The sequence below is a fragment of the Ixodes scapularis genome, unplaced genomic scaffold (genome assembly GCF_016920785.2).
Source record: "Ixodes scapularis isolate PalLabHiFi unplaced genomic scaffold, ASM1692078v2 PGA_scaffold5__190_contigs__length_132052651, whole genome shotgun sequence".
Lineage (NCBI taxonomy): Eukaryota > Metazoa > Arthropoda > Arachnida > Ixodida > Ixodidae > Ixodes > Ixodes scapularis.
The window spans coordinates 65069375-65354129 of NW_024609880.1; the positions used below are offsets into that span (position 1 = coordinate 65069375).

The window sequence follows — 284755 nt, forward strand, 5'->3', positions numbered from 1 at the left end:
GCATGACAATGGCTGTAGCCATTATAATTGTTCAGACCATTGCTCCCGTTTTATTACGCTCTCAAAATGCTCCAGCCGATATCAAGGAAGAACCAAAGAAGCCTCTAAAGAATGACCAAGACCCCCATAAAAAAGTCCTGATGAGGAGCGAGTCAGCACCACCCTACCAACGTTTCTTCCACGCCGTGGCTTTCATAAGTATCGTTCTTATTGTGCCACATGTTACGTATACAATTGGCGGAAAAATGAAGCTTAGACTGCCGAGTGCCCCGCTGAAAGGGGGTAGAAAACTGCACGAAGTGCCTCCAGTATGCTAGGCCAGGCAACAAATACCGCCAGACTGCAACAATAGGAATCGTGGCAGTTCGTTCCAACATCGTTAACAGCTTAAGTCGTCCGAGGCTTTCGAGCATGGCACTTTTATCGCCCTGGCTCGAACACCGCTGTACCAGCTCAAATCGCAGCACTTTAAAATGCGCGACATGGTCGGTGTGAGCTCGACTCGGTGCTCTTACACGGACGGGTGATTCAAAATGCACCGCTTAAGTTGGCGCTGCACACGATCACGTCCCACTTGCACGCTTGAGTATACTCCGTTTCACCTTACGATGGACCGCAGCGAACGTTGCTAGCCGTCGGAGCCAATGAAATGCCGGGTAAGTGTCCTGTGACCCTCAGGGGGAAGGGGGTTTTCTAGGGAGTGCTGCGAAAAGCGACTTGTTTTGGGTATTACTCACTTGCGCGTCTCAAAGTGCTTCACGTGCAGAAGTGTGCCTGCTCTGGTGCTGAGCGCGTTAACGAGGATGACACGAAGAAACAGCAAAAATTCTTCGTCGTTGTAGCACAGGTCATAAACCAAGACGCTAAGAGCGTGAGAAGAGTCGGGATCTACCACGCGTACCAAAAACAAGAAAAAAAAAAAGCGTTTCGACGTTACATAAAATCCGACGTCAACACCCAGAGGTGGAGACGCGTACCCTCGTAATGATGGCATGGATCCCGCACTTTCGACTGTTTTACGGTGTTTTTGTTTGTTTGTTTTCGTTTTACATCGCCACAAAGAAGAAAAGACGCTGATCGAGGGCTCCACAAATAGTTGGAGGCCAAATCATTGATTGGGTTGTATTCTTCGGCTTCCCCTTTGTATTAGGTGATCACAAAACCTTGTTTTCTGGACCTAACTAGTGGTCACCTTTGACGATCGTGTATGCCAGTGTTGTCACAGCTGGGCGTCAGATATCCGCTAAAAATTGATAAGAAATCCTCCAGATTCCGCTAAATTGTATGATATATCCGCTAAAAAAATCCGCCAGATTTAACGTAAAATCCGCAAACTTAGCATCACTCTTGTGCACCACCAAAAGACAGGGCGCCACTGTTTGTGAAAGAAAAGCTCCAGCGCAGGAGGCATATGGTCACGTGATGCCTTCGCGGCGCTGGATTGGCTGGGATGACTCGTATCATTCGCTGCGGTCCATGGGAGGGTGAAACCAAGTATAGGGCAGTTTCACGAAACAGCGTTTGCCTTCCTATCAACCGCGTTCCGCCATGTTGATGAACAGCGCCTGCCACGTTTCGCCTGTGGTTTACACGCAGACGCATAATTGTTAACGTCTTTTTTTTTTTTTTTTTTGAGGCTGGTGAAAGGCTGAACCATGGCAAGTAGTTCTGTCGATGACAGAACTCAGTGACTAGGATCGGGGACTTGTTCGGATTTCATCAAATCAAAATTATTCCGACTTTGTCTTCCTTTTCTTTTTTTTTTTTTTTTTTTTAGCGTTGCTTAGGCAGCATCCATTGGTGCCTTTATGGTCGCCGACTGGTCAACGTCTCAATGGCCGGCTCGCTTTTATATCGAATAAAGACCGGGTTATAGTGAGAAAAAGAATCGAGTGCCAAACGATGCTTCTTTGTGTCGCCGACTGCCTCGGCCTCGATTACGTCGATCACGACGCAAAAACACTCGACCGAGCAAGAAAACAGTGCCATCACGCGTAAAAAGACATAGGGCGAAAGTTTATCAACGTGACGTCCGGCGAGATTTCCAGCCGGAAGTACGTCACCTGAAACCTCCCGAAAATTTTAATGATAGGTTTTCAATTAAAAAACAAATTGTAGAAATCACAGAAGTGATTATTTATGAATGCGAAAGCATTTATCGTTGCACAATCTGGGGAAGTGTTAGGTTCGCCGCTAAATGTAGCAGGGAATCTGAATTGCTCCATAGGTCACGCGACGTAAATATTCCGCTAAATTTAGCGGGGAACCTGAATTTCTCCAAGTCCCGTGACGCACGTCAGGTCACGTAAGCTAAATTTCTTCGCCGATTCCTTCGTTATATTAAGCGGGGAACCTGAATTCGTTCATAGTTCGTGACGCAAATGTCCCCGCCAAATATAGTGGGGAAACTGAATCGGTGCATAAGTCATGCGACGTAGATTAGCCGCTAAATTTTGCGGGAAAACTGAATCGGCCGCGTTGGCCACGTGAACCCGAATTTATCTGTAGGTCCAGTGAGGTGAGGTAAGGAAAACGTTTATTTAAACCTAGGACAAACGTCAGTCCCCGAATCAGGGGCCCACGGCGGTCGGATACCAAGCTTAAGACAGTCCGCAGTCGGATTTGAGCTCGAGCCACTGCGAGATCCGTGCCCCGAATGCCGCGGGGTAACGAGTTCGATGAGGAACGTGGCACGCGCCACCCGAACCACGAGCACCGCGGCGGCTCACGTCCGCAGGCCGCCCCCCGCACGACGCACGAACAGCGCGACCCCGGCCCGAAGGCCCGACGCGGCGCGTTCGCTTTCAAGCGTGGCGTGTTCGTCTTTGGTGGCGGAAAATGATGACGCGTATTGTTACAACGAGGACCCAAGTGCGCTCCTCAACGCAAAGCCCAGGAGGGAAGTCAGGACCCTTGTCCGGCGCTCGGAGTCGCCGGTAGGGGGCAGGTACCGTGACGTCACGTCACGTGGCATTTATTTTTTTCCGCTAAAGTTAGCGGCGAACCTGAATAAGTGCGTAGGCCGTGACGTAAATGTTCCGCTAAACTTAGCGAGGAAACTGAATTCGTGCATAGATCACCTGACGTAAATTTTCCGCTTAATCTAGCGGGGAAAATGAGTTGGTCATAGGTAGGGTTCGGAATTTTTGGTTTAAACCGATGAAAACCGATAAAAGTAAGCCGAATCCATTCTCTAAAATTTTGTTCTAACCGAAAATGGTCAGTTTTTTAAGGTCGCCTCGAGATGGGCGAGGGGAGGGTGCGGGAGGGGTGAGGGGGAGAGGGCGTTGCAAGGTTCGCCACTGTCTGACCTCTTCGTGATTGTCCTCTTCCAAGGCTTAACATGCAGGAAAAGAGGTCTTGGGTTGTCCTTCGCGGGACATCTGTGTTCTCTCCGTGATCGGGCTCAGTGTGTCAAATTCTTGGTCCTAGAAAAAAAAGTTCAGGTGCGGGCTAGTATAAGGTTGTTAGCTTCATGCAAGATCTGCAGCCAGAGTTTAGTGAGTACACGAAATATGTTGTGCTTCAAAACGTCGCACCGTGTTTCTTTTGGTAGTCATATTTGGTTGATTGGTCGATTTGGGATCAGGCAGCGCTCCATCTCCTCAGCCTGCCAGTGTCCAGTGTTAACGTTAAAAGGGCATTCTCGAAGCCCAGGGTCACTAACAGGAAAGAATGAGCGTGGATGAACGAGGAGAACCTGGGAAAGTACATATGTGTTTACAATAATAAGATCCCGTGATCCTGATGTACAGAAGGTGAAGTTTCATGTTTCTTGGGCACTGACTTGTTTGTACTTCTGTATGTGTGTTATTTTTCTTTTTTTTTTACAGTTGCAAACGTTTGCAAAATAAAGTGTCGATGTTTTTTTGTTTTATTTTCAATGTATTTGTGGCGTTATTCCTTGAGGAATCACATATATCAGTTACAAGGATCATGCGTCACACGTAAGAAGACGTCGAACAACAATACAGCAAACTAACGTCTGGCATCTGATCCGGTGTCCGATGAAGGTTCTTTCAAATTCACCGAAAAAAAAAACGGTAAACTTTTGAAAGCAGAAATATACCGGAAAAAAAATGAAACTTAAATAAAACACCGAAAAAAGTACGCCGAGATTTGATAATGTAAAACGCGAAAACGCTTAACCTTAGTTATAAGGTCACCTGACGTAAAGTTTCCGCTAAATCTAGCGAGGAAATTGGATTGGTGCATAGGACACCTAACGTAAATTTTCTGCTCAATGTATCGGGTAAGCCGAATTAGTCCATAGGTCGCCTGACGTAAATTGTCTCGGCAAATTTAGCGAGGAAATTGAATTGTTGCATAGGTCACGTGATGTAAAATTTTCCGCGGAATTCAGCGGGGAAACTGAATTAGTGCATAGGTCCCATGACGTAAATTCTCCGCTAAATTTGGCGGTGGAACGTATTTGAGGCCAGAACACACACCTAGATGAACATCTTTAGTAGTAACTTAATAACGCTATCGCATTAAAAAAGAAAGGATGCCATACCCCTGTCAGACGGGCACGTTAAATGACATTTAAGCAAAATGACATTACAGCTCGGCCAATCCGCGTCTTTAATACGCCATGCTGCCCGTGCACGCGCCACGCCTAGAACCAGGATCACGAGCTGATTCACCCAGCGGTGAATGACATTCGATCAAAATTACATTTCTTTCCCGTCTGACAGGGGTATTAGACTATTGGTTGCGCGCTCGTGCTTACCGTGCCGCTCTCTGTACAAGCGTGCGCGAACTCTCCCCGCCAGCGTGGCACTCCGTGGGTCGGAGTCGGTCCTTGCGGCTGCGGCTGCCGGGGAGTCGTCGGACTTCGTTCGCCTTGACGAGTCCTCCGCCGCTGCCGGAGGCCGTGTCCGAGGAGACCTCGGACGAGACCCTGGCCCTGCGGCCCCTGGAGCCCACGGCCGAGGAAGCCCCCGGAGACTGCACGCCCGCCGCCCCCGTGACCCCGAGGACGGCCGTTCTAGCCCTCTGCGACCGCACCAGGGAGCTGCCCTACCGCGCCGGTGAGGGACGCCGTATTTTGAGCGCATGTTGAAACTATCTGCGCGACGACGTCTTCATCACGAAACGTTAACAATTTCGTGAGTAAACATTAAAAAAAAAAAATCCGCATCGTTTTGTTGTTGCGTGCGATAAAGCGGCAGCGATAGTTGTTATTGCACGTACAATCACTGATAAGGTGAAAACGGCAGGGAGGATCTTCGGTTGTCCCGCCTCCAGCCAGCTTCTCGCCTTCGACGATGCTGCGGCGTCTCGTGCACCTCGAGCGCGTGCGGGCGCAGCCAAAGCACGACGGAAGGTATGGAGCGCGTGATGGAGGCCGGGCGTTCTAGGCACACGCCCTGCCGTTCTCACTCTGTCAGTGACTATAGCAACGCCCACTTTTATGCATTTTCACTTTTTATTTACCCAATCACATGCAACACTGCCTCGTGGACACTGGAGAATCTAGGAAAGGCAACATACTGTACACATGGGTCAACTTCCCTGCCTAAGACTAACTCGGGACAGGTATACCGTTTCAAGGGGTGCTTGGCGTTACATCTGATAGCACCTACAAATTGAGTTCCACCATAACCTCCACTGTACTCACAAAGCCTGGCAGTTGGACGACGGAACCATAGAGTGCCCGGTCGCGGATTTGGAGCGCGAGGATCTGGTAGTACAGAGCATCAAAGAGCGTTTTCTCGGAGAACCTTGACGTCAGCGCACAGCTTTTGCAGCGGTGAGGACCCGAAACACACTTGTTCGCTCGGGAGAATTGTGTTTCGGCGTCTCGCCGTATCGGGGTGCCTGTCACGTGGCTCTTCTCACATCCGTCGTGTGTCGCTCACTCTTTTCTATTTCGGCAGCCGCTTCTCGTGGCGATCTGCCAGGCTTTCAGTATACAGGAGGCTATAATTCTACAGTGAGAAATGCTAGCGGCGTCCCCCCCAACCGTAGAAGTATACTGTACTCGGAAAAGAGGCGCGCGAATCAAGTCAGTCGTACCCTACGCAGCGTGAAGTCACTCAATCCTGGGAAAGTAGCGTCAGTACCTCGCCAGCCTGCTAGCCGGACACAAACAGAGACTAGCATGCAGACGACCAAACCGTCGCAAGGCGATTGGCTGATCGGTCTCTGCTGCCATGGCGATCGCCGTCTCGGTTATACAAATGTTCGAAGCTTCGAAAGGGTCGTCCTGAACCAGTAGTGCCAAGTCCGCTATGGAGCCTCATTGTACTGAAAGCGTTCCTCGCCAATAAAAGCGTCTTTAACACTGTGTATCCAAGCAACTTATACCTAGGGCTTATCTCCACAATTTTTTTTACAATTATGTTGTTCTTCTTGCGTATCTTTATACGGGGAAACTGTTTTTCCATGCTGCCAAGCACCGAAGTGGCGCGCCTTTTTCGCCGGTGTGTGGAGAACAAAACCTTGTTCTGCAAGAAGTATCTTATAAACGCACCATGTCACCGCAAATTTGAATCGGCTCACCAAGAATGGAAAGAAGAAGAAGGAACTGCTCGTTCCATGGACCAAAATGACGACCGTACTGGGAGCTCGGCTCTGCTTTCCTAGGATCCAATGACTTAAAGTGTTAGCGCACCCCTCAACCCCCTCCCTCACACCCACACGCACACACACGCACAGACAATCAGTGGGGCGCTACGCCGTTGGCGGCGCGCGCTACGACGTCAAACGAATAGCTGCGCTTCGTTTCTGATACCCTCTTCCACGGCCTTGTTACGGCGCAACCAAAACCACCAGGAGCAATCAGTGTCCGTGGAGGGTTCCGTTGTAAGGCTGTCGCTTTAAACATTTTGAGTGAGCTCGAACACAGTCTCCTGCGCGTACAAAAACACATGTCCATGGTTCACCAGTATGAGTTATCGCGACTGTTGCAGCTGGATGTGCTGCGCGTGAAAGCTCTCCTATTAGAGCAAGACGGGGCGCCCTTCTGTAGAGTTCTACCTCCGCAACTTTTCCATGAGCAGCGTATTATTTTTTCTGCGGGTAACGAGCAAAGTACTCCGTTAACATGTCGATCCCTAACGACTGATGTACTAGTTACCATGTGTGTGGGTAACTTTTTAGTTCGTGGGCTGGTTCTAACACAAAAGGAAAGATAGAAGAAGAAAGCTGCGCACGACAACAAACAGGGAGACATGCGCCAAGAACGAACTCGGAGTTAACGCGCACGCCTCCACAAAAGTTTGCTCTTCAGCTATGTGACTGTTAATATATTTATTTGGCTGCCATGTCAGACAGCGAAGAATTTATTATTTAGTTATATAGGTCACCAAATTAATATAAACTATCTAGTCAAAGTTTAATGATTAACGAGTAACTTATTTGATTACTGTGTCAGCGAATAGCGACATCTTTGTTGATTTGAGACAAGCACGTACCACGCTGGTTCGCGGGTAGCTACTAGAGTGCAGATATATTATCTTCCTACAAATACGTGCCGTCATGCATTTATTGTTTATGTTAAGTATAGGCTACCCTAGATGTGTTTCAATTACCAGAAAGCACCTCGCCACAGGGCAGTGTTTCTCGGAGGGCTTCGAGGATGGTTTAGATGACTGTTCCTAAGCCACCCGGAGCAGAGTTGGGCTTCCCCTTGGATACACAGCGACTGAGGGGAAGCCCCATTCGTGTGAGTAGCGTGGAGGGACCCAAAGCACCTTTACGTTGGTCGCGACCGCGGGCATTGTTATGGCGCTTGCAGATGAGACTTTGAAAATGATTCTTCAAACCTTTAACTGTGCTTTGTAGCCTCCATCGCTAGATATCTGAGCTGCTTTCTCAAATACCTGTTAAGTAAAAGTACTCATGTTGTGTGTCTCTTTAGACGGCAAAAAAGGTAGTCGCCCCTATTTGGCGCTTGACCCGTTCGTTCGTCATTAAACACTTTGCCAGTGCAGTCTGTTAGCCGGGGGCCTTTAGCGTGCATCAGGCAGTGGGAATACATGATCGCACGCCAGTATGATGCTTATTCAGGTCGAAACGGGCAGAAGTGGGGTTGAGCTAAGGATCCTTCGGTTCTTCAGCGCGAGCTTTCGCTCCACGTGCTTCATGCCGCGGCGCGTTTAAACAGTCGGACACCGACATTTTAACGATGCCTCGTTTTATCAAGTATTTTATACAGTATTTCTTTCATCGCAAGTTTATCTCATCGAAGGACCACACGCGAACGTCTTCACGAGGTTGTTTTCCGTCAGTGGCTTGGGCTACCACGATTTGCTGGTAGTGCCCTGACACTGGTGGAAGGCAAGAATCATCTAACAGTTGCGCACGTAAGAACAAGGTCAATAAATCGCATAACTCGTATTCATGAAGCCCAATCAACAACATATTTTCTGCCCAGCCTCGATAAACATTTTCACACTCCCAGGGTATGTCGTTATACGGCAATTTGATCGGCTAATTAAAATTCCTGATAATCACTGTTTTTTTTAACCTTTCATCGCCTAACCTTTGCTGGATGATGAAAAGACACTTCTTGATTCCCTTAAAAAATATGCGTCCTTGTTACTGTCGAAAGATCGCTTACAGCCGCTCAACTAACAAGCATATATACGATGGCCGGCTGCAAGTGTTCATTGACAGCTCGACGAGTTCCACCACCGAAACTTTCATAAAGGATTTCGTCATACATGAAGCCGACAACGAATGACCGCGCCGTCTCTTAGTTTCGCAGGAAAGTCAACGACAGCGAATCTAAGATCGGTCTTAGATGCGCTTCAAGACTTTATTTCTTGTAAGACTATCATATTTATTAATACAAACACGATAATTATCAAATTGCGCTACCTAAGTTTGACCGTCAAACCAGGCTCCTTTCTTGGCTTAATGTGTGGCTTGGATAATTTCTAATGTAATTTAATTACATTTCAGTAGTATTTTGCGCAGTAACTAGTAATCTAATTTAATTACAAAATAAAAGTAACTTGACCAGCTCAGCTTCCGTGTAATGTCATCCCATGGATGGCCCCAACTCGAAAGTAATAATAATAATAATAATAATAATAATAATAATAATAATCGTTTATTTTCGAATGCTATTAAGTAGTATTTACAGGCATATCAAAGTTATCAAAAGCTTGTAAAATGACGCCCATAAAAAATAAACGTGTCTGTTACTTTAAATTGTAAGACAGAAAGTCGAACCATAAAAAGAAAAAGCACGAAAGGCTTTTAGTGAAAGTAAAGTTGAAGGAAAAAAAATTTAAATTAACCTAATTACAGTTCGAATTTGAAACGTGCAGACACAGAAAGAGGCGCTAAATGAAATCACAGTTAGTACACTTGAGTTTCTTTTTTACTTGTTTCAGTGATGTAATGTCAATGAAAGCGTCTGGGAGGGCGTTGAACAAACACGGAACGTCGTAACCCCAAATACATTTGCCCTGTCTGGTCGAACAAAGCGGCACTACAAAACGAGGAACACGAGGGTGTATTCGAAATGGCAGACAGGGTGTTTTAAAATCATTGTTCCAAAAGCTACGGAGCACTACCGTTTGAATAAAAATGGAACGCAGATTAGCTAACTGAAGACTTTGAAGGATATCGGTGTTGCTAAAGAAATTAGCATTATATGCAACGCTTCTCAGGACTCCTCGCAATAAAGAATTAACTTGGATCGCCAGGGACACATACAGTTGCCAAACACCACAACACAGTACTCAAGAATTCTGTAAGCAATCTAGTGGGCGGTTGTTAATCTGGCACCTACAGGCGTAAAAACTTAGCGTTATAAAACAAACGATACACAGTTCGTAATTCGCACCAAATGTGACGTCTGTGTGTTTCATGTAATATCAAAATCACAATGGACATTCGAGTATTTCACGTGATTGACGAACTCGATGGATACACAGCTGCAGTGAGCACGACTGGAAGGGCGAAGAATAAGCTTTACTCGAGCCCGATGTCTTTTAAGAGGTTTATAAAAACGGACCGTTTGTGTCTAGGAGCTTGTCAGCGAACCATTCCATTAAATGAGTGGCGTTTGTTTCGAGTACGGGGAGTGAATCAGGAAGATTAAATTTGGCGTGACACAAAAAGTGTATCCTCGTCATATTGGTAAATTTGACGCCCTGTGATAACCTGAACCTGGGTCCTATGCCATTAACAAAATATAGAAAAGTAGAGAGAACAGAATAGAACCCTGAGGCACCCCTCCCGCCCACGAAGAAAACCGAGAACTTTTAAAGCTTCCGATTTTATACAAACTGAGACCGTCTAGATGGAAAGTTTTCTAGCGAAGAATAAAATGCGCCGCGAAAAAAAAAAGAATTTGCCACGTCGACGCTGGTGCTGGTGCTAAGACGAGTTTCGTGCTCGTCTTCAAATCAAGTTCGATTTCAGCCGTCGCTTACAGGTTCCAGACGAATTTCCACCACATTCAAAAACGAGCACGAGTCTATCGGCCCTTGGTTAACAAGGCTCTGAGCCAAAGCGCGCGGGAGCCTGTGTATGTGACAGAGATAATAAAGGTTGGTTGTCACGAGGCGATAACAAATCGCGTGATATTTTTATCACACGCGTCTGCCATGTTGGCGTGTATACGTCCGAACTAAAACGAGTATCTTTCAAACGATAATCGATTGTTGTTTTGAGTACATGTTTAAACGCTCGTCTCAGTTGGTTACCGCAAACAAAGCTATTTTTAGTATTCCGACGTGCTCCTCGGTGGAACTGAGGAGCCTTAACAAAGAGCCGGTTTCGAGTCGAACGCAGGCCCCCAGGCTCCAATCTTTAGGTTTCTTTGTTTAGCTCCTTTCCCTCCGAGCGAACGGCGTCCTCTTGTTAAGTATTTACGTGGAGCTCACGATACGTTCCTTTGGGAAGTCCTGTAATTAACTTGTAATTCACCCAATTGCCGCGTGAATGCAGGCTTCTCGACTTGAGTACTTCTTGACGTTGTTCGTTTAGATGCTTTTTTTTTTCTACGACTGTTTGGCTTATTTGTGTGAAGCATAAGCCGCAAGAAAAAAAAACAGGAAAACTCCTTGATTTGCACTTGGTCAAACTGCGATTAATTTCCTTAGGGCATAGGCGGATTGATTTCTCATTATTTCTGTTTTGTTAAGTTATTCACATCTTGCGACGAGATGAAGGCGGATAGATGGACTCCAAAACACAGATTTTAAGTAGTACGTGCATACTAATTAAAGTACCAAATTATTTAGATGGTATTAAAAAAAGATATATTGCAATATATGTAGTTAAACTGAAAGCTAGTATATATCCTAGCAGCACAGAGTTGGCCAATCATTGGCCAACGGCTGACAGTGGTCCTTGGCCAAGTGGCCAGACAGTGGCCGGAGACTGGCCGGTGACTGGCCTTTATCTGGCCATTGGCCAATGGCCACTGGCCATTAGCCATCGGCCGAGCATTGGCCAATGAATTGCCACTCTCTGGCCACTGGCCAAAAGACCATCGCCAGACATTGGCCACTGCTTGGCGAAAATCTGTGCTGCTTGGAGTACGGCAGGCTGAATATATATTTTCGTTCTTGAGGGTTTCTACATTGCGAATTTGATCGCGACCAGGTGGGTGATACCACGTCTGAAGCGTTATTTTCTGGCAGATAACTGCGCTTAATAATCTAATGTAACAAATATAAACGGGAGCATTCCTGAACAGGAAGTCAAGCTGGGCAATGTTAAAGATTATTTTGATTTAGTGATGTAGTAACCCTCTGGTGCAATGACTTAGACAAGGAAAAGGGGGCTGCTCGGTTTTGCATGGATTAGAGATGGATGATCGCAGTGCCATGCAAACAGAGGCGATGCAAATTCGCTGAAAAAAATAAAAAGAGAAAATTGAAAGTGGTCTACCTTGTGCCAATACAAACTAGTATCTATCACTTCAGTCAAATAGCTCACCGCTCTAAGATTTTGTACAGAGGTGGCCTAAGATGGTGCATTTTGTGCATCATAATATCAGTGAACTAGTTAATTACTTCAGTAAAGAGCAAAACATTACGAGCGTGAATTCGCTAGCTTTAGCGGCAGACTGAAAATAAAAGAGGTATGGGTGACGGAACAGTCGAGAAATGACAGCAGGTCTTAGCACATGGTAGAAAAATTTCGACAAATAATCTTTCTTTTTGGAGTCTATTCAGTGTATTTTATTAGTAACGTAACAAAAATTATGCACTATGCCGAAAAAGCGCGCGTCGCATTTTACTCAGAACATCATCTGCTATTGAAGTTCAGAGTTTGCACCCTCGTTGTTACCCGCCTCCACGTGTTCGCTGTTTCCCTTTTCAGACACCTTTTGTCATGGCTCCATAGGTTATTACAGCCGGCACCCTCGGAGATTATGTCATTGTTAGCAGACGAACGTTGTAGGTAGCGAAATTAGGTCTTTAACATGTTACTTTTTGCTCATCTAAAAATATTCTTTGAAATTTTGACAAAATAATTAACCATTTTTGGTCACCTTCGTACAAAATCTTAGCGTGATGCTTGAAGGAACCAATTTATGCGGTCCCTTAGAAGCTCCAACAATCCATTTAACTCACACAGTAAGTGATGTAACATAGCCACGGCCTCTTATGAAGTATCTTCCAACAGTGGTCGAATGAAATGTCCGGTGCAAAAAAAAAAAAAAAAACAACCACGTATGCGCTCGTGGGCTTTTTCGTATTGCTATGCCTCTGGACGACTAGGCGTGTGTTCTGTGTGTGCGTATCTGTGTGTGTGTTAGGGCGGAGGGAGGAGGGGGGTGTGGAAGCCCTTCAACTTTAATTAGGTTTTCAACATGTGTGAAACTGAACTGAAAAAGGCAAATACAATTTGTTAAAACGGTAAAACGAATTTGAGGTTTGTCTACCGTGCAGAAGACGCGATCTCCCACGGGGTGGCAAAAACTATCCTCTCTCCAGAAACTTTTCAGGTGTCTTGTTCAGCTTCAATTGAGCTTCTTAAACTTCCAGTTTCACGGCCGTACATGTTTTTGGGAAAACTAAAAGCAAAATATGAAACACAGGCTGTTTCTCTCTTTTTGTTTTCCTCTTTCTATTTTATTTTTGTTCTCCACCAGTTGCGGGGTTTAACATCATGTTCAATATGCACCAGCTCGCCTGCTCTCTAAGCATTTTTTTTTTGTAAGATATAAGTTACCTTAACAAAATTAGAGACTTATTAATAAAAAAAATCTATGTCATGACAAGATCGTGCCTTCCACACCCAGCACCTGTACGCTGGCTTACACGACCTCTCACCATATTTTAATGGATAAGATTTAAGTAGCCCATCGACATCACTGTACACTCTCGCCCATTTGAAGAAATGGCGAGGACACCGGCGAGCGGATGCAAGCCTAACGCAAATTGAATTAGGGAACGTAGCACAGAAATGTATAAGCATAAACGATACACTGACTAAATTTGTCAACTACAGCATAAACCGGTGTCGCTCTATAGGTGCCCTGACACTGCTTTACGGGAAAGCAAATTAGACACTAACGTCGAATTTGCTTTTGGCTAGAATAGTCAACTGCAGTAGACCCTTTTCAAGACTGCGCGCCACCTACTAGCTCCTGCATCAATCATCTGAGTCCGCCATCGTTTGGGCACATGCTCTGAGCATGTATTGGTCACGCTGTGTCAGCGTCCGACGAGAACTCGAATCCCATAACACGCTTCGTGCCAAAAATAATGCGACCGCCAGTGTTGCTGGATGAACTTCTGAAAAAAGTTTTATTGTATTGTAGAACTATACTTCGTTTCGCCTTAAAGACCGACAACCAGTTCGTGCTTTCCACTTTTCTTCCGCTCCCTCCTCTCCCCCCTTCTACTTTGTCCACCGTTGCGTTTCCCCCTCCCCCAGGGTGAGGAGGATCTTCTGCCTTGCAGAATCTCGTGTCTGGTCGTCGGCCTTTAAGTCTGATTGCAGCTGATGCTACGAGCCGATAGGGAGAATCAAGCAGCCCTAAAAGCGCAAGGTCACGACGTTCCTAAGCTTTCTTTGTGCGTGTGCTATCATCAACGAGACCAATCGAGCGTGTTGAATGCGCAGTGACCTTGCGCCTTTTTCTGGTGTGTTTGTGTGCTCCAGCCTTTGCTGCGACCGGACTTGGAATGAAATTACGTATAAGTGACATGAAAACGATTTAGAGCTCTATGACCAATCTGCCTTTCATCCATAGTCGGTGGCAGTTAAAGCGTTCAGTGGAAGCTCCTCGCTTCTCTTTCCTCTTTGGCAGAGGATACGCTGGAGAGTGGGTCGCCTCCTCTCCAGCGTTAGCTCTGCCAAAGTGGAAAGAGGTGGGAGGAGCTTTTTCTGAATCCAAATAAATCAAAATAATTTATGCATCTTTTTAACATAAAAATAAGAGGAAATCTGAGGAAAAGAAACTGATTGAGCAGCTTGATAAAGTGCATTTGAGTAGATGAAAGACAGTGCACATGACACTTTTAACCTGTCACCGATAATAGTAATAAATATTCATTGGGGATCGATGGTCCTTGGCGCAGCCAACAGCGTGGGGCGACCCTTCCCCAACGCTTCTTCGGAGTCCGATTTGGGCAGGTTCCTGATCACGGGTTCCGGAGGCGTTGGGATGTCCACGGCCCGGGGTGCCACGCCCCCCACCAGGGCCAAGTCCCCGTCCCTGAGCCAGGTGACCGCAGATCCTCGCAAGGACAACTCCCACTCATCGACGGCCTCCAAACTGGTCCTCAAGGAGGTCACGTCGCACGGCTTCAAGCAACACGTCGGAGAGAAGGTAGCACAGGTGAGCGAGTCATCCCCTTCCCAGAGCCCTCAGAAATCTCCAGGAGTGCGTCTCTCTGTCAGACATCCTGAAATTCTGGGACGCCGTGGTACGTTTTTAGAGGATGCTTGGCTATGGTGTAGTACAAGGTATATTAGAGACAATCACAATATCCAAGTGTAGACTTTGACCCGTTCCCGGTGCGAACTCTGCCCTGAAAACATTTTTCAGGTAGTATATTTTACCTGTTGACGTGTCTTACACTGAAGTTAAAGCAGGCAGGCAGGGCGAGCTGGTTCAAGATAGACATTTCTGTCCGTCCTTTTTGTTCCCTTGCTCCAGGGTTACCATGTCGTGTCTTATATCATTAAACTGGACTTCAAGGTTCAGCAAATCCATGGCTATGTTTTTAGTTACTTAATTTTTTTTCAGTCTTGTTTCTTTTTGTGTGACAACCATTGTCTTCCTTCTTATATTTGGGTTACTTGAGGATATAGCTACATTGAATTCCTTTAACTTTTAGAATCATCTTCACTGAGATACGGTAGTGTTGACTACAAGGTTTTATATTTAAACGGATTAGCTTTCTTTGAATATTCGGTGTTCTCCTGATCTTAGGTCGAGTAATACCAGAAAGCTTTGATTTTCTGGGTGTCCTCATGCACGTTTCGGGGCTTACGCTATTGGAGACATATGGTGAATATGTGCTTATCTGTAGACTCAGTTCAGTGGAACTAGCACTCGATGAGCGTCCTTATATGCACTTTACGTTACTTTAATGTTTACTAACTTGGTGTGACTCAGTCGACAATCGGTGCACTCTTCCAGCATCGATGTTCATGACGTGTACCTTGTGTCAATGTTTTTGAGAAATTGTGGTATTTCGATAACCTGTTGCATGCCGACGAATTTTTATCCTGCTGGTACTGATGTGCTGGTACTGACGGCTTGGAGACTTCACAGGAACGGCCTTACGGTAGCTGCAAGAGGGTCATCGGTCTCCGGTTACGGACTTCAGCGCTGCTGCAACGGTTTTATGTGTCTGTTCGCTTCCTGTCGTCAATACGCTTAGACATGTTTTATTATCGAATTAAGGACTCAATCTCATTGTGCCAAGGTGCCTCTATGGTGCGTTACTATGTGTACGTCTATAGGCTTAGTTATGTAGTGCTTATATTTGGCAATTGTAGGGCTGGCACTCTTGAATGAAAAAAAAAGGTTGTCAGGTAGAAAAATCTAGCATCTAGGAACGCTTAAAGATATGCGGTATAACGGTAGCGGGGCATGCACCCATACTTAAGTTCCTCCACATTTTCCAGAGCGTCTTTATTACTAGCGTTATAGATGGGTAGGTCCCATATCGCCCTTTCTACAGATTTCGATTTTTAAATTATATTTCTAACTAAAAAATTTTTTATTTATTGGGATCGCTACTTAAATTGTCGGATTTCAGTCGCTGTCATTTCAGCCCTGTTTCGAACATACAATATACTTAGTGGGGACCGTATTTCTAGGTCACGCTTGCTTACATTCCCGAGCCCGTACGCGAAGAACGATTTAGGAAGCGTCCTTTATCTAGAGTTCACGATGTGCGCCACAATTCCCTAGAACATGCGCTTGAGCGCGCGTTCTTCTAAAATACAATCGCGATCACATTTGACTGCTTTTGTTACTGTTCTGGGAACAATCAATTTAATCACAACACTCTTTTTTTTTTTTTCACAAGGGTTGTAAGGAAGGTTTAAAGCAGACCTAATTTATACTGTCTTTCCGCAACACTAGCCCAGAAAGGTGCCCCAAATAGAATAGGTGTCATCTGAAGTGACGTGCTTAGCGGCGATAATAACAGTACTTCAGCTTAAGTGTCAGGCACTCGTGTCATGTACCTTTCGCTCTACCTAACCCTTCAGAGCAGCCTACACGATTGCGCAAATGAAGCGCAGCAGAACAAAACGCGTCCCCTATTAAGAGGACAGATTGGATGCGCTCCAAAGACATACGAATAAGTAAGAACCGTAAATCAAACTCGCGTCTAATACCGCTAATATCATCACAGATATTTATTTTGCATCTGCCTATCGCGGCTTAAAATTGTCTATCAAAATTCTCTTTGAAGCGTCTCCTAATTTAGTCGCCGTTCGGTGTAAAATGACAGAATCCGCACGGTCCTTCCGACCTCGTCCACGCACGTGTATCCTAACTCAAAAACAATACAAGAGCTTTCGAGGCTCAAGCGCTTTGCCCACTCGGGGGTTAAATCCGGCTTAGTGGATTAGCGCCAGAAGGATCTTCCTGGTTAATCCCCCGCGCCGGACACGAAAGGGGTGAGGGATCAATCGAGGCAGCTCACTGTTTCGAGAAATACATGCAGAGAGGCACCGCTGGACGTAGATTCAATTTTTTTATTATTATTATTATTATTATTATTATTATTTATCCTTCGGGACCGTTTTTACTACTCTATGTACGTAAGATTGGATCACAATGAGCACTTTTTTCAAAGAGGGCACATTTGATTTTCTTTTTTCCTCGTCATCTCGAACTTTTGGTAAGTTCCGTTGCCCAGAAGCTTTAGCGTCAGCTGTTTTATTCTGTGCTACTCGCGGATTTCTCCAATAGACCGATCTCACCAAGTGTCCGGCGCATTCGTGACGCGACCATAACTTTTGTTCGAGGGAGGCAGGCGGCAGCACTCGAGAAGCCTGGCGCCGTGTCGTGCTCGGCACGCGCAGTGCTTCAGCGAGGTGGTCCCTCGTGCAGACATATTAAAGTTCTCGCGATCCATTGCGGCAGCGGCGGCGTTACGAAGCTGACTGGTAATATCGGTTCGTTTTGTTGTGTGACGAAACTGTCAGCGAAATAATGTTTCATTCTCGGAAGCACGAGTGCTGAAGGTTCCGGATCATCCTCGCTGAATGTCTGTTTTAGAGTGCAGCTCTTAGGCGTCCGTTTCCGGGTTGAGAGGGGCGTCGGCATAATCGCGCTTTGCATTATGAGACGTTTCGCATAATGACGTCACACGTGACGTCACGTGTGACGTTACAAGGGTAACATTTTCCCGCTAAATTTGGCGAGAAAATTTTTCGCAAAATTTTTGCGACAAACTTTTCCGCGAAATCTAGCGGGAACGTTTTTCCGCTAAATTTAGCGAGGAAATTGACGTCACGTGACCTGAACACCAATTCAGTTTCTTCGCTAAACTTGTCGGGGAAATTTTCGCTTAATTGGGCGGGACATTTAGCCAAAATGTCCCGCGAAATCGGAGGGGAGCGGGAGAGGTGGAGGAGAGGGTACGGAGGGGGCGTCACTTTCAGAATTTAGCGTGTGATAGAAACCGAGTTTGAAACCACGCATCCGGCAACGCAGTGATTGGAATAAAATCGACATCCGGGGGAAGGGGGGGGGGGGGGGGGGGGGGAGACGCTGTCTCAACGCTCGTGTGCAAGCAGAGCCAGACGTGCACGGCTCGGATAACTAGCGTAGCTGCTACTAGATGGCACACGTTTGTAAATAACTTTGTTAATAACCGAGAACTGCGAACAAGTAGGGAGCATTTTATGCTCAGATAATTTATTTTTCGTGCTTTGAGCATGAACCACAAACCGACAGGCGTAAGTCTGCATATTATTTGTAGTACAAAACAGGCAAGTTTTCCCGCGTGGTGTACCTACCAAACATCAAGCAAAGTAACTTTTTTTTTCCTTAAAAATAAAATAAAACATCTACGGCAGAATCCGCTTCTCTCCTACCGCCTCTAGTGTTTTTTTCCCCCATCGGGAAGTCCAGGTTCGCTGATTCTCCACGGTGTGTCGCTCCCAGCCCAGCGTGCGCATAGAGAACCCATATTTTAGAGAGGGCGCAATTGAATCCATGAAGAGCGCTTGCAATTGAATTGCGGTACTCCAATGAGAACATATAAAATAACCTTAAAAAAAGAGGAAAAACTACTGCACACGTGCATTTTCGAGGGGCGAGTAGCATATAGGGCTAAGAGCAAGTGAGAGAGGCCCTCGCCTCCACCGTTTCTCGCCTCATAGTGCAAACGCGATACCCATAAACCACGTGACCCCAGTCAAGCAGTTGAAACCGCTCTCAAATCGGGGCACACCATGTGCTCGCCGCGATGGATTCGCATTCTGTAGAACGCCGTCGATCCAGCGGTATAGCTGTAAAGACTACGGCCAGCCCCACGGGGCCGGGCTCTCTATCCGTGTATGTGTTTATTTCGTTCCACTTGGCTGCGGGCCCTTTTGCGCTGGATCGATGTGATGTGCCCCTCTCCTCGTTCCCCCTCTCGAGTGGCGCCCAAACGCCGAGGTTGAGGGAACGAAGCCGCCGCTACCCGCTTCTGATGCGTAAACAACGGGACGGAAGACGCCGCTGCCGCCGCCTATGTTTTGACCCGGGTTCTTTTGTTCGTCTCTCAGTCTCTCTCCTCTCTCTGGAAGTCTCAGACTTCGTCTGCGGTTACGTTGAAGTCCGACAGATGGAGCTTCCTGGAAGAGGTTGTGGAGAATGTTAAATGATTGCTGGTGCCTAACAGTGTACTTGATTTTTTATTTTTTTTTACTATGGTGCAATAATTTTGAGTTTAGAAGTGTACCTTTAAAAAGGTTTAACCTTACTGTCTTGTGTTAACCGCGGATTAGTAAGTAGTTAACAATAAAATCTTTGGATAGGCGGCGCAAGACGCCGCCCCATTAATAGGGTTCAGCCGTGCCCATCCATTTACAGAGGATTCCAGTAACAGGGGCGGGACGACGGACCGCTCTTGCAGTGTTTTCAGACTACGAAACTGAGACTGGAACACTGTTGGCACAAGGTTCTAGAGAGTGAAAGATAGTATTTCTTAGCTTTTTTTTACTAGTCTTTGCTAGAAAACAAAGTTTCCTTGGGGTCTCCGGCTTCAAAGGGAAAAGTATTATCATCATCAGTATTATCGCCCATCATCATTAATGTTGTAAAGGAAAGGGAGAGACAAATTTAGACGGCAATACTGGAGAAGCCATCAGCTTGAGAAATCTACACAGCAAATAAAATTGAAATTAAAAACGAGGTAGGAGGGTATGTATTATAACTATAGAGGAAGTGCATTATTGTCTGAGGATAGGGCAGAGATTTTTAGAACTGGGACGTACAGGGTTAAATACCGAGAGGGGGATGCAACATGCATTATATGAGGGAAGAGGATTGAAACGCCAGAACATTTCAGGTAATGTGAAGGGCCCGGTTACCCAAGGACAGCACGTGAAATAAATTCAATGAGGACGGTGAAATAAAAGAGTTTTTAAGAGTAGATTTGCCTAAGTAAGAAAAGATTGCAGAAATGGTGGTTAATGTCTAGGGAGGAATAAAGAGTTACTCGGATTAGAATGGCTTAAACAACATGAAACGGAGCAAACGAACTGTTGTCGACTTTTTCCACACGTGTTCAGTGATTTGGAGTAGCTTTACAACTGTAAACTCTGCGCATATGCAAGTGTGTAGCTAGTATTATATAGACAGGCTTGCCATTCTTATTCTAAAATATACAAAGTTGGTTGATACAGCATGCACTCTCACGTTACGAGCGATGTGTGATGCATGAATGAATACATCCTACGAGCTGCCCAGCGCGTAAATATTACTGTGCACACTCTAGCTGCGTATTATTTTAATTTTCTTTAGCATGAAGGCAGCATCGACCTATACGATCTTATTGACAAAATCAGAACTATCCGGACAAGTCTGTCAGCAGTTCTTGTTCTATGAGCTGGTGTTGATTCCAAATTTTCTAAGAAATATGCCAACGTCAAACGAGCCTCCCTCATCTTTATTTTTACTTTTTTTTCTTGCTTCTTTTGTGTGCGGCGACCTTCGAAGTGTCACTTTTTGCTTAGGAGGCATGCATGTCTTATATCTGGAAAATTTACCTCGCGAAGGACACAAAACAAGGTAAGAGGTTAGTAGTGATGCTAGACAAACGGCATTACGACATGCTCAGCCTTGTCAAATATACAATGTGTCAATCTGTATCGGCAGTGTATTGCGTTGTTTGTAAACGAGTGTATGTGCTTTCGATTATTGGCACTTCCGACCACCATAACACCGTGATTTTTGTGGGTGGTTGCGTGCCCCTGTAAGTCTCTGTGGAGCTGAAAGGCTTTTGGTTCGGCTCGCCTCTAATCACGCCGGCTTTCTCTGTTCTTCGGTCATCGGCGAATGTTTGTGGGCCTCACATGGCTGCAGCTTCTTGCTCGGGCCCGCAAGGCTACCGTTGCTGCATGCCTCGCAGGCCGCCCGTCGACATCGGTCAGCTGCGAACAGCGTGTAGCATGCACGCATCACGGCCCTGACTGGACTACGAAAGTCCGCGAGAGCTTCCAATTAGCGTCGATACCCGAACACCCGCTACGCAGTAGCCCGGCGGGAAACGTGGGATCCCGTGTTCCCGAGTGCGAGCGAGCGAGCGGCGCGGCACAGATTTGAAGATCCTGCGTAGAATCTGAAGAGCCACCTGAATTCTCGCTTAAACATTGTAGGGTTGTCATTACCTCGTTAAATCTCTGAGGAACAATAATTAACCCATCACTCAAATCATTTATTTATTTATTGACCTACTGTTAAGGGCTGTAAGACGGACAGGCTTGAGACCGGGTTGGGGCTATAGGGGGACTATGTTTTATTGGAACATAAGATTATGGTTGCGTCCGATGGTAGGTCCCATTCCGTCTCCACCGCGCAAGTCCGCGGGTCCCGCTTTAATAGCCCCGGTGACGTGGCGATGTTGCGTCACCGGCGGAATTCTGGTGGTGGCTGCTGGCTTCGATGAAGAGGAGGTCCAACAGCCACTCTCATTGGCCCGGAGGTTTATGTCGCCGCAGCAGCAGCTTCTCTAGATGTGGGAGGAAGAGGAAGACGAAGACCCGTTGATGTCGTTCACTTCAGCTGATGTTCGAAAGCCTTGGTTCCGGGTCTTCGAGAGGGTCTCTGCCGAGCGATGGTGTTGCGGACGGTCCCTGTAAGTGTGCCCCAGATGGAGCACGGTCTCGCCGGGGTGTGGAACGTAACAATACATACTTAATAGGACAAATGCCGAGGGCCACGCAAGTAGCCAACAGGCGTTGGTTCCACAAGGCCATATCCCCGGTCTTCTTCGCAAAACGGCAGGGTTAATAAAGCCCAGAACACACAATGTGCTCGTATTTTTTAAACAGTGTGCATACAAAACACAAATAACTCGTTAATGGAGGAACAGAAATGATGGACATATTGGTTTGCACACCTAGTTGTCAAATTTTCGACCATTTTTTCTATAGTGTCAACGTCTTGAGAAACAAGCAGTATTGACCGCTCTGGGTATACTCATGTGGGTGGCGACGTCAGCAGCCTTCTCCAATTGTATCCCATCACTCGCAGCGTCGCTGCTCATCCACCAACGGAAGTGACCGGTGCCTTGTAAGTCACCTGGGAAGTGACGGCAGCAGCCGTCCTTCATTGGCAGGTAGCCAATCCAAAGGCAGATTTCTCGGATTGGCCGCCTGCTTCTAGTCCCATCGTGTGAGATGTCTGTCGCTCTCACCGGATTATGTCAATACGTGTTCTGTCTCGTTGCTTCAAAGCATAGCTAGCAGCCATTTAGGAGAAATAGACTCGCAGTTTGGTAGAACTTTTCTGCCCTGTCAGAAATATTTTCAGGACACGACAATGGGGACATACCGGGTCTCCACTTTATGCCGCAGTGTTGAAATCTCCGCCTTACTGCCTCAGATTTCCCTCCGAGTCGTTCAGCTTAGAGGTCTGGTGTGTGGTCGATGGACGTGTCAAGACTGATACATTAGTTTGCTGACGTCCTCCTCTCGCAAGTGCTCTTGAAGCAACGTCACCAAGCTGTACTGCAGAACGCATGTAATTGAGAATTGAGGGGAACCCTCGGCAAATGACAGGTCGTTGTCATGCTGGCTTGCAAGCCAGGTCTCAAAGGTTACGACGTCCCGTTCTCAAACCTGGTTTAAAGCTTGACCCAGGCATTGCTCTCTTTTTCTGGCTTTCGCAGGAGTTACGGGGATCACTATATACAATCTCATGACTGTTTCAACACCTTTGGGTTACACCTGTGACTAGGTTACACAGTGTTTGACGGCGAGCGCTGGTGATTGCACCGCGGCAGTGAATGAAGGTGAAGTGCCTCACTCCCGGCTGCAACCTATCACCCTGCACGCTAAGGCCGCATGATAGATTTTTTTTGCACACATTGTGGTTATTATTTACCCACCGATTATTGCAAGCTGTGGAAAAAGCCGAGTGTAATGGTCACTAGAACTAAGTTTGTGGCTCAAACATGGGTTCTGGTGTATTCAAAATTATCTTTTGTTCCCGATAGGATGTCTAAATTCACTACAAAATAAAGGTACTTCTATCCAGTACGGGGATTAACTACACCAGTCCACGCAGGGGAACGAGATCACGTATAACCACCGTTCCAGCCCAGATGGCATTCCTGAGCTTTCAGGCCACGTCCGCGAGTTCGGTACTCCAGGAGCATTACAGGGAAATATAAGAGCAAGCCTATACTGCCTACCCTTTAACGAGCAGTCTATTTTCGACGGAATGAAAGAGATAATAATAAAAAAATAATAAATTACTTTAACCATGTGAAGAGTGACATCTTAACAATCGGATATCGAATATCGAAGTGCTGCAGGAAAGCAACGAGTTATGCCCTGAAGAACTGGTCTGCTTATTCCTAGGTTGGCAAAGGAGACATTGCAGGAGTTATCATTAGCAAGCAAGACATAACTCGAGAAAACTCATTCCTTATAAAAGTACTCACCTCCAAGCATCTGGGCATCCGTATTGAATGTATGTTTTGGGTGCTCATCATGCTTTTGTGTTTGAGTTCACAAAAACAAAAGGCGTTAAGGTAAATTCCCTTTCACGAGTATGATACATGCTCGTTGATCTGTATCTTTTCACATTTTAGAAGGTCTGTTTTTGCAGGTCGTTGGTCTACGCCAACAAAGTGATAACGATGCGTTTATGAACGCAGCTTCAACCTCTAGTTAAACTTTCTTCTCACATTTTTTTTTTTTTTTGTAATTCTAAACTTACAGGATTGAACAGCTTTCCCCGTCGTATGGAACTATAAACAAAAGTTATCAACAAGCACCGTCGGTTCAACGAAAGTTGAACAGGTTCATGTACGATTTTTTTTGCTGAGTAGTTTATATAATGGTCGTCCAAGCTCTCTGTCCCTACCCCCGATACGAAAAAAAAAGACGGTTGCTTGAGGCAAAGCACCTGTACTGTGCATTGGTCAACCTCTAATGCTCTCGCTCTGTTAATTTTTTTTTTTTTCCGATGCGCGGCAAGTTGCGGCTTTGTGTGTTTGTGTGTACTGCAAAAGCGCGTGAAGCGCAGCGGCTTTCTTTATTTTTTGGCAAAAAAAGTGGCGTCAAGTGGCGGCGGCGATTTCTGGGTGCTCACCGAGCGGCCTGCCTGTCTTGCAGCGCAAGCAATCTCGAGTTCAGCTGGACCGGGGCCCCGCTCCCCAGAGCACCTTGCAAATCCTCAAGGGATTCGTTAGTATACCCTTCCCTGACTACTCCCCCCTCCCCTGGAGCACGGCTCGGATGGAACAACGAAACCCCCCTCTCCTTCCGAAACAACGCTTCCTCTTCGCAGCCAGCATCCCGGCTAGCATTACCGTGAAATCGCGTAGGATTCCTCAGATACCAGAAAGAGCTTCCTATGGCGCATAATGTCTTAAACAAACAAACCGTGTGTGTTTGTTTAATATTTTAGTTTGGACACAAGGTCTCGGGAAAAGGGGGTAAAGACAGATACACTGCCTCACCAGGTGCAGTCGCCTTAATCTCTGATTGTTTTTTTTTTCTTTGCATTCACTTATTTTTAGTTAGCCCATTAAGTATGCGAAGTGTCCCTTTTCTAAACTTCGGTTGTTGCGCTGGAACTTTATTGGCAGAGGAAGCAGGTAGTTAGCCCATATAATATCTGCGAGTAACCACTCTCAGCATAAACCCTTGAAACTAATGGCAAGGGCCAAGCAAATGATCTGGTCGAGGAAGTTATGTATCGTGTGTTGATTGTTACGAAAAATTTTAATGTCGGTTTTCAAGGGAAAAAAATATGTTACGAAAACTGAGCAGAGCACCAAGCAACGTTCATATGAAACCCACAGATGTAAACAGCATCTGGGTAATATGTCTTGCATATTACAAAAATAACATCGGCATGCACCTTGGTTTAGGTTGCAGAATACGGTTCCAGCAGTCTGGTTAAATGTTTTTTATACGGTCTTCGTCGCTGGAGGTAATTACATACTTACCAGGGTCATCTTAAAAATGACCCAATTTGTTGAACCGAACGCGGAAATCTGACTGCTATTACCAAGTCGTCTCGATAGATCTTACTTGTCCAGTGGTAATCCTGAAATCCGCCTCAAGCCAAAAACAATTTGACACCATTTTTTTATGGATTGTACATTTTTTTATGGTCGCGGCAGCGTTTGAGGTAACCTAAACTCTATCACAATGAGACAGGTGGCCAAACGTAAACAACTAACGCTGGCTGCAAAGTCGAAGCATTTACCCCCGCCCGCTGTCCTCCCCAAGTCCCAGCGGTGCATTGTCAAGCCCTGGCTGTAACGTGCCGCCGTGCAGCTGCCGCATGTGTCCTGTTTTCAGCAGGCAAGCGTGCGCCTTTGCATGCGTAGCATGCTCTTCTTTTGCACTCTGTGGCCTGTCTGAAGGAGCTTCAGTGTTCGCACTTATACGCACGCACGCATGGGCGTGTCGGGGGTCACTCATATCAAAGGAAGGCCTAAACAACGAGAGGACTGGTCATTAGTGACCTTTTTATTAATTTCTAGGTGACTTTTCTCATTGGAGAGTCTAGAGAAAAGCCTTCTGAAAGATTGTTATAAATCGGTCGGTGAAGCGAACGTCAAACCAAGCCTTTACCAGCCAGCAACGGTTGTCGTCAACGCTAGAAACCGTCGCTTGACTCCAACAGCAGAGAGCTTTAGGGAACCGTTTTGCACATCCGATAGGTACGATGGGCTCTCAGGTACGGAGCGCATATGCTACTGCAGAAGTCTCGCCCATGCGCAGTTCGTACCGGAGGGCTTATCGTACCGTATCGGATGTGTAAAAACGGTTCCCTCAAATTCTCTAGTAACTGTCGACAACTGCCGACATTGGAAACCGTCAGCGCTACAAACCGTCAATAAACATCAACGTTAGCCATAAGCGGTAACTCTAATCGCCACAAACCGTTGCTTGCATCGGTAGCCGTCTTGGTGACGAAAAACGGCAACCGTTAGCGAAACAAACCGTCGCTAGCCGTCAACGGTAACCGTAAGCAGCGACTGACATTTGCAAGGATCAACTCCAGAAATGATCGCTAGCCGTCAACAGTGGCCATTAACGCTCCGGACCATCCCTAGCCATTGATCCTTCGTCGAGTACTGTCACTGAGGAATAGCCACGTGAAAATGAAGAGTATATAAACTTTCTGCCGGTTCAGGTGACCCTCCACTGACCGGCAGGATTTAGCAGTCCTGGTGTCAGGGCCTTCTCCGGAGGGGTGGCCGTTGGAAAAATTTGGCAGTCATTGCTGACGGCTGGGGATGGTTTGCTGTGATGCTATCTTAAAAGACTGCTAGACGCCAGAAGATGCATATGTGCATTAGGAGCTCTTTTTAAGCAAAGTTGAGATCCTTATTACTTAGTGCGCCGACAACACGAAGCGAACCAACCGCCTGATGTCGGTCAGACCGCATAATTCCATCGACCGTACTAAGTGCCTCCTCTAGGAATCCCCATTAGAGGCCTACATCGCATAGCGTCGTTAGCTGCTGGAATATGTATAGGGGATCAAGGACTGGCCTTTCCTTGCGTTTGTTTAGGTTGACCGGGCACTGCCTAACCTCTGCCTGTGCCATGCTGCCTGTTCTTTTTTATGCGATTGCTTGGGCCACTGCATCGCCGCTTTCTATGTAGGCGGCGGTGGTGGCGGCGGTGGTGTTAGAGGTCATAAGTTGTCAGTATCGATAGTTCCTTTTTAGACGCGAGTTTGTGCTGTTGTAATGTTGGGTATTGTGGATAAATGTTGAGAATGGCGCTACTGTGGATGTGTGCACACGTAGCGTGCTCCCTTCCGCGACATTGTTTTTTTTATCACTCGTCGCGGGGGTCGTGACATTTTGACTATGTGTTTAGAGGTTCTCTATGTCTTTTAGGGAACGTTTCCTTTCTTTAATATTTTGTCCGCCTTTTTTTGTTTAATTTCGGGTGTGTTCTTACGTTGGTGTTTGTGAGTACGTTGGGTCTCGTATTGCTGCTGTGGTGTTACTGTTTTGTGCCCTGGCGCCGAGGGTACACACTTGTTGTAAACTAAATGTATAACATTGATGCCATTTTGCTGCGGTTGGGGCTTTGGTAGATTGAAACCACAAGACCATTTGAATTCGTCCGTTACCTTCGGTGTCTTCGTGCTAGGCTTATTGTTGTCGAACAAGATGGTCGTTTTTTGTTTTTTTCCTAGTTGATTTATAGATATTGAGAACGCAATAAAACAATGAATTCATGAACAGGTCAGTGCGATTATTACAATGTCTTTTAAGATATGCTATATTTTTTTGTAAGTAGTATAGCTCCTTTTTCGTTATATCTCTTTTTAATATACACGTTATTTATGGTCAGTCTTTCAGGCAAAAGGGATTCTAACATACAGGCTTTTTCTTCTTCTTTAATAAATGAGTTTTTCTTATGTGATGGCACTGTCTCGTCGGTGCCGGCTACTTCCTAAAAAGCTGGCAGTTCATTCAAATTTTCAACGGTTTGACGCTTTAGACGTCGCTGTTGATTGTTTTTACGAAATTCACTTGTTTCCCTTCACGACTCTTTTCCATTTTTGTTTGCGTTGGTGTACGTGCGCGTACGTCTGCACACTCAGGCATAAGTTAAGGGGATCCGCCCAAATAACGTTATAAATATATTGCCACCCGGAATACGTAAATGCTTCAGCAGTTCAGCAAAACTAAATTAGTTGAAGAACACTCTCTACTTGGATATTTCGGGTCAACAACCAAGCAGGAACATTTGTCTAAACAGCCTTATACCAAAAGCATCACGCTTATTGTCCCTTGTCCTATTTTTGCTCCTCTTACGGATGGAGGCAGGCGACGCATTTTCGTGGCTCGCCCTCGATGATACATAAAAAATTTAAAACTTGAAACCAAAGATAAAAAGAGTCTTCGCGAATGGACGTGAAACAACAACCAAAAATATGCCCATCGGCATATAAAGGGGCACGTGTATATGATTGGAATGCGGGTGGCAGGCGGCGGTGACAACCCGCGCAACGGTGATAAATGAAGAAGCGCGCACAATAGATTCTTTCGCTCCGTCTAATTTGCAACCGCACACGCGGAACCTGGTGGGCCATGCGCTGCGTCTGGGAGGGTCAGAGAGCTAGAGGGGGTTGGCCGCTTCCGACTCGGAATAATAATATGAATAAATGTAGCAAAGCGAGTGGCTGGAGGAAAATGGCAAAAAGAAACCGACGCTAGCGACGCTGCGGACGTCTTCCCCCCGGAAGGCGCCGACGAGTCCTGCAGTGCGACGCCGGCAACGTTGACAATAAACGCTGGCCGTCGTGGACGCTACGAAGGCTCTCGCGGAACGCCAAGTATGTGGCCAATTAGAGAGAGCGCATCTTGGAGCCGAACCCTTCTTTTTGGGGAGAGGTCGCGCGCCTGAGTACGTGCCGCTTGTTGGCCGCTTCTCTGTCGTGCCCGCCATTGCGACATCAAAAAGAACGTGCCTTTTTTTTTCTTTTTTTTTTTTCTTCTTGGCCTGAGTTTCTTAGGCGGTGAGGGGCTATATGAAACACCCTGAAAGGTTTGCTGACCTATTAAGTGAGAAAAAAACAATAAAAAAACAATGTGACCTACATTCCTATATATTACAGCGGAGCTGTTAACGGCTAGTTTCCCCAGTATCGTGTCCACCATCAAACAAATGATGACACAAAACTCTGAACAACTACCGCCATCTATGAGCGACGGCGGCAACCTTTCCAGCCTTTCCGCCCTGGCTTGCCGACTTGCGGCCGGCCATTACTTCATTCCCACCATAACACAGCTTTGCTAGTCTTCCTTCTTCACCTGAGTGGAAAGGCTGAAAGTTTTGTATATATCCACAAATTCGAGCTCGGAAGTTATCTAGTGGTAATAAAAAAGAAAAAAAATTCGTGGTTTATTTGGGTCCTGATGCATCTATACCTCTCGGCGGAATGTGCACTCTAAAGGCTGGTTCACACACTTGCGACTGCTTACGACCGAGTGCCTTAAAAACATTTTGGGATTCCTTACGGCGAGAGAACACACACTGGCGCCCTCTATCGGGTAGCGTGGAACACGGGGCATTTCCGTACATTTGTTGGTCAATTTGGTTTCGCACATCATTCTTTCTGGGCATAGAAATATATATATATATATATATATATTACAATGTTATACATGGTTACTTTGGGGACTCCGAGCCAAAGCGCCACGGCCTACAGATTCCCAGGTGGCGGGTTCCAACCCCAACCGAGGTGCCCGCAATGTGATGGAAGCTTATTGCGGAGAAGGCGCCGTCTAAACCGAGCTTTCGGTTGCACGTCAAAAGATCCCCAGGTGGTCGAAATGAATCATCAGTCCTCCGCTAGGGCGTGCCAGATGCCCGTCGTTCGTTTGGCACGTAAAAAAACCCAAATTTGAATTCGAATTCGAATTACAAGTTTATAAACGACCATTGCTCGTCCATTTCGCTTCGCGAATACCGCAGAACTTTCGCACTATAGTGAAATGCAGTTCCGAGGTCACCTCGTAGACGGCGCCAGCGTGCCGGTGTGTTCTCTCGACGCAAGAGGTCGCAAAATCTCGGCTGTAAGCAAACGAGAGTATGTGAACGGGTGTTAAGGATTCCACTACCTTAGTTTTGAACGTTTCTTACCAGCTTGATCATCTTTCTTTTTGGTGTACGGGTACAAACCATAGAAGGGCAGGAGCGGAAGAGCCTAGTTCTGGTTGGAACGCCTAGTGGGTAGTCGCTAAGCAAGCTGTTCGAACTCGTCTGAACATCTAGTAGAGGCAAAGGCGGCTACTAGCTTTCCCTCTACTAGCCCACTAGTCATTCCAACCAGAAGCTTGGTGTTCTGAACTCTCCCCGCGCTCTCGTTTCCTCCTCTCTCACTTTCTACCCGTAAAGACCTGCTCGAGAGCGTAGCTCAGCAGAAATGTTGTACTCGCACGAGAACTTGTTCAAGGGAAGAGGGGAGGGGGGGAGGGGCACTTTTCATGGTCACGTTCTTGTGTCGCGGCTTCCCAGAAGGCCGAACCGAGATCGATATACTCTACCTTTGCTGAATGTTCGTTTTTTAGCCTCTCACCTTTTGTTTACATACAGCGTGCTTCGTTCAGGCTGTCGCGTGGTCCAAGCAGTGTGGGACAATAAGAATAGGCGAAGCTTTCTTTCGCGCGACGCAATCAAGAAGGAACGAGTGTGGCTTTAAGAAGACCAGAATCAGAAGTAATCGACCGAACGGTTAGTCGACTGAGCAGTAACTGGTATTTTGCTGAGCACCGTAGCGACAAACTTGCTTTCGGGACGTTCAGCCTGAACCCCGTAGGCACAGTCCAACAGTCCAGATTTTACGAGGAATGTCGCGACACGTTCTATCAGTCCTTTGAAGAGCGTACGTTGTTCCTGCAAGTCTCTGCCTTCACTTGCTATATTTTTAAAGCGGTATTTTTATAGGGCCAACCAAATTTGGGAGCCTCGTAGGCACGAAATGTGTAGGTCGGTCAGTTGGTAATCGCTAAACGCTCTTTAAAAATACATAAAGAAAAACGGAAACCGGTGCCAGGGGTCGAACCCCAGCCACTGGCGCGGAAACCGTGTGCGCTGTTGACTGAGCCACGGACCCAGCGTCCAGGAACGGGAGGAGCAGAAGCAGGTGGCATGAGAAAGCGCGCGGAGCGGAGAATTTTTGAAAGGGCAAGAAAGCAAGGAGCAGAAACAGGTAGTGTTGAAAAAGCGCTCGGAACACGGTGGAGGGGAAGGGACGGGAAAGCGCGCATCTTCTCTCTTTGTGACCCAGAAAAATCAGCGCAAAGGCGTTGTATCTGGGTGGTGCAAAAGAAAAGCGCGCGCAGCGTCACAAAGATACAATGCAGCGATGTGATTGCTGCGCCGTTTGCACGAAACTGCGCCAACGTGCTTACCCTGCTACACCCTGCTACTGCAATTATCGAAATGAGGAAATGGCAACAACATTGATCCAAAATTTAATTTCGCTTTAATAATGCTGAAAATGTAATAGCCGGTAGGGAGACCCGGCCGGGTCTCCCTACCCGGCCGGGTCGCTACGATACGTTTGTGCGAGTTTTCAGAACTTTCGTTAATCGCCTCAAATAACGGACTATTTGATTTGATTTCATATCAAACACTGACAGTACTCATAAATTTCGCGATAATTGTCAGGTTCGTGTTTGTTCCGGCGGGTTATAGTTACTTTTGTTGAGTGCGCTTCTCACTTCGCACTGGTGTTCAGCAGAGAAGCGAAATCCGCGGGGTAGACGTCGCGATTTCGCGCCTCTTGCTTTGCCGCAGCGGACCCGTGTGCTAAGGGGAAAACACCCACCGAGAGCGAGACGTTGCAATTTTTGAATAAAATTTCGGCGCGTATATATGATAGACTTCAATATCCTGGCGGTATATTTTTCCAGTTCGAGATTTAGCAAAAAATACTTCGCTATTGAAAGAAGACTTGTGTGAAGTTTCGTGTTTTTTTTTTCTTACTTTAACTCTTCTGGTTATTTCTTTTTTTTTTACTTTTGTATATATGTGAGTGAACTAGAACTAAATTAGCAGCAGCCGTGGGTTAGTCGTCCACATACCAAATCGTTGTTATGGAGTTCTCGTTATAAAATGTATTTGGCGTTTATAATCAAATGGCAGCGGCTTTTTTTTCTATTTCAATTATAAATTTCTTTTTTATTGCAACCTCTATAACTTGAAAAAAAAAAACATAGATTTAGGTGTTTAAAATTATTGGATTCTGACATTATTCCAGTGGGATTCAATACTTAAAACATTTATTCGCAGCATTTTCTGCTTTCCTTCCTCAGCCATCATCGTTACCGTGTCTGTGCTTCTCCACGCAATTAAACAGGCAGTTTTGTATTTGAGGGAACCGCTTCCGCTGTGGAATCGATGCTAAAAAAGGGTTGCACATAAGTCAGAAGGCAAAGAAGACAGTGTCTATTCGTTGGACAAGCCAGCACGTGAATCTGAACATAATATTTGCAGCAGTAGGAATGAAAATGAATCGGCACTCATCCTCGAAAAGCCATTTGTGCTGTCCCAAATTGACTTTTGGCTGCTCTAAAGATTAACTTCTTCGCTGCCTTAAGAGCTGCATCAAAATGACTCGGACCAGTCACGTCACTGGGCAGTGGTGTGACTTAATCTGTTTGCGTACGAAAACCCTGCCTTAGGCACCACCTGAACTAAAGCATCACCCACGTTATAAAGCTACCGCATTTAAACGCGTTCGGCAGAATGACCAAACATGCAGACATGGGAAGGGGGGAAAGGGGGGGATGAGCAGATGAGATGCTGCTTGGGCTTTTATTTTATTTATTTATTTATTTCACAATACTGCACACCCCCTCTAGGACCCCCACTCTAAGGAATGTAGAGCGTCTAACGTAAGCCCGTTAAACGTTATGCATAGTGTCACAACGCAGACATTTCTTTTCTTTTTTATGTCTAAACGTGTGCAGCTTCATTTACCGAGATGTTAGCAATTGGCTCGCCCGAGTGCCCACCAAAAACGCAAATGCTCAAGATTTTTTTTTTTTCGGGGGGGGGGGGGGGGGGGGCGGATGCAGGGAGGTTTGCACATAATAACAAGTGACAGAACGTATCAAAAAGTGGCATAGCTTCATTACGAAAAAAGAAAAAACACGAGCGAAAGCAAATAGCGAGAGGGTAAACTTAAACCGTCAGTTCTATAGACACGTTCAGCTTTAAAATAATGTCGCCTGGCCATGGGTTGACGATATACTAAGTGGTATATCATGGGATAGATGAACAATGTACTTCCGATGGCATTGTATCTGTCTGCGCCGTGATGGTGAAATCTTAGCGCGTCCGGCGCAGACAACCCTATGTAGTACAACCCTTTACAGACGTTTGGTTGGTTAGTAGTGCAGTATATCTCTGCAAGTCCTTTCTCCAACTAATGTAAACAATAGGGTTATGCGGCTATTAATAATTTTTGACCGGTATATCGGTGATCTTTAGTCGATTATTAGGGGCGAAGCTCCTTAGGGGCTAGCCATGTTCGTATGTCCGTCCGATGTCCGGCGTCGGATGCTCGTGCTCACGAGCACGTGAGCACGTGCTCCCGTGCTAGGGCAAAAAAATAAAATAAGGAAAAAAAAAAACGCATCTCCACGTGTGGTGAATGATGTTGATTGGGGCGAAGCTCTGGTGGTGCTTGTCTGCGTCGACGATGAGCCGCAGCATGCCGAGCCTTTCGTTCGTTTTCATCCACGTCAGAAAGAGAATGTGTAGTATGGAAGGTGGTTATATACGCATTTCAGAATTTGACCACAGCGTGACATGGATGAAAACGAACGAAAGGCTGGGCGTGCTGCGGCTCAGCTTCTACGCAGACAAGCACCACCAGAGCTTCGCCCCAATCAACATCATTCACCACGTGGAGATGCGGTTGTTTCTTTTTTTTTTTTTACTCGGGTTATTGTTTTATTGTGGATTCATATAATTGCTATAGCATAGATAAATCATGAGTGCACCATTATAATTTTGTGGAATACAATTGCTTAGGTTCGTGTAGCCTTAGCAATGCAAAAACTCTACTTTTTAATGCAATTTTGTGTCGTTCGTTTGTTTGTCTAACACGTTGTTCAGAAACGTAGACGCATTTTGAGTGACGTCAAGTTGCCGGCCGCTTAATTCTATTTGAGTGAATAAAAAGGCTTCGCAGGCAAAATTGACAACTTAAAATTAATTATACCTCACTAAATCTGACTGTTCCTCGCGAATATGATGAATATCGGTGCTTACATGCATGGCATTAATTTCTATTGGATATTCGCTCGAGTTTTATTAATTTATCTAGACTTTAGCGATTCAGCGAGCTCTTTGATTTGTCAACAATGAGTCCGAATATGCTAAACACCCTTTCACGTGGCACAAAACAGGCTGTCGAATATGCTAAACATCTTTTCACACGGCACGGATATGGCTGGACCGCAGGGTCCGACAGAGCAGAACTCCTGACATTCAATAAACCATATTTATGTTTGGACAGCCTCCTTCTTACGCAATTAATCGGATACTTAATTAGTCGGTCGTTTACTTTTTAATAGAATAAGCGGTAGGTTAATTGAATAATCTCACGTGTCAAAGAGAAAAAGAAGTCGTAGCCAAAGCACATACAATTAATCTTTCTTTCGAGCGAATATCGTCTCAATATACCTCATAATAAATATGACGATCAGCGATGGTTTTGTATTGTTCGTTTACGTGACGTTACCACCTACTAATTTGTCACCATCTCCGGCTTCATACAAAAAAAAAAGGACAAAATCTGATATTGCGGACGCTTTATAAAAAGAACCGAAAAATGATTCCATGAACCGCGACGACGCGCCGTCGGCTCCATTGGAAAGTCAGCGCACGCTCAGGAAACCCTTCCCTTGACGCTTGAACTGCGACTGTAAAACACGTTTTTTTTTGTTTGTTTTTTTTCTTTTGTGGCAGCTTTCCACGAGGTATTCCCTATTAGGGATCTCGGGAGGTATCGGTCGGCGCCGGGGGCAACTTTTGCTTGAAGTCCGAGGTTAGGCCGTTTCGGACCACTGCTGACCCTCGTTGGTGACACCGCATGAAGATTTTTTTGTTTTGTTTTGTTCTTTGTCGTACAGGGGTGCTGTGGCGGCACCACTTCTCCTAATAGAGCAGCCGACTGGTCTCGAAAAAATATTTAAAAAGAACAAAGCAAAATCAAAAACTCGGTCACGGCCGTCACCATGAAATGAAACAAAGACAATCATATTGAGACACATGGCTGGGTCGTTTGGAAAAACACAAGCGAAACCTATTAAGTATTCAAAAGAAAAAAAATATTGGAGGAAAAAAATAGGGAAACGGACTGATGCGGTGACTATGAGGGTTTGCTCCGCCTACGCGATCATTTGAACCGGCGAACAAATAAATTCATAATTTCTTCTATTGGTGGACTAATCCTTTTGCCGAAATGAACTCTTTTTTTTTTACTATTTATATTTGTGTGTGTGTGCTGGGACGAGGGTCGGTTTGTTTCTTCTTGCACCCTGCCCATTTCGACATTTTTGTTTTCACTTTGCGACATGATTGGTTGGCCATGAGCTGGCGGTCAATTAAACTCAAGTAATTCATTCAAACGAGAAGTAACTCTCTCGCTGTTTAAGTTTAATTTGAATGACTAGACTTCATTTTTCACAGGTTTCACGTGTCCTCGCGCCGGCGCGTTGCTCTGACAAAAGCGCTCGTTGCGCGAACGCTCGTGCATTCACAAAACTTTCCCAAGCTAGTCATTCACTCCTCCAGATCGCGGAGGAGGAAACGTATCACAAGCTGTGTTCATGACCGTAAGGCGTTCCATCTTCATGAGGGCGAGGCTGTAACATTTGAACGAATTTTAGCCACACAAGGAGTCAATCAACTGAAGAAGTCTTCTCTAGCTACCGGTTCGTTCTAGAAGCCAGGCCCTCTCATTGAAGTAAAACGGTGTATGAAACCACTTCTGCTAGAGAAGAAAGAAAACAAAAACAGTTAATAACAACGAGCTGTCGATAAACGTGGACGGACCCCTTTTGCGCGCTTCTCGATTACTCCGTGGGCGAGATCGCGAGGAGATGCGATTCCTCTTCGTCAAACATAGTGGTCCGACCTCATTCCAGAAGCAGAAACGAACCATCTCGAAATCGCGATCGTTTCCGATGCGATTAAAACAATTCCTGGCGAACCCCCCTCCCTCCGTATATCCCGCGTGCGATTGATTCGATACTCCAGAACCCCGAACCCAACGAACCGGATGGCCCCTAGGGCGCACACCTGAGCTCGAACCTACCTCCCGCAAGTTGCCAGCACCCCCCACAAGGAGGCGCGCGCGCGTTCCCCCGCGTGACGTCATCCTCGACGTCACGATGCCCACGTGACCCCGGCGGAGCCAATGGGGAGCGTCGGCGCGCACCCATTCGGCGCCGGACCCTCGGTCCGCGCGGGGCGGTGGAGGTCGCGTGGTGCGCTCCTTATCCCAAGCCCCGGGGCGCCGAAGCCAGCGGCGGCCCTCATGCATGGTGCTCGTGACGCGAGTGAGTCCGGCGTGTCGCGGCGTCGGCGACGTCGTCGCGACCTCCGGGCCCCTCGCTGATCGGGCCGACGGCGGAGGCGACGCCGAGGACGACGACGATGCCATGGAGCTGAAGCCCCTCGGCGGGGCCCGACGACCCCCGCTGCGGAGACACTCCTTCTTCAACCACGTGCCTTCGCGGCCGACGGTGGCCCCGCTCAGTCCCCGCAAGAGCCTCGCCCCCTTCGCCGCGTCGCCCCCGTGGGCCGAGGATGACGAGACGCTGGCCAGCAGCCCCGAACGGGCCGCGCGAGGCGGCACCAGCCGCCAGAACAGCCTGCGACCCGACGTCGGACAGGTGAGCCACGAAGAGCGCGTGACACGCGAAGGGAGGCCCGCCGACCCGTCACAGAGGTGTCCGACTGAAGAGTAGGCGGGCTCACGCGACACTGTCATGCCTGTAAGAAGCGGACACTTTTCGGATGCACCAGCCTCACTGCTTCTAAAAATAAAAAAAAAAAAACTAGTCAGCACTTACGCCTGAACGACAGGGTGACTTCTGATGGATGAAGGCCGTTAAAGGGTTCCGAAGTCAAACGTCTTGGGGGCGTTCCTCTTCTGGGCTCCGCCCACTTTTTTGTCACTCTGGGAAGTTGGAGAGGTACTTACAACTCCGGTCAGTCTGGCTCTTTACTGTGTGGGTTCCTTCTTGATCAATTCGCCAGCGTTGTTTGCCTGACGTGAGCTTTCGGGACTCCTTTTTCCTAACTGGCCTCGCTTCGTTGAATGCTGCTTCGTGGAGGGTTTGGTTCTGAATTGAATTTGTTGTTGGATTCGTGAATACAAATCTACTTCCCCGTGGTCAATATATGTATCAGCACATTTGCCAAAGTGCCTATTTTTTATTATTTACGACGCCTTCTTGAATGAAATCTTCCCACTCGCCACCGTGAAACCGATCCTTTGAGGAGAATGTCTTGCATCTTGGCTTTCAAGCTTCCAGGAAGAATTGAGTTCAGAGAGACGCCTAGTTTCACGTTGAACATTTTTAGTTGCGGAGAAACCGACTTCGGAGCAGCTACGAGGCTGGCGCAATTCACAGAAGCGTTGTTGTTTTGATTTTTCCCCCATATATCTTAAGCTCTTTTGTCTTGCTTCTTTCTTGTGTTTCCCTTTTTTTTTAGCCGGCGTTTTTTTTTTTTTAATTTAGGAAGATGTTTTTCGCACATCGTGCTGCGCACAAAGTATTCAATAACAAATAAATTTTTAAAAAACCTATCCTTTTTGGCGGTTGTTGACCAGTGGCAAACAAAGTGTCGCGGAGAACGGAGTAGCGGTCTTCTCTTCGCGGTTTGTTTGTTTATTTCTTTGCTTGATTTCCTTTTATGCACGCAAGTAGTGAAACGCCTTAAAACTGGTCCGCCAACAAAATGATCGAAAGGAAATTTAAGAACTCAAATTAGGGACAATATATTCTCAAAAACGTCACACGAAACATAAAAGTTCTGCAATATTTAAACGCATTCGTATCTGCGTTATTAGAATTGCCATTGCAGAAGGAACGTGTGTGAGTACGAATTAAAGCGGCCACGCCCTTGCGATATGGGATTGAAAATAAATCAAAGTTAGTCAGGCACATTGGAGCCTAATTTAGACGCTTAGAATAAAAAGAGACGTTTAAAATTATCACGAAGAGTTTGTAATCGAAAATTTCGAGGAATTAACCTTGACGTTTTCGATACATCCACTTTTATGTATTAACTTGCTAAAAAAACACTTTTTTTTATGCTTTACGTCACCAAATGAAACTGCTATGTTTCGATTCTGGGACGCTTCTCTTGCAAGGTCAACCTCCCAGTTACTGGGTGTGAATATAAATAAGATGATTGGTCTTCAAGTCATGTTTTGTCCCTATTTTTCCAAGCAAAACAGAAATGCAAAAATGGTAAGCCTGTACGCGAGTGAAGGGCGCGCTGATTATGTCTTTGCTTTCTGAACGATGGAGTGAAACATAAAAATGATTAAATGAACTGGTGAGCTAATTGCCTGATTTGTGAGCTGGATTTCTTTTCGTGCCGTTTTTTGAAACGTAATTCGACGGACGAATGGCAGTTGTTTTGGTATTAGCCTCTCTAAGTAGACAGTATAAATAAGTGTGGCGGAGCTGAACCTTAGATTAGGTCGACGTTTGAACCACTTGTTTATTTAGAGATCCGGGACTTTGTTATTTTTGAAGGGTTTTAATGAAACTCACACCTTTTTTTTCTTTTTTTTTTTTCGGCAAGGTTTTCAGACAAAAATTCTGCGCACACTTCTCTTATTTTGAGTCTTGCGGTTCTATTTGTTTGATTAATTTTTAGTTAATGCCTCATTGAAGTTTGCGCTGTATAAAGTTTGGTTTAGTGTCATGATCACATTTAGAAAACTGACAGCTTTCCTGTCTCAATAACAATCGATTTGTTCCCTACCTAATGAAGAAATGTTGTGGTGTTCTTTTCATTCTTAATCCACCTAAAAATAATAACAAATTTCACATTAGTGTCTAAATATAGCCTTGATGCTTATTGGTACGCTTACCCTGTCGCCAACTTACTATCGTACACGTGTTTCCTTTCTATTCTATCTGCAATCGGTTTGGTTTCGTATACTTACGCTGCTCAAATTTCTGTATCTTTTTTTAGTAGAATACATAATTTTGAAAGAACAAATACTGTTAACCCTGTGTTTTTTTCACGGTGTTGTGTTTTCGTCGTGGACAATTGAATATAACGCAAATCATGTCACGGAGGAAAGCGAAGGCACGGTAAATAATGAACCGAAGATAAAGGTTTAATCGGCGAGCTTATCCCAGAAACAAATGGAAGAACAAACGTAGAGCTAGAGCAAAGCAGCAGCATGCGCCGACAACGGCGGCAGCAGCAGCGAGCGACGATGCGTCGGCGTGACAGCTGGTTTTCGCGAGAGAATCGGCAATACCGCGCTCGGCTGCTTATTTACTATGCTCGTCATCTCGAACATTCGACCGACCTACAATGTTCGGGAAAGAGCTAGGGCAAGAATGACTAGCCAAGGTCATTCTGGCCTCCTTATTTCTCACACTCGGGGTAAGAATAAACACAAAACCAAAACGTTTCGACGCACGGAGAAGCGTTTCTTTACGGTTATGCATGCGGCAATATTTCTTTTGAGTTTCTCATCCTTGTTGCAGGTGAAGTGTTATGCTGGTAGTTTTAGCTTATGCGACGCTGCCAAGCTACCCTTGCTTCTTTTTTCTAGCATTTTTTTGTAGTTGGGGAAAAAGTTCCTTTCAAACAACGAAGGGTGCGTGACCTTAGCAAGTGAAGGACTACATATTTATTTACGCCACTTAGAGGTTGCAACCCGCATTTGAAACCTCAGTTTTAATCTGTCTATAATCATAGCTGAGCCTCCTTCGGATTGCGGGCACCTCAATCCACCATACTTTTTTTTTTGTGTAGTTGAGAAGCACATTGATGGTCATGGTAGAGCATTCGGGTCTCAAAGCTTACCCTTTTTCGCTCGCGGTTATCATTTTGTTCTTTCGTCGTTTCAAAACTCAACCGCGATATACACTGCGTTTCTATCGTATATCACGTGGTATTTCTCTCTGACATAAATAAGAGGCACAATGCTTTACGCAATCCGCAAAAATAAAAGATCGCTTTTTTTTTTTTTTTGAATGGGAAAGATAACTTTATCAACAGTGAACAGGAGGGCGTCATGGTCGGCTGCTAGTCAGCGTACGTGACTTGGGACCAAAATATATGAGGCTCGGGCGGCTTTTGCCACCGAACGATTGAACACACGCAGAGCATCTCGGATGCCGTGATTGGTTCAAATGAAAAGAAAATAAAGACAATCTGGAACTTCCAGTGGTTGCCAGTATGGGACACCAAATAGCGCTACCCGTCCAGAGAAACTGTATTGCTAGGCAAACATCGTTTGAGGTTGAAAGTATACATGTTCACCGGTGTGACAGCTTAATGAAAGTATCACTTATTTGTGGGAATAAACTCGTTACTAGCCTAACTACGACTCGGATATTTGCAAGGATCAAGGACTCAAGCACACAAGCTATCAGTAGATTGATGTCTCGAAACAAATGGGCTTACATTTGAGTATGTAGTGCTGTCAACACTGGAGATGAAAGGTTGTGTAATAAGATGCTCGTGAACAGAAAATTAAAACAGACCAAGAGAGTTTAGTAGAAGAACCATATCTAGTATGCACGCTTATAAGTCTTAGTATGTAGAGTACTGCACCCTTGTGCTCTTGGGATAGTAATTATTTGTATTTATTTAATTAAATAAAGCAAGTGAATGGGAAATCATTATAGTGCTTTAGTGGCCTTGCGTTCTCAGTGGCAAAAAAAGGTCGACACCTTCTGTCCACTGTGACTGCATTCGCAGTGAGGTGCGATATTCCTCAGCTTTCCGCTTAACTAAGCCTGCTAAAGAAAGGCCAATTCTGGCACTCCGAATCCATTGTGGGACAACATACGTAAGGAAGCCCCTAGGAATTTATAGTTGAATGCTTATTGCATGGCCAAGCTTCGTAGTTACAGCCTAGACCTTCTCTCGTTCTCTCCAAGCAAAGCAGTGATTACGAACAGCCACGTTAAGTAGTAGTGGGGAATTTATTGACAATAGCACCGGTATGGCCAGCTGCTTGAAAACACGGCCGCCACTGAAACTGCGACTTTAACCGAAAGTCGAAGAATGAATCACGAAGCGTGAACATAACGAGCAGGGAGTGTTTCTCTTCATCGAAATGTTCTTAGTGAGACGTTCACGAGCCTCAAATTGCGCAGCACGAAGCTAAAATCGCTGCCTCTCGAATGAAACCCCGATCGAAGCGTCGCCCTTCGTGAGTGCGGGCCCTTTGTTTTGGAATGGGGCTGCGGTATGTGCGTGTGTGTGGGACCGTGCCCTGCCGTCCCCAACACACCGAACGCGGTCTCCCGCGTACATGGAATCGGTTTGCGCGTTGCTAAGGGAAGAAGAGAGAGGGGGGAGGAGGAAAGGACGGCTACCGAGCCCGGGGGTCCTTTAGAGCGCGTCGGGGCGGTCCAAATGGGCCAGGGTCGGACATCGATTGAACGTGGACGCTGCGAGGGGACAGCCAGCGGCTTGCGCATCTGCGGGCCTCGGTGCGAGGGTGGGGGAGAAAGGCGCGCCTCACTGGGGCACCTCGTCGCTGGTCCACTGACCCAGTGAGGCGGGGGCCGCGCTGCGCTGTCCCGGGACGATTTGGCGCGGCGCTGCACGCTAACTTTCGGCGCGGGACCGCCGGACTTTGTTGGAAGGGGCGCTGTTGCCTTCGATGAGGCTGTTCGGGATTAGCGAGGGCGTTCTTGGTGGACGTCGATTGAGAATGTATCTATGTACCGAAAGAATTTTTTTTTTTTTTCGAAAAGAGAGTGGGGGGAAGTGTGCAACGACGGTAATGTTACGCGCGAATTTGGAGCTTAGCGGTGATTATGGCATTCGTGATGTCTTTTGTCCCGTATAGTTGATGAGAGCTTAGGAAATACAGAGCACGGCGGCTTAGTATGTTCGTGCGTCTTGCTTCGGGATCGGTTCTTCGGCATTCCTATCGGCTGAAGTTGCAATGTGATTGGCTGTGAAGCAATAGATGCACGGGACTCGTCACGTGACCATACTGTGACCGGTTACTCGGGCCACAGGGGTGGAATCGTCTAGAGTGATTAGCAAACTAACTAATCAGATGTAAACATTTGTATTGCTTCAAAAACGGCTTTATTATACTTTGTCTCATCCTACGATGGACTAAAGGTCAAAGCCACGGGCCGCCAGGTCCAATCGCGTTCAACGCTAAACTACCACACGCTTAGCAATGGTTAGGTTTGGACGAATAATGCTCCGAATCCAAAAACGCTGCGTCCCTTTTATAGCTTCGACACTGCAAAGAGCCAGTACATTGTGACTTTTGTTGCAATGTAAAATTGTTGAGTCACACATTGCTCGATCCGAACCACTGTCCGCTCAATACTATCAGTGATCCGAGACGCGAGCACCGATACGTGCATCGAAGCGAGGTACCACGCAATGTCTAAGTGACTCACGATTGGATCTGGCGGTTTGTAGCTTCTGCCTTTAGTCCGTCGTATGGTGAGACGAAGTATAGGGGTTTACTAGCTGAAGATTGCAGAAACAGCGACAGCACACAGAAGCATCCGCAAATAGGATTTTTTTTTTCGGGGGGAGGGGGGGGGGGCACGTTAAGGCGCATACTGTGAACACACACGCGCGCATCCGAACGTGATTGACGGAGCGAGATAATACCAAAGACCGGTTGACGCGTACGGTTCAGGAAAACGGCGCTGACGCAGCGCTGACTTGCAGGTGACTTATCGCCATTGCAGCGCTGAGTGCTGTACGTGTGAACAATTGCCTGTTATCAAAGTAACTTTTTAATAATATTAGTTACTAGTTCATATTATTTGTAATATGAACTAGTAACTAATACCAACGGTAAGTTTGTTATTAATCCCTACTGCGTTGTTTTCGCCCCAAGTATCGTGGCCCTGATCTCGACCTCTTTTGTTGAAGTTTGGCTAGTGTCTGTTTGATGCAGAAACAGAAACGAGCTATCATTGTTTAACCTCTTCTGTTTTCTTTTTCTTTTTAGTTCGGTAATAGCAAATGAAACAATTGCGTGTTATCAAAGTAACTTTTTAATATGACTTGCACGATGAGCGAGTAATTCGGCATTTTATTTTAAACAAACACCACAGAGGGACGAAGACGCGTAAGGGACTAACTAACAGGAAGTGAGCACTCACCATCACCATAAGTTGTTAGTTAAGATGTATCTACATGGTGGCCGTGAGCGCTTTTTTTGGCGTTCGCCAGTAGGAATGGCAAATTCTTACCTTCGAGCATCGACGTGTTTCGCTTATACTTGCTACCTGATTTGCTAAAACAGCTTTGTCTGCCACGGCCATTCACAAACCAGGTTAGAGTCATTACTATTTTCTTAGTTACGTGAAACGCACAAAAAACTCAAAGAAACTCCGACTTCGCTAGAGGAAAGTCACGTCGCCATATTGCTTTTCAACGGCACACATGTGTTGGTCTAAGCCTCCTCTATTAATAGACGCTCTAACATGCTTGTTGATCACTCGTAAAACCGAGGGTGCAGACGTTTAGTATATTCCTAAAAAATATGAGGAAATTCAGCATCAACCCAATAATGAAGGCAGGCCGTCATTGAGCCTCTTAATGGTACGAATTCCTCTTTAACAAAAACTGCTCGCCAAAAAAAAAAAAAAAAAAAAACGTTTAAGAGGTTATAGAACTGTTTCCCGAGTATTGATTTGACAAAAAGTAATAACCGAGGGGCCCATAAAATTCACAACGGGCGACACACGTTCGGCTTCCCCGCATTGCTCGTAGTGGTAGATCGATCGGCGGAAGCGTGTCGCGTGTACTCCGTCGTCTCCACAGAAAAGCGGATATCGACGCCGTGGGGGACGCCGAGCTTCCTGCTTTTAAGGGCGACCAGTACAAAAAACCGCCGCAGCGCTGTTCCTTACACCTCACGAGAATAAAATCGAAACGAGGAGGGCGAAACGGGCAAACGTACGTTATAGCGTGCTTCTTGTAGTTGTCTACATTTACAGCAGGCGCGTTCACTGATTTATTCTACCTGATAAAGCAGTGGTCTCAAACTCATATGAGTGTGAGGACCAGATAACCCACACCGGAAAAGTTGAGGGCCAACGTAAGACTGGGGTAGGGGGGGGGGGGGGGGGGGTAAAAAATTTTGAAGAGGAGAGACCTCGTGCTCTAGCACTTTATAAGCTAGCAGTTTTGTTAGTGACATCGTCAGGGATTATTTGTTTATATGACTGCTTTGGGCCCTGACCTGATGTGATAGCAAGGATTAAAATGACACCGCCCCGCCATCGTGCTGGCGTTTTAAAAGAACAGAAGAGCAAGTACACTGTCGTTCCCATTGCTCAATACACTCGGGAATCAATCAAGATCACCCTGTCTCTAGAAAACAATCAGTTAATTTGGCACTTCTTGATTTCTTGACTTTTTTTATTACAACACTGAACAAATACTTGTCTTTTAATGGGGATATTTTTGGAAGGCGAGAATGCCAAACTGATCGAGAGTTCGCGCAGCCGAAATGCATCCTTCAGCGAACTGCTGGCGCTTGCAGCCTGGTACCGGAATTGTTGTACGTTACAAAAATCTGGGCAACAAAAAATAAAGCGAAACAAAGCGGAAATGAGCACAGATAATTATAAACTATGTGAATACGTTAAAAGAGCAGGGCTACTTTTTGAGCGAAAATAAATCGACGAGATGAGATCGCTATTGCGCATGCCATTTCTAGCGTATGGGAACCGGAACTCGTCGCCGGTTGCCCGCGGGCCGCATTCCATCAAGTCGCGGGCCGCATGCAACCCGCGGTCTGCGTGTTTGAGACCCCTGTGATAAAGCAACGGACGCGCTCTGATCTCTCAAAGCTGTTTATGACGAGAGACGACACTGGCACCATCTTACGTGTAGCCCTGGAACGCATCAAATTTGCGTTTATTTCCAAGCTTTTGACGCAATATTATTTGACCTTGGGCTTCAAGTACTGTTTAACATTGCTATAAGCGACCATATATTCTAAATAGTTGTGTAGATTTGATCTTAAAAAAAAAGAAAGACTCAAACTTTCAGTTTTGTTAGACGCAGTTCCGAGGCTACCTGCAGATGGCGCCGGTGGGTCAGTGCATTTTCTGATCCGTGGTGTGTTACTAGTTTTTTTTTATGTTTTTCCCTGCAGTACAGTGGTTGCCGTGCTATTGACGGTGACCGGGTTTGATGCCCCGACGCATGCCAAAAACAGACACTGGTAGCAGACGTGTTAACCCTGCAGTCTGCGATATCGCACACTTGTAACCGACAATCAATACCGCCTGCTCATGAACATGTTTGAATGTCGCCGCTCGGTGACGCTGAACGACGGAGAATGTCTAGACAGGACTTGTGGCGCGAACCTAGGCCCGTTCTAGGTGGTTCAAGCGCTTTCATGCATCCCTTTACCCGGTTTCTAACGATGTTTATTTGGCACGTCTGCCAGCTGTGTTTATTGGGGGAAGGGGGGAGGAGGCCTCGTGAGACAGGGTCATAAACGCGCGGTGCGATCTTCATGGATTCGTGGAAACTGGTGGCTTTTGGTAACTATTTGATCTAAGGTGTAACTAAAGCAATCGTTGAATTCGCCTAAGAGCAAAAAATTCGATGAAGCAATTGCTGATGATCTTTATTTTATAGATAGGAATACTTTCGAAAAGGAAAAGGATGCTTCCCGGGAGAGGAACAACATTTGTTAGAGTTGGAAGGGACTGAATGGTACAGCCTTTTTTTTCTTCCTGCAGAAGAATGAACGTGGGGAGAAACGTTGAAGAATTACAAGTTGGGGTTAGGAGGAACAAGGCAGAATTTAAGAGGTACATACTAACTCTCCGGTTTCAAGTTATAACTATTTTAATTATAATTATATAATATATATTAATATATAATATATCAGATAATGTGAATTAATAATATATTATATATTATAATTAAATATAATTATAAAAATTAGTTCCGCGTTTTCGGTAAATACCGATAAACCCCGAAAATTAATTCCCATGCCGGTTTATAGAAATCGGGGAAAACCAGAAACCCCGAATTGGAGTTGTCCCCGAATTACCCAAGCTTCACGTGAAGAATGCCTTTGCCCACAGCTCAAGCTGTTACGTCGACACCGAACACAGCTCCCAATGAACTGTCAGTGAGGCTTCTTATCGCTTCAGAACCCTTATACGGAAACGCCTCCGAAGTATTCGGGTCACGCGTTTTAAACACAATCCCCGATAAACACCGATTTCTCAAGGTTTATCTTCTTTCTTTTTAGCATGGAATTTCAGTTTTAGTGCCCCTACAAACCCTGCTCGCGTTGCACATAACAAGCTGTAAGTAGCACGTAAAACGTTTGCCCTTTTACATTTTTTTCGACCGAGATTGTAAAAACGAGTAAAAATATTTATTTTTGTTCAAGATCATGCGCAGTCAGCAGCAAAAGTGTAACGGGTACGGGAGTGCCAGCAGAAACGGCTGGCTGCGTCTTCTGACGGCGCGTCGCCGCTCTGAAGACTCACGCTTTGCGCATGTGCTTCCTTTCGTGCCCGTAATCATGTTTTTTTTTTTTTTTTTTGACGCACATGAGATAACAAGGACTGGCGCAAGGAGCCGCGAAATGTTATCCGTAGCATGCGAGCTCCGTCACCCATCTCGGTGGCTGAGTCAGACGCGCGGCATGACGGCCGACAAAGCTGCACCTTGCGCCGGTCCCGGTGACCTCGTGTGCGTCGGACGGAAGCGAGTAAAAGAGACGTGACTGCGAGCACGAAGGCATGCGCAGTTTTAAAGCGCTGGTCTTGAGAGCGGCCGAGAGCTCTCAGAAGGCGCAGCAAGTCACCTCGGTTGACGCTCCCCCGTCCCGCAAACCTTCGCCACCGACTTTACGTCACAATATTCTATTTCTGTGTGCTCTGGTTGCGTGATGGAGCAGTGTACTCGAATCAAGAAGCTGCTTATAGACAGCCGTAGCGCGTCTGGATTTGTAGGCTTACTTCGCAGTCTTAATCAGCTGTTCTGTCACCAGCCATCACCTGAAAAAAAAAAAAAACACATGAAAAGTAACGCGTTGCTATTGAGGTAGTGCACAGTTACTGTTTGAGCGAGTAGCAAGTAAAGACGTGTCTATAGGAACAAATCACGTGTCGTGGTTTGTTCCCATAAACATAGAGGTATTAATAATGAACCCCTACCAGCTCGCTTGCCTAAATTATTTTGATATCACTGTATTTATTTACTTTTAGTGACTTAGACATATCTGTTTAAATGTTACGCTGATGATACATCGCTCGACAAATCACACTCGGAGCCTGCTGAAGAAAAATCCACCGACATCGAAATGCCCTGCTCCTTCACTTTACCGAGGCCACGACATTAAGCATTTTTCCGGGTCGTTAACGGGTACTACTCTTATACATATTAGAAAGTACAAATACATCTAAGGTTATATAATAAGGGTAACTAAATAAACACAATAGCCGCGTTTGAATGTTTTTTTTTTTTATCTCTAGTTTAGTTTTGCCGTACCTTCCACCTTTGAATGTTTCTGATTTTCTCAGCCCGATCACAACCGATTTAACGACATGGCACACCTATAATGCCGATACCCAAGAAAACATCAACACGCGCCGAACCGCTCCCATTCGTACCGCATAGGCACGTTCACATTTCACTAAGTGGCTTCAAATCGTTGCACGGTCAATTTCACTAAGATTCCCCTCCGATACGTGCGCATTCACAATGAGTTCACTCGTTTGGAAACGAGAGGAATGAATGAAGGATAAATGTATATATATTTTAAGAAAAAACGAAGCAATGGAAACAGGTTAATAGCTCGACCTACTAAAACTAAAACGTCAAAATCTTGTGATTTTTTTTTTTCTTCCTTCTCTCTCTGTCCCAAAGGGGGTTATCTTCCCGGCACGGCGCTACGGAAGGCAGCGACCGTCGCCTCACTGGCCCTGGGGCCTGTTTGGGGCAGGTGCTGCGTGATCCAAACCCTACCCTCGCTTTCTCTTTTACTTTCTTTTTGCTCTCTCCATTTCCAAGAGTTCGTCATCGATCTGATTTCGCCGCGCGCACCGGCGGCGACGACGGGCACGCAAGTACACGGACTCGCAACGAAGATCGGCGGCAGGGTCTCCTATGCTAGCTGCTTTTTCCTCCTTTTCGCGGTCGCTTTCCCTGAGCGAGGAAAAAATAAATAAAGGAAGAAGTGAAATTTAAAATAAGCTATCGAGGAGGCGGGGATAATAAAGAGAGAAGAAAAGGTAATGGAGGGAGTTCTGAAATAAAACGGCGCTTTTATTTTTCGTTGCTGAGTTTCTATTCGGGGAAAAGAAGGGGGGGGGGGGGGGGGGGGGGAGACATACGCGCTGTCGCGTTCGTTTGTTCTTGTTCTTGTTCGCAACCTGTGACTGAATGCGGACATTTTCGAGGTTACGAAGGGTCTCGTTCGCAAGAATAGAGATGTGCAAAGGTGTAGTGTGGGACGCGTAATTAAGAGGTGGCTGTCACGACTTCCTTTAACAACTTCAAAGGTTAATTCAATCTCAGTCAGTATTTGTACCTCGGTTATGCGTTGGATACTTGTTCTTCTGTGTTTCCCCCTTATGTGTATCCGCTGTTGGGGCCCTTAAGGGTAACTGGATAAAGAAATTAATTAATCACTCAATCTCTTCATTAATCAATCTCAAAACTCGCGGGGAGCCTAAAAACGGGAGCAGTGATTTGTACTGTCCCCATGAGTTCTCAATTTGTGGAAGAGATAAAATACTGGAACTAAACTTCGAGTTCTAGCCCCAGTTATACCATATTTTTTCTAATAACTCGAAGGTGCGTCAAATAAGCATGACGGGCTGTTCCCTTTGATATGTATATCTTATGACTTACATGAGTTATTTGTTGTTGTTTTTTTACTGAATCGTAAATATTTTAAGCGGTTTTTTAGGATAATTATTGTTTTACATTCAAACGCTTAATGGTGTAAATATTGCACGGGACTTTTTTTTTATAATGCGTCTGCGTTATCTTATTTTATTGCCACGCCAAAGTAAGGTTGTAACGAAATAGCGTGATTAGATATTTGGTCCTAATTTGACCGCTTGGCATTTCACCTTGATCGAGACAAGGAGAGGAGGGGTATCTATATATGTATGTAGTCTTTATTACAGACGAAAGAAAAGTCTGGGGGGCTTGGATAAAATAAGACAAACTTGTCTTCTGACGGGACCCCAGCCCCTAGTTTTTTTTACAGTACTCAGCAGAAAACAAAACAAACACTGAAATTAATTCTATTACCAACGGGCGTATATACAACATATAAATGAATGCAACTCAGAAGCCGGGATAGGAACTTCAGCTTATGAGAGACTTAAAATATATGTTACAATGTCATTTCTCAATGACCGAAAGGAACCGTTGTTTCGCACTATTTAAGCTATGGTAGGGTCTGTATTCAATGTCTGGAATGAGACATGAAAGTTGCTGGAAGCCATAATTTGTACGAACCTTGCTTTTTACGTAATGACTACATCGTGCACTGTAGTGTCTTGGGGTTTTTGGACACGTGTTAAAAATAGTGATTGATTCTGTCTGGCCATGTTAAAAATAATGATTTATATTTTTAGGGTAATTATCTGTTTTACAAATAACTTATATATCTTATATCTTATACTCCCGAAAAAGTGGCATTGAGTGATCATATTTCTCAAGGTTTCCAATAAATCGAACTTTTACTGGCTTTTACTGTCGTCTATAAACGAGTCGCTTTCTGCTGAGTATAGCTTACAGCGTGCGTTTAATTCACGTTAGCAACGTGAATTGCCCACGATTAGTATGATCTTAGCGGGTGAAAAATGGGAGCTGCCTTTGAGCATCCGCTGCGAACAGCAGACCACTTCCCCTGCGCCGTTGCGTTTGGCTTCCCCACATAATTTAGACGCTTGAGGCGGTGCACCCTTTTCAGGAGACGCGTTGTTGCTGTCAGTATCCTCCGCTTCACGTCACCAAGTCAGGGTTCAACGAAAAAGAACTCGATTATACATCGTTTCACCATAAATTTGCAAAGAGCAAACGCTACAGGCCGCCTTCCGACCAATCACACCAACGGATCGATGGTGTGCGACGACTGAGGCCACCCCGATCATATGTTGTGGTGACGTGCCTCCCTCAAACCTGCAGATCGGCTCGCAAGTATACAGTTGCCGTTTGCCAAGTCACGACGAAAAGAGAGTAGACGGTAGCCGTCGCCTCGGTCGTCCCGGCGGCGGCGCGAACGTGGCTGGCCCGTACGTGGCGTCGACCTTCGACCGGCCTTGAGCTCGACGCTACTGCGGTGCCGCTTGGCTTCTGCTCCGGCAGCGATGTGTAGCTGCAGCTCTCCGAATGATTTCAGTTTCGGTGAGCATTTCGGGGGACGGCGGCCCTATCGCGTTTAGAGCTAGCTGCTGTAGAGAATGGAGCAGTTTGCGCCTGATTTTTTGTTTTGTTTCGATTCAGAATAAGTAGAGGAGGATTCGGAACATTAAACACTGCGAAATGCATGTTGGCACGAGGAAATGATGAGGCAGTTGCCTTTCAGTGCCACCGACCCCGTTACAACGTGTTGCTCAAGTCCCACTGCTCATACATCTATATAAAATACACGGTCCGCAGACATGACGACATAATTATCTGCGGTCAGGCCTCAAGCACGTTCGAAACTAGTTTGCTTTATGCATTTATGTGCTTCCAACGTGTTTGCAGACAGGCTTTGTGTGACCCATGTGACGTCACACAAGGAAGGCCTCAACAGTGTCTGCAGGCTGTCTTTTGTACGGTGTATTAGTGGTGTGCCCGCGACGCAAAGCCGTGAACCTCGCTTTGACGTAGCACCCCGTGGATGCGTCTCGTCGTAGTTAATTAGTAGTAAGCGATTGTAACGCAGTAAGTTTTACTCAAAAACGCACAGGTCGTAACTGGCGTTTACATCTCTGTGTAACGGCTGCACGTTGGACGTAGCAAAAGCAGATGCAGCACTGGAGGCCCTATTTTAGGTGGATTACGCCGCGCGATCTAATCGCTAGTTTTCGTATCTATAGAGCTGTGGTATTTATTATACGTCTTTTTTTCAGCAATATCCTAATGCGTACATAACGCGTATATATTAAGTGGTCATGCGTTTCGTTCTCGACGGAACATAGCATATCTTATCCCGACACCTGGTCGTTTGACTTCCTTAAAGTAGTGTTTTCTTCTTTCTTTTTTTTATTTTTTGTCTTATAACAGCTGTAAATGCAACAAGGTAGAGGCAACACCTGATGAACGAAGCGCCATCAAATGCTTCTGTGTTCGATTTCGACTTCAGTGCGTCAGAGCCGGTCTCCTGTCCACACTATAGTCGCGGCGACACAGTTCGGCGGTTTTGGAGGTTTTATATTCAGTTATATCGTGCAGGGGAAGTGTACGTCTGCGTATCTGCTTCAAGTGCAATAAACTGAAACTTTAAACACTGAAGTACGTTAACACACCAAGGGACGAGCATACATATTAGTATATTTATCAAGATGTACGGAATCGTTCTAAAAATGTTTTCCACCTCGATCGCAGTAGCGGACACGAAACAAAAAATACACCAAAGGTCCTAGATCAGCAAACTATATTTCAACATTTCGAAAACCCGAAACCGTGTAAGCTACAGAACAAAAAAAAAGTACACAAACTACAAATATCTCAGACTCGGCTTCCATTCTAACGTGCCGAGAACCCCCAGGATTTCCAACCGATGTTGCAAACGAGAGGAATGCTCCGTTCATATTTATTTCAAGGAATCGCTTCATAAATTTTTCTTACATTCTCTTGTAAAGAGCATTAAGAAGCGCTTTGTCACAGGCAATCACGTTATATAATTTCAAAAAGTATGAAAAAATTGCAGCACAAAATAGTACGCAAAGAAAACAAAAAACGTGATCATAACACTTCTAGACGACTCAGCTTACTTAAACTCTACAACTGTGAAATTTGGATTTATATCTGGAGGCTGAGAAAGGCCTATCGTGCTAACCAATTTTGAATAAAGAGATGTTAGCCTCTCGTACTGCGCTGAGGATACAACATGTTTCAACCCTTTAACTGTTGCTCCGAGTGTACTTTTAATTTAAAAAAAAATGCCCGGCTGGGTATGTTTTAGTTGTCCTATTTTCTGGTGTAAATTATAATCTCACTTGTCGTTGGTCCGAAACAATATGAAATATTAAACAGCACACAACGGCACGAAGCGTCTAGCTATTTTGTGTAAGTGGCATCTTGGGTTTTTATTATTATTGTTTCGAGTGTCTGGGCTTCACTGAATGTTGAATAAAATGGGTGTCATGAATCAAGATACCTGGTACCGGTTCGGGATAATCACTTAAAAAAATTAATTGTAAAATCAATAAAGGAAGAAGGATGGAAAAAAGCGAGTTATGTTTATATTAGAGATATCTTGCTAACTATTTGAGTTTTTAAGTGTTTCATACTAGAAGAAATGCCGAGAGTCTTGATGCCAGGCGTTCACACTGTCCTGCCGCTGCAAGTCCTGACTAGAGGGAATGGCAAAAAAAGAATAATACGATAGTCGAAGAGCAAGCATTACCCGCGGAAACTCCGCCACACGGTTAACGCGGCGGCGCTTCTGGGAAATATATTCATACCGGTTTCCGTTGAAGTCAAATCTTTACAACCAAAGTTTGCGCTTTACATTAGCATATTCTAAGAACTGCTTTCTTTTCTTTAGGACGACGCTTCGACTGTAAGATGGAAAGGAAGGAAACTGGCGCTCGCATCTTTGTGATAACCCGACCGCGCTTCGCACATTTTATGCACACTTTGACAAAACAACGGATACATAAATGTTTCGCGCTCTACTACGCGATCTGGCGCTTCTCGAAGCCAACGTAAAGTGTGGAAATAAAAAAAGACTCTTAACACACAACGCTACTTGGATTGATCGAGATTATGCGCGGCCCATGTTTCTCCTCTTTTCGTGTATGACATTTTGAAATACGTAACCATCGCCATTCAGCGAGCATCGTCTCCCCTGCTCGCCAGTAACGTCCGCGCAGCAGTTTCTTCTACTTTGATTATTTCTGCTTTCGTTATTCCCGGACTAGAGGAGCGTAATCTCGCGATTGAACACTCTGAAATCCCTCCACACCATTGAAAGTCGCAGGTAGGCGACTGACATCGCATGGAATGGCTTTCTTATCTTCGCGCGTGTTGCGTCGTGATTCTTGTTCTCTTTTTCGGCGTGCTTATGGACTGAGGCCGCAACCATATTGGCTGGAGAGCGGCCGTACATGCCCTGCATGGTACCTTATCGGACCATACGAGGATAATCATTCCTACGTCTTCTTGCCCGGAAAAACAAATTGGTTAGTGCAAAGCGTGTGCCGTAGGTTGTTACGTACGTAACAACGACGTAGGTTGTTACGTACCAGCAGCAGGATCACCGCAACGGAAGCTAATGCGACGTCAGTGCAAGCTAAGGTGCGCGGGGACTGCCACGCCCCGTATTTTTGAAACTGTTCTAACGACTGTGTTTTTGTGTGTTTTTTTCTTAGTAAAAAGCCTATTTGAAGGACTCATTCGAGCTGCTTTCTACCGGTGTCGAGACAGGTTCAGGTCCCGCTTGTGTCTCTAGGGCCTAGCGTGTGGCCCGATCTGTCTCGAGCGATTCGTGGACGGGCAAACTTGAAGGTGGGGTAGGGGCGGGGTGCGGAAGCTTACTCTCACGCGACTTATGTGTTCGACCCTTGAGTGTGAACGTAAGCCCCCCGGCGGTACAAAAGCAGTGGTGTACACGTGTTGACGTCGTTGAAACTAGCGTGACGGCTCACCTCGGGGCTTCACACGCTCCTCCGATCGCCTTGACGACGGCGGGAGCCCCTTCGGACCTGGCGCCGCTCATTTCATGAGCTGTAGCGTCTGAGGGCTGATCGTAGCGTTTTTCTGTGAGCGAAGCAAGGCGCTTTACACCGAAAGAGATATGCGAAACTCGTGGACCGAATGGGACCTGGACGGACGGGTGGAGCCGAGCGTGGCCGTGAGCGGCTCTCTCAGGAGGAAGGTTGGTTCAGGCGCGATGTACGGATGTGATCTGGACTCCGGGGTCATCGGGAGGTCGCCGAGTCCCGCCGTGGTGGTGAGGTCCCGCCGGCAGCGGCGATGGACGCTCGCGTACATTGTGTACAAGATTTGCGACGGGGCTCAGCAGTGGCAGCCGCCGAAGGTGAGCGACGCTGGCACGGGGTCTGTGGTCAGGGTTCCCGTTGCATGGATGGATATTGTGATTTCTTTTTTTCTTTTTTTGTGTTGTATCTGGACCGTGTGTTGTGCGACTGTAGACATTTTGTATAGGAAGAACAGCGCACCCACAAAACAGTTACTCAAGTCCACGCACACAAAAGAAAGACACTCTTATGCAGCGCTGCTGCGTAAGTGTCTTTCTTTTGTGTGCGTGGACTTGAGTAACTGTTTTGCGGATGCGATCTTCCCCCTGCATATCATGAGCAACCAACTCGTCAGAACCTCCCTTTTAACATGTAGGCATTTGACGTTAGAAATGTCTACCCTGGTGGCCGTTAGGTGGACAAACAACCAGCTGTACTTGTGGACGTATCACAAGCTGTTCTTCAGAGACTCGCGGTCGGTCTTCGTCGGTACTCTTTGCTCACCGACATTTTCTCGTCGCGCTGTGATGTTCCAAGCATAAGGAAATTGGCATACAAGTTGTACTTGATATTATTATGCGAGCAATGTTTAATGTTTGTTTAGCTAGTGCGAACGAAAACTCCCAATGAAATGCTGCGAATTTCAGCTTCTGTCTTTCGCGGTCGTCCAGCACAAGTAATGTCTTTTGGTGTTTTGGTTTGTGTTTTGTCATGACGTTCGCCATTCGGGATTACATGTGGCGCCCTTGTGATTTCTTTTTATACGTGTCCTGGGTCCCCAAAGTTTACAAATACCTTATAACGCAAACGTGAGATCCTGTGAATTCATAAGTTTTCTTGTGAAACCCTGCCTTGCGGAAACCACAGCTTTCGTTTCCGACTCGGGAGGACGGATTCGGTTTTATAATATTCAAGACGACGCCCAGATACCGAACATAGCGTGATAGTGTGAGGGAATATGAACCTTCGGGGACAGGGAGCACCCAAAGGAGCGGACAGCGGCGTGTGAAACCGCGCATGGGAATGAGAGACACGCACAGCCTGTGCGAGGGGATTCTCGAATGTGAGAAGTAAGTGATTCACATCTTCAACTCGCAAGATTACAGCCTGGCTCATCGGGTTACCCTCAATGCCCTCCTTTTTTTCTTTTATTGCTTCGTAGAGAAGGCGAAATGACCTCGGTTCTTTAAACCTATATTCATTTTTAGAGCTATGCTTAACTAATATATTTAACTAATCTTTAGAAAATGAATTAAATGTCTGGCACCGCAATACTCAGGTACTGGGCAAAAAAGGAACCAACGACTCTTCAACGGTCTTACGAAATGAGTTTCTGTGCTTTGGAGGATTACAAATAATGACACTGAAACTACAAAGACGACGCGACTTAGGTAAATAAGCTCAATTGAGTTCATTTGTGTAGGTCGCGTCGTATTTCTGGTCTCAGTATTGTTATTTTTAATCCCCCGCAGCACAGTTTAATCAAAAATCAAACCTGCTCGCAGAAAAACGACACAAAAAACAAACAATGTGTCTCATTTAGCTCCTTCGTGAATATAGGTATAACTTCGACAATTGTTCCAATTGTTGATGCCATCGATTTTTATAACAAACTAAATTTTCGTCGCGTTTGTCTATTGCTGACTGAAGTCACTTTCAATTTAGTTTAAATGCGTGTTATCGAAGTGTTGAAAACAGAAAAGGGAAGTACTGAGAGACTTCAGTTTACCTTGTATAATACAAACGCGGATTTGAGATCACACAGCTGGTCATCAGCGGAGATGTTTGGGTAAAACGTTTCTGGATATTGTGACTCCATGGTTGATCATTGTCTTTTATGTCAGGTACAGTATGCTGATATTATGACGTATATTTGTTTGGTGCTACCTGTTGCGGTGGTATCCTATTGTTTTTGGAAACTGCTTGTTCTACGTTTGTAAAATCTGCATGGCAGTCGTCATTTATCAGATATTAAAGAGTCAAGTGAGCGAAACATGCTGATGAGCGACGACATGAAAACATAATTAAAGCGTAATTGGAATGAACGTTTCTAAAGAACAAGATGCGTGTCTTTGCATTTTACTGCTCAAGGATTCCTACCGAATTTGATTGTAGTTTATATTAGAAACAATTCATTCGATCCATTAACCGTTCTTTTTTTTAACTTCCCCTGCTTTTTCCTGAAAAACGAAGGATGTCCTTTAATCTCATTATTAGGAAACAAATTTCACCGTTATTTAACTTAATTGAGCAGGTTTTAAGCATATTTCTCTATATCAAAACTCAAGAAAACACCGAATCTTCTTTTTTTTTTTTTTTGGGGGGGGGGGGGAGGGGGAGGGCACAATCTTTTATCATTTATATTTCAACTGGATAACAGCTGGAAAAATAACTTCTCCTATCAAAGAGACGCATGGTTCAAAACTTCTTGCGGGAGAAGGAGGGAGGGAAGGAGGGAGGGAGGGAGAGAAACTGCGGTCAAAGACGAGACTAAAATAAATGAGTGGTAATGCTTTAGTGGCACGGAATATAATCACAGCCGAAATATTACGTGAAAGTGAAGTCGCGCACTCCACTAAAAGCTATTTTAATGATGCGACCAGCTGTTTTTTTAGCGGGCGGGAAGCGGGTTAGCTTTTTTGTCAAGGAACATTGGCGCAATACCCCTTGGCGTCACGTCGCGGTGGAGCCTGCGGTCGATTCCGCACGTTATACCGCGTCCCGCAGCACCACGATGACGTCACGTCGCCGCCTTACTTATTACGATCAGTGTTGCCATCCCTCCAGCAGACAGTTTCGGTTTTGCCGTAGACGCCCGAAACCAAACCTTGAGCTGTTGTATTTATAAAACTACACACAATACCGAGGAAAAAAAATTATTTCTTGTAATTCAGGAACACTGTGTTAGCTAAAAACAGTCAAAATCCTAAATAAAAAAGAACTTTTTTTTTTTTTACCGATGTTGCTTTTTAAGAAAATTACGTAACCCAAAGTTTTTTTTTTTTTTTTAAAGAACGTAAATGCTTGCATCTTTCCATCAAATTAACGTGATTTCGAGTTACAAGTTCCTCTTCCGCGGCTTTCAGAGGATCCAATGATTCGTATAAGCCTGCATGTTCTTCTCCAGACGACCGCTTCTCTTCTAGCGTAATGGCATTTTTCGTAGCACCCGACGTCGCCAGAACGCGGGCGTTCGAGGAATAAGTAAAATAAAATTAGTTCGACTCAAAATGACGTTAATGTACCCACAAAATCTTTGATCCGGAGCGAGAGCACAGGGACCATTCACGGGACGTAATCTTTCACGGAAAGCCTCATTTCAAGAAACTAAAATGGTGGACTATTAATGTCTGCAATTGGTGAGGCGAGTACGATCGTGGCAAGTGACAAAACATTGTCACTGAGCAACTTGTCAAAGCTCATCATCACCAATTTAAAAAAAAAAAAAATGATCGCGAAGTGCCGAACGATTTTATAAGTCGACATACCCCCCCTTTTTCTTGCGTGCTGTCAATGGTTCTATATGAATGCGAACCCCTTAAAGTCTATGACTGTATTGCCGTGCCCCAGCGAGAAGTCTCGGAATAAATCGCTAGCTGTATCATCAGACCACGACGCCCAACTCTGTTATTGTGGTCTACTTTCTATTACCGGCACCAGTCCACCAGACGAGTCTGCCGCGGCCAATGTTCCGATAACGAAACGCTCTTGGTCACTGTGCCTCTAAATGGCTGGAGTGACGTCACACTTCCTTCCTCTTTGCTGTCTCTTGTTACACCACGGGCGCGCCGTGCCTGCTTGCATGCTTCCTCACTCTGCCTGCCGCCGCTGCTTGCCGCTGCTACCGCTGCTGGTGTCGCTTCTATATCGCGCCTTTTGTGTGCGTTCTTCTGTGCGGTCCGTGTGTGCGAGCCTCCACTCATTTGTGTGTGCCATTGTGGTGTTCGTTCTTTTCGACTTCCGATGACGATTTCCGTTTCAAGAGTGGGGTTTGTTGCATTTTGGGACTGATGACGTCACGCTGCACTGGAGCTTGCCCTTCGTTCAATCACACCCTCTCGCCGCTGACGAGAAAATTCGAGATCTGGAACACGCTTTATTTCTCTTCCTTTAACCGTATCTCATATTGCATTAAAGGTAAGTTCGGCACCCGCCAGCTTTAGGCGTCCAGAGGCAGTGGGCAAGAAGCGATACACTGAAAGTAAAATGTTTTTGAACTTATATAAAACGAAATAATGTACCTCGTAAAATCAGCTAAATTTATAGTTAATGTTTACTAATAGTATAATAAAGATATACCTTCACTCTGTACGTCTTATTTGCCAGACTATCTATATCAACGGAAGCGGCAGAGGTCGTGTAATGAGGCATTGCTTCGCTAAATCACGAAGTACATTGAAGTGGAGTTTCCTATTTTCGTTTCATAAAAGTGTTAAATAAGTAAACTTAAACGTATTACCTTTGTCCGAGGGTGGGTTATAGAGCTTAAGGGCTGAGTCGGATGTGGTGTAATCTACACCGTGACGTAGCTTGCGCAGTTAAGTCTGGCGTGAACGCTAAGAAGGTCTCCGAATTTCGCGCAGTCGTTGAACGAGGGCTCGCTTTTGTAACTCTGTTCAGAGTGCGGAGACAATCTACCGGTATGGTGAACCGAAGACACCCTGTCGTGAGGTTCGTGATATGGTAAAGAAATGACAGAAGACACGATGATGCGTTATGAGATAATTCACATTGCACTGTAGAAATATAGAAAAAGAATATTTACACAACTATTTACACCACTTCAACAAATGTTAAGGTTTGAGTGTCCCCTAAAAAGTCCCTCGCTCACGACTTTTCAGTCCTTGCGGCGTAGCACCCGTGGTAGTCGATGATCAGGGGTCTACGACGTCAGGGCCGAGGTCCGGACGTAGTGACAAGGCAGTTGACCGATGGCCGAAGGCTTGAATCAGGCCCCGTACGCCGGTGGCAGCCTATGACCAGGTGTCCGCCAAGGTCTGGGCCGAAGGACGTAGCGATGAGGCAGTTGGGCGTTGGCCGAAGGCTTGAGTCAGGCCCAGAACGTCTGTGGCACGGAGTAGCAGCGGGTGTTCAACTGCGCCACGCATGCAGTCTTGTCTACCTCCTGAAGGTTGGCGCCCGGACTGCGTGAGAAGTGGGTTGTGGGTCGGGCCTCTTGACGTCTGGTCACGCCGACGGAGGTCCGGCCTGGTCGCGTCTGCTCCGTCCTTTGTCAACCGCCCGAATCCCCTCTCGCGCTCTTCGCATGCCCCCACCTCGTCTTCTTCCTCCTCGTCCTCTTCGGCTGGTCGCGGGATCGCTCATCACACACCCCCTCTAGAACACTGAACACTTGAAACGCTGTGCTCAGCTCTGGCGTTTGTTGTTTTCTTGTGTCGAAACATGAGCTTTAGTTTAGAGGGATGGGTTGTGTAGACATCTACGGAGCCAGTTACACAGAAGATTAAGTTTGTTTCACAACATTACAAGGAGTGTTCTATGAAGGAAAAAAAATGTAGCTATAGTTGATTGGAGCTTTTTTTTTTAATTTTTGTCCACCACATCCAAATGGCTACTCTCCGAGACTAAGGTGCTTTGGTGAGCTCCGTTTCGTAATTCCTTCCAGCCCTGGCAACAATCTCATGTATGGTTACTCTCTTCGAGAGTTGGACGACGACTTCATAATGTGACTTGTTGCTTGAAATGTAGACAATTACAAGGCCAGACTTTTTTTTTAAGTTGTGAGTTGGTTTGGGACTTTTTTTTGCCAGTTTAGACGTCCGGACTGATAGTCCGGCGCACTTTACGGCCCTCTATCAAAGTATTCAAAGTGCTTCATTTGTCACTAAAGTCCTTCCGTAGACCCAAATGTTAGCAGATGTGACGGTTTGTAAGGACACGTACATGCGAGCATCGCTTGGAAGGATAGGGCAAATGCTTTCAGTCTCATTGAAGAATAATTTATTAGAAAATTGAAAGGGAGTGTGTTCTGCTTTTTGCTTTTCCGTTAAAAAAAACGCAAAGAACAGTCTGGTTTAAACGCGCGAGTGTCCGTTGGAAGCGCGTGTTCCACCCCCGAAGGTCTCAAATCGGTAATCTAGAAAACGGCAAATTCCCATGCAGTGGGTACGCCCGGTCAGTATACAGCGCCTGATCAGTATGCTCGATGCCTGGCCTAAGTGACAAAAACAACCTTAGCGTATCCAGGTAGTTTGTGTGAGACGTCTTGCAGAGTTACTTTCTAGGATCACTTTGCATGTTTGGTCACTTTCAACGACTCGCAAGGCACAGGGGCTAGATCATGAGACATCATGACGATAGAAAACTCGCCAAACGCCACAATGATGCTGCGTCTCAAAAACCATGTAAGATGGCTATAAATCTGCACATTTCGCGCAGTACGCCACATAAACCGATCAAATCCGCACAACGCAACTGGTGTTTGCTCGCATACCGACCTTGCTGTGGGCCCAGCACCATACCAGAACCTTCCCAAATAAAAACTCGGAAGACGATAGATTTGGTCGGACGTCGTTATCTAGTCAGCCGATGAGGATTGGTAATCATTGACATTTCCAGTGGGCGAAGCTAACACGCCACAAACCCCGTGTGATCGAAGTTAGCATTAACCGCACGTCGCAAAAAAACGAAACATCGTCATCCTGGCTTATGCCTCGGACGACAGGGTGGCGCCGCTGCAGCGTGACGTCACAAGAGGGTTAGGGCGGGGAGTGGTGCCACTGCACGTGACGTCACAAAAGGGGCGAGGCGAAAGGCGGTGCCGCTGCAGCGTGGTGTCGCAAGACCGGAAAGGGCTAGTTCACATGTGACTGTCTATGCTCTAGGTGGTTTGTAAGCCTCTTGTGATTGTCTAAGACTGGCTGTGCAGCAGCACAGCCGGTCGTAGGGAATTCTAAGAGGCTTAAAAACCGATTGTGGCATAGACGGTCGTAGTCAAACGCAAGTGCGTGAACCAGCCTGTAGGCGGAGGGCGGTGCCGCAGTAGTGTGACGTCGCCAAAGTGGCCCGGTGGAGGTCGAGTGAGTGTAGAGACGCGCAGCGGCAACGTTGACGACGCTGGGCGCAGGTTCTGTCCCTGGGCGCCGACGTGCTGCCGGAGTACAAGCTGCAGAAGCCCCGGACCCACAAGTGGACCATCCTGCACTACTCGCCCTTTAAGGCGGTCTGGGACTGGATCATCCTGCTGCTCGTCATCTACACGGCCATCTTCACGCCCTACGTGGCTGCCTTCCTACTCGACCAGCAGAAGCCCGAGTCCCGAAGGAACCGCAAGTACGGCGACGATCCCATCGTCGTCATCGATCTCATCGGTGGGTGCTGCCGTTTTATTTTCTGTGTGTTTTGTTTTTGTTATCTCTTGTTCGTTCGCTTACGCAAATGCGGTGATACTCGATCAACTCTGTTGGCAATCTTCCAACGAGACGCTGGCTCTTCCAGACTCCTCCTTTCGACGCCAGGGTATATGACAAGAAGGGTGTTTCGTGTGTCTGTCTCTCCCTGAGGGGAAGACACGTTTTTATTGCCAATTAGTAAAGCTGCAGTTTAGAAGAACAAAAAAAAAACGTTTAGAACAAGTTTGACGTTTTTTCTTTTATACTCCGTTTCATCGTGCGATGGAGCGCAGAGTGCGCTACGAGCCAACGAAGCCAATTAAACGTGGGGTGAGTGCCACGTATACTCTGGGGTTTAGAAGCGGATTACAAGCGACTGCAACGAAGTCGATCGGGCTCGAACGCAAATGTGTGCCCCCTTACTTAATGTCAGTTATGAGACACAAAGGCCACTATGCACAAAAGTCTAATATTGTATTAGAAAAAAAAAGAAGACTGTTTCGAGGATGCTGGTTATGTACTAAGCTCAAAATTCTGCAGCTAAAATATGTTTCACGCTATAGCGCTTTTGACATCGGTCATCTCTTTCACAGGCCTTGTTTCTGTCCAGTTTTCTTACAAGGTGTGTCAAATGAAACCGCGGTCACACAACTAATACACCATACAAAAGACAGTGTGCAGGCACTGTCTGATCTGTATTTCATCCTTGTATCATTGTCGCATTGGTCGGTCAAAAATTGTCGCATGACATGCTGAAAGCATAGGCGTAGATTACGGGGGGCATCTGGGCTCGTGCCCCCCCCCCCCCCCCCTTTGGGCCATGATCCTTAGTTGTCTTGTTAATGAGCGTTTGACCTGATATTCTGCAGTCGCAGGCTTTATTTTCATGTATTAAAGAGAAAATAAAGACTCGTGGCCAAGTGAATACATACATCAGAAGCACAGGAACCTGGGTTCTACCCCAACAATTTCGCAGCTGGCACAAGCATTTTGTTTTTCAGATTTGTGCTCGCCGGCGCAGACGCCGTGGTACCCGCGATGAACGCACGGCTACGCTTGCACGGTGTTTGACATTGACACACAGGGACGGACGCCTGGCGATATACCAAAAAAGAGAACATAATCGATCGAAAAGAAACCGTTTAAATCTCTGTTTCAAATAAACTACTGATAATTGCCGATGTGAAAAACGATTGCGGGGAACCCCCCCCCCCCCCCCCCCGGAAAACTTCTCAACCTGCCCCTTCCCCCCCCCCCCCCCCCCCCCCCCCCCCCCGGGAAGGTGAAAAGTCCACGCCGCTGGCTCAAAGTATACGTTTGTGTAAACAAAACATGTTTCAAGCATGCTTAAGACATGTCCGCAGTTACTTCAGCCGTATTGCGTACGATAGTGTGACTGAGGCTTAAAGGACAGGCAAGACAGCGCGGAATGTGCGTCTAGTGTCTCACCAACTGCACGCGAGTGATCTTCACGACTTGCAGGAAGCTCTTGGCGTTTAACGAGACAGTAACCTATGAAAAGAGTCTTTTTTTTTTTTTTTTTTTTTTTGAGCGTCTGATTAGGACTTGTATGTCACGAAGTTCATTTTCACTTAAAAAAAAAAAAAAAAAAAATTCACAATATTTACGTCGCGGGACTAATTGTAACGATTTTGAACCGTGCTTCTTTTTCCGGCTAGTCATGTTGTAGAATTTACAATTTTCCTCATCTCTTCCGGAAATATTTTGTATAATGCGACGTTCGCTGTTTTGTCGACCGGAGTTTTCGCCGCCTTCGTTGCTCGCAGTGGACATCTTCTTTATGATCGACATCCTGATCAACTTCCGCACCACGTACGTCAACTCTAACGACGAAGTGGTCTCGCACCCGGGCAAGATTGCCGTGCACTACCTGCGCGGCTGGTTCATCATCGACGTGGTGGCCGCCATCCCGTTCGACCTGCTCCTGTTCGGCTCCGAGACCGACGAGGTGGGTGCCCGCGTTTCCCCGCTAGGGAAGCCTGGGGAAGATAGGGACATCCTTTCCTACACGAATTCCCCAGACGAACCTTGTCCGTTCAGAACGAGTTAGTGTATTTTATTCGTCAGATTCAAGTTTAGACGAAACAGGAAAGTAGCCTAATAAGGACAGGTGACTGTTTTCTTGGAGACAAAGCATCTTTAGCACTGAAAAGGCTACGTGTCTAAGTAAAGGAATGCATTGAATTCCTTTTTGTGTCTTTCTGGTCAATTTCTTTTTTTGAGTTAAATAAAATAAAAAAACTCTGGTCTGTTATCAGATCATCACTTTTTTGCGGAAGATGTTTTCCTTCTCTCCGAGGAAGCGTCTTAAGACATCAGGTTAGTTAAAATATTGTGTTTGTCGCCATTCGAGGGTGATTCACGCACCAGAGCTTACTTTTTACCGTGCTGTCGCGTATTACTACTACAGCATGCTCGTTAAGAACCCCAGGTTAGCACTAGGTAATGTAGAATTAAGGGGGAGGTGTCAAATCCCGTTTTATTTCTCGTTTAAGTGGCGTGCGACGTCTAAGGAAAGTCTAGACAGCAGTGTTCATTATGGTGAAATATGATCTGTTTTAAACATGATGCAGGGTTAGCTGAAGACCAACGCGGTGACGCATTTCTTGCTGTGAACGTCATAATGAACATAGCAGGAAAAACAGCACTATCTTGTAACGTCACGGCAATCGTCTGTTGGCTCGCGACGTACTGAGCTCAAATCTACTCAAAAATAGTCTCAGGAAACGCATTAGACCGGTGAGGACTGTTGTCTCCACGTTCTATTATATTTACCCGGTAGCTCTGTAAGGATAGTGGATTCTCTATGGGCTTGCTCCGATGCGTCAAAGTCCCAAGAACGGCCCCTTTTTCTAATCCCTGTTCGTAGCTTCTTTTCTTTTCAAAATACTATTTTCAGACTTCCATGTTAACATAGATTATTATTATTAACCGCAGAACGTGTTGGCAAAGCTGACAGAAGAAGAAATAGACGAAACTCAGTACAAGAGACAACGAACATAATGAGATAAGTTCGTCGTCCCTTTGTCCTGAGTTTGTTCTCTTCTTTCGGTGTCCAGGTAGATTATTTAATATTGCTTTGCACTGCGTGCACAATTGTCAATGTTGTGGTCGATTCGTTGTAGCCAGCGTCCCTAAAACACGCAATGAAAACGCTAGATAGCAAACTCCAGTTTTGCTTCAGGTTTGTGCCGCGCGTAAAAAACGTTCCGTAACGGAAATCTAGTCCAGGATACAAACGGGTTGAGAATCTGTGCGAAGTGCAAGTTCGTCTGCTTCGTTTGCAGGGGTTGAGGTGACGTCAGAAAAACGTCGAGCTCTGGTTGGCTCTGATTGAAGAATAGTGGACACAGCTCAAGGCGGCTTGCTTCGACGTCTACCCACTATTCTTCAATCAGAGCCAATCGGAGCTCGGCGTTCTGACGTCACCACAACCACCACAAAAGAAGCAGACGAACTTCCACTCCGTATACCCAGAGACGTCTTAACAAAGGCATGGCGTGGCTTATGGTGTTCATGCTTCTTGCCGCACAGTTTGTTCCTAAGCGTTCTTATCGACTAATTACGCCATCACATTGCCTGCGGAGCGATGATAAGATTATAGGGACTCGCCCCACGCCCGGCGTCTTTTAGGCTTCCTATGATCATAACATAAGAAGGAAATAAAAAAAAAAGTAGAGATAATTTGCTTCACACACCGAAACCACGCTCAGGGAATGTCTGGGAACTGTCACTCCTTTGGCTCACAACGCCACCTTCTTAGAAGCCAGGCACCCACTTTCTCTAGATAGAGTGTGGGACCTGAAATAGGTAGTTTGTCCTCTTGTTTGCGTATAATAACGTTGCTAAAAAAACATTTGTGAGTTTACCTTTCTGCTGAACACGGAGAGAGCCAATCCCGACGAATAAAAGAACGATTTGACCGAACATAAATGCGATGTTCTCAGAAAGATCTAATTAATTATTATGTTGGTTGACCCTGCGCACTTCGACTTTTTTTTAAAATCTAATCGTGTTCTGAGCTTTGTCGTTGGCTCGGATACCTTTAGTGTTGGCCGCGATTAACTGTCTTTGTGTTCTGCAGCAACGTTAGCTCACAGAATTTCTTTTAGATTGTGTTGACATTTTGTCTAGAGAAACAAAGCCGAGTGGGTGTCTTTATTAGCGTAGTGAGTGACACCGCCGGCTCTAGCATACTGGAGGCATGCTCGCAAGTAGAGCGCTGCTTCTTGGGCTTGTTGTTGTTGTGATTGACACGGTACGTTTGCTAGCTCTCTCTCTCTCTCTCTTTCTCTCTCTCTCTCTATCTCTTGATCTTTGCTCTATCACGTGACCGTATTGAACGTCCGTGTTGCTCCGTGGTCATTGGAAGTCTCTTGCCCCTTCCCTTTCTGGTCATGCCTCCTGAACTTGGTCGTTGTTCTTGTACATGTTGCTGTTGTTGTTGTTGAACTAACCGTATCTTGTGTGTAGCGTGTTTTGACGTGGTTCTGATAACAAGCCACCTTGGGAACGACCTTATCCAGGTTGTCTGCCGTATTCTTAAAAACTCCCTCGAAACCATCAACGCAAGGCCAAACGTACTGCATCGTGGTGCAGCAAGGCACAGAATGGCTAAGTTACGAGTGTTCAGCAGGTTGCGGTTGAGCATAAAGATGCTTAAATTGGGACCATGAAACGAAATCCTGCGTGGGGAAATCAGACGATTCTTCCATTCTTTGCTGTACGTGAATATGTTACCTGTTGCAACTTGACAATGAAGAGGGAAAAACAAGCGCGGGTTCAGGTTTTGAGCAAGAATGGTCTGCAGATTAGCTCAATATTCGTAATCTTACAAGTCTTAAAGCGATTCTGAAAGCGTTTTGTCGAATGTTTTATCTGTGATCATTTTCCCAGGGATCCCAACGGGCGACTCTGCTGTTTCGATATTGACAAAGGTCAAAGCATCCTACGCTACGACTACCGGTCGTAAACTAGTTCATGGGAGGACGCTTTCATTACGGAGAGCATAATTATTTGCCAAGATGGCTCATTCGAGGGATTTAGTTGATTATGCAATAGCCTCCCTACCATTGTCTCATTAATCACTAATGTCAAGGGACTCAAAGACGTCGAGGCACTGGTGGTAATTCTTTTCTTTTTGATGGCCTAGATATATCTAGACGAACATTCGAGAAAGACTCTTCGCAAACCTTGCAAAATATAATCTGTTTCCTCAGGTTGCCGAAAAGATATGTTTCTTATGTTGGCCAGCGTTTATGATTGCTGGTTTGATTCGCCTCGTCGGAATAGGCCATAAATCCTATAGAAGGGTCTTACTGATGATTGAGTCGGCCACTGGAGGGAAACGAGCGTCCGGTAAGGGTTGTAGACAGATGGAGAAGGGACTAGGAAAGGGTAGGTCTCTGTCCTCACTATCGGTAATTCAGTGGAGAATTTATGGACAGAACCTAGCCTAAGTACCTTTCCAACCTTATGCACGCGATTTTGAATTAGAAGCCGGTAAAACCGGGTCAATTGGCACCACGCCAACACCTTGTTGCACGTTTAGGCATTTTGGCTTGTCACAAATTGAACCAGACTCTCATTTGAGACAGTTTCATTTTTGAAAACATTGGCGAAGTTATAGCAGTGGCAAGAGCATATTGAGAAATGGGACTTACGTTTTTGTCGTCTGCGTTAACTGGGCAAATGGCACTTTAAGAAGAGCGTGATGGATAGCCTTCGCAAAACTTTTTAAGGTATTGGTAGGGTTTTCAATCGCACAAGTACCGATGGAGGCTGCTAATATAAATCGCGACATTCGCTTAAGTTCACGGATTGTGATTACCGAGGGTTTCAGACGTCCTCGGGTCCTCGGTTCTCCAAGTTAATCAGGCAGTTTTGCTGAACTGTAGGCACTAACAGCTTAAGGAAAGCAATACGTGGCTTATCATGTCCAAGGTTTTTTTTTTTTTTGTTTTTGTTTTTTTTTTGGGGGTGGGGGAGGGGGGTAAAGAAAATTTGAGAAAAATGGGGAATGTCGTGTCACGGTAGGTAGCCTTTAACACCCCCTACTCCGTCTCACCTTGTGGTGGACTACGGGTCAACCAAATAATTCTAACACCGACAGCGCGGCTGGGGATTTTGACATCGGGGGCAGCGATGTGTGGAAGTCGAGATAGCATGGCATGGGACTGGGCTAAACGGTTCGTAGGATTCGCCGTGGTTGACTTTAAGGCACTTCGAAGTACACAGCGACTCGCTGTTTGCGGGCAAGTGCTTTTCCCTATTGGAGCTGAATGGATACTGCGTCTGCGCAGGAACCTATTATTTGAGAGCAAAACCTCTGCAGATGCGCCGTATGGCATCAGATGCAGTGTCAGAAACATCTGTTGGTCTATAGTTCACGTTAACCAGGCGGCCTTTGAGCTCTTGGTTGCATTGCAATGGACGGCTGAACTCTTCGAATTTGGCGTCAAGATGCGCTACATAGCCAGTGTATTTCGAACGATGTATGAATACGGCTGAACCTTCCGAATCGGGCGGCAGCGTGCTCCACGCCGCGAATGTATTTCGTACGATGAAGGAGTACAGCTGAACCCTTCGAATTTAGCGGCAACTTCCGCTTCCAGCCAGTGTATTTCGAACAATCGTTCAATGCGGCTACATCCTTCGAATTGAGCCACGGCTCGCGCCACCTAGTCAATGTATTTCAAACAATAAATTAATATGGCTGAACATTTTGTATTGGGTGGCAACGTGCGCCACCTAGCCAGTATATTTCAAACAATGAATGAATACGGCTGAAATTTGGAATTGGACGGCATTTCGCGCCACCTAGCCAGCGTTTAATTACGCGGCTCATTAACTAGCTGTCCCCTGTGCCAGGGTCGTTCCCAAGTTGGGGTCCTCACCGGGGCCGGCTGCTGCTCTTGCCTTGTTCGAGAGAGAGAGAGTGTTGTGTGTGTTTTATCCCTCCTCTCCCGTGTGTCTGCCTGCTTGCGGGTGGAGTGTCTCGTGGTCCCCACTAGAGATGCCTCCTCTCAACGACCTTTTCCTCTTTCCGTGGCTGCGTGGGCGACCTGCGGGGCTGCGACCACGAGCCGCAGCAGCACGGCGGCCCCCCGGGGGTCATCGGGGATCGCGGTCGAAACAGGCGCGAGGGTGGGGGACACGCGCCCGACGCTACGTGGGCGGCGACGCTGTGCCCGGAAGACGTAGACCTGTCTGGCTGTGTTGCTCTGTCTCGCTCTGCTTGCCTGTTGCTCCTGCTGCTGCTGCTGCCGCTGCTAATGCCCATTGCCTGCACTGTCTGCCCGCTTTTTTTTTTTTTTTCTTGGTGTATTTGGGTGTTGGAAACGCCGCATGGCTCTTTTATGTCCAGCGGCGTAAAAGCGAACAAAAAAACGTCGTTTTTTTTTCTGTTTTACGCGGCGATTTTAATTTGTGATGTCCCTGCAATTCCGCGATGCAGGGACGATTTTTTTTTTTCGGACCGGGTATGTTTACGCAAGCATCGTTACTGATGGAATAGCTGCCTGATCTTCGCGCGCTATGGTTTACGCACGCTTAATTCTTTGTGTTACTTTTTTTTTTTTACGACGAGGAATCGCTGGGTGAATTTTAAAGCTCTATGCAGACAAAAGCATACTTTGTGTTCACTTTTTTTACAAGACAGGAATGAAGCTAAATAATGATAAAGATGGAAGCTTTTGAACAAATTACGGAGCTCAGAATAGTATAGGGCCTAAAAATGCGATGTAAGCACAGGCTATGAGCGAGAAGAACTTCATCTTCATTTGTCCCTGGCACATGCCCTTTTTCGGGTGTAATCGTATTTTGAGCTTCATTGTGTGTTGCGACCCTTCGGTTGTTGACAGGAATTTGTTACCAACGTGTCGCAAAAGAGAAAACCAATACAATATCATTTATTATTTATTTTATTTTTGAACCGACGACAGTGCCTACTTAATGACGTAATCCACGTAACTGAATCGCGGTTAGTTACACATGAACACTAATAACGAGAAAATGTAACACTTTTGTGAAACTACTGCAACGTTGTTTTGTTTTAATTATTATTATGCACTTTTGCCGCAGAAAAGCTATGCCCGAGCTGTCACCGAAAAGCTTGAATCGATCCGTGTGTGGCGACGACCACATGTGAAAGGGGGGGGGGGGGGGGGGGGGGGTTGTATTTGTACATTGATTGCCAAAAAGACAATTCTTGAGATATGCAAGGCATTTTGTTGTTTGTAGGAAACTTGCGTTAAGGTTCGTTCGATGTGATTGCTTCAAAGGAAACTGAAGTAAAATTTCATTAACGGCTCTTCATATATGTCAGCTTATCGCTAGGTAACGGTTGCACCTTCAAAGCTGAGACGTAATTATTGCGTTACTGTACAAACAGTTCTTACTGCAACGTATTTTTGGGACTAGAAAGGGCTTAGACGAAGAAGGTCGTCGTTTCCGCTTTCTGCCTTCGGCGGCGGATAGTGGGCCTTGTAGAAATACCACTAAGATGTACAAGGCCTGCTCTTGACGTCATCGTTCGTGGACCCCGGACCCACTCCCGAGAGCAAACGCGCCGAAGATCGGGGAGACTACGACGCTCCGGCCTACTTTCGTCGATTGGGCGTCGACGTCCGCTGGCATAGCGTTCATTGTGGGACGCGGGAAAGCGCACCTGCGGTGACGCCGACATGAGCTGGACGGCGCGACGTGAACCACTAGGAATGACGTTCGGTGGGGGGACGCAGGCTGAAGGCAGAGGCTTTGACTTCAAGGTGGCATTGCTTGTAGTCAGCTCATATTTCTCATTTGAGTAATGAGAGGTGTGGTCGACGCCGTGGACTAATTAGTCTTCATTCGCGTGTCTACGACAAACCTCGTTTAATTAATCTTCCTAAAATGGCGAACTTTACGCGTCCTCGGGACTTTCTTGAATCATGCAGAGTTATTGGTCGAGTCCCCGGCAAAATCGTCGTTAGTCACGGGAATAACGTAGCTGGGAGCCGAATAATCACCGTGTTGTTGAGTGGTACGTTTGCCCCGCTCAGATAAATACATAAAGTGCTCATCGGCGCGATGATCAGGAGCTTTTTCGGTCGGCTCGTATTCAGCACGGCCGGTAGCCAGAGAGGGCACACTATCTTTTTCGTGTGGTTCGTTCAATAGACCGATCTTACTAAGCGTTTGGCGCATGCGTGACGCCGCCATGGCTTTAATTCACAGGAGGCAGACGGTAGTACGTGAGAGGACTTGTGCCATCTCGTGCGCTACGCGCGCAGAGCTCCAGCGAGGTTGTCGCGTAAAGTTTCCTCGATGTATTGCGGCAGCGGTTGTGTAGTCAGACTGGCTGGTGAGGTCGATCTAATCCGGCTTCCGATCCCAATGATCGGCTATTTTCGCTTTTGAGAAGTTAGTAAACTCGCGCGTGGGCGTTTTTAAAGCGCCGATAATGATTTCCCAGTCACTTCACTTAACGTCATACCGCATTACGTTCGGGCTGGTGGACTGTTCTATTTTTAGTATCAGTAGACGGAAGCCGCTAAGGCGCACCAACAGGTCAGTAACCGTTGGGTACGTTTTTAGCTTACATACTTCCACGGAAAATAGCTAAGGTTGCGGGTGCACCTCTGTTGCGACATTTAACCTCACGTGCACTTCTGCTGGTGAGGTCACCAGATATATCTGTTAATATTCGTCGTCCCTCGGTTATCATAGAGCGTGTAGAGCAATCCAAATTATTGGTTAATGCCGACTGCTGGGGGTGCTGCATGGCTGTCGTCGCTGTACACTTCGTGTTTTCGTCGTCTTGCATGTCACGGCTTTCCTAGGTGGCCAGATTGAGCCCGGCATCTCATGCACACCGTTTATTCACTTTTGCGCGCACCGTAGATACACTTCTTGCAGACCTTACAGATGGGAACCTGCAATCAGGTTTTGGACGTTCTTGTTATTTTGTGTTGTTCCGTCATTTTGTAGGGCAACCATGTGAACATGCTCGATTATGAGCGATTCGCCTAAATAAGCAACTTCGTGAACCGAGCTCGGAGGTTGCTCGAATGCGTATATAGGGGGCTGAATGATTTGCAATCAACTGTTTCGAATCCTAGTCCCCTTGGAGCCAGGTCGCTAAACGCAAAAAAAAGCGAAGTTTAAATTTAAGAATTGTACCTAAGAAGCATTCGGCCATAGATCTCCTAAAGTTTTCAGGTACACGTCCATTTAGTAGCCTTGGAAAATGTCTTTAGTAAGATCGTTTCAAGTGATTGTATCAAATTCGAGTCAGCCGCTTTCGTAGTGAATGCAACTATCTCCAGCTGACGGCGACGTCTTCTTCTTTTTTTTTTTTACAGTCAGAATATGTTGTAGGTAACGAGATTCATTTTTAACTTAGCCAGTACGTGTGTGTATTAAGCGCTACATATACGCACGATGAAACGTTCCACAAGTTGTAAAACCCCGTCGGACGTTTGATTCTGTATCTGTGCCCCGCCCTTTCAAAACAGTGAAGCATATTTGCCTTTATATATAGTGAAAACAGCGTATCACTTATAAATAAGATGTCAAATTGTGATCACATCTCCTTTCAGTAGAAAAAAGCCAGTGTTATCAAATGCAGTGAATACTCCGCGCATTTCAGTAACATGACCGCGCTGTGCGCGAAGCTGCTTATCTATGCGATTTGTTCAAAAAGATGCATTTCATTCGTATGCTTGCCCTGAATACTTTCTCGCAGGGTACTATGACAAGCTTTTTGTGTTCATTCTTGTCGAGTTTTTTGGAATCTGCCGAACTACTGGCGAGACCTTCTGGAGTCTAGCTTTGGTTTCTGTGCAGAATGGGCACGTTTGCTTTTTCTAAATCAGGAAGTGATCTGATCAATGTTCGTGATAGAAATTTGCTACGACACCACACTGATGTTTTAGCCAACCAGCAAGTGATTGTTGAACAGGAAAACAAGATAAAAACGACTGCGGCAAAGTGAGCACATGGCGTGACCCCAAATTCACTATCTTGTGTTACTGAAGGCAGAAAGTAAAATTAAATACTATAGAGTACAGGGTAAATGCGACAGAGTAAGTAGTAGGACGTAGTATTTGGGGACAGCTTGTTTCATTCAGCGGATGTTCTAGACACAAATGAGTCGCAAGCAGCGGTTTGGCGGTAGAGAGTGCGTATCTTAAACTTCAGATCAAGGCGAAAATAACTTTAATTTAGGAGGGTTGTAGGCTTAGGCATGACTTTAATTGAAAGACAAGTGGTTTAGAGGTTTGTCGCTCTCTTTCTGTAGAGTTTTATCTTATGCAGTCATGACTTTTGAATGTGTGTCAGGACACTTTAACCTAATCTCAGCAACACTTCAGGCATCCGATACAGCTTAAACTTCGAACGCTGAAAACAAGGCACGGTCGCTCCTGGTGATGACGTTCTGCATTAGGTTGAGAACGGCCTGGTGATTAAGGGGATTAAAGTTCAGACGCGCCTGCTGGGACCTCCCTTTACGTTGCGCTGTATACAAGCCTCATGAATACTCGAACATCTTTGGAACTTTTGTCTGCTTTTTTTTACTAAAATTCTCCAGTCTTAAACATGTATATAGCATCATTTGTTTGTCTTAAAATGAAAAAAGACCTGTTTAAAACCTGATATTACGCTGCTGACGCCAGGACGTTTTAGTCTAAGGTACCATTATGAACTACTTTTGCTTTCTTGCCGGTATCTTGACCATTCCGTTATCCTTTTGTATATATATGAGAGGAAAGCAGTTTGTAGTAACCACGGAGTTTGGGCACTTCCCTCATTGAGTTTTGTAACTTTTCGTGCGTCCAGTTCACAGTTTTTCTTCAGTGTAGGCTCAGGTCTTAGTTGTTATATTTATATGAGTCGATTAACATTCAGCTACGGAAAAGAAAAACGCTAGACTCAGGGAACATCATATGACATATACACAAAGGAACGAAGACAGTCGATGTTTTTGTTGAGATTATTTTGCTGTTCCCACCTTTTTTGTTAATGCAGTGAGTCATAACCAGGAGTCTCAAGGAGCCTTAATCGTAAAGTCATAATATGTTTGAACACTTTGAATATGCGTGAGTAAATGCAAGCGTGTAGATGGTAGATGATATAAAAGCATCCGCCCTGTGGTCCCAGGAAGTCGCTCGTTGCCGCAGGATTTTTTATATATTTTATATATGTCTAGATAATTTCATAAAACGCCCGTGTAGCGAATCCCCCATTGCCTTTTTGTTAAAGAGTGAAGTATAACTGCCCTACTCAACAATAACTCCCGTTTTCACTGCCCCAGAAACACCACGTCCTCGTGCGGCTTGACCGTATCCTTTTCGCACCGCCGCTCCGCTTGAAAGGTAGGCCCTTTGCTGTAAATATCGGAGACCCTGTGAGAGAAGCTTCTTAATATGAGCCGGTCCTCGTAAAACCAGCGCAAGAAATAATGTAGTCTTCTTCATTTCAATCACGCACATGGGCAGTCTCTTGAGCAGTCTGGGCTTCACGGATGAGAATGCGTTAAGGGCCACGTCTTTGGACCCGAACACCGGATCATTGGAGCCTGGGTCATTGGAGCGCTCAAGTTCGAGGAGCACTCTGGTCTCTGCAGAATAGAATGCTACAAAGGTCAGGTACTTCAATCCGAAGGCCACGTCTTGGAGCGTACGTCCTTGGTGCATACTAAGCTTAAAGCACCAGACTACTCCAAAGGCCAGGTTTTTAGCTTCGAAGATCACCTTTTAGAGAACAGGTCTCTGGATCACTCTAATTCTTGGAGCCTTGGGGCCTAAAAGAACCAGGGCGCTTCGAAGGCCAGGTCTTTAGCTACAAAGTCCAGGTTTCGAAGCAGAGGTTCTTGAAGCACTCTGGTTCTTGAAACATTGTGCACTGGGTCCTTAGATCCAAAGACTATGTCACTGGAGTCTAGGTCTTTGTAGCAAGCTGGTGCGGAACTCGCCCTTAGTTCGACAGATTCCGGCAGGGGCTCGACTCGAATAGTGAGTATGAGACGTGTTGCGCGATATTCCTGTTTGCGTTGGCATAACGGGGGCTCCGGAACGCGCGACGGCATCCCGGGGTCGGCCGCGCAGACGACGACACTGATCGGTCTGCTGAAGACGGCTCGGCTGCTGCGGTTGGTGCGGGTGGCGCGCAAGATCGACCGCTACTCCGAGTACGGGGCCGCGGTGCTGCTGCTGCTCATGGCCACGTTCGCGCTGATCGCCCACTGGCTCGCCTGCATCTGGTACGCCATCGCCAACGCGGAGCGGCCATACCGGCAACCCAAGATCGGCTGGCTGGACCACCTGGCCAACGCCACGCACCAGTTCTACGTGAACGGCTCTCTGGGCGGCCCCAGCATCAAGTCCAAGTACGTGACGGCGCTCTACTTCACCTTCTCCAGCCTCACCAGCGTGGGCTTCGGAAACGTCTCCCCTAACACCAACATGGAGAAGATTTTCTCCATCCTGGTCATGCTCATCGGATGTGAGTGGAGCAGGGTCGCTTCTTTCTATCCGCCGGGAGGATCGTGACCGTTTTGCTTAACGCCGACGGGACCATGTTTCAGGTCGTGTTCATCGCTCACTTTCGATATATTGTTGTCCAGTCAGTGAGAACCAACCTAACATGGCAAAACTGTAGTTCATAAATCAATGGTCCCGCAAACGCGATTTTACCTCAGCACCTGTTTGAAGGTGCGGGGTAAACTGAAGCTTTAATGTTGCGTAGTATAACTTGAGTAATTTATATAACTTACGCAAACTCCTTTCCTGTAAAACGTGTTTTTGTATTTTGCAAGGACCGCGATTCAATGCCTTAGTCCTGCTTCATTGTCAAAAAACCTTGCTGGTAACTACAGTCGTAGTTCTTCCGAAGTCCTTTCGCAGCTTTATGCATTGCCCCCACTTCATGATCACTGGTATAGAAGGATAAGTAACATGATAAATAAAGAATAGCCTTGCACTTTTGTTATGGTTTTTTTTTTGCAGACAAAAAAGGTGGATGGCCATATGTTTGTTGCGACCTCGAAAAAAAATACACACTGGCGGAAAAATACACAAGATGTAAAAAGAGTTCGAAAAGCGTCTTAACTGGACCCACTATTGCTTCACCTACGCCTTATGACTTATTTTAAATATACTGTCGCCGCCATTTAAAAAACAAACACTGTCGGTTTGTAGCAAACGTTACTAAGGTGAGTAGACTCCACAATGTAGTAGTAACAGTGTACCAGTTTGAGCGCGAGCAGCTCCACTGTCCAGGCTAGAAGAAAGGAGAACCTTGCGACGGTCATGGAGCGTCTGAAGACCTCCGTTAAAACAGATCTTCCTTATTCGCGGTTTCTCTCCTCCTCCACCCCCTTTTTCCCTCACCTCCCCTCAGCACTCATGTACGCGAGCATCTTTGGCAACGTTTCGGCCATCATCCAGCGGCTGTACTCGGGCACTGCCCGGTACCACACACAGCTGCTTCGTGTCAAGGAGTTCATCCGCTTCCATCAGATCCCGAACCCACTGAGGCAGCGCCTCGAGGAGTACTTTCAGCACGCCTGGACCTACACAAACGGCATCGACATGAACATGGTGCTTAAGGTGAGTGCCTACTCCACTCTTCCCTCTCTCATTGTTCAGAGGTGCATTCTAGATAGCTAGGTAAACCAAAACCAAACTGTCACTGATAAAAGTACGTCACGCAAAAGGAAATTGCTGCCTCCAAGTAAAAGCCGAAAAGGGTGATGCTTCCAGCAAACGACTTGGTCTAGATCGGTTGAAAATAAAAACCTTTGTGTATGGTCTACTATGTAAAGCACTTGTTCATTGTAGGCTTTAGCTGAGCGTGTCTGCGCTCTCAACTTTCAATACCGTACTGACCTATATCATGTCTTCTGGATGGTGTATTTTGAATGACGCCACCGAGGTATCATGTCACCAGCCCCTAAGATTGCGCCATCGGCAATACGTGGAAATGTCTACTTTGCCCGGTTGCCGCAGGGTGGCATCACGACGCAGAGCGAAGCAATAAAGGTTTACTTTGGTACTGGTAAGAAGAGTTCCTCATAGCCTCATCTCAGTAGCGGGACAGGAACACTCGAAGCTCTGCTCAGTAGATATGGTTGAGGTCAGTGGTTCACTACTTGGTTACACACTGAGAAGACTTAAAACGAGCGGGGTTACGTATTTTCGGGACCCCTGAGTCGACTTGAGATCGATATTAATCGTTTTATATGTTTAGTGTAATGAATCGAGGAGCACGTCGTAAACTTTTATAATCAGTTCGTGCACTTACCGATCCGAAATTTTCATTGTGGGCATGTTTATTAGTAGATATTGCTTCGTTAAACTTCCAGGTGTAGCTCCGTTCCTGCTAAAAATGAGAGCATCATTCTTGACAGTTTCAACGGCGATCGCCGTCGCGCAAGTCACCCGAGAGTCTCCTTGAGGCGTCATCTCCTTATAGGCACAGCGAGCACTCGGGCGAAACAGGTGACCTATAGTGATTGCTTTTTGAGCGTCGAGTGCTTTCTGAGCCTACTGGTAGATGGCGCCACGAAATTCATTCTGGGACGTCTCGGTCTTCTGCTTCGGCGATCGCCGTTTGAAGTGTCAAGGGTGTTGGTTCTCGTTGTTCGCAGCAACGAAGCTATGCCTTGAAATATAACGAGATCAAATCCACCGCAAAAACACAAGTTTGATGAAAATTTCAGCGAGTTACGTGTAGGAGCAAAGTTTTCCGGCTCAGTTTACAGAAACTGCCGCAAAATATAACATCTTCTATTGTAAAGTTTGTAGTCGCAAAGCACTATCGCACTGTGTAGTTGATGGCAAGGTCGGAACGGCAGGGATGAGCTTCAGCTGTCCCTCCTCCGGCACGAGCTTCTTATTTTCGACAACGCGGCGTCTCGTGCCGTAGCCTCCTATATACTGACAAAGCCTGGCAGATCTCCACGAGAAGCGGCCACCGAAATGGAAAAGGGGCAGCGGCAGATAACGGATGAGAGGAGAACCACGTGACTGGCACCCCGCTGCGGCGAGACGCCGAAAGACACTTCTCCCGAGCGAACAAGTGTGCTTCGGGTCCTTGCCGCTGCAAAAGCTGTGCGCTGAAGTCCAGGTTCCTCGAGAAAAGGCTCTTTGATGTTCTGTGCTACCAGATCCTCGCGCTGTAAATCTGTGACCGGGCACTCTATGGCTCCGTTGTCGAACTGCCAGGTTTGTTTGAGTAAAGAGAAGGCTACGCTGGCAGCCGAGCCTTCGAAAGTTACGGCCTGTCGTTCCCACCGTGTCAGTGACTATAGCTGCTGGTTTCTCGGCGCAGGGCTTTCCAGAGTGTCTGCAGGCGGACATTTGCTTGCACCTAAACCGCAACCTCCTGAACAACTGCCCCGCGTTCCGGGGCGCCAGCCCGGGATGTCTGCGGGCGCTCTCTATGAGATTCAAGACGACGCACGCGCCGCCGGGGGACACCCTCGTTCACCGCGGCGACGTCATCACGGGCCTCTACTTCATCTCCAGGGGCACTATCGAGATCCTCAAGGACGACATCGTCATGGCCATCTTGGGTACGTGCATCTTGGGCCGTAGCATGTTGGGTGTGCAAATGGGAGTGGTTTAAATGTTTCTAGACTGGGTGGAGCTAACAACCGCCTAAATCAAAAGGTATATCCTCATTCGTTCGTCCACCCATTCATTTATAGTAGATATCGCGCTAATTAAAGGGATTATCACCGTTTCTTACATCTCTTCAAAAAATTGGACCAAGTTCAGTACGAAAACCCGTCACTGAGGTGAAAGAAGATAACATTCTGCGCGTAGCTGATTTACTTAACGAACGCAGGATAAAAGTTGTTAACAACAAAGAAACCTACCAGCACCATGGAAACAAGGACACACAGTTGCACCTAATAAAAATATACTTTCCATAGCGAAGCAGGTGGCACATCTTATTGAAAATTACGAACCTAAGCCATTAAGAGCCACCCAACAAATACACTTCCATTATGTCTGACTTTCCCTTTTACTCCCCTCAGTAATGGGTTTTCATCTTGGCTTTTTGGCCACTCGTCTGCATTGTCTCGTTAAACGTCCTTAAAGAGGTCAGTAGAATTTTCCATCACAAATATACGACTCCTACCCGGAGTTGAAGATGGCACTGCGTCATAGCGTTGTGATCATCTGATTCTGTCGATGGTAACACGAATACCAGTAAACTTACGTCAGCTCACCTGCGAACTTGATTCACGCAGCTTCCTGTCAGTTACTTTAATCCTCTCGATGACGGCAGTGCAGTGCACCTATAACGATAATGAGAAAACCCGAAACTACAATCGTTATAGCAGATTATTGTTGTGTGTGGACTGGATACCCCACGCAAAAATGTATGGCCCTCTTGAAACTGATCATTATAAGCGGCACATCGTTATATGGGGACCGTTATAAGTCGATTGCGCTTATGCTGATATGGTTAGAGAAGGGAGTGCGCAGGCCTTGTTTCTACAGTCACTAACTGGTTGAGAACGGCAGGGCGTTTCCTTTGAATGTCCGGCCTGTAGGTAGCACGCGCTGGTTGAATTTCGCCGTGCTTTGTGTGCGCGTGCACATTCGAAGCTCGCGGGACGCCAAAGTGCCATCGATGGTGACAAGCTCGCGCTGTGGGAATAACAACTGAAAAATCTCCCCTGCCCCGCTGGCTTTTGCATTGACGAATGACGACTTACGCGACCAAGTGCATAGCTGCGTTTGGCCTTTCATGATAGGCCAAATGCTCACTATGACGTCATGAATAGGATGAATTCGACTCTTTCATTAACGGGAATAATAAGAATGCCAGGCTGTCAACTTTGACGGCGTTGATTGAAAACGCAGTGACCACAAACTTCTACCTTTTTTTTTTTTTTTTTTTTTTTTTTTTTTATACTCTGCGACGAAGCTTGATTGGGCGTCGAAAGATCGCTTAATGTCCGGCTCCGTTGAGGCGTAGTCATTTTCCTTTTTCTTTTTTTTTTTTTTGCTTTTTCTCTATCCTTTTTTTCTTTCCTTTACTGGCGTTCACGCGAATGCGTCACAGGCCGCCGCCAGAAAAGGCGTCGACCCGGCCTAAACAACACGCAAAAAAAACTGGCGTTACGAGGACAGTTCCAGTACACACAAAACCCAATAGTCCCACACGATAATTGCAGGTCCTGTACAAGTATAAAACATTGTTCTATTGAGCAGTTTCAGAAAATTTTGCAGCAGGCTCTATATACGGTTTCAGATTATTTACTTGCACAACGTACCGCCCTGAGCACTCACCGAACCTTATTTCGTAGTTCAACGCCGATAGCTTGTCCACAACTCGATGAGGCCCAGTGTACACTGTACACATCGCGACACTGTTCGCGCGAACACGACATCGGCGCCTTTTCGCATTTTATTAGGAAAGAGTATTAGTGGGCACACAATTTTACCCCTTATATTAGAGCCCTAAACGAGCTCTTTTTTTAACAATGATATCTTTGATGACAACCTGTCGGTTCTAATAGAAAAACTCAGACAGCTGGCGATCGCTTGAACGCGCTAACAGTGTCGCGCTCTGTACGTTTCTTAAGCCCCACGGGCGGGGACCTCAACAACACCAACTGGTTTCGTTCTTAGGTAATGTAAGTTCGGTGATCCTCAAATAATCTTTTTTGTTTCTCCTGAGCAAACTTGATGTGTCGTGCAGCCAATCTACGCGCTTCGTCCATGCGCTCGCGCACGAGCACTACGTATTCAGAGCTTGCTTGCAGTTCTTGTAGCTCCTTTCTGTTATATATTACATCCAAGAGGAAAGCAGGGTTACATCCGTACAGAAGGAACGAAGGTGAAGTACGAACTGTATCCTGATATCCCGTGTTATAGCAGAACACTACATACGCTGAAACACTACATCTGTTTCAGCGTTTTGTTGACTCGTTCGACGAGGCCGTTGGCAGTTGAGCGATGAGTTCTAGTCGTTGCGTGACGTATACCACGGTTCTTGAGGTAGTCGGAAGTCGATCAGGCAGTCATTTGTGTGCCCCGGTCCGTAGTTAGTACCGTCGGGCATCCGTGCTTGAGTATAATTCTCCTCTCGATGAACTTCTGCTCCGTGGAAGCCTCAATGTTACGAACAGCGTTCGCCTCAACAAACTTGGTTACGTACTTAATTTATAGCAACTATGAGAAACTTCTACCTTCGTGAAACCTGAAAGGGCCCAGTTATGTCGAGTCCAACTGTATGGAAGGGCACACCGACTTCAATTGGCTGCAGCAGTCCGTAAGGGCTCATCGTAGTCATCGTCATTTGTTGACAGAGGTCACAGCTTTCCTCGAGCCGTTGGACATCTAGATGCAGTCAAGGCCAGAAATATTTACTGTGGATCTTCTCGTATGGGCGTTGAATTCCCGTGTGTGCTCAGGATCGACTTCCATGAAATTCGTGAAGCACCTCCGCTCGCTTTGTCGCCGGCAAATATAAAGCAAATCGTTAATTTGTTGGTCCTGCATTCCTTTTGTACACTACATCATGAAAAAGTACAAATTGTTTACTTGCTTTATTCTGCTGTTTCTTTGTACCAGCCTTTTTCTATGGTACTTTTATGACTTTTGCACAGAACGAGTCCTCATTTTGCTCGGAGCTTAAATCGGGCTTTGTTATTTCAAGCAGATCGCAGGTGCGGGTCCAATCGATCTCTCCCAAGCTGTTGGTACTTGAAGGTTCCCCTGAGCAGAAGCGGCTTGGAATACAGGATAGAGAGTCGGGGGCAGTGTGCCATGCGCCAGACTTGTATACAACTTGAAGTCGAACTCCTGTAGCTAGAGAGACCACCTGAGTAAGCGTTGGTGTCCCTCTTTGTAAAAAAATGAATCCAGCAGAGCGCATGGTGGTCTGCAACAACATAAAACTTTCCGCCCATTAGGTAGGGACGTAGTTGTTCCACGGACCACTTAACAGCAGGGTCCTAAAGTTCAGTGGATGTGTAGTCCTTTTCAGCTCCGCGAAGAGAACGGTTGAGGTATATAAGAGGGTCTGTAATTTCCTGTTTCATCTTCCTGGAGGAAGATGGCGCCGAGGCCGGTTCTAGAGGCATCAGTATGGACCTGAAGGCCGTATTTAAGGTCTTCCAAGAAGTGCTTCAAGACAGGAGGTCCACACAAAGCAGATTTCAGTTTATGGAAGGCGTTTTCTCGTGGAGCACCTTATGTGAAGGCTGCATATTGTTTCAGACGCTTTCTCAAAGGTGCTGCGACGGCACTATGTTCCCAAGTGAACTTTCAGAAATAGGACGTCAGCCCCAAAAAACGATTGAACTTCAGCCGCAGTTCTAGAAACGGGGAATCGCATTACAGCATCACCTTTCTCCGGATCAGGTGCAATACCTTTTTTTGGGGATACAATATGTTCAAGGTAAGTCACTCTGGTGCCAAACAATTGGAACTTCTGTGGTTTGAACTGGAGATTTGCTGCCTCGAAGCGCTCAAAAATATCTCCCAGTTGTCGAAGGTGCTCTCTTGAAACATTGTGCTGTAAACGATACAGTCGTTCATCCGTTCATCGTCCAGTGAGTTACGATACCTATATCTCCGATAATAGCATCTACAGTTCGGTGACAAGTTGTTGGTGCTCCTTTCAACCGAAACTGCATTCTCAAAAATTCATACAGCCTCCAATGCACAACAGAGGCCGTCTTAGCAGCGTTACCAGATTCCATTTCTATTTGGTAGAATCCTGAAAGGAGGTCCAATGTTGAGAAGTACTTGTTCTCACCTAATGCCGCCAGAGCATCATCGATTCTTGGTAGTAGGTAGATGACGTTTTTATTTGCAGCATTTAGTTTCCTATAGGCCACCTACATTCTTGTCCACTTGTCCTTTTTCTAAACTAAAACCCATGGAAATGCCCAGAAGCTTTTGGATGGCTGGATAATTTTTGCGTCCGTAATGTATTTTATTATTGCCTTGACAAAATCTCTTTGAGCCGGTGAAATTCACCTAGGGTACTGTGCAATTGGTCTTGCATCACCACTCGAAATGGAATGCTTCTCATTCCTACAAGACGCCAGGTGTTCAGTGTCGGTTGCAAACTTAGAACGATATTTCATCAACATTTGGGTTACTGCCTCCAACTCTCCGTGGTTCAGTGTTGCTTTCACGTTAAAGCTGCAACTCATCAACCATTTTCTGCTGCGTTTCGTTGCGGACTATTGGCACATCCTCCCGGTTCTCAAGATCCGAAAAACTGTAACACTGCAGGACTGACTCCCATTCGATAGGAGACAAATCAATCGCTTCAACAAGTTCTACTTTCTCTGAAGATCCAAAAGGCGCCCTCGCAGGTATTTTGGATGGCTTCAAAGAAACGTTTGTAGCCAAAAGTTTGAAAGTATCTGTTCTTGCGTCGATGACTGTCGGTTGCAGTTCCAAGCGGCATCGTTCAATAGCTGACCGAGAACCTGTTACGTAGAAGATATCACGACGTGTCTCGCTAGTTCGGGCCTCCAACATGACTTCGATCACCTTCCGTGATAGAAGCGGTACTTCTTAGGTTGTCGTCGTGTAATCCTTGAGTGGTTTTTCCGCTATGATTGAAAACTTGTTTGTACCCCAGTGGATAAATCCTTTTGATGGGCGTAAAAAGTCATCTCTTAGCGAGACTAGGTCTTCTTTTAACTGTGGGACTACTACGAACGTTTGTTGGGATGACCTTCCGTCCACCGTAATTTCGCTACTGACTTCTCCATTCTTTTCAAGCGGCCGCCCATTTGCTCCCACAAGTTTTAGGAAAGTTTTTGAAGGTGCTTTCTGAGGTCTTCGGCAAACGCCTTCGTTCATAAGACTTCCGGTGAAACCAGAATTGCACTGAGCCCAACGGATCCCATAAAGACTGAGACCCGCTTGACGCCCGCAGAAGATTCACAGCTAACGCGCTGCACTACTGGTGTCTCCTTGCAGGCCCTGAAGACACCAGGTCGGAGTTTTCCAGGTCAGTAGGAACGCCAGACTCCACTTGAAAGGCGCGCTGCCATTCAAGGAATTCTTGCGTGAGGGGCTGGGGCACCATGTAACAAAATGACCTTCCTGTTTGCAATTTAGGCGAAGCTTGTGTACTTTTCTACGGGATCCTTGAGCTTTGGTCTGGGCTGTGTCGTTCTGGCGACGGAATGGCCCTTGGTTGGTCAGGCTTGGCTGTGGTGTGTCATTTGCACTGCGCGCTGCAGCGTATTCCTGACGTTTTCCTTTGGGCTGCTGTAGCCGATCGAGTTTGACGAAAGTGCACAGCTCATCGGCCACATCTTAGTGGAAGTTCAAAGCTTTTAATGACTTTTCTTCGGGCTTCCTGGCCTTTCCGCTTTGCGTCATCAAGCTTTATAAAGGAATCAAGCACGTTATCAAGCGATGCGAAGCTTCTATTGAAATACATCCGCTTTGCCTTGTCATTCTGCGATTCAAGAAGCAATTCGCACCTCTCGGCTTCGCTTCCTGTGAATACACATTCTTCTATTCGTCGCAGCATCTGAATAGTGTACTCCATGCACGTTTCTGTGGAAGTCTGTCTTCGAGCGAACATTGCAAGTTGATTTTCCACAGGGCTTTCTAAATTATAGTGCCGCCGAAACGCGGACTTCATGTCCTTCCAAATGCTCATCTTCTTGGAGTAAACTCAAAGTTCATCCAAGCGAACTCCATAGAAAGTAGTTTTGATATGAGCAGCGGCGGTGCGATATCTTCCGGCACCCCGTAAATTTTCAGCCAAAATTCGACCTGATGGAGCCAACCAATTACGTCAGGGGAGAGGAGGGGAGCTGCACTTACGGCCACCGTTGATGGCTCAACTCTATGGTTGATTGTATCTCCCAGGCCTTTCCCCTGACTTTGTTGGTTCGAGCCCTTGTCTCTGCTTTCAGATGTGCTGCATGAGTTTGGGGCGCTCTCTTGTAGTTCAGTATGCAGCGACCGATGCTGCCCTTTTTTTCTCTTAGATGTTTTATTTTGTTCCCCTTGCTGGTTGGAGCCCTCTTCGCTGCTGTCAGGGTTGACTCTCGAACACGCGGCTTCGAAGCAGTGGAGCCTCTCAATTACTGGGAACAGAAATCCGCGCACCATGGTCCCCACGGCTTCCAGGGAAGCGCTATCCTCCGCAGCACTTGCGGAGAAGAGAGGCGTCGATACGGGTACAGTCTGTTGTCGGCTAAGAATCTCTGTGATGCGTTGCCTCAGTTGAGTGATTCTTTCGTCGATTTTCGAGTGGGTCCGCTGAAGTTCTTCGCTCCGAGCAACTGCCGCCTCAAATTTAGCTTACAACAACGGGCCAATGCCGCTCTCTTCGCCGTCTTCGTCCATCGTTGTTAACTCTGTAGTCAAGCCTTCTCGTTGATGCGAAGAGCTTAATCGGCGATTTGATAATGACCGCCATCCCCTTACAAATTTACCTCATTACGGACTCTCCGTTCGGGCGCCAAGTGCAATGAAGCTTAGTTGTTTTTAAATTATATTTAATGTCTGGCTCTGTTGAGGTGTAGTGACCTTTTTTTTTTTTCCTTTTTTTATATCGGTCTACTTTATTTCTTTTCAATGGCTTTACGCGTCCCTGTCACAGACTTTATTGAAATCGTCGCTGGCAATCGATGATCCTAGCTGTGACATCACAGATAGGAACGATAAGAGGGGTCCACCGAAACTTCTCGTCGCCAATATTAACGAGGTTAGATGCGAAAAAGCGCAAACCTTCTGTATGGTACTGGTCCTACACTAACCCTCGTTACATGGCCACCCTTTGCCGCAGTTAAGTGTGACCGAGGTCAAACTCAACTGCGGTTAAGGGTGCCCGGGTGACTAGGGTGTAGTTGGCAGTAACTGCTAAGCATACTTAACCGTAACTGCAGTTCAGGACCCTAAACCGCTGTTAAGCCTGACTTTAGTCACACTTAACTGCGGTTGAGGGTGTCGGTGTAACGGAGGTGTAACTTGCCGTCTTTATGTTAGCGGAAGTCTTCACCGGCGCCGAGTCTGACAGACGGGCGCCTTCGTTCCGTCGACGATGACGCAGGCAAGGACGACATCTTCGGCGAGAACGGCTGCCTGTACGGGACCGTGGGCAAGTCGTCGTGCAACGTGCGCGCGCTCACGTACTGCGACCTGCACAAGATCCTGCGTGAGGACCTGCTGGACGTGCTGGACATGTACCCGGAGTTCCACGACCAGTTCTCGTCCAACCTGGAGATAACGTTCAACCTCAGGGACGACGACCAACACGGCGTCGACCCGGACCTCTTCAGGACCAAGCTCCTCCACAACAGGCCCGTCAGCTCCCCCGAAGAAGGTGCGTGAACCGTAAAGGAAATATATCTTTTTTTTTTTCTTCAAAACGATGCACCATCTCCAGGGTGTTCAGCTCAAGCGTAATTTGGGCGTAAAAAAATTACTATAAATAAATTAACAATCGAAGTGTATTAAAACTTATTTACAAAGGTGTCTCTATGATGGGCATTTTTATACTCAAATTTTGTAAGTGTATCAGGAAACAAATATGAGGCCTAAAAAAAATCCAGTTTTTTTCTTCTTTTTATTTTATACTCACAGAACAAAAGGGTAAAAATCTTCTGGTTGACTCTGGTGACCACAGATGGCACAACATAAAGCAAAAAGTGAGAGCTTTTTTGAGATGAATACCAGAAAGCAGATTCAGCAGATCGGAGTGTGTACTCTCTGGGAGTAACTGCGTCAACCAAAAGGTCCTTTTAAAAAAAAAAAAAAAAAAAAAAAGATTCAATTTTTTTTTATTTACATTTATAAAATGTGAGAATGACAAATGCACTACCTAACGACATATTTGTGGTAAGTTCCAAGGGGCACTCCGTCCATTGGTTTATTTACACGAATATTCTGACGCCCGAATATCGCTCGAGGACACCATACCTTGCATACGCCGTTTCGCTCATGGCTGGATATCAGCGACGGCTAGGTGCTCCAACTCACAGCTTTGACAGTTGCCCCTGCTGGGTGAGGGTTTGTGCAACCGAGGTGAGTCCTTGTGCCTGGCAGCTTGATCGCTGGCGTTTTTCTGCGGCATGCCGCCTTAAGGCCCGTCCAAACAGGATACTTCAGAAATCGTGAGGCGGCACGACTCCAACATTAGTCGCGCGGCGGTCCCCTTCCTTCCGTCCTTTTTGGCCGGGGGGAATGTTCCCTCCGTCGAATGTCGCCCGTGTCCTCCATGGGGGCCTTGAGCATGCTCATCACGTGGGCCCGGAGAGCCGCTCACAAGCTCTGTCTGCTGTCGGTCAATCGCTCAAGGCCTCCGCTGCTCTTCAGGTCTTCAAAGAAAAGGGAAGGGCTGTGTTCGAATAGAGCCGATCTACTCCGGCGGGTCATGTCACGTGATAACACTGATAGAGCGTCGCTGGACGCGGGTAGGTTTCAAACGCAAAGGTACAAAACCCTTACCCTAAAGTAAGATCGAGTGAATATTAAATTACGGCCCAGGATACGAGGGCCCGGCAGAACAGATGAACAGGATTGAAGGGTGGCGTGTGACGTCAAGAGCGACGAGCACCGAAGTCACCGAAAAGCTGAGGAGGTGAGGAGGAGTATGGTAATGTTTGCTTGGTGTTCAAACAGACATTGGACTGCTGGACGCTTCAACTTTCACGATTTTTGACGGAGTCGTGCCGTCCCACGATTTCTGAAGTGCCGTGTTTGGACAGGCCTTTACCAGGAGATGCGTAGAAACAGTTATCCATCTGAGATTTCTGAGTCCATCGCTAGAGGCGAGGCTTCGCAGACACCTTCAGGGCAAATGTATATGCTCCGGTTGCGGAGCGGAGTATAGCAATAATACTTCCAGGGCGGCCATGTTAGATCCAAGCCGCACTGCGGGAAGCGACCGTCGCTTCTGCAGAAGAACAGGAGGCGCGGATGGCGTGGCTGTGAGGTGGCGCGCTGCGGCGCGCGGAGCAGACTAAATATAGTACGGTGACACGCCGTGCGTGCGCCATCGTCCCGTCATTTGTCGGCTGTTTTCCTATATGCCCACAGTAGCACGTAGTAGCCGACGAAAACGTCCTCCCTTTGCAACCTGTAGCTGCTCGTTACTGTCTGGTTCAAGGCACCCGGGTGTGCTGGTCGCGTATCACTCCGCGAGCGCCGCAGACACGCAACTGCGGCGCTCGCAGACATGCAGGCGATTGTCATATGTGTCGTCTGCTTCCCAAACTTTGAAAACATGTCTTAAAACGTCGCTCGCATTATAAAACAACACGATTATACTGTACTTAGTGACTGAACATACTGTTTGATTGTCAAGGAACCTTCCGGTTTGTTAGATTTTAGTGTAGGATGTATATTTCGCAAACGCTAAGCGAGAAACGTGCTGCGTACGAAACTCGGCGCCTGCAAGGTCGCTCTCCCTCATAAAGTTTGGATACAGCTCGGCGCACGTGACCGCTTCTGCGCCAATACGAAGTTGGCGGCGCAAGGAGAAGGAACGCGATACTTGGCTCTGCAAGCAGAGCCTGTACAGTTACTCCAGACAGGGGCAATGTTTTTGCGTTACTCGAGGCTCGCGCCGCCCCTGCTCGTTTACTGCCAGCTACCCTGGCTACGTTCTACTAGAATAGGGAGGTGTGCCGTCTGGCGGCCTTGAGAGCATGGCCTCCGACATCCCGAAGTGCTTGGAGGCCATGGTGTAATTCCGCTAACCCCGTCGCTCGCCACGAGGTGGCGACGTCCTCCTAGTCAGCACAGAGCGACGAGCCGTCACGGTCGCAGGCATCGCGGGTGGATCGTGGGGGGGGGGGGGGGGGGGCGGGGCGGCGGCGGCGAATAGGGATACCAGATGAAATGAAACAACGGTACGCTCATTTGCAACGTGAAAGACGCACGGAGAAGCGGCTTGCGTGTTGCCATGGCATCGCTACATCACTATCTACGCCACCTCCCATGGGCTTCTTTGTTCTGCGGCGAGAAATGGCGAGCCCTTAACCGCGATTGCATTGGCGGCGCCCGGCGGCGCGCCGCTGAAGACGAAAACTGGTTTTGGCCGTCAGCCCGGGGCGGTCAGCGGCGCGAGGCAAGCCTCCGCAACGCAAGTGTGGTCGGGCATTAATAGACAGTTTTAGTATAGCGTTGCTGGCTCTTACGTACGCAATACGCAATAGTATAGCGTACGCTAAAAACGACCCGCTCGGACCGATTTTAGTTGTGCGTTACGTTTCCGAGTGAACACCTCGCATGACCTTGGTTAAATTTGCCAGAGTCGCAGAATTCCGCGTGCTTATAGCGCCATCATGCTTCTGAAAATGAATATCGCAAATGAAAAGTGTCCAATCATTTTATTCAAAGTCAAACCAAGCCGCAGCTGCCTCGTCCAGCGCGCTTTTCTGCGGAGTACAGAGGCTACGAGTACGGGTGCATAGCCAAATTCAATCACGGAGCCTCCGTCACTAGTCCCGTGGAAATGCCACCTTTCACCAATGCTATCGCGGAATGAAATCCGTGACCTACTGAAGTCCAGTGCATAGCGAGAACTTCGGCGATTTCTTGAAGAGTCGTTCGTTCGTCGACGATGAGCTGAGGGAATAGGGGGCATTCACTGGACGCCATATTTGAGGGTGCTGTTGAGAGCGCATGCTCAGAGCGAGCTCACATTAATAGGCTGCTAAGACCGGCAATCTTGACGGTGCGGAATGCACGTTACAAAATAACTGTGGAAGCTTGTCATCTGCACGCGCTCAGCATTTGCGCACACGGCTATGGCCGCCAGTGAATACTCCCTCTAGGCCTAGCGTCAAGCAGATCGCAGCGTTGACGCACGATTCGAGCGGTGAGCACTTTCACTGTGCACTCTTTCAGCTGCATGGCGATCTGATTCGACCGCGGTACGTCCCGGAAAGAAGTGCCGCGCTGAACACCACGTTATTTCACCGTTCGCGTAACACAGAACGTAGAGAACACCACGACGCCCTTGCTGCGCCAGTCAAGGTAACCGCCATCTTGAAACTGGCGCTGTCGTTGGGCCCGAGATCTCTCGAGAGCTTCCCTCAAGGACCGCTAGCCCGCAACGCAACATCTCCAGCGTTGCGTGCGTACGCAATACGCTAGCCCTTCTACTGCGTTCTGAGCATGCGCACTCACGACCCGCAATTTCCTTGCGTACGCAAAGCTATAGCGTACGGTCTGCTAAAACTGTCTAATGCTTTCAGTACAATGGCGTTCCATGGTGATCTTGGCACGGCTGGTTTCAATCGACCCTTTCGAAGCTTCGAAGATATGAAAGGATCGAAATGGTGATTGCCACGGCCACGGAGACCGATCGATCAGCCGATCGCCTTGCGAGGTGTTGGTCGTTTGTATATATGTTGGTACTCGTTTGTGCTCTGGTAGCAGGCAGGGAAGGCAATAGCGCTACTTTGCTAGGATCCCTGGCCGCTGGTCAGTGCCACCAGGCTCCACACCACTCACAGCAGCCGCTTTGTGAACTTGGCTTTCCTCATTAGAGAGACCCACCCGGCATTCCGTCCCCGGCGGACCGGAAACGCGAATCGAGCAGCCGCGCCTTGTGTGAGGATGCCACGCTCGCAACCTCGACCGTGATACGTTTTGAGATTAAACGGAGTACAGCAGGTTCTGCGCAGATTTTGGTGGGGCGCCATACTAGAGGCTTGCACTCCGAGTATGTTTAGGATACGGGAGTTGCGTGAGCGCTCTGGATAATACTTAGGTCCAATCATACGTTAACGCTGGAAGCGATTCCCAAAACATGGCGACCGTCTGTGTCGCTGGATGGAGTTTTGTCTACTAGCAGTGGTGGCGGTAACGCGTTACAGGTAGCGGTGTTACCGGTAACGCATTAGTTGTTGTTTTATGTCTAATACACTCATTACATTTTCAAAACTGTCACGTAACGTACTTACGTCACTTATTCCGAGCGCAGAGTAGCGTAGTTACGTTAGGTTTTACATATTCTTCCCAGGACGTAAATTAAAAAAAATACTAAAATGTTTTCGTCTTTCTAGGCACCAAGGTTTCTAAATCTTGGTGGTTGTTCTTGTTGTTGTTTGCGTTTTTCTTTGCGAGTATTTAGGTGGAACCCTAAAAAAAGATACGGTAATATTGTTAAATTTCTGGATAGACATAATGGTTCTTGAAATCATGAGCTGATTCATACCTGCAACGTCAAAACAGTAAAACGTGTAAATTTAAAATTCAAAAAGTAATGCAAGAAGTAACGTGCGTTACTTTTTATCTGTAAGGCCCGGGTAACGGTATCACGTTCTTTTCATTTTGTGGTAACCTAAGACGATAACGCGTTTCTTTTATTTGCAGGTCACGAGTAACGTATTTCGTTACTTTTTTTTTTTTTTTTTGCTTAATGCTTACAACATTGAGGTCTAGTGGGGCATTTGCTCCGCAAGCATGACCTATAATGAGAGGTTTTGATAAGCATTTGTCTTGTGAAGCCGGTTAAGAGGGGCTAATAGCCGGGCTTGGTTGACGCCACCGAGATTAATCAAAGCCGTGTGCACCAGACGTTCGACGTCGTCAGTGAGATCGAAGCGAAGACTCGGATTGGACGCGAGTGCTGCGTCACAGTTCGGCTGGGCCTCGTGACCAATCAACGCGTCGAACGACGCTCGGCATCGGGCTCGGGTCCAATCGCCGAGTTTGTGAATCAGAGATAAAGGCCCGTTCGGACAGTGCCGTTTGCTTGCGTTTTCTTAGGTTAGTTTATGAGTCACCTGTGCATCTATGCTTCAGACGTAGCGTCCAAAGCTGCTCCTTGAATTGGTTGCCACGCTTCTTACAAAGAACAGATGTACCGGTGGTGTTTTGACGAAGCACTTGTAACATTGCGAAATTTAAGGAAAACGGCGCTGTGTGAGCCGGGATGAAATCGTAGATATGGTTGTGAGTTGTCGTGAACCTCGTAGTCGTATCTCGACGTGTCACGTTATATGTAAGCCGTCGCTGGCACAAATGTCAAACACAGCCTTAAAACGACGCGTTCCTGAAGCGTCCGCGTTTCCATTTTTGTTCGTCTCGGTTCCTTTTTTGTGTAAGTCTGCTTCTCTCGATTTTCCCCTACGGCAGCTTTCCGGCAGCTGGGGATGTTTGTGCCTGTCGGCGTGACTGTCACCGACCTGTAAGCCGTTGGCAAAGTGGGAAGAAAATTGAAGCGCAGATTCTAGACCGATCTGTCGCTATTCCATCTACGCGCGCGACTTTCTCAGAAACACCACCCATCCGTACCATGACAGTGTGAATTAAGAAGTGAAAATTTCGAATAAAGATCTGTTTCAGTTAATGTATGTAGTGTTTCCAAGTGCGTGTCGGAGGAACGCGGGGAAAGTAATACGTCATCAATTTTTTTCGTTTATTGAAGCTGTCTACAGCTTCTTTATTTATTTTTTTCAGATACCACATCTTTTTTATGGGGATGTTCAGAAATATGTGCTTTATTTTTGGTTGAGGTTTAAGTCATCCAAGTGCCTCGTCCCACATCGACAAATGCACCCATACGTGTCCGCCGTCAAATCAAAACCTACATTTTTTGGCGAATCGAGCAATTTTTTGGAGTACCACTCGCTCCTCAAGAATGTATTTTCTGGCGCTCATGCGTAAAGCGAATATTTTTAATACAGTTTCTTCGTCGTTTCTGCGAGCAGGGTTTATTCATCTCTTTGGTCGAACGCGGCCGCAATAAGTTTTAGAACAGACCGGGCGTCTCCGTTGAGTTCACTTCCCCCGACATGGAGAGGCGAGGTGGCGAAGCCACATCCGCGGCAGCGGTCTCCCGGGTTTCTTTTACCCGCTGCGCGATTGGACCTGTGAAGACAAATCGTCCTCCAGGAATCTTCGTCGCCGTGTTCCTCAAGTATTACCTACAGCAAAACTAAGATATGATTACGTCCTTAAATATTTTATTTATATTTTGTCTTAGATATATTGGTAAACTAAATAATTGCTGGTAAATAAGCTAGTGCACCGAGCCCACTGCGTTGCTCTGACCTACGGCGGTTGATTGGAGTCGGTATTTTAGTTTTATCTTGAGCAGCCTAAAAACAAAATGCTTTATCATATAAGCCAGTTCTCTCTTTCTACCGTAATTGTTTCATTGGTATTACGTTAGCTTTCTTTATTTATTTGAACACGATTATTTTCTTTTTAAATTTAGTCGTGTTCGGAAATGAAAGGGAGACGTACGCGGCATTTTTTAAAAACATCTTTTGCGCTTAGATTGAGCTTTTTTTTTTTTTTTTTGCTAGAACCTTTTGTTCATTCATACTATTTGAAATAATTATTTGAGTTTGTCCTTTTTTAAGAGTATAGGCGCGTTTAGGACACCACGAAACCGTATCATCACCAGAACACCACCAAACCCACCGCATACGTTTACAGTGACTCAGCATTTATAGGCTCTATGAGGAGCTTAGGAAGGTGTAGTTACCACAGTCCGTTTTAGCAAAAAGTGCATTCTTAAGTGCGTTTTATTTCACCAGCTGATTCATCACGTACGAAAAGAAACGCAGAATTACTGTATATCCACTATACGTGATTGGTTCAGCCGGTGGTAGGAAACGCAGACGCGACGAGCGTGGTGACGTTGCACATTTGGCGCTGCTTGACTGGCTGCTTCGGATCTTTGTGTTGGCTGCAGTCAGATTAAAGGTGAGGTAGTTTTTCACTTTTGCCCCATGTAGGCGAAAACAAAAATAATAAAACCTGCCGTCGGATGACAAAAAGAAACATGTTTTTCGTGTAAGTCTCGTCAAAATACAACGCTTTGGAAAAAAACGAGCCATCTGTGCGAAGTCCTTATCTCGAATCCTCTTTGTTCGCGTTCTACTTATTGAAAAGCGTGTCAAAAGAGCCCAATTGCGCACCGGATCTCGCCACACCACCGTCACCTTCCGCACAATAAAGTCCGTCTCCTAAGGTCCCTGAATGTCAATGCGGAGGGCAAGTCGTCTGCTTCTTCTGCAGGGGTAGGGGCGACGTCAGAAAGACGCCGAGCTCCAATTGGTTTTCAATTTAGGATAGTGGGTAGACCTCAGAGCGACTCCCGCGCAAGAACCAGACGACATACTCTTCGAATAGCTAGACAGCCTATCTGAAACCAGCTACAGCCACGTCATCTTCCAAATACCGTCTGGTACCAACGCGGCAACGCTAGCTTGGGCTCAAGCTAGGATACTAAAGAATCCGCGCTACGCGCGTTCACCCCTCGCTTCGCTCGGGGAAGCTGTAGTGTAATCTCGGGCCCGAGCGTGCACCAAGCCACGTCGGAGCCGCCAAGGGTTCGCCAAGCGACCGCTTTCCGCTCCCAGCGTCGACCTCCACAATGGCGCGTCTAACTTTGGCTATAGTCAGTTACAGGTTAAGAAGGTAGCGGCAAATGCCCCTCAAAGGGAATCAGATATCCCTCCGCCACCTCCGCATCCAATAGCGTCCCACCGTTTCCTTGACGTCGCGGCCAACGCGCGAGGAGGGTCTTGCCTTTCTGTACATATTTGCTTTATTTTTCGACTTTGACTTGGCATTGTGGAAGCCACGAGAGGGAGATTAGAGTTCTCCCCCAACGACGGAAACAAATACGACTTTCGGGGATTAGCTTCCCCCCGATGGATACAAAGGCTGCTTTCAGGGGCTCGGTTCCCTCTCCGATGAATACAAAGGTCGCTTTCTTAAAAAGTGGGATCGGAGACAAGTGCGAATCCATTGAAGCGGAACAAGGAGCGTTTCCAGTGAACTCTTCTTTCGACTGCGGAGAGATTTGAAACGGGCGCATCACACTTGTGGGAGGAGCTTCTCCTACCTTCTTGACTTGTAACCGACTATAGCATTACCGCGTTCGGTTCAGCAGACGATATTCTGAAGACGGCGGTCTTTCGTCGCCAAGGAGGTTAGAGTGAGCAGGAGGTGGCGTTCGCATTCTCCATACATGGAGCGTGTGTAACGGAAGTAGGCTTGGCCACGAAATGTCCTCTCGGCTATTGAGACGATCCTTTTCCTGTGTCTTTTTTCTTTTACTAAGTTCCCCTTCTTTTACCGCAGTCTCCGGTAATTTTCATTGGGATTAGAAAATTCAGGTAATGTACGCCGCCATGAAAAATGGGGCAAACAACCGCAATGACATCGCATTGCGGTGGTAACGCGGTTTATTACCCCATATATCTTTTTTTATATAAAAGGAAAGAACCAAAATTTGGATGTCGATCTCATGCATTCCGCCAGTCAAATGAATGAAAATGGCGGCCCTTTCCGCTCAGCTGAGAACAGCCGGGAGTTCACGCGCTCACGCTTCTCGCTTTGCGCCGCGAGCTGATTTGCCCACTAGGGAGGGGGGCGTTAACGCGGCGAGATCATAGACTGGCCAAACTCTACCCATATACGACTGTTCGTCGTGAGAGATCACAAGAACTCGGCCCTAAGCAAACGCAAGAGTGACGATAATCGCTTTCTTCACGCTGCCATCTTTGTCCACTAGGCTGTAAAACGCGTTCTGAGCATGCGCAGTTGTTCGCTTCTGCATTATATCAGACGCACGCGTCTACAGCTAAGTGACGCAGCATTTCTTCCCAGAGTGATCAGCGCTGGAAGTGTGTGTTGCCATGCGCGTCGGCGAGCAAGTGCGTGCGTGGCCAAGTGATTACAAAAAAAAAAAAAAAAAAAAACGCCGAGGTGGTTATTGCGCTTGACTGTCGCGCGGAAGGTGTAGGTTCAATTCCAGTCAACGGTCTGTCTTTTTATTTATTCTTGCAACTTGGCCTTTTCGTAAGGTCGAGAACATTCTCGTCTGATTAAGTTCCGAATGTTCTACGCACCGAAAGTTCTACGCCGAATGATCCAGAAACCTACGAGGGTACATAAGGGACTGCGCAAGGCGAGCGGAGTCAGTCTCGCCCCAGCGTTGGAAGCTCCGGACTCGGAGCGAAAATAAAGGTTTTCTCTCTCTCTCTCTCGCCCCAGCGTTCGACTCTGCTGTTACGCCGGCTTCGACGCCCGCGACGCTCTTTTGTTATCTTCTGTTTCCTTTTTATTTTTGGGCACAAGTTCGCTCCATTAAACGTTTAGTTTCTTCAGCTATCATCGCCTCATCCGTTGTCATTCGTGACAGTATTGTAAAGAGCGGTAGTACGACGAGGACCACAGACGGTTAAAGCAGCATCCCATAACCAGACCTGAAGCTAACGCATTACATGTAACGCTTAACTTGTACCAGCTTACTTTGTTCGGTAACGAAGTAACGACTGAGTTAAATTTTAAGAGAAGGGCCGAGAAACGTAATTTCGCTACTTTTTTTATGAAGTAACAAGTAAAGGCATTTAAAAACTTCTGAAGGGGAATCTTTACAGCACAATTCGCCAGACTTGCTCTTACTCCAGCTCGCGCCTGTAATTTGCACGACGAGAAAGCGCTAGATAGACCATAAAAAGATGTGCACAAGGTATGCCAGTATAGCGACAGCTAACCCCGAGTGAACGCGTTAAAACGCGAGAAACTATTGACGATGGCAGGTATTGGAAGTGGCTATATACTGCTTCAAAGAAACGACACATTGAGAATAACGACAAAATAACACGTTGCGTTACAGCTGATGTAACGCGTTCCTTTTGAATTCAAGTAATGAATAGCGTGCTTAGTTATTTTTTGAGTAAGGAAAAACAGTATTTAGTTAGTTGATTCGAGTACCGTTGTGTGCGCAGGAGACTCTCGGAGCCAGGCCTTCCAGTTCCCGCGTGCCCGTCGGCGTCGGCGGAGACGGCCGGGATCTATGGGCGGAGGCGGCGGCCGCGGTTCCTCGAGCGGGGACGACGATTGCGGCAGCAGAGGTGGCGGCTTCTCCGACGACGGCGACGACGACGACCGGGGCGGCGGCCTCGGTTCGACGGCGCCGCTGCGGTCGTCCTCGGGCCGGGGCATCCTCGAGTTCTCCCCAGACAAGGCAGGCCGCGACGTCACGCCCGCCAACTACGACTTCCAGGAGGCCGCGGGCTCTAGGAGCCCGACGTCCGACGGACGGCGACATCGGAACGGAACGCTCAACTCCATCGCCGGTAGGTCCGAGCAATGGACCTCCGTTGAGTGGTCGCGTTGGAGTTTAGGGTCATGCCGTACCTCGTTTCTCGTAAGTTTTGTGCGCTTCATACCGCTTCATGACGGGCATCGAACTAACCTAAGAAGTTTCAAAGTTAAACACGCGTGCAGTATGCAGGATTTTTTTTTAGGAGTTAGGATTTATTGTATTGGTGCATGCAGCTGTTTTTAGTTTGGACCAGGGTGGTAAGATAGACAGGTGGGGAAACGAGAGCCAAATGAACGACCGGATTGTGTACCCCTCGGTTTTCTCTTTTTCTGTGGCGTTATCTATATGGAGCACCGCGAACTCTCACTCCGGGTGGGCGACCGGTGGCGACCAGCTAAAGTGACGGAGATGGTTTCTCGTGGATTTTCAATTGAGGACTGTCGTGCTCTCGGTCTATTTTGCGCACTCTCCCATAGAGTTCCACGCAAATCCGATTCCGACTTTTTTCTTCTCGCCGCAGCGCCATCTGTTGCAAATCAGGGGTACCCGCAAGCAGACGAGTACGCAATCCGGTCACAGCGCTGCGGTAGGCTTCTCTGGGCCGTTTCCCCACCTGTCTATCTTAAGCCCTGATTTGGACGTTTAGACTGGACTGGGCTGGACTGGAATTGTGTGGCCGCGGCGTTTTGTTAAAAAACAAAAAGACGTGAAATTGACACTAATTCGACCTGTGCAGGTGAGTCATTCGGCTAGGGAGACATAGGGGCTAATCATCACGATGGTCATCACGATAATAATCGACTAACATTTGTTTCATTGTTGAAGATAAGCAAACGGTTTAATTGGAAACTTGCTGGGCGGCATTGGAAAATACTGAATCAGTAAAGTTGAGAAAGACTTGGAGCACGCCCGGAGCGCGATAGTGCGTTAAATGTACCATCCGTGCAGCAAGATTGAGGCTGGTGGTGCGAAAAACCCGCCCGGGGGGTTTTTCAGTGTCTTATCATCCTCGCTGACTCACCGCCAGCCTCGTGTCCGTCGCGCAAGTGTCAACTTTAGCGCGCCACCGCGCTTTCCGTGTTAACCGACAAAGCCTAAAATTCACCGACTTTGCGATTTTCTATTACGCTCAGCAAGTTTCTAATTGGAACTATAGGTGTAATTTCAATAATTAAAAATGAATTAACACTTTTTACTTATTTGATTTATCGTGACGATTCTTATGTTTCTCGGGTCGTACACCGTCGCGGCGCTCGTCGTATTTCACCGTTCCTTTTCACTAAACGAAACACGCGCAATGAATGCGTCGTAATCCTCGGTCTCTTTATTCTTGCACGACCCATACTTTTTAAGGTTCGTTCACACACTCGCGAATCCTAGCCGCCGTTCACACACTTCCAACCGAGTACGACCGAGAGAGACAAGACGGATTCTTAAGACTGTTGGGACGGCGTGCGACCGGACGCGCTGCTGCGCAGCAGATGTTACGCCGTCCCAACAGGCTTGAAACCCGGTCTCGTCTCTCTCGGTCCTCCTCGGGTGCAAGTTTGTGAACGAGGCGCTTCCGACATTTGTATTTCCTTTGGAAATTTTGTGTCTTTTCTCCAAAGAGTTGAAAATCGGGGTGTATGTATGTTTATGCAGCCTAGAACTTGGTCTGCCTCAACGCGCGACTTGCCTCCCATCTGTAGATGAGAAATTTAGTCAGTGCTGTGGAGACGCTAGCCTGGGGTCTTTAACGTGCATCCCGCAGTAGTGATACACGGCCGCACGCCGGTACGATGCTCGTCCAGGTCGAAACGGGCAGGGGTGGGGATTGAACCGAGGATCCCCATAGGTTCTGCAGCGCGAGCTTTCGCTCCACGAGCTGCGAGCTGGTGTGCGCTAGCCCACTAGGCCACCGATCCCCCGCCAAAAGGTCAAAGGACGATTGATTCCGGTTTGTGTATCTGTCTTTACTCCATGAAATGTTAAGGCAGAGTCTTGCCGCTAATACGACGTAAAAAGAGACAGTCTGCAGAGATGGTCTGAGGCGTGTTTGTTCCTTGTGTGGGCAGCCTGTCACGGGGGTCATACAAAAAGCTGCCTGCATACCTGTTCGAAGCACGCATATGTACAAAGCAAAGATGCCTGCAAGCCTCTTGAGACATGTCCGCAGATCTTTTTGTCACCATGTCCGCAGCGAACACAGCGCCTTTTGTACTATGTTTGAGCTACAGCCTTTACTTTGAGCAGTTCGACTGCGGATTTAATGTGCGACTGCAGTTTAGCCGGTGACATTGCACTTTTTGACGCCGCTTGATTTGGCTGCGCACTCAAAGTGAAATGGAGTATATACACCTAACTTGGATGTGCTTCCTCAGGCGCCATCACGAGCGTGACGAACCTGACGAGTGCCGTGTTTGGGACGAGCTCTGCGTCTCGGTCGCACAGCCCCGCGACGGCGCGGTCTGGCTCGGGTCGCGCCGAGGACGGCGACCTTCGGAGGTCGTCCCTGCACGACGCCCAGGCGGCGACCCTGGCCACCGAGCAGGCGGCGCCAGCCACGCACAGCACCGGCGCCTCGCCCAGGCCTTACGGTGAGCGGGCAAAGACCTCCTCATCTGGGAGCTTTCAACTCCTCTATACACTTCGTTTCACTACGTTTGGGCACAGTCGAAGGCTCGAATATCCCGCTAAATTTAGCGGAAGAAATGCCCCGGTAATTTTCGCGGAAAACGTTTCCCGCTAAGTTCCGTTAGATTTAGTGGAAGTTTTTCCCGTTAAATTTAGCGGAAAAAAATTCTCGTTAAATTTAGCGGAAAAAATTTTCTGCTAAATTAAATTGCTAAATTTCCAGCTAAATTTAGCGGGAAAAGGATTCCCCGCTGAAATTAGCGGAAAGTTTTTCCCCCTAAACTTAGCAGGGAATTTTTCCAGTGAATTTAGCGGGAAAAGTATCAAAGATTTCCCACTAAATGGTAGGGGAGCGAGAGAGGAGGACGAGAGGGGAGGGGGTCATACTCTCCCCTCCGTACCCTGCCCCCCTTCTCAAGAGCTGCGCTCTAATTCGGCGTTACGAGGAGTTGCAAACGTCTTTCATTTTTTTAATCGTAGTTACTGCAGCAAGAAAAGTGAAAGCAAAGTTGCTCCATTTTTGCGCGTACCGAAAATAATACCCGACGTTTTTGTTCAGTTTGTGCGTGTTGGATACTGTTTGGCTACTAAAAATACCTTCAGCTCCAGTTGGCTATCTTTTTGGCTACTCTTGGCAATTTTTTGGGGTTGTTTTCATCTCGAACGCCTGGCAACCCTGTATATAGTAAACACGAGCAGTGCGTGAGCATTCGTTTCGGGCTCATGACAATCAATATCTCGACATGCATTTTGGGTATTTGCTCGTGCCCAATCGCTGCGATGACGGAAAACGACGAACCTCAACAGTGTGTGTAACTCTTTTTTTCACCCTGCAGCGTGGCTACGATAAACATGGCCGGCATAGTCGGCTCCTGATTACGTGACCGCTTGTTCTGGCTGAGAGTTGAGGTGAACGCTGCTCGTATTGCTCGAATTTTTTCCGCGACAGTCGTTGCGCGGAGCAACAAACTAACGCGTACTTTTTTAGGTTATGAATGTCGATGAACAATTCTAAACATTATTTATTGAAAGTACACAAATTGCGCTCGTCACATCGAAAATGCGGGGCAGAGTGGAGCACACCTGTGGTGGACCTCTTCTCATCATCGGCAAGGGCGGGTCGTAGAAGAGTGAGATACATGTGATCCTCCTTTCCTTCTCGCACACGTGGGCGGGAGGCGGGACAAGACGCTGCAGTCTCCGCAACGCAAGAAGTAGCCGGCTGAAAGGAAGTGGCAACGTGCTGAGTATGACCATGCTCGCCGTGCCAAGGAGGCGCTTTAGGAGAGGGAGTTTGGCTAGGGGGGCAAGGCGGGCTCGTCCTGCTCCGACGGGAGGTCTTGCCAAGAGAAGCCCACAAAAGATACTACCGCAAGCAGCGGGGCACCCGTTTACGGGGGTTTGCGTTGGCCTTCATAGAAGACAAGCGGAATGTTTCGCAACGAAGCACTGCAGGAACACCGACCCGAGTTTAGAAGTGGCTGTAGCATTGCATTTGTGTGTCGCCGTCTCGTACCGCTGTTGACGAAGTTCGTAAGGACGACATCCGTTGCGACGAACTCCGCTACGACGAATTCCGCTGAAACTGGTTCTGTTGCGACGGAGTTCGTTACGACGCAATTCTTTGCGACATAATGATGTTGCGACGTGTTAGGTTCAGGCGGCGGCGGTGGCGGTGGGGCCGGTGCCGGCAGCCTTCCCAACTGGTCCCCCAAACTGTGCGTTCCGGCAGGAGCCGCCGCGACGACGCTGGTCCGGGTGGCCGGCTCCTCGGCGCAGGGCTCCAGCTCGAGCGTCACGTTGCCGGTGTCGTGCAGTCCGGCCACGGGGACGTCGCCGCCGCAGCCCCCTTTCCCGGGGCACCAGGAGTCTCAGGGTGGACGGCTCGGCGTGCTCGAGAGGAGAATCGATGACCTCGCTAGGTAAGCCCGATAGGACACGTGTCTTTGTTCCGGTAGCTCGTAAGTAGGGTCTCGTATTTTCGGTTAATATTGATAAACCCCTCAAATTAAACTCCAGGCTGGTTTTATCAAAACCAGGACGAACCCTAAAAACGCCGAATCGGAGCAGTACTCTAATAGGGCAAAACCTTATGGTACTTCATTTCATCATAATTCCAGACACAGCCGACGCTACGAGGAACTGGAATCAATCCAACAGCGACCAAACTGCAAAAACACAGAACTCAGCGTTCTGTGTTTTCGGGGTTTTGTTTTCTTTGAGAGCGTGGGTTCGACTGACTGTATCTTGTTTTATGATTTTAACGCGCGCGATCTGTAGTCTTTGGTGTAGTCATACAGCATTGGGAAATTTCCCCATCGATAGCGGAGACCTGCATTATTTTAAGGTGAACCAATTTCTCGCTGTCCGGACTTCAGTGCGAACAATTTGACTACTAGGAGTGCTCTACGTTACCAGGTGGTTTTCCTGCAACCTTTACTATCTTATCATTTCTTTGCTGCAAATACTAAATCTACCGATTCTTTATTATTGAGTTATGGCGTGTGGTACTGACCGCAAACGAGCTGGTATGCTAAGCCTACAGTTACTTTTTATTTGCACATGCTAGGCTGTAAAAAGGATTTGAGCACTTTTTAAAGATAAATTAAATCTTCGGGACGCAAATTCACCAAAACGTAGCTGACCGTCCAACTGTTCTTTTAGCAAATCAACGAAAGTAATAGACCGATCCCACCGAGCGTTTCACGCATGCACAGGGGTTGAATTATGGGTCAAATTTTGGGGAGGGAAGGGGGGGAGAGAGAGGGGAGAGGAGAGAGTCTGCTGAGACATGGCGTTACGGCCGATACGTTGCCGATATATTTTGTTGACCAAAAGTTTGCCATTTCACCAAAAATTATTATATATTGGTTGATCTATATAAATTTTTTTAATTACAAAATAGTTGACCTTACGAACACCCCCTCCCCCTAAATGGGAGGAGGAGGAGGAGGAGGAGGATTTCCTTGTGTGCGCCGCTGACTGAAAGGCTGCAGTAACGGCTGTAAAGGCCCGTTCACACACTTGCGTTTGAGTACAACCCACAGAGACAAGACCGATTTTTAAGCATCCTGTGACTGCTATCGAGTATCGACCGGCTGTGCAGAAATTCAGCCGGTCGTTATCCATGGCGAGAGGATTAAAAACGGGTTTTTAGCCTCTCCGGTCGTAAGCAGTCGCGAGTGTGTGAACCGGCCTCAAGTCTCTGAAACACCCTTTCTTTTACACCCGTAAAGGCGCACTCCCCCTGCTCGTACGCCACACAAAAGACACTTTGTTCTCTGCCGGCATGATGACAAAATTTTCTGCAGACATGCATCAAGCATCTTCGAAGCATGTTTCCCTCACACATTAGACACGCTTGGAACATGTCCGCTGGCTTTTTTGCTTGGGGACAGGTTCTGTCATAGAAGGAAGAAACATCCCTCAAACAGTGTCTGAAGCCTGTAAATCGTATAATCTGTGAGCAATGTAACTACAGCTTAAAAGTGTTAAAGGTTTTCTTTTTTTTTCTTTTTTTTTGTGTGTGTACTGAGCTTTACGCCTTCGTGGTCCCTCCCTCACAGGCAGGTGTCCGCGATGGAGTCCCGGCTGGCCCAGGACATGCAGACCATCCTGCGCCTTCTCGGCCAATCAGCTCACCCTCAGGGAGACCCAAACCTGACGTCTTCGACCACGTCGGTGGCCGACTCTTCGCCGCACGAGTCCGCGGCGTCGGCAGCACCAGCGCCCACGCTGCTCGCCTCGCGTCCGGTCGACCTCCCGGTTCGCTCGAGGTCTGTGCAGGGTCCCGAACCACGCGGCGCCCCGCCCAGGACCGCGGCGAGCCTCCAGACGCTGCCTCTTGCGTCGCAAGCCCCCGCCAGGAACGCCGTCCTTGACGTCACTCCCACCGCGGGCCCCAGGTGAGTCTCGATGGGAAACATTCACTCACAAAGCGCCGCGCAAAGGATCGAAGCACGTTTTGCTTCGCACATATTGCCGCGTTCATGGCAGAGTTGACAACGCGCTCAACTGCCACGCAAAAGAACAAGGTCCGAAACCCCGCTCGACTCTCGGTTCTTTCTTCATGATTTTGTACCGCTCGAAAGAGGTTTCGGCTCATTCTCGGCTGTCTTCGTGCATTCTGTTTCGGAACATTCTTGAACTTGCCGCATGTTGAAAGCAGCGGTAAAACGGGCTGTTCGGGACAGTCGCGCCCTTCCGACGCAGGATGCGTGGTTTTTTGTTTTTTTTCCCCGACGAAAGTTTGGTTATTAAACGTTTATTTTAAGTTCTACGTCCCTTTCCCGGTTCCCATCCGTGATGATATGTCTGCTTCAGACATGTCTGCGGGCCTTTTTTGTATCACCGGTATGACACTCCAAAGCTACAAGGCCAGTTAGCCCGCGCTCCAGGCTTTGAGACGTGCACTTTCTAGCTGAGTGCTCGTTCGGCAGAAGATCCCTTCGAAGCAGCGACTTCGAGCTCTCCTGTGCCTGGCATTGGCTGCAGTCTCATCCAACGTTACTACAGAAGAACTCAGTTGAGAAACTGCCATCTAGAGCCTGCTTTGAAAAAGTGGCTCCGGTTAGTACTCGAGAACCGAACTAAACGCAGCCGCAACGCCTAGGGTGACCACCTTCCTGCTAGCGAAATGCGGGACACGCGGAGCGGGGGGGGGGGGGGGGGGGGGGGGGGGGGGGCGGCGGGGGCGGGGGCGGCGGGGGCGGGGGCGGGGGGGCGGGGGCGGGAGGAAGTTTATTAACACGCACACAACGAATCGAGGCTCTGTTACCACGTTTCTTATCCTGTACTGTTTCTACACCGGCAACGCTTAAGCTCAAATATTTTCCACTCCCAGTGATATATTTTTTAATGCAAAACATGTTATTAAATGTGTCAAAGTTGAAAACAAATATTAACGGTATCAGACCTCGAGGCATCAAATGTAAATAAAACAAAGAGTAAATCTTTTCGGGTTATTGTTTCCTGTCAACGCTTATTTTTATCAACATGGTCCTGCACAATTTTTTTTACATTAGTGAACCAACGGTTAGGGCGCCAACGAGCTGGTGGTTGTCAAACGTTTGACTGAACACCACTCGACTGGGACAAGAAGGGCCGAACAAACAAAGTCTCAAACACAGCTGAAATTTATTTGACAACGAAAGGGCTTATATAGGCATCAAATCCTACACAAAACACCAGAGAGAGGGAGAGAGAGAGAGAAATGGGCAATCCCATTCCACAAGCAGTACAACAAAGCAACCTTTACAGTAGAACTGAGAAGCAGTGTCCTTATTTAAACAATAAAAGCAAAATCTTTTTTTTTTTTTTTTTTTAATTATCTACACCGGCAGTTCGTCCCTTCTCGTCTCAGTCTCGGAGTTTTCAGACAGATTTTTTAACATAATGTTCTCTTTCGACCATTGCAACTGTAACTGTCTTCATTAAAAAAAAAAAAAAAAAAATCCACAGCCACCTTTTCGCATTGACACAGCGAATTGAAAATAATTAGTACAATATTTTATATTTAAACTTTTGGCGAACTATTTTTCTCGCAATATTTAGCCACCACGAGGGAGGCACAACGGCGCATGCGCCTCGTGTCTCCTGCAAGAACGACGGCCGCTTCCCGCAATGCTTGAATAGAAAATGGCGTATTATTGGGATTCACACGATTACTAGCGTTCTCCGCGCTTCCCTATGCCCCGTTTGTTCGGCAACACCATGAGTTGCGTAGTGAATGTTACGACAACATGAAATGCGGGACATTTTGAAGATTTTGGAATTTCTCGCGGGACGCGGGAACCGAGCCCTCAATGCGGGACAGTCCCGCGAGTCGCGGGACGGGTGGTCACCCTAGCAACGCCGCCATTTCTCCCGCAGCAGCCACTCCGGGAACTACCCAGCTGCGCGTATGGGTTCAGGTCGAGTCGTGCAAGGGCCAGTGGCGCCATCTCGCGGAGCTATCTCATAGTAGATAGCAGTAGCTATGTAAAGCAACTTTCACGTTTTAAATCGTCGCTAAAGGGTGGCGCTGTTATCGTATTTGGGTTGGCCTCGGTGGACGCCGACGGTCCAGGTTTCAAGGGTGAGTTTCCCAACTTGTTGTTTTAGTAACGTAGGTCTCAGCTTAAGGGTGATTTGAGTATATACTCCGTTCACCCTTAAGATGAGACTAGAAGCTCTGACTTCAGTGCGAGCTTTCCGCCCTCGCTAACTTGAGTGTGAACGCGGAGGCACGCACAACCAAACCACCTCGGAAGCTAGCGAGCTCGCGCTAAAGGCGGAGCTTCTAGTCTCATCTTAAGGGTGAACGGAGTATAGTGGTGCTCTTGATACCAACCGTACTTCCAGGGTTGAGGCACAAGCAACTCAATTGGGCTGATCTAACGTGGCGGTCCCACCTGGGCCCATTTTGCGCCTTCGTACTTTGCAGTGTGTGGAACGTAATTCGTGGACGTAAAAGCTGTTTATCCGGGTAATAAGCGCAAATTTGACTCAAAATAGCGCCGTCAAGAGCTGACGAAAGTCCGACTCCATATGGCGAATATCTCCACCCTGGACGCGGCGCTGGCTTGGGGGCACACTAAGTAGTGAAAGACACCGTCGCGCATTTACACTGTAGCGTTCAATTACCCTTCCTTCACGTTACGTTGTGATGCGACCGCCCGCGAATCAACGAAATGTTTGTGCTCTGTGTGGTGCATACGGAGAGGCAGCACCCGCTGAGGGAACAACTCAATCTTACCTTAGTGCCTACCCTTGTCGCGGTGTCCACGACCTTATGGAGAAAGCCATAATTCACTGGAGTATAGATCACATGTGCGCTTTTGCTTAAAGGGATACTACAACGAAATTTCGGCGCTCATTTTTTGGTCTATATGTGTTCAAAAGAGCAGTATCACATGGAACATACCAATATCTTGTTAAAAAAGTCTCGAAAAGGAATTTTAAGACGAATTAAACGATTAGCAAACAGCACCTGGTGGATGCTGTTTGCTCCGAGCAAACAGCACCTGGTGGATGCTGTTTGCTCCGAGCGTAGACGAGCATTACAAACGAGGCTAACGCCTCGTTTGTAATGCTCGTCTACGAACCTTGACAGCTAGTGACGGAGGTTGTCTCGTCTCCGGCCACGACGAGAGAAGGGGGGAAGGAGGAACTCCCCTCTTCCCGAGAATCCCTTTTGTGTGTTGCAGAAGTCGCTATTGTCCCCCTAGAAGATTATAGAAGATTAACCCGGCACTCAAAATTCGTACAAAAGCAGCCGCTTCGGTGGCTGGAACGACTAGGCCATCCTCTCGACGTCAGCCTCGCCGTAGCTTTGCTCGTCTTGAGACGACCTACGTCACGATTGCGTTGGATGTCACGTGGTCTCCGCTGGGGCTTCTCCGAGCACTTGCCAGAGTGGGCCGTTTATAACGAAAAATACAGCCACCAGGATCAAAATACAAACGTGCGACTGTCATTTACGGATATTGTGGATCATATTGAACCTATTTTTGAATACGACGGGAATATTTCAAATTTCGTTGAAGTATCCCTTTAAAGGGAAACTTAAGGGGTGTTCTGTATTTGCGAAAAAGAAGAAAACTTCAATGGCATTCATTCGGCCTCCAGGATCACGAATATTGAAATTATTTTTAAATTCGGTGCACGGAGGCCGCAGAAATTAATTTTTAAAATACCGCCGAAGCCCCTCCTTCCCGGGGCGTGAGGTCACACTAGGAGTTTTCAGAATCTCTGCTCTCGCGCATCTTCAGCTTCTGTCAAAGCTATGCACGCGCACTCTTGCTATTTCCAAAAAGGTCACAAGGAGACGTCATGACTGATGTCAGTCCGGAAAAATATACCTGGCAAGCTTGCAATTGCACGCGCTTTACAGGAGCGGCACGCGCTTGGCGGCCAAAACATTCTAGTATGACGTCACGACTGGTCGGAGGCTTTTCGCGTTTTTTGCGTTTAGTTACATCTTCGGGGAAAACGAATGTTATACTCAGATTCACGGGACACAAAGAAGCCAAAAGTCTCCTCTAACTTGTTTTTTCTTTTCTTTTTTTAAGAAGTGTTTTAGCTTCTTTTTAATGTTGACTGACAACTTTACCTTGCAGTGATTTTTATCAAAACAGAGCCTCCCCTATTATGCAAAAACGTACATTGTGGTGGAATGCCCTCAGAGGTTGTGTGAATCAGGGATTGTGTCGTCTTTTTATTCAATATTTAAGGAAAGATAGTTGAGTAGAGCTAAGATATGTTTATGTTCTATCGTCTAGTTATAGCTGAGCTGCAATATCCCAACAACCTCGTCTTACAGGAACATGAAAGTTGACCCCTAAATGATACGATATTCAGTTTCTCTCGTATCATATGGGCGGTATTCTCAGTGGTAGAGACCCTTTTGCACGACTTCAGTACAAACCGAGACTCACGTAAACTAAAGAAGATAGGATCAGAAATGACGTGATTCGACTTTTAATTGATGGTGAAATCACTACATGATGTATCGCCTTGGTGGTTCCGCACACGTCATGCGCAGGAGAGCTTCCAGCATGTTGACGTGCCCGGTGAGTCCGAGCCAAGAACGCTGGCCTGAGTCCGGTCGAAGTGCATCCTTGCCCGGAGACCTGGCCCCGGTGAGTAGTAGTAGAGGGGTGGGGGATGTATGTATGCTCGTGGCTCTACATTTTGTATAGGGTGGCAGCTTCGCGAAAGAATATTCACGACCAGGCACCTAAACACAGTGTTTCCTGACATGACAGTGAAGGTCTACTAGCTTTCTGTAGGGGACATAAATATACACGCCAAATCACACCATTGTTTTTACTCCAAACGCTCGAACGACCACAAGCGCCGAGCTTACCGCCACACAATGCTTATATGACAGCCGTCTCTCCCGTGAAAGCCGTCACTGCTATCCTTTTATCGTCGTAGAGGGCAAAATGAACTTCGTAATCTTTAACAGTGCATCATGTTACTCCTTTTAGCGTGACAATGTTCTCTATCGTACCGCAGAGGAAGCCGAAGCTTGGTAATAAGGACGGGTCCCTTCCGGAGGTTGTGGATGCCCCCGGACAAGGTGGCGTGATCCTGGTGCCCTCTGTTTCCGGCAGCCGGGAGAGGAGCAGGAGCAGAACATCCGACGTCTGAGCCACGCCACTGGTTCTTCTGCCTTGCTCGCACGCACGTCGCGGCTCCCCTACAGCTTCGTCGAGCTTGGGCGGATTCATCTAGCATGGACATCTGCAGCCGGCCCGTCAAGGTCGCTTCCTCCTGAGCCGCCGGGAGCTCGCCCAGCACTACCGTGCACACAGCGGAAATGGTGCCTTCACAGGCTGGACCTCGTCAAGCCACGCCTGCTTCCCCTAAAAATGTATATGTCACCACTACAACTACCTTCTTCGGGACAACGCCAGCTCAGCATACAGCACTGGGAAATATTGGTCCTTGAACGCTCCTGAACTCTCTTGGAAGCTCACAACCACTGCTGATTATTCTCAATGACTACCGAATATCAAATCTCCTAAAGAAGACTTCTGATGACTTCTGAGGACCTACATCGCGTACCGGAGCACGCCTTGCATTTGTGGAGGCACCTACACGCCCCCCACTGCAAACTTCTCGAGCTTCTGCAACTGCTGGTTAGAAGACACGGGCTTCTCGTGGTTCTCGAGTGCAAAGAACAGCTTCCCTTTCACCTCAGTAGCCTTTTCACTCTCACTCTCGGTAAGGTGCTAGTTGCGAGTGTGCGCGTAGGACGTGAAAGAGCTTCTCTCGACTTGTGGACACGGGACGACGTTTCCGGATCGATTACCACCTCCGTTATACCTTAGTTGTTATTTTTAAAATGGGTGTTAAGACCACGAAAGAACGACGGCAAAGATGGTGATGCAGTGGTCATGTGACATTCCGCGCGCACGTCTTCATCGTGGCGGCGTCTCCGCGAGCGCAGCCAATGTGTGGAGCAGCGCACCATTTCTGGCGCTTCTGTGATTGTTTCTGTGCAGCGACGACCGACGACAGCTGGGCTGGAAGGCGTCTCCTGCTGCACGGGCACTTAGACCGATCTCGTGACTCGTTGAATTGACTTCTTCACGGCTACGCCATCTTAACGGCAAGTACTGGGAAAACATGGCGGATAAAGGAGAATGACCAGCCCCTGCGGGACTACGCCACAACATACGCTACGAGCCTCAAGTTCCTTAGCAGCCCGTGTGTGTGTCTCAACGAACTGGTCCGCGCGAAAATAACGAAGGGCGGAATCTCCCGGTAAATTGTCATACTCACAAAGCACACGCATGCATACATTCATACACCCACAGAAAGGAAGAAGAAACACGCAAACGAAATGTTGTGTAAAAACAAAGAAACTTACGAAACAAAGTGTACGCTACTCAAGTACTCGCAGCACGCGGAATGTATAAGCTTACGTATGGTATGCATTTTTACGGCACTTGTTTTTATTTAAAAGTCTGAATCCCTGTTGAAGGTATGGTGCTCTCGAAACGCCAACGATGAAAGTGGTCACAGGAAGTGCAAACGCTGTGCTAGAGCAACTAGTGGTAGTAACCATAAAGACAAAACATTTTTCGGCATAGATGACTTCCTGATGCACCATCAGTGCTCCTTCCAAAAGCCACCGCGGGGCACGTCTTGTCTTTGCCGTTTGGGAACGCCCATTAACGTCTACCGGCAGGGGTGGCACAAATGTCTCGTCTGGTCTTGACTACCCGGTGTACAGTTCATAAACTTCGGCTGGAGTCTATTACTATGAGGGGTAGTATTGAGAACGGATCCAGTTTATTGGGGGGGCTTAGCGTGGAAGCCCAACTTACAGAACGACAATGATGCCATCTTCTGTGTCTGTTTGCGGGTCCAACAATGCCGCACTGAGACCACTTCTACCGCTTCTTAATCAAAATGTTTGGCTCTCCATAATTTGTACGCCAAATTATCACAGCGAACTGTGTCGTTTTTACATCTCATCATTGGGACGATTGAGGCTCGGAAATATGCAGTAACAACAATGTTCTGAGAGTCCAGATAAACACCATCAGCTCTAAAGCCTTTGCGATAGATATGGATGAGGTTACAACACTCCTCCCTTCTGGTACACTGCACCTGGGCATCAGCGCTGGAACCAGACGCAATCATTTGATAAGCATGTTTGATATTAGAGGATCTAGTCAAGAAATGAAACGCAGAACATCGTCAGGGCACCTGAATGACGTCTATTCCATCTCTGGGTAATGGTTGTATACATACAGCTTTGAGGCTTTCGAAACTCGGTGCTTATAGCCTCACATCGTGAAACCCTACCTACTTAACGGTCTCAACGCCGAGCTTTGAGTGAGGGATGAGATTAGAGTGACTGAAGTTTACTTACGATGTCACAGATATCACTACCGCGACACATCATTTTCTTTTTGAAGTTTGTTTTCACGCGAAGGGCGGCTGCATGAAAGCCACCCCGCCGTTGTTTCTGAAAGTAGATGCTTCAAGTGCCTCGCTCTCATCCAGCTTCCTTGCTCCGGAGCTTTTCCTCTTCAAGTCCTGTCGTTGGTTGTGCGGTGCGACGAAACCTACGGCGCTCGCGTTTGTCCGTCTTTGTCGCCGCGTCGTGAACTATCGCCTTTTTCTAGTCCTGTCATTCGAGGCAGCTCTATGGGAAACCTCGTGCCGATCCGAGAAAAGCACGACACAGTCAGACCTTCCCTATCCTTGCTTGGGCAAGAGTTGCTTCGGTGGCACATCCGGCAGCGGGCGAGGGCCTTGCGTAGTCTGGCTCGAGGATGCGCCGGTTTCCTTCAAAGAGTTCAGTTCACTGGTCGTCCCTCCTTGCAACAGCACTCGACGTAACCATGGGGCTTTCCAATGCATACCATTTATAGCGCCAGCTCTTGTGGGCTTCCGTGTCCGCGCATGGGATGTAGCCTCGGTAATGTCGTCCGGGTGTGCACAACAGCTGCTGTCTTGCCGTCATGTTGCTGCAACGATGACAAGTCCTAAGAGAAAAAACTCTAAAGTCATCGTTTTTACATGACAATGTTACGTCACGTGACGTCACGTTGTCATCTGGTCGTAGAGTCGGATGCATTCGGACTTGTGAGGCAGCTTGTAGTTCAAGCAGGTCATAGCTTTTTCGAGTGTGTCACCTTTTCCCACCTCGCTTGTTGTGCAATAGCGCATTGCCACTTCCGGATTCGCCGGCGGATCCGCGCAGGCGGGAAGTGGATTTTGGGAGCCAGGTGGCGAACAGGACTCGTCGCTGGCAGAAAATCTGGATCAGTCAGGGACCCGTATCCATATTTTCTGCCAGCGATGAGTCGATTTCGCCACCCGGCGCCAAAGTCCATCTTCCGCCTGCGGGGATCTGCCCCCGCGAATTCGCAAATGTAAACGCGCTATAAAGCTGCGTGGGAGGGGCGATGGTCGTGGCTTGATGCAGTGCTTTTTCACTGGGTGAATCTTCGCGCGAACGCTGCACTGTCTGGAGTTTCGTCGCTGGGCCTGCACTCTCATAGCCCTACGCACAACTTGTGAAATGGATCGCAGGTAACATATTCGGCTCCGATTAGTTAGTGGTTCAGTAGCTCAGCTCTGTTGTGCGCTATCCTCATAAACCAAATCTGTATTGGCGACAGAATACTCACAAAAAAAAGTAAAAATTTAATGCGGGCATTAGTAGGCATTACAAAAGGAAGGTAAAATAAACTAGTATCAGTACGGGCGAGAGCAAGCGGCCACATGGTTGTCGAGTTATGTCTACAAAGAGGGGTGTGATATCAAACCAGTGTATGTTCTGTTTTGTTTGCTGTTGATTTTTCTCCTATATGACTTCTGAGCCCTTCCTCCTCAGACTACTTCAAAAGGTTGTAGATAGATTCTGTCCTCGCCCCGCGCGTTCTATAGCTCTCACCTATAAAAACATTTCTCCGCTTACATAAAAAAAGCGACGAAGGAACATTTGTCTATAGGGGCCGAGTTTTGATGTACACTAGTCCACTTTTGCAAAATCCTACAGCTACTGCGCTAGAAAAGCACGTGACCACGAGTTAGGCGACTTCAGAGATACCGGGTGCCTGCGCACCACTCAACCTCCGCTCGCTGCGCGGAAAGTTTGGAATCGACACAACTCACTTTAATGTTCGCGCAATGCAATAATGATGAATATAGATACTTCATAACGATGATGATATAACATTTCCAGTAGAGTAAAACGAGTCAAACAAGCGCTCAGTGTTCTCGAGGTAGCTCTATACGTGGTGAAAACGTGTTAAATAAATTCTGAGAGCACTGTTTGATTTCAGATTGTTGCAAATATTTAACAGACAGACTGAAAAAAAAAGCAACTGCGCCTTTTTTTTGTTTTTGCGTCTCCCTTGTTTTTTGTATTTTCTTCAGTAGACGAATTACCGTTTGCAACGATACAAACCCAGTCTCAGGGTAAACGACGAAATGGTTGACTTCCACCAGCTAGCCTGTACCTTGACTCTTTTCTCGTTTTGTGGATGTTTACCTTTTTTTACTTTCACATTGCAATGTTTTATCCCACATAACATGGCTCACATTTATTGCAGTGGCTCAAGGCAGCGCAGCCTAGTCAAGATGCGTGAGATCTACCCATTGAAAATATCATGCCACCCAGATTGACCGTCGAAGTGACAGTGCATAATATCGACAAAGAAACACGTGGCTCGTTTGCAAATGTAGCTAACACAAATGCTACCGTAATGACATTAATTAAGCGAGGTAAGTAAGTTAGAACTCAAGGTAGAATGTAGATGCAAGGCGCGTGCATTACCGCTCATTCACAGCAAAGTGCTGCCGGTGCTACTGCCTCTCAAAATAAAACCTTCTAGGGGGCCTGTAAAAAAAATACTGTGGTATGTAGAACAGTAACCGATGTAATTCCTTCTTTTTTAAGGAACTTCAGGTTTGAGTTCTTTACGGCGCCTCATCTGCATTACGCAACAAAATGTAGCTATTTCATTTTCGACGACGATTTTGAAAACGAAGCAATTTTGAAGAGTGAAACGAATCTCCGTGTGGTGGTTTCCATCACTTTCTTTAAGGATTTAAGCCTTCACGTAGGGCGCACACTGCCCCAACAAGTAGCCACGTCTGTGACTTCCACGCCTTGAACTCGTATCAGTGAAAGGTTAAAAGGCGCGAACAAACAGGCCGAAAAAAGACACACGTACAACACGGACAGGCGCCCGTCCGTGTCGTACGTGTGTCTTTTTTCGTCCTGTTCGCGCCTTTTAACCTTTTAATCGATAAGACCCAACTAGCCCCAACCAAAGCTTTATCGTATCAGTGGCTGTCCCACCTAAACGTTTCCTACTTGAACCCGAAATTATGCTTTGTTATTGCGCAGGGTGAACATTATTTTGCTTTCTTTCGCTCGCTTGGTAGTGCTAGACTTATGACCGAACCTTCATTGTGGTAACCTCTGGTCTTCGTTCCTGGTTTGAGCTAATCCTGCCGTGCATACGATGGGACAAATCCTGCAGACTTTCCTTATTTTTTGGTGGCACTTCTAACTGGCACAAGGCAGGAAGCTTGCACCTCAGATCTCAGTGACACGATTAAACTACTTCACCGCTAGTGTTTTTCACAGGTCAGAAAGGGTCCCAGGAAACGGGAAGTGACGAACGTAAATTTGCACGCACCAGAGTATAAAAATGCTGAATCAAAAGTAATAACTTTTTACTTCGTTCAGGGAGAAGGCATGAGACGCGGTATTCAACGTCAAGCCCTCGGTTACGTTGCTGTCTTTCGTACTTTGCGGCTCAATGACAACATCAATAAGAAATTCGCTTTGCATAACTGTACGTCGCATATGGGCCTAAACTTTAAGCGTGGTGCTTTACAAATAAAGGGAGAAAATGCGTTTTCCTAACTCCGGTTGTGTTATGAACGAGATATTTTGAGTGATCCACTTACGCGGACATCCTCGCTAAAGTGGTTGACGGTATTTATTTTTTTGCTGACGGTACTTAGCTCCGAGACGTTGTACGTTCTTAGCTGGAGGAGCTGTTTCCGGCGTTCCAGAAGAGAAATTGACACAAGCGGGGCAGTTTCGGTTAATGCTCACTCTTTGTACATATTATAAATACTATAAATATGTGCTTAGATTATTTCTACTCCGCGTTCCGCACATTTCGACGATGTTTGAACGGCGTGCGGGTTACTTCGACGCAAACAAACCGTTCGTCGCATCTTTGCCTGTTTGTAAGCCAGAGCAGACTTGCGTGCGACTATTTTGTAACGTTCCAGTTATGTCTGGCAAACCATCGTTGTTTCGTTTTTGTTGTTGTTTTTTCACGAAAACTACAAACAAACAAATATATTACGTTCTTGACTGTTTTTATCAAAAGCGGTCGACACGTGGAGCTTTCTGGGAGGGGATGGGGAATCGCCGGAAACACCAGAAGAGGAGCTGGGCTCTCGGTCTCCCGAACACGGTTGTTGTCGTTCTTGCGAAAACCGCCGAGAATTCGCTGAGTGGGCTTGCGTCGGGCCCACTTGCTCTGTTGCCTTTTTCGCCGATAGCGTTCAATAAAATGCAACTATGCAAGGCGGCTCTGGCACCTCTGAAAACCCCGTTGTGTCTCGCCCTTTTCTTTGCCTCTGCTTGGGTTGCATCAGCACCCACCACCACCTATATACCGTTCCAACATTCACATTCTGGGTCCCCCAGACTCGTCAAACACAAGGTTGGGGCCGAAGTTGACGGATCGCGCCGATTGGACCTCTGCACGCGAGGATGACTGGGCGGTTTTGTCGAAGAGGTCCAATTGGCGCACTTCTGGCTCCAACTTTGTGTTTGACGAGTCTGCAGAGCCCCTGCGCGCTGCACTCTTTCTCCACTGGGGGTGTGAAACGCGATCTGAGCATGCGCAGTCTGCCGAATTTGAACAGCATGTCTCTTGCCCGGGGAAGGGGGGGGGGGGCGGGGGGGGGGGGGGGGTGCGGTGCGATGACGTCAGGACGGCGCCGAGTTCTGATTGGATTTGATTTGAAGGATAGTGGATAGATCTCAATGCAAGATGCCTCGAGGTCTACCCACTAATTGTTTTCCATTAGCCAATAATAACCTTGCGTTCTGACATCATCGCAATTCCTGTGCAAGAAGCAGACGAACTTGCTCTCCGCATTCTGCCGAATTTTAGATACCGCGCATGCGTCCACATCCCAGTGACTCGTCATTTTTCGCCTCGGTGGTAAGAGCTGGAAAAGTGTGTAGTATAGTCACCTCCGGTTTAAGAAACACCAGGCGTAAGGGGTCCCGAGCCCTTTTCGAAATACTTCCCTCTGTTGGCAGCTGTGAAATCCCTGCACAATGGCCGACTAAAACCTCAATTTCACGGCACACTGGAAAGCAAAACACCCAAAGGTAAAAAATTATGAGCGCCGTGACGTTGCACTTTCGGCGCTGTTTGATTGGCTCGTCGGCTTGTGGTGTTGGCCGCGCTCCGACGTTCGCTATCTTAAGGGGGCACTGAAGTCTATCCTGAGATCGTTCCTTTATGTTGACAACTCAATCTAGACGCTCTAAGCATCTCAACAAACCCGAAATCACAATAGACCGATCCCACCAAGCGTTCCACGCATGCGTGACGCCGCCATAACTGTAGTTCGTAAGAGGCAGACGCCAGTTCACGGATAGCTCGTGCCGCCTCGTGCTCTGCTGGCGCAGACCTACAGCAGGGTTGTCGCGCGTGCAGCAAGACTACAGCTCCCACGATGCTTGGCGGCAGCGGTGGCGTACTCAAACTAGCTGGTGAGATCGGTCTATTGTGCGTAGCCTATTTCCGCGTTTAAAACGCGTTCAAAGATCGCGACACGCCCTTTTTGGGAAGAATTTTCTTCCGAGTAAAGTGGTCGACGAAGGGCGCTTGTCCGCGAGTTGCAAGCAATGGCTTCGCCCGCGCTGAAAAAGAGGAGTCTTATCTGAACGGATACCTAGCAAACTCTCGTCGAAACGAGTTGTAATAAAATCATTCGGAATCTGCGCGAATTGTAGGGCTTTCATTGGTCCACGCAGTGTAGTCCCCGAGAAGAAAAAAAAAAAGAGACCACATGTTTTTTCTTGCCCTGAGATGAATAGGCGGTGTTGTAATATAGGGCTTGGTAAATGTGAAAACCTAACACATTTAGACAATATAAGATCAAAAACGACATTTTCCAAAAATGACTTCAGTGCCCCTTTAACGAATGACTTGCACATTCCTGGGGGCACTTACTCCGCCATTGTGCAGGGGTTCCGACCTTCTAATATTCGGCAGGTGACTTTCGAAAGCAGTCCGTTGTGGTTCCACAGTCAATAAGGTTGCGAGGCATTAACCGCAAAGGACGAATCTGGAAACAAGAAGCGTCAACATGCCATACTACGCCGTACATTCCTTCAGCTGTCGATGAATTTAAATAAACAACCTAGTGCTATTTTATTCTTTACGTTACTTATTGAGAGCACCCCTTCGTGTTCTGTTGTTGTATTTCTTGTTTTTTTGCTTTTTTTAAATTTTGTTCTTGCATTACGCTGACGTAGCACTCATGTCCAGGGTGCGCCCCGCGCGCGTTGACCCTCGGTATAGATGCACGCGTAGAAAATTCAGCACTAAGGAACCCGGAACGCGTCTTCGACAGGTCTGTCTACCAGGTCCAAAAAGGTGGTCCCTCGATTTCCGGCTCATGACGTCATAGAAATGTGATTCTGTCGCCGGCGTTTCAGCAGCCGCAGGGGAGAACATGGCAGACGCCGGCGTCGGTGGTTTTGATACCGGAAGATCCTGATTGGTCGATAGGGTCATGACTTCACAGCCACATAACCTCGCACGAGAATTTCAAACAACGCTCACGTGATATGTGACGTCACATCTGCAATGAGAGCAATTAAAGAAACATAGCACGTAATGCAAATTAAAGGTTGCCGCACGTCTCAAACGATTTAACTTTATCAAGTAATTCATTTGCCTCGAAGAATTCAAGTCGGGGCTCGAGCCCACGACCCTTCCGTTGCGAACCAGACACGCTACCGACAAGGCCATGTCCGCCGCACTCCCTGTTTACTGGCAGGAAGAGCGTGAGAAGCGAATGAAAAGGCGATGCGAACGGGGCCTGACAACGCTATCGCGTTCCACTCTTAAAGGCAAAGCTTAAGCATCCTCCAAGTTTTCTGCTGCACGTCGCTCTCCAGCTTGACAGTTCACGGAAGCTTCGGCAGCCAGGAGTTGGGACCCCGTGACGACAGCGACACTCACGTTCGCTCGTGCTTTTCGCCGGCACTTCTACGACCAACTAACTGCCAGGATCGCGACATCAGACAGCATGACACTTCGACTTTTGTGACGTCATCTGTTGTCACTTCGGGACCCCTTTCGGTGCCTGGGCAGAATAGGACGCTAAACACACCACTCCGAGACGGGTTCCAGGCACAATACTGCGGTTTTCCATCTGTGTGTCATTGGTTGCATTCGACCTCTTTCTAGAAAGGCCTTGCGCATACCCGTGCTCAGTAACACACGGCAACTATTGACCTCATTTACTTTGATGGAAGCAGGAACAGATACTTTTGTCGTGTTGCCCTTTGAGCCGGCACATGCACATGTCTATTTTTACACCGTCAAACGGAGTGCGTCTGTTTTCCCTCTTCAAGGTAAGTCTTATAAAAGAAAATATGCGTACAGCTTAAAATGGTGTGTGCATGGGCGTACCAACCGGCGAGGCAAGGCATTTGTTTTGCCCCCCCCCCCCCCTCCCCCTAAACAGCCGACACTGGGCAGGGCAAACACTGGCCGGCGGCGCCCAAAAAATACCAAAGGCACTGCCTCCCCCCTCCCCCCCCCCCCCCTCCCCGCCCTGAAAAGAAGGGCGGGGGACTGGTTTGCCCCCCTACTCAAAAAGAAGTTGTTACGCCACTGGGTGTATGTATGCATTACAAACAATAAATGGTGAGGTTGTACGGTAGAAATAATAAATCTACACCCCTAAAGGTTCTGTGTCAACTCAATACACGTGCTGAAAGGTGAGGTTGTGTGGAGGGGTACATGTATACGCACCTTTGAAAGTGTGGTGCAAGTGCCTCCTTTTTGGAGGGATGCAAAGGTGCATCCCTCCAAAGGTGCATCATATGTGACAAGTCGCGTAAACATGGGAAAGTGTAAGCACTAACACCCTTTCTAAGAGTGCTTCAAGTTCGTTGTCTCGCACACTCTAAACTCCGCTTCAAGCGCTACAGCATGCGAAGAAAAATCGCCTTCGAAATGGCGAAATTCGCTATCCGCGGCGTTAACCACGAGAAAAATTGATGATCATGTGTTTCCGCTCACTCCATCAAGCCGTGCCTAGGTTTTGCCAAAGTAATGAACCAGCAGAGTTATTCGTAGGCAAACAAACGTACTTATATATATTTTTTATGGCGATTGTACATTATTGTTATAAATATGTGACCACGCGCTTTGGCACTGTTAGAACCTCAAAGCCAGAAGTGGAGCGCGTATGTATTATGCTGCCCACTGATCCGCACAATGCATAACAGGGCATTACGCCGTGATGAGACGGTACTAGTTTTGTAATAAGTCTATTGTTAGTTGCGAGAATTCGCAGTGCATCTCGAGGTGTTTTAATGCGAAAGCATTTACTGTGCCATGGAGCGAGCCGATGTCATCAGTTTTGAAGCTGCGCCAAACGGCACCTTAACACCTTTCTCCAGGTGAAGCCGGCTCCCAGCTTTGTAATCACGCGAAAAGAATAGCACAACGGCACCTAGTTTCCCCGATGCTATAGGAGCAGAGTTAAGCTGATAGATTTCCGCTTCGGTCTCATTGGCTGGCGAGCGTCATTGTTTCAGGAAACGAGGCTCCCACTGGCCGCTGCGCGTTCGTTCCAACGACCGCCACCCCATGGCGCTGCGTGTCCGCACCATCAGCCCACCGGTAACACAGAGAGTCTAAGGTCAGAGCGACGAGGAAAGCGCACGCGATCTGCCGTCGACGCCAATGCGCCGTAGACGAAATAAGGGAGCAGACGAGCGGCTTGCATGCTTTCGCATTCACAACTCATTAGAAGTGCTTAGGTGTACCTCGAGCCTTTTAGGGGCGAAGCTCCTTAGGGTCTAGCCTTGTCCGTCCGGCGTCCGTGCTCACATGGATCCTGCTGGTGCTCGTGCTCGTGATCTGCGTGCTCACGTCCTCGTGTAAGGTAAAAAAAGAAAAAAATGTTTGCGCGGTCCACAGGATTCGAACTTGTGCGGGGAGACCCCAGTGGATTTCTAGTTCATCGCCTTAACCACTCGGCCACGACTGCGGGACGAGTAGGGGGCTCTGAGATGTGGTAGTAACTCAAGAGCTGGGAATGTCATGGATGAAACGTTGCATGTAGCCGCTCAACGTCTATACAGGAGAGGGCGCTCCGGTCAAATGCGTATATAATCGTGTTAAACTTTGCATGCATAGCTTCAACGTTTATAGACAAGAGGGCGCTGCGGTCAAATGCTCAAATGCGTATATAACCACGTTCCATACCACACATTCTCTTTCTGACATGAATGAAAACGAACAAAAGGCTCGGCATGCTGCGGCTCAGCGCCTACGCAGACAAGCACCACCAGAGCTTCGCCCCAATCAACATCATTCACCAGGTGGAGATGCGGTCATCTTTTTTGTGTAGGGTCGTAACCCGCTAAATTTAGAGGGGAATCGGGGTCACGTGCTGTGATGTCACAGTGTCATAAGACTTCACAAATTGTCAGTTAAAGGAATTGTCCGGTGATATCCGGAAGTTTCTCATTTTTTGCGCTGGTCACGTAGAGAAGGCCTAAATATATTGATATGTGATATTGTTTTAATTAGAAGACGCCCCAATATTCGTTAAATCAATTATAAACATCATTACGAAACTTCACGCCAAATTTCGCAAGTACGCAGGGCTGGTCATGTCGTGACGTCACATCAGGCATGGGAACGTCAGAGTCGCGGGCGTTGACTTATTCCCGGCTTTGATCAACATGATTGATGATGCGCACAAAGATCATCGTCGAAGAATTGAGCTTCCCTCAATATCGTAAATCTTGTCTTTCTTAGAACGAAGTTATTTTACTATGGCAGCAGTCAATAGGTGAGGGGCTCCCTTTGCCTGATGTTACGTCAGAGGTTTTACTGTTGCCAACGAAAACGCTGTGTGTTTTGCGGGTGCAATCTGAGCAGTTGGGCTCTGTTTAAAATTGAATTACTTGTGCGGCAGAGGATTAAACATTGGGATCTTGTGCGGATGTATTCCTAAAGGCAATGACAATATTATTTAATAGTTTTCTGAAAGGCAATGTTTTACCGGACAATATCCCTTTAAATATATCGGGAAAATTATGACTTCACGTGGCAGTGTAATGCTTCTACGTATGCAAAAAAAGTTTGAAAGGAGGGTGGAAAATGCTTATGTGTCGTCTGTGCGCAGAAGAGCGCTCAGGACACTCAAGGACACGACAAACAACTGGATTTTATTTTTCCAACGTGCTTCCTTTTTTTTTTTTTTTTTTCTTTGGACGGAATGTCTTTAGCTATAGGTACCGTTCTGGATGACAGCGGTTGGCGTGCAGGCGAGCCTGCAGTCCCGCCTGGTGTTGAAGTTGTTGCCGTTGGTGTCGCAGCCGCCCCAAAGGAAGCGGTCGCACATAAGCGTCCGGTAGTTGAAGAACCAGCGCCGGTGAATGGCCTTGCAGTTGCCGCGCCGGGGCCGCCGGTAGCAGACGGCGCTGCGCCGGCCCGGACCGTCTGTTAAAGGCCAAAGTCACGTTTGAGGTGTTCGAAGCTTTAAAGCTGGTTCACACACTTGTATTTAAATGTGATCTAGTACGCTCTGTTCTCTCGTAACCCCTTACTGAGAACAAAACACGCTGGCACGCTGTCGCCGTCTGTCGGGTAGCACTGGAATTGTTCCGATCTGCGTATAGCCAGCCGGCAATGGCCAGGCGGCGCTACGAGAGGGCTGCTTTCAGCGCCAGAAGCGGAAGCGTGTCTGTTAATGGCAAGGCCAGTCTGCCCGTCGTGCCGTGGCGAGCGGCGGTGACCCTGATTTCACCAGTCCCCGAGTTCATGTGCGCACCATGTCCCTAGCTCCTTTATGCGGTCTTAAGACCATCAGGAGCCTTGGTAGGTCGAAATCTTTAGAGCGAATTCTAGAGTTTTCTTCACCAGTAGTGTAAAATGGGGCAATTAGGACCAAACTCTGTATGAGAACAGTATGCACGTTGCAATGGCTGTAATGTGCTATGCGAGCCTGGTGTAAAAAGGTGAAAGGCAACAAAGTGTACGTGTGAGAAGGATATTTACGTTTCGCATGAGCTTTTTCTAAAGAAAACCTTTTGCATCCTCTTTTTTGCACGCCGTCACATTTGTCACCGGACTCGGTATTAAATTTGGTTGCCGAAACAAACAAAACTTTATGTGCTACGAAAATGCACTATTTGAGAACTCGCAGGTTCTTAAGGTTTTGGTTGCCACCGCGCGTGCCTGGCGGCTATACACGCGTAGAACTACGAGAGCTGGAACGGGCCGACGGGCCTTTCGCTCGAAGGGCTAATCGCCCGATTCTCGACGTCACAGCGAAGCCAACAATCGGCCCGATTTTTCCTACCGTTATTTCCCTATGTGACTATCTAAGTGACTCGTAAAACAACTCGTATAAATATATTAGTTTGCCTAGAAGTGTGCAAAACGAGTTCGTCAGACCACTTTCCAGGCCTGCACATCTATTTTCGTTCACTTCAGCAATTGATGTAAAATTCACTTACTCGATGCGTCACACTGCAGTAATTCACTTCTATCGCCGTGTCGCTTCCCAAGACGCCGAAGGAAAGCATTAAAGTTTGACGCATAAGTCACCTTCACGACTGTGGCAGTCTTTGACAGAGCAGTAGATACGTTTTTTTTTTTTTTTTTTTTTTTTTTTTTTTTTTTTGGGGGGGGGGGGGGGGGCAAGGGATTTTAGTTTTAGGCGAGATGTCTCAGGAACACGGTGAGGTCATAGAGACGTGAAGCTGGGACTTACTTTTACAAAAAGAAAGCTGCAAAAAAAGGCTAACGCTTGTAAAAAATGCTACGCTCATGCGTGGTTTCTAAGTGCACCCGCCCCCAGTCCCCGCGCCCCGGGCCGTCCTGGCTTACCCAGCATTTTATTTTGCAGCCGCTAGATGGCGCAACGTGTACTGCAAAACTGTATTGCCGGTTGCTTCTAGTGAGACTGAAAATCTAGCCTTATTTGCTATATCAAATATTCGCACCTATGAGAAATTGACGCTTATAACATAACCAGTTTTATTTCGATCCCAAAATGAAAAAAAAAATTATGCAAAAAAAATGAGAAAATATAGGGTGGCACAAGCAAAGCTTCCCGTGTAAAACCAGCAGGAAAAAAAAACTGTGTCTGCACTTAGGAAACTCAAACGTTTTACCGAACAAGTACTGAGCGGGTCAGTCTCACTGTGTGAAATTTCAAGGCGCGTGCGTTCTTCCTATGAAAAATGAGAATAACAAACTTGCCATAGTCCACGTTGAAGGTTCGCAGACGACCGTGCTGGCGACGCTATATATCTTGAGACTAGCAGAAAAAAGGGTAGGTCGTCTGCCCGCTGCGCCTATCGGGATATGGCGCAACAAACTCGGTCGTCTGCGAGCACGCATGAACTTGACTTTGCCAAGTTTTCTGCTTTATTATTTTTTTTTTCCAGAGAAAGAGAACTACGCCTCGATATTTCACACGGGGAAAGTGACCTGCTCAGTGCACATTCGGTCAAAAGTTAGAGCTTTCTATGTGCAGGTGCCGATTTTTTTGCGGCTCGTTTTTCAGCGGAACATTCGTTTGTACCACATATATATAATATACGCATAATGAGAGTGTTCCAGGGCTACCTAATAGATGGCGCCAGTGTGTTTTGTCGTTGTGAGCGAATACGAGCGAGCAGAACGCACGCGATCGCGCTCAGAAAAGCAAATGAGTGAACCAGTTGTCAGACTGCCCATACATCACACACAAAAGACACGGTGTTCGTTGCAGACAGAATTAAGTGAGGACGCGCTTCATGCATGTTCCAGAGATGTTATAGCTTCATACCTATATGTACGCTTCGAACATATGCTTGCAGACAGTTTTAAGTGGCTGCTTTATAGGTCCAACCACGCTCAAGGCGTCCTTGACGCCGGCCTTGACGTCGTCCTCGACGTTTGAACACGGAATATTACAACCACTCCATCACCGTACCATTTCCTTTCCTAATTCTTTTCACGAACGATGTTGCTGTAAAGCTATGCCGCATTTCATCGCGTTTGGCCAAATAAACGTGTATGTAATTTTTACAGCGGAGCTGTTAAGGGCTAGTTTCCCCAGGATCGTGTCCCCCGCAAAGAAATGAAGACACCGAACTCTGGACACCTACCGCCATCTATGAGCGACGGCGGCAAGCCACGTATCTGGTTGCCGCCGTCGCTCATAGATGGCGGCAGCCTTTCCACTCTGGCTTGCCGACTTGCGGCCGGCCATTACTTTCCATTGTACAGCTCCGCTGGTCTTCCTTCTACATCAGAGCGGAAACGCTGAACTTTTTTTTCTGTGATCAATGTGACAGGACCGGCATACAAAGAAGGAACAGCTCTGAGAGACAGTGTCCGCGCAGACTGTCTTTTGCACGGCGTATTCGCAGTGCGACACCGCGTCTTCTAGACAGCGGGATGTCTGTCTGCCTTCAAATGACGTCGAGTGTTTACTCTGTCGGTGGGAGAATTCGGCCGGTGCTCTAGAACGTGTCCTACATTTACTGAGTTTTAAGGTTAGCTGTCATTGCTTCGTTCCCGGTTTACGTTTCTATTTGAGCAGAAAAAGTACTAAAACAATTAGTGACAAAAGAATTCCGCCGACACCCCATATCACATTTAAGGATCCATAAAACTAGAGCGGGTTTCGTGTTTACTAACTGCGTATCACTTAGTGTGTGTGAGTGTTTCATGCCCCTGCGGTCTGGTGGCTTCGTCTTTGAGGATATATCGCGGAAGATGAACACATTTTTGCGAAATATAAAATTAGAAGATGCGCAGGTTGACCTCTCAGATGCATGTAAACAGTAGCAATTGAAAGTGCCTGCCTCTTTCGTTTCTATTTTCTTTTCAGGGGGGTGAGGGGGGGAAGGGGAGGGGGGGGTAGGGGGGAGGTTGGAAAAAGGAAGCGTTGCACCCCTGATCACTGATGGCTCTGGTAAAGAAGGACGGGGACAGCGCTGATCCAGTACTAATGAGATCAGTATCGCTGCGGAGTAATCATATTACCGATAAGAGCCTTCGAGAACGAGTCGCGTTCTCGAATGCATAATTGACTGGGCCGTGTCGTTCTAGTCCAAGTCGGACAATATAATCGTACGATTAGTTTAATAAGAGGACAAACAAGTGTGACAAGTACGTAGCGCCCCCTCCAGTCCGCCCGTCTGTGGCCGCCAGGCTCGGCGGGCAACATTGATCACCGCGCCCAATAAACGCCATTGAGCGCACACCGGTCCGGGCAGTCATCGTTCACCCTCACAACCAGGCTGCGTGTCGTCTCATCTCGGCGGGTGCTTCGGCCCCCTTGGTCCACGTTCGAGAAGGATCATGACAACAAGCGCAACAGCGAGTGGTGACAGTGGACGAAACCTAGCATTCAAGGATTTCCTCAGACGCCAAAAACATTGTAGCTCTTTTGTTCACTTTGCGACTGTTTGGACAGTTCTATCATGGTAAAACAAATTTCAGAGGCCAGAAAAAAAAAAAAAGAAGATTAATGTTTATGGAGAACTTTTAGCCTAGTCGGTCAATTTAAAACCGCCATTTTTGCCTTGATAGTGGGCCGTATACCGGACATTGGTACTCCCGTGCAAAGGGATTATTACTCGTTTTCTCTGCGAGATGCCCTACCCTCTTCTATCGACCGACACGCTGCTTACAAAACGAACCCGCGATTGCCCACACCGTGCGTGGGCCCTGCTCAGAAACCAGATTTCGGCGAGGCAAAGCTTATGCGCATGCGCAGTGCCGACATCAGCGCCACCGCAGCGGCGTGACGTCAGAGTTCAGCTCTACTATAGTCGCCGACATCTTAAGAAATGAAGGGTGTCACTTCTTATGTTCATGCTTTGGGATTCGATCTTCGGCGTCCTTATCGGCCAGTGACTCATTCTTATTGCCTGACTTGTGATAATAGGACTCTCCGGACTCGCCGCTTCCCGCGTTTCTTAAATGTATATAGAACAACTCATGTTCACAAACAAACCGGATCGCCCCTAGCGGACGCCATCGGCGCCACGCATGCGCGATGGAGTGTGGGGAGAAGCTCGCCGTCGCCCATAAACAAACCATTGAAATGTGATGTTGTAGACGTCGGTGTGTGTCCCCTTGACCGTTTTCGCGTTAGAATTGTTGATTCCTCGTCTTCCTGGGCAATATCTGACTACTTTGTTGGCCTCAGCGAAGTTAACTAGGCTGGTCACATCGCAGAACTTCGCGTAAAAAAAGTGACATGCGGCGTTTCATTCCGCGTGGTCGCCGCAGAATGGGCGCAAAAGCCTGATTCGCGCGATCAGATTCTGCTCGCTTTTTTCAATCATGATGTCGATCGGGCTGCAAAAGCGCGAACCGTAGCTGAGAGGGTCGACGTCGATACTGAAAATCGCAAGCAGAATCGTACCAAGTGAATTTAGGCATAAAAAGTCGGTGATTGCCACTGGTAACAATTATCAAGATATCCTTGTATCTACTGTTTAAACCGAGCCTACTCACTCCAACCAACCTTCAAACTTAGAAGGTCGTTTGAGGCCTGCACTTTCTTCTTATCGCAATTACCGGGTCCGCGTTTGGTTCACGGACCGCTGTCGTTTGGACGAGCAGACTACAACAAGCAGAAACGTTTGAAAGATCAGAAGATAGTTCGAACGATCAGGTGGCCGTTTCAACTTGAAGACGCACTGAACGCGGTCCGCAGGTGGTCCGTATAACTTGGTGGTTTTCCCGTGTTCATATTGGAACACACACACACAAAAAAAGAAGAAAATCTGACGATTAGAAGTATCCGTGAATTCAACCCAAAGTGCTTCCCGCACAAGCAGTCGCAATCCGACATGTGTCTTCTTTTTTTTTTTTCTTTTTTTTTCTTTTTTTACGGCTCTTGTTTACGTTTTTGAACAAACCGAGCAAGCGGAAAACAGGAAAATTGACCTCCAAACCTTTCCCTATTCTTTTGGTACAGCCCCAGCCGCGGGGTTTTGACAAGAAGACAGGTTTTTGTCTGATTTTTTTTTCTTGTTTTTTTTTTCGAAAACAACAGATGAAAGCACGTCTCGCATTGTGATTTCCGCCCACAGCCGCAGACCGGAAGTGCGCCCGACCCGCCACCACCGCGCCGTGACGTAACAGAGCTGAGTTCGTGTATTTAGCTGTGTGTACAAAAACCCTCACCTTTCGGCCTCGGCAGGGGCTTTTCCTGTTCTGCAAGCACAAGAAAGGACTTCATGAGTTTCCCGGCCGATACGCTATCTTGTCCAAGGACGCTTGACGCTCAGTCGCAAGCAAGGCGCGGAATCATAAAAAAAGAAATAATAACGGGCACGTGCACGCAGATATAGAAAGGGACCCTCAGTCTAACTCAAGTGACAATAGACGTCGGATAAATGCAGGCACATCCAAGACGCCCTTTTTTTCCTAAACTAGCTTTGTTTAACGTTTTGATACACCCAACGCTGCACAGGGGGCTCTTTTGCCTTGCCTTCCTCGCTGTTTTGGTTCCTTGAGACACTTCTCGCCTTACACGACCCGGTGACACCAGGTGATGACCTGGTGTCGCTTCAAAGGGAGCACTGGGGAGGACTTTCTAACGCATGCGCTTCGGAAGTGACATTACGCGTTGAGTGCAAGCGACACTTTAAATCAAAGTCATCCCAACAGAGTACAGTCACGGCCGCTCAATCAGCCTCTTCCACCCAGGAATATATAGTGCTCTATGTGCTCAGAGCAGTCTCGTACACGCTACTTGAAAAAAAAAAGTAATCTTTTACAATTACAGTTACTCTCGCTTAGAATTGTTCAATTATATTACTATATTACTTGAGAAGAACAGTACTTGGCAGTTACTTCAACGAGTAACCTCTGCTTTCCAGATTACTTCAGATTTTCAAAACGACTAATTTTTCTCCCGGTTCGAAAACGTTACTTTTTGTACAATCCTTTATTGGATTAGAATCACCGAATTGCAAACCGATTGTCTTCTTAATCCATCGATTTTGGTAAAATGACCCTCCCGTCCGAGACTTCGTTCGAGGGTTCCTCGGTAGGAAACTTGTAGATACGAAGGGCGCCATTAGAAAGGAGAAGTTTAAAAAGTCACGGTTACAAGTAATTTTTTGGGGGGTGAACGTTCGGCAGCCCTCTGCCTGGTTAGGAATAGACATTAAGCGAAATTTAGGGGCTCTAACCAAATATTTTAATAAACATTTACCCGACATTTCGAGACCAGTTCGGTCGCTTGTTCATGAGTGAGTGACGGATGTATGGGGCTTTGCTGACGTCACGCAGTCCCGAGACGTAGCTGCTGAACAGGGGCAGGGTGCAGGGTATCGTTCTTCGGGCTCCCTGCCCAGCAGCTACGTCTTGGGACAGTGTGCTGTCAGCAAAGCCCCATACATCCGTCACTCACCCGTGAACAAGGGACATAACTAGCCTCGAAACGTTGGGTAAATATTTATTAAGCTTTTGGTTAGAGACCCTATTTTTCGCTTAAAGTATTTTTTTTCACTTCCAAAAATAGTCAAATTACTCTTTTAATTACTTCCAAATAAATGTATTTAAATGATTACAAAAGTACCTTAAAACGTAATCGATTACAAGTAATTTGACTACTACTTGTGATGGGTGCCGTACAAGTCTGGCTTGGAGGTATGCAGCAGAATTGCTTACAGGGTGTAGAATTCCTAATGCCTACTTTACCCTGCAAAAATTATTAAAATATTTAAAATATCATAATTTTATAAACGTATAAACCATTTTACAATTTATTATTATTTTTTTTTTTTTTTGCAGTGCAGAAAACAGAAGGAGAACCGGGAGAGGTGTGCGCGTGGCTCTATTGAGGATATATAGCTGATGAAATAAAATATGGGAATGGAAGAGCCATATATAGTCAAAAGAATCGGAGGGTTACATTTATTTTGGCGATCACAATATCCTGTCTACAGTGTCAAATGTCGAAATTTGGAGCCGGACATGTCGGCAAATGCTTTACTAGCGGCGAGTAGGGGAAACAAGCACGAATGAACACCGAGGTTTTCGCGCGCTGGACGCCTCTCCAAGAGATGGCGCTAGCGTGCGCGGCGATAACCCAAAGACTGTAGAACAGGGGGTTCCCAAACCCCGGCCCGCGGGCCAAACCCGGCACGCGAAGGTCCTCTGACCAGCCCGTGGCTGGTCGCGGTACTTCCAGTGAAGCCCGGCCTGCGGCTAGCAGGCCCGCTGCTACCGGCGCAATAATGAGCGCACGTAAAGAACCGGCGTCGCAACGCGCACCGACCACGTAAACAAACCTAATATAAATAAAAAACGAGAAAAATCGGTTTATTATTAAGGCGTGTCCTCTCACCATTGTACATTGTCGTCACCATTCTTAGTTCCCTGCTTCATATCTGTGTAACTACGCACGTTGAAATCTCTTTGCATTCGCACGCATATTGCGCTAGTGTCCCGTGTCGTATCTATTGCATATTGTCAGTGTCAGTTCTCGTTATTAATCTTTTGCCCCGCGTGAACATGCCAAAGTTTCTATGGGCTTTGATTTATGCTTTACGAGTTCTCTGGGTTAATTAGTTTCAAAATAGAGTATATCTCTTCATCCACCTTACATTCTCTTTCTTTTTTTTACTCTAGCTTTTAATTTTGTATTTAGGTTAATTGGTCGAGGATTATTTATTACGTTTTTATCTCATTTATGTTTATATCTTATTCATTTTCCGACCCTCGAGACAGCACCAGATCTTCGATCCGGCCCCTCAGTCAAAGCATTTGGAGACCCCATGATTTAGAGCATCTGTACCTGGGCAATGCATTGAGAATACACCATATGTTTTATGTCCTTTCAGGCGAAATAAGACAAATCGTTGGCAGTAATAGGCCAGAACACAAAAAATGCTTCCTTCGTAAAGGGTTTTTGGCTGTGTGCCTAGATTTGAGAGTAGTTCCAGCTGCTCGATCAAGGTCCCGTGATTGACTGGCCGCGCTGGCAGATAGCCACGCAAAGTGCGAGGAGGAGGCGAAAGCGGAGCGTCGCTCGTCTCAAGGTGCTCCACGTTTTGCATCGCCTCTGCACCTGCTAGTCTCCGCAACACACGACAACGTACGCATGCCCACGTGCAACAATCTGCGCGGGAGCTGTTCTTCATTAAACTGCCAACGCTTTTCGTGGTTCCCGTTGCTCTCTCTGTAAAATATAGGCGCTGTATTTTTCGTTAGAGAGCCTCGATTTAAGAGATAGATCAACTCAAAGCATAGAGGACGCTTGCACTTTAATGGCGGATCCCCTTATACACAAATTGGTTGTACGTGCGCATTCGTACGTTGCCACGAGGCGAGGAGTACAGCGGGCGGAGAGACCGAGCAAACCTTGCATCGCAAACGCGGCCAATAAACCACATGACCCTGATCAAGTAGTTGGAAACACTCTCAAATATAGGCGGACCAGTTTTCATTAGAGAGTCTCTATTGCAGAGAGCGTGCAACTCTCTATCGGAGATACGTGGTTTATGGGCCGCGTTTGCAATATAAGCTGCGAGGAGGTGACAAAAGCGTTGATCGTCTGCAAACGTCCCCGCCTTTCCGCCTGCTTTTCTCCTCGGCACGTGAAAACGCGGCGCAGGCCCACTTGCGACCAATCTCTGCAGGAGGCGTCTGCAATTAAATTTTTGCAAAGTGCTCCCCATGGTTCGGGATGAACGCTGTCTTCAAGATAAGTAAAATAGTAAAATAAAATAATAAAAAAATGTGTTGTATGTATGTTTATACAGTCGGAAGTTAGTCAATCAACCTTAACACCCTGTTGACGAGTGTTGCCTGCACAGCAAGCAACAAATCACCTAATTTTTTTTTTTTTTTACACCAGAGCTGTTAAGGGCTAGTTTCCCCAGGATCGTGTCCCCCGCAAAGAAGGGAAGACACCGAACTCTGGACACCTACCGCCATCTATGAGCGACGGCGGCAAACCACGTATCTGGTTGCCGCCGTCGCTCATAGATGGCGGCAGCCTTTCCACTCTGGCTCGCCGACTTGCGGCCGGAGAAAGAAGAACGTACCGAAAAGATCGGACGCGTTTTTCTTAGGCTCCCGATATTAGGCCTAGCACCTAATTGAAAGTCTGGGGGGCCGCTTGTCAAAAGACAATGATGCCGGCACCTCTTGACAAGCAGGAAGAAGCGGCCAAGACTTCGAGCCCTCAAGACCAGAAATTAGAAGCTATGGATATGGACACGAGAAACCTCGCCGGGTCAAACACCGGACCCGCCGCTGTCACGATGGAACCGGCAAGTTTGACCCCAGCGAAACCTTTGCTAGTTATGACACCAGTCATCGAGATGCCCACTGTGTTCCCATTTCGGTGAGCCAGCCACTTCTTCACCAGAAAACTCAGCATCGACTGTTGAGCAGGCTCTACGAACTTTACTTTCGAGCATTTCGAAGGAAAGCCTCTAGACATTTTCAAAAGCATTTTAGGAGAGACTCACAACATTGTTCCTGTTGCCGAAAAGCAACAAAAGAAGAAATCGAAAGTCAAAAAGAACAACGAGAAGGCGTCGACCGTCCCTACACACATGCCTGCAGGCGCTATGTCAGATATCCCTCCGCCAAGTCAGCCCCACGACACGACGGGGGATAGGACGTCACAGCCAAGAGCTGCAGTTGTGGTAGCGGAAGCGCCCATGCTGCAAGACAACGGAGCTCCTTCACAAGAAAAAAGGCAAACGGTCACGGGGGAACCGGAATGCGCAAGCAAAACGGGGAGTGTCGCCAAGCCCCAAAAGCGTCGGCAAATTGAGTACAAGATCCGCCTAACAAGATCGCGTACTTCGATCAAGCCGCTCATTGCAATACTCAAAGTGCTTCTAAACAGCACACATGCACCATCGACATACACCATGTACATAATAGAAGAGGCCAATACCATCTCGGTCAGGACTGACTTGGAGGCATTGGCGGCCGTCCTAGAGAAGATCATCGAGGTCGACATCGAGGACAAGAAAATACCCGTTCAAGTCTTTCGCACTTACGGCGCAGCCTACTGCAAGGGGCTAATTTACGACATTCACACCCTGCAAGAAGGTCGCCAAGACCAGGTACTCAACCTTGAACTGGAATCGGAGAAGGTGCGCGTGGTGGCCGCCCGACGTCTGGGCAAGACCAACACGGCAATGTTAACCTTCGACGGAGACAAGCCACCGCGATTCGTCTTGTACGGAAGGCGGTTCATGCGAGCGTTCCCGTACGTGCCAAAAGCAGTGACCTGCGCTAACTTCCACCGCTTGGGGCATAAACCGGACATTTGCCTGACTGCTATGGTTTGCGCAATGTTCGGCAACATGCATAGCAAAAACCAGGTGGGATGCCCAAGTCCAAACGCCCTGTTCTGCCAAGGGTGTAAGAAGGCTGGGTACATAGGCACAAACCGTGCTTGCCCCACATGGCAAGAAACCAACAAACGTATGAAAGAACAAGTCAAGAGCTATAAGGAACAGCACAAGCTGCAGCAAAAGCGGGAGGTTGCTTTCAGGGAGATCATGATCCCGGTCCCGCCGAGCAGCTCACAACTGTGGGCTGACAGGCTTCGAAAGGGACTCGACCCGGCAGCACCCCCAGCAGAGCAGAACACCTACGCCTCCCTGAAAGCAGAATTGGAGAGGCTGAAAGCCACGGTTCAAACGCTGCAAAAAGAAAACAGATAATACAAAGCTTCCTTCAACCAATGGAAGACACTCGCCAGCAACATAAGTGGCACAAAAGCATATTCAAGGTGCTTCAGTAGAATCGCCGAGGGCTTTGCAGTCGAGTGGCGGAGCTCAGAGCAAGATTCCAAGACAAAACCGATGAGGAGCCCGATGTCCTGCTTGTGCAGGAAGCCAACGCACACGACATTAATCTACGAGGTTTCATTCTCTACTTAAGCCCATCGATCTCCAATAATCGTCCTAGACAGAGCGCCGACCCTCCGGGGAAAGCCTTGGTCTAAATCAAAGTTGACTGGCAACAGCACCAGGTTGACGTGACAAAGTACTGCGATGACAACCAGGAAATAGTAGGTCCAGCGGCAAGTGAACGTCATCTTCACATGAGTCTACTACCGACCTATAAGAAGCAAGAAACACAACTACGATCACGGATGTATAGGGCATTTACACAGTCTCTACCCAAAGGAGGGAAAGCCTTACGGAGGAGACTTTAATCTACACCACCATCTATGGGGTTACGACGCAAACACAGAGGGAGCGGAGCAGCTGCTCGGTGAGATGCAGGCGCACCGGATCCAACTAGTGAACAAATCAGGAGTCAAAGCGCGAATGGGGGACGTCAGCAGAAAGACATCACCCCTTATCTCACTCGGACTTCGAACCCTTACACTCAACATCAAAAGTGGAAGCGAGCCAGTGACCCCTGGGGCAGCGACCACTGGCCAATCTACTTTGAGTGCTCACCAACTCGGATGATTAAAGGCAGCAGCAAGAAAAGGGCCGTGAAAACGGTTCACTGGGACAAGTTTTGACAAGCGCTAGAAGCGAACAACTTTGCCGGGTCCAGCTTTGAGAGTCTGCTCAACAACGCCTTGAAAGAAGCGACCACCGAGACCAAAGTTGAAAAAGATGCGCCAACTCCCGACCTACATCTCCTGCGAATACGGGCTAAGCGACTCCAAGTGGCGCAGCGGTACCGCAATAGACGCAGGACCTTGCAAGCCCGGAGAGCAATCACTCGAGCAACGGTAGGGGCCAAGAAGTACGCTAAGCAACTCGGCACCAACAGGTGGATAGACTTCACCTCCCCGCTAACCAAGAAGACTTCGGTGAAGCGGCTTTTGGCGGTAAGTTGAGGCATGCTGGGGAAGAAAAAGAGCAAGAAAGGCACCAGCATGCTGGCACTAAAGATGAATAAGACAGAGGAGCAGCTCGCTGACATGGCCGGAGATCTTTTCTTTCCTGAACCGCCGTGTAAGGATGATCAGAGGCTCGGAAATCCGTACAACATAGAGGCCCTAGCACCGGACGAAGGCATGAACCAGCCTTTCGCTCTGGATGAGCTCGAGTGGGCGTTCCACAAGGGGAAATCCTGCTCAGCTCCCGGCTCGGACAAAATCGCAATGACAATGCTCAAGAACCTCCCCGAAAACACCAAGCTCCAACTGCTAAATTGGATTAACCTCATTTGGATCGCCGGCAAGCTGCCCGAGCACTGGAAACACTCTTTGGTCATTTCCATACCGAAACCCGGCAAGGACAGAAATTACTAAATAATTATGGGCCGATTTCTCTAACATCATGCACGTGCAAAGTCATGGAGCGGATGGTATTCGCGCGAATTGACTGGCATCTCGAGACTACGGGGGCCTTTCATCCAGCTCAGACCGGGTTTAGGCCTTGCCTGGGCACCCAAGAAAGTCTGGCCCTGATATCGTCCCGCGTCATTCGCAAAATGCACAAATCTAAATTACGGACCATCGTGGCCATCGACGTGAAAAAAAAGCGTTCGATTCGGTGCCCCTCTCGACAATTATCAAGGAAGCCAGCCGGCTTAACATCACCGGCAGGACCCTCAACTTCATCAAGAGTTTCCTGAAAGAGAGGACATTCTCGGTACGCTGCGGCAGGTACGATAGCGCGCCAAGAGCGAACCACGTGGGTGTCCCACAAGGCTCGGTCCTCTCGCCTACGCTATTTAATCTGGCGATGGTGGCGCTACCACACGAACTCAGTAAGATCTCTGGCCTAGAATTCACCGTATATGTGGATGATGTTTCGATCTGGGCTTACGGGGAACATCTCGAAAAGCAGCAAGATACACTACAATTTGGCCTAGATACAATCGAGGCTCACCTGGCCTGTGTGGGGATGCAGGCGGCACCACAAACGACGAACTACACGGTCGTACGCAGCCCGAGAATTCGGGTAAAGGAGACACTATGCCGTCCCCTCCGGTAAAGATCCTGGGGATCACCATCGTAGAGAATGGCAAAGGAGACACTCTGCTCCGCGACACACCCAAACAGTGCAACTCGGTGCTCAGCATGATTCGACGAATCTGCAATGCACGCGGAGGAGCGTCTCAAGATATTGCCAAGGAAATGGTCAAGGTTCTCGCAATATCCCGGGTATGCTATGGAGCAGGCCACTATTGGCTCACAGCAAAGCAATGGGAACGTCTCGAAGCTTTGAACAACCACGCTATGAGAATTATCACTGGATTGCCCCATTTTACTCCTCTCGTCAAACTGAGGCAGTACGCGCAGTTGAACAAACTGCATGACGTCGTGGAAGCAAGAAGGAGCGCGCTCGACGAACTTCTTAAGACGACACCGCAAGGAAGAGGCATCATGCGACTCCTAAAAAAATCGGTAGATGGCCTCCCAGAGCTGCAGAAACAACTCCCTCCGTGGGAAGACCTCGCGGCCATCACAAGCAGCAGGCCTCTAAGGGATGCAGGATGAAGGAAAGGAGACACCAAACAACTGGCCCGCAGGGTAAAAGCACAAAACAAAATGGTGGAGAGCTGGAAGCAAAGCAAGACCATAGTTGCTGCTTATACGGACACTGCATCGCTTGAAGGCCCCGTCACCCTCAAGTTGGCTGCCGTGGTATTCCCAGCACTTCGACTCGAGGCAATTGAAGCATTGCCACGTACGGTGTCGACAAAGGGAGGAGAACTGGCAGCCATCCGCCTTGCATTAGAGAAGGTCGTAACTCAAGCCACCGACCTCCCAGGGAACCTCGGGATCTTTACGGGTTCACAGGAGGCGGTGAAAGAGTGTCGAAACAAAAATAGCCCTAGCGTCCAGGTACGCAAGATCAAGAAGCTCGCCACGACGACACTTAGGTCGCGGGGAGTCATTATAAGAATCGAGTGGGTTCCTGGTCATGCAGGGATCCCAGGCAACGAAGAAGCCCATCAACTGGCCCGTGACGCCCTCGCTACCCCTTTCTTTCGCGGGCCCGGAGATGAAACGCTTCCACTTCAAGATCACCAATATGACGTGACCGATCGAGATCGAGCATCCATCGTCGATTGGTAGTCACAAGAATATGACCCCTCCGAAGAAAGGGCTGGGATAAAAAATGAATACCAGGCGAAACTTGAAGAGCTCCTGCCCGAGCCGGCACATCCCCTGCTCCCTTCACGAGGATTTGGGCGACGAGGGCAGCTTCTGCACACCCCAGTGCGCACAGAAGCAACTCTACCACCCGCGAGACTCGCATCGTAGAACAAAGGCAAAAGGTCTGGCCTTTTTTCCCAGTGCGACGTGAAAGCTAAGGCGGACATATACCACCAAGTGTGGGTGTGCCCCAAGTATCACGCAGAAAGGGCTAAATTCCGACCTCAGAACATCGCCACTCTGGAAGGCTGGACTCGTCCCCCTGGAAATGAGAACCAACAACAAAAAATCCTTTGAAATATCGTGGACTTCCTCGATGACGCAAGCTGGAATATTTTATTTAGTGTACATATGTTTTAAATAGTATGCCGCATCCAGGCCTCGACTATTAGCCACCGATGCATTCTTACACTCCTTTCCCTGCTTATGGCATCAATAAACGCTCTTTGAACTGAACTGAACGGACTTGCGGCCGGTCATTACTTTCCATTGTGCAGCTCCGCTGGTCTTCCTTCTCACCAGAGTGGAAAGACTGTAAGTTTTTTGTTTAAGAATTTCGGATGGTATTCACACGAGGGAGAAATCCCGCGGATTTCTCCCCGGCACTCGCGCATCACGAGATGAAAACGCGAGGCTTTTGCACATCGCAAGGCCTGACGTTTTCGTCGTGGGATGCCCGTGCCGGGGAGAAATCCCCGGGACTTCTCCCTCGTGTGAATACCACCCGTACTGACGTAATCACTTCCGGCTCCCGTTTACGGGAGCTGACGTCACGGTTTGATTTGAACGGCGCGCGGCACGGGTCTCCGTATACGGGAGCTGACGTCACGGCGGCTCCCCAGGCAACCAATCAGCGGCTGTCGTCAAGCCGGGTCGTCGCCCGGGCAGCCCGGGCGCGCGGCGCGCGGCGCGCTCCGTCTAGAGCGGCACTCGCTTTGTTTCTTGATGGCGTCGTCTCGGCAGGATCCCGGCTACGAAGCTCGAATTGCCTCACTTATGAACCTTTGTGTAGTGAAGTGCGTCACAAATGCAAGAACTGTCACCTGGCGTCGGCTGACTACTTTCGCGGCTGCGTGTGAGCAGTACCTACGGAGCGTGATGTAAAAGAAGCGAAGGGCCGTCCGCAAGCTCCTGAAGCCTCGAAAAATGCTCCGCGAGTATGCCACCATCGTGAGACAGATGTTCGAAGACCCCGACGGCCGGGAATTCTTCGAGTGCTTCCGAATGTCACGAGCCAGGTAGAGTGTGTTGCTTTTTATTTTGGATTATTTTCATGTTATATATCAAGTGGCGTTCCACATGGGCCCGCGCGTCGCTCGCAGGAATACTCACCTGGAACGTGCGCTCCCGCAGTGAAAGCACGTTTATATCATTTTTTACGCGGCAAGATCACGAGAGCAGCTTTCGTAAGAGTCACACGCTTGTCAAGTTTTACTGCATCTGTGCTATAAAAAAATAGCAATGTCATTCACATGTGCTGCTCGTACGACACTCTTTAGGTCCACTAAATCTGGTCACGGTGTTGTGCTCCTTTGAGTGCATGTATGACGGAAGCCCGTTGTGTTTCCTTGTCCTTTGTGCTAGCTAGGATGTGTGCTTACAAACTGCTTATGAGTGAATTCTGCACGAAAGCTCGCGCTGCAGAACCCAGGGATCTTGGGTTCAATCGCCACCCCTGCCCCTTTTGATCTGGACGGGCATCGTACCAGCAGACGTTCGTGTTTCACTACTGCGTGACGGGTGTTAAACACCCTAGGCTAGCGGTCGTACAGTACTGCCTAAAAACTGGTCTACAGCGCGTACCAGTGTCGTTGACCTTTTAAACCTTTTAAGTGCCGGATGTAGCTCGCGCGCACAATGGTTGCAGCTAGGCACGTAGCCAGGATTTTGTTTCGGGGGGGGGGGGGGGGGGGGGATTTTGTCGGTCGCAGAGTGCCCGAGGCTGGTAAAACATTGTGTAAAAAAAAATAAAAGAACAAATGAGTTGCTTCATTATAATTGTAGTGAACAAGCATGCTCTCAAAGCTGGAAGCTTAGTACATTTGCTTATTAATAACATCCCACTGCCTTTCCGGTCTCTTTGCAGCCAGCAAGCCAACCACTGCCGGCTTCTACAAACGCCCTTTCTAACGGCCACTCATATTTGCATTGAAGATGCCGTTTCATTGGGTTGCAACCAACTCCCGTGTCTCCGAAGCCGTGTCAATAAATTATTAAAAGCAGTATCGAGTTTTTTCACTTGTCCCGGTCCTTGTTGTCGCTACGATACCTGTCATAGATCCAGGGGTACCTCTGAACTAGACTTCGTCCGTGTCGGTCTGTGTTTTGTCGCTTGTCCGTTCCCCAGTCTCGGGTTTACAACTATGCTCAATTTACGCCAGCTAGCCTGCACCCTCACCATTGCTTAATCCATAAGCTTTCTCGGGTACGTCAAACGCAGCGGCACTCTTTGCAGCTTGAGCTGCTTTCCTCGCGTCGGAAACGAGCGGGAAGTTCATCGCCGGAGCTTTTGTTGCAAGCATTTGCACGCCGGTGGCAAGGAGGGCGGAGGAGGGAAGCGCGCCTGGCGCGCCGCGCTGATTGGCCGCGGAGAAAATACGGAAACCTACGTCACGACCCGGGAAGGAGAAAGTTGAAAATTTTTCAACTCTTCACTCCGGGTGCCGGAAGCCGTAATTACGTCACCGCCCGTACGGAGGGAGCGCTGACGTCACTACGGGTTCCGGCGCACGGGGTTGCAGTCCGGGTCTGTTTGAACCGGGCTGCTAGGTTCCCGAGGATCGTGTCCGGTACAAAACACTTGTTGACAAAAAACCCTCAGGACAGCTACCGCCATCTATAAGCGACAGCGGCAAGCACACAGCCAGTATGGTTGCCGCCGTTGCTTGTAGATGGCGGCAACAGTTTCAGCTATAATAGAAGAATGGATAGTGGGACGGCACGTTGGTGGGGAATTCATCGTAGGAAACAGCGCGAAAAACAGACGGCGACAAAGAAGAAGCACACGTAACGAGCGCAGCGCTCGCCACGTGTGTTTCTTCGTCCTTGTCTGTTTTGCGCGCTGTATCCTAGGCCCTTATTGTTTCGGTTCGAACTTAGGATGGGACGGCCGCGGTCCCTTTTGTGGAAAGAAGACTGGCTGCGGAAGGAGCGGCGACGTACGCAGCAGCGCGAAGGGTCCATAACCACCGCAAAGCCGCTGTCGCCTCGACTTCCACTGCATCGAGCGCTTCAGATTCCCTTGCCAAAGAAGAGCACATCGCTCGCCTGGAAAGCCACCGCCGAGAACAGAACCAGCAATGTAAAGGGCGCCGGCGGGCCAACGCCACGGATGAGGCCGTCGTGCCACGGAGGCCAAGCGCAAGCGCGAGGCCTCCGTGGCCTCGCGCTTGCGTTTTCCGGCGACGACTGCACTCCACGCCGGCTGAACAGTTCCCGGGCGCGACGGCGATGTTCCGGAGGGAGTTCGTGGATTACCCGTTTGGCGTCATGTGCGCCGTGTGCGACCGGCTCTGGGTCACCGGAGACGTATCCGCGATCGGCGGCGTGTCGGTCGAGAAGAAGCGGGAAACGGGCGCGTGTGCGTTGCGGCAGTGTATCGAGTACAGCTCCGCTGGTCTTCCTTCTTCAGGAGGGTGGAAAGGCTGAACGTTTCTTAATATTTTTTGTTATTCTAGCGCCATCTAGTGAAAAGATATGCATATAGTTGACGAGAAAAAAGTAAGTTTGGAGTGCAAATACGCGGCGACCGAAAATGGCGGAAGGGCAAAAGATATGGATAAGTGTTTTTCTCCTGCAGCGAATATTTTACGATACGTTGCAGTCTTGCTTGAGGCTATCGTATGCGCAGATATTATTTACATTTTATAGTGATCCATTGCGGTTATGCAAGGGAGAAATTTTCGGACGTTTGCCATGGTGTTGCCCACAGGCAACAAAGCTATAACTTGAAAACTTACCTTACAATGTTTTTTTGTTTTTTTTTTGCTTTTTTTCAGTTATAGTTTTATGAACGACTTTTCGCAAAAATTTAGTCCTCGACCGTTGTCATGGCCGCGCGCGCGAAAAAAAAAATACATCTTTAACAGCGAAGTTGTTTATGGCCAGGGTTCCGTGGAGTTGTCAAGTACGTCAACGTAACGTCAACGAAAACCCGCGCACCCTCTCTTTGTCGTCGTTCCAAGCGCTTGCGTGCCTAGTTTCCTTCTGCTCTCCCGGGGAGTCGATTCCGTCTATGCTCCGCGACAACTTTTCTTGGCAATGCAGCGGAAGGTACAGGCCCGCGTCCCCTCTCCCATTTTCAGTGTACGCAGGCTCTCCTCCTCCCCCATTTCCGGGGAGAAGAGGAGAGCCCGGGCCAAGGAGGTTAGAAGTACTAGGAGGGGGCACGTTGCAGTATTGGTGAAGCCTAGTCATAAAAGGTTTAAACGATTTTGTGCCCAGCGTGACCGCAGATCTCTCTGGCGATTGGTGCGCGTGACATGTCACGTGCGAGATGGATGGTTGATTGTAGGAGCCTCCCTTGCAGGCTTGCGCGCGCTCCGTCCGGTAGGTTTTATCAGATGGAAGGCTAGGCTGTGGTGTATTCTAGTACACCATAGCTAGACGAAGGCTAGCTGCGTCCACGTGATGTGGTGAGAGTAAGGAGGAAAATGAGAAAGAGGCGAGGCGTCAAGGGAGCATGGCTTGTGGAGGCTACGCGGCTGACGTCATGCCCTCTCCTACCCTTCTATTCTCCATGGCCCGGGCACACTCAAAATGGGAGAGGGGACGCGGGCCTCTACGTTCCGCTGCATTGCAAAGAAAAGTTGTCGCGGAGTATAGTTTCCTCCGGCTCATCAGGGCGGCGATAGTTCGTAGTTTTCGCACTTTGTTTAAAATCCTGTGTCAGGTCTGTGTCGTCTGCTAAACAGCTCCGGCGGTCATCCACCTCCACAGAGTGGAATGGCTCATAATTTCTTTTCTCTCCCCTTTCGCCGTGAGGAGAGGGAAGTCGGGACTTCCCGTCCGCCATGCCGCACGAAGAGAGCGAAGTGGGCAGCCCTGGCGTCTCGCCAGGAATTGCACGACGAAAGGAGAGTCATCGCGTCGTCTACTTGAAAGACTTGTTTTCAAATATTACTCGCGTTATGCGAAATCCTACTTTGGCAGTATCTACTTGCCACGCGTAACGTTAGATGGTTTTCAGATACTTCCACCACACTTAATCACCTACTTCACGGATTACTGGTGGCGGTCGTCAGTGGCATCCACGGCGCCAACCACGACTGCTATGAGAATTAACCGCATCGCACCTCCGTCCTTAGGTACGGGACGGCGCCATTCCACCCGCACTGCGCGACCGTGCTACAGGTCCCGCTTTCGTTTCTTCGCACACTGGAAGCAAAAATACGACTCTTTCCTTCAGCTCTGTTGTTTTCTTCGACACCGTTAAAAGTTCATATTTAAAAAAAAACAAGTTCGAGGACACTTAAGCACTTCTTATGGGTTGTGAATGTGAAAGCATGCCGGCTGCGACGTATTGCTTCCGCCTCGCGGTGTCGAAGGACCTCGTCCTCTTGCCGCTTGAGACGCTTTGAATCGCGATCCGTTTGCCCCTCACGTTTTCGAAAAGCTTTGTTCTTTCTCCAAGCTCCTTGCGCCGCATGCTCGTTCCGCCCGCCGTGTATTCGGAGACTTGACAACGGCAATAGATTTCGCTGGCTGCCTCCTCGCTCGTTGTGCTGCGTTATTCCGCTACCTTAGTTCGTTTGCAATGTTATTGCATGGACGGGCAGGTTTCGTTGCTGCAGAGGTTGCGGCCGCCGCCGATGTAAATGCCTGAGGCATAGAGTTATTATAATGTACGCTAGAGGTTCAACTGGCGCTAGTGTGCTGCTGCAAATTGAAGCAGACAGCAACCAGTCGGAAATTGACTTCCGGTAATGCTTTTCTATGGGAAAAAGCGAGTGCATTTTCTCGCTGCGCTCGATTACAAGAGCAAATATCACAAATATTTCGTACGTACTAGGCACATTGGAACATTCCTCAGTCACGCAGACGAAATAATTGGTCAGTTACGACGTTTTTATTTCAAATTCGTGGCATGAAAAACGGTGCTAAAACCGTTTTGTACATGTATTTGTGTGCACTGTCGGACACTGTTAGCGCGAACACGGCGTCGGCGCTTTCCGCCATGGGGGATATCCGTGTCAAACGACCGAAGGACATGTGGAAAACCAAGAGCGACGGCAAAAACTACGCAGTAACACTGGATAAGTAACTATGCAGGCGATCAAAATAAATTGAAAGCCACATAATATAGTCCGATTTGCAATAAATAATTACTGCTTTATTCTTTCTGCTCGTGAATATGTGCGAAGATGCATGTTCTGGGTTCAAATCATCAACTGCACGCTCCAAATCTTTACAAATAGGGAGAAGTCAGAGAACGGGTGCTCGATAAAAACTGCCTGATATAGGAAATAATAAAAAGACACACCTTTCGTAGCCCACGTACTTTATTTTTTACATTCGAATGTTCTTTAACCGATCGTAAAGATGCACGACGGAGTCATATTCATAGAGCGACAGGACGGGCATATTAACAATATATAAGCGCCACCGGAATGCTAGGGAACCTTGAACACACTCTACATTCCTTTCGATCGTTATTTAGCTTAGAATCCTCGCTCTTTTTTACGTACCTGTCATGGAACAGAGGTTTGGGTATGAAATATAGCGAAGCGCAACATCGTTCAGTGGTAAAGAAAAATGCTGTAATTAAAGCAATTACACTTTTACAATATGAATAAAGGTACATACCATCCGGTACAACCAAAATAATAAAAGTTATTCATGTTATTTTGCGGCGAAGAGACACAATTCACGCGCGTTTTCCCATAGGAATGCACAGGAGCACCGCAAAAGTAGACTGGTTGCTGTCTGCTTCAATTTGCCTCCCGGAAGTCGCATAGACACTAGCGCCGGTTGAACCTCTAGCGTACATTATAATAACTCTATGGCCTGAGGTACCGCCATGTTCGTCGGCGTTGAGACGAGTAGAAGTGGCCGAGCGCGCGCCACCGCGTTCCTTTTAGCGGCGCGCTGCCGCTGACGGCCCGCCGCGCCATGGGGTGGCGTTCCTTGAAACTATAACCCGCGCCAACCAATGGGAGACTATCCATCAAATCGCTGCTACAGACGACAGGCTTCGCTCTATTGGGACAGGGGAATTTAGGTGCCGTTTGGCGCGCGGCTTCCAAAGCTGATAACGCCAGTTCGCTCCACGGGACAGTCAATGCTTTCGCATTACTAAATGCTTATGCAATTTTTGTATATGCAATTTTTGTATATCGTGTCCTTAAAGGTTGGCGGACGTTTGGTGTCTCAGCTGTAGATGTGAACTTTAACCAGTGCAGTACTCCGCGTACGCCGGCGATTTCTTGAGCTATCCCCACTAACTACGTTTTCTGAATTATCAGCCTTTACCCTTCCCGGTATGGTCTTTAGTATCGCAAAATTTAGAATACTTATTGTGAAATAGGCAAAGGAAAATGATGCCGAAACCAACATTCAAATATGTCCGCGCTTTTCAGTGCCATGACGTTAGTGGCAGGCAGGCTTGCAGGTCGAGCAAGCAGTCTAGAAAATAGACTAAGCCAAGCATTTGTTTCATGCTGAAACTGCTTGTAATCAGTTGGGAACAAATCTTACAGTCCACAGAGTAAACCTCTTCCTGCCGCTGGGGTCATTTTTTTGTCGTTACCAGTAAACTTTCAGTCCGAAAAACACGATGAGGGATCAAAATTGGAAATTCAATAACTTCGCGAAAAATAAATGTTTTGACCTAATATATGGAATACTATTTCAGAGATGTGTGTTGGTGTGCTTAAGAAATGTTCAGGCAAATTGAGGATCGTAAAGAAAGATGCTCATCCAAAATAGAAATGGGCAGGGGGGGGGGGGGGGGGGGGGTTGAACTAAAGATTACTGGGTTCTGCAGCGCGAGCTTGCGCTGCACGTGCTCCGAGCGGAGGTGCAATAACCTGGAGCCACTACATTAGCTACGCTTGAGCATCGGCCAGTGTTACTACAACACTTTGTTCGGAAACTCTCCCTTGAAACCTGGACCGCTGGCGTCCACTGAGACCGAACTAAATGCGATAATAGCGGCACCCTTTAGCGACGAGTCAAAACATGAAAGTTGCTTTATATAGCAACTGCTAGACGGCCCTGCCAGTTGACACCACCGGCCCTTGCCCGACTTAGGGAGGCTGAAGTGAGGGTGGATGGAACTGCTAGATCGGGGATAACGGGACATGTACGCCATTTAATTGCTAAATTTTGCTGGGAGCCTATGGGGCAAAGGGCCGTTTTATTTCCTAACTTAGGTCATAAGAGCCCATTAAGGTGCTTGAATAATTTGCACAAGGTGTAAATGATTACGTTACCATAGCCACCAGTTTTGTTGCCATAGGTTAAAGGGCAACTCCGCTCAATTCCGAAAAAAATTAGGTTTCCATGTGATTCACATTCACAAAGCACTACTCAACAACTCTACGTCTTCGGATTCGCGAAATGTGGAATAATATTTGTGTAATCCTAATTTAAACATCAGCAGATACCGAAACCGAAACTTCGGTTGCGTCAGGCAACATTGGTCTCGGGTCGTCAAAGTCATGGGCACGTCACGTCGAACCACGTGGTCTTGTGACGTTCGGGAGGGAGCGAGAAACAGGACACGCGACGCGTAAGGTCCTTTTTTTTTTTTCTTTTTTTGGACGCGGGCAGGTCGCTTCGCATGGCGTGGACGGTGATGGCCCGGGGGAGAGGGGGAAGGGGAAAAGACGAAGGAGGAGAAGGGGAGCGGAGAAACGGACCGATAAGCGCGCAGGGCAGCGCAAACTATCGCATCCGTGTTACGGTGATCACGTGAACGGCCGGTCAGCCAACACCGGGAGGAGAAACTCATGACGTCATCGTTCAATTTCGCTCTGAAAAGTAAAAACAAGCAAAACATGAGAATGACGTTTGCATGCCTCTGACGTAGTGGTTCAACGTTGGCCGCTCCAACTCTGTGGCGTTGACTGCGCTGATGATTGCGCCTCGCGCCGCACGCTAGAGTTGGCAGATTTCGGCGACTTGGCTCGCTTGAAGGTTTGCTGGCCAGTTTATTAAATATATAAACGGAATTAGTTCGTAATATTTGACATGGGGTCTTCCTATATGGGGTACATAGTTTTCTAAATATCAAAAATGAAGCGGAGTTGCCCTTTAAGTATTTTTTTTAACGCGAGAAATGGCAAATTCCGCCATCTTGGACGTTGCTGCTTGTCTGGCAATTCTGCTTTCTCCTCTAGACGTTTGCGATTCTCGGAGCGAGAAGACAGCGAGAGAGGCTGCGCCAAGGCGTTTGTTGCTTGCAATGAGAGGCGAGAGGAGGAAAGGCGCATGGAGCAACAGAGTTGCAACATAGCGGGCGTCTGCTCTCGTGCAGGCAACATTGGCGCATATCCTTTCCTGAATACTCTCCCTCAGGCGCGACCATTAAATTGCAAACGCTCTCCAGGTTTTGAGTTACACCCACCCTCACTAGAGCCTCCCTAGCCCGACTTGATTTCCGCTCCCGCGAGTGAAGCCACCGGACGGCCATGCATCTTGGTCGTAGACGATTTGCGGTTTTGCTAGCGTTACAGAGGCTGGCGGCAGCGTGCTGAAGGCACGTTTTCTACTCGTTCGTCGTCATTCGTCAAAGAATATTTGAGGCCCTGTGTATGGGTTGAAACTTGCCGTTGAGAACACGTGGAAATTTTTATGAAAGCGCAGTGCAGCAGGGAAAGTACTGCGTCTTTGTAAGATTTCGTACTATTGATGTCATTGCCATAAGCGTCTAGATAACAAAACAAAACAACTACAAAAAAACACGCCGCTGATGCCGCCCTTCCGTCGCTACTGGGCACTGTACCAAGCTCGTTTCTGGACCACGAGTGCCGCAAATTAATAATACAGTAGTCAGAGTAAAAGTAAGACGCTGCTCCAGAGGTACGCACGGCTTCACGCACATTGCACTAGCAAAACACATCCACACGGCGCCTAAACTAATCTTGATCGGTATCCAAGCGTGCGAAGGCACAGAGATACAGCACTTTGGCGTGCCAAGGAAGCTTTGACAACTCGGCGAAACTTGCTTTCGACGAGTTGTGCCTTTTTCCTGCGGCACTGCGCTTTCGTAAAATGTTCGATGTGTTCACATCGGCAAGTCTCAACGGTTTCACAGGGTCTTAAAAACCTTCCTTGGCGAATGAGGACGAACGAGTAGAAAATGTGTCTATGGCACGCTGCCGCCAGCCTCTGCAACGCTAGCAAAACAACAAATTCGTCTACGAGCAAGATGGCCGTCCGTACGCTTCACTCGCGCTGCAGCGAGCAAGTGGGGAAGTGCGATTCAGCAATTGTCATTGAGATCACTGATCTGAACCAATACCTGCAGCCATACGGTTCCCGGAGTGGTCGCTGCGCGAGTTTCCCAACTGAATATTCTAGCAGAAACGGAATGAGGGGGGGGGAAGGGGGGGGGGGGGCGACCGCTTTCCCTGGGCTCCCCAAGGTCAACTTTTTTTTAATAAAATCATTGATATACACCCCCCAAAATTTAGTTTTTGATGGCATAGCAAATATTGGGTCGACAAATAGACCTGGGTAACGTTTCCACCGTGTCATATCTCGGCAGACTCCCCCCCCCCCCACCCCTGTATTCTAGTAACGTTGGCATCGGCTCTCTGTTCCCCGATATTGTTTTGGGCGCCGCCATTTTGGTGCTTAGTACAATGCAAACGCAACTGCCGGTAGTCATGATTCAAAAGTGCGACCTCCTCAGCATTAGATTCGGTGTTAGGAAGCTCATGTCATATTGCCTTGCTCTGTCGCGAACTGTTTAGACATCTGTGGAGGACGAAAAAGCGTTTCCTGTGACTTCAGAAAAATGTTCAGATAACTGGCAACCATTATTTTAAGCTCCAAGATGAGTAAGTGTCGTTGCTCTGAAGCGTAGCTTATTTAGCGGCGCTATGCTAACCCGATCGGCCATAGGGTGCTTACATGTCTGTTCGTCTCAGGGTGAAAACATTCATTGTTGCACCGCATTTCACCACAGAAGTCACACACTCACTGTGTGACTTATGCGGTAAAATGGCGTATTAGCACTGGCCAAGGCTACGCGCTCGAGCTAAGTCACACCGGATTGTGCGCACAGCAAAAGACAAAAAAGAAAAAACGATTGAGTGGTAAAATGGTTGAGATGTCACCACTCAAGGAAAATCGCGTGCGTATAAGACACTCATTCGACCACCGATTCCCCTGCTCTCTAGTAGTAATGTAATACGTTTACTAAGAGATGAGATCTAGGGTCGTTGAGAACCTACACTCTCAACAAAAGAGTAGTCGTAGGGTACTACATTTGGGGTAGTCAGAAGTCGTCACAGATATCGCTACCCCCCCCCCCCCCGTCAGTAATACTAAAGACCCCATGGCTAGTCACACGGCATGCAATCAACATGTAGTCACAGTGAGCACCCCCAAAAGTAACATGGCGGCAGGCAAGCGACAGTGGAGCAATACGAGTAAGGCCTTGCGAGCTGGACTTCTTTTTGCTAAAATACGATTCTCAAGTGCGTACGCCCGTTCGCTACCTTCCGTGCGCACTAAAGCACTCCAAAACGCGCATCGAAGCACCGGCACCGCGCCTAATGCGAGTAGGGGTGGCGATGTAAGGGGGGGGGGGGGGGGGGAGCAGGCATTTAAGGGGGTTTGTCCGCGACTGTTTTCGCGCAGCCGGCTGCATTTACTTCGCGGCCAGAAAACATTCAAAGAAGAAATCGTATAGCGACAAATGAAATGATGTCTTTATTGAACAGAGAATCTGCTTGCTGTGCTTGCCGCAAGTGATCCGGCGTTTTCGGTTGACAGCGGCGAGGCGAGGCATCACCGATTCAAGCGGCGTCGGTTCCGATCGTTCAACGCTCCTGCTCACCTGTTAGCATTCGTTATTCACTTTCAAGTCCCTGGTAATCCCCACCACGTCTGTGCACGCACTATTCACCACACGGAACACCCATTTAACTGGCTATGGGACAGCTCCCACTGGGACGAGAGGCCGAGAACCGAACCCTTTGTGGCTGCTCCGTGGAACCATGGAGCGCCTCCATGTTTTTCACTCAAATAAGTAGACACATAAACGCGCGACTCCTTGAATTGGGCGGCGACACGCGCCACGGTACAGTGTACTGGACCCACGGCTATTTTATGGCACCCGGCCGCCATTGCGCTGTCCGCCATATTACTATGATGGCTAGAGATGATATAACTCTACCCAAAGATGGCCGCCAGTGACCGCATTTGGGTCCATAGGCGGAGCTGGTCAAACGCGATCCAGGAAATAGACATAGAGATCAGTGAGCTATATAGTGCTCTAGTTTTAGTAGGTGTCTACCAAGGTTGCCTGTACTCTTTGGCAATGTTTGTTTTCTGCCAGTTTAGGCGAACTGAGCCACACGCCTGTTTCGAACCGGTTCAAATTTGAATAAATGGTAACCAACGCACAAAGGAAACAAGTTTCAAGTACTTTTTGAGATTTTTGAAGTGACTTTTACTATTGAACGGCTGTATACACCTGAATGTTCAATACAAGAGTTTATAAAACGTGACTACCCCATGCTTGTCACTTGCCAATAGGGTGGTAACGCTCAATGGCTCGAGCACGGTGGGTAGTAAAGTAAGCCTCTGGGGTAGTTACAGCCGTCAAAACGCATGATGACTAAGGAGGGTGCTCACTTTTTCTTAGAGTGTAGATTGTAGACAGGGTCCATGTCGAACCATGGGGAGCGTTCGCAATTTTATGGCGTACGCCTCCCGCGCCAATTGGTCGCAAGTGCGCATGCGCTGCGTTTTCGCGTGGCGAGGAGGAAAGCAGGCGGAAAGGCGAAGACACTCGCAGACGACCAACGCGTTGGTCACTTCCTAGCAGCTCGTATTGCAAACGCGGTCCGTAAACCACGTGACCCGCATCGAGCAGTTGGAAAAATTCTATAAAACAGGATCTCTGGTTTTCGTCGCGGAAACTAGCATCATATAGCTTATCGTGGCTTCCACGGCAACGTGTCATCTTCCTCAAACGAGACAAGAAAGTGTCCACCGTTCGCATCTATAGTGAAGCGTTCGACGACACCGAGAGTGAAGCGAGCGAACGGGACGTCGGGGGACTTACGCAGGCACTCCTTCTCGCAGTCCTCTCGGTTCTCGAAGTTGTTGGCGTTCTCGGTGCAGCCTCTCCACACGAACTCGTGGCACTGGGCCGCGCTGGCGTTGTAGAAGAAGCGGCCGCGCAGCATGGCACACGAGCCTACTTCCAGGGGTTGCAGGCACTCGGGCTCCATGCAGTGCCCTCGGAAAAGAATTAAACTCTCCGTTAGTTGTTCACAATCCGTTCCACTCTGAAGGCGCGTTCACACTGGCGGCTAGCGACAGTCGCGAGAGCGACTAGTGACAAGCGACCACCGACGTTCACACTGCGGTCGGTCCGCGAGTCGCTATATCGGTGAGTCGCTTCTCGGGTTCTGTTCCAAACCTTACTCCAATGGACCAGAGTTCCTTCAGCGGGTCGTGTCACGTGACAACAGATATAGAAAAACGCCCGACGCGGGCATGTTTTCAAACGCTAAGGTACAAAACCATTACCCTGGAGTAAGAACAAGTAAATTTTGGAGCACAGCCTGGGAAGCTCTCGGGAGCTAGCCGCCGATTAAGTGCACCCTGCCACAGCTCGGGTTCGCGTTTCGCTGTTGTTTTTTTTAATTTTCGTTGTCTTACAGCTACACACGGGTCATCTTTGCCATACTAAAGAAAAAGGGGGTCGTTATGTTGCCATAGGGCCTTCGGAACTGTAAAACAAGAAGCACGATCGCTATATCGCCATGCACCCGCTCGAGCTACCGCGTCGCAATGCAGTACGTGTATACACGTGAATAAGTAGCATGGATTTGCTGCCAGTCTTAGTTCTTTCTCAGGCGCTCGTTCGAATCAAGTTGCTCCGCTTATAAAGCAATGGGTGTTCTTTAATAGCGCTGACCGGAGCCGCCGTAGAGACCTCCGTGACTCTGTATCCACGGCCGCTACCGCGAACCGAGGCATTGAACGGATGGTCGCTGCCTCTCTCTACAGACAGAAGTTCGGTTAGCCGGGTGCAAACAGACGCGAGGCGCACCTCCCGTCACTTCCGAGGCGCGGCTGATTGGTTCTGCCACCAAGCGACTCGGCAACGAGTCGCAAAATTAAATTCGGTCTGGAAGTGACTGCTCCTGTCGCTTTCGCAACTTGCAATTGTCGCACGACAGCTGCGACTTGCCGGTGTGAACGCGCCCTTAGTCCGCCCGCAGCCAAAACCTGTGATCCGGTAAAGCCGATCGAATACCGGCGGAAGTGCTTTGTCACGACGCTCCTCGTCTTCGTGCATTTGCTATGCCCGATCAGCTACTATGTCTTCTTCTTAATCTTGACCATAAAAAAAAAAAAAAAACAGCGCCAAGCCAAAACCCAAAACTCAGTTTGGGTTCGGCGCATGTGCAGTGGGAGGCGCTTATTTCTTTGGGGCGCCCTCAAGCTTTGGGGACCCCTATTCTAAAACTCTCTATTGTCTGGGACGTGTTTATTCGTCGTATGATAGTCCTATCACATTGGACAAACAAACACTGTCTGCACACGTATTCGAAACATAGATATATGTGAGAAGCAAATGTGCTTCGAATATACTCGAGGCGTGACCGCAAATAATTATGTTATCATGTCTGCAGCGTGTCTTTCGCATTACGAAACTTAACGAAACCTTCTTTTTTAGACCTCATTATCTTTGTTGGACACTCATATCTATCCATCCACCCATTTAGGCATCGCCTCCAGTCCGAAGCGTGCGATTGAATCCGAGTCGACGTCAGACGCTCACGCAACGCTTGTGTCCAGTACATGTGGGGCGATCCATTGTACAATTGTTACAGCAGCAATAGCTAGAACCTGCACATTTTTTCAGAAGTGAATATAACGGTAGATTTTTTTATTGGAAGTAAACTGTGGTCAATTACTATTTGAAGAGGTATTGCGAACGTCTTTGAGTTGAGTTGTAATTCGATTCGTATCATGATTGTTTGCACTGTCGGGTGAAGTACGTCTAAAATGTACTTGAAATACGAAGTAAATGAGGGGTTATGTATGTACTTCAGGTAAAGTCATAGAGTTATAGAGTACGCTACAAGTTCAACTGGCGATAGTGTCTATGCGACTTCCGTGACGCAAATTGAAGCAGACAGCAACCAGTCTACTTTTCCAGTCTTCCTGTGTATTCCTATGGGAAAGCGCGCGTGCATTTTGTCTCTTCGCCGGAAAATAACACGGAACACTTTGGTTATTTGGGTCGTACCGAATAGTATGTACCTTGATTAACATTGTAAGAGTGAAATTGCTTTTGTTAGCGCATTTTTCTTCATCAGTGACCGATGTTTAACTTCGCTACATTTCAGTCCCAAACGGGTGTTCCGCAGCATTTGTGTAAAAACAAGCGACGATTCGAAGCAAAATTACAATAGAAAGGAATGTAAAGCGTGTTCAAGGCTCGCCAGCAATCCGGTGACGCTTATATATTGATAATATGCCAGTCCTGTCACTTTATAAAAATGACCCCGTCGTGCATGAACGGATAAAAACATTCAAAACGTAGGGAATAAAGTCCGTGGGCTATAAAAGTTTTCTCTTCGTATTGTTTTCTCTGCCGGGCAGCTTTTATCGGGCACTTGTTCTCAAAGATTTCGAGCGTGCGAGTGATATTTTGAACGTAGAACAAGCAGCTTCGCTCAGAGCAGAAAGAATAAAACGGTACTTACTTATTTAAAATAGGAATAGATTATGTGGCCTTCAATAAATTTTGATCGTATATGCACGTGTAGTTACTGATCCGGTGTTACTGCGTAGTTCTTGCCGTCTTTCTTAATTTCCAGATGTTCTTCGTTTGTTTGGCACGTATATCCCCCACGCTGAAAAGCGCCGACGTCGTGTTCGCGCTAACAGTGTCCGACAGTGCACATAGATACACGTACGAAGCTGTTTTAGCACCGTTTTTAATGCGATGAATTTGAAAGAAAAACACCGTAACTGACCAATTATTTCGTCGGCCTGACTGAGAAATGTTCCAAGTATACCTAGTACGTACGAATTATTCGGGATATTTGCGCTTATGATCAAGCGCAGAGAGAAAATGCACTCAGTTTTTCCCATAGAAATGCATTACCGGAAGTCAATTTTCGACTGGTTGCTGTCTGCTTCAATTTGCGTCAGCACACTAGCGCCACTTGAACCTCTAGCGTACATTATAATAACTCTATGGGTAAAGTAGTAAGTACGCCGGGTGCAATGTACTTGAAGTAAAATTCTATAAGCACAATGTACTGTTAAAGTAAAGTACATCTTTCATGGCCTTTTTAGCTAGTATTCATTTCCCCAGAGACAATCGTGGGTGCATCAGTTTTTTTCGGATATGGCGGCAAATATTGGATAAAGTCAAGCGGCCACGGAAATTGTTATTGTCAGCAATGGCGACAAATTCAGAAGTTCCTCCGACTTTTGAATTTGGTGCCGCTTGCACAGGCGTTCACCAAGGGGGGCCAACGTAGTAGGAGAGACAGAGCGTCTGTTGGGTCAGCCACCAAAGCTTGCGCAAGCAATCCTCTCGCTGAGGAGTGTCCTCTCCTAATTATATTGCCCGACCCGCTTACGGTCGGTTAAGTAGCGAGAGTTATAAATAGTTCTGGAAAGCCGACGTGCCTAGTAAATGGAGGGATGCGTAGCTCTGCTCGCTCCTCTGGTGAGGGTAGAATATGCCTGTCAGATTTCTTCGAAGTTGAGAAAATATACTTTGAAGTCGGGAGTTGTACTTTCCTCGGAAAGTACCAGAAAATATCTTGTACATAGTCGGAGAACATACTTCAAGTACAAGTTTTCTAAACCTACTTAAAGTTGTATTTTAAGTACAAGGAATCTAAAGTTCTTCCCAACACTCATTTTATGGCATACTAATATACTCATAGTACCCACCACAAACTATATTTCTCCGCGAAGTGCTTGTTTTGGTTTCTATGAAGTGTGCTCTAAGACCAAGTTCTCCGATCTCGCGAAAATTTTTTAGAAACAATCTTGAGCAAAAATGTACCATGAGCATGTTTCTTATCCCACTGCTAAAGAAAGTATCTAAATGCCGAACCTTGTCGCAATCGTGTCGGCTCTAAAAAACCTAAGGTCTTTCGTTTTTTTTTTTTTTTTTTTTTTTTTTTTTTTTTTTTTTTTTCTGAATGTACTTGGTAAAGTTAACCCCAGAAACCTAATGGGATGCAGGAGCTCGGCAAATGATCAGGCTGAAAGAACAAAGTGGAAGCTCCTCCTACCTTTTTCCACTTTAGCAGAGCGAACGTTAGAGAGAAAATCGCCTCGTCTCCAGGGCTCGCTCTGCTAAAGTGGAAAAAGGTGGGAGGAGCTTCCACTTCACTATTTACCTGTCATCGACTATACACCTATAAAAATGCAATATGCGCTGTGGCTATGAGCATGAAGAGACGCCATGCTCAGTGCCAAAGCGCAGCAGTTTTTCTAAGGTTATTCATATTTTCAGCCTCGTCCTTCACCGAAGTTCGCTCATTGCTGCGATTGGCTGTATATCGACGGCATTGCAGAAAAATAGACGCCCAAAAAACTTTTACAGCGCACGCAAAGCTAATCAAGAAAGTGGCGATTAATGGCAACCTAGCGGTTGTTTCGTGAAGGCCCCTATACGCACAGTTGCGTTTGAGAGTGTTTCACTGCATTGCGGCTGCGAGAAACCAGGACATCCCTTCTTCGTATATCGCATGCCAGGCCATTCCTTCAATTGGGTACCACGCTTCATACGAAGCACAGATGTGCCAGCGACTCGCTCTCGTTTCTCGACGTAATGCAGTCAAATCTAAAGCCCTTTCATGTTCTAAAAGGAGCGCAAGGTGCGTCGATGCACGAGGCACGCGCAACGCGCAGCCCTTGGGAAGATCATTCCGGCCAAACAGTGGCGTCACTAGGGTCAACAACCTGCCGCAACACCCCCCCCCCCCCCCCCCTTTGTGATGCCATTGCGGCACAGCGCAGCACAGTTAGATTTCAGACGCCATGTTCTTCCCAGAAGTGGCGCGCGGCACGCGTCTCGAGCATTCGCACAACAATGGGTGACGTCACTTTTTCCAGGATAGAGGGGCTTTAGTCAAGCGCACTCAAACGCTCTCCTACACAAATGTTCGTATAGGGGCCTTAAGGTTTGGGCAGTAGTCAAACACTCGTTTTTCTTAACAGATTATGATATCACGATAAAGTTACATGAGAGGAACTTCTAGCAAACCGTTACCGTGTTCCGCGTACCTCACTCTCTCGTGACTGCGGGGTGCGCGCTTAAAAGCATGCTTCAAAGGCTCCGGTAGCGCTGTACGCGGAACACGGTAGCAACGGTTTGCTAAAAGTCACTAATTGTGATTTGTAGTATTGCGAATACAAGCGAACGCAAGTACCGTGCGTTTCCGTTAGCGTTGCGTGTTCCACACTGCGCGTGCCGGAGCCCAAACTGCGGTCCTGGATTGGCGTGTGGCCACGACGCGCCTGCGCAGCGTGGAGCAGAGGCTAACGCAAACGCTCAGCGCTTGCCTTTGCTCCCATACGCAATTCTAAAATTCTAACGTTTTCCTTCGGTAGCGTGCGCGCGAGATCTGCAAACACCCTTACCGGCGACCCAAAGGACCACGATGACCCAGAGAAGATCCCTGTACCGCTGGACCGACATATTCGGTTCTGGCCTTCCGCTTCGGCCGTCTCCCGCATTGTGGGCTCGAAGAGAAAACTTACGGCACAGATGCTCCTGTCGAGAGTCACGGACCACTGGGAGGGACACGACGTCTCGTAAATAAAAGGCACAGATAAAGGGAGCAACAGCTCCGATCTGCCGTACGTCGTCTGGAGCGAGGATTGTTGGCCATGTATATATCTTACGCGTGTCCGCAACGCCTGCGGACAAGCCGTTCTCAAATCTAAGGTCGCGGTCATACTGCTCGTGCATACATACATGATACGAATGACACGCCGTTCGCTGCGGAAACGATGACAAAATTACCTGGAGACGCGCCTCAAGCATTGTTCGGAGCATGTCTGCATTGCATATACGTGTGCTTCCCCGAAGATGTCTAAAGACAGTTTCTTTTTCCCGTCCAATGTGGCGGGAGCGACGTACAAGGACGAAACAGACCTGAGACAGTCTGCAGACGGTCTTTTGTATGATGTGTTAGCAGTGCAACCGGGGCTTAAGAAATTTGGAGCGTATACTTTCCCACAAAGCACCCGGCTGGAAAATAAGGAAAGCCGAAAGGGTGGCTAAAAGTGGTTTGATCGCAATTCAGAAATAATTCAAAGTAACTGCGTAAAAACCGTTTATTTCGCTCGGGCTTCGTACATCTCCCGGCAGGGTTGCTGTCGGGTTGAAGGCCCCCCGCGCAGGCGCAGTCGTGCGCCTTGCTACCTTAAAAACGCGCGCGAATAAGGACGCGGTTCCTTCAGCTCCAGTAAAGCTGCGCCATCTCACGGCGTTTGTCAGAAAGGGGGAGCGAACCCGGTTCGACACACTTGCTTCGCGGCGTTCGGACACCTCTCTCTTCTTCCACCGTGCGTGCAGGTTGTTCCTGGACTTCAAATTGTTCTAGGTGGTGCCCAGAACGGGCACGTCTTGAATTAGTTCAGCAGTATTTTGGTACAAAAAGAGAAGAGAAGAAACCCCTAATTTTTTTTAGAGCGCAGCTCTTAGGCGCCCGTTTCGGGCTTGAGCGGCGTCACCGTCGCCGTCGCCGCCGACGTCGCTGTCGCCGTCGGCGTAACAGCGCGGTGCATTATGGGTAAATTTCCCCGCTAAAGTTAGCGGAAAAATTTCCCCGCTAAATCTAGCGAAAAAATTTCCCCGCCAAATCTAGCGGAAAAATTTCCTTGCTAAATCTAGCGGAAAAATTTCCTCGCTAAATCTAGCAGAAAAATTTCCCCGCTAAATCTAGCGGAAACATTTCCCCACTAAAGCTAGCGGAAAAATTTTCCCGCTAAATTTTGCGGAAAAATTTCCCCGCTAAATCTAGCGGAAATATTTCCCCGTTAATCTAGCGGAAAAATTTCCCCGCTAAATCTAGCGGAAAAATTTTCTCTGGGGGGTCACGTGGCCCCCCCAGGTCACGTGACACCCCCCCCCCCCCGAGGTCACGTGACACCCAAAGGTCACGTGACACCCCCGAGGTCGCGTGACCCCCCCCCCCCCCCCCTTAGTACCCTTCTCTACTTCTCCTCAAGAGCTGCGCTCTAATTCGGCGTTACAGGGAGTTGTAAACGGCTTTTACTTTTTTCTTTTATTATTTATTCACAGATTACCCCGCACTGCCCGGAAGCGTTATTTCAGAGAAGTTATAGTTCAGAAGAAAAAAAAAGAATATATATATATATATATAAGTCAAAAATCCGTACTTGCGGAGTTGCTATGCTAGGAGTTTATTGCATGTATTACGACAGTACGCCCAGAAGCTTGGCTTCGTCAGGAGGTGTATGTCATCTCCTGACGAAGCCGAGCCTCTCGGCAAAACTGTCGTAATACATACAATAAACTTCCTTGCATATCAACTCCGCGAGTACGGATCTCTGACTTATTACATTTTCCCGGTCCATTGTTCTCAAGCTACTCTGCCTCACCTATATATATATATATATATATATATATATATATACTTTATTTGGTAGAGCACATATACCACTCTGCAATGGTTTTAACAAAAAAAAAAAAAAAGAATTCGCAAACATGTTTGTTTTGGCGAGGTACTCTCGGATTTTGAACACGTGATCAGTCCACCTAGAAACATAGCGTGGGTGTTTTAAACATATTTCTCTGTTAATACCGGTCTTAATATTGTATATAAAAATTAAAAACTTCAATCTCAACTTTCTTCGTCGGAAGGAAGGCAGTTCCCAATTCATTTTTTTTTTTTTTTTTTTCATTTTAGTGCTGCTTTTTTTCCGCCCCAACCGACTCAGGACCAGGCCCAGGACGAACCTAGCCAGCTCTGTTCTGAATTCTTTCCAATTTATCGATCAAGGTTGTTTGCGAGGGGTCCCAGACGGCACAGGCCTATTCTAAAATTGGTTTGACACATGTTAAGTACGAAGTTTTCTTCAAATCAGATTGTGAGCATTTCAAATTCCTTCGATTAAAATTAAATGCCCTGTCAGCTTTCACGATCACGTCATCAACATGAGTGTTCCAAGAACGGTGGGATGATAGAGTGACACCGATTGAGGTACTTATTAAGTTGCTTTCTATCCAGTAGTGACCTTCAATTGTGTTCTTTTTCTTTGTAAATCACAGGTGTACCCACTTCTTTTTCTAATTTAAATTTATATGCCAAGTTGGAGAACCCCCCCCCCCCCCCCCAAGTAATAATACACTCCAAATCTCGTTGCAACAGAGCAGCATCGTGTTCATCCTTAATTTTTCTATACACAACGTAGTCGTCGCCAAACAACCGTATACACGAGGAAATTCCCACGGAAATATTGTTTATATAAATCAAAAAACGAAAGTGGACCTAGAACAGAGCCCTGTGGGACTCCTAACGGGACGTCAACATACACCGATTTTTTTTTTTTTTTTTTCGTTCAAGACGACATATTGGAGACGCTGAAATGAGTAATTTTATGTGTTTGTGGTATGGCGAGCTCTGTAAGTTATAGAACCCGGTTGAATATCTTATCTACAACGCGAACATGGTTCGACTCGCCAATGCAAGCGCAGACTGACACGCTGTCTAAACGACGAAACGCCCAAGTTGCCGTCGGCGGTGCTTTTGAAAAGGGGATATTGCTACCAGCGGCGTAGCCAGGGAAAGAGCTTATAAGACTTCAGTCTCCCCCCCCCCCCTCCCCTCCCCTCTCCCCCCCCACCGGGGAAAAATATTCCTGGCTGTGCCAATGATTGCTATATATTCATAAAAATTCATTGTGGTGTGTGTTTGTTTAGACCAGGGTGTCGAACAGGTACCGGACCGAACCGAAAACCGGAACCGAACCGTTATTTTTAGCCGAACCGGAACTGACCTGCACCGAAATCTTCTCCGCCATCTAGGAACTGAACCGGAAAAAAATAGAACGGTAACCGGTTTAAGACGGTTCCCGGTAATGTTTGTTTCTGTTTTATTAGTATCACAAAATAAATATTTGAGAATATAAAATTGATTCATTGTGTGAGAAATTGTGAGTTCTCGTGGCGCTTTTGTTTCGGCAGTATGATTACTCATGTGTCACGTGGTCACTTGACGTGCATGGTTTAAAGTATAAAGACTGGAACGCGTCTCCGGCTGGTGTGTTTATTAAGCCCAAAAACGTGGTCCCTCAGTGTCCGCTTGATGACGTCATGAAAGTGTCATGCTGCCGTCGGTCGCGATCTTAGCGGTTGTCCCAGCAGCGGTGGTTGATCTGGCAGACGACTGTTTTGCTGCAGGTCGCTCCCCAGTGTGGCAGTCCACGGTAGCTTCGGAAGCCAGAGGTTGGGACGCCGCAACGACAGCGACGCTCGGCGTTCGCTCGTGCTTCTCGCCAGCATTTTTGCGATCAACCGCCAGGATTGCGATATCCGACAGCACGACACTCTGGCTTTTGTGACGTCATTTGGTGACACTTTGGGACCCTTGTTGCCGTATGGGCGAGATGGGAAACACACCAGTCGGGAGCGTGCTCCAGGCACCAGTGTGTCAATTGCGAGTTGAGGGGGGGAAGGGGGAGGGACTGTTTTTCCCTTAAGTTTTTCTGCCTCTGCCGTTGCGGGGAGAGGAAAACTAATAGGTATTACTATTTTCGCAAGTTAGCAACGTCAGGGATGAGTTCTTAGCGGTATTTACTGCAAGTGCAAAAATTGTTGCACGATCAGAGGGACACTGTACACGTACACATCATTGAGGCGCCCAAACTTGTTTTCATTGTTGCTGCAGAACTGCCTCAGATAGTTGTCTCTGTGAAGTATTTACAATATGTGACATTAATCCGACTTTACATAGAACTATATATAACTGTGCACAGGATGGATACCTGAAACTAAAGATCCTAGTGGCCTCAGAGGGAGAGCAGAACATTGCCAGTCGCTCTAAGTCACACAGTGTCCTTCTCAAATTGTCCCCCAAGCTTCGACCGCCACCGTAATTTTTTTTTTTTTTTTTTTGAGGGGGAGGGGGGGAGGGATGCAAAAGAAAGGCACAGGAGAATTGCATTAAACAACTGACACAAGTGAAACAGTGGTCGAACTAACAACCCCAAACGGAGCAGGGAGTCCCTCAGGAAGAAAAAGTACTCTCTAGAAGAACATCGGGAAAAAAAAAACGGGTAGAGGGGGGGGGGGGGGGGGGGGGGGGGGGACAGGGATTTGTAAAAACACTGTTGTAAACGTTCCCCTGCCCGCATCTTCGGCACAGACAAGAAAGCGTGGCCCCGGAAACTATTACCTTTGCGAAAAATACTATAGCCAGAAAGCGCGTTTTCGTAATGCCAGACGCTCAAGCCGTTCCTCATGACGCTGCACGAAGGAAGAATAATTTGTGTCTCTCAAATACATCGCATGCACAGAGAGCGAACCTTCTGCAGCGTGCATTTTGCTCTACCTGATTTTATTTTTTCACCAAGAACAAGTCGCAGTAGACCCTTCCGGAAAATCCCAGGAGACCTCGAGGCAATGGGAATTGTGGGGCCGCTTCGATGTATGTTCGTGCCGGCTCAAGCGTTCCGTATATTCCGGTAGCAACGCGGTTCATTCTCTCTTATCATTGCGAGCTAAAACTCTAAAAAATCAAAGCGAACACAAAAGGAGCTTATCACATTCTCTGAATAAGAAGTATTCACTGGCGGCCATAGGTGTGTGCACGACTGCTGAGCGCGTGCTGATGGCGAGCTTCCACAGTTCTTTTGGTGCATTCCGCACCCTCAAGATTGCCCGTCTTAGCAGCCTATTAATGTGGGCTCGTTCTGAGCATGCGCTCTAGACAGCACCCGCAAATATGGCGCCCAGTGAATACTCCTTATTGCTTTCCTTGTGCCTTCTCTGCGTTCTGAAACCACAAAATAACCAACGTCAACTTCGTCCTCACCTCCTGATTAATATCACGTACCGTACACCCGTGAGCGATATGAAGGTGAACAGCCCTCTTCTTGTTTTTGACGCTCCTGCAAGTTTTGGAACAAGCTCTGTTCCAGAAGAGGGCTAGAACGCAAAGTTTAGACCTTGAGCCACGTGCCATTTGAGACGTTGAGAGTTAATATAGCTTTAGGGAGCCGTAAAACAGGCAAAAAACCAGGTAACGTGTTCACCTTCATATTGCCGGCGGGTGTACAGCAGAGCGTAACAATGCGTCGAGCATACGGTGGGGGCGCCACATGTTTCCGGAAAGGTGTATTACCACCAGCCTATAGTGTCATGACGTCACGTGCAAACCATGTTAAACAGTTCAGTTTCCTGGTGAAATGCGGTGTTCGCAACACTAGCAAAGGTAGATGTGCAAATTGTAAATTTCGGCACTATAGCGATGATATATTCTAGCCAAATGAAATGTCAGAGAGCACTGACTGAAAGCGCAGAGTTTTAAAGTAAGTGCCAAAAACAACCGCACGTCAAACCGAATGAGACATCAGCCTCCCGATGCGCTATTTCGCGAAGTTTCGAGTTTATGCAACCTGATGCCTAAATCTAATTTATGTTAGGATAATAAGAATCTTCGTCAGTCCTTCGGGCTATTTATGTGTACTTAGGAATATCATTGCATATCCATACATTTATTTTTGCATTAAGGCATCGTGCATCAAATTTTTTTTAAAGATTACCTATTATTATCTTCCTTTTCCGGCCCTTTTCGTGTATTTTCCTTCCGATCTGTCATGTGAGCACAAAGTCATTTTGTCATTTCCCGCGACCCGGTTTTTCTCACTGCCAAACAGCGAAATGAAATAAGACAAGTTTCCAGAGCCTTCAACAGCTGGCGTATTTTCGAGTGTCATCCTCCCGTATTGGTCTCAAGAAGTTATGTGGCATAGTAAACGAGTACAGCATAAAAAATGGGACACAAAGGAAGCAAAACGCGGGACGAGCGCTAACTTACAACTAGAAGGTTTATCCCGTCTTCTATGCGCTACTCTTATATTATGTTTGTCAACAATTAACTAGCTCGTCAATCCACTATTTTCAGTTATGTGAACTTCATACAGTCATATTTATTGATAATAATAAATCTATATTTCATTACTGACCGGAGGTTTCACAACATTAATGAAGGGTCGACCATCTTTAAGATATACATCATAAGTAAATGCACCCGTAAATTATCTGAAAGATGTTTTGCAAATCATTTTCGGTGCTTTTATCCTCAATAAGCCCAAAGTGATTTGGGAGAGCCTGAAATGGCTATGTGTTCGTGACACATATATAACTTGTCAAACATATAGAAATCTTTTCTTGGCTCCTTTATGTCATGAACATCAATTTAATGTCTTTGCGCTGGACAAAAACTAGTTACACAGGGAAGCGTGACGGAACTATGACGCTTACGCACGCAGACCGTCAGAGCTGCCATGACGAGTAGAACACAAAACACTATTTTGTTCTAGGAACCACAAGGAGTCTTCTCTTCAGCTTATATTTGCTCTAACTAATATTTTCCATTTTTTTCCACGCACTATATCTAATTTGAACACACTGCGCTATGGTATATTTATCTCCCCTGACTTTAATAAAGCACTCAATGATCACCCTTTTTAATTCATTCCATTATGTTTTCTGTCACAATTTTGTATTCGAGATGATTGTTTGTTCTCACAGGCATTGCTATTCTCACTGTCATTTATGTAAAACGATGGTTGAGATGTTGAAATGTGTCTTGTTTTTTCTATCTTCGCCTATTTTGGATCGGTGCGTTAAATGTTTATTCCGACAGTCATTGCCATTCTTCTTACTGTTAGTTTTGTAAAACGATAGTCGAACAATTGAAATGTGCCCTTTTTCATTATTTGCATCTTTTGGATCTGTACCCCACACCTTCAACTGCCTAATCAAGGCCTGCAGTATGTAATATATAAATAAATAAATAAATAAACAAAGTTAAATATCAATTAGCAGATGTGATGCTTATTTTCAAATGGAATTTGCCAGTATCTTGTCAACAACAAACCTCAACACTCAGGCATGTCAGTTTATCCTGTAAAAGAAAAATGTTCACTTAGGTACGCGCTGCATTACAGTGGATTCGATCTGGGTACGAAGGTGGGTATAAATTATAGTGAACCATTTTGATAATTTTTTTCTGTATGATTCTTACCCTAGCTGCATCACGATGCTGAGTGTAAAATGTGTTAAAAAAAAAAAAAAAAACGTTGTGATTGCCACTCACTATTATATAAAATGTATATCACTGATCTAGGGTGACCACAAATGCCATGCGTTTGCAATAAATATTTCAACTGGTTCAGCTCACTTGCGTCGTCATCATATACAGGGTGCGACCGTGAGGACTAACACATGTGGCACGCTTTGCAAAATTCGAATTGAAAACGTACATACCTGAAATTGGGTACGGGAAAGTAGTTTCGCGAGATTTGTGACTTTTTTTAGTGCTAAGGTCAGACATAGTAAAGCATTAGAAACAGAGCAAAAACGGCGGTCGTACATTTTCTATGCCCTGTACCGAATGTTTACACTGCTTTGTGAGCTTGCTCCCAGGTGGTCATTGTTTATATATTTTGTTAAAAGTACTAATTATTGCGATTATCTTGCTGGTTGCCAGCCTCTGTCATTGGCTTTTGGCGTTTTTGCGTGCGACAAGCCACCAATTTCGCTTTAGTTTTAATGCTCCACTTACTTAAAATTGAGCTTTGAAAAAAATTGGACATAGCACTTCTTGCGAATCTACGTCCGCGTGCCCAATTTCAGATACTGCATGTACATTTAGAATTTGAATTTTGCAAGGCGTGTCAAATATGTTGGTCCTTAGGGCCGTACCCTGTATATTGTAAAATATATATTTTGCAAACTATATTTCATTATATATATGGCGAGGAGACACCTATTCCATGATTGTATACACTGCAATTAATTCTTTGGTTTAAGAGCACAAGTACAATTCAGCTTTTAATACTGCGATGAAAAGTCGTATCAATCACGGGAATTTTAGGTGACCTACCAGACTTCGTGACAACTTTAAGGTAAAATATATGTGACGGAGGTAAACAAATGGATGCTGAGTCGTATAAACACGACGTTTTGTATAATAATCTAAATTTTAATTTACTGTTGCGTGAAATTAAATAACCAAATTTCTTATTTTTTGTACCTGAAAATCAAAAATGGATTGTACGATCGACAAAAAAAAAAAACTATAGTTATTCTTTTCACGGCGGAAATAATGCTTATTGCCAAAATGAAAAAAAAAAAAACGCGGAAAATATATTCTTAATTTAGCGGTGTGAACCGTTATTTTTGCTCCCCGGAGCAGAACCGGAACTGAACCGAAAGCCCTGAACCCGAACCGAACCGAACCGAACCGAACCAATCAAAATTTCGGTTCGACACTCTGGTTTAGACAGTGACAAGTTAAACAGCCTCGTTGGACGACGGGTCTCTCCGCTGTAGATGAGAAAATTACTCAGTGCAGTGCCACTGCCTCGAGCTGCGACGAGGATGAGCTAACACATTCGGCCATCGATTCCCCCTGTTCATAGCTTTGAACGTGAATCAAATATCCGTTTTGTTTTCTTTTTACTTTCGGCGGTAACTCAAGCAATCATTTGGGGCGCTTGTAGGTGCTGACTCCTGGGGGGGATAGTTATCTTGTGCTTGTGGGCGGTCTGTAATGCCCCAGTCACTGAGGGGGGCGCCGCGGGAGGCCTTCACATTCCAACGCACGAAGCCCGCAGTAAAATAAAACTAAACTGGCTGATTGACCGGACCGCCGATAGATGGCACCACCATACGGTTACATACGGGAGTTGGTGGCCGCTGAACCGGTCGCACTTGATCACTCGATGCCTGCTCGATGGACTCAGCCTGTAGTCGGACAGCGGACGGTGCAGACCTTTAGCGCGTTTATAGATTAGACCGTGTTTATACAGTAATTTATTGCCCTTTCCTAATATAAATCTGTTAACGCGATTGTTGATTCACCACTACTCTTATGCGCTGTTTGTTTTAATGTTTTCTTCCGGTCCAGTTGCTATCAATGCCTTCCTTTACTTGTTGGCTTCGTAACATACATCATAGTTTACGAGAATGCAACTCGTATATAACCAGCTCAACTAATCTAACAGACTTTTTTTTTTTTTTTTTTTTGGCATGAGCATTTTTTGACGAATAATCGAATAGTGTGTACATTATCGTAACATTACTTGTCTCTTTTTCTTTCTTTTTTTTCTGAATTTTTTGCACAAGTTGTTCTTTTTTATTGTTATGACAGTGTACCACTGTTCAGTCTTTAGTGCTGTCCTGTTTGTAGAGACATGAAAACCAAGATTATTATTACTATACCACGTTTTCCCTCTGGGTTTGGGGTGGGGGGTTATGTTGGAACAATCGATGTCGCGAATCTGTCGAGGTGCATGTACGACCTGGTTCGAGTTTTTCGTACTTTCAACTTAAAGTTCCAAAAGTTACACTGATACACAGGGTGTTCCACTTAACTTTAGCCAAGGTTTAAAAATATTTTGGTGTGTTTTAGGAAGACAAACCTAAAGGAATAAGTTTGTTCATTCTTTTGAACAATTGAAGCTATTTATTGTATTTTGCGCAATGGTACGAAATAATTAAGATCAATTAATGAACTTTTGAAATCTTCAATATAGAGCAAAATTTATGATGACGGAGTTGGAGAGCGTACTAAGAAACATCTAATTTAGTGGTTTTTATCAAGAAACCCTAACACAGTTATTTTTCTGTGCTTAAAAAAAACGCGTGACTTATGAAAAAAATTTAAAAAAAAAAACGAAAAAAGGGTAATTTTTCGCCCTGTCAACGGTGATTTATTCAGCATACGGGCCTAGTTTATTGAAGCCATGGCTGAGCGCACTGCTATACAAGGCGCGCAAGCGCAAAGTTACATGTTTATTTTCGTAACTCGCAGGCTTTTTTCAAAGTCCAAAGAATTTCTAAGGTTTCATGATAAAAATTATTGAACTGGATGTTTCTGAGAACGCTCTACAATTTCGTGATTGTAACTTTTGCTCTAAATTAAATATTTCAAAAGTTCATTAATTGATCTTGATTAATTAGTTATTTTGGTAAAATACAAAAAAAATATAGCCTGACTTGCTCTAAACAATGAACAAACTTATTCCTTTCGTTTCGTCTTCCTGAAATACACCGACATATTTTTTTTGAAACGCTACCCAAAGCCCGTCAGCCTACTCCCAGCTCACGCATTGGGCACGAACACTGCGTCACTCGGACGTATGCTCTCGTCAACAATCAATCCGTCGACAAATATTTGAATTCGTGGTAGTGGCCAGTGACGCAGTGACGGCACTTATCATCGCTTGCGAATGGCAAGTTCCGTATGGCGTGCTTATATAAAGACCGACGACCAATTCGCGCTTTCCACTTCTCCCCGCTTCCTCCTCTCCCCACTTCTACCCTGTCTACCGTTGCCTGTCCACCAGACTCGAGATTCTGCAAGGCAGAAGAGATCCTCCTCCCCATGGGGAGAAGGATCTCCTGCCTTGCAGAATCTCGAGTCTGGTCGTCGGCCTTTAACAGGGACGGTGGAAGCTTGGAGTCATCGTACCGCGTGACTTCTTATTCCGCTTTGAAGTTGAGGAGGACAGCTAAAAAGAAAGAACTTGAAGAATCATTATATGGCCCCTTTAAGGGCGACGAGGTATTCGCGACTCCAGCAAAACGGACGGCACATAGAGGGAAAACACTGGACTACATACAGGCTTTAGTTGAGCTAGTTGGTGCATATTAGTGATGCGTCAGCTTGACCTTACAGAAATAGACGTAGAAAAGGCAGGACAATAAATAACAGATAAATAGATAGATAACAATAGATAACAGCTGTTATCTAGTGTCCTGTCCTTTCTACGTCTTTTTCTGTAAGTTCAAGCTGACGCATCACTAACACTGGACTGGCCGGAACAAATCCTTTCGCGATTTCTACTCGTCTCTTGTGGCTTCCGTGATTACAGTCCACTGCAGTATGAAAGACCCACTGGGAGCGCGTGGCCGAGGCGGTGACTGGAGGGGGCAATGCAATCACATTCTGCTTCGAGTGGACGACGCTCACTGCGCTTATCAGTTTGTTGTTAGCCCGGAGTGAGCGTCTTCCCTCGAAGCAGAATGGAATTTCCCGGAGCGCTCGCAGCGCCCCCGCCAGCCACCGCCTTGACCACGCGCTCCCAGTGGGTCTTTCATATTGCAGGAGACGGTACATGTTGTGTCGGTGGTTTGCGCGAAAGAACAGTTCTCCCGGTGACTCTGTCGTAACTCTAGTATCAGCCTGTTCCCAGGTAGCTCTGACACGCTACCTATGCAACAGCGTGAACCAGACACTCCGCGTTTATCAACGTTCATCAGCGCTGTGGAAGAACGGTAGGCAGTTCTTTCATCGCTTCCTCGAAGAAATTCGAGCCTCTGGAAACTCGCTTACCCCAAACACATCGCCGCAGGTTCAAAACGTGGAGGATAAAAAGCGGTGCAAACCATTTTGAGTCCAGTGCTTGCTTGCCGTAGCCTCAGCGTTGTGTTTTGAGCTGGCACATGGCACGGCACGACCACCATATTTGCCCAATAGTGGCGTCTCCGTTAGGTCGCTGGAGTCGCGAATAAACGAGCCAGTTTAAATAAAATTTTAAACATTTTTATATATAAAAAGCAAAATATTTAAAGCGTGTCATAGGCATACCTAGTAGGAATTATTAATAAAATATATCGCTCATTCATCCTTCCTTCAATCTCGAATTTTAAAACAAACGAAGGAACAATGATGTGCGCGATTCAGCAGGATTTCTCGTCTGTACTAAACGCTTCGCGCACTTAAATTGTGAAATTTTAGCAGCAAAGTAGAAATGTCACTTCAGCATTTCACAAAAGTCCGTGCCCCATCGCGCTTTGGAAGAGTGTTTTCTCCTATTAGCACGCGGCTATACTGCGGCGAAGCGCTCTACACAAAATCATAGTGCCATCTCCGCAGTTCTTGCTTCTCTGCAGTGCACCAACGCACAGTGAGAAGCGCCCTCGACGGGTGCTAACCCGCGAACAAGCCACGAACAAAGACTAGTATTGCGTATCTTTCAGGCAATGCCACTGATTGATAGGAAGATGAAACCGAATATCACTTTAACCGACACAGTAACCAAACGTGTTGAAAATTTCCGTATTAATAAAGACAAATTACGTTTCGCAAATTCCTCCCAGTTTGGTGAAATGTGGCTGGAGTCAGGACATACGTATTCAAATACGGCGCCCAGGATTCACTGGGCGCCAAATTTGGGGGCGAAGTTTAGAGCGCAAGGTTGCGCTAGCCTTGACGCCAGTGGGCGTCAAGGTTAGCGTATAGTTTACACAGTGCCGTCGTTCCGCACTGCTGTGAGAGCTCGTGTCTTGGTCTTCCGTCTCATTCGCACGCGCTCTCGTGTGAAAAAGACGCCAAAAGAAGCCACGCGCTCTTGAGCAGGTTTGGCAGTTTTGGTTTTAGAAGAGGGTGCGTGCGCAGTGGCGACGCCACAAGCAACTTGGGGGGCCCAAAGCGTCAGGGCCTCTCTTCTAAAACTCTTGCAGTGTAAAGGCAGTGCAGAAACTCCCCTTCTCTTCACTTAAAACGTCATTCGTTTTAAGCTAAGTCTCTTCGGCGGTCCCCCACACCAGGACAAACTATGGAAGTCAGATTATTGGGTGTCAGCTCTCCAATATAGGGAGTATTCACTGGCGGTCATAGCTGTGTGCCCGAATGCTGAGCGCGTGCTGATGGCGAGTTTACACAGTTCTTTTGCAAGGTGCATTCCGCACCATCAAGATTGCCGGTCTTAGCAGCCTATTGATATGAGCTTGTTCTGAGCATGCGCTCTAAACAGCACCCACAAATATGGCGTCCAGTGAATACTCCCTATACTCAATTTTTGTTCGTCACGAGGAACTGATATTGAAAGTGCTACTCGCCTAAATATACGCTCGTTGCTCGTCTCGTCGAGCTAGTTATATCAAGTTTTTAAGTGTACACAAAACATGTTTGTTCTTTTTGTGTGTGTGCGGTTTTTTACGTGTGAGTAAAGTGCTGCTGCTGCTGTTGCTGGGAGAAAGGGGACTCGGTCAAGCAGTTCTTGTACTCCTTTTTTCCTCCTCTTCTTCGTTGAAAAGAAACAAAGACTGAATAAAAAATGAAAGCCGTTTACAACTCCCTGTAAAGCCGGATTAGAGCGCAGCTCTTGAGAAGCAGGATGGAAGGGTACTGAGAGATAAGATGGAAGGGTACTGAGGGATAGGTGACTTCCTGAGGTAACGTGACCTCAGGGGGTCGCGTGACCTAATGGGCCACGTGACCTCAGGGGGTCACGTGATTTGAGGGGGTCACGTGACCTCAGGGGGTAACCCTGATGACACTCGTGAGGGTAACCTTCGTGACCCTCGTGAGGGTTACCATCGTGAACCTCCTGGTAACCCTAGTAACCCTTGTCAGGGTAACTCTCGTGACCCTCGTGAGGGTAACTCTCATAACCCTCGTGACCCTCGTGAGGTAACCCTTTTGACGGTAACTAACCCTCGTAACCCTCGTGAGGGTTACGAGGGTTACTCTCACGAGGGTTACGAGGGCGACCCTTGTAATCCATGTCAAGGTAACCTTCGTGGGAGTAACCCTCGTAGTCCTCACAAGGATTACGAGGGTTACGCGCGGTTACGCCGACGGCGACGGCGACGCCGCTCAAGCCGGAAACGGGCGCCTAAGAGCTGCGCTCTAAAAGCGCAACAGTACAACAGACAGAAAGGAAAACACAGCGCTACTTATAACTGAACTTCACTTTCGTTGTCACTCAATATATACATATATATACCGGCGCCAACGAAAACAAGTTAAGGAGGATATGCAAATAGGCATTATTAAAAGGCTAAGATTGTGACATCACTGATCACACCATCTCAGATTAGTCATCCCTGGTAGAGGAACAGTAATTCTTTGCCCGACAAAGATACAGAGGGTATATGGACACACTGCAGCCCTAGTCTACCAATGTCTTGCGCCTCAGGTATTTCTCGTGTGATTTTGTTTTTGTTTAGTACAGCACAGTCCGAAAAGAGTGGAATGCAGCCACAATATCGGGCAGTGAACACCGAGATGCCCTGATGAGACTGTATCTACGTCTTGTTGTGCTTTTTGACCATTACAAATCACCAACTCGAATGGACAGAGGCTTCGCTTCAGAGTAACAGGACTTCAGTCATCTCGGTGATTCAATTAATTGTTGGCAGTTATCGGAACCTTATCTCAAATCGCAGAAAACGCCCTTTCCGTCCTCCAGAACTGTTAAAAACAGTTTGTGACAGAGGAAAAAGCGATATCGCCTGAGCTTCCTTACTCCGCATCCAAAGCCCAGGAGGTCGCATTTTCAAATCGCAACTATACGGGGAAAAAGAAAAAAAAAAAGAAAGAGAAAGAGGAGGGTTGCAACGGCCAATGCCGGCGTTCGAACGCCCGTCCCAGCACGACGAGCAGACGACGCTCTTGCTCGCTCTGATTGGAGGGAGACAATGGGCACAAACAAAGGCAGCTAGCCCCTGCGTCTGCCCACTGTCCTTCCAATCTGAGCTCGGCGCTGTGACGTCGCCGCACGCTCTCATTTCCTCCTCTCCTTTAGTTGCTCTCCGTGCAGCACCGTGCGTCCGCTCCGCACTACGCACCACGATGGCGCCGCCCAGGAGACAATCGGGGGATGGGATGCCGATATTCTAAAAGCCCCAGTCAGACTGCTCATACCTCATTAGAGAGCCACTAAATAAGCTACACTTCAGGCTAACGACATTGACAGCCATCTTGGTGCTTAAAATCATGGTTGCCAGTTATCTCAAGCTTTATCTCAAATCGTGGAAAACGCTTTTGCGTCCTCCAGAGATGTTATGAGAGTTCGCAACAGAGCGAACACAATATCCCCCGAGCTTCCTAACCACTGTGTCTAAAGCTAAACATGTCTGCCGCCTTTTGCGCCACATATTAGCAGCGTGGCCGCGGCGTTAGCGCAGCCTTTCTAGTGGCTGTTGCCCCGACAGCATGGGGCAAAAAGATTGAGACCGAGTACAGCGGGGTCAGCGAGCGTTCCGGCGCAGGGTGGCGCAAATGACGCGCCGGTCACATCACTGATCGCGTGTACCTGTCTGACATGGCTGGCGCAAATGGCCCACGCCGAGAGACGCCATGTCCGCGCCTCTGTAATTACAACGAAGACGACGGGTGTCCGAAATGTGCCCCGGTACCATTACCCAGGAAAGGGCGTGATGCTCGAAGGCATTCCACGCCTAACGACTTCAACGACAGTCACCTGGCTATATGGAGCTATGTATTCCGACAAAAAAGGTTGTATCGGTGGTAACGTTATTCAAACGTAACGTCATGCCCCTTTGGTTTATGTAATACTCCGCACCTCCACACCTTTTTAGGCTGAAAGCGTGAGGTACTACTTTCCATGTGGTGACCACGCGCGCTGGGGATACGATTCGAACTGACTCCATCATCCCGCGACAGGTGTGATGAGCATGGTGATGGTGTCGATGATGGAGTAGTTGATGGGGATGAATACGAAGTTCATTTCCCGCGTTACAATATTTACGAGACTCGTGGAAAGAAAGTCCGAAACCAGAAAGAGCGAGTTTGAAGGCGAACATTGGTGAGGGCCATTTTAAATGCGTATCATTATTGGGGCCAGCTCTAAGGCCGCGAACAGATTCGAATGCGAGTCATCATGAGATCCGTGCTTCGAATGCCGCGTGGCAACGAGTTCAAGGAGGAAACTTGGGCGCGCGGCATTCGAACCACGGTCCTGTCTGCAGACTGTCTTTTGTATGATGTATGGGCATGCGCAGTGTGACCCCGCTTTTAGGGTTTTCGTGTCCGCGCAAAAGATGTAACCTCGCTGGCAGGGTGAAAAGAAAGAATACTTCAAAACAATCAAATAAATAAGCTTTTTTTATTTATATCAAATTGATTTGATATAAACTAGATTAATTTTATTTAAACCATTGTAGCTATAAAATAGTGCTTCTTTATTACTAGATGTATTTTTAAACGTGAAAAAGTGATTGATCAATTCGTCCGATCACTGAAAACAATGCGGAAGAAAGAATTACAGTAAATTTGAAGTAGTTTAATTAACAACAATTTACTGAGTAAGCCCTGCCATAGTTGAACAAATACAGCCTAATATTGCTTTAGTCGTTGAAAAGCTTCATTCGCTTTTTCGCGCACTAAATATCTTTCAATAGATAACTTTTCTAGTAGTATTAGTTCCTTTCTTTCGCGTTTTTTACTGGCAGTAAGACGCAGACTTGTACGTAACCAGTTACGAGTAACTGATTATTTGCAATCAATTACATTTTAGTGTAACTTTTTAACGGTTCAATTACTTTTTTTCTGCGGGTACGTTCGCTGTAATTCAGTTACTGTTTTTCTGTAATCCATTGTATGTTTCCAAAAAAAGGTAAAATTATCGATTTTTTTTACGTGAAAAAATTGCCATCTGCTCGTGCTTCTCTCGTCTATGTTGCACCAACATTGGACACTTTTCTTTTACCCCTAAACAACTAAAGACAGATACCAAAATACCATAAGGATTAGACTGTCAACGCGCGTTTAACTGCCTCCACCTGAAACGCTTTCAACAGGCGGTCGCAGCAACACTGAGGCGCCTTGCTTTCTAGAGGACTCGGAAGCTTCCGTCGAAGCACTGCCTAACCTCGAACTGGCACGCAAAGTGTTCGTGCGCTCCAACACCGCTCTTCCCTCAAGCGCATCCGTCGACAGGGTCTTCAGCGTCGCGGCAGATATCTTCACCAGGAAACATGGGAAGGTGACTGACGAGAACTTCGAACGAGAACTGCTTTTGAAGCTTAACGAGGTGTCAATGACGAAAAGCAACAGAATGTAACCACTTTGAACATATGTATGCATTTTTTTTAATTCGCAATAAAAAGTAAAAGAAAAAAAGTAACGTGAAACGTTACCAATTACTTTCTGGTAATTTTGCAATCACTTTTGTGATGCAGTATTTGATTACTGTAATCAGTTACATTTTGCAATAAAGTAATTGTAATTGGTCACTTCTTTTTCAGTAACGCCTACAAGACTGGCAGGACGTTACGTTACTGACGAACAATGTGGATGGGGGAAAGAAAGCTCGACTTAATTTACTCAAAAGATTACTGCTTTGTCCTCGTGTTAAGCCTGATATAAATATTTCTCCCTTGACGACTCCTTGGTTTAGATACAGAATTAATGCACGTAGAAAGCACCAAATAATAAACAAATTGTAAACAAAAAATATATTTTCGGGGATATTTTTGCGGAAAAGTTTTGATTTAGATCACCATCATAATAAAATCGGCCTGTTTTAAATCAGGGTTCAAATCATCTTGATTTCTATTCTCCACTTTGATCGATGGTGACGTGACGCTGATGTCGTAATGGTGTTCAGAACAGCTGGTGTCTGACCATGGCGTTGGACCAGTGACGAGTCCTACAAAGGTAACTCTCCGGTCGTTTCCACGCTACACTGTGACGTCAGATGTCATGGTCACGTGACGTGACGTCCGTTGACACCCTGGTGTCAGAGAGGTTCCTGATTCCTATATATCTAGAACGGCTTTGGGATATACCCAAGACACATGTGGGTTTTTTGTTGTCTTTTTCTTGACAAATTGAACTGACATAGAACTAAGCCAGGCGCATATGCCGGGGTAGCATTGGCCCAGATTCGGCAAGCTGGACGGGTGTTTTGGAATACATTTTAGGCTGGCCTTGTTTGTATCAATTCGCTACAGAGGACTTCACCGGTCACGGTTAGGTGAAGAAATAACGAAAAAAAAAAAGCTTTTTGTGGCTCAGGCTTCAGGAATCCCAATGTATTTAATTGCTCCTAATGTTCACTTTCGTTTGAAGTACGGCAGTTATCGCAACGAAACAAGCTACTAGAGGACGTTGAAATAAATCGGTCACGCCGAATTGTAGCTGAAAAAAAGAAATCAAAAAGAGCAAAACAAGACAAGAAAGACAAGAGAAAGGGATTTGTATATAACCAGATCTTTTACTCAATATCGTCGCAGGTTTTGTACAGACGCTCGTATGCGTATTTGTTTATTCTTCCCTATGTACACCCGCCATAATAATAATAATAATACATAATATAGTAGAATGTGATAGAATAGATAATCGAATGCTCCTCTTTCTCTCCCGAAACTCTCTGGGTGGCGCCTCGAGAGAAGAGCAAACGAGGTGCGCATACCTATAAATAAATTAGGACAACACAACTCACACACGAGAACATCGCCGATGTAACGCGCCAATACACACACACATGGGCGCACATTTCGATTTGTTGTCGCTCGCGGGGTCTCATGACAGAACAAATCTACAGCGATACACAGAAGACAAGCTGCTCAGTGTCAATCCCGCAGAGACGGATTCAGTCAAAGCGAACACCGAGAGGAGGCAGTGAGGTTCCGCGGTTGATTCTTACCTTCCAAACTATTCGCATCCTTTAAATACACGAGATTCTACGAAAGAACAACAACAAGCAACAAACCAACAAACAACAACAACAAACGAAGCGTGCGCGCCGTGAATATTCGAGCCTCCTTCTTTATATAAATAACGGCAGATCTTTTGTGGCTCGTCTTGTTGAAGTACAGGCCGCAAAGGACAAAGGGGAATAAGTATTTGAACACAAAGTGCAGGCTTCAGAGTACCCACGTTTTGCGCTGCCGACGTCTGACATTCTGTGGAACGTACGGCCCCTCGTGTGTCCTGGGACTCTGAGCTGGACAATGGCCGAGGAAGTCGGTCAAATCGCCAACGCCGTGATTGGACAGCGCCAAGGTCCAGCGCGGCGACGGTCAACCGCGGTGTTCGGCGATCTCGCCGACTTTTTCACCGAGCGTTCAACCTAGAGCCCCTGGTAAACTCGTTCTCGGTGGACACTGGACCGTCAATGGTACCATGGAACCAATTCGTAAAGACAACAAGGAAACGATGTGTTGCCCTCAATTTCACAGCCTCACCATTGAAAAAGTCAAAAACAGGGAGGCACAATATGAAGCTGGACTGACTGCATCCCAAATGACGTAGCTCTAGCAAACGCTGCGTGGTGTCATCTACAGCGTGACGTCGTAGCTTTCATCAGTGACACTTCGTGGTTCAAGAGGTACCACTGCCGTAATCTGCCTCTTCTCTATATGCCCTACCCATCCTCGCTCAGCCGCTAGCTTTGAAGCCTCACACCGTCGGCAGCGCAGAAAACAAAATCGAGGCCGCTGCCCTATGCCTTCAAGCACGTGAACGTAGCTCTGGCAAGCTTGTAATCGCACGGGCGTGCCTGCTCAAGCGGAGATATGGCGGTGGCTAGTCGCCCAGCTTACAATCGTCTATAGACGTTTCGCGGAAAGCTTGAAACGAAATGTTCATCGTGACCATTTCAATCGTTCCTTGCGCACACGAGCAAGAACGTAAAGGCAGTGTGAAAAAAAGGCATCCGTTGGCACGTGCGTGTATTCTGTCAACTGGGAATGTTAGCTGCCCGTTTGTCTGTGGCATAAGGTCATCCACCGAACAGGTCATAACACGTGACGCTGCAAGGTGCATTATACAGCAGCTGAAGCCTTATTTTTTTGTGTTTTGTTTTTAATCACGTGGCAATGGCAACGCCAGGAAGGCACTTTTGGAATGGTGTATAACGCAGCAGCCAGGTAGCTAAGTATATACGCTGAAGAAATTATTGGGCTATCTTTTGATAGATCAGTGCCAAATATCAGGCTAAATAAGCGGGAGGACCATTTCTTTTTCTCTCTCGCTTTGTGTACTAAAGCTTGGTTCGTGTATTGCAAACTGTATAGAGCATCTACAATTTAGGGCACGCCAGTGGTGAAGAAAATATTAAAGAAGACAGTCATTGGCACTACTGGCGGTAAAGCGGAGAAGAATTTGCCCAGGAATCTTGGGTCGACCTTCTTGCCCAAGGAATTGTGTAGTTGGATGAGTATAGCTGAAACCAAAGGCACATCGCCCAAGAACGTGGAAAGGCAATTATCACAGCGGTGCAAGTACAATTCCTTCTAATTTGTAGAAAGCGGAACATCGTAAGGTCGTCGACTACCTACGTTAATTTTTTCCGGCTTCGCTAATACATTCGTACACGCAACAGAGGCAACTTAAAGGCCTTGCTGCATTCCGCGCGTAAATAGAACCAGAAATAGGTGGCCCCCTGTTTCACGCCAAGTTCCCAACAGACATCATTCTTAGCACCACCAGAGGTCACATCATTCACAAACAGCGTTGAGCGAACAACTTGGAACATGGATGAGTCCCAATAGCTCGAGCACAACAATGTTCCACTCACAATTTCACACGCGATCCCGAATGAACATTCTCAGGTGCGGGATCTCATGACCAGTGCATGAACCTTCGAGTACAAGTCTCAGTCGTGACGTTTGGTCTCTCGGACGTCTTCATCATGATCCAGAAGATCAAAGCCCTCGGATCGTTGTCACGCGCCGTTATTGAAATCGATGTTTCAGAACCGACCCCACAAGTGTCCACAAGGTCCAGAACTGACGAAGATCCGATTCCCTCGGGTGCTCAGAAGATCGGTGTTCGCGGACGACTTCTGAGCTGCCTGGGGCATTAGTAGGAATGTCGAGGAGGTAGATATCCCGGGTTCGCCAAGGAGATCAAAGTTCCGGAACTGTACAAAGGCACCGCTTCCACATTGGGAGATCGACAAGAGCAACGTTCTGAAGACGTGGTCGACCACACGGCTAGGACACGACGGCAAGTTTGTTGTCGTAGGTGCCTCCGTTCGGAAGTGGCAGCGACAGCGCCGTGGGATCGTCGTTGGTCGTCTGTCGGCGTCCCTTGAGGTAGGAGCTCCTGTTGACGTAGCGCGTGCCCAGGAGCCCCGCGTGGCGTCGCAGAACGGCGAGCACGGCAAGGGCGACCACGGCCAGGCTGCCCACTCCGACGGCAAGCACCGCCAGGAACACGGGACTCAAGAGCCTCTGCGAGGGCGGTGGCGCCGTCGTCGTGGGCTCGCCCGAGGACAGGCCGCTGTTATTGCTGGGGGTGAGGCCAGGCATCCCAGGCTGCAGATCTGGCTGGCTGACTGCAAAAATACACATTTTGGAAAGAATAAGCAAAGCGTGACTAATAAGTGAACATCTTGACATCGCATCCTGAAAACATTCACTTATTTCCATGGAGTTTCCAATCGGTGCTGTCTTCAGCGTTTGTGAGAATGGCGCGTGCTTTGCTCGCGTTATAAATTGACCTACAGGCGTGTGCTGAGCAACGGAGATTGCGACAAATAATTGGTTGAAGTATTGATGACTGAAGAATGATTGATTTTTACCTTTGTACGAGTCTTCAGTCCCTGAGCTAGCGCTGAAATATAGTAAAGACGACCTTGTCGTAAGGATTTAAACACACGATGTGCGATCAATTTAGGCTCCCATTCTTCGATTTCAAAATTGATAACCATTTTTTAGTGGATATAGTATGGGTTAGAAAATAATAATAATAGACACACGGACCTCATATTGTTCGGCTCTTAAGCCCAAATTAACTAGTAGGTCTAAGGTGGCGGTGGTGGTGGTGTTTGCCTGACGAGAGGATTTTCTCACTGGCTGTGGAAAAGTTTTATGGGCTTGGGTTATTCCAGTTTTGATGAGAATGAATGCAAGGGGAAAGGAGGTAAAAACAGATATATGTGAATATGTAAGTTTCGAACATGAGTATGTGATTTTAAAGGAGTTTCAGATGCGCTTGCGCACTCACAACACACCCACACAATTATCGAACCGGTTAGGGGCTGTTGGTTGATTAAACAATTGATCAATTAATTAATGCAGTATTCATTCGCTGTTGGGGTTATTCGCATATGGATGTGTCGCATGACCTGATATATCGTTAGTCTTACCTAGAACGCTTGCGGCGCAGTCACAAATGAGTTTACCCATCAAATAAACAGTCTCAAATAAACAGCAAAACCAAGATCTTCGGCAATTATGAATGCACAAACCGTATCTCACTCTGAGTGTTCGGCAGATGGACTGGGCTAAAGCACAGCTAGGTCACGCCCAGATCTCTTCTTTGTTATACCTCGCCGAGACACAGCAACGCTTCCTTCTACGCTCTGTTACGAGATCCATGATGGTGGTTGGATGCCTTCGACACCTTCAAAACACTGCCAAATTCTTCCAGCCTACAGGACTCCGTACTCGGGGTGCAAGTCATGCAACCAAATTTTGCGATTGTCAGATCGAGTCACTAAATAGGTTTTCAGAGTAACAACACATCTTGTTGCTCAAAAGTCGTTGTAGTCGCTTATCTTATGCATTATCTTAAATCGTAGGAAAGGTTTCGTCCTCAAGAAATGTTAAAACAGTCCGCGGCGAATTCGTGACCCCGTATCTATTAGCGCCGAGATGTTTTGGTGGCGCCCTCCTATGGTTTCCATCCCTGACGTCACGATTGGGATTCGCCTCGCCGTGACGTCACCAGTTGTTATCCTGGCTACTTACCATCAGGTGCGACGACGAGTTCGGGGGTGTGTTTAAAAAGCACAGTGGAAGCTAGGAGCCATCGCAATCCGAAACTAACACCGTCAAACTTGACAATCTGACAATGCTCATATGCCCATGGTTTGGCCAATTGTGGAAAGCTTACCGCAGCGACGCTTTTGGTCGCGCACATCGCTAATAGAGCTCAGAGAGTCGCATTTTCAAATCGTAACTATCACCTTGCAGCCGCTCCGCACTAAGCACCGAAATTGCGACGCCCACGAGAGAATCGAGCAATGGGGTGCCGAGTGAAGTCTATTACGCTACGCTATGTTGAGACGACACCCGGATCGCGCACGCGGTCGAGCTTACCCGGCGGCGCGAGCAGCACGTTCAGGTTGCACAGGTTCTGGCTGCAGCAGACCAGATGCGGCCAACGGGCGGCCGAGTGGACAGCGGGCCTGCGGTTCTCGCAGAGCAGCGGCGTCTTGCTATTGATGCAGCCCTGCTTGCGCGGGTCCGACCCGTCCGACGTCTGGAGGTACTGGGTGTAGCACATGGACGTGGTGTTGCAGCGGGTCGTGTTCTGCGCCAGGCAGTGCTCCGTGCTGCACGCGCACGTGATCTGCTTCCCTGGAACACAAAAGACGACCGGCCATGAGCAACGCTGTTGTCACCCTTGGCAACTACGGTCACCGACAGAACTAGAACGGCAAGGAGGTCTTTCCGTTGTTCCAGCGCGAACCTTTCGATAACGCTTTGACCTTCCAGCGTGTACGCGCAGTCGCGGCGGTGAGCAGTGCTGGAGGTCCTGCCACTCTCGCCCTGTTAGTGAATACAGGAACTCCGAGCAACACTTCTAAGCAGCCACGCTGCACTAAAACACGATTGCAAGAAGGCGCATTTGGGCCGATAGCTTATTTCTCCTTCTCAAGAAATCACATGTGCTGTGTTCTCATCGGTAAGAAATCACATACACCATGTCCCAGACAGAATAGAAGTCGCAATACGCTACGCGTAAGGTAAACTGGGGAGGGGAGTTACGCGTTAAATCAACGAAGGAGGGCCCTCGGCAAGGCTCAGCGAGGGGCTGAAAATTAATTTCTACCATCAGCTGCACTCTAAGAAATGCCTGCGTGTCTACTGACCCGCAAAACACTGAAGGAGGAAATCTCTGCCATCTACGAAATCAGCTCAGCGAATGATGAGGCGGAACACCTGTCTAGACCTCAAAATTAAGTCTGTGCTGTAGCATTACGCAACGCAAGCATGACGCTTTGCATTGCGAAATGCCACAGCGCAGACTGCATTTTCAGGTCTAACCGGATGTTCCGCCTCATCATTCGCTGAGCTGAATTCCTAGATCGTAATGATTGGCTCTTTGAGTGTTTTGCTGTTTAGTAGACGCGCAGGCATTTCTTACACTCTAAAAAATGTATGTAAGTCAACTTCCCCGCACAACACTCGGAGAGCCAATCACCGCAACTTACAGAGGCTGCTCAGCGAATGACGATGCGGAAACGTATGTTTAGACCAAAAAGCGCAGTCTGAGTTGTGACATTAAGCAATGCAAAACGTCACGCTTGCATTGCTTAACGTCACAACTCAGACTGCGTTTTTTGGTCTAAACATATGTTTCGGCATCGACATTCGCTGAGCAGCCTCTGCAAGTTGCGGTGATTGGCTCTCCGAGTGTTGTGCGTGAAAGTAGACGCACAGACGTTTTTTAGAGTGCCCCTGGTATAAGCCTTTTACAAGGTAATGTTTAACTTAAAATCTGCGAAAAAAAACATCAAAAAAGTTTTTTTTTTTTGCATTTATAGAATAAGTATACATATTTAAAGATTATGCGACGGCTTTTGTATTTTGAAGTTGCTTTTATACCAACATACCAACAGCGGGTGCATCATGCCAACTGAGAAATGAGAAATACACAGCGCATCTACAGAGGAATGTCATATTGAGGAAAGAAAAACAATACAATGTCATTAGCTACGCAAAACAGTACTAAAGTCTACAGGCCGTCTACGAGCTTCATTAAACAGAACAAAAAAAAAAAAAAAACGTGTGAGCGTTTAAATGTAGTACAGAAATGACGCGGGCCAAAACTGCAGAGTCATTGGGCTGCGGGCGCTTATACGCGGCGTCTGATATTCCGCGGAACAGAGCGCCTGCGCGTGCTCAGAACGCGTTCCACATTCCAGTAGATAAGCATCATCAGCGTCCTCAAACTCGGCGTCTGATATTCCGCGGAAGAGAGCGCCTTCGCGTGCCCGGAACGCGTTCCACAGTCCAGTAGATAAGCATCATCAGCGTCCTCAAACTCGGCGTCTGATATTCCGCGGAAGAGAGCGCCTTCGCGTGCCCGGAACGCGTTCCACAGTCCAGTAGATAAGCATCATCAGCGTCCTCAAACTCGGCGTCTGATATTCCGCGGAAGAGAGCGCCTTCGCGTGCCCGGAAAGCGTTCCACAGTCCAGTAGATAAGCATCATCAGCGTCCTCAAACTCGGCGTCTGATATTCCGCGGAAGAGAGCGCCTTCGCGTGCCCGGAACGCGTTCCACAGTCCAGTAGATAAGCATCATCAGCGTCCTCAAACTCGGCGTCTGATATTCCGCGGAAGAGAGCGCCTTCGCGTGCCCGGAACGCGTTCCACAGTCCAGTAGATAAGCATCATCAGCGTCCTCAAACTCGGCGTCTGATATTCCGCGGAAGAGAGCGCCTTCGCGTGCCCGGAAAGCGTTCCACAGTCCAGTAGATAAGCATCATCAGCGTCCTCAAACTCGGCGTCTGATATTCCGCGGAAGAGAGCGCCTTCGCGTGCCCGGAACGCGTTCCACAGTCCAGTAGATAAGCATCATCAGCGTCCTCAAACTCGGCGTCTGATATTCCGCGGAAGAGAGCGCCTTCGCGTGCCCGGAACGCGTTCCACAGTCCAGTAGATAAGCATCATCAGCGTCCTCAAACTCGGCGTCTGATATTCCGCCGAAGAGAGCGCCTTCGCGTGCCCGGAAAGCGTTCCACAGTCCAGTAGACAAGCATCATCGGCGTCCTCAAACTCGGCGTCTGATATTCCGCGGAAGAGAGCGCCTTCGCGTGCCCGGAACGCGTTCCACAGTCCAGTAGATAGCATCATCAGCGTCCTCAAACTCGGCGTCTGATATTCCGCGGAAGAGAGCGCCTTCGCGTGCCCGGAAAGCGTTCCACAGTCCAGTAGATAAGCATCATCAGCGTCCTCAAACTCGGCGTCTGATATTCCGCGGAAGAGAGCGCCTTCGCGTGCCCGGAACGCGTTCCACAGTCCAGTAGACAAGCATCATCAGCGTCCTCAAACTCGGCGTCTGATATTCCGCGGAAGAGAGCGCCTTCGCGTGCCCGGAAAGCGTTCCACAGTCCAGTAGACAAGCATCATCGGCGTCCTCAAACTCGGCGTCTGATATTCCGCGGAAGAGAGCGCCTTCGCGTGCCCGGAAAGCGTTCCACAGTCCAGTAGACAAGCATCATCGGCGTCCTCAAACTCGGCGTCTGATATTCCGCGGAAGAGAGCGCCTTCGCGTGCCCGGAACGCGTTCCACAGTCCAGTAGACAAGCATCATCAGCGTCCTCAAACTCGGCGTCTGATATTCCGCGGAAGAGAGCGCCTTCGCGTGCCCGGAACGCGTTCCACAGTCCAGTAGATAAGCATCATCAGCGTCCTCAAACTCGGCGTCTGATATTCCGCGGAAGAGAGCGCCTTCGCGTGCCCGGAACGCGTTCCACAGTCCAGTAGATAAGCATCATCAGCGTCCTCAAACTCGGCGTCTGATATTCCGCGGAAGAGAGCGCCTTCGCGTGCCCGGAAAGCGTTCCACAGTCCAGTAGACAAGCATCATCGGCGTCCTCAAACTCGGCGTCTGATATTCCGCGGAAGAGAGCGCCTTCGCGTGCCCGGAACGCGTTCCACAGTCCAGTAGATAAGCATCATCAGCGTCCTCAAACTCGGCGTCTGATATTCCGCGGAAGAGAGCGCCTTCGCGTGCCCGGAAAGCGTTCCACAGTCCAGTAGATAAGCATCATCAGCGTCCTCAAACTCGGCGTCTGATATTCCGCGGAAGAGAGCGCCTTCGCGTGCCCGGAACGCGTTCCACAGTCCAGTAGACAAGCATCATCAGCGTCCTCAAACTCGGCGTCTGATATTCCGCGGAAGAGAGCGCCTTCGCGTGCCCGGAAAGCGTTCCACAGTCCAGTAGATAAGCATCATCAGCGTCCTCAAACTCGGCGTCTGATATTCCGCGGAAGAGAGCGCCTTCGCGTGCCCGGAACGCGTTCCACAGTCCAGTAGATAAGCATCATCAGCGTCCTCAAACTCGGCGTCTGATATTCCGCGGAAGAGAGCGCCTTCGCGTGCCCGGAAAGCGTTCCACAGTCCAGTAGACAAGCATCATCGGCGTCCTCAAACTCGGCGTCTGATATTCCGCGGAAGAGAGCGCCTTCGCGTGCCCGGAACGCGTTCCACAGTCCAGTAGACAAGCATCATCAGCGTCCTCAAACTCGGCGTCTGATATTCCGCGGAAGAGAGCGCCTTCGCGTGCCCGGAACGCGTTCCACAGTCCAGTAGATAAGCATCATCAGCGTCCTCAAACTCGGCGTCTGATATTCCGCGGAAGAGAGCGCCTTCGCGTGCCCGGAAAGCGTTCCACAGTCCAGTAGACAAGCATCATCGGCGTCCTCAAACTCGGCGTCTGATATTCCGCGGAAGAGAGCGCCTTCGCGTGCCCGGAACGCGTTCCACAGTCCAGTAGATAAGCATCATCAGCGTCCTCAAACTCGGCGTCTGATATTCCGCGGAAGAGAGCGCCTGCGCGTGCCCGGAACGCGTTCCACAGTCCAGTAGATAAGCATCGTCAGCGTCCTCAAACTCGGCGTCTGATATTCCGCGGAAGAGAGCGCCTGCGCGTGCCCGGAACGCGTTCCACAGTCCAGTAGATAAGCATCGTCAGCGTCCTCAAACTCGGCGTCTGATATTCCACGGAAGAGAGCGCCTTCGCGTGCCCGGAACGCGTTCCACAGTCCAGTAGATAAGCATCGTCAGCGTCCTCAAACTCGGCGTCTGATATTCCGCGGAAGAGAGCGCCTGCGCGTGCCCGGAACGCGTTCCACAGTCCAGTAGATAAGCATCATCAGCGTCCTCAAACTCGGCGTCTGATATTCCGCGGAAGAGAGCGCCTGCACGTGCCCGGAACGCGTTCCACAGTCCAGTAGATAAGCATCGTCAGCGTCCTCAAACTCGGCGTCTGATATTCCGCGGAAGAGAGCGCCTTCGCGTGCCCGGAACGCGTTCCACAGTCCAGTAGATAAGCATCGTCAGCGTCCTCAAACTCGGCGTCTGATATTCCGCGGAAGAGAGCGCCTTCGCGTGCCCGGAACGCGTTCCACAGTCCAGTAGATAAGCATCGTCAGCGTCCTCAAACTCGGCGTCTGATATTCCGCGGAAGAGAGCGCCTTCGCGTGCCCGGAACGCGTTCCACAGTCCAGTAGATAAGCATCGTCAGCGTCCTCAAACTCGGCGTCTGATATTCCGCGGAAGAGAGCGCCTTCGCGTGCCCCGAACGCGTTCCACAGTCCAGTAGATAAGCATCGTCAGCGTCCTCAAACTCGGCGTCTGATATTCCGCGGAAGAGAGCGCCTTCGCGTGCCCGGAACGCGTTCCACAGTCCAGTAGATAAGCATCGTCAGCGTCCTCAAACTCGGCGTCTGATATTCCGCGGAAGAGAGCGCCTTCGCGTGCCCGGAACGCGTTCCACAGTCCAGTAGATAAGCATCATCAGCGTCCTCAAACTCGGCGTCTGATATTCCGCGGAAGAGAGCGCCTGCGCGTGCCCGGAACGCGTTCCACAGTCCAGTAGATAAGCATCGTCAGCGTCCTCAAACTCGGCGTCTGATATTCCGCGGAAGAGAGCGCCTTCGCGTGCCCGGAACGCGTTCCACAGTCCAGTAGATAAGCATCATCAGCGTCCTCAAACTCGGCGTCTGATATTCCACGGAAGAGAGCGCCTGCGCGTGCCCGGAACGCGTTCCAGTCCAGTAGATAAGCATCATCAGCGTCCTGAAACTCGGCGTCTGATATTCCGCGGAAGAGAGCGCCTGCGCGTGCCCGGTCTCCACGTTAAAGCAGTAAAGCAGTTCACGAGCCTACAGAGCTAGGAAACAACAATGAACGTGCCAGGAAGCGTTCGGCTCATAGTTGTGTATCGATGGATGGCTGATATGTTTTAAATCGGTGCACAAACGGGGAGAACGCGTTACACAGGGGCAAGGACGATCACAAAAATTCGAGAGCTCGGGGAAGCCACGGGAGTACATCGAGTCCGAACGCAGCCAGCGCTATGATTCGACGAACCCAATCGGAACAGGAGCGGTTCCGATTGGTCACCAACTAAACCAATCACGCGCAAAAAAAAAAAAAAAAAAAAACAGCGCAGGATTGCGGTTTATTTATTGTACGTGATTAGTTCAGCCGTAGCTAAAACACACAAAGAAGACGAGCTCCATGACAATGCACTTTGGGGGTTGCTCCGATTGGCTCCGTCGAACCGCAGCGTCGGCCGCGCTCCAATGCGAAAGAGCCCGTGACATATGCGGTGCCGCGGTGACACACAATAAACCTTAAACTACTCGGAAATGACGACTGTAAATCTCTCCCCCAAAACGCACGTGACGCCTCGCACGTCACGGATGTCCCCTCGAGCGTCTGTTTCGAAGCCGTGGACAGAGAGGCCCCTCTTCCCGGCAACGCACCATCCGGGTGCACATCGCAGAAAAGGCCAGCCGTCCTCGGAACCGGCGTGCAGCAGCGGCGACGACGACGAGACAGCGGCGGGTGGGGGGAAAGGACCTTATCGGTCGCATGCATCGAGGACGCCGCCGGTCCTGCTGCTGCCGCCGCCGCCGCCACCAGACCAGCGGAGGCAGCAGGCGGACGGGATCTCGCATCTAGCCGCACCGGGGGTCGCCCACTATGGCGTGCGAGACGGCCCTGGAAGGAACCCTGGATTAGGGCCTTGCTTTGTCTCTTTTTTTTTATTTATCATTGTTACTTATATCTTCATCCGCAGTTATACGAGGGAACGAGCAGACTCCCGGCTCACGCTATAACGGGGATTCCGCATAAACTTCAGAGTTTCTCAGATATCGAGGTTTTTATTTTGTTGTTTTCGTCAAAGGGGGGAGAGCGGGGGGGGGGGGGGGGGGGGGGGGGGCCCTTTTGGAAGTAGGTTTTCGTGTCCTGGGGTTCGTCGCACTCTATCAGGGCATAGCTAGTCAAATAAGCAACCAACATGTCGAGAAATCAACAAAAAAATTCTCCTGCCACGTTCGCACCCCCTTCCAGTGGCACATGTTTTGTGCGCCAAAACAAAAAAAAACAAAAATTCCTGTAATGCATGAAATTCGTTTAGGTTTGTTTAGAAGACATGAAGGAGTCGCTTCGGAAAGTGAATGACGTGTTTTTACTACTAGCCATCACCTTCCTCCGCATCCATGCACCACGCAGAAGATCGGCATGCTTGAACTGTTGTAGTAGGTAACAAGGAGTATACATGCATATATTAGTTGGTGCACGTATAGAGAGGCAGAGGTGGTGCATCGCGGGCTGCGGACCGAGAAGTTCACGGCTCGATTCCTGGGACTCGAGACTCGTCAAAGACAAAGTTGAAGCCGTAAGTTCGCGCAGCTCGCCGATTGGACTTTGGCTACAAAAGCGCCGCGTCATCGTTCGGCCCACACTCTGTGTACGAAGAGTCCAGGGCCCGTTATAATTTATACAGCATTCGCCTCTTCACAGCGCAGTTTACCGTCAATGCTGTTCATTTTCTCGTCTAGTGACGTGACGCCTTTAGAAAACTAAATACGAATGCTTTAATAACCGAAACCAGGTATTTCGACACTTAACCTCCTTCTATGGTGATACACTGCATTGCATCAAAAGCGCAACCCACACAGGAGCCTATATTCTCGTGTGCATAGACTACTTCTAAAACAGCGCCATCTTGTAAAATATGCTTTAATGACATTTTTTTTTTTTTTTAAGGTGAGGATTATATTGGATTACAAACGAGTTTGAAGGACGTCCTGCAACAGCAATCCTGGATCGGTGGAACTAAATACTATATGCAAACACAACGCAAGCTTACGGTTCGAAGCTTCTGAAGTGGCCTTTCCAAAGTAAACAACTCTGGCAGTCACGGCGTGATTTCCCAATATCGATACCCAGATGGTGAAAAGCCGACTGTTTATGACTCCGATAGCTTCTTTTTTTTTTTTTTTTTTTTTTTTGCAATATTAAATAATAGTAAAAAAAAGTTCTGCTTGTTTGAATTGAGGGCTTCTGATCGTAACTATAAAACCATGCAGGAAACTAGGAAACTAAAGACAAAAAAAATGAGGCTGGTACAGACGGTTCCGATATTTGCACATTTGCAAATATTTACGAAGAACACGCGCGCCTTGCTTTGGCAAGTGACCAAACCGCACGGGCCAACCGCACAAACGCAGCAAACGGCAGCAATACGACTTTTTCCTTTCCTTTTTTAGAGAATTTTGTTTCCTGATTATAGATACGTTGGATTCGGGTAAGGAAACTAAATCATATTACGAACCAGTATCTATATATTAGGATTAGGGGAAGGTTTGACCTAACTGGCGTCGGACTCCACTCGAGAATGAGGAGGAAATTAAGGAGGGCGAGAAGGATTACAGGAAGATGGGATGTGACTAGACGGAGAGAAGAAAAACGGTACCTGCGCTCAGTCGATAGGTAGATCTTTCATTTGTTCACACGCAAGACGTGACATGCAACCGGGGACCACACATAACGCAAAAAAAAAAGAAAACAAAACAACTGCACCAGTCCGCTCGCTCTAAAGACTAGCAATGAGACAGTCCCATCCGTCCTCGTTCTACCCGTAAGCACGCTTGCGATACAGATGACACTCGTTTCACGCTCAACTCTTCTGGCAAGCCGGCACTGATGACAGTTTCGTTAAACACCATTTCTTCGTGCAGCCTCCCCAACAAAGGATTCTTATCTGCAACACGAAACATACGCATGCCCGGAAGAGTGACAAGGAGATCGATCAAGAAGACATAAAATTCCGAACTCTCCCTAAAAGGAATCGAGCCCAGAACCCCCCCCCCCCCCCTCCCCCCCCCATATTTTGAGCCCGATGTTCAAAATATGGGGGTCCTAGGGCGCCACCGAAATATTTCGTCGAAATTTAATCGGAGGAGTATGGCCTGGCTTCATAGCAGACAAACAATGTTGTCGCACTTCGACGTAGTCTGTACTGAAGCACCGAAGAAACACAGGCCAGTTGTCTGTGAGCGTCTGTGTGCGTTTGAGTGTCTGTCTGTGTGCGTGCGTGCGTACGTGCAAACGTCAGCAGCAGTCGTAAATATATTCGTGAACTCTTTGCCTTATAAACATGCTCCTGAATCGTCCGCCAAGCTGGACGCAAACCAAACATGTCGAAGATCAGAGTCCGGTACGTCGAACGCATCTTTCGGTCTCTACCCCGCTCCCTCGTCGACGGCCACGTGGCCAACGTTCTGGCGGCGGTCTTGTGGCGCGTGTAATACCGCCTTTCGCCGGGGCTCCCAACGGCGGGCTGACAGACAGCCGACGTTGAACGGCAGACTCGGACCAGACGGTTGCTGCTCCGCTCCTCGCCAGAACCTCTGGCCGAGCTCCAAATGCAAAGAAGGCCGTACCACTCTCGTCGTCGGCGACGGCGGCTCAGGCAGGAGCGAGGTTATGAGTAGACATGTCGCGAACTTTTCTCGAACTTCGGCTAGTTCGACTTGGTCGGCGAACTTTCGAATTTTGAGCAAAATTCGACGAGGGACGGGTGGATAGGAGCTATCCACATGCCGTCATCAGCAAGGGCTCTGCAAAGCAACTTATCGCCTGCTATGACCAAAAGCATCGACCGTGTGAAATGAACCTTGAGAACGCCTACCGTGAGCACGCGCTTCGCCACAGAACCCCCGCCATTCACGCCATTGAATACTTGCCATACGCCTTTTCCACGAGGGCGCAGTCATATCTTGCATGTCGTCACTCGCGGTATGCGTTAAAATATCGCTTCGATCTCTCCACGCCGCTGCAAGCAAGGTGTTCACGCGAAAATGCGTGATCGTCACACATTCTTGTATTGCCTCGCCTATATTTTCTCGCATATTCCAAGTTGAAATGTCTTATTTTTTCGTCCCGCATACCATATATGGAACCCACGTGACTGACAACGAAGGGAAACAAAAAAAGCCTATAGGAGGGATTCACTGGACGCCACGTTTGACTACACTGTTCCCTGGGCATGCTCAGCACGCGCTCACACTTACAACATCCCAAGTCCGGGAACCATAATGGCGTGGAATGCACATTTCAAAAACACTGTGGAAGGTCGCCACACGTTGAGCAGCTACGCAGTCAGCTACAGTCACCAGTGAATACCCCCTAAAGATGTACTGGCTTATACCCTTTGCCTCGGGCGGTAACTTGAAAAAAAAAATCGACACCCCCTTTCCTTTTAATGTTCGTTCTACCTACAGACACTGTTGCTTGACTTTTACACAAAACTTACAATTTTGGGGGAAATACTGCATAAAGTAGTTTATTCCATAGTTTATAAAATGACTACCGATGTCTACACACACAAGAAAAGTCAACATAGGTGCACTCGGCGACGCTAGCTGCTAGCACGAACGAAACGGCTTTCATCGGCTTTTTTCTTCTTCTTCTTTTTCTTTTCTACGTGTGTGTGCGTGTGCGTTTTGCTTATTTTAGATGTTGAAGGACCGTACCATCAAAATGTTGATGCCCGCCAGTACCCAATGAGTGAAAGCGATGGCTTTTTAGCGTACACGATTACAATCGGCGTTTTTTTTTTTCCCCTTCTTTATTACTGTTTGAGTCACCACAGCCTCACCGCTCATATACACACCATGCAAAAGACATTTTCAGCAGACACGCTGACAGAAGTACCTGCGCCTCACGCATGCTCGAAACATGTGTTTGCTCCATACTTGGAAGTTACATGTCCGCAGAAAGCTTTAGTATTGCGCTACCGGAGAGGACCACCAATCAAGGAACAACCACACCTCAGACAGCGTGCGTCTGCGGACTGTCTTGTGTATGAGGTACGGGCGGTGTGAGCGCCGTCAAGGGCTGCGTGCTCGGACGTCGTAATAAACGCGTTCACTCGTTCGCCGCGGGGAGGGACTGGTTGTCTCGCGGCTGGTAGACCGGACGACCCCCAAACAAACAGGCTCCGGGGATCGGCGGCGCTGGTGCAGCCTCGCGTTCGTCCTGTTTTGTTTCTCACGGGGTACTTACTGCTCCACTTGCCTTCCTCGAAAACAAGGCGACGTGAAAGGCGTACGCATGCACAGGATATATATGCGGCGTCGCATCTCAGCCTTCGCGGGGATTAGGCCAAGAATGATCGCCGTTGTCTCGGAAGTACAAAAGAAAAAGAAAGAAAAAAACAACACAAGAAGGGCCTTGTTTGAACGGCTGGCTCGGGTAAGCTCATCCCTTCTATATCCTAAAACAGCCGTCCCAAACAAACAAACACACGCACACGCACACCGAGAACGCGAACAAACACACACAAAAAAGTAAAAGCCGGACACATAATACGAGCGTTGTTGACCCACCGATCCCTGCACCAAACTACCAGCGGCACGATGATGTGAAACCCGTCGCGGCTCTGGAAACTTTAGCCAATCGTCTCAATATGCGTGAGGTGGTAATGGTGCGCAAACCCCTCGACTCGAAGCTTTCACTCGCGCTCTGTCCTCTTTGTCATCGTTCTCATCATTTTAGCATGAGTACCCTCCACGACGAATCCCCGTCTATGCTCCGTTGTACTTCAAAGTCCGAACGCAGTCGAAGCTTTGTGGTCTTTGCGCTCGGTCTTGTGGTCTTTGCGCGCGCTTGCTGTCACCAGCTAAAGCAATCTCGCACAGCGAATGCGGACTAATCATGCGTGTTTCTTGATTTTTCTTTTTTTTCTTTACGCGAGTGGTTCACCTGGTTACAGCAATCGCACAAAGACGATGCGTTGGCAGCGGACGGACTTACGTGAAATGGAGGGTAGCCGAAAGACACCGGATTCGTACAATTCCTTTCACTCTTTCCTTGTGGTCAAGGTTTCGGTGTCGCGAGGGGGCCTGAACCTCGCACGCGTATGGATATACGGTGGCGCGAGGCATCGACGGCAAACAGCTCTCGCGCAGCAAGCCGCCGGTCTGTCCCCACTCTGAGATGCCCCCCCACCGCTTCTTTAAAAAAGGTTCCGCGACTATGCCATTCGTTTCGCGGCGTGGTCCATGCGGAAGAAGTAGATAGTATAAATTACGCTCGAAAACGAGGCGTCGTCACCGTCGTCACGGCCGTCACGGCGATGAAAGTAAGTGTCACGTGGGCGGTGAAACATGAGGGGGGATAACTTATACCCGAAGGAGGGAGGAGAGGGTGACAGTGCGCTCGTTGGACCCGTCTTTTACTACGTGTTCACTCTTCATACTCGCGCGCGCGGTGAGCGGGGTCACGTGATGAAATGGAGGCTCTTGATTGGTCCTGCGAGAGCGTAGCTTCCACCGCACTGTCGGCTGAGGGGTGAGCGGAGTTTAGTGGGCGATTTTGCGCGAGGGGGGGCTAGCGCACGCGTTGCTGGAAACAAACAATGGGCTCTGAAGCAAACAATAGACCCTTTACGAAAGTCAGTCTACCCACCTTGTGCAGAGCCAGACCCGACGCTCTAATGGCGGAACTACACTGTTTCTCCACACCAGAAAAATCGAACGTCTTCGAAAGCATAGAGCAGAAAAAGGAAAAGATGTTGGTCCTTTCACGTCACCTTCGATGCACGGAATCGAGGGTGTTTGATTTAGCCGCGCATGATCTCCTATCACCGCCATTAGAGCGGCAATAATGGAGCTTTTTATACTGCCACAAGAGGACTCTGACTTTTGAAAAGGGTCTATTGACCCAAGGAATTATGGTGACAGGATGATTTATGTCAACCTCGACTAAATGACGGTTTGTTCCCTCGAGCAAACAATGTGCGCAGGAAACTCGCGTAAATTCCCAGTTTTTTTGTGTTTTAAGTAGTTTGATTAGTCATCAAACTTGGCGGTATATGACTCTGTATTCTCGTTCGTGATTGTTATTCAGACTTGCTCCAATTATCCCAGTTCAATTCGGACATCTAGTAGTCGTTTCAGCCGCCTACAAACGTATGTGCAACACCTTCCTTCGGTGCAATAGATAATTTCATGTTTGTACCGGCCTTACCCATCTTCCTATATTTCGATATTTAAATTAAAGTTTATATCATCATCATCATCTCCAGCGTAACCTGGAAGTTTTTCTCGAGTAGGGTCCAAGTGACTACAATTTAGGCATCATAATCCTCACAACAGGGTATCCGTTTTTGATAAGCGCATACAATTAGCGCACGAAACTAAACGCAAGTTGTGGCCCCCAACGTATGAATTTTATCAAATATTATTTAAAATTTCCATTTGTTATACGCAATACCCCACAATCAATCAGCCTTTACAGATAGTCCCCACTAGGAAGCTTTCCATTACGCACGCCAGGTGACGTCTGTGTGGCTGGAGCACCGGTTAACAACGCAGCGTCGACCGTAGGGTTTTTATGGGCAAGTGAAATGGCAGATTTATAGAGACGCAAAATGCTCACAAACGACGGCACATGATTAGTATACTACGTAAAAAGGAGAAGAGTATCCAGCGGTCAATGGACTCAGCACCACGTTTTGCTACAAATACGTACGACGCAGCGGTTAAACTGACCTTGCAGTGAATTTCACGGTTAAATTGTATACTTATAACAGAAACATTCCACGCAAGTTTGACTAAGTTCTGTCTAAAACAGCGAGTTTCTTGCACCCCGGATCGATGAAAGAGCCGATGAAATTATCGCACTATGGGCACCCTGCAGATCTAACTCAGGGGCCGATATACGCGCCTCTCGCGACGGCGTCGCGCGTGCTCATCGGGACTCGGAAGTAGCAGCTCAACTGCAGTGGTGCACCGGTGGGTGTTGCAAGGTCGACATGCCTGCTTGGGCTACTACACTGGCAAAAGCGCGGTAGCAGCAGGAGCGGCGGCGGAGCTTTAGCGCTCTTCCTACGCTGACTCAAAAGTGGCCGCGCGCGGCGCTGTTCGCTGCGCGATCGGTAGTGGCTCCTAGCGGACGCAGGGTGGCCGTGAAGGGGATCACACGAGGCGTGCTTGACAAAGGGACCTTAGTATTTCACATCGGCCCATCATTTGCGCGATCTGCACAGCTACGCCGAGAGCGACGACAACGTCAGATCCTCTTTTTACCTGTTTTTCGAAAGTTCTGGTCATAATTTCGACGGGCTTCCCTTCAATTCTTCGCGTATTTTCCGAGGAAAGAAAAAAAAAAAAAAAAGTACATCTCAAGAATTCCGCGAAAACCGAACGGCATTATCGACCCTTTTGAGAAGCAAAAAAATAATAATAATGTTTGAGTCAATGCGGCTTTAGCTTCAGTGGCCCTTTCACGTGTAGTTGAGTTGACCAGCGTCCGTCAAGAGCCGTCAACGCACGGCCATCGCCGCTCTCCATCTTTGCGCGTCCAGCGTCAAAGCGCCCGTTACGCTGCCCCGCTGCACTCAGCGACTCAGTCCCCCTTCCCTGTTCAGTCGCACTGTCACGTAGCGAGGCGAATGGATGCGCCTCGGCCGCCCCTCGGGTCGCGATGGTTATCCGACGAGAAGAGGAGCGAACACTCGGCATTCCTCTCAGCGACGGACAGACGACACCGTCTTCTGCACTTCGTTGCACCTCGCGGTGGACCGCCACGGACCATCCCAGCCAATCCGGCCCTGCGAACGTTGCACGTGGCTACGCGTCCCTCCCGAAAGTCAAGTGACAATGTCACGGTTTTGGATTGGTTCCGACGGCTCGTAGCATTCGCCGCGGTTCGTCGTAAGGTAGAAGCGAAGTACAGCAAAAGAGCCGCCGCCGACCTGCCGCACGTAGCCGCAGGGCCCCTTCTACGCAGCGCCATCCCGTGACGATTATTTAACGAAAAAAGTGGACGCTCGTTATCGGCGGGAAAACTCTCGGAATGCCCGGCCGCTGAAACAACGTCGCCCGGTTGAGTCGACCGCTGGACTGATGGCTTCACATAATGGCACTTCCCATTTTGTTTCTTTGTGTTTGTATACGCTAGGCTGCTTTTCGCAGTCTCTCTTTCTTATTTTTTTTTCGCTCCGGCATGTTTATTATTAGCATTATCATAATTATTTATTACATTCGTCGCGACATAATCGTTGCGGTTATGGAACTAGATTTTTTTTCTCTTACGCTGCTTTCAGGAGAAGGAAAGAAAGGGAGTGATTGTGATAAGCTGAAAGAAATATATTATATCCATTCTGGCGAGAATGCTGAAACCTTTACGAGATCATGAGGGGTTCGTTCTCCATTTCGGCGGAATCCGGTTCTGGCACAGTGATGACACTTCTATTTTTTCCCCCCCTCCTCTTTGGTGTATCTTTACTGCCACCACGTTTTACTAAAATCAGCTAGTAAAACAACCGAAAAAATATATACGCACGTTTTCATGACTATTTTTTTTTTCTATTGCGCTTCGTTGTGACTCACACAGCGATGATTCCATGTCAACTGTATATCGGACTAAAAACCAAGGACCCACGTTCCGCGCAAGACGCGCGAGACATATATGCAAATAAAAAGTGTCGTTCGATGTTGCGTTACTCGATGCCGTCCGATAGATAGCCCTAAAGACCTAATAAAACAGTGCGCAAGACGTCGATACATATTCACGTGAATAATCAGCTGTTTTTCGTTTTTGCTTTTTTGAAGAATAAAGCAGGTTCTCATATTTGGTGAAAGATACTGTCTACGACAAATAACGTTGTTGTTCCTTCTGAGACGCCGATCGCCTGACTTAGTCTGAGTCAACACAATCTGTTTATTACACGCACCTGCGTACATGTCAGGACGCTTCGAAGAAGATAAACTCAAAACAGAAATCCGCCTTTTCTTCCTACGCAAGAAAACTATGGACACTCGTCGAATTCTCCCCCGGTTTGTCTGGTGTGGGCTCCTCCCGGCTACGGTTGGTCCCCCCAGCACTCTACTTTGCACTCTAATGTTTCCGTTTCCGTTTCGAAGAAGCCGCCTGCGCGCGTTACGAAGAAAACCGGGTCCCCACCTCGCCGAAAACCCCGACTTCTAATTCCCCCTCCCCCCCCCCCCCCCCCCCCTCATCACTGACAGACCGAGAAACAAAAATTACCGGGAGGGCGACAATTTGGGCCCGCAACCGGCGCTCCTCGCGCACAACTCGGAACCGGACGATAACAATAAAAAGTAAAACGATGCCTTTCCTCCTAATGCCCTTCTCTATACTTCTCCTCCTCCTTCCGAAGCGAGCCAACACCAACTAGAAGACAAGGCCCGGTGCCATTCCCCCACACACGTCATCACGAGGTGGCCCAAGCAGCGCCGCCTAGCCCAAGTCAGCACCGCCTCCAGTGCGACGCTTGGGGCGGGTCGGGGGTCCACACACCAAGACGTCATGCGCAGGCCTTTGTCTAGAAGGTGGTACTCGGCAAGCACACACGGACGCCCAGCCTGCCCGGAGGCGGTAATTCATACTTTCGAGCATCCAGCCATCCCGTCCGTCCACCAATCCATCCGTCGCTCGCCTTCCATCTGACGCAGTGTCCGCAATTTCAAAATAAAGCATACAAAAAAACAAAAAAAAAAAAAGCGTAGAGGAGAACAAAAAGTGGGCCCTCATCATTCCTGTCCACCAATTTGAATGTCTCCCCGAAAAACACACACACACACACAATCGGAGCTTCCCAAAGGGAGGCAGGCAGGCTTCTAGAAGAAGCTTCCCTGGCACATCGAAAGCGGCGAGGGGGTATCTGTGGGGCAAGAAAGTTCAGGGAACTTAGAAAGAAAGAAAAGAAGGGGGGGGGGGGGGGGGGGAGGAGGGGGGAGAACCTAATGACGGGTCCCGATGACGGACCGGACCATGCACAGAAGAGGAGCCCGGCTTCGCAGAGACAGCAGCAGGCTTTGAAGCCCCCCACCGATTCTTATCGTGCATCCGAGTGTGTGCGTGCGTGAGGGCACAGACGTTCCTGGGAGCCCCCATTTATTTATTTTTCGCCCCGTCATCCTTCTGCTTCGGGTATGGAAAGAGAAGGAGAGAGACACGCGATTCCTCCTCCAGGGGTTATTAGGATAATAACGGAGACCGGTTTTTTCTTACCCGACGGCAGAAGAAAAGAGAAAGGGAGGCCCCCAAAAACCAAACGTCGTGCCTCTGGGATGTTTGGGAGTATATTTTGTTTCTGTCTCTTTTGGGGGGAGCACGCGAGGTTCGGTTGTTGTGTCAGTGTGGTGGCGGCGGTGGTGGTGGTTGGTGATGCGCACGGCGCGGCAGGAGGAACGCTGGCAACGTCCGCAAACTGCTGCTGCTGCCGCTGCTGCCGGACTGTTGTGTGTTGTCGTTGCTTACGTTCGCTCGAACGAACTCCTCTTCCTAAAGCCCAAAAGTTTGGGAGGGATGCCGCCGCCGCGTTGTTCGTCCCGCCCGTGGCCGGTCGTGGCTTTCGCCCTCGCCCACTTCTGCGGTCCCGCGACTGTGAGAGAGAAGAACTTCTTTGCAGCAGCGCGGAATTGTTGCTGTTGAAATTTGGCGGCGCGTTTCTGTAGGTTCAGGTTTCACGCGGGGATTCTTTTTTTTTTTTTTTTTTTTGCTTATTCTTGTTGGTTCGCCTTCGTCCCGCGCACGGATGACGACGTTGCTTTTACTTCCATACATTCTACTTATTCTGAATTACGAGGGATGGAAGGCAAAGAGAGGGGGGGGGGGGGGGGGGCGAAATTGCGTTGCAGCTCGCAAGATGCGATGGACAGCGATGCGAAAGAACCTATTCACATTGTGCTCTCTCTCTCTCTCTCAAGTAATGCGTTGTCTTTTGATATATATATTTTTTGTGGGCGGCGCTAAAGCGCCTCTGGCGAAGCATTCTCGGCGAGTTGTATGCCTACGGAGGCGAGTTGTGCCTGCCAAAGTCGCAGGTTCAGACCAGCTCAGTTACGCGACGCTCACTAATATTGTTGATGACCTGTGAGTCGTACACACCGAATAAAGAGATTCCGTATTTAGTTTTTACCTCACTCCTATAATATTAATATTAATAATAATAACTTTTATTTCCATTCGGTTACGATGGGGGACCCAAGGGAAAAGCTGTAATGTACAGCTTGACGAGTCCTAGGGCCTCTACAATGGTCAACATCAAGCGGAAAAAGATCATACATAGAAACCAGCATACACACTAAAATAAAATAAGGTAAGAATATAAAAAAAAAATAATCATACGCCTAGAGAAACTCAAATATTCAAAACAAAATCGCATACTTTGCCGAAGTCATTCACAAAAAAAAAAATTACAACCTCAAGTCTTTAAATGGTAGACCGTCCAGAGATACAGAGACTATTTAATAAGTGAGGTAGTGTGAAATTTAGCATACGAGAACCATAATTTGTTCGGTGAGTGAGCATAACCTCTGTTTCCGTGCTGCGGGTAGGGTATGGTGGTAAGCTCATCCTCAGCGATGAGAGGTTTTTCAATTAAATCTTAAACCCCCGGGTTTTTTTTGTTTTTTTTTTCACTTGTAAAACTTTTACCTAGTAGGTAGTGATATAATTTATAGATATTAATTATACGATAGTTTATATTACATAAGCAGCAGTATAGAAGTTATGCGGAAATAACGTTACATATGCCTCTCAACATTTTTTTTTCGTAGCAAGGAAAGCTTTTACTATTAATAATTGTTGAAACACCCCAAACAAGATGACAATAAGTTAAATTAGAATAAAATAATAATTCCGAAGCTCACAAGTTAACCTTAATTGGCAAAATAGAATGGTGGAAATGAATGATTCCCATCGCCTCAGCAAGTTTTCGCATAATAGAGTGTACATTTCTATCCCATGTCATGTTCACTTTAAAAACCCCACAGAGTTTGATATTGACTTAAAACGAAAGAAACACACAAGAGGACGAAACAGACGACACAGCTTTCCACTTGTTTCGACAGTTTCGATTGGTGTTGAATTGACGCTGAGGGTTTTAGATACCGCCACAGGCGTACACTTAGGGCGAAAAATCACAGCTTTTGTTTTATCAATATTAAGTTTTAATCAACTACTATCACCGCCCCCCCCCCCTTAAGCCCCAGTTTTTTTATATACTTGATAAGGTCGAATTAGCCATATCAATTAATTCGTCACACCTTCCATCCCAAATCGAAAGTCCCCATTCGCTCGACACTTAACGTTGCGCTTCCACCAATTTCATGTCAGCCCGCAAGTCACGGGGTATTCGGCGAGCAAGTGTTCCAAAATGCGTCCTCGGTCGGCGCATCAGATCGCAAGGAACAGCCTGCCAATCAAAGGGCAACATATACACGACGCGTAGAAAGCGCGCAATGACGAGAGCAGCCAAGCGCGTGCCGTCATTGGTCGAGGTCGGGAGTAAACAAAAAGCACGTGGGCGCGTTTGGGGGGTAAACAAACGCACGAGGTACGCAACGAGCAGACGAACTTTCACTGAAAGATCGAGACACGCAGGGCGCGACTCACTGTCTTTGCGCTTCTTGCTTCGTGATTGATTAATCATCGGCATTCTAATGGGCCAATGCTGCAATCTGAGTGGCAGCGGAACGATAAGGAGATACACGGCGCTGCGTTTCTGAAGCTGCCGGTGACTGCATGCGGAGCGCAACTTTCGTCTGCTTCTTGCGTAGGAGTGCCGGTGACGTCAGAACAACGCCGAGCTCTGATTGGCTGGGATTAAAAGGATGGTGGGTAGACCTCGATGCTAGGTGCCTCGAGGTCTACCAACTATTTTTTTTTCTTTCTATCAGCCAATAAGAGTTAGGCGTTCTGACGTCAGCGCAAACCTTGTGAAAGCAGCAGACGAACTCGCGTTTCGCATAGCAGGCACAAACACAGTCGCACGGAATAAAAAACGCAGGGTTAACGACGCGTTTCGTATGCACTCGATCGATTGGTCGAACATTGCCTGAGAGTTCTTAAGGTTTCGCAAAATCAGTCGAATCTCTAGGTTCGACAGAAGTTCGCGACCTACCTCGTTGGTAGCACTGGCTCTATATACTGGGCGACGGCGTCCGAGAAAGCACAGGAGAGGGAAACGTATATACAAAACAAGACTGCGAGGCCCTGGAAGACGTACGGGCGTGCCCCTTTACAGAGTTGGCGGGGCTGGTTCAACCGCATAGCTCCGATTCGTATCGGTCTTTGCCGCATAAGTTGGGACTGGTTACAAAGAAAATGACGGGTGATTAGCTGCGTCGGCAGAGCGCCAAGGTGACCATACTCCCAAGCGCGAGACAAGTTAAAAAATGTTAGATAAGCATTTAGAGCACTTTTTTTCCTCCGAATTTGTGCTACTAGATATCAAATCGGGCTTAAAACAACTAATTTTAATATAACTATAAAAAAAAAAAAGATGTGAACACAGCCAAAGCCGTCAGATACAATTCGTTGAGATACACGAGAAAACATTCCTTTGAACGATCAAAGTCAAATTTGGGTTGTTGTTTTTTTTTACGTGCCAAACCAACGAAGGGCATCTGGTACGAATCAGTGGAGGACTGAGGAATAATTTAAAAGTGCAACTTAATCTTGATCACAGGGCGCTACCTCTGGCAATAAGGGTGGCTGACCCTTCGAAAAACAATAAAAAAAAAGGAGCCCCATAACACCAAAACACTCTCTGCCTCGCAATCAGTTGCAAACGAGGCTCATAATCCCCAGATATTATGTTCTCGCCACAGGCAGTATTCTCTTTCAAATCACAATATCGATATATACTTGGTTATTCCCTAGTACAATATGGTACGCACCTTTTTTTCCCCTCTTTTCTCTTGTCTGTCTTCCTATTTTTGAAAGCTATTTTGCCTGTATATCTGTGAACGCTATCTCTTCAATATGCAGGATTTATGTTGCGTTGTTTCTCTCTCTCTCTCTCTCTCTCTCTTCGTATTTTTTTTTTTTTTTTGTGCGTGTTTATGCACTTATTTTTGCGGAAGAATATGTAACGGGAAGCTAAACGAACGTCATATATAAAATAATACTCAACTGGTCCTGACAAGAATAAAATCTACGAAAAAGAAATGGAGGCTCAACATATCCTCAGGAGGAAGAGGAACGGCCGGTCGGTCCCTAAATTCGTCTGCAGTCAGAATAAAAAGTAGGTAAACGGCTACACTGTCCTTGTGCCGTCGGCCCCGCTTCGCCGGCTGCTTCTTTGCACTTCGTGTTCGGGGTCAGTTTATTTCTTGTACCAAAATTAGCGCTAAGCGGGCGGTTGGGATCTCCGCACAGCTGATGCATGGCCCTAGGTCTGCCCCCCCCCCCCTCCCCCCCCCCCCCCCAACCCGGCGCCGTTATATTCCGTTCACCCTTTAGCTGACAGTGCAGTGGGAGCTATACGCACTGACAGAGCCAATCAACGGCCTCCTTTTTATCACCTGACCCCTCTCTCTTTGCGAGAGGGTATGGGCGGAAGAGCGTGATCACGTGGCTAAAGATAGGCATATGACTGGTCCAAAGAGCACGTAGCCTCTGCCGCACTGTCGGCTCAATGGCGAACGGAGTGTGGGGAGTATTCACTGGCGGCCATAGCTGTGTGCGCGACTACGTCGCGTGCTGACGGCGAGCTGGGAATGGAGAGGTCCCGGGTTCGATACCCGGACCAGGCAGATTTTTTCGGTCGCGCACCAGTCACCTAGCTACATGTGTTTGGAGATTTGTGTTTGTCCTTTTGGTCCCTCTTGTTCCCATTCCCCAGGGATTAGTTTCGCCATTGTTGTCCAGCTCGCTTGCACCCTTGCATTTAATTCCAGCATAATCATAAGCTTCCACAGTTCTTTTGCAACGTGCATTCCGCACCATCAAGATTGCCGGTCTTAGCGGGCTATTTATGTGAGCTCGTTCCGAGCATGCGCTCAAAACATCGCCCTCAAATATGGCGTCCAAAGAGTACGGCCATCCAGCGCTTATCACTCACGCAAGAAATGCTGAGCCACCGGGGTGTGATCGCACGCGCGGCGTCTGATAGTCTGCAGAATAGGGTTACTACGCATGCGCACAACGCGTGCCACAGCCCAGAAGACGAAGGTGGCAACGCGCAGAAGAGGCCTCGAGCACCTCGTGCGTTTGGTTACTCTTCAAATTCGTACACGTGCTTTTATTTCACCCCGAGGAGACTCACTAAATTAGAAGATACGCTTAGAGTATCGGCACTCTGTTCCCCGATATTGTTGTGGGCGCCGCAATCTTGGTGCTTAGTGCGGAGCGGACGCAAATGCCGATCGTCAGAATTCAAAAGTGCGACTTCCTCAGCATTAGAGTCAGTGTTGGAAAGCTCGTGTTATATCGCTTTGCTTTGGCGCGAACTGCTTCAACATTTGTGAGGACGGAAAATCGTTTCCTGTGATTTCAGATAAACCTCCAGATACCTGGCAAATACGGCTTTAAGCCCCGAGATGGGTAAGAGCCGTTACTCTGAAGCGTAGCTTATTTAGTGGCTCTCACCCCGACCTCAACCAATGGCGGCGCGTGCTTGACTGACTGCCTCGAGATCGCGCGTTCCCTGCGCTTTCTCTGTGTTTCACTTGGATCGGCGTCCTCGCGCTTCGATGTGCCAAACGCGCATACTGGAACATACTTGCTCGCCGTATACAGCGGTGTTCACTGGACGCCATGTTTCAGGTAACTGCTCACAGCGCAAGCTCGGGATGCAGTTCTTATTTACGGTCACCCAAAGAAGACAATCTTGATGGTGTGCAATGTGGGTGTTGGAAGCGATGTGGAAGCTTGCCGTCAACGCGTGCTCAGCAGCAGCGAGCTCAGCTATGGCCGCTAGGGAATACTAGTGTGCCTCCATGTGCGCTCTGCTTAGGGTGGAGACATCTCGCCATTTTGTCCCACACGTTTATCTTTCTTTTTTGTACAGAAGCGCGTGAAAGAGCGTGTCCCTGCATGCGTTTGTGGCGCTGACTGTGCTATGGCGACATTTTGTGTTCGTCGATTTCTTTGTATTTTCCCCGTGAGCGCGTGCTGTCGGCATCGGGTACTACAAAGGATGGCATCACCCTAAACAGAAGAACATCGAGGCACCCTAGGGAATACTAGACATTGAGGCACCCTAGGGAATACCACCCATTAGAATGGTCTACAGAGAGTGCCTTTATTCGTATAGCCTTCCATCGTCGTTTCCCGTATCCAGGTCGACAACGGCCGGCGAAGTCGAGCGCAGCCAGAAGAGGCGACAATTAACGACCTGTCGGTCTTCTCGCCGTGTATGCGGGTGGTTGACCGTGTGTAGCTGCCGAGCGAGCGACGCGGGCGCCCGGAGCCGGCACGCGCGTCCCCGCAACGTCACGATGAGACCAAAAAAAAAAACGACGAGATTCCGTGCATGCTTCTTACAACCACGAGAAAATGGCAACGCGAGAGTCCATGCAATCGCCGATTTTTGCGACGTTTCTCAGAAGCGGGCCGTCAAAACTACAGCCTAGGCCTCGTAAGCAAATTAGATTCCGCGTTGTGTGCGTGCGTGCGTGCGTGCGTGCGTGCGTGTGTGTGCGTGCGCGCGCGCGCGCGTGTGTGTGTGTGTGTGTGTGTGTGTGTGTGTGTGTGTGTGTGTGTGTGTGTGTGTGTGTGTGTGTGTGTGTGTGTGTGTGTGTGTGTTCGTTCATATTGGGGGTGTCTTTGCAGAATTTACTTAACTCAAAATGGTGTTTTATCAGCCAAATTCCATTAAAAAAAAACTGTTACAAAGAATTGTAACGAAGAACCGTCGCGTCAATCTCTCCGCTGAATTGTTTAGCGGAGAAATTAACGGTGACATGACCTCGTCATGTTACCCAAAGTCACGCGACGTCGATTTCTGCGAGGCGGTAGTTGGCGCATACACTGTACTCTCCCCGGTCTTCGTTAGCGGGAAGAAGCATGCGTAATTTCTTCACAGAGACTCGGTATTTTTCAGTCAATTTTCGGAAGCATTAGATTAAACGGTCGTGTTCTGGAACTCAGAACGCACGACATAACAAAAGAATAAAATACTTCTATTTTCGTCTTTCTTTTTTTCCGCCTCGTCTTTTGCAAATGTTTAGTTTCCCAAACTTCCTGACGCTTCTCGGGCTAACTTATTTCCCCGACAATTCCGGATATTCCCCCTCCTATTGCTAGATCATCCCGAACAATGATAATGATACCAGAAACTAATTTCACTTCCTTACTTCCTGCCCCGGCAGGTTGTTGATGGCGCGCCAGGCGTCCATGCGTGGCGCCGGTCGTGACGTCACGGCAAACTTCCCCGACTGGCCGCCAGGCTAATTGGAGGTGGTCTTCCGCGCGGAGGAAACACAGCAGCGAGGGACCGAAGAGCCACCGACGTCTAGACTGAGACGGGCGGGATTCCCCGTGTCCGTTCCCCCGAAGAAGAACACCGTGTGTGGGTGTCAGTATTTCAAGCTTTCTGTCTTTCCCGTAATAAAGCCAAGCAATACGCTGAAATCGTGAATGGACCCAATTAATCCGCAGTGGAGCTATGGACAAACACGAACGTTTTATCACCATCCCGAGAACAGTCAAATACTTAGTTATAGTTTGAACCCCCATCGTCTTCTACTCGGTAATTTTTTTTTTGTTGTTGTTGTGTACGCGGACAACGCACGGACATACACAAACACGTACGTGTAATGGAGTTCCCTAGCGTACGTAAACTTTAATTTCTGCTAACGGTCCTCAGTTTGCGTGTGACGTCACGAACAGATGCAACTTCAAGGACAAAGGTAATTGTCGTTTTACCACAAACAAAGCATATCACTAATAAAAAAACAATTTTAATTTTTTTAACATAAAACAAAAAGCCGCATTCTCCCTCTCTTTTTAATTCCGCAAAGTTCTCACAAACTTACAAACTATACTTCATTTCAGCTTCGGTCCGAGCGCGGCCGATGTTATTATCCGAAGGGCCAATGAAACACCGCAAAAAGCGCAGCGTCATGGCCTGCTCTCTGCGCTTGATAAGACTAAAGTCACTGGATCCTGGGAAAGTAGCGCCAAGCTCCCCGTGTGGTCGCCATCTTGGTCCGTGAAATTAGCGATTTCTTCTTGACCCCTCGTTCTTGGTGAGCCGATCTAGATTCGCTGGTGACGAGTAGCTTTATGGAGTGTTTTTTTGTATACTGAGATAATGCTAACCACACACCGGCGAAACAAGCGTACACCTTCGTACCACCACCAGATGTTGTGTCGGTGCTTAGAGGCACTGAAAAATAAGTTTACTGTATTGAAATACGCAAGAACAACAATACAATTGTAAGAGATCCATTGAGATGGGCATGAATAATAAGTTGATTGCATACAGAGTGCCAAAGACCCTTATATTGGCGAGGAACGCCTCCAGTACGATGATGCTCCATGGTAATCTTGGCGCGACTGGTTTAGAACGACCCTCCGGTAGCTTCGAAGATTTAAATGGACCAAGATGGCGATTTCCATGGCAACATAGACCGATTAGCCAATCGCCTTGCTAGGTTTGGGTCGTTTGTATGTTAGTATCCGTTTGTGTACGGCTAGCAGGTAGGGAAGGCAATGGCGCTACTTTCCCAGGATCCAGTGACTTTAGATAAGACTAGGCGGCGGAGGAGCACGCACAGAGAGACGGCGAATACCGGCTGGTCCTATCAACTGCAGAGAGCACGCCATGACGTTGTGCCTCTTTCGCTGTTTGATTGGCCCTTCGGTTCATAACATCGGCCGCGCTCGGACCGAAGCTGAAACGGAGTATATAAGAGCATCAGTGCAAACCCACACTGTGCGTAAAACAATGGCATGGGACAAGAAAGAAGAACAAAGATTACAGAAAAAAAAGCTGAATTGTAAAATTCGTCCCGTTTAGCTGCTTTCTACAACAGACGAGAAGGAAAGAAAAAAGAAACAAAGTTATTAAAAAAAACCTTATGTCTACAACATCAAGAGGTCCCACGGATTGCACGAGCTGCAGTGAATATTATTACGCGATCACTCGGCAAAACGGAAGACTCGTTCCACACACCCAAACAGTCCTTTCCAGCGCTTCTCACCCGGGCGAAAAATGCCGAGTCACTGGGCTGCGGACGTATGCGCAGCGTCCGATATACCGCACAGCAGAGCAACAGCGCATGCTCAGAAGGCGTTGCACAGCCCAGCAGACAAAGATGGCAGCGCGCAGAAGGCGATTTTGGAAAGGTCCATAATCTGCCGTTTAAAGGCCCTGCCCCACGGGCGCAGTACGAGAGAACTTTTCATGGGGAGGAAAGCGCGCGCGACCCTTTCAATCGCCACCAACCCGCTAAATCCAAAACTACAGATGAAAAAAAAAAAAGATATTAATAACAGCTGTGATATTAGGAGCCCAAAACCCTGGAATCAACAAAAGCTCTGTTTCGACCGAGCGTGTCAGTCAAATCGACTCACTAATCTCTGTAGAAAGAGAAGGGTTTTGGTCACTGACCTCAAGCAAACCAGAGCTGTACATACCACGATAGAGACGCCACGCTCTCAGCGGCTAGAGTCCGAGGGTCAAGAGAGTCGAACAAATCGCACGCATCCAATTTCCTTCCGCAATCAATACGATGAACAACGAAGCGAACAAAGCTTCCCTATGAAAAAAAAAAAAAAAAAGAAAAGAAATACAGGGAAAATACAAGTGTATACCGACGACACCTCACATAAACACGGAGGCCGAGCCCTTTTCCGAACTTCCTATAGGATTCCTTGGAAAAACAAATGATGTTTTTGAAGTTCTCCAACGCAGATGGGCCCAATGTCTCGCGGCCTATGAGACCGAAACGACCATTCGAGAGCCTAGCCAGACATAAACATTCGAAAGATGAGCGAGAGCGCACAGCAGGCGTGCTGGTGAAGCGCAAACACAACTAAAACTTGAAGCCCAGAAAAGGACGGCGTGTGCGTGTGTGAATTTTTTTTTCTACGTGGGTTCTTCTTCCTGTCCCCTTCCTTCCCTTCCTTCCTCCCCCCCCCCCCCCCTTTTTTTTCAGGTTTTAGTTGTGCGTTTGATAAACAGTCACTCCCCGCATTAGCGTGTGAGCCTAAGCCCAGCAGCGGAGGCTCCTATGTTTTATTTCGGTTTACTCCGCGTTATAATGTACTAGATTTCGGTCTTCGGTCACAAACAGTGCTATTTCCGTAAAAAAAACATTGTGTTTTGTTGTGTGCCTATCGTGAGTTACTACGTAACAATGTGCAGGGAGGCGAACACACGTGAATAAATTTACACTAACCCACATGCACACGCGCACTCAATCACACGTGAACGTACACGACAACCCGTGCACAGGAAGATAAACACATAAGCACACACACACACGTGCGTGCACATACGTTGCGTACGTCGCAACAAAATGTGGTGACGTCTTCGCTGTCCACCGTTCCCAAGTTCACGCCACGCCGAAGTGTCGAATCACCGAGATGTACGCGGCACTAACGATCAAAACTGCAAGATGACGAAGAGAGGAACGAATGGCTGATGTTTTCTCCTCTTCTATCCCCCCGTGGGCTAGAATGGAAGGCGTGGCGATCGCTCGCTTCTCCCAGCGGCCGAGCGCGGTCTCACTCTTCGTACCCGACCTGTTCCTATCACTGTGCTACCATCGGTAAGCAACAGCAGCAGCGCGGCGATGGCGATGACAAGTTAATTCTTTGGAAATTAGGTTCGAAATATAACGAAGCAATAATATATATATATATAAAACCGCGTACAGAATATGTACCGCTCTGTAGACTCGCATCACGTGACGCGACTTCAGAATATCACGTGACATCACGACCTTACAGCTTGACGTCACATCACGTGACCACGTCGCGTGGCGTCACAACATGCGACGTCACGTTCCCCGCAAAATTTAGCGGGGAAATCGGTGCCACGTGACCGGACATGACGTGACATGAGGTCACGTGACATCTCGTTTCATGACCATGTGTTGTGACGACATGAAATCACGTAAAAGCCAGACTTTGCACCGTGACGTCAACTTCACCGCGAACTTTAGCACGTAAATTAATAAAAAGTACGCTCTTTTTTTTAGAATGCTTAGTATCTCCTAAACAAATTTGAACGGTTTTAGGACATTGAGAATAAAGGTCGCGCTCGTAATTTATCTAGCGAACGACCCCCAAGTCAACCAGGCTTCGCGGCCTGGCATTTCTGTCGCTTCGGCAGCAGGCGCACTCTTTACGTGGGCGACCAACGTAGCCACATCGCCACGAAATTAAGGCTATCTCTCCGAAGCAGCAGCAGCCGACGCGGCCGTGAATGTTTTATAAACGGTCGCAGATCTCCGTGTGACCTCGTGTGTCTGTGTGTATTTAGGGGGGGGGGGGGGGGGGGGGGTCAAAACACGCAGAACGTAAAAACAAAATTTGTATCGTTTCTCTTGGCAGGCGTCCACGGTGCGGACAGGCGGGCGAGACGATATATGCCAACGAGGTGGACATGCCGCCGAGAGCGAGAGACAGGACATGTGCCAGGCGCACCTGGCCCCCGCGACACTCGGGTCAGCAGGTAGTAGTGGGTCCCGCCGGGACCGACCAGCGATGGCGACTCGCGTACTTGCGACATCGCAAGCCGGAAGCGTGCGGAACGCATTCGAAGTAGCGCCGCTAATTTGTAATGCTGTTACAAATACAAAATAAAAACAAAAAATCCTTGTTTTTTTTTGGAAGGGGGAGGGGGAAAAAAGTTCACTTTATATATATATATTTTTTTTTTTAAAGAAACAAATTATGCATTGCTTAACACTCATTCTCCGTCCAAATTTCATTCATTTCATTTCCTTGAAATGAATGAAATATAGCACCAGTTGTCCCAACCAGATGTCAAAGTTTCGGAATCATACGTTATATTGTTAAAAAGTTATAAGTAATTTCCAAAAAGATTTTCAATGGGAAAATAGCCACCGACTGAGCCCTGGAATTTTAAGAAAAACACTTGTAATGTTTAAGTAAGATAACCGTCAATTCAGAAAATTTTGGAGTTTGGTTTGGAGGCCTAGCGCTGCATTTGGGTGGAGGATAAGCGTTCGGTGACGTAACCCTTATTTAAAAATATATATATGGGGTGTGTTTTTTTTTTTTTTTTTTTTTTTTAAGCTTAACGGAATTTTTAAAAAGAAACCATGAAAGCTAGGTTAATGCGGTCTGCGCAGGTGAGTTATACGGCCAGGGGGACATAGTATGAGGGGCTCATTGTAACGATCAGTCGACTAATTAGTTAAAACTCATTAATTAACTTTTTAATTAATGAAAATAGACAGATAGTTCCAATTAGAAACTAGCTCAGCGTCATCAAAAACCACTAAATCAGTAATTTTAAGAAAGACTTTGAGCGCGTGAGAAGCGTAATAGCGCACTAAAGTTACCGCTCGTGGAGCAGGTACAAGGCTGGGGCTAGATAAGAGACGGAAAAATTGCGCGGGAGCCTTATCGCAACCCCTAGCTTGTACGTGCTCCACAAGTGCTAACTTTAGTGCACTACTACGCTTCTCACGCGCTCCAAGTCTTTCTGAAAATTACTGATTTAGGGGTTTTCGATGACGCCCAGCAAGCTTCCAATTGAAACTATATGTCTATTTTCATTAATTAAAAAGTTCATTAACGAATTTTAACTAATTAGCCGACTGATCGTTACGATTAGCTTCCTATAATATGTACCCCTGGCCGTATAACTCACCTGCGCAGACCGCATTAATCTAGCTTTCATGGTTTCTGAAAAAAAAATTCTGTTAAGCTTAAAAAAAAAGACACCCTGTATATATATACATATATATATATATATAACTGAGAAGAAAAGAAAACCCTCGGTGAAAACAGCAACAACGGACGGTTCGAAGCATTGTTGGTGTTTTAAAGTATTTAGTTAGTCGACGTTTCGGCCTGAGACAGGCAATCCATCTATATATAGCACGGCTGCTCATAATTTTTCTCAGCATAACGGTGTTACGGGTGTACTCATATAATTTAATAAAGATGTTTCGAAAACACCAATGTAATGTCTGTTTCGTCGCCTTTTTTTTTTTTTTTTCAAAACGCGTGTTTGCGAATTGGACTAAGAATGCAGCTGATCATAGTGATAGACAATGACTGCGGCCCTTCATTTCATATAGTACACTCATATCTCGCTGATATGGAAACATCCAACCACCGCCCCCCCCCCCCCCCCCCCCCACGACCAATAAAAAAACAATTGTCTATATTATTAGTTTTTTTGTTGCTGTTGTGTTGTTTTTTTTGTTGTTTTTTTTTGTATGGTGATATTTTACACTGTCTAGTGATAGTTAGGGAGAGAACATTGGTCTTAAAAGGACGGGAGGAATCATATGTTGATCTTTTTAGACTTAGGCTAGGTGGCGCAAGCTACCGCCCGTTACAAAGGGTATAGCCATTAACATCCATCCATCCATGGGTCGTTTATAATAACGAGACAAAAATGCATGTATTTGTCCCAATTCGTCCCCAAATATTGTCTTTATAGCCAGGTATCCATATTAACGGGGTCCATATCAACGAGACATATGACTGTGACGTGCTTCTTTTTTGTCGAGCAACTGATCGATCGAAGGCATTGTTTACTGCCGTCAGATGAACCTTGACGAGAATAAAGCTTAGAGAGGACAAATTCCTTGTGCACCGTTAATAAACATCGCTCGATCACTAATATACCTGAAACACCGAGGCTATAGAATGGCCAACGAACCGCGGCATTACCGGTTTGCATCACCAATAAAGGTGTCTGCTTGTGTCAGGTCTGCCGGTCTCAGGTATCTGCCTGTCTCAGGTCTGCCCTGCTTGTATCGCTACGAACCCGCGCCGAGAGACGCCTCGGCCAACACCACCTAGAATAGCCAAATCATGGGAACGGCCTCCTCCACGTGACGTCATCACACTCTGAGGCTTTGACTGGACACAAGGCCCGGCGGAACGCTGCAGCAGCACTCATGCCCAATCTATGTCTGCGCTCGATCTTACTGTGATGACGTCGAAACGCTAGTGCTTTGATTATTCTACACTCGGGGTCAACTATTTTGTGCTACGTAGTCAACGCCAGCGTAGCTTCCACGGTGCTCCAACTCTGCCAAAGTTGCTTGCCCCAGCGCGTGCGAATGAGACGCAGAGCGAAGTCACACGTACTCTTGCAAAAGCTGCAGCCCTTTGGAAGCTCCGCATAGCCTTGACAATGTAGCAGAACATATTTCACGCCAAGTATAGGCGACGCAACCTAAAAACGTGCACTTAGAAAAAAAAAACGAAAAAAAAAAAACGAACGGGTGTTAATTTAGATAAGGTGTCATATCTGTTGAAAAAATAATGTTGGGTGCTCAAATGGTGGCAAAGCACTGGCCGAGGGCCCACAAGGTTGCGCGCTCATGAAAGGTTTTTTTCAGATGGTTGCTGTACGGGCGTGACATACGCAGAGTTTGCGATGTCATGTTCCTAACAATACGTTCGTACACAAGTACAGGTTCTTCCGAAGTGCATGCGCGTGGCACTGCTGCAATTTTGGAAGCAATGCAGCCTGCATTGCTTCCAAATTTGATTCGGCAGGCACCGCGGCGGCAACTCGACCTTACAAATGATGCATCTAACCGGAGACAGCCAACAAAAGACCAAAAGCTATCTGACACACCGGCGCCGCTCGTTTTGACGCTTGCATATAAACAGGAAGCAGACAGCCTTCCAGGCGCCCCGGAAGCTGGTTCGTGCGAGTTGTCGTACAGGATGAGGCTGTTGCGTACGCCGACTTCTTCGGCGACACGTTTTTTTTAATTCTAAGCGTGACCTATTCATCATCCTACTAACATGTTGAGTAGGATGATGATGTAAAAGCAGATCACCATACTTTTAGCAGTATGGTGATCTGCTTTCACCATACTTACATGGTGAATAAAGCTGCTGCTACTATTATTATTATCATTATTACTACCCCTCTGACTGCAAGTTCCGTTCCGTACGCATAGCTTACAGTAACGTCAGAGCGGCCGTCGTGATTCGTGTAGCAGCTTTCAGCTGCACGCGTACTTTTAACAGCGTAAACATCGCATCACACACACACATATATATATATATATATATATATATATATATATATATATATATATATATATATATTCTCTCTTCAAGAACAAGTGGGAATGACCCTTGCTACGGAGCGATGCCGTCACGGCCAAGAGTATACGTTCAATCAGCTCTCGAGGCTTACATGGATCGTCTTTGAGACAATTTATGCGAAACATAACTGCATCTTAATCAAATTCTCGCGCAAATGTAAAACACGAGTAGGTGCCTGCGCCTGACGCGCGCTTTATATATTTTTTTCTTCTTTCTCCTACGCTTATACTCGGCTCTTATCACCGACAGGAAACATACTATCAGCAGCGACGTCTGGGCGCGTGATTTCTGATGCACACGTTTCAACATGTTTTCGCGACGCTGAAGCTCACCGCCACGACGCATACAAGCACGCCGTCAAGCGGGCACAGACAGTGAGTGGCGCCGCACCGTCGCGTGAAAAAGGATCGTCGTGCTAAGTTCGCCAGACCGAAACCAGCCGCCTGTAGGATGATGGTTACTCCCGCAGGGGGTGGGGCGCGTTGACGCGATCTCGTCGTCGAAAACAGCTAACCCCCTCCGAACGTCCGTCAAAAACAAAAAAGTGGCGTCTTTACACAAGGAGACAGTCTGCCGTTGTTTGTTTTGCGCTCTGGCGGCAGACGACAGATGTTGTTGGCGACCGCTTCAATCGTGAAACCCTTTGAACACACACCGGAGACTCACAGTCGGAACCCCGCAGCTGCGGAACCATTCTATCTGTCCGCTCTGAAACAAATGGAGTCGTCTATCTTTTACGTCTTTCTTTTTTTCCCCAACTCCTTTCAAAAGAAGACGGCTTGGTTTTTCTTTCTGTTTCAGCCGTGACGCAACCCGCGGTGCGAGCGTATCTACTTCGAAACGTGCGTCGAGTCGTGTTTCGCGGACACGTTGGATAGACCTAGCAGGCAATTCGACATTCGATCGCCCAGCCGGGATCGTGCAGGCTCATAAGTAGGGCAGGATGTAACGTGTAACATTACCTTCCACAAGGACGACGCACAGGATCAAGCCGCAGATCCAGAAACAGCAGACAGCCCTGACGAAACTGGTTGCCGCCGTCGCTACGCTCACAACACCGGGCGCTGCCATCTTGGATTCCTGGGGAGACAGCCCGCAGCACGAGGAGCAGACGACAGGCTCAGCAAGCAGTTGCCCCGCGCTCCCTTATCCACCAACAGCACGAGTTGTCGTCGTCGTTGTCGTTTCACCGTTCACGGCACCGCGCACGAAGAAACATTGCCGCGCGTCTCGGAGCAGTTTGCAGCGACAACTGACGTCCCGGAACGCCGAAAAAGTAGGGCGATTTCCGCGGCCACAGCACCCGGAAAACCCGACGGCCTCCGAAGTCCGACCGCACGACCGGTCTGTGCAGTCTGCGAGCGAGGAGCAGACGACGGAGCGGCGCCAGCAGGCGCCCTTTTTTTTCGCTCCCCTGCCGCCAGCAGCCGACAGGCACACACCGGTCGCTCGCTCCTGATTGGTCCGCGGGGGCCCAGGAACGCGCTCTCCCATTGGCCCAGGCTCTCCGCAAAGGGTCATTAGGGTCCCCTAATTGTAGGCATTATCTTTTCCCTGCTTTCTTATGATTATTTCGCGTCCCTTCCGCAGCTGCGCTCAGCGTCCGCAGCGCGGCGCTTTATCAATGGCAGCCCCGAGAGTGCCACCGGCGCCGCCGCCGATAGAGTGAGTGCAGAGGCCTCGCTTCGGCAATTTGGAGGGCCGCTGCCTTCGGCGGCGGGACCGGCCCCGGACGACGGCTGCCGTAGTGCGTGCGGAGGCCTGTTGCGTGTTTCGGACGATTCTTTCGACCCCCCCTCTCCTCCCTCGAAATTCTACAGGTCGGAGAAAGACGGACAGGCCCGTGTTCGTGCGTGCGTGCATAATGGCGCGTAGTTATCGCGAAAAAAGTTTCTACTTTTGCGTCGAACCAGCCGGCCGGAAGAGGAGAAGGATGCATGGTCGCTTTCTTCGGGGGGGTGCTCTCTCATATTTTGTTCTCTTCGCCGCGGTGTTATTTACCTGTGGTCGTTTTCGGAGGAGGGGATGCGGATTGTGGCCAGCGACGAAAGGACGTCTCCTCTTTCTTTTCTTTTTCGGGGGGTAATTTGGGCTCTCTACACGCGAGAGAGAGCGAGCCGCACACACAAAAGCCGCGTCGAAGTCGCTCCTAATAACAATAATGCAAAGTCGTTCCCGAGACGAAAGCCAAAGCAAAGAAGCGACCGCTGCCCTGCAATGCAGCGAGCGGCCGACTCCGACTTTCTCCATTTCCATTCCCACAGAGTTGCCCTCCGTGTCATTTGCGCCGCGTTCCCTCCTGCCCGGTCTGTGATCACCGCGCATGGGGAGGCAACCGAGACCACGCCAGGCACGCCGCAACGTGCAGCAACGTTCGTCGTCGTCATCGCCGCACTCCTTTCTATTCTTCTATCTTTCGTTTTTTTTATCACTCAAGGCTGTCGAAAAGAAACACAGGTCGAACCAGCAGCGCTTTCCCTCCTCCGCGAGCGCCATTTGGTAGGAATGCGATTCTCCGAGATTTCGATGGTTGGGTCGCCGGTCCTTTGTCCCTTTCTATTTTGTCCCGTCTTTTGTACTTTTTTTTTCAGCTTTTTTTTCCAAGGGCCGCTGGTGATGCTAGATCACGAACAACCAGAGTAGGCGTCGTGAGAGTTTTTTTTCCGAGAACGTCGTCGTTACGACGCTGCAACAAAGGAGAGCAGGATTCTTTTTGTTTCGATCGTTTGTTTATTTTTCGCGAGGAGGGGGGTTTCGGAGAAGGTGATTCGTCTGCTCCTGCATCCTAAGAGTCAGTCAGCGGTGTCAGTAGCATCATCACAGGCGGGAGAAGCAGCAATTCAGCCTTGAACTTGTGCCGCGCTCGACATTAGGCCGGTAGGCGGGTGCGCTGGGCCCCACCGCAAGGGGAGAGGGGATGCGACCCTAATTTGGGTAGAATTATTTACTCGTTTCCAAGGTGCAGGTTCGGGCACGGAACGGACGGCGCGCGCGCCAGCGCGCGGTTTGTGATCTCGAAATGACGACGCTGAGACGACACGGTTCCCCAGAAATTGCTGCCGAAGTACGGTCGTTATAGATATCCGGGAGGCCTTCTTTGGACGCGGCTGTTCGTGAGCGAATGGAATGATGTGTTTGTTTGTTCTTGTTGTTTAACGAGAGGCAGAAGAGTTTCCAGACAAAGGCTTTTGTTGCATTGGACATGGGTTGCTCTTCGTCGCCGTGGCTGCCATTGCATTGTTCATTGAAAAATTCCCGCATCACCGGCGCCAAGCCGCGGTGGAAATCACGGCCCGTCTGCCGCGAGCTTTCCGCTCCGATGAACACGTGCAGTGGGCTGAGCAAGTGCAATGAAAGCAGCAATAAGCCCCTTCTTTTTCGAAAGGTCTATATGTGGCTTCAACGTGACGAAATTCCGCAGTCATGGGGGTTATTTCCACCCTAGAATGGATCTGCTGTAAGCCCTATTTTCCTAGAAAGGTTTGTATATGGCTTCGACATGTCGAAATTCCGCAGTCATGAAGGTAATTTGCACCGTAGAGTGGATCTGCTTTGAAGATTCGCTGTGCGTAGCAAATTTAACGAGGTGGAGAAAGAAGCGAACAAATAGAAAAAATGGGGAGACGAATTGTCGTCAGAGATCACGTACAGCTATAGCCTAAGCAACCCGTGGCAATTCTCGAACCTTTTGGCTCCGCAAGTCAGTGGGACTGCGGCGTGTGTCGGTAGACGAACGGAAGAAATAATGGCGAAGCAAGTGATGGGAACATAGTGTACCATGCGTTTCTTTCCATTGACTATATTAGTCTATATAGTCTGCGTATAGTGCGGAATTAATAAAAAGTTTGCTTTTAAAGCCCGATCCATGTGCACGAAGAAGTATCCGACGGATCGTTTAGACCCTGCCGAAAAGATAGCCAAATGCATTCGCGCGAAGGTAAACTTTAGAAACCTCGCGTCCCTCAGCGTAAGCCAGCGTCGCCCAGCGTTGCTCAGTAAACGCCCCGGCCCCAGCATCACTCATCGTCGTTCAGCATTGGCCGGCGTCACTCGGCGACGCCCAGCGTCGCTGAGTGACTCATGACGCATGAGCGCAGCGAACGTAGCGCAGCGAACGTAGCGCAGCGCAGAACGTGGGCCTTTGATTGGCCGGCGGGCAGGAAATCGGTATACCTGTGATCAATCACTATCGGTGTTCGCTGCACTACGCCGAGTTTGCTACGCTCGACGTTGGAGTATAACAGAGCCTTTAGCATCACCATGCGTCACCCCGGAGTGATTATCAGCGTCGCCCAGCGTCGATCAACATAGCGCAGCGTCGCCCAGCGTCGCTCAGCATCATCTGGTGTCGATCTTTTATACTACGGCGTGGAGCGTAGCAAACACGGCGTAGTGCTGTGGACACAGGTTCTGATTGGTCGCAGATGTCAAGTTCCTGCTCGTCGGCCAATTAAAGGCGCACGTTCTGTGCTATGCTGCGTTCACTGCGCTCGATGTCGGAGTGCTTTCAGCGCTACCCCTCGTTGTCCAGCGCCACTGAACGCCACCCAGCGTCGGGCATCATCGCCTAGTGTCGCTCAGAGTCGCCCAGTATCACCGAGCGTCGCCGCCACCCTCAGCGACGCTCAGTGCGTTTCCCAGCGTCGTCCATCGTCGCCCAGCGTCACCCAGCGTTGCTCATCGTCGGACAGCGTAGCCCAGCGTTGCCCAGCGTCACCCAGCGTCTATCAGTGTCGCCCAGTGTCGCTGTGTTTTGTAGCTCATATTCAAAGCTTTATCTATATTCAGATCTAAAAATTTTCGAATGATACACCGTTGGTTTTCTCCGTCGTTGAACTCATTTAATAAGATGTACTTACACACATGTTTCAGATCCTCAGAAGAAAACATTTTACACGGGTAAATCTTAGAAAATCTCCAGTGATAATACAGATCTGGTTTGGGCAACAAATTGAAGTAGGTAAAACTTAATTGTTGTCCCTTTTTCTTTTTATTTGGGGTGTTTCCCCACTTCACTTGATTTTGCAATGCGGGAAGGCAAAACTACCGGCATCCTCTCTGGAGCGGCGAGAGTCAATCAACTCGTCATCACCAAGAGCGGCACATATCTAAAAAATGATTTCTACTTTAAAGTCTAATGTATCGGTCAATGTTTTATCAAGGTTATCTACAAACTGTGCATTTTTTGTTTTCGCTCTGGATTGCAAACGACAGTTGTTGGACTTCGCTGTTTTTTTACAATACGAATGACCAACCCCTACCGTATTGCTGGCGCGCACTTCAAGTGAAATCTTTCATATTATTTCACGTACATAAGACCGTCAATCTACGGGGAAAAGACGAATAGAACATGTCATGAAGCAACGGTGAGGGTGCAGGCTAGCTGGTGTAAATTGAGCATAGTTGTAAACCCGAGACTGGGGATACGGACAAGGGACAAACACAGAACGACACGGACGAAGTCTCAACTTGACATGTTTCAGACTTCGTCCGTGTCGTTCTGTGTTTGTCCCTTGTCCGTATCCCCAGTCTCGGGTTTACAACTATGCTCAAAGAACATGTCCCTTCTTTCGGAATTACATGCAATGTACTGTTTTCGTTTACAAACAGAAACTCTATACCATCAATCTGCCGAGAAAAGCCGAGCATAACATGTACCGTCTTTCGGCAATACATCCGATGTACCGTTTTCGTTCGCAAACATGAACAGTACTGTAGAAACGCAAATGAGCTATTAGAGTGTTTTAGGAAACCGTTTTTGCGCATCGGACAAACACCCAAGAAACATTACTGGCTGGCTCGACCCCAACCGACGGAAAAGGAATTTGCGAGCAAGCGGCGATTGCTCTAGCAGCCAAGTTATCGGTATAGACAAGAATTTGTCGCTTTTTTTCAAACGGAATAGGGCATATAACCATACGATCCCAAACAGTGTGAAACTCACACCAACAATGTTTCACGTATTTGTATGTCTTTTTTTTTTTTTTTTTTTGCTTTAGGTGTTTTATTTTGTCTAGTTACGACGTAATAATCCGACGGTTATTTCTCTGATGAACCCGAAACCTAGCCCAGTCACCCATTTCTTTGTTCGTGTTTATTTCATTAACTACATTTTGTCTTGTTCGAAGCCAAACGTCGGAGTTAAGCGTCGCGTAAGTATACCCAGGTGCAACTGGCTCGATATTGATGAACAACTGAAACAACCATAGATGTATGAGACCTGCTAAAAAATTCAAGGCACGCAACAACAAAACAAAAAAAAAAAAAAATAAATAAACTCGCTGCGAACCGGTCGGTCGGTAGGTAAGCATGGAGATATCTCATGTAGCCGTTTCTCGTCGCGGTCATTTCATTTTCTCTCGCACTCGAACCTCAAATCAACTATAATGTGTCGCGACGGATATCCCAAAGTGCCCCGTGCCGGTAGCAAGGTCGCGGCAACCTTTCCTTCGCTTAAATCAAACGTCGATGACGACCAGGTTTCACCCCTAAAGATTCGAGACCATCTGCAGATGGCCAAAGAGAAACTTGGGGTAGCTCTAATGGCGGCGGCACAAAAAAAGACAAGGCACGTAGCAGATGCCTTTTCCATCTATAGGGTGGCGGTCGCTTGGGATTACTCTCACGAAGGAAACTTATCTATTTGGGCATTAGACGAAGAAATGGCTCCTGGCGCGCGCGTGTTGATACTTCGGAGACATTTTTATTTATTTTTTTTACATTTTTATTTTCAACCAGGTACCCTCTCATTTGCTGCGCGTTAGAAATGGGAGTTCTTTGGAAGAGGTGGCGATGGCCCCACACATCCTGTCAGGGAACCTGCGGCATGCACGTTTTTCGTCGTGTGACATTCGCACGCGTACTTTGACCTTCAGAATCAGCCGAGCAGAAATGAAAAGTGAAACCGAAATACAGTCATTAACATGACGAAAACAGCGGGGAATCTCTTTTGTATGCCTGGCCTTTATCACGCGCTCGTTGCCTTCCACCGTGCTTTGACTGCGCTAGCGCGCTCGAGGTCCGCGAGACGCCGAAGCACTGCCGAAGAGGAAGCTCCCGCTGGAAGCGGGACAACTGAAGCTTGTTCGCGTCGTTTTGATCCTGTCCAAACCTTTTCCCCTTCTCCTACAGCCCGCCGCCCGAATCCCTCCTGCCTCAGAACGAGCAAGCCATAGGCAGGCTAACTTCTCGATTAAATAAGCACATGCTTTCAAATCAATCATTCAATCAATCAGTCAACCCTGTCGGTAATTGTAGCAGCATACCTGAATTTCAAATTTAGTAAACAGGAAGTGCGATTCACGTGCTGGTTCATTAACGTTGAACAGCTAAGTTTGAACTTTCGTTCTCCGCGCGTACTTTCTTTACTCCTCGTTAATTAACACAATTAAGATCAAATGTGACAGCCCTTCCGAGGGAAAAAGTTTTGGGCAGGTAGCCGTCTCAATGCAACACCGTTATTTAGACGTAGCTTGTACTGACGTCACTTGGTCAGACATAATTTGGGAAAGGGCACGTGCGTAGCTTCCGCCACGTTGATCGGACGTTTCTTGCCATTAGAAAAGAAAGGCCGACTGACGTCACGTGCAAGCCACGTATACGTTGTCTACACATGTGATGTGTTCGCACCACGCTGCTGGCCATTCTTATTTATTATTGCCGAGAAAAATAAATGCGCTGGCGGAGCTTATTTTGGGGATCTAGGTTTGCCAACAGTGTGTGAAGCCGCGGATGTTCCACATGTGCGGACTATTTTAGGAAAGGCTTCTTTTTTTCTTTTTTATTCAGTCAGATTTTGCTTGTACGTTCGTTTCATTGGGTGGGACCGGTAAATGCGGTGCTTAAATGGCAGGTAATTTGAGAGTTTTGAAACGTACTTAGCTAGGGGCCGTGGCGCCACTTACAGCTACATCTCCGAAAAACTGAGCGCACAGGAGTAGGCCTCGTTAGAGCTTGTTTTCTCTGCGCATCGTTCTTCATATTAGTATATAGCGCACAAAATTGCACTGTTTTCCCATTTGCTTTTTATGTTTTTTTTGTTTTTTTTAATTTGCGTATTGCTGTACTCTCATCGGGCACTGTGTCTTGGTGGTTTTATTTTAAAATAAAAACAGAGCGAAGACAGGGACAGAGTAAAAGGTAACCGGGAGGACACAGCGCTGTACTCAGTCCTCGAGCTATTTTTGCTTCTATTATGTCTGTATACCAACTAGCCCAAACTCTAAGGTTTTATTTGCCTCATCTCGTGGCATATTGATGAGCGAAAATTATATCCTGCTGGTGTGACCCAATAGGTGCGAGAACAAGTTACGAATTCGTACCCGATTTTCGTTCTCGTGACATTGAGGTCTTGCAATGCCAGTCTTTAAACCTCTCCTATTTTAACTATAAAAAAGAAGAAAAAAAAAAAAGGTCTCTATGTTTGCTTTTTTGCACGACACGAGAATACGAATCACGGCGAGCAATACTAGGATTCTAGCAAATGAGAGTGCCCAGAATACGATTAGGATAAAAAAAGAAAATCGATTATTTACATATGACGCAGGGTGGCCAGTTCCGCTTATTATAACCGGATTTGGGCTTTTTTCACCGAGTCGCTGGTAGATTTTTCCAATCGCTTGTCGCGTTTTTTGAGCTTATTCGCCTTTTTCCCGCAAATATTGTTATTTCATCGCTCGTCATGCTCACTGACAGGACGTTTATTGTCAAAAACGAGGAAAACAGCATGACCGTTTGCGCCGCGGTTAGCTGGCGCAAGCTACCGTCTGTCACAAAGTACAAAACAATTACGATCCATTCACAAATGTTTTGGCGCCTTGTCCAAGGAGGATAGAAGCATAGAAGAGGGCATGACGACAGCCGTGTAGCCTCCACAAGCCATGCTCCCTTGACGCCTCGCCTCTTTCTCTCACTTACCATGCCAACGTGACCACATCACATGACCGTAGCTAGCCTTCGTCTAGCTATGGGGTACTCGAATACACCGCAGGTTAGCCTTCGATCTGATAAAACCTACCGGACGGAGCGCGCGCAAGCCTGCAAGAACTCCTTCTACAATCAACCATCCATCTCACACGTGACATGTCACGCGCACCAATAGCCAGAGAGATCGACGGTCGCGTTGGCCACAACATCGTTTAAACTTTTTATGACTACGCTTCACCAATATTGCAACGTGCCCTCCCCTAGTACTTCTAACCTCCTTGGCCTTGTCCATCTGTCGGCAGACGCGGTTGTCGTGTCTAGTTGCAATTGTCTTTTGTGCAAAATGGCTTCGAAGTCGTCGAAGTATGGCAAAAGATATTGTAAAAAGTGTGAAAAGGAAACACTGGCTGCGACCAGTCCCCGGAGACGATAAAAAAGCAGCGTGCAAGTGCGAGATTATCATGCCGACCTCGTTCAGCACATGGCAACAAAAAAACACGAGAGAAACTCTCGGCCACTTTCCAGTGCACGTTTGACTACCATGGGCTTCACCAAGTCGTCGCCTCCAAGAACGATATCAGAACTGGAGCTCAAGCTGGCATGTTATAGGGAGGCTCAATAGCATGTTACTCAGCGTGCCATGCCACTACACGGCGGATAGTGGCACGGCACGCTGACTTTGTATTTGAGCGAGTTCGCCTTCGTATTTGAGCCAGTTCTGTACCTCATTTTATTATTCTTAAACTTTTTTCAAGAATGTGTACATTTATTGAACTTCCGCTTGTTTGGGGCTTCTTCACGAAGGTCACGCCGCTTTTTTTGGGCTTGGTTGGGGACGACTATTTGCTTATTCGCTCGGCCGCATCTGGCCACCCTGGTATGACGTTTCGCTTGCTCATTTGTTTCTGCCCACATTGCATTTGTTTTCTTCGAATATAATCGTATTATAAACTTCGTCACTCTCTGGGATTCTTTTTTTTTTTTTTCTCTCCTTGATTGTATATTCGTGCGTTCTGCAGAAAAATGAACTCACTTTAGAGTGCACTTCGAACATACAAAATACTATGCCGGAATTCCACAGATAAAAACGTGAATGCCACACGTTTCCGCTGGAAAGCGAAGTACACATACAAGATATGTGGACGCACGAGCGGCCAGGAACAGGGTGCATGTCTGGCGGGGCTACTCGGGAAGAGATAGAGCTCGGGAAGATGGGGACCTCGCAAAAGTGCCAAGTCCGTCCGGGAACTATCAGCGCCAGCATCGATAGTTTGACGATAACAAGCACACTTTAAGCAAAGATTGCTCGGCGGGCTCCGGGAAGCGACCTCACATACCTACCGAATCGACCTGCCTTCTGTCTCTTTCTCTTCCATATTTCTTTACATCTTTCATTTTGAGGACCGGGAGTATACCAATCTGTCTGTCTCCACTCTTCGTTATTCAGAAAAAGCTGCCGCTGCTGCTGTGTCTGCTGCTGCTACTTGCACCGGGAGAACCTTCGTTCAAGCCTCCCCAGTGCACACCAATACCAAACGCGTAGAGCACATGGACAAACACTCAGCCTCACCAACAAAAACTGCGTCCCATGGGAGGGACAGTGCGGGTCCCAGAAAAAAAGAAGTCAGGAAGAAAGAAAAAAAAAAAAAAAACGGGGGGATAGGGGGAGTCGAGGGGGACGTAGCTAAAAGCTACCCCCCCCCCCCCCCCCCGCTCTCCACCCCATCTCTGGTACCCCCCCCCCCCCTCCCCCCCAAAGCTACACAAGATCCCCGAGCGGCGCCGCGCGTCGCCGACTTCCCGATAACGCAGATGCGTTGCACGGGGGGACAGGGCCAGCGAAACTGCCGCTGGGCTTCTCCCCTTATCGGAGTCTGCCGCCGTCGCCGCCGCCGGGACGCATGCGCCAGCCGTCCCGGACAAGAAGCAATAGCACCGAAAAACGCGCGGGCCTCGAGCACTCAGACAAGGTCCCCCCCTCCCCGATGAAGAAGGACTCCAGAGAGCGGAAAGGCGGCCCAAATGGATCTGAGATGGCTCCAAGGTGTACCATGGTGTCCCCTATTGCCTTATCCGAGTTTCTTTCTTTTGAACTCTGGGAAGGCCAATCTTTCTGGGAAGACCTGGGCTCCGGGGTCCGATATGGGGTCGTGTATGTCCCTGTCCACTCTCTGGCCCCCGAGTCGGGGACTGTCGCGCTTGGAATGCCGTCGCTAATGAGTTGGAGTCCAATAAAAAAATTAAAAAAAAAAAAGAAAAGTAAGAGCTGATAAGTTGGGCTCCCGCCCGACCACTCACATCTGTGTATGGGGTATACGGGTCGAACGATGTGTACACGCGAGGGCATAACTGGCAAATCTCAGTAGCCGTAAATAAAAAGGAAAAAAAGAGAGCACTTGCGGAGAAGCTGTCGTCTAAAAGCCTGTGTATTCGATTACCCAATTTTAAGCAAGAAAAGTACCTTACTCTTTTTTTTTTTAGATGTTGTCCAGTTTTGGGAACAAGTGTGTTTGTTTTACCTTACCAACCTGCGTGCGCTTCGTTCTAGAGGGCAAGTGGCAAGTGCAAACCTTATAAGTGAAGAATGCTCGTGCACAGCTTTGATTGGCGCAAGGTGCTCGAGTTTCCGTGCACCCATAGCCTTCACTGCATAGCCACAGAAAGTTAGCGCTGACTAAATTTCTCATCTGCAGCGTGAACCAGACTCCAGAGATACATCCGTGGCTGCAGGGTGCCAGCTTATGATGAACTTCCACAACGCTTCCAGAACAAGGTGCATTCCATGTAACTAAAAACTAATATTGTAGTTCTTCTCAGAGGATAAGTTGGGATTCGTTCTGAGCATGCGTTATAAACAACGCTCTCAAATACTGACGAAAAAAATTGGTTTGTGTAAGTTTATATCTGCACTTAGCGTGCCTCAACGGGCGACTTGTCTCTCAACTGAGGAAGGGCCAAGACCGCCGACCCCGCATCCAAAGTTAACGCGGGAGCAACAAGTAGCCACAGGCAACTTCAGTCAGGGTCCTTTCCCCACCCCCTTTAAAGGCCTGTTCCCACATGCAGCGGAGCGCTACAAGCATAGCGCTTACCTCGCGCTAAGCGCGTGCTGATGGGAGCGTTCACCAGCTTTGTATCGCACCGTCAAAACTGTTGCTCATGGCAGACGATAAGTAGCTGACGGCACGTGAGGAGCGCTACATCAACGCTTCGCTGCATGTGAGAACCGGCCTTTACTCAGTCGCATGTTGCCCACTCAACACGGTGGGAACTGCCCAGCGTGCCAAGAGATAGGAACCCTCCGTCACATAGTAGGTGAGTGCAGATTCAAACAAGAACACCTGTAACCCCTGTCCCCCACAACCACCACCCACCCTTTCCCCTGTAGAGCGATGGGAGAACTTGTTGTTTAGCCCTGCCATGGAGGATCAGCTTCGGTTGATCAGATATGGGATCTCGTGAAGAGGAAGCCACTTCCATCTGTCACAGGCCACTGCGCTGAAATGCTCAGAATAAGAGTTTATTCTCTCTCTCAACTGTGGATGAGTAATTTAACCAGTGCGGTACAACACTTAGCCTGTGTGCTTACCAAACTAAGGCGTGCGTATTTCTGACCTGTCTACGTTGTGTCCAAAAAGAGATGGTTTCCCTCTTGTTCCCCTTCTCCAGGGATTATTTTCATCATTCTTGTCCAGCTCGCTTGCACCTTTGCATTTAAAGGGGCGATGCAATTATGTTTGTATTTTGCGCAAATAACGCTTAGAACGGATCCCTGACGTTAATGACCTGTGGAATACCCGTTCGTTTTTCACCACACACAATCGAAGTCGCAGAAAAAAATAAAGAAAAACGGGCAGAGTTCACCCCCTCAACTCGCAGCCAGAACAAGTGGCCGCGTGACCTGGAGCCGATTATAAGCCGCCAATGTTGATCCTAGCCACGCGCTGGAGTTGGCAAGGCACAGGAAACGCGCTGAGTTCCAGACATTGTTATGGTTTGGCGGTTGTCGTCATTGACGCGATTGGACACCGTACACTACCCGAATGCTTCTCGAGCTATCGATTATCACGAGCCCAAATCGAGTGTCCACGCAATGCTCGGGTCCAATCTATGAGCCGCATTCAAATACCGTCACTGGGCGGTACTGCTACCACCCAGCTACGTCATCAGGTTTGGCGAAGGAGAGATTGAATGAAAACACTCGGTTTTGTCCTCGAAATTGCAGCCCCACAAGAGAGTTTCTTAGTCAGTGGCGTTGCGTGCGAATATCCTTGAGTCCCACTAGTGCCAGTAAGCTCGTGTAAAGTGAAAAACATTCCAATTGAATATCGTTGCACCGCCCCTTTAATTGCATTATAATCATAACCTTAAATTGCAAGCTTCACCCTTGTTGGTGTTAGACTGGTGGCAGCTGATAAAACCTGTTTGCTCTACTGACGTCTAACCCCTGGTTAACTCAGTCGGTAGAGCGCTCCACCTGTAATGGAGAGGTCCCGGGTTCGATACCCGGACCAGGCGGATTTTTTCGCTCGCGCACCAGTCACTTAGCTCTGTTTGGAGATTTGTGTTTGCCCTTTGTCCCTCTTGTTCCCCTTTTCGAGGGATTATTTTCAACATGGTTTAACCCTGGAAAGTTGCCAACGAAGGAAGACGAACAAATTGAAGTAGCTTTGTGGGAATCTAGGGAACTGCTAAAGAAACAAATGAGAAGTAACGCATTGTGCAATGAGCTTAGAAAGCGCGTAACAAATACTTTCCCCATTAATTCATCGGACATGGTCAGCGGCTTGCTATAAGCTCAGAAAAGTCGCATCTCAGGGCTCGGACCATCGTACTGCATTTTGATTTTGTGGAAAACTGGAGCGTTGTTCTTCCGCGAGCGGGTACCATGCTTTCATTGGAAGAACCAAAGTGTGTATATCTTCACTTGCGTCGCTACAACTGAGCGCAAAGTCTACAGCTTCGGAGAGATCAGCGACGACATCGCGTACGATACAGCACACGCAGTGTTCGCTCTGCGCACAGTTGAAGAGTGACTGGAAGAAAACATTGCGTTATTTAGGAAGCTTCTCCACATCACCGATGGGGCGGCTGGTCGTTTCAAAAATAGGTTCCAACAGTACGTGAAGGCAAAGAAACAAAAAGTGACCAAATTAATTTTTTTAAGCTACTTGACACGGCAAAAGTGCCTGTAATGACTTCGCGAGAGTCCTCAAGCACCAAGCTTCCTTGCACAACCTCAGGTCGTCAGACCTGGAAACCATTGGAAGTGCTGATGCTCGTGTAGTGGCTTCGAAAGTGCCTGGAATTATACTCCTCAAAAGGGAAGCAGCATGCCCCGCCCAATACAGCGACACAGTAAAAAAAGCATGAAATTGGTTGAGTCTCGTGAAAAACATTCAATCCTGCCACTTTTGGATGAATGCTCTATATAGAAGCGAGTCTTTTAGAATTGTGATAAAAAAAAGCAAATACTCAAAAATCTTGAAGATTCGTTTCTTTTTATTTATTTTTTTCGTTAACATTACTTTTGAGTCAAAAGTAATGTTAACCTCACTAAAAATCACTTTTTTTTCACCATAAATGTTAATGTGAGCTTATAATACTAAAAATTATATGTACTATTATGCATTCACCCCGTTTCTTTGTATAATTTGTTATCGCCTCAAAAAAAAGAAAGTAAAGAAGTTTTAAACGAGCCTCGCCAGTATACGCGAAAATGCGGCCGCATGAAAGGTGCTAAATTCCGTAATCGGCCAGCTAGGTTTCTGAAAATAATTTATCTCGCCCCTTCATTGCCTTACATAGAGGTTCGTGAAACGTAATATTTATGCTTGTTAAATAAATAAGACTTTTCAATAGGTTTATTTAAAGAAAACTTTTGAATCTTACGATTTCATGAGTGAACTGGACATGCATGTGCTTGAACTTTTTTAAATTATAACATAACGGTCATGCCTCATGTCTACTAAATGGTATATGATGTATATCGCAAATACTATTGGTAACGTTAAGGCGCATATATATATATATATATATATATTGCCACAGCTAACAAACACATCGATTGTTCGCGCATGACAGCGCGCCTCGGTCCTTTTTGGGTTCTGCACGAGGCTCGCGCCTGGCGCTCTCTCGTGCCTCGCGCAATCTCGAAGAGCTGCCACAGATCGACCGGACCGGCCTTTCGCCTTTTTCTCTTTGATCCTGCTTTGCAGTACGCTCATTAAACCCTTCTTGGGTCCTACCACTGCCAACGTCTCCTTCACCTACGTGACATCTGGTGGAGGTGCGGGGTACGACGTATGCCCCGGACTCCTCTTAGCAGCCGAGATAACAGTCCTCGCCGACCAAGCCCCATTGACGTCACCCCCGTGCACTGCAGAAGCCGTCGCCTCCAAAGTCTGTCCCCGGAGTGCGGATTTCTTTCTGTGAAGAGGACAAGAAAAACAACAATGGCCAACAACCGGGAAGAACGTGCACAACCATCACCGGTCATGTTCCAACGACCACGGGACCCCCCTTCCTTTCACGGGTTTCCGCAAGAAGATGCCGACGACTGGCTGGAACAGTTCGAGCGGGTGGCTGCCTTTAACAGGTAGAGTGCTGAACAGAAACTCAACCATGTGTTTTTCGCGCTAGAAGACTCGGCAAGGACGTGGTTTGAGAACCAGGAACGCCTACTGATAACGTGGGACTCGTTCACGGCTTGCTTTCTACAAGCATTTTCCACGGTCCTACGAAAAGAGCGAGCCGAGCTGCTGCTCCAAACACGTCTTCAGCACCCCAACGAGACAGTGGTGGTCTTTGTTGAAGAAATGAAGCGTTTGTTCCGGCGCGCCGACCCCGACATGAACGAAGACAAAAAGCTCCGGATCCTTATGAGGGGAGTGAAAGAACAGCTCTTCGCCGGACTAGTGCGCAACCCTCCAAAGACTATTGCGGAGTTTGTCGCCGAGGCCTCAACCATTGAGAGGACCCTTGACATGCGAACGAGGCAGTACGATCGACAGGTGCCAGCGATTTCCGCCACCTACGCCGAAACCCGTGGAGTTGACGCCCAGACGTTGCGGGACACCGTTCGAATCGTCGTGCGCGAAGAGCTGCGGAAGCTATTTCCAACGACGCAGCAACCTCAAGCCTTATCATTGTCGGAGGTCATACGAGAAGAACTGCAGCAAGCGTTGAGCTCAATGGATATTTCACCAGAAGCCCGACGACCCCAGGCTATGACGTATGCTGCCGCTGCACGTAGACCTGCCCACCTTCCGAATCCTCAATGGGAACCATTAGCAGATCACCATCCGCCTCCCGCCAACACTTTTTCTGCCACCCCACGACGCCCTGGCACGCCGAAGAGCGAAGTCTGGCGCACGCCTGATCACCGCCCTCTCTGCTTTCACTGTGGAGAAGCCGGTCACGTATACCGCTTCTGCCCATACCGCCGACTTGGACTTCGAGGGTTTTCTAGCGACGCTCCACGCCCTCGGGTCGGAGAGCGACCACAAGAAATCCAACACTATTTAGCTGAGCCTGGGCGAGGACCCCGGCGCTTCTCACGGTCTCCATCGCCTAGTCGATCTGTTTCGCCACAACGCCGTCCCTCTTCAGAAGGCGCGAGACGCAGGTCGCCCAGCCCCGGTAGGGGAAACTGAGGGCAGCAACCCCTGGAGGTGGGGTTGCTGTACAACACGGTCGCGAACATCCTCCCAACCAGCACCGACGCAGCCGCGATTCGACGTCACGACGTCCCGACGACGCCCTGCCGACCACTGCCGACCTGAACGTATCTCTCGACGGACGCGACATAACCGCTCTCGTCGACACGGGCGCTGACTACTCCGTTATCAGCGGACAGTTTGCAAGAGCACTAAAGAAAGTGACGACCCCCTGGGACGGCCCTCTGATTCGTACAGCGGGAGGTCATCTTGTGACTCCCACCGGACGATGTACAGCGAGGGTTACAATCCGCCATTTCACTTATCCTGCGACGTTCGTCGTCTTGCACCAGTGCTCGCGGGACGTTATCCTGGGTATGGATTTTCTTCTTGAGCACAGCGCTGTCATCGATCTCAAATCAAAGTTGGTCACATTTTCTACAGAGCACGCCATCCCGCCCAACGTCCAGCCGACGTCACTTACACTACTCGACGAGCATGTTACGTTACCACCCCGCTCAAGTGTCCTTGTCTCGGTAGCAGCTGCCGTATCCAGAGATTACGAAGGAGTCGTTGAAACCAACAGATCTCTGCTGCTTCAACGAGGAATCTCGGTTGCGAGGGGAGTCGCTCGCCTTGAACAAGGACAAGCGATTATCCTGCTAACAAACTTCACTTCGGAATACCAACATCTCAGCCGGGGCACCTCACTCACTTCCCTAGGGGACGCCGCAGAGATCAGTAATGCTCTGACCCTCTCCAATACAAGCTCGACAATTTCCGTGACGGAAGAGGCTGCTCCCGCATTCGATGTAAACCCTGCTTTGTCTCGGGAAAAACAGGACCGACTACAACACCTACTTCAACACTACTCTTTCTCGTCCTCTTCGAAAGTCCGGCAAACCCCGATTGCGAGACATCGAATAATAACTAACGAGGACGCACGCCCCCTCCGACAATCTCCTTATCGAGTTTCATTCAAGGAGCGCGAGGCAATTCAACATCAAGTTAAAGAGATGCTCTCTGACGACATTATTCAACCCTCGAAAAGCCCTTGGGCGTCGCCTGTCGTTCTTGTGAAGAAAAAAGATGGCACCTTCAGGTTCTGCGTTGATTATCGCCGGCTAAACAAGATCACTAAGAAGGACGTGTATCCTTTGCCCCGAATCGACGACACTCTAGACCGATTAAGCCACGCGAAATACTTCTCTTCGATGGACCTCAAGACGGGATATTGGCAGATCGAGGTCGACGAGAGGGATCGGGAGAAAACAGCCTTCATAACCCCCGACGGGCTGTATGAGTTTAAAGTCATGCCCTTCGGCCTCTGCTCAGCGCCAGCAACGTTTCAAAGAGTTATGGACACTGTGTTGGCAGAGCTCAAATGGCAGACTTGCCTCGTATATCTCGATGATGTTGTCGTGTTCTCCACGCACTTCGATGAACACCTACGAAGACTGGAAACGGTACTCGAAGCAATTAAGTCTTCAGGACTAACACTTAAGACGGAGAAGTGCCACTTCGCTTACGAGGAACTAAAACTTCTCGGACACATCGTTAGCGAAAGTGGAGTTCATCCGGATCCCCAGAAAACTGCAGCTATTGCACGCTTCCCGCAGCCAGTCGACAAAAAAGCTGTTCGTAGGTTTCTAGGCATTTGCGCTTATTACAGACGTTTTGTCAAGGGCTTTTCTCAACTTGCCGAGCCCCTCATGCGCTTGACGCACGATGATGTACCGTTTACCTGGGAGTCAGAGCAAGCAGACGCATTCCGGGAGCTTCAGCAGCGCCTACAGTCGCCCCCGTTACTGGCCCACTACGACGAGAACGCCGAAACAGCCGTTCATACCGACGCCAGCTCTGTAGGGCTCGGCGCCGTTCTTGTTCAACACCAGAACGGACTTGAGCAAGTTATCGCCTACGCCAGCCGCGCTTTGTCAAAAGCCGAAAAAAACTACTCCACGACTGAAAGGGAATGCCTCGCCATCGTATGGGCGATTTCCAAATTTCGGCCCTACCTATATGGCAAGCCTTTCAAGGTAATCACTGATCACCACTCTTTGTGTTGGCTCGCCAGTTTAAAGGACCCCTCCGGACGCCTCGCACGCTGGAGCTTGAGGTTGCAGGAGTTTGACTTCATAGTCCTACACAAGTCGGGACGCAAACACTCCGACGCCGACTGCCTTTCGCGTGCACCTGTCGACCCACCACCAGAAAACACGGACGACGAAGACACGTTTCTATGTGCGATTAGTGCTAGTACCTTCGCTCAGCAACAACGAGCTGATCCAGACCTAGACAAGCTGATCGACTACCTCGAAGGCAAAACCACCATAGTCCCAAGAGTCTTCAAGCGCGGCGTATCCACATTTTGTCTGCGAAACGACATGCTCGTAAAGAAGAATTTCGCCCCTAACAAGGCGCAGTACCTACTCGTGGTCCCCACAGCCCTCCGCGACGAAATCCTTCAAGCGGCGCATGACCAGCCAACATCGGGACATCTGGGATTTATGCGTACCCTCGGCAGGATCCATGAACGCTACTTCTGGCCACGCCTCGCTACCAACGTCGCTCACTACGTACGCACTTGCCGAGAATGCCAACGCCGAAAAGCGCCGCCTACAAGACCTTCAGGACTGTTGAAGCCCATAGAGCCGCCCATGCAGCCCTTCCAACAAGTAGGAATGGATTTGCTGGGTCCTTTTCCTACTTCTGCTACCGGTAACAAATGGATTATCGTGGCTACCGACTACCTAACCCGCTTCGCCGAAACACAGGCCCTTCCCAGCGGCACCTGTATGGAGGTAGCACGATTCTTCGTGCATGCGATCCTCCTGCGACATGGTGCTCCCGAGGTCGTCATCACAGATCGAGGAACAGCCTTCACGGCCGAGCTCATGCAAGCAATTCTGCACTTCAGCCAAACCGCTCACCGCCGGACAACTGCATGCCTACCACCCCCAAACAAATGGCTTGACTGAGCGCCTCAACAGGACCCTCGCAGACATGCTATCAATGTATGTGGACGTCGAACATACAACGTGGGACGAAATTTTACCTTATGTTACTTTCGCGTACAACACGGCAACGCAAGAGACAACAGGAATGACGCCATTCAGTCTCGTATACGGAAGAGCGGCCAAAAGTACACTAGACGCCATGTTACCGTACGTTCAAGACGACGTCCATCCCGACGACGTGGATGCGTTCCTCCAACGCGCAGAAGAGGCCCGTCAGCTAGCAAAGATCCGAATTCAAGACCAGCAACAACGCGACGCCCGATGCTACAACCTTCGACGAAATGACGCACAATACCAACCTGGCGACCAAGTTTGGGTATGGACCCCCATTCGCCAACGAGGTCGCAGCGAGAAACTCCTCCGTCGCTACTTCGGCCCGTACAAGGTCGTCCGCCGTCTTGGACAATTAACCTACGAGGTCATGCCCCAAGAAAACTCGCCATCACGGCGACGCCATTCACACCCAGAAGTTGTTCATGTAGTCCGCCTCAAACCATACTATGCCAGATAGACGTTGAAAGAACATATGTGCCCGTCTATTCCCGCGAAGATTTACCTTCAAGCATCGGGTCGCTGCTTCCTTTAAAGGGGGGATAATGCCACAGCTAACAAACACATCGATTGTTCGCGCATGACAGCGCGCCTCGGTCCTTTTTGGGTTCTGCACGAGGCTCGCGCCTGGCGCTCTCTCGTGCCTCGCGCAATCTCGAAGAGCTGCCACAGATCGACCGGACCGGCCTTTCGCCTTTTTCTCTTTGATCCTGCTTTGCAGTACGCTCATTAAACCCTTCTTGGGTCCTACCACTGCCAACGTCTCCTTCACCTACGTGACAATATATGGGTGGTTTCATCTCAAATCGTGCAGGCAAAAAGGGTCAAATTTTTAATTTCGATGAAAAAAATATATGTTATGGCGCCGTTTCTAAAACCGCAGTCGACACAAACCGCAAGTTTGTCCGATTTTTCGTTCTCGATTTATGCATTTTTAAAGAGGCCGCGGCGAAAAGCAGTGTTTTTCTCACCCGTCGTGGGTCGGATGTTTCGCTTGATCTCCCGCCATGGATTTTTAGTCCACATTATATTAACTTTTTTCAAGCACTCTGTGAACACATTTAAAAGGCTCCAATACCATGAAAGAATTTTAGGCCTTTTGCTTTTTTTCTGTAAAAATGTCAAAAACGCCTCCTCGGTCAATTGTTGACGACATTTGACAATTAATTACTGGCGATCTACTTGGGTTACACCGATATTTTTTATGTCTACGGAGAGCCCAAAACACGCTATTTAGATTTATTATAAAATGCCTTGGCTGTATAAAATATCCTTTGCGGTACGTTTACGTTAATATTATTAAAAAACCAAAAAGTGCCATTTTTGAAATTAATTTTCTAAAAAAAAAACATTTTTTATTTTTTTTATTTTTTGTTAAAATGTAGATATGATAGTTGTCTACACGAAAATCAAGCCTAGAAAGTGTATATTTTGTTTGCATGTTTTATATTTAGACCTCAATATCGGAAAAAGACGTCTTTGTTTTGCAAGACCTAAGTCAGACATAGCGAGCCATGCGTCTCTATGAATTGTGAAAAAGTTTTCTTGAATTTTCTTCTGCATTTTGTAATCAATTATAAACGGATTTTGTGGTATTGAATATTTATGTATGTTTTGATAAGAGCGGGAACCATGAGATACATATCTAACCAAATCAGCAGGCCTAGTAGACTTTCAATAACCAAAAGGCACAGACGTTGTATTGTTTCGATTTATAAACCTTTCAAAGTAAACTAGCACGACTAGCTATTAGCTGTCATATTACTAATACAAAGAAAGTCACCACATCGTCGATATATTATATACAATTCTTTACGAAACCAAACACTGAGGCTTGTTCACCGCACATCGCACAGGTCACCAGGGAATGTCCTTTCACTTCCGTAATACACAAAAGTGGTGACACAGAAACGGTCCGAAACACACAGAGAGTGTGTCATGGAGAGGGGTAGGAAATAAAAATAAATAAATAGGAATTAAATTGCCCAACTCCGATCTTAACGAAAATTGCGTTAAAAAAAATAAAGTATTTAGGTTCGAGCGGTGGCAAGGTGGAGAGTCAGACAAAGAAGTCGACGGCACGTAAAGGTAAAACAAAAAAAAATTTAATAAAGACGGGAAAACTCAGCCGCAGATGGCAAGAACAAAAACCAACTCCCCCGGGCATTCCCTAAACGGGACGCAACCAAATGCGTGCGAACACGCTCTCTACATCACCGCCAGGCCGCTACGCCATGACGAAATAAACCCAACAACTGAACAGTGCTAACAAACAGTTAGTAAGACAACATTGAAAAAAAAAGAAAAACGTTCAGAAAAAACCGCACCCGAGAAACAAAGTTCAGCGGGGCGAAGAAACACACACGAGTCGGCCCCACGACATTTAAGTCTGGCAGGATGATGGCGTCCAGATGATGCTCGAATCTGTTCCTCCCTCTATTACGCACATCCACGACGGCTGTGCGGAACAGTGGCTGTACGAAAGTGAGGAATAGATTCGAGCAGGCGATGCGCGAGAAGGTAACCGAGACTATGCTTCAAGCTTCATATCGGGAGAGGAGCTTTCGAGGTAGTTTCTGCAGTTACTCAAACTTTCTCTTTCCCCTTCCCTTTTTCAAAAGAACACGTCAGCCGGCGCTAACGTTTCATCTCGGGAGAAGCCCACTCTTCACAAACGGTTATAGTTGATAAGGAGGCTGACTTCGACCCAACTAGTCTCCGGGCAGAATACAAACACAAGTATATTTACCAACACGCTCGTTTTAATGTCAGTCTCCGGGCTTTGCTGTTTCCAAAAGAGATAACCCTTTATAAGGACAGAACGAGCGGGTTGGTGGGGATAATTAAACTTAAACACTCCCTTCTCGTTTTCTTCCTCAAGTATAATAAATAACCCTTCGGTGCTATCGGATCTCCCCGGAGAGAGAGAGAGAGAGAGCACGGCCGTTTCAAGGTAAGGATAGGGCGCTCGAAGCTAGGACAAACAGGCGGTATCGTTTCACGCACGCACGGATGGCTGGTTTCAAATTTCCCCACATCCCTAACGAAACCGGCCCATCTTCGTGTGTGCGTCTGCGGGATTTCTGTCCCGCGCCGCCGGTTTTAGCGCGCACGCGGCGTTGTTTTGGCTAGCAGAACAGTTGTTGACCGTCGACATTGTAAGGCCGTGGTGTCCTCATCCTTTCAGGCAACGATTCCTTTGCTTTCCCTTGTGCAATACTCTGACAGACTCCTCCTGGGTGGCTGTCACTGTTCGCCGCGTCAACGACACAATCGTACCATTTCACTCCTCGTGACACAGGGTGCGCTGCTCGCTTTACTCCCAAGGGCCGTCCCATCTAACACAACGAGCGCGAAAGGTCGTGGTCATCTGCTGGCTCCGAAAGGGCGGGACGTTCATGCAGGCCAATAAGGGCCCCGAATCAATAAGACGTCTGCCGACTGCTACACGTTAAAAATTTACGACACCTGCTGGTCTGTTAAGAAGTGTTGCTTTCTCTTTTTGGAACTCCTCCGATGTAGCTTGCCGCCTATAATAAAATTTAAATAATCAATAAATATATCAGGGTGGAAATACTGTATTTCATTTTTATGTGGGAACGTTGAAAAAAAGAAAAAAACTATTTCCAAGCTTGTGAAGACGCGCAATTCGCAAGTCCATTTCGAGCCGTAAAAACACGTTTTTGTACGATATTGATGCTTAAATGTAGAACATACAAACAAAATATACACTTTCTAGGCTTAATTTTCGTGTAGACAGCTATCATATCTAAATTTGAACAAAAAATAAAAAAAATAAAAAATGGGTTTTTTGAGAAAATCAATTTCAAAAATGGCACTTTTTGGTTTTTGCATAATATTAACGTAAACGTACCGCAAAGGATATTTTATACAGCCAAGGCATTTTATAATAAATGTAAAGAGCGTGTTTTGGGCTCGCCGTGGACATAAAAAATATCGGTGTAACCCAAGTAGATCGCCAGTAATTAATTGTCAAATTTCGTCAACAATTGACTAAGGAGGCGTTTTTGACATTTTTACAGAAAAAAAGGAAAAGGTCTAAAATTATTTCATGGTATTGGGGCCTTTTAAATGGGTTCACAGAGTGCTTGAAAAAAGTTAATATAATGTGGACTGAAAATCCATGGCGGCAGATCAAGCGAAACATCCGACCCACGACGGGTGTGAAAAACACTGCTTTTCGCCGCGGCCTCTTTAAAAATTCATAAGTCGAGAACAAAAAATCGGACGAACTTGCGGTTTGTGTCGACTGCGGTTTTAGAAACGGCGCCATAACATATATTTTTTTCATCTAAATTAAAAATTCGACCCTTTTTGCCTGCATGATTTGAGATGAAACCACCCATATATATATATATATATATATATAGGCAAAACGGCGCGTATCTTTTCACCTTGGAATGGAGATAAAAATATCTTATTTTCAAACGCGCTGCTTAAAGTGACAAAACCATATATGTAAAAGAAACTTTTATTGCATAAGTAAGAACACATTAAAATCTTTTCATATAAAAAAATTGAAAAAATGCGCTTTTAAAATAATGTTGTATTTTTGTAGTTTTAGCATTTCTTTTCAAGTTTCCAGCGTTGTTTCTTCTATATAAACTATACCTAAATTAACAATATTATAACTTTTAAATTGGCTTAGATACCAGCTTTATTTTTATATGTTTATTATGAATTTAGTAATTGTACATGAAAAGCTAAGTTGAATCAAACTTGGCGTATTATTGTCACAACATGCAAGATTCAAGAATGTTTATTTTATAAAAGAAAATAAAAAAAACTCACACTTCTAGATTTTTTTCTACCAACAATTATAACGCTTTTTACTGCGCGTCCTCAGCCCTTCTGTATGTAGTCTTAAAAAAGTAATAAACGGTATAATTGTTGGTGGGAAAAAAAATCTAAAAGCTTCGAGATTCCAAATGAAGTCTCGGGAAAACAGCAAAAATGGCACGACGTACCTTCTGCCCTTTCGAAGCCCAAAATTCAAGAAAAAAAAAATGTTCCGTAGTTCTAATTTGCTGTTTTGCTCTAGTCACACATTTTCCATCAACATATGTTTTTTCAGCTGGGCTGGGTTGAGTGTAACCTTGTAATCACTGCATATACGCACGTGTCTGTTTGCCTTCATCACTGGAACGAATGGAGTCGCCCACTCACTCCTCATCACAGGAGTGATTGTCTGCTCTTTCTCAAGACGAACCAGGTCCTTCTCAACCTTTTGTCGGCGTACGGAACTAACTTTGGTCTGCGAAACTTTTGTTCGGCATCTTCATTCACGCAGAATTTCACGGTTTTGGCCTTCAGTTGTCCCGTACCTTCAAAGATGGAACCCTGTTTCTGTAGCACACTTGCCAGAGTTAACGTTTCTGCACGCACGTTGTATGCTTCCTCCCAGTTAACTTGAAAATCCCGAAGCCATGCCCTTCCCAGTATGGGAGGCCCCCTATTCTTCACCACTTGGATTTCATGACGCTTGACTTGCCCGTTGTACCGCATATCCACTTGAACCATTCCCTCTGGAACGATGGGCTTGCCGGTGCACGGCTTCAGCATTATTCCCGAAGGTTCCAACTGTATATCTGGAAGAATTTCTTGAAAAGTCTCGAGGTTGATCACAGTCACGGGTGAGCCTGTGTCCATCTCCATCTCAAGAGGTTTGTTGCAAATCTCCGCAGTTACTGTGGTGGGTTTCGGTTAGTTTCAGTCGATGAAATAAAACGGAGTATCGCCCCCCCCGTTCTGTGTGGTGACATGGTTGGTGAAGTTTGGTTTATCTTTTCTTCTTGAATCTTGTTGGTCTCGTTTCCCGTCACGGCAAACCATTTGGAAGTGTCCTGTTCTTCCACACGATTTACAAGTCTTGTTCCTTGCAAAGCAGATCTCAGGGTCGTAATTTTCTTTTTCGCAGCGGTAAAAGTTTTTTTTTTTGTTTTTTTTTAAGCGGGATTTTTTTTTTATATTCGCTCTCCTTCTTTGGAAGTGACGCTTGTTGGGCCTCTATCTCGCTCCTCATATCATGGTGGCAAGATCCACCGCTGCCTTGTATGTCAGCGTCGGTTCAGCCAGCAGCTTTTCGAGAATGTTTCCGTCCAACCCTTTCCCTACCATGGACTACCTGCGTTCGTCCACACTGTTTGTACCGTCCCCCCCCCCCCCCCCCCCCCCCCCCCCCGAAGACGAGCCGGGCTCGTCCACGTCCATTCGGGCTCCAATACGCTACCATGGACGAACTGGGCTAGACTACGTGATTCTAGTGAGCTTTGCCGTGGATAGATGGCGCTTCAAAAAAAATAAAAACCTGGTAAACTTCTGAATTTGGCAGAAAATTGTTCCAACGCAGGCAACAGGGAATTTAAAAATGGCGGCGTCAACTTCTTGTCGCTGCGTTCGTAGTGACGATCTTGCCTCAGAACTGGCGCGAAAACGAAGATATTGTGACGTCTCTTCAGATTCAGAAGACGAGAAAATGAATCTTTCATCGAACAGTGAGAGCGATGCAACTAAGTTATTGGATTTTAGCTCAGACAACTCCGATTTCGATGAGGACATCGTGTCGGCGTGTCGGCATTGGACTAGAATCAATGAAGAAAATCCCCCTCCAGCCCCTCCACGTTTTGCGTTCACTTCGCGTGCGAGGTGATGTGAACTGTTTGCAGTACTGCTACGCCCGGCCTGAACGTCCATGTTCAAGGCGATGTGAACTGTCTGCGGTAATGCAGTGAAGCGGAACTTTAGTCCCTTTTTCTTTTGCAGGGTGTTCAAAGATTTCTCATATAATATTTTGGCGTTTGTTTTTGGCCTTTGTATTGCATATTAAATTTATAGGGCACATAAAAAAACTCAATCATTTCAAATCGTTTTTTTTTTCAAAATTTTTGCGGTAGGCAAAGGGTTAAATGCCCTCAATGAGCTTGTTTCAAAGTCGGTCGTTAAGGGAAGCACCGAATTTGCATTGCAGTGAAATCTGTTTGAGCGCAGCTTCGTAGTCTGCGATGGTTTCGGATTCCATCTGCCTCCGGTGATGAATTTTTAGCGTTCAATCGTTTTATTGGGCGTCGAGTCGATGTGGTTCTGCACTAAACGACATGTACGTACGTCTTGGTGCCTGGTTTGGCAGGTGCCGCTAAGTTTCGTATTAATCCGCGCATTTCTCGTCCGACGATAGTGAGAATTACATGGGATCCCTTTGATTCCGAATGTCGTTTGCAGCGAAGAACACTTCGATCCTTTCGATGTACGAATACTATGATTCCAATTCCTGATCGAACTCTTCAATTTTCCCGATGCGAGTTATTCTTTAGGTTTGAGATGGGGCGTCACTAAGCCTGCCGACACGGAAAGTCGAAATTTCCCTAGTGAACACATGAAATTTTCCTGTTTCCGTAAAAATTTCCCTCGCTTGCCTAAATAATGAGATAATACTAAATATTCGTTTTTTTTTTTTACATCACTTCCATTCCTACGATAAGAGATATTTTATGTAACCTTATCATCTGGAGTACATTTCGTAAAACTAAGTTCATCGGGCCAAAACCGCGGTCGAAGAAAGCCTGGCGAGGAGAAGTGTTACCGGGAGATTCAAATTGACGAATCCAACTCTTATCTTCACCTTAAATATGTACGCCATCAGAGCATGGTACTGCCTAATAAGTTCAATAGCGCGTTTTATAATAGTTCGTCGAAAACAAAAGGTAACACAAGCCAGAGTTCTCGAACTCGAACACAGGGAACATGACACACAGTAACTGCCATTTCGCGCACGGCACTTCACGAAATATTATTAGTCATGCTAAGTCTGCATCTCCAGACATCGCAGTATTTCTTCTTGTACTCAATCTTTCTTTTTCGAGAAGGCAGGTCGGCGCTCTCAAAAGAGAGAGGGTCAGAGGATATCTTTATTAAAACAGAGAGTTTAGTCCGAACTTTGCGCTCTAACAGGCTTCTCTGTGGTAGGGAAGGGGAGAGGGGACAGAAGGACGATCCACAAAGGGTCAGTGATGATGAGATGAAATGTTCAAATATATACATATGATAGTGTCTATAGTTTAAGCATGAGAAATGAAAGATGACAAAAATAATTATAGCACTGTCAGCAAGTCAATGTCCTCAAGGAATTGAAAGAGAGGTTTTAAGACTACTCGACGTTTCTTATCGGGCCAAGGTCCGAGACGTTTTGGTAGATCAAAAGGCCTAGAGTCCAGAGTGTCCGTAGAGTTCTTGTAAGCTTTGCGCTCATTTTCATATGCTTGACACGTGAGTAAAATGTGTCTGGTGGTTTCCGGCGCATCGCATTTCTCAGAATCCGGAGTCGCGCGTTGTTTTATTTTAGAGCGAGAGTTCTTCGTGTACACTCTAAAAAAAGTCCCTGCGTCCACTTTCCCGCACAACACTCGGAGATCCAATCACTGCAACTTACGGAGGCAGCTCAGCGAATGACGATGACAAAACATATGTTTAGACCAAAAAACGCAGTCTGAGTTGTGACATTAGCAAGCGTGACGGTTTGCATTGCTTAATGTCACAATTCAGACTGCATTTTTTGGTCTAAACATATGTTTGGGCGTCGTCATTCGCTGAGCTGCCTCCGTAAGTGGCGGTGATTGGCTCTCCGAGTGTTTTGCGGAAAAGTGGACGCACGGGCCTTTTTTAGAGTGTACGCACAGCTGAGATGAAGTCTATGTATAAGAGTTTCTAAATTTTGTGGAAGGTCGCTTGGTAGTCGTGTTGTTAATAATGGGTCTATGTCATAGAGAAATTTGTAGTTAGAATCCGTCGAGGACCAAAGCATTTCACGTGCGCTTTTTTGCAATTTGTCTTGTCAGAGATGTACAATCGCCTTTCGTAAAAGAAACCATTCTTGTTGAGATGTGCTGGTGGGCTCCCTTGGCTGATTTGTCAGCGCATTCGTTACCCCGTATACCGGAAAGTCCTGGTATCCATTGCGAGGTAATTTTGTGACCGTATTCAAATGCAAAGTGGTGGTACTTATATTTCTAGAGAAGAAGTAGAATACATTGATTTCTTCCCAATAGGGCTGAGCGACTGAAAAGCGCATTTTGAATCTGTGAATAAGGTCCATTGTTTTGGTGGTTGTTGACATATATATACTTGATAACTTCCTTAATTCCGTGAAGCTCAGCGGCTATTGATGATGTATGATGATTTATATGACAAGATCTTGCGAGAAATATCGATGGAACGAAGAAGGCTGACGATGAACTCGTCGTCGTTGTTGAGCCATCGGTATGGATGTTTTTGTTTTAGAGTAAGTGTCATATATGTAACTCATTACAAGTTGTACCATAACTAAGCCACTCTGTTGGCGTTTTGCAAGGATTCAAGGGGTGTTTAGATTAGCAACCACTTTTCGAAGCGTCCATGGAGGTATTTTGGAGTATGGAGTAAAAGTTGCCTGCTTTGAAATATTGTCAATATTTCGATCTAAAACATCCCCATAGCTGGAGTTTTGACGTTTTATGCGTATTTTAGTCAGATAGAAGCTTGCACTTGGCTGATCCCTTCCTCCATATCTTTCACGGGGGCGATAAAACGGATGAAAATTGATTTTTCCGAAAAAAAAATTTGTTCGAGTGCTCCTTAGTGTTTCCAGATAGTCGCACAACAAACCGAAAAACGGATGGAGAGAATAGCCTAAATGTAGCCAAACCTGCTAAAATTCGATGTTGTCTCGAAATAAAATCATAACTGGCCTATAATCATTCAGATATATACGGCGCCCAAAATTTCCCTCAAATTGGCAAGATATCCCTTATTACCACATAGACCTGAATATTTCCCTAATCTGGGAAATTTCTCTCGAGTTAGCAGCCTTGGGCGTCACTCACTTGACCGCTGTCTTCTTTGTTCAGATGTTGCTCAGTTGTTTACATCCGTCTTTGTTGCGTGGATCCCGTCTTCGTCATCATTGTGATGTACCGGTTAATTTGGGATAATGCAAGGATATATTTATTTAACTGTTTAGGTTACAATCGGCTTGTATTACAAAGAACGTCGTTTATGGCCTGCGACCGCGCCCAGTCTTCCTGGCGTCCTGTGCTTCTCTATGGCTCGCCGCTCGGCGCCCTGCGGCCCTGCTCTCCCCTCCCGGTGTCTCCGGTTGCATCCACCGTTGTTTGGGCTCAATAGCTCGTGTTCACATTACGTTCACCGTGTATAGCGAACACGACCTATTGAGCCCTAACAACGGCGGATTCCACCAGAGACACCGGGAGGGGAGAGCCGGGCGGCGAGCCACGGAGAATCACGGGACGCCTGGAGGCAACAGACTGGGCGCGGTTGCGGATCAGATAAGGCGCTTCTCGTTACACAAACTGAGTGTAACATAAACAGTTAAATAAATATATCCTTGCATCATTCCAAATTAACCGGCGCATTGCACATGCCATAACTCCATGGACGATTACGCAGGGTTTCACAGCGCTCATTTCCTAAACCCAATTAGCGACGCGGTTTCAGGCCACGATCGGCGAATCGATATATTGCTCTTGTAGGACCGATTACCGATGAATCGGAAGCGAGATACCAGCGCTGCCGATGGGAGAATATGAAGCGTGTCGTCGACGCAGTCGTGTAACCAACCTTAAAATACTTTGTTACGTGCGAGGATATACGCTGCGCACCGGAGCAACCGGTGACCCACATATTCAGTGGTCTGTGGTAATCCGGCGGCCCTAAAGCTTTAAGAAAGAAAACGAAAACAGCCCTGTCGCTTAGACGTCCCAAGGTAGCATGATTATATCAAGTAGGCGGGAAAAATGGCAAGATATTGTGGTATATGAATTTTAAAAAAAAGATACACAAAAAAAGAACCAGGGAAAAGTAAGGCAGCCAGACGCGAAATGTGTTTCAAATGGCCCCCAGACACGCGTAGTTTAACAGTATCAAACAAATAATTGCTGAAAGATAAGTGGAGAACCGTACGTTACATAATAAATTATGATTTTTTTTTTCTTTCTTAGCTCTTGATTGGCTGTTTGACTTTCTCGATGAAGGCAAGAGTGAATGAAAGTGAGGGGATGCTTTGTTAAGGGGAGTATTTATGTCAGGGTTTTAGAACAAACAAATTAGCGCTTGATGTGTAAAGAAACGTGAGTTTACTCTTCCAGAGTATGGCGACATTGTTACACACTGCAGATGAGAATTTCAGGCAGTGCGGCACCACTGCTAGCCTGGGGTCTTTTACGTGCACCACGTAGTAATGACTCCACAAACACACGCCGCGGCAAACAGTGTTCATCCAGATCGAAACGGACCGGGCTGCGCGGATGGAAATATCTGCTTATACCGTTTGTTGAAAAAAAAATGTAACGCGATTACCAGCACAACACACAGCAAACATACGAAGACTCCTTTGTTCCTGCGCGAAATGCTGTAAACACGGCAATGGGTAGACGCCGTTCAATGAACTATCAACCTGTGAACTGCAAACGTGTGTGAAGCTTTCGTTTTCGCGCACCATCAACTGAACACTTGTACCACGTGGGTGAGCCATGTCGTTGAAGCTGAGGGGGTCATTGTGCTCGCTACAGCCAAGGTTTCTGTTTCAGTTATTGATCCTGTTTGAAGCCCGCAGTGAAGCTTAGCATCCAGTAGAGCATATCCAGTGGGCCCGCAAAAAAAGTATTCACAAAAGTTAAAAAAAAAATGCTTCTTTTCTCCGATTCTCGTGGCAAAGGGAGGGCACAAAATGTGATGCAACGTCGAGCTAGATGCAATCGCAGCGCCGCCGTTTCTGGCGCCGCGGCAACTTCAGCATCATAACTTCGGGAACGAGACATACCCGAACGGAGAAGGTGAAAGGGTCGCGCCACGTTGCGGCTTCCTCATGAACGGTCCTGCATAAAAAAACGCACCGTAATAATAAAAAAAACAAAAAAAAAACGCTTTTTTGTTGCGTTAGCGTGGCAAAGACAGCGGAAACACAGAATGTGATGTGTTAAGGGGAGAAACTGTATATACATGGTGGTGACTGGATGGCGCAAATGGTAGCTGCGTGCCATGTTCTGCGATGGCAAATGTAAATGCGACTTTTTCACACTGCTGGAGTGTGAGAAGCAAGGAGAGCTCGAGAAAAAAAAAGAGAGAACCGTTAAAACACGGCAGCGTCTCTGCTAACTGTAGTTCACCCTTAAATGGGCCGTGCAACGATACTCGCTTGGAATGTTTTTCACTTTACACGAGCTTAGTGGCACTAGTGGGACCCAAGTACAAACTTGCACGCAACGTCACTGACCAAGAAACTCCTTTGTTGCGGTGTAATTTCAAGGACAAAAGCGAGCGTTTTCTTTCAATCACTCCTTCGCAAAACTTGATGACGTAACTGGGGGATCGCAGTATCCCCCAGTGACGATATTTGAATACGGCTCACAAATCTGACCCAACCACTGCTTGAGCGCTCGATTTGGGCTCGTGATAATCTATATATCGACAAGCATTCGGGTGTGCCCCGTGACCAATAGCTGCAATGACGACAATAGTCGAACCATAACAATGTCTGGAACTCAGCGCGTGTCCTGTGCTTTGTCAACCCCAGCGCGTGGCTATGATCAACATAGGTGGCATACACACGCTCAGCAGTCGCGCACACAGTTATAGCCGCCAGTGAATAATTTCTGTAGGGAGCACTGTAGAAGGGAGTATTCACTGGCGGCCATAGCTGTGTGCGCGAATGTTGAGCGCGTGCAGATGGCGAGCTTCCACAGTTCTTTTGCAACGTGCATTCCGCACCATCAAAAGTGCCTGTCTTAGCAGCCTATTGATGTGAGCTCGTTCTGAGCATGCGCTCTAAACAGCACCCAGAAATATGGCTTCTAGAGAATACTCCCTATAGCTAAAGTATCTTGATGTTTTAAAGGTAGCGAAAGGTTCGTCGATGCAAGAGGCACGTGCAACTTGCAGTTCTTGGGAAGGTGAGGCCCCTGTATCTGTAAAAAGTGGCGCATTCTCTTCCCTCCTCCTCCAAACCCTCATTACCCTCCCCCTTCCTTCCCCCCCCCCCCCCCTAACTTCCGGTTTGCGACGGAGGCGCCCTCTGGAAATTCCCAAGCGTCTCGACGTCTTGGTCAGTTGGAGCGGCGCGATGCGGGTCGTGTGGACTTTTCTCGTCATATAAGTGTGGCAGTGACCTAATTTAGAGCCCGCATTCGCATCCGACCACCCTGAAACCGCTCTAGACCTGTTTGTCCAACCGTGGATCCCAAAAGTGCTTTGGATGATCGTCCCAATCGTCTCTACCGTGTTGCATTATCGGTCAGTGTCTCGGGGGTACCTGTCCGCCCCTTCGGCTTCACAGGAGTCGCAAGGCGTTTTTATTCGTCATATCAAACCGCCAACTTGCAATTATATTCTCCACGATTTCAGATTATTCACTACCTATTTTTAATGTGTGGAGAGAAAGCATACTCGTGCTTGTCGCACTGGCTTCGCTCGCACTTATGTTGAATCGGGGTATAGATACATCCACATGTTCGCGTCCGTGGCCGTGAGAGCGTTGCAAGCTTGTAAACTTTGTGCGGAACAAAGCATAGTACGCGAGCACGTGCGTCACACTTGACGAGTGATCGTATTCCGCACCTCCGCACGCACTAGGGTGACCACCCGTCCCGCGACTCGCGGGACTGTCCCGCATTGAGGGCTCTTGTCCCGCATCCCGCAAGAAATACGAAAATCTTTGAAATGTCTCGCATTTTACATTGTTGTAACGTTCGCTACGCAAATTATGGCGCTTCGAAAAAACGGGCCACGGGGAAGTGCGAAGGTCGCTGATAAAAGTGTGAATCTCGATGGTATGCCATTTTCTATCCAAGCACTGCGGGAAGCGACCGTTTTTGCAGGAGACAGACGCGTATGCCGTTCTGCCTCTCCTCTTGATGGCAAGATATGGCGAGCAAAAAATGCTCGCCAAAAGTTGAAAAACAAACTATTGCAATTACTTGCAAATCATACTTTGTCATGCGAAAGGGTTGTTGTGGAAAGCTTTTCTTTTTTTTTTAGTGAAGACGGCCGCACAAGGCAAAAAATCTTTAACTCACAACGGTCGAAAAAACAGCAACGTAACATTCTAATTTTGTGCGAGAGCACGTTAGTATAAGAGTCAGTATCGACAGGAAACAGCAAGCCGAAAAATATCTAGTGTTTCTTATTTCCTTTTGAAGTATCGGGGTCTGGTGCAGTCGATATTTATGTTTTCAACTTAGACACTTTTAATAAAAAATGTTCCATTACAATCAAACAAAAATATATCACTGTTAGTGAAATATATTTTAGCTTAATTGCCGCACACAATTTTCAGGTGCATAATATGCTTTCGGACAGCACAGGATGTCGGGATGTGCGTGTTGGCGAATTTGCTTTAATACTTTTTGTTGAGTCATAAAATACCGTCCTCCCCCCTCGGGCAGGGTGTCCCGCATTCACGGTGCCCGCACTTCACCGGCAGGGAGGTGGTCACCCCACGCACCCGTTAGTGAGAGCGATGCCGATGCTCAAAGCACGAGCAGGAGGAGGCCCGCACCTCCACACGCACCCTGCTCCAGTCTCATGAACGACGCTTTTTCCACGGCACGGGCGTCCGTGCATGCCAAGTCGGCAGTGTGGTTATCGCTATCACAACGCTCGCGTTTACGGTGGAATGGAGTGCATAACTCGCTCTGAACAGCTGTCTTTTTGCATTCTGGTGAGTTTTGTACAGAGCGCCTACATCGCCTGGTAACTTTGCGGCTTCCGTCGGGTTGAAATCTTTCGACCGATTCGGTGAAGCAAGATGTTCCTTTGAGGTTCAATTTCTGTTCCAGAGGGAACACTGAAAGCCGCTCCGTACGACTTTTCCACAGCTGCGGCGTAGCAACAGCTTGAGAAAGTAATGGCGACTGGAAGTCCAAAACCGAAAGCAGGATGTCACGTGACGACAGGCCAATAGTGCGCGCGGCGGCTTGTTCAAAAAATGGCACCACTTTTCCCGAGCGTTTCCACAACGATGAATGACGTCACTTTTCCCAGGATGGAGGGGCTTTACCTGTAGTCAGAGCCTGTAGCTGACCTGTGGCTCCAGCTGGCGTCAAAAGAAGACCAAACACTCAAGCGCCGTTCACACTCTTGCGACCGAGTAAGACCACACCGGCTTTTAAGCCTTTTGCGACCTCTTAGGACCGGATGCGCGGCAGCGGAGCTGGTCCTAAGAGATCGCAAAAGGCTTAAAAGCCGGTTTGGTCTTTCTCGGTCGTACTCGGTTGCAAGAGTGTGAACGGGCCTTCAGACGACATCACCCGGTTGATACCGTAGCGGAAAAGTAAGCACGTCTCAGAGGGTCTGTTTTCTTTGTTGTTGTAGTTTCCTTTTTTCCTGTTGCTTTTTTTTTTTTTTTTTTTGCGTTTTGGCTATGTGGAAGTTTGAAACGCGCTCATTTCCCGGAGCGGAGTGCCGCTGTATGTCTGAACACGTTATGTTTTACCCCCTCCGGAAGCAACACGAGTGCACTCAAAGCAGACGTTCGGCTGGTACTGGAGTCCAATCAGTGAGAAAACGAGCACTGCGTCAGCGCTTGACTGGCAGTCGCTCACACAGTCGTGATCGGCTTATCGACTTCCGTCTCTGGTTGATTGACAAAAATGGTTAGGTGTCAACCAACATTACTAAAACATTCCGTTGGGAAACTCACCCTTGAAATGTGGATTGCTAGCGTCCACCGAGACCGAGCTAAATACGATAACAGCGCCACCCTTTAGCGACAAGTTGAAACATGAAAGTTGCTTTATATGGCTACTGCTAGAGTCACTGAATGTTCCCAGAGTACAGAAACTTCCAGGCTTGGTTTGACATGCCAAGATGAAGGCTCTATCTCTTTTCTTTACTGTCGTCACCATGAGCTTTTAGAAAGCATGTTTTTGCTTAAAAACAAACGAAAAAAAAAGCTTTTTTTAAAGAACTTTTATTGGAGATTAGTACAGAATGACAGGTGCGTGATGTTTTCTAAAGTCTTTAGTTTACAAGGTTTTGTGGATTAATATTGTTTTTATACAACCTCGTCTCACCGGAAGAGGTCGGAATTTTAGGTCGCCCTCGCTCACCCTCACCCTCGCAGCCACACTCACCTAAGCCCCTCACTCACCCTCACCTTAACAGCTACACTAACCCTTAGCCACTCACGCACCCTTATCCTCGCAGCCACACTCACCTTGAGACCTTCACTCACCTTCACAGAACCTCACGGCTCTCACGCCGCTTACGCACTCCACTTACCGCCCTCGCGGTCCTCACTGCCCTCACGCACTCATATTCCTCGCTTACCCCCGCACTCACCGCCCTCACGCCCCTCGCGCACTCATGGCTCTCACGCACTCACCGTCCCTCACGCACTCACCGCCCTCACGGCCCCCAGCACTCATACCCCCACCTCACGCACTCACGGTCCTCACAGCCCTCACGGCCCTCACACCCCTCATGACCCCAGGGTCCTACCCACCTTCACACTCATGAATTTTCTTGGTTCAGAAACTCACTCACCCTCACCTCACCTGTGAAGATGAAGGTGAGTGAGGGTGAGTGAGGGCCCTCATGAATGAGATTTGCCGACGTATGCTCACCGGTGATTTCAGGTAGCGCGTCTCGACCATGGGCGCGTACTAACTTCGGTAGTAATTTGCTGCGCGTTCGCGTCCGCGTCCGCTTGGAGAAGGGGGTGGCATACCTTGAAACCCCTTCCACCATATATGTTTCGGCGCCAAAATGGCAGATTAAAGCCAAAATAGAGCAGTGACGGTGGACGCTACGAAATGTGATACTCCCGAACCAATGCAAGCAGCGGTGCAGTTCCCCGAGTGGCCGCGGCGGGAGAAATGGGGGCGTTCCGATCGCCATTAGCTCGGTTCTCGAGTACGGATCGGTGCCACTTTTGCAAAGCAGGCTCTATGGCCGTTTCCCAACTGAGCTGTCCTATAGTACCATTGGTGTCAGCCATATCACGCATTCTGTGTGAACATGAAAAGATAGCGCCAGTTCGGCAGGAACGCTGAAAGCTCGCGGAGCTCGCTCGTGACCCGCGGGAGTAACTCGGATATACTCGCACTCGTGTCCAATCAATGAGGAGACGATCGCTGCGTCAGCGTTCGGATGGTGACTCGCATTTTTTTTCTATTCCGTTTTAGGAGTAAGAAGGACATATTGATAGAAAACGCTCGCTTTTGTCCGTGAAATTACCTCGGAACAAAAGAGTTTCTTGGTCAGTGCGATGCGTACGAGTACATTTGGGTTCCACTAAAGCCACTGGATCCTGCAGGAAAGTAGCGCCATCGCCTTCCCTACCTGCTAGAGGGACACAAACAAATACTAACACACAGACGGCCAAACCTCGCAAGGTGGTTGGTTAATTGGTTTAAGTTGCTATGGTAAGATCCATTTTTGGTTCATTCAAATTTTCGAAGCTTCCAAAGGGTCGTTCTGAACCAGTCGCACCGAGATCGCCATGGAACATCACTGTACTGAAAGTGTTCCTCGCCAGTAGAAGCGTCTTCGGTGCTGTGCATGCAATCCACTTATCAATCATGCTTATCTCCACAAATCTCTTACTATTGTTGTTATTGCGCATTTGAAGGCAAGAGCATGATTTTTCAATGTCGTCAAGCAGAGCGCCGCATGTCGGTGGCGCTGCGAAGATGTGCGCTTGTTTCGCCGTTGAGTGGCTAACAAAATCTCGGAATTCAAGAATGCGTCTCACAAAGCTACCCGTCGCCAGCGAATTTATATCGGCTCACGAAAAATGGAAAGGTAAAGGAGAAATTGCTCCTTCTATGAACCAAGGTGGGGACCGTTTGGGGAGCTCGACGCTACTTTCCCAGGATCCGGTTGCATTAGTACCAGTAATTCTTTCCTCTTTAGACGAGCTTACTTGCAGTAAGCTCGTGTAACGAGGATAACATTCCAAGCGGATATCGTTGCACGGACCCTTTAATTCTGATTTCACCGAGAGGAACGTGGAATACTATCAGACTCGCAACTTCGACGATCTTGGTTCAAGAACGCCAATGAATACTCTCCAAGCTTCCACCCATTTCTTTTTTACTACCATAGGAATCCTCTTCCGCAGCTGATAATCCGGTGGTGACGTCACTGGTAGGAACCATAAAAAGGCGCCATCGAAATGCCTCGTCGCCATATTCTAACGTCCACCGTTTTTCGATGTGCAATTCTACTGGCGGCGCTCGAGGGGCCAATCGTGTACGTTTGCACTCTCAAACAAACGGCCAAACAAAAACAAAAACAAAAACAAAAAAAAATACAACCGGCTCCCCAACTGGTCGCCTAATCCTACCCCCGCGGATATCGTTTCATTACTGCAATCAATATAAATTCGAGGAGAGGGCGCTAGTCCCCGCCGGAAGTCAGACAGACAAGCGTTCGGCCACCATGCAGACTCATTTTATTTTCAATTTTTATTTCATGATACTCCGGATTTGCCGTCTTGCAAAAGAAACGTCGCCCCTGGAGCCGAGTCGTGCTTTCAAACATACGAAAAAGAAAGAAGACTAAAGACACAAAGGAATCGCTTTTTGTATCATTATTTCCCCGGCTACCCTGCGTCATACGCACAAGGTCGTAGACCTGTTTGCAGCTTTGCTCGATCCACTGCGTGAGCGGATTGGGGGAAAGGTATGGAGGGGCCTTTCTTTGCGCGGAAACTTTATCTCTCGTCGCGTCAAGAACCGCCCGTGCGGGGGCTATTATTAATTACCGCGCCCTTTATTAAAATAAATAAGTAAAGGGTACGCCAGCTCAGTTGGAAGATTGCGTGAGGATACCGCGTCGCTGACACAGGGTCACCGCGGGGCGATTCGGCTGCGTGGTGGCAGGAACACCCGTTGTGGAAACACGATACGACTCGCGTGCCCCTCGAGGTGTGAGCAGTGCAGCGCAGTCTAAAGCCAGGGTTAAAGTCCTTCGATCAACGAGGTAGAGGGGCTTAGAGCGATAAACCGGGGTTCCGGTCTGCACTCAAAAGTGACCCCCATAAGGCGGCTGCCATTGTACGCAAATTTGACCACACGTGACATGACCAAACCAAATACGTGACGTCACAGGAAAAATGGCAGCGCCCATGCAGCGGCTGGCCCCAACTGGGCCGGAGCATGTCGGATGCTTTGTTGGTTGTCGTTCGTCTCGGCGAGTTGATTTCAGACGCGGAAGCCGTCATATGAGGCCGGTCGAAAGCGAGTTCAGAGTTCAGCGTGGTGTTTGACGTAGGTATAACGTGAAAATACGGAGGAACGGTGTTCATTTCGCTAGTGACCGTGTGCATTTCGCTGGTGACCAACTGGGATATATTGCCACGGAAGAGACAATCTGACCTACGTTGCTCGGACCTCGGATTGATTCGGATACCGCTAGGATAAAATTTAAGGTGACGTTTCTGTGCTCTCGTTGACCATCGGAATCTTCGAGGTTTGCAGGGAAGCGTGTGCAATATATTTGGATACACAGTTTAGCGACGGAAATTGCGTGAGTCGTGCTTGGCGGTGTGCAATCGTGGTGCAGCTTCGGTCAAATGACCGAGGGCTCACTTTGGTTGTGCGGCGCACCGGAAGGCTGCTTGAAGCTGGTGGTTCCCGTGCCGTGCTGAATGATGCTGTGCTGCTTCCCAAATTGTTCCGGCGTAGACGTGCACTTTCACGGAACACAGGTGTGCGGCGCACCGAAGAGCTGCCTTCAAGCTGGTAGTTCCTGTGCCATGCTTTAGGTGATGCTGTGCTGCTTCCGAAATTGTTCCGGCGTAGACGTGCACTTTCACGGAGCACAGGTGTTGCAGTTGGTATTGATCCCGCTGGTCTGTCGCACGTTTCGTCAACACAAACGTTTCATCCACACTCGTTACGCGAATTGCAAGCTGTACGGACATTTCATCGAGCGTGTTACGTATACCCAGCTCACGCCGCTTTGTGGCAACAGTCTGCAGTGGCTCATTACCAAAAAAGTGGTCCCACATCCATTTCAGTTCAGCTGGTCCACGGCAGTCGCCAAACCCCGAAGGAGAGGATTTATTCGGACAGAATGCCACTAAAGCAATGCAGCTTCTTTAGTGGTCAGGATAGACTCTCTTCTGCGAGTTTTGTTATGTTGTCACGGATCCTTGTTCCAATCCTTTCTTCTACCATTATTCACTATTCTGGAACACTGCAGGTTATGCTCGGCTGTCATTGTATGTTCTGGTGGATTTGTTGGGTACTTTACCCATAGCCCTTCACTCTGTGTGAACCCGGCGGCTCCTCAGCCGAGTTGCCCGATAATGAGACACGGGTGGCTGACTATCCTCCGTCTTATACCCCCGGCGAGCCGTAAGCAAAGTCCTAACCCGAGCCTGGCAGAACAACCGCAAGACGAGCGAGTACCACAAGGAGTAACCTCGGAAATACACCACGAAGCACCTGAAATCCGAGCCAGTTGCTGCTACCAGGAAAAACCGCCGGAATTCGGTCTCCTGCCAGAAAATCCGAAGCTGACTAAGCCAACAATGACAACCTTGTAGCAGCAAACCGCGTCCCCTCCCACCATTGTTTGAATGCCCGTCGCAAATCACACTCCGACGCTTTTTCACGCAAGCTGTATGAAGACGTCAAGGACTGGATTGAACAATATGACAGTGTCGCCCGCCACATTGGGTGGACAGACAACCAGCTCCTGCAGAACCTATACCTCTCGTTAAAGAAACTGCCGGCGCTGGTCTGAGAACCATGGATCCTCCTTAGCGTCATGGGAAGTTGGCAAGATCGAGCTGAAGCGCGAATTCGTCAGCCAACATCAAAGAGAGAGAGCCGCATTCTTGGTTCTGTCCAGGACACTGCCCCAACGAGAGCGCCACCGCACTCGTGGAGGGTGTTTTGGGCTTGATCGAGCGCCCACGCCCACGCCGACCTTGATGCTACAGAAGACAAGAACCTAAGAATCCCATGCCCTCATGTAAGGGACAACACCTTCGGCAGCCTTGTCCGTAACCCCCCAACAACAGTCGAAGTGTTCATATCACCGAGGCTTCCAACATTGAATGTGCACTGCATGCCCGAGCCTGTCACTATGAACAACTTCTCGGCGTCTCGACACTGGAGTTGTCCAGCTGTTACTTCGACGCCAGCCTCCATGGCATCTACGGCATCATCCACGACGTTGTCTGGGAGGAGAACAGGAAGCTATTTCCTGCCATCAGTTGCCCGGCTTTTATTTTGATTGCCGAGATTGTTTCGGAACAAGTTTGACAGGTATTTCAACCAAGACTTCTGCGAGCGAAGCGGCATTTGACAAACCAAGGGCAACTTACCCCACAGTGGCACAACGGCCGCCACCGGTTGCCCCTTAGTATTCAATGCCAATTCAGTGAGACACTCCAATGCCGAAGCATTCCCGACATTGTGTGTAGGTCTGTGCTCAACAAAGTATACCGAGGAAAACGTAGGTGATGCGAATGGCTGACCAAAAACCACTTTGCTACCACTGCATGAAGCCGACCATGTCTACCAAAGCTGCCCGTACCAATGGATTGGTCTGCGAGGGTTCGTGCCGAACGACCCTCAGTCACGTCTCGAGGAGCGACCACGGGAGATTAAGGATTACCTTCGGCGACCTTTGTCCCTGATGCCGAAGGTGCTGAATCGAAGATGCTGAATGCCTGATTACCCCGAAGCTCCTGATGTCTATGACCTCAACGAGATGTAAGCACGACAAAGAAGGTGAGCGGCAATGCAGTGAAAGTGGATTTTTGGTGTCCGTTGTCGTCCAAGGACAATACCTAAAAATTTGCTGACACCAATTATCTGTGTCCACTCCACGAAGCACACAATTTCCAACTTTGAGGGAGAATGCCCCTGAGTGACTTGAAGGAATAGAATGGTTGGTTGCTCCCAAAAGTGAACTGCAAGCATCACCAGACTTGGATAGCAAACAAACATTGTTGCCAGCTATCAAGTCAACGGTACAGCAAAAGGCACAGCCACGTAAGCAATAAATGCCCGAGCTTGCTGCATTGATGCAGAAAACTACCAGGAAAACTTTCGGATTAGAAGCCAGCCCTGCAGCTTCAGTGCATCAGACGTCAGTGGCTGCACATGACGTATGATTACAAGACAGCATCAGTCGGTCAAAGTTGCCACTTGACCAAACTGAACACTGACGTGCCAGGAGCGTCATCCGACAACAAGGTCCACAGGTACTACGACTGAACGTCTGACACGAGACTGTCGTAGAAAGAACTCGTTATGGAACCAGTTACTAAGAATCAATAATTATGTAATCGAGTAGAAATAAACATATTTGATACACTAACCAGATAAACATATTTCCGCTTGCCTTCACGCCTTGAGAGTCTATACACCGAGAATTGTGTTCAATGCACGCTCTGGACCTTACGAGGACACTAGCATCTCTGACCCTTCAATATTAATGAATGGGACATACCAGACTGGCAGACTTCTTGCATGGGGTTGCACTCGTTCAACCTTTCCTGAACATGTGGTGCGTCCGAAAACCAACTCCAGTGATGTGAAAATGTTATTTATTAATTTATTCCCTCCAGGGTCCTTCGTTGGCAATGCAGAGGGGATACTTAAAACTACACACATGATAATAACATTAAAGCACACTGCTTTAACTTGTTAATTGGAAAACAAACACCTCTAAGCAAATAGTTTAATAGTATGTAGTATGTGTTGATGCATTGGTATATAGCATGTCACTTCCTATATGTATGACACAATAGACCCTTTGCAGAACCCCATCAAGCAACACAACTGTCACCATTTTTTTCGGCGTAAAGCACACGAATGGGCCCCAGTTCACGTCGAGCGCTAATGCAGCCTTCGAGTCCAATAGGTGCTGAGCCGAATTCACAGGGATGGCGGACATAACATTCTTGTCGAACTAATGCCCAAAGTATGAAAGCCTGGGGTAATTAGATTAGTAGCTACTGTAATTTGTTTCAGCAGAATTTGGCAGATGGCAAAGGCTACAGTCTCGGTGAGTCAATACACACGTTGGAGAGAGGAACATGACAACATGTCATCAGAGTGCTCGTCTGCACAGATTTGTCACACACCTTCGCTCCGTCTCTCTGATTGGCTCGAGGGGGCTGTGGCGGTTGGCCTTTTCCAAGTTACGGTGATACGAAGTATAGGCAGCCCACACTTTTGAAAAGAGTCTATTGAAAAGACCGAAATAAATGGTAGTCAACATTCTTCAACAACACTGCTCTCCAGGCAAGGGTGAACACAAATATGAATCATATTATCCAGGTAATTAGAACAATTAAATAATTGACCGACTAATACAATGCACTCTTGATGGAAAAGAGTATTGCTGCAATAAATCCTACGAAAGAGAAAAAGTATGCAGTTAATGTATGCATGCACCAAAACAGTTGTTCTACAGCAAGTCGAATAGCTTTGAAGCAGGTGCCTGCGACGATTTATTCTTCCCCACACTCAAAAAAAACGTCATCCTCGTAGCTGAAAATAAGTGCACTTCGCACTCACACACAAAAAAAGGAAGAAAAACGATCGAATGTAAATCGTGGATTAGCACAAAAGGTAAAAATCGCAGGAGCTTCCTTGCTAAAAGTTGCTATGGTTGTTCGGTGACGGAGGGCTGAAACAACTTCCCCTAGGCCCTAACGCGACGCATACATTTCGCGTAGATTCTCAGATATTTCAACGTTCAAACAAAACTAAGAGAATGCGAAAATTTAATGTTAAAAGCGCTCAAAAGTTCTATCGATCCTCGAACACATCCCGGAATCCGAGCACCGGTACGGCGATGCAGAGCTGATGCTGTCTCACAGGCGTTAATATCCAGATGATCCAGAGCGATCTTGCGTAAAAACGGTATAAAGTCTCATTCCCTCATATTTTCACATTATACATGCGTCAGCCAGCACGAAGAAGCCCGAAGTCGTCGGAAAGCAGCTGCACATCACGGCTACCGCGCACCGAACAAACTCGCGTCCGCCAGCTATGGGCGCTGCCATCTTACCTGTGACGTCACGGCTCTTGGGAGGTCACGTGACGAGTGGTCACATTTGCGTACAACATCGCGGCAACCGGGGGGGTGCCACTTCCGAACTTCCGGTTTATCACTCTAAGCCCCTTAACCTCGTTGCCTTCGATACAATTCACGCTTACAAGTTTCCGCCAACCAGTGATGTGGAAACGCGCAAGACACGTGCCACGAGCGGGTGCTCCGCCGCCGTTCGCTTTCCATTTCCGCTCATTTCAGTGCTGCTCTTCGCTTGATATTATTAGCGCCGAGATGTTTTGGTGGCGCCCTTTTATGGTTTCCATCCGTGACGTCACGACTGGGATTTGCCTCGCCGTGACGTCACCAGTTGTTATCCTGGCAACTTACCATCGCGTGCGACGACGAGTTCTGTGGTGTGTTTAAAAAGCGCAGTGGAAGCTAGGAGCCATCGCAATCCGAAACTACCACCGTCAAAGTTGACAATCTGACAATGCTCATATGCCCATGGTTTGGCCAATCGTGGAAAGCTGACCGCAGCGACGCTTTTGGTCGCGCACATCGGACACGTACGGACCTCGTTTACGGGCGCATTCGACGATACTTGTAAAATAAACGCAAACACATCGGTGGGGCTAGTGCCGGGGCTTCCTGCGCGGTTTGCTGAGGGTGACGACATCTGGACATTGCGTCCCAATAACTTGTGTGCGTGTGTGCGTCTGTGTGTGTGTATGTGTGCAGGCGTGTATGTGTGTGTCTGTGTGTGTGTCTGTTCTGAACCGCGTGAAAGAGCGTGTCCCTGCGCGCGCTCGTGGCGCTGACTGCGCTATTGGCGGCAAGATGTTTCGGTGGCGCCCTCCTGTGGTTCCTTCTTCTGAAATAATTACCTTGCGAACAACAAGTTCGATGATGTTTAAAAAAAAAAAAAAAAAGAAACATGGTGGAAGTTTGAAATTATTGCGCTCTAAAACCAACGCTGCATTACTCCTATTTCCGTCGATGGGAAAACCTTTGTTGACGTCATAGTCAGCATTCGGCCAATCGTGGAAGGCCGACCGCTGCGACGCTTTCGATCGCTCACGTCGCCAATATACTGCACCATTTTGGTCTTGACAATTCCTTTGTATTTTCCCCGTGAGCGCGTGCTGTTGGCGTGCTGTAGACATCAACCTAAATGAAAGGACATTGAGGCCTCCCAGCCGGGGTCACATTGCTCATACATCATACAAAAGACGCTCTGCAAACTCAAGTCACCGCAAATATATGGGGTTCGAATGCCGCGTATGCCAAGTTTTCTTCCTGAACTCGTTGCCACGCGGCATTCGAAGCACACAGATTTCGCTGTCACTCGCGTTTGAATTTGCATGCAGACTGCCTTTTGTACGATGTATAAGCACTCTGTAGACACTGTCTCAGGCCTTCCTTGTGTGACGTCACATTGGTCATACAAAAACTGCCTGCAGTCATGCTCTAAGCGTTTACGTATGCAAAACGTTTAATTTCATTCAAGCTTTATTTCTTTTTGGTTGGAGGGCGAGAGATAGACGAATGCCTGTCTTCATTATGGATTTATCAGGCACGGCGGACATTAGATGAGGGGATGCTCGTCAGGGTAAGTTGGCTAGTCATCTCAAATCCGTTAATTAGCTTTTTTTTATATTGCTTTTAGAGGTCATGTTGCCATTGCGGTATTTACGATAACTACTATTAGCGGGCAGATCAAATTTAAATGATTGACGAAAAAGTATAATGGTCTTTAAAAAATTAACCGATCAATTTTTCACGTTTTTTTTTCTCAAGATTTAATTAAAAAAAAAAACGCCTCAAGGCTTTTTTTTTGTTTTGTTTCACAATGACGTTTGGAAGAGAAACACGGCCGTTTCAATCGTGTCGTCCCTATCTCGGCTGCAGCGTGTCCTCGGGGGGTGCGCCGCAACGACGCAAGTGACCACGTGACTATAAAACGACTAAAGCCAATAATTAAAAAATAATAATAATTAGTTCAATATTCGGATAATGCTGACGATTATCTCTTCATCTAATGTCCACCGAGCCTGAAAAATACGTGGCGAAGACTGTACTGGTCAAACTCATTCCCACCAATTTCTTTTAAAATAATCTTTCCGGAAAGAAAAAAATAAACACCCAGTACGACCATATGAAGCAAACGTGCTTGGAACATTCTCGTGTCGTATGTGCAGACAATTCTATCATCACGTCTGAAGAGAAACTCCGCAGACATGTAAGATATGATAGCGCGGAAAAAGATAAGACTGATATTTACGGTTTTTGACATTCATGTTATTTTTTCACTTTTTTTAAAGATACTTGTATATTACTCTAAACGTAACCTAAATATATATATATATATATATATATATATTCCCGATAGGGAAGGGGAAACAGATACATGGTACTTTGCCAGCGACGCGGGAGAACGACGCAGTAATTATTAGTTGTTGTTTTTTTTCAGTATACTTTTAGATGTGATCATAGATACATTCCAGATTGTCAAATACGTGCATCACCCGTTGCAGGTATTGGTATTATCCGAAATAATGCAAAAGAGCATTTCTGATTAGCTTCTAGACTTATGAATGCCCAAAAGTCGGCTTGGCCCTGATAGAGTCTCAAACATATTCTCAAGAAACTACGCAGAATAACGTTTCCTTTAACTAATTGAACAGACCCACAACCTAAGTCCATGCACCGACAAAGGCGGGCCGGTATCGATGTATAGGGTTCTTGTATTTTGCCATGGCCTTCGATCGTGTTTCTCGCCCAAAGTTACTTCATAAACTCAAGTGAATTTTTAACGACAATCAGTTCTGACAAGTTCCTGCCATTGAATAATACTATTTCAGAAACGCATCACTTATAACAGCAGTGCCCGAGGATTTTAAGATGGAGTCAAAATTAAATTTCCTGCCTATGATACAACTACCTATTCAGAAATACAAACATCCGATGACCCGAAGAAAAAAAATTAACATTTAGAAAAATTGACGCGCTGGTTTGATGGTTTGCGAACAGAAATAGACTAACTTTGTAGATGAATATAACGCGGGGAAAGCTCTCAGCACGGTTAATCTGTCGAGGATATTCTATTAAAAAAATGTCCTCTGGTACCAATGCCTACAAAATCGTTTGCAATCGAATCCGAACTGGAATGCACACGTTTCCAATAAAACGCCGAGAAAGCTTTGGACTCATAGGTGGAAGTTGGAATTTGCCGGTCAAGAGCTCCAGTGTACAGTATACATAAGTAACTGATATCATCAACGATTGAATATTCGAGGCCATTTCGGGAGCTGTTCACGCTACGAGACATTTACAAAATTGAACGTATTCAAAGCAAAACTGACCGATTTATTTTCAATCGCTATCTCCCTACTGAACTGCGCTGAAAACCTTCTGCCTATAAGTACCAGGATGATATCAACTCGGATGAAGTCTTATTTTTACTGGCTACATGGTCATTATCTTATTGGTATTCACAAATATGTTACGTTGTCAAGCTGCGATAATGCAGCTAGAACGAAACACGACAAATCCATTAAACCTTATCGTAGAAACACAAGCCCTTTTAGTAACGCTTTGCTTTGTTAATTGAATTGACGAATGAAAATCTATATCGGAACCGCTGTAAATAGTTCAAATGTGTCTGCTTTGCCCGATAATATTTGATTACTTTAGGGGTTTCAACGTTATTGCGCATCTGCTTTTGTGACAGAGTTTATATAACAAGAACATAAGTTATATAAACTAATCCTCATATTTACGAATAGAGAGTGATAAAACATGTGAGCTCCGTCGGATAAAACGAACCCTACTACTGGTAGATCATCACCTAATATCTAACATCATGGAGAGAGTGCAGGTTGGCTAAAGAGACCGCCACCCTAGTGATCGCGTTATAAAATTTTAAAACGGCGCGAATTGGACCGAGATAAGTGCTGCTTCTTCAGCATACTTTCGACGAGTGAAGTACCGGGTGTTTGTAATAAAAGCAAACAGTGTTCTAATCACAAAAATAAACTACCAACGCCTCGCCGTACGATGTCAATCATAGCCCAGGTATCGCTATATCGGTTGGGATCAAATGACAAAGTTTCAGCACTTACGACTCTTATCTGATTCCAAAGTTATTAATGATTTTGAGAAATTGTAGTAAAAGAAATGACAGCTAGGGGATGTGAATTGCGTCTGCTACTGGGAACCAAGTCTCACCTCCTCATTCAAAATTTAATAAAATTGATTATAACTTTTTAGTCTTATAGCAAAAAGTTCTGACACTTTGACATCTTACCAGAACCGCTAAAGCTACCTTTTGACAGAGACTGAGCGTTCGAGATATGAGTAGTTTATTTTTGTGGTGAGAAAAAAACACAGTTTTCTTTTTACGTGATACGACAAAGAACCTTGTCCCCCTACTTCAAAACAAATGTTCGAATCTCAAGCGTAGTACGACAATGTTCATGGGGAGTAAAGGAATTTCAGTAGAAAAAAGAACCTTGCTTTTTAAAACCGAATAATTGAACTATGCATCGCAGAAGGCTCAACCTCCATGAGAATGTGAAGCTAGCGGACAGGATAGAACGCGAGAGTTTGAGGACATGACAGTGCTTGGAATAAAATATAATTAAGAAAATATAAATTTTTTTTTTGAGCCATGACGTGATAATTTAATATTTTCAAAACAAGAAATTATATTGTGAGCTTTCGTGGGATTTATATCAGTAAAAACACTATTCGGCAAGAAAGAGAATATTGTTTTCTTTATTGCTGACAACTTGCTTTCACTGCAATAGATGCGACAGGCGCCCACAATGTCATATTTTGTTTTAACGACATTAGGGTTGAGTGGACGTCGGCTCAGGGAGAAATTTTGTCTTTCTCATTTATCTTTTGATTCAGGTAACGTCATGTACTCAAACTTTCGCGTTTTATCCAAACCGCTAGCGTCGCATTCTCATGGAGTTTGAGCTTTCTGCGTTGCATAGTTTATTTACCCAGGCCAAAAAACACGGTTCTCTTTTCTCGTTAACGCCCTGTATAACCGAATACGTGCAATTATTAATATACCAACTTCAGCCAAACAAAGCCGGGCATGATGGAATGAATTAAGTGTTATATAGCCACCCTTCGCCCGGAACACGTAATGCTTCGGTGACAATTGCAGGAGTACACTGATCTCACGTGAGATCAGACTGGTGGCGATCAGTGCATCGAACGACGTTTCATCGATAGATCGTTTCATGGGCACGCAATGTTTCATCGACAGATTGTTTGTCGACTGGTCGACATATATTTTCATTGACAACTCAAATTAGTTTTTCGTTGTGTGTGTGTTTTTTGTTTTTTTTGTAATGGGTTATTTGAAGCTTTATTCAAATGGTTTGATTTTGCTTGCGAATTCGCAGCTGCGACGTCAGGCACCGAAGCTTCCCCCCGGGCTTTTTCTACTGCACAAGCGACGTTGCTATTGCGAAATTGCAAGTAAAATCGCATCATGTAAATCAGGCTTCAGACTTTCGCCGCAATGCGGCTTGTACAGGTGGGTCAGGTGGGTTTACAATTTTGTAATGAGCAGCCGCAGACTGTCGCTGAAAAAGACGCGTATGCGGCGCTGATGCTGTGCTATAATCGGCGAGATGCTTGGGTGGCGCCCTCCTACGGTTACCGCTCGTGACGTCATTACCCTGTGGACAACAAGCTTGATGGTGTTTGTAATTAGCATGGTGGAAGCTGGAAATCATTGCGCTTTTAAACCAATACTGCCAACACCGTCAAAATCGAAGTTTTTACATTACTCTTTTTGTCCGTCGATGAGGAGTCCTTTGCTAACGTAAAAGCCAGCATTCGGCCAATCGTGGAGGGCCGACCAGCGCTTTCGATCGGTCACGTCGCCAATAGCTGTCGGATGAGCGGCGATGCATCGGCGCGGTATCGCCGCTCACCACTGTGTAAAGCACGTCGGCGAAAAGTCGCGTGCACCACTGTGAAACTACATCGGCGAGAAGTCACATGCAAGCCAGAGCTGCATCAGCGACGTATTCCCGCGCGCCTGCATGTGTGAACCGTCCTTTAACACGCGCCCCACTCATATACAACGTTAGTAGGGACGAAACGGGTGTTTATAAAACGCGTATTCACGAAAAGTGTTCCAAGAAACGTGTTTTCACGAAACAATATGGGACCCAAATCAGACTGGCCTCTTGGCCGATCTGTTTAGGTTAATGTACTGCATGAGATTATGTGGACCCTAGACAGCACTCGGTGAAGGTCACATGCCTTGACTAGGATGTCTAATAAAAGATGGGACAAGTTCCGCAAGCAGCGTATTGCGCTCCACAAGAACGTACACTGCGCGACCCTGTTAACGCAAACACGGCGTCGGCGGTCTTCTGCACTTTACTTCGAAAGGGTCACGGCGAGCATGAAACTTTTCCACTTACATTAGTGTCCCAAGTGAGCACCTTCCACCACCAAAGTAGTTTTCATTTCACCCTTTCAAATAAAAAAATAAAAGCAGAAAAAAAAAAGCGATCACCTGTTCGCGTTGTTAATGTAATAAAAAATGTCCCCGAAAAAAAAAAAAAAAACTACGCACCGTCGAACTTCGCTTAGCCTTCGCCCGAATATAGCACTGGCGGTAAAATATCAGATGCCAAAGTTTCAAAACTAACCGTTACCTTATTCAAACCCTTTAAGCGATTTTCGGAGATTTCCAATGGACAAAATGGCGAACGACTAAGATCACGCGACTAAGAAGTTGAATGGCGTCAGCTACGGGAAACGGGCCCCATTTTCACATGGAAAGTTTCAGAACATCTCACTTGTAGATACTGAATAATATAACAGTCAGTTCTAAGAGTATAGCATCTGTTCCGGATCGCTTGTGCCTCTGCGTGACGTCGTGCAGCACCGTGCCTCCCCATTGGCTCGTCGTAAGTGTCGCCATAGCAACCCGTACGCCGCACATTGTTGCAGTTGCAGTCGGTCGAACTTGACGCAGGTGTGTAAATCGCTCCTTGGTGTTCGGTGACGCGTAATTTACTTCTCTCCGTAAAAACAAACTAGAAAAAACACTGTAAACTTCTTTTTTTCGGAGATACGTTGCACATTTCCTGCTTTTTCGTAAACTAGATTTTGATCGAACAGGGGCCCCCCAGAATTGCGCAGTTCAGAGAATTACAGACACATTTGTTATGCAACAGCTATATTTGCGTTAGCGCAAAAAGCGATTTGAGATAAGGCTTACAGCTCCCGTTTCTATACAATTCGAGCCCACGGGCAGATCGTCAAGTATTTAGTGCCTACACGCGCGGTCTTTACGATACAAAATGCGTTTTCTGTGTCGACAAGCAATGAAAACAATTGCCGCAATACACGATTTACAAACTTTCCAAGCTCCAATGAACATGGTGGGAATGCAGTCACACGAGTTCTACGCGCATGCCCTGTAGGAAGTATTGAAAATGACTAAAATAAAGCTACGACGAAGAGTGCACGCGAAACAAAAAGGATTCATTCGCTTGAGACCTTTCCTCGAAAGATCACTGCTGTGGGCGCCAGCAAATGCACCGCGTGCAACCAGTAAAAGAAATAAAATTCCAGCATGCTTTTTGGTGTTTAGAAAGTTGCGCCAATGGTTTATTCAAATTTATCAATCACCCACACAAACGAGGCAAAAAAAAAAAGTATAAGAAAGTATTCCGAGCACATTCCACGTTAACAAACCGAGCGGAAAAATGGTTTCGCTGCAACACTACCCTTAGTATTTAATTTCACATAGAGATATAGATTTATTTATTTTTTAATGTTCGAGTCGTACAGCAGTAATTGCAGTCACGCCAGAGAAAGAGATCGTCTAAACACCGCGGCCACCCTGCGACTACATAAGCGAGGGCATGGCATTCACGTTTCTGACCGAGAATGCTCAACGACCGTGCGACTGGATACGTCGGGGCAGAAAGAAGAAACAAAAAAAGAAAATGGTCGCGTCTCTCGCGCGTTGTGATTATAGTAATGATCTTATTCACGGGCAAATGGATACGTTCTGGGCCGCGTGCGCTTGCTGTAACGAATGTCTGCGGTGATCGGGAACTAATTCTTTTTCGGGTTTATTGCTTGCTTTATTACTCTTTGTTACTGATATTTTATTCCGCTTCTTTCTTATTCATGGAAATTTCTTCCGCGCTTGAACGCTTATGTACACATTTCTAAGCCAAAAGAAAAAAAAAAAAAAGAAGAGATAAATGTTTAATAAATAATTACTTTTGTAAAGGATAAAAAAAAAAACAAAACGAAAGCCCGGAAATAGCCTTTTCGCACTAAAGCTGTATGTCAGACCGCTCATATCATACTCTCTGCAGACTGTTATGTGACAAGACTGTCATACGAGGGATTGCGTAATTTATAATCAAATGGAATGCCCAGATGACCAAGTCGTCTTAAAGAGTCTTGACAGGATTTCTGAATAGTGATGATTGGCAAGCGTCTCCTATTAACGAAAATTGTGCGCATATGACGATAACCAGGAAAAGAAACTCACGGAATATTACAGCGCAGCTCTTCGGCGCCCGTTTCCGGCTTGAGCGGCGTCGGCGTCGCCGTCAGCGTAACCGCGCGTTGCATTATGGGACGTTTACCATAATGACGTCACGCGTCACGTGTAACGCAACGTTACTAGGTTACCTCAGTTGTGGAACTCCCGCGGGTGTCATGTCGAGTGTCATGTCAGTATCGAGTTGCAATCGTAAAAGATCGGCCCAGAAGCGCTTACCGAAACGCGGTCTAACAGAGCAAATCCAGCACTTCGATCAAACGCGCGTGTCCGCTCCGAGTGTGAACAGGTATTTGCGTGGCTTTGCTGACACTCCCGTAGTTCAAACTTTTTTTTTTTTTAACGTCGGTTTGCAGCTTGCAACTCGCAGCAACTAATACCGGCTGTGTCAGAAGCGTGCTCGGGTCGTGTCGTGCAAAGAGTCGCAACGAGAACGAGCTCACTGTGGCCGACTACGCTTTGGCTTTCTCCGCCAAGGTTTTGCAAATACGTTCAGGCCTAGGCTAATTCTGCCGGCACGCCTTATTTCCGCAGAACGGCGCTGCTCCTATGCCACAAGTGATGTCACGAGAACTTTCCCACCATCCACCAAATGTAAATTTGAAATCGTTTAATTAAGTTTAAAATTAGTTCTGCTGTGTTTTACAGTGCGACAGTGATATTTCCGAGGCGGTGCCTGTCCCTAGCCCATATTTATGCAGAAAGATCGGCGCTAAAATTTCGTTTCCGTACCCCTTTAACGACCCCCCCCCCCTCCAAAAAAAAAAAAAAAAAAAATATATATATATATAATAATTGAGTTGTGTGTATGTTTACACAACCTAGAGCTTGGTCTGCCTCAACAGGCGACGAGTCTCCTAGCTGTAGACGAGAAATTTAGTCAGTGCAGTATAACCGTCAGCCTGGGGTTTTAGCCTGGGGTTCTCGTAGCGATCTGCCATAGCCTGGCAGATCGCTACGGGAAGCAGCCGCCGGAATTGAAAAGGTAGGGCGGCACACAACGGATGAGAGGAGGGCCACGTGACGGGCGCCCCGCTGCGGCAAGACGCCGAAACACACTTTTCCCGAGTGATGGAATGTCCGCTCGTGCTTTTCGCGTACTTTGCGCTACCGCTTCTTTTCTCGTCGGGATCGAAAACCATATTTCGGGTCCTCGCCGCTGCAAAAGCTGTCCGCTGACGTCCAGGTTCTCCGAGAAACGCCTGCTGCTACCAGATCCTCGCGCTCCGAATCTGCGACCGGGCACTCTATGGCTCCGTCTTCGAACTGCCAGGCTTTGCGGAGGAGGCTATGGCTCCGAGCTGGTGTGCGCTCCCACTCGGCCACCGATCCCTCCGGTTGAGCACCACTGGTCTAGGAGATAGTGTGCGCGCGTTATGGGGGGATTAACCGCCGAATTCAGAAACCTCACTCAAACTACACTCAAACTGAAGGGCCCCTCCACTTCCTCGAGGAAGGCGCGAGGGCCGGCACTGGCCAATCGCGAGGACGGATCCGCCGTCGCGATTGGCCAGCGCTGGCCCTCGCGCCTTCCTCGAGGAAGGAGAGGGGCCCTTCAGTTTGAGTGTAGTTTGAGTGAGGTTTCTGGAATTCGGCGGTAATACTCTAATTTGAAGGGCGAAGTTTGTTTTGTACTTCATGTTCGTCTTTGTAGTTTCGTTCTTCCCGAATCGCATACCGTTACATGTAAGTAGATTGAATGCTTCGTGCAACAAGGCGTGAGAACTGGGCATCGCGAGCCAATTGATTGGACATGAAGTATTATTATGAAGTTATTGTGCATTGGTTTGTTTTAATTGTGTTTTTCTTTTTCTTTCATGCATTCCATGCATAAAGAAAAAAAAGGGATCGGTGGCCGAGTGGGTTAGCGCACACCATCAGAGCACGCGAAGCGAAAACTCGCGCTGCAGTACCCATAGGATCCTGGTTTAAATCCCCACCCCTGCCGATTTCGATCTGAATGAGCATCGTAACGGCGTGCGGTCGTGTATAAACATATTGCGTGAGGCACGTTAAAGACCCTAGGCTAGCGGTTGTGCTGCACTGGCTAAATTTCTCGTCTACAGCTAGGGGAGAGGTAGCCCATTGAGGCAGACTAAGTTCTAGGCTGTATAAACATACACACACACCGGTTGTTGTTGTTTTTTTTGTGCGCATGTTATTTTTGGGAGTGTATCCGCAGTGTTAACTCGTGGTCCGCGTTTTTTTAAATTTAGCTAATTGTCTCTGTCTCCGAAAACTTAAGAAAGGCAGGGCGTGGCTTATTGTGTTCACGCTTTTTTGCTATGCGATTCATCCTTAAGGCCGGTTCACACAGTCCCATTTCCTGTGAATGGTTTGACGACTTACACGTAACGTAAGAGAACAAGAAAATGGTGTTGTGTGAACCGGCCTTTAGACGTCCTAATCTGAAAACACCACAATCTTATCGGTTGCGCGGCGATAATCAGATACACGGCACTCGTCACGCCCCTCGCTTTTTGAAGCTCTCGATCAGTGATTATAGACGTTTTCTGTTTCCTGTCGTTCTCACTCGCGTGGGTTCTGTATTCCGTATGCGGGACGAAAAAAAAAAAAATAAACATTTCCGCCTGGCGTATGCGAGAAAATATAGGTGATGCAAAACGAGGATGTGTGACAATCACGCCTTTATTAGCTTTTTCGCAAAACACTTTCCAGTGGCGCGGGGAGAGATCAAAACGATGTTTTACCGCATACCAGAAGTGACGACATTCAAGATGGCGGCGCCATTGTGGAAAAGGTACATGTAAAACCTTTTCAATGATCGCCTTCTGGGCGCTGCCATCTTTTCTACCGGACTGTGGAAGGCGTTCTGAGCATGCGCAGGAGCTCTCTTCCACGAAATACGAGACTTCACGCATGCGTCCGCCGCCCAGTGACTCAGCACTTTTTCGCTTGGATGATAAGCGCTGGAAATATGACCTTTCTGAATAGCGAATTTCCTACCTGGGGCCCCACTCTAAAAAATGTCTGTGCGTCTACTTTCACGCACAACACTCAGAGAGCCAATCGCCGCAACTTAGGAGGGCAGCTCAGAGAATGACGATGCACAAACATGTGTTTAGACCAAAAAGCGCAGACTGAGGTGTGAAATTAAGCAAACCAAAACGTCACGCTTGCATTGCTCACGCGATCACGCGTGATCACGCGTTCGTGATTCCTTCTTCGGCTCTCCTCTTATCAACTGATGTGACACTCTCATCCGCCATGGAGCGATAAGAAAATCCTCAAGACCAACCACGCTCTGCGTTCTTTAGGCCGTCACTGTCTCTAGAGCCCCTGCACCGAATTCGTCGAAGAGGTCTCATTACAGCCTATTACACTAGACAACATCACGTTACGGAATTCGGGGGCCCAACGATGATTTCGAGGGAGGGTGACGTGTACAGAAGGGGAATTAGGTTCCCCTTCTTTCTTCGCCGACCCGCCTGACCAACCCTGACACGACGCATCGTTGCCATTCTATCGGAGAAGACCCCGAGTGGCCATTTTCGGCCCGAGTGTTTCCTTCCACCCGAGCGGACCGCGCGCTCCTCATGCTTCGATGGGCGAAGAGATGAGGCTCTGGTCCTCCGGGCGCAGAAGGAGGCGGCGCGCGCTCGCTTCTTCTGCGGACAGCGGCCCAACAGCGGCACCGTTGAAGCGTAAACAGAGCCGAGCCGACGCGGCGGAGTCGACGAACCTCCGTAACGTGACTCCCCGAATGAAAGACGCACGCTCCGGCAGCCCCAAAACAGGTCTACTCGGCCGCCGGAGGAGAAGGTGAGAGTGCGGTTTGTAAGCGTTTGTGGCTTTGGGGGAGTGGCGAGGGGGGCATCACGTCTGTTTTCTCTCTTTCCAGCACGAGTCTCTCGTCGGAGGAACACGGTTTAGGAAGAAGTTATTGATTGCTGATTTGGACGGCCTACCTCGGCCTATGGAGAAAGATGCCCTTTGATTTCGAAGCTTATATTCGAAAATCTGTGGAATGCGGTTTTTGGTAGTTTAAAATGGAAATGTGCGGACGTTCGGTGCTTAGTCGCCCTCCGGGTTTGTTCCACTCTAATCGGCGGAACATAACCTTCATAGAACACTCTAAAAAAAAGGTTTGTGTGTCTACTTTCACGCACAACACTTGGAGAGCCAATCACCGCAACTTACGGAGGCAGCTCAGCAAATGACAATGCCCGAAACACGTGTTTAGTCCAAAAGACGCAGTCTGAGTTGTGGCATTAAGCAATGCAAAACGTCACGCTTGCATTGCTTAATGTCACAACTCAGACTGCGTTTTTGGGTCTAAACATATGTTTCGGCATTGTCATTCGTTGACCTGCCTCCGTAAGTTGCGGGGATTGGCTCTCCGAGTGTTGTGCGGGAAAACAGACTCACGAACTTTTTTTTGGAGTGAAGACAAGCAGTGCTATCTCATTTCGACATAGTCTGCAACTATATATAGTTGCAGACTACGACAAAAAGCGCGATCCTTTTTTTTTTTTTAACGCAGTACGAGTTAAATGGCTGGTGTTAGTGAGATAAGCGTAACTTGGTGGAAGAGTGTCAATTTAGCCAGGTCCCGAGCCTGGAAGGCTCGTAAATAAGCACCCACCGAAGCTCAAAATACGTTGCACGTCCGCTGTCTCCCGACTTGATCCGCAGAACTGAGATACAATATATTCCTTTTTCTTTCTTAGAAAGTTTAAACTTTCGTTGAGAGTGGAGAAAGCCAGGAAAGAAGGTGCCGGAGTGAGAACCCGATGGACTGTTGCGACGTTGTGGCGGCGTCACCAGAAAGGCTCCCTTCTAGTTTACCTGAAAGTAGAAATTAATTTTTTTTTTATCCGAGATCTGGGACAAACTGCATGGACCGTTTATTCAGGTGTCATCGCCTATCTCTCGGCGTTTTCTACAGAGTTTCGTTATATTTTGTCTCTACGGCCCAGCACATTGTCTTGGAGAATCGCGAGCTTGTTGGGACGACGCACATCCCGCACTAATGCAGCTCAATCGTCCTCCGAGTGAGCCGCACATCGGCTCACCCAAAATACTCATAATCGTTGAAATGTTTAGGTTTAAATCAGCTAAGGCGTTCTTTCTTTCTTTCTCTAGAAATTGAAGAATTGCACAGTTTCCAACTCAACCTGCGAAGTCTCAATTTCAGTCTCACTGAATCGTTGGCAAGGAAGCCTATGTTGAGCTGCAGTCAAACTCACACCGCTCGCATGCATCATACAAAAGACAATCTGCAAACATGTTCCCAACAAACACGTGTATAAAGCAATGCAGTGAACATCATGTCTTTTGTGACATGTTCCATAGGACGTACGAGCAGTGTGACTGTGGCCTTGCTTCACAAAGTCCCTTTTCTTTTCTTTTTTTCCACCGGGAAAGACTAGCTTTGCGAGCTTTTGTTTTTCGATAATTAAATTTGAAATCTCGAGGTATCAACGAAAAATGTTTGTCGCTTGTTCTTTGAAGGAAACAACTCGCTTTTATAGATACACGTTAAAGACAGTTACAAATTTGTCCGGCTTCGTTCCCACAAAAAGTGAACCAAACTACTAAATAAGCGAAAAAAAAAAAAAAAAACGTTCCGGTGCAAATTATGCCCCCTCTCAAGAAGGTATAATCAAACCTCACAAATGGGAAAAGAGTCAGTTTCGTGGAACCCGATGCCGCCAGCATATGGTTACGGGAAAACTACGAAAGAATAGTGTGCTAAAAAAAAAAAAAAAAATCGATCTAAGGTTGAAGCGGAAGACGCTCTTTCACGTGCATTCGTGCAAAAAGAAGTGAAAGAAGCGGCGTGCCACAATGGTGAGCTCTTCGCTCCCACAAAGCACGAAACAGGTATAAGTTTTCGCTGACACGTGACATTTTCTCGCAAGGTTGTTCTCCCCTTCTCTCGTTTCTTCCGCGAACGAACGCTCACAGGTAGGAGGTCTCCTTATCCAAACACACAGGAAAAAGGACGATCTCGTGTTAACGCAGTGGAGCAGAGAAAAAGTTCGACATACGTCGGTTGCGGTGCTCTGTAGCACACATGTCACCGTGTATTGTAATCTCCTTAGTCGAGAAGATAACAAGTGGCGTAATAGAGGACGGTCTTCAGTAAACCACGGGGCTTCAAAACCTGCAGCCAATAGCCAGTCGCGGCACAGTCGCCGAAGGAAGAGGGTTATCTGGCCTCCCTTCGTCGCCTGCTTTCGCTTTCCTTGTCTTTTTGGCAGAAGCCCACGATTATGCTTGTTTATCCCCAATGCGCCCTTGTGCGTGCGCTCGCTTGCCCGCAACTTCAACCAACGCTGGCGCGAGCTTCGCTCTCTCGTCATCGCGCTATTCACACGGGGGAGAAATCAAATCCCGGGGATTTCTCCCCGGCGCGCGCGCATCACGAGACAAAAACGCGAGGCTTTTGCACATCGCAAAGCCTGACGTTTTCTTCGCGGGATGCGCGTGCCATGGAGAAAACGCCGAGATTTCTCCCTCGTGTGAATACCTCTTTATCTACGCGCTCTGTGTATTGCCCCTTTGATTGGCGTTCCCCTCTTTGCGTTCCGATGCGCCAGAGGCATATTAGAACACTTGCTCGCTGTGTTACAAGCAGCCTGCACCGTCAAGGAGGTTGGTAAAATACACACACACACACACAGACAAAATAAAGGGACTGTGCGTATTCTCGACGCAATTGTATGCGGCCAGCGAGTGTTCTAAAATGCGTCCTTCACGTATCGGAACGCCACTCAAAAAATTGTCTTGCTTTGTATGCTTATACAGCCTTGATGGTGGTACGCCTCAACGGGTGACCGGTCTCTTAGTTGTAGATGAGAAATCTAGCCAGTGCAGTACAACCGCTAACCTTGTTTTTTTTTTTTTAACGCGCATTACGCAACAGTGATTACACGAACGCCGTGCCGGTACGAAATTCATCCATATCGAAACGGGCGGGGGCGGTGGGGATCTAACCCAGGAGGTTCCCAGCGCAAGCTTTCGCTCCACGCTCCTAGCTGAGACGCGTTAGACAAAAAGCACCGGGAAAACTAATCTATTCTCTAAAAGTTTGTGTGTATCGGCTACACTTAACAGTCGGAGTTCAAATACTTATAAAATAGGGTATTAAACAAAAGAAAATCTGTTAAATTGAATACGCCCCCCGTTAAGGCGACCCGGCCGAGACGTAACGACCAGTTCCAAGCCACCATGTTTGTTTGGGGTTGGCGCCCCCTATAGGTTGCTGGAGTGCCCATCTGGTGGGTTCAAAGGCTGGCTTGTTTGTAAACATCGCGTTGGTCTTGTATTTCGTTTCAGCGTATACGACGAGCCGCAGCGGACGCTACGACGAGCCGTCCCTGCCAAATCCAGCGCAGCGATCGTATCACGTGATTACGTCCCTCTAGTGTCCGTACACCCCCCCCCCCCCCCCCCCCCTGGGGGTCACGTGACACTCACACGGAGATGCTCCGCCCACACTCACACGCAAAAGAATGTTCAGATCAAGATGTAATGTGCCCAGGGATGTAGACCATTAGGCGGAGTTTGACATTTGTAAATGCTAAGCTGGAAAAAAGAAAAAAAAAGACGCCAAACTTGGCTTTGTTTCTTTTCTTTTTTTTTTTTTTGTGACGTCTTAAAAAATGGTGCGTTCGTACCGAGTGGCGAGGTGTCGTCGTTTTCTTATTTTCTTGCAGTTCTTGGGTTGCAATATCTACTATATTGTACCAACGCACCGTTAAAGGGGCAGACGAGCGGCGCGGGTGAAGCAGCCGACCAGCAAGGCGCCGGTGTGCCGAGACAGAGTTGCCGACCTCGATCGGCGGACCGGATCTTGAAGGCATGCAATTGTGTTACCTGCTCCGGTAAATATTAAAAAAAAAAAAAAGAACGAAGCCTCATACGCTAACTTAGAACTCGCGGGAAACGATCGGCAGCCATATGCATACAATTTGTGACTTTGGCTGACTTTGTTTCTGATGCAATGATTGACGCAAACATGTGCATGCAGCGGAGCGCTTTTCGCGAAGTTTTCTAATCGCACTGCCCTAAATGATCACACCGATTAAAAAATCAACTTTTATTCGAAGAAGAAGGAAACAAACCTAATTAGTCGACCTTTACCAAAACCTCTTAGACAGCAATATCTTTGTCTGAAGTTACTGCGACAACTACTCGAGACACATATTAGACACGAGGAGCTGCGTCATCGTTCTGCCTGAACTCGTGCTCTATACCAGGAACCTTCAAACCCCGGCCCACGGAGGTCTTCACACCGGCCCGTGTCATGCCGTGGTCCTTCCAATGAAGCCCAGCCCGCGGCCCGTCTCAGGCCTGCCGCTACCGGGACAAAAATAAGCGCACGTTGGGAAACGACGCCACGACGCGCACCAACCGCGCAATCCAAGATAACAGGAAGAACGAGAGAAAACTGTCCTTCGTAACGCGGGTCCTTTCGTAATAGGAATAAGTGAATATAGTCATCGCCATTCTTAGTCACGCTTTTTATCAAACTACGCACTAGGTGTCGAAGATTCCTTCGTATACTCAGTAAATTGTGCTTAGTGTCCTGTGTCCTAACTATTGCATGCTGTTAGCGTCTGTTCTATTGCTCTTGTTAGTCTTCTGCCCTGTGCGAATGTGCCGAAGTTTCATTGCACTTTGTTTTACGCTCGGTGATTTTATGGATCCCAATTTTTGTGGAATGTCAGAACTAGCTTAATACTGAATTTCAAAATAAGGTGTCTGCATTCATCCGTCTTCGTTTTTTTTTTTTTTTAATTTCCACTATAACTTTTAATTTTTGTATTTAAATGCTTATCTATGGTTATTTATTTAGTATTCCCTCGTCTGTATTTATTTATTTTCCGGCCCTCGAGAGCGCGGCAGATCCCCAATCCTTCTCTTTAGACACCACGTTTGGAGCCCCTGGCTTACGAGTCCCTGCGGAACGCTCTCGCAGCGCTCGATGTCCCATATGTGCCCCTCGTTGTCCTCCTGCAGATTATGCAGAAGACTATGACCATCATTGCTATTCAGCAGGCCTTGCTCTCCAGCGCTTGTCACCCTGGCTGAAAACGATGCTAAGTCATGGGCTGTGCACAAGCGCGGCGTTGGGAAACTCACCCTTGAAACCCGGACCGCTCGCGTCCTCCGAGACCAAACTAAATGCGATAACAGCGCCACCCTCTAGCGACGAGTCAAAACATAAAAGTTAATTTATATTGCTACTACGAAATGGCACCGCGAGATGGTGCCACCGGCCCTCGCACGACTCGACCTCAACCGATACGTGCCGCATGGCCTCCGAGATCCCGAAGCAGACGTGCAGTTCCCGGAGTGGCCGCTGTGCGAGCAATGGCGGCGTTACGATCACCTTTCGTTAGGTTCTCGAGTACGGATCGAAGCTACTTTTTCAAAGCAGACTAGAGATGAAAAATTATACCCATTTACGCGTTAAAAAAAAAAGATATTTATTTTATTGGCACAAAAATGGTGTCTCAAAAAAAAAAGCTTTATTTTATTCTTCGCGTAAAATATTCCAGCATCGCCGGCGCTGTTTATAACCGGAGTTACGTTCAAAAACCACCCGTAGCCCCACAGACCCACGGCAAAGTTTTCCAATTTAATTGCGACCATAATGACGTAACCCCGGGCGAGCGGTGGAACATCCCTTACCTGAGGCTTTCTACCCAGTTGTCAAAGATGGTGACGCGCAGGAGGCACTTAATGAAATCTTTCATGATATGCTTCGTTCCTGCTTAAGTCCAGACGCAAAAGACGCTATGAACTGATGGGCCCAACCAAACAACCTCGGAAATGGGATACGGTCCATTCGTCACATGCACACTCGTTACAGGACAATTGGTCACAGGACGATTCGTCACACAGGAACATTCGTCATAGGATGACTCGTCACGCGGCAAACTGGTCCCACAATAGTTTGTCCCACAAGAAATTTATTGTTCAATTTGGTTCGGGCGGACAAAGTGGCTCACATCTTAGTATGTCTTTGGCTTCTGAATGGCGAAGAATTTATAACGGACGTTTCAGCTCCTGGTTCGGTCCCCAACATTGAATGTTGGTTCGGCATGACAAAGTGGGTCACCTCTTATCTTAGCATGTCTTTCGCTTCTCAAGGTCAAAAAATTTATAACAGATATATTAGCTACTGGGTCTGTCCCGAACGGTGAATGCGGAGGGCATTTAAGAGCGACTATTTTTGAACTCAGACTACATTCAAAAGGATAGAGGTGATCGCAACAGAGAGAGGTAGAGCCATGATGCTGCACGAGGGGTACTCGTAAACATTTAGCAGAAAGAAATCTGATATTTATTGGTTTTGTCGAATAAGTGTATGCAAAGCGAAACTAAAAACTGATTTGGCTGCCAGTCGGATTATTACTCGCTCATGCCAGCAACTGAGATAAACCTGCTGAAGACCCGTAATATAATGAAAGGGAAAGCGGATGAGTATTTGAGACTAGTTTTCTAAACATTGATTTACGTGACAGTGAAAAATCGTGAAACTCCTAATCAGGGAATGTGTGCAGATGTTGAAAGTTACAATTTACTATCGTCCCCTGCTCGATCGACGTGACCAGTTGCCCGTATGACCGGTCATCCTGTGACGAATGTTCCTATGTGACGAATCGTCCTGTGACCAATCGTCCTGTGACGAATGCGCATGTGACGAATCGTCCTCATCCCCTCGGAAAAGTACACGACTAGGCCTTTTCTGTTTAGGATTGGTTCAGCTACAGCAGCTGTAGTTCAGCGGTGATGGAACATGTACAAAAACATGATGAGCACCATGACGGTGCGTTTTTGACGCTGTCTGATTGGTCCCATCGTCAGCTCGTAGCGTCGGCTGCATCTGGACTTACGCTGGCGCAAAGTATGCATGCAATGTTTGCCAGAATAAGGACTTAGAAGAAGAAAAAAAGGTACCACCCTCCCCCAGAAAAAAAGAAGAGCGGTTTGCTGGTTTATTATTTTTTTTTTAGATCAAAGAAAATTTAAGGGAATCGGGTCGCATGTAGAGATGGCTGGCAGTTCTAAAACAAAACATCAAGAATGCGCCGGGTACCGGCAGCTGATCATTCTAAAGAAATGTCTAAAAAATAAAATCAGAATAAACGCCGAGCAGTTCTCTGTATTTTACCCCTCCATCGTTTATGTAATACTCCATAAATGCCGCAAGGCTTATAAGTATTTTAGAAACTCCAAATTAAAACTATTTTTTTATTTAGGAATATCACACCACGTACTACGTTTCTCTCGGCGGTTCATTCATGACTTGGTCGAAAAGATACATCTATCCACGATTCAGTCTGCAGATGCATAATTTTTTTTGTCATCATCTTAACCGAAGTCCAAGAATGACGAATCAAATGGTGCCCCATGCTTGGAAGCATGGGCATTATTCACGTGAAAATAACTTTATCATGTCATTCACGCAAGCGCCATGTCTCGACATGATTACATTTATGATATCACTATGCCTCTCACGCATGGCCGGGAAAGACGCGGCAGCAGCCAGATACCTTGCCTGCTATCGTGCATTTCGTGCGAAAAACTCGCAGAACTTTCGGATGTTCTCGAATACAAATTAGAAAGAATCAGACAAACACACACACGCGCACACACGAAAGAGACTCGGATGACGCACACGGACGACATGTTTTACATCCGCCCATTGTTTCTGACTCCCGTTCGCAAGAATGTTAAATTTGCCCGTCCTCCGCGTCCTTCCTGTAAAAATCTCGTCGTCCCAGAGGACAACGACCTTCTTCGTCTTTACGATTCTTCAAGTAGTCCGCAGCTTAGAGCTTACCGCATAATATATAAATAACAATCAGCTCGGCGTTGTCGCGCGTTTTTTTTTTTTTTTTTTTTTAACTGCGTTTTTTTTTTTTTTTTTTGTTAGTTTATTTTATGCGGGTCCTTTGCTGCGACTTGAGGCTGGTTCGGACATTTGTGTTAAAGCACATTCACATAACACCGTTTTCTTAAATTTTCTTGCTTTACGTATCAGACACCAAAACATTCGTGTCTCGGATGTCGCGGGCCGGGCTATCTTCTTGAACTTGTAGGCACGCTTAAGCGTGAGCAGGCGTAAGCTCTTGTAACGTAACGTAATGTAACCATTCAAGGCTGTGTGAACCAGCCTTTAAGGCTCGTTCACACAGCACCACTTTCTTACGTTACGCATGAGTCACCGAAACATTCGTGTCTCCAATGTCACGTGCCTGGCTATCTCCTTGAACTGCTATAGCTACGCTTAATATGAAGCACATATGTCTCGGGGACTTGTACGTAAGCGTCCGTAACGTAACGTAAGAAAACGGAGCTGCGTGAACCAGCCTTTAGAGCGATATCGACCGCGTTGCAAGTAAAGCCCCTCGATGTGTTCGCGTTTGTCTTACAAATAGAGTTAAAGGGGTACTCCGCCGATTTCTTCATGGTCCCCGATTTGCTTGAAATTTTGCTAAACTCGCCAAACAACATCGCCAAAATAGTATCCCAAATATTAGGTCTAAATAATTTTTTTTCACGAAGTTATTGAATTTACAATTTTGGTTCTCACCGTGTTTTTCAAACTGAAAGTCTCTACTGGCAACAATGAAAAAGTGACGTCATTGGAAGTGCAGGGGTTCACTCTTTGGACTGTAGAATGTGTTCCCAACTGATTTGAAGCAGTTTCATGGTGTCAAATGAATGCCTTGGAAGCTCGCTCCAGTCCCCGCGCTCCAGCACGGAACAAATAATTGGCATATTCTATTTTTTAGACTGCTCGCCCGACTGGCAAGCCGAACTTCCACTGACGTCACGGCCCTGAAAAGGGCGGGTATATTTGAATGTCTGTTTTTGCATCATTTTCATTTGCCGATTTCGCAATAACTATTATGAATTTCACGATATTAAATAGCATTCCAGAAAGGGTAAAGGCCTGGGAGTCAGAAAATATAGTTAGTTGAGGTAGCTCAAAAATCGGCGGAGTACCCCTTTAAATGCGCCGTTGCACGAAGGCCGCGCCTCGAGGGGCCCTTGGAAGGAAATGGCGGCGGAGCATCCTCTCGTGGCGCGTGTCTTGCACGTTTCCGCAACAATCGTTAACGGTATTTAAAAAAAAAAAAAAAAAATCTGTATTAAGGGGTTTTAGTTGCAACTGCTTGGGACCGCTTACGACGAGTAGAAGGCCTAGATTGCAAAGAGGGTTCATATCGAACCATGGGGAGCGTTTGCAATTTAATGGCGGAGATTGGTCGCCAGTGCGCATGCGCTGCGGTTTCGCGTGACAAGGAGGAACGCCGGCGGAAAGGCGCAGACGCTTGCAGACGACCAACGCTTTTGCCACCTCCTCGCAGCTTGTATGGCAAACGCGGCCCAAAAAACCACGTGACGCCGATCGAGCAGCTGGAAACTCTCTGTGATACAGGGTCTCTAACGACGGGAGAACACACTGACGCTACCGGAACGCTTGCGGTCTTCGTATATTTCAGGCACTATTCTTCTACCGTAAGCTTAAAATAATTCGGACATGCTATAAGCTACCGCTTCTGGCAGATGTGGGCATAGATTGGACCTCGTAAATGCTGCAAAACCTAGTCTATGTACAGAGACCAGGACACGGAGACGGCAGGCTCTTTAAATCGACCGGAAAATTCGGTTTTTTAACCTATCGCGCTACGACTGCTTGCTGCTTGAAGACCGGTGGCGTCGCTGCGTTTCCATAGGAGCTAAGCCTTTTTCTTTCTTCACTTTTCTCTCAAGTAAGTTCGCTCTTTGCAAATTTTACGAAAAAAAAAATGCACCATCTGTGGGCAATGCTGCACAAAGTCGTAGCGCGATAGCTTAGGAAACCGAACTTTCCGGTCAATTTAAAGAGCCTGCCGTCTCCTTGAATCAACCGGTAGATATATCCTCCCTGCTCTTCTCTCCGTCCTCGTGAGCGGTTAAAAACGCCGTACTCGTAACGCAGTCGATTGCGCTCAAACGCGAATGTGTGAACCAGCAATTTGTTAACCTTCGCTGGAGCGTTTCTCACCAATAAGACCTAGAAGACAAGGCCATGCGCATGACGACATCGTTAGTGGATCTCCGATCCGCCCCAAGTGCCAAATACGCTGGAACTCACCGAGAGTCACCGCCAGGTGTCAGACCTGTCTGTCTTGATGGCGCCGCGCGCTATGGGGAGCGCAAGTTCGTCTGCTTCTTTTGCAGGGGTGGCGGTGACGTCAGAACGCCAAGCTCTGATTAGATCTGATTGAAGGATAGTAGGTAAACCTCAAGGCAGCTTGCTTTGACGTCCACCCACTACCCTTCAATCAGAGCCAATCAGAGCTCGGCGTTTCGACGTCACCACAACCCCTGCAAAAGAAGCAGACGAACTTGCGCTCCGCGTATACCGTCGCGCTCACTGCGAGACGCTCTGGCGGCAATGCTGATGAAAGGTGGGCGACTTTGCGTGAATACTAAGTGGTGATGTTTGGAAGGAGGTGGGGGGAGGGGGGGGGGGGGCTTCAGCTTTTAAAACTTTAGTTCATTTCAGATGCGGTCTTTTGCCTGAGAGCTGTGCTGTGCCTGCGCCTCACTTGCACTGCAGAGAAGTGGAATCGGCGACAGGAGGACATGCGTTGAGGATGGTACTTCCGAAGATTGCTCAGGTCGCCGCAAAGCGGTGTTTGTTTGTTCAAGAAGCAGTGTTGGCTGATTGTGTTTATCCGTGGGAGGCCACAGCACCGATTTGCTCAGTCAGGTTCATTGTCGAAAGAACCTCAAGCCATGCCCCGTATCAGAGACTTGGCTTGAGGATTTCTTGGCAGAGGTCGGCATTTTAGGTCGCCCTCACTCACCCTCACCCTCACAGCCACACTCACCTAAGTCCCTCACTCACCCTCACCCTCACAGCTACACTCACCTTCAGCCCCTCACTCACCCTCGCCCTCACAGTCACACTCACCTTCAGTCCTTCACTCACCCTCACTGAACCTCACGGCCCTCACGCACTCACCGCCCTCACGGCCCTCACGCCCCTCACGGCCCTCACCACCCTCACGGCCCTCACGCCCCTCACTCACTCACGGCTTTCACGACACTCACCGCCCTCACGCCACTCACCGCCCTCGCCGCCCTCACCGCCCTCACCACCCTCACGGCCCTCACGGCCCTCATTGCCCTCACGGCCCTCACCGCCCTCACGGCCCTCACGCACTCACAGCCCTCACGCCACTCACCGCCCTCACGCCACTCACCGCCCTCACGGCCCTCACCGCCCTCACGGACCTCACCGCCCTCACCGCCCTCACCACCCTCACGGCCCTCACGCCACTCACCGCCCTCACGCCACTCACCGCCCTCACGCTCCTCACCGCCCATGCTGCCCTCACACCCCTCACGCCCCTCACGCACTCATGGCCCTCACGCCACTCAGGCCAGCTTCAGATGGGGCAATTTCGCCCAGAAACTTTACGTCGCAACACCAGCAACACGGGCCGCCCGCGATCACACGCAGCAACCAATTGCTGCAATTAGCCATCGTCATCATAAAATTTTATTTTTCTTGCACTATTTAGTCACAATTACGCGTTATAAACGTGTTTTTATGCATTTAAATCTCGTTAAGAATACTAATGCACCTTTCTGAAACAGTTTATTTCCAAAAAAAACGATCGATTTCAAACCAGAACCAAGTCATTCGGTGTCATCATCACCGGCACGAGGTATCACGTGAAAATTTTGCGTCCTTGATTGGATGCAGCCGCTTCAAACGTATTCGAATTGCTCCGAGTTGCTTGCTTATTTCGAGCCGGACCCGATCTCAGCAATTCGTGTCGATCTAGGGAAAGCTAGAGAACAACCCGCCATTAACACCAAAATTGCTGAGAAAGATGCTCGATCTGAAGGGGGCCTCACGCACTCATGGCCCTCACACACCTCATGCACTCACCGCCCTCACGGCCCTCACGCCTCTCATGCCACTCACTGCCCTCACGCACTCATGGCCCTCACACCCCTCACTGCCCTCACACCACTCACGCACTCATGGCCCTCACGCCACTCACCGCCCTCATGCCCCTCACGCACTCATGGCCCTCACCGCCCTCACGGCCCTCACCGCCCTCACGGCCCCCACCGCCCTCACGGCCCTCACCGCCCTCACAGCCCTCACTCACCCTCACACTCATGAATTTTCCTGGTTAAGAAACTCGCTCACCCTCATCTCACCTGTGAAGATGAGGGTGAGTGAGGGTGAGTGAGGGCCCTCATGGGTGAGGTTTGCCGTGGTATGTTCCTTGGTAGGCAACTTGAGGAAACAGAGGACGGCATTAAAAAGGGGAGGGAAGAAGCTTCTTCGTGAGAATAGAGGGGCGAAGGGTAAGCCTCAAGGAGCGCCAAAGTAGGACCGCGGTCTAGATATATGCTCTTACATGGATGCAACCAGTGTCGTTTTGAGCACTGTCATCCGGCTCTGACGTGAATAGAACGACACTGTGACACTCCGTGGTGACAGATAAACTAATTTAACATCTCGTGCCACTGTCCTGCAAAGTCAGTAATCCAAAAAAAAAAAAAACATCAAAAAGCTTGAAAAGTTTTTCGATGGCGCTAGGGTAGGTCAAGTGCTGAACCTCCGAGTTTGCTGATGAGGTTATTCTGAAATAGGCACTCTTTCAAGGAGCAGTACCCCAGCCGCGCAAGAACTGCAGTGGTGCACAGAGCTGGCTACACAACAAATGAGCAGTTCATTATCTGCAAAAAAAAAAAAAAAAAAAGCCGGACGTGGTAGGCTTTTTTGCTTCTTTGTTGGTTTGTCACAGAAGGTAACAAGTAAACAAAGATGTCAGAAGAAAACCCTGAGGTCAAGGAACAATGAAATGTGGGAAATATTGGAACCTAAGGCAACTGCGTGTGTTCTTGTGATGCAAAACTATCGATACTATCGATAGTTTTTCCAGAACTATCGGTAGTGTCGCAGAACTATCGATAGTTGACTATCGATAGTTTTAGAGCGCAGCTCTTAGGCGCCCGTTTCCGGCTTGAGCGGCGTCGGCGTAACCGCGCGGTGCATTATGGGAAATGTCTCATGATGCAACGCGCGGGGATGGGGACGAGGGGAGGAGAGGGGAGGAGGAGAAGGAAAGAGGGAGGGGAGGAGCTTGAAGGTTGAGGGGAGGAGGAGGGGGTGAAGGAGGAGGAGGGGAGGAGGAGGACGAGGAAGAGGGAGAGTGGCTGGGAGGATGAGGAGGTGATGAGGAGGGAGGAGGGGTATACCCTCCTTCAGTACCCTTCACACCTCCTCAAAAGCTGCGCTCTAATTCGGTGTTACAGGGTGTTGTAAACGTCTTTTATTTTAGAGTGCAGCTCTTAGGCGCCCGTTTCCGGCTTGAGCGGCGTCGGCGTCGCCGTCGGCGTAACCACGCGGTGCATTATGGGACGCGTGACGTCACAGATTACGTCATCAGTGACGTCATCAGCAGCGTCATCGTCACTGATGACGTCATTGGCATCGTCATCGTCCCTGATGACGTCATCGGCATCCGCATCGTCATCGTCACTGATGACGTTATCGACATCGTCATCGTCACGTGACCTCATAGGAGTCACGTGACCCTCGTGAGACGACGGCGACGATTAGCAGACAGGATGAGGAGGTGAGGAGGAGGGAGGAAAGGATATGCCCTCCCCTCAGTACCCTTCCCCTCCTCCTTCTCAAGAGCTGCGCTCTAATCCGGCGTTACAGGGAGTTGTAAACGGCTTTTACTTTTTTCGACTGTCGGCTATCGATACTACTATCGATAGTTTTTCGATAATCGACTATCGATAGTACCATCAATAGTTTATTTACTATCGATAGTCAGAATTGTGGCAACTATCGATAGTTTTGCATTACTAGAGCGAACACAGTTGCCGATCCGCCGCTCGCCTCCCTACCTCCTCTCTTCGGCCAAACTCCCGTCTTCGTCATCACTGAAAGCTGAATCAAAATTTTGATGGTAAGTGTTTGGGCTAGTTGGTGTCCCATTTGAAAAAAAAAAATAAATAAAGCGAGAAAAATAAAAAAGGGAGCGACGCAAACTACCAGTGTCGCAAAACTATCGATAGTAAACCTTTGACAGTACTCTCGATAGGTTTACGACAGTCGATTATCGATAGTTTTCCCATGGTCGACTGTCGATAGTACATCCATAGATTTTCGATAGTCGACTATCGATAGTTTTTCGATAGTCGACTATAGATAGTACTATCGATAGTTTTTGATGGTCGACCATCGGAGTTTTTTTACTATCGATAGTCACATTTCTGGCGACCCCACATGAAAGCAAGCTGCAGCTTCCAGCTGGAATTTATTTTCGGCTAAATTATACAGCAGCAGCTGGAAATCCTGTTTACAACTGAAAATGGATGCTGAACATGCTGGAAATCAAATCCCAGCTGGAGCACCAATTTTTCCAGCTTGGAAGTGCATGATCCACCTGAAAGTTTCCCAGCAAGATGAGTAAAATTCTAATTTCCAGCAAGAAATCTGTCCATTTCTGTATAGAAACAGGTTGGAATTCGGCTGGTAAGATAGATTTCCAGCTCCAGCCGTAGTCCATTTCCGGTTTCATAACGCAGCCTGGACTGGAAGCATTTCTACGATAGTACTATCGCTAGTTTTGCACTACTACTGTGTTCACTTTTACAATGCTCATTCTCATTTTTTTTTTTTTTTGTATTTCTCGATGTCTTGAAGATGACTCGAAGATGCACACGGACCAGAAGCTCTAGACGTGTGGAAAGCCTTGGACACTGGCTACGGTGAAAACTCCAGGGAGAGGCTTCCTCGAAGGATCAGCACATCGGAGGCAAGGGCAGAAAGCATGTGGATGGAACATCTGAAGTGTCTACTGTTGTTGAAAATCACTGCAGCACCTGGGAGCAACTGATGATGAAGCAAGTAGAAACAGGTGGCCATTGGATTTGTAAAGAGTGGTGAAGGTCCTAATAAAAACAAGAGGAAAAAATTGAAGTGTTAGGGCATTTCCTTGCCGAAACATGCCTTTGACACTGAAAACCACTAACAGTTCAATGCTATAAGGGTCGCTCCAAGGTGGACTGGAACTTTTGTCTGTAAGAAATCGGGGAACAAATATAGCATAATCTAACTTGCGGAGGACGTTAACGCAATTATTCTTGTGCATCCTAGGACCGGAATGACGTGTTTGACGCCTGCGCACCAGTTCCAGCTTTTATGGCGGCGAGCACTGTAGCAGTGGTGCATAATCAAATTTCTGGTTATTGAAAAAGCTAAACCAGCTGGAAGTTTGGGGAGATTGCAAGCAATGGTATAGGAAGCAAGCGATGTCTGGAGCGTAGAAAATGGTGTCAAGAGTTAGCAAAGGACGAAAGCCAGTGACCAAACGAGCCGTATTCACACATTTATTCGACTGCGTACCCCCAGCCACGCAGCTCGGTTCTTTCTATGCCAAAACAAATCATGAACGTGAAGCTGCCAACATGATGGGCAGGAGTGCCCGCATGTGCACGAAGGATACTTCCAAATACGAACAAAGTGTCGTGCTTTTAGAATTTCTCATTTCACTGCAAGAATAAAAGTCCCGGTCAACCTTGGACGACCCATGTAATATGCATCCGAACTCGACAAACTGGCAGTTTGGGAAAGGCAAAACATCCGAGGAGCCGCTTATAGTGGTACACATTAGATTATTTTATTTAGTCTCTTGTGCTTATCGATCACATCTTTGTCCAGAATAGCAAGATTTTTAAGAAGAACAAGCTATTACACCGTTTGCCCTAAATAGCACCGTCAGTAACGTATGCAAATGGGAAGTTGGCACTATAATTGTATTCTGCATTGAAAGTAGTGGATGCTTTACCTTTTCAGCTTCCCTGATTTTCTTTTCCAGGGAATAAATTTAAGCCAAATATATGCTGAACATATATGAAGAACTCTGTCATTGATAAGCAAATGTGGAACACAGCAAACACAAAGCAAGGTAAAATTATGTGCCATAAAAAGTCTATCTAATTATTCTTAAGGTTATCATACTTTGTCCTTATTTTAACAGCTCTTCAATTCTAAAAACTCTTAACATGTACATATTTACTGGCTAAGTAATTTTTTGTCAAAACGGAAAAAATAGCATCCCTGCATTCTCCTGCCAGACGGGATCTAGCGTATTCAACCTGCCGTTCCGAATACTGGAAGGTGGATATGTGTAGCAATAATTACCGAGCAGAAATCCTCGATGACATCGGGCTCATCCGATGGCATCGGAGGCGCCCGATGCCATCGGCGTGTGCCCGTGTCGCAATAATCGCCGATTCCCTAATTTCTAAACATATGAAATACAAGCGAAGAACATATCAATTATGAAAATTAGCTGTAGCTTCCAGCTGGAAATGAAGATTTCCAGCCGCCTTTTCGGCTAAATTATACAGCAGCAGCTGGAAACCCTGTTTACAGCTGGAAATGGATACTGCACATGCTGGAAATCAGAAATTCCAGCTGGAGCACCAATTGTTCCAGCTGGGAAACACATGATCCACCTGGAAGTTTTCCAGCCAGATGAGAAAAAAAATTAATTTCCAGCAAGAAATGTGTCCATTTCCGGATGGAAACAGCCTGGAATTCGGCTGGTAAAATAGATTTCCAGCTACAGCCGTAGTCCATTTCCTGTTTCATAACACAGCCTGGACTGGAAGCATTTCTACCTGGGAAGTGCTCACCCCAGCAAAACTTTTCAGCTTACTGAGCCAACTGAAAGGCTTCTTTCCATCAGCCACGAGTGACTTTTTCCGAATACGTCGGTACAGCGGTAAAGCCTGACATGAGAGCACCGGCACGAAGCGAGCTCGATGAGAGTGGTGCAGCTGCCTTAAAAAATAGGGGTTTTCACCAGACAACGCCTACACTGTTCCTATACCGTTCCGTCGTATAAAACAAGGGCCTACCCTACCATCTGCTCCTTCTGGTTCTCTACTGTCAGGCGTAACAATTAAACACCCATCCCCACTTCTTTTTTTGTGATTATTTTTAGGTTAGGGGTGAAGGTTTGGTCAGTATTTTATGGTATACAAACTTACGGTCAGTTAAGTTGAAAGAGTAAATACACAGGCGAGGTGGTTGATGTTTCACATATTTGAACAAAAAACGGAGTCGACGGACTTGTACGTAGTTACGTTTTACTTTTGCTATTCGTGATCAGATGTTTCTTAATTTATAAATCTACGTATACAGTCGGAATCGGTTATTTTCTGAAACCCTGTATCCATCAATGGAATGTACATTTTTGCAATTGAACGTATCAAAACCGTCGAATCCTTGTACTTCTTTCTTTCTTGATCTTTTCCTGCGGAAACTGTTTTCAAAATGTTGGGTCTTGCTCTGTTCCCCAATTCCTCTTTGTACGACACTGCTAAGGGGCCGAGGCGTCAAGCTGCTTGAAGCCAGCTGTTTTCCTGAGCCCCGCCATTAAGTGATAGAAATAAAATTATTATTATTATTATTATTATTATTATTATTATTATTATTATTATTATTATTATTATTATTATAAGTGAATAATCTATAAAACAAAATTGTTTATGTCAGGTTCTGGAGTTCATATGGCCCCTGTAAACACATAAAATCCCTTCCAAATATTAAACAAAAAAATAGATAACTTGTGATAACCATGCATACCAACTTCACGGGACTCGATAAAGCTGTGGTGAGAGGGTACAGCCTCTTCGCTAGCTTCTGTTGCTTTCTCACCTGTCTCAGAAAGTACAAGTGATCTTAGCAATGATAGAAATGATAAACACCAATTATGGAGAAATAACATAACTAATATAACATGAACAAGATGTTCCACTTTTTTCTTCAAAACATACAGAAGGAATGTGGTATGTCCTCGAAAAAAAACAAAAAAAACCAACAACTAGGAAACAAAATTTCCATGCGTGATAGCATGGAAAGTTTTAATGTGCATTTAAAATCTCAGTTACACGAAGCCCCATCGGCCATCTGAGGTGGGGCCTGAATTCTTTGGTTAAGATATTGGCGCGCACCTAGAGGTCATCAAGCAACGTTATTTAATTTTGTATTTCATTGTATTCACCTTATTGGCATCCAAAGGATGCATTACATGAGGGGGAACTAAAAAAAAATACTGCAAATACTACAGATCTTATTAAAAAAAAGGAGGAAATCAAACGCAAAGAAGTTAGACTGAATTGCAGTCGATTACAATATGGCCAGTAATGTGATAATAACAAAAATGACAATAATGATGACTCTACACATAAAGCAAAATAGTAACTTTTGGAATCTAGCGCTACAATGATGCAGCTGTCAGCGATGGCCGGGTGCTGACGTTACGTTATGTAATAATGCGACATTGATTTGAGAAAATGAAATAGCGTTTATTATACTAGATTAACTTCTGATTACATGGTCTCTTTTGCGTGCGTATACGTGGCGTGCCTCCGGTCGTTCTGTCTGAGGTTTCTTCCCACGCAGGCACAAGCGGTCTCTTCTTCCCAGGCAGGCGCACTGTTTACGCTTCGCGCTCTCGCGAAGCGTAAACAAGCTCGCAAAAGTCACGTATTGAGGATCCATTACAGATCCCGCCGAGGCAAGACAAACAAGTAGACAAACGAGCTGGGCCAAGCTAACACGCCCCGGTTTAAAATTGATTTGTCCTCAAATCACTCCGACGCGTAACCCGCAAGGTAGGCCAAAGGTCTGCGCGTCCTTGACAGTTGCTGCCCTGCAGCGTCATCCTCAACGTTGATGAGTGCTCCGCAGGTTTCTTTATCGCGCGTTGGGGCTTCGGATCCGTCCTCGTACTCACGTTCATCGCTTTCA

At 47.5% G+C, this 284755-nt stretch overlaps 3 protein-coding genes across 3 annotated transcripts; 1 reads left to right on the plus strand and 2 right to left on the minus strand.

The window, feature by feature from the left end:
* Positions 1-4825: 4825 nt before the first annotated feature.
* Positions 4826-112395, plus strand: LOC8027481 (potassium voltage-gated channel subfamily H member 7). The gene is made up of 15 exons (XM_042294362.1): positions 4826-5033; positions 14508-14767; positions 24235-24306; positions 61111-61354; positions 63163-63344; positions 74485-74881; positions 75779-75987; positions 77711-77954; positions 85442-85714; positions 96099-96449; positions 98782-98997; positions 100767-100956; positions 102601-102939; positions 107559-107655; positions 108035-112395. The coding sequence occupies exons 2-15, from the start codon at positions 14594-14596 to the stop codon at positions 108167-108169; spliced, it is 3123 nt and encodes a 1040-aa protein (XP_042150296.1). The 5' UTR covers positions 4826-5033; positions 14508-14593; the 3' UTR covers positions 108170-112395.
* An 8182-nt stretch (positions 112396-120577) lies between these two features.
* Positions 120578-154318, minus strand: LOC115332549 (BPTI/Kunitz domain-containing protein-like). Its single transcript, XM_029994957.2, has 4 exons — positions 154241-154318; positions 148671-148847; positions 126496-126525; positions 120578-120795 (listed from the first exon to the last, which is right to left on the minus strand). Exons 1-4 carry the CDS (start codon positions 154296-154298, stop codon positions 120578-120580), a joined length of 483 nt encoding a protein of 160 aa, XP_029850817.2. The 5' UTR covers positions 154299-154318.
* An 18493-nt stretch (positions 154319-172811) lies between these two features.
* On the minus strand, positions 172812-211082 carry LOC8027486 (BMP and activin membrane-bound inhibitor homolog). The gene is made up of 3 exons (XM_029994950.4): positions 210616-211082; positions 177669-177929; positions 172812-175900 (listed from the first exon to the last, which is right to left on the minus strand). Exons 1-3 carry the CDS (start codon positions 210722-210724, stop codon positions 175557-175559), a joined length of 714 nt encoding a protein of 237 aa, XP_029850810.2. The 5' UTR covers positions 210725-211082; the 3' UTR covers positions 172812-175556.
* Between the last annotated feature and the right edge of the window lie 73673 nt (positions 211083-284755).

Bases quoted from the DNA above. Each gene is read 5' to 3' on its own strand.
- LOC8027481 (XM_042294362.1), top strand. From the start codon at position 14,594: ATGTCCACGGCCCGGGGTGCCACGCCCCCCACCAGGGCCAAGTCCCCG. The intron at 85,715-96,098 runs GTGCGTGAACCG...TTGTGTGCGCAG, and splicing joins CGTCAGCTCCCCCGAAGAAG to GAGACTCTCGGAGCCAGGCC. The intron at 102,940-107,558 runs GTGAGTCTCGAT...CGTCATGCGCAG, and splicing joins ACTCCCACCGCGGGCCCCAG to GAGAGCTTCCAGCATGTTGA.
- LOC115332549 (XM_029994957.2), bottom strand. From the start codon at position 154,298: ATGTCGGTCCAGCGGTACAGGGATCTTCTCTGGGTCATCGTGGTCCTT. The intron at 148,848-154,240 runs GTAAGGGTGTTT...TTCTTTTCCGAG, and splicing joins CGTGGTCCTTTGGGTCGCCG to GGCACTGCATGGAGCCCGAG. The intron at 120,796-126,495 runs GTGAGGGTTTTT...GGCCTTTAACAG, and splicing joins GCCCCTGCCGAGGCCGAAAG to ACGGTCCGGGCCGGCGCAGC.
- LOC8027486 (XM_029994950.4), bottom strand. From the start codon at position 210,724: ATGGCAGCGCCCGGTGTTGTGAGCGTAGCGACGGCGGCAACCAGTTTC. The intron at 177,930-210,615 runs GTAATGTTACAC...TTTGTGTTCCAG, and splicing joins GTGCGTCGTCCTTGTGGAAG to GGAAGCAGATCACGTGCGCG. The intron at 175,901-177,668 runs GTAAGCTCGACC...GTATTTTTGCAG, and splicing joins CGTGCTGCTCGCGCCGCCGG to TCAGCCAGCCAGATCTGCAG.